Source organism: Athene noctua, chromosome 1, assembly GCF_965140245.1.
Source record: "Athene noctua chromosome 1, bAthNoc1.hap1.1, whole genome shotgun sequence".
NCBI classification, from domain to species: domain Eukaryota; kingdom Metazoa; phylum Chordata; class Aves; order Strigiformes; family Strigidae; genus Athene; species Athene noctua.
In genome coordinates, this window is record NC_134037.1 from 42,076,901 (window position 1) to 42,339,837 (window position 262,937).

The 262,937-nt window shown below is 38.6% G+C and overlaps 3 protein-coding genes across 4 annotated transcripts; 1 reads left to right on the forward strand and 2 right to left on the reverse strand.

Moving 5' to 3' along the window:
* Window positions 1–24,651: 24,651 nt before the first annotated feature.
* Window positions 24,652–218,443, reverse strand: RNGTT (RNA guanylyltransferase and 5'-phosphatase). Of its 2 annotated transcripts, XM_074896018.1 has the most exons (16): window positions 218,230–218,443; window positions 210,786–210,895; window positions 204,008–204,111; window positions 203,787–203,875; window positions 199,484–199,559; window positions 194,098–194,347; window positions 187,464–187,573; window positions 186,552–186,653; window positions 167,197–167,332; window positions 160,589–160,660; window positions 143,766–143,930; window positions 122,553–122,621; window positions 90,850–90,950; window positions 61,928–61,994; window positions 30,372–30,495; window positions 24,652–27,563 (listed from the first exon to the last, which is right to left on the reverse strand). In XM_074896018.1, exons 1-16 carry the CDS (start codon window positions 218,291–218,293, stop codon window positions 27,400–27,402), a joined length of 1,803 nt encoding a protein of 600 aa, XP_074752119.1. In that variant the 5' UTR covers window positions 218,294–218,443; the 3' UTR covers window positions 24,652–27,399. The 2 variants fall into 2 exon arrangements, with proteins under 2 accessions (XP_074752119.1, XP_074752120.1); XM_074896019.1 differs by lacking the exon at window positions 122,553–122,621.
* An 18,138-nt stretch (window positions 218,444–236,581) lies between these two features.
* Window positions 236,582–239,878, reverse strand: BORCS6 (BLOC-1 related complex subunit 6). The gene is given in 2 exon segments (XM_074896020.1): window positions 236,582–239,808; window positions 239,810–239,878. Coding segments are annotated over 2 exon segments (1,170 nt in total). The 3' UTR covers window positions 236,582–238,707.
* On the forward strand, window positions 239,853–242,187 carry PNRC1 (proline rich nuclear receptor coactivator 1). Its single transcript, XM_074896021.1, has 2 exons — window positions 239,853–240,414; window positions 241,065–242,187. The coding sequence occupies exons 1-2, from the start codon at window positions 239,986–239,988 to the stop codon at window positions 241,503–241,505; spliced, it is 870 nt and encodes a 289-aa protein (XP_074752122.1). The 5' UTR covers window positions 239,853–239,985; the 3' UTR covers window positions 241,506–242,187.
* The last annotated feature ends 20,750 nt before the right edge of the window (window positions 242,188–262,937 follow it).

The window sequence follows — 262,937 nt, forward strand, 5'->3', positions numbered from 1 at the left end:
TCTTTACACCTTCTTATTTCCAGTGTCTTGAAGTTGCAGGGGGAAAACAAAAGTGATTCAATATCATACAGCTCCAGATGAAACAGATGTGGCAATGCTGCTGCCCTGATATTTCAAGCCCAGTATGCTTAAGCCACAAAATCCCAGCATACAGCCTTCCAGGGTGCTGGAACAACTAATTCAAGGGGACAAAATGGTCCAAGCTAGTGGGATGAGGGTATATGCCTGCATCTCATTAACAACTTGTCTCATATTAACAACTATCTCTCAGAGAAAAATCTTCTGCTGAAAGTTTAACAGGTGATAGCATTCCCTCTGCTACTTCACCAGGTATTTCTTCCCCTGACGAGGGAGAATTCAACCCACCAGAAGAACTGTGCCAAGAGAAAGTAGCAGGGACACCCTGTGCCTGGGCTGCCTGTTGCAGTGCATTACTGTTTACCAAGAGCCTGTGGTCGTAGGATGGGATGTGGGTCCACGGTGGACCTGGCTCAGGGGGCCCATGGCCGGGCGGGGCAGGGCTGGCGGGAGCTGGAGACCAGCCTTGCTGTGGCATCGCTGGGGCAAGGGCTGATGGCCCGGGGGACTGACATGGGGTCTGAGGCTTAGGGCAGTGGGGGCAGCCCCAGGGGGTGGGCAGGGACAGCCAGTGCCCTTGGGGCCATGACAGAGTCTGGGGCAGTCTGGCAGCAGTACTTTTCTCAAAGGCTCTTTTCCCTTCAGGAGGAAAGGAACATTTTGGTGGTTTACCATGTGCACATAGAAATAGATATCTGCAGATATATAAAGCCTTCCCCCTGAGCAACTACAGATATCCCTGTGCAAAAGGTAAATTACTCCCTAAATAAACCCTGTATTTAAAGAGGGACCAGAGGCTTGTAACAAGTGCACCAAACCCCCACTGTTTGCTACAGGAAACTCACTCTATGATGTTTACTCACTCTTCTGGCCAAAATGTCACAATGAGAAATTGTAGTCCCATACTGTGAGTATTTTCCTCCATGGAAGAAGGGCTCTCTAAACCCTCATGAGCCTCTGGTTGAATCCACTTAATATCAAGCAGTAGCTTAGAAGTCAGGTCCTGAAAATTTATTTTTGACAGTCATGGACATGAGAACAGATTCTCCCTTTCCTCCCTGTTCATGCTCTTTGGAGGCCAGCATACCCCCCAAGATTAGGCATTCCCCCACTAACAGCAGCTGATCTGCACTGAGCATGGGTGAGGTGTCTACCTACCCACCCAGGACTTCCATATGACAAGTTCACAGTCAAGCACAGGCCCACTTATCAGCTCCTCTCCATCTGGTAGCTGGACACTGAATCCACACTGTTTCTCTCAAAGGCTCATTTTATTTGTGCAGCAGGACTCCAAAGGCTGACCACAGCATAGGTGTGAAGCCTTTCTAGTTCCTGTGATATGTTTATTCCCTGTAGGATCACTGCTTTCTAGTTTAATCTTCCAGGAAATACATATCAAAATAAACTAAGGAGCAAAGGCTTACTAAATAAAACTCTTACCCTTGTCATATTAATCTTCAGTAGAAGAAAGCATTATCAACCAGTGGTGGAAAAGAGCTGATCCAAACCCTTCCTCCTCTCCCTGCTTGGGCAGGGTCAGTCCAGGCAGTGCTCAAGCCTTCTCTTCTCTCCAGGCCACTTCATAAACACTTCTCTGTGATTTACTAAAGACAGTTTTAAAACAAACTGGTTCTATATCTTGTCTTGTCATCTGCCTTGCAAAGCAAGGAGCTCCAGTCTCTCTTAGCTTGGCATACTTGGATCTGCTCTCCTACAGTGTTGAAAAGGCACCTAGAGCACATTCAAAGGCAATGACCTGTGATAGCATGCTTACTCTGAGATCTCTTTGAGGCATCCTACACCTTAGTTTGAGTATACAATGGACAGAGTAAACTGACACCGTCTAGACCGTCTTAACACGTAGTCAAAGTCAGCCTTGAAAACTGGGCACTGCTATCAAAACGGCATTCACTGTCCAGCAGAGAAATATGTCACAAATGGACTGTTTTATTTATTTACCCTTCAGTGAGCTCCAAGCATTAGTAAAAAAAGGATGATCTCCACAGTTGACTGGATTTTGGGACTGATGGTGAGTATCTGGGTTAGAGATACACCTATGGGCTTCTGCACAGTTAACAGCTCTTCTAACAAAGAGCATGGGGCACCAAAATGCTGCAGTGCAAAAATGCCCTTTTCCCATACGTGTTTGGAATGAGAGGTCAGCATGACTGACAGCTTTCTGGATGCCATGGTGCATGGATGATTTCCCATGGCTGGGTAGCAATGAGGCAGACTCATGGCCTATGTGGTAGGAGAAGTGGTCCCTTTCTAAGTCATTCCTAAAAAAAGCGACACAGGTAAAATCTTAAGTACTAGGGCCATTCCTAGCCTCATTAGGCTTAAGATCATTGCCACTTTATGTATAATGCTAACTAGTCTAATAATTCTCATTATCAAGTGTAAAAATGCAGTATTCGAAACCACCTGCTTATTTAAGACTGACAGTTTGAAATGGGGAAAGTACTAAGGAAAACAAAACAAAAAAACCAGAAGCAAAATTAAAGCTCTGTACAGTTTTTTTGGTTTCAGTTGTTGAGGGGCTTTTAGACTCTCTTTCATCTTCTTTCCCTTTCAAAGACTAGTTATTTTTTGCTGCATTTTGAAGACATTTGTTCAATGTGAAGTAGTGGCATGGCTCCCTGAGCAGAGAGCTGTCAGTAAACCCAAAGAGCTGCCAGCAAACCCAAAGAGCTGCCACACAAATGAGGCCCCACATGAAAACTTGCCACATGTCTTGAGGACCTGTCTCAGGAAGCAGCCATTTTCTGAGAGGAATGTTTCCTCCTTTTCCCATTTCTTTCACCGTCCATATTTTTATGGGAGCCCTTTTAGCATAGTACTTATTTCTGACTCATACAAATCAGCTCCAAAGCTTGGGTAATGCCAAAAAAGGGCTATTCATATTCATTCACGCTCTTGTACACATCTCTGCTCTCATAAAATGGAACATGTGTCTGATGAGCTTATTTGCTTTCTAAATGTGTGGCTAGGAAGGATAGAGAGTGTGCAAGATATAATGGTAGTAGCACTGGAATAGCATCAATAAGGCATCTGCAAATAGAAACTTCCCAGTTTGCCTGACCTCTGCCAAGCTCTTTGCAGTCTGGTTATAATGGTGTGTAAGAAACTCTTTGGTGTAAATTTTATTGTTATGCCCTTTAATATACACAGACATGTGCTCCACTGGTTAATTCCCAAAATAAAGATGCTGTTTAGTACAGAGATGACTCATTCCTAAGATGCCACTTGACTGGTTGCTGTTCACTTCCACAGGGAAGAAAATGGTTAAGGTCATCACTTGTGCTGTCAGGTAGAGCCCCGTAGGGTCCAGGGCTGCTTGAGTATCCCCATCTGCAGCAGGCTGAGTCTGTTGTGACTCATCCTGCACAAAAAACTCACAGTCAGCTCCCATACCACAGCCCTGCTGGATAATGCAATACAGAAAATGCTTGGGGAGAAAAACTCTCCTCTCCCTGGTGTACACACAATGTACAACACCTCACAGCACTGACAGACTATCCCAGTGTACAGGGGGACTGCTCATCATGCTGGACTGCAGCCAGGAGACAGCCCCTCTAATAAGACCCCATACTCAATGGGAAGATGCTCCCCACTTAGCTGTCGTATTGTAGGGCCCCACGCTTCAGCAGTGGCCCCTCTCCTGTCTTCTGCCCTGCCTGCCCATGTGTCAGGGTACAGCCCTTTGAACTGCTACAGATGCCAAAAAAGTTGGCATCTGGGACGTGTGTCTCGCTACCTTGGACTGTCAGTGGGGCACGACTTCCTCCACAGGGCACTGAATAGCTGTGTGCATTAGATTGCACGACAAAATGGCAAACTGTCTTCCATGGGTTTTTTATCTCTTCATTTTTCTTTTTTTTCACTGAAGTGGTAGCGTTATATAAAATTCTGGTTGGTTTCTTATTGGGGGGGGGGAAAAAAGTCAAGCTAGACAAATTTTTCCTCTTCCTTCCTCCTTTCTTCCCTTCCCTTCCCTTCCCTTCCCTTCCCTTCCCTTCCCTTCCCTTCCCTTCCCTTCCCTTCCCTTCCCTTCCCTTCCCCATAAAAAAATTTTGCTCAATCCCAGCTGAAGATCAGGAGCATAGGGGAAACCTGAACAAGGAAGAGCCTGCCTTCTCTATTGCCATGGCCCAGCAGGAAGCCAATGCCCCAGCATGTCTCCCAGAGGGAAGAGCACAGCCTTGTGTAGGAAACCAGCCACGTGGCAGCCTTATCCTCACACTTTCAGAACACGAGGGCAGCCCAGCAGGCTGATTGTGTCACAGGGTCTGGGAAATGACACCAGAACCTGTCAACGTCTCTACTCTGATTTCTTTCATATCCTGCCATAAAAGGTCTAAAAGTCTCCAGCATCCTGCTAACACACTGCAACATGATTGTAAGAGTCAAGCACTATAAAATATGCAGCACTTTTTGCCAGGATGTTATGTGTTGTACCTTCTGTCTCTTTTATGTGTCATAAACCTCTTGGTATTAACAACATCTTTTTAAATGGCCTTCAAGTTTTTTTCTACATATGAGGAAAACCACTGGTATTTACCAAAGCTTTGATTTCTGATATTGTTTTTATATAAATCATTGTCTCCTTGTTTAAGCCAGCAATGATTCCAGAACTAAAACATCAGGTGACACCACAGACCTCTCTTTGCATGGTATAATATCAAAATGTGCACATGAGATAGTGGTTAACTGATCAGTCCTCAGACCTTTGTCTCAGATCTCTCTTCGGCAATAAGCAAGCATCCTAGATAAGCCAATGTCTACCAAGATATCATAGCAGAAAATGACATCCCTCTCCTTTTTCCAAAAATAAGGAACATGATTTTAGGTTATGCAAGTCTGTTCTTTCCCCACATTCCAGACATGGTGTCCCCTGTGTCACAGGGATACTTATATTTGTGCTAAAAGTATGATGCAATTGAAGAGCAGGATTCTGGAATATCCTTAGGGAATTATTTTGTAAATAAGTATTCAGTGCTATGAGTCTACTTCAAAGGTAGAAAAGAAAGGAAAAGAGAAAAAAACCACAGCTCTTCAGAAGTATTTTTATGAATCTCAGGGATGAGTCATCTCTGGCAGAGGAGATTTAACAGGATGCAAAGAGGGGTTGACTCCACACCGAAGCAGGGAAATCACCATTCCTTCAGTGTGATGGATGATTTGTTTAACTAGGGCTCCCCTTTACCATCACACCATCACAAGGCTCCCCCTCCCCCCCCCCCCCCCCCAACCTCGCCCCCGCCATGTGACTGACAGATACTCCTCTTTGGTTCCATGTGGTGCATGGCCAACATTGCTTGTAACATGGGCTGGAGGTGTGAAATAGCAGTGACAGGAATCCCCTGTTACTCTGAGAAGGATCCAGAAAGGCTGCTTCCTTTTTTTTTTTTCCCCCCAGAAAAATGCAGTTTCTCTGATAAACACCCTCACCTTGCTTCATCCGGCATAGGAATTCAGTATCAGACAGAGCCATCTCTAATCTCTCAAGTTCCTTTCAATCTATTTGCTACTAGGGCACTAAGATTCCCCTCTATCTCTGTGGCAGATGAAACGAGCTCAAAGTTACACTTTCAGGGGTGGAGGTCAGTTCCCTGATACATTTAGTCAGAAGCCTGTAATCACTTGAGTTTTTGTCCAAGTGAGAGCTGAGAACACGCTGCATTTCTTAAATCTACTTATTAACACGATAACTAATCTAATGGATGCGTTCAGATGCTTGAAAGCTGAAGGCAGGAGCAAGCATGCATACGCATCAGGACAGCTTCTACATTTTAAAGCCAATTTGCTACTTGCCTAGAATTAAAAAGAGGATGACAAGTCCAGATCTGCAAAGAGCTTAATGGGAGTTAGCAAACTCAAACTACGGCTGACAGGGCAGAGGAGGATGATGTCTTCCCTACCACACGTAGGATTTTCTGTCATGCTCTTAAATCTTTTGAGTCTAAATTTTAAATAATGTTTACTGTCTGCCATTTTAATGTTTGCATACATATTCCCGTGACAGGGTTGCAAGAAGCCACTCCAGTTCATTTCTTAATCAACAGGTAAAAGGAAAGACAAAGTGTTCCTAGCTACTCTTTCAATGCATCTAGCATTTATGACAGAAGAAAGTGTATCCTAGGAAAAGCCCCGGTTTTGATGTGGACTCAACAAAATCTTCCAACATCTCCCTCAAGACAAATTGGTAAGAGGAGATTGCTGAATGAAGAGCAGAACAGTCTCACCTCCCTTGGTGAAAGGACCCTTTCCAAGTGTGAGTCACAAACAGCTTTTCTGTTGTTCTCATCACTGAATGGCAGTTGTCCACTTGGCTTCCAAAAGTCCTGGCCCAGAGTTGACACTGGAATGTTACCTGCATGACACACTCAATTCAGCAGGGGGGGAAGGGCAAAGCTCCTTCCTAACACCAATACAACACACACTTTTAAAGAAACATGCAGGTTTAGTTGCTAACTCCACACTCGGAGTGTGAAGGAGGGTCCTCAGGGGCCCGTAAGCCTTCTCAGTTTTAGATCAAATTGCTGCTTCTGGGGGTAGGAGCAGTGTCTTTCCTGCCCTGGCACAGCTATATACTGCTGTATGAATAAATAATAAAGCAAGGCAAGAGATCAGAGAAGTTTGGATTACTTATAAACTGCATCAGTTCCTGGCAAGGCTGACCTAACTCATGATCCTGAGAGCTCGATAAATTGAGTTCCACAAAGTTCACCATGTATTGGTTTTCTGATTAAAACTTTAAAAACTAGGGGTCTTTTTGCTTTCCACAGCAGTATAGTTCTAATGGTGTTATATAAGCATCATGATTTCTCTTCCTACTTTGAGCCAAGTTTCTTTCCATGCCCCCACCATGTTATGCACTGTGCTTTCCTTGGTTTTGCTCTCCACCCCAGAGGAAGCTGTTTCCATGATGTATTATTAAAGTGCGTACGTTGCTTGTGAGCTTCTCTGGTACCCTTCAGTAGGGAGACACAATCTAAATGTAAAACAGCATTACTGTGATAAATAAAGAGAATTCAAAACTCTGGCACCCTTACTGTGTGTATGAGATGCGCTTGGATGCTAAAAGCTATCCTGTTTTGCATGTGAAGCACTAGTACGATGTAGTTTTTTCACCGAGATCTGGAAGTACGGAAACAAAGTCTGACTTCTAAATGACTAATGCATGCAACTGCACTGCAGGCCTGAGAAGTTCAGTCCGCACTCACCTAAAAATGACTGACTGGTTCATAGTAAACAGTATTTAATAACAAGAAAAACTGGAAAACAATCCTACCCTATCCGTTGACAAGAAGCTTATGAGGTGTTTTTTTGATTCATAGCACACAAAATGTGAGAACTGAGGGAGAAAGAGGCACAAAACCTAAAACGCTTCACTGGCATTAGCCAGGCATCTCACGGTGTGATTCCCTCCCCAGGAGAGCTCTTTGGGGACCATGTATGAGAGCCGTCAAAAGTGAGGCAGCAATGACCCCGCTCTGCAGTACTCTTTCGACTTAATAGGAACAGCTGGTCAGTGAAGTGTTTGCTAGAAATTTAACAAGGCTCAAACAGTGAGAAGCATCTGCCAATAAATCAAAAGGGAGCACCCAGCTAAATGAGGTTTAATTTAAATTCGTACCTAGGGCTGACAGATGAGAGCTTTATTGCTCTTCTGCATTGCATTAGAAGGCGCAGGTTTGTGACCACGTCAGCAGCAGCTCAGGGAAGATGTTTCTGAGCGGCAGCCCAGGGTCCTGGGCTGAGGGCACAGCGACCGTGCAAACTGTGCGTCAAATGCAAGGGGGGCTGGTGGGGAAAGGCAACCGGGAAGTCATTTCTCCCTAATGGCACATTTTCCAAGCCATTTGAACATGATGCAAGCCACCTTGGCCACAAATGTTTTCAGCTTCACTGTGCCCTGTTGCTGCTGCCAGCTTGGTTCCATTGCTCTCCGGCAGAGCAAGCCACCACGGCAGACAGTCCACGGCTGCAATGGAAGCTGGTGATAGCGAGAGGAGGGAAGTCATCTAACCTTTCTGTTTCCTTGTCTGAGGAAGTCCACACAACCTTCTGCAAAAGGCCAGCTTCCCTGGAGCCCCCAGAATATGGCAGGTGTGGGCAGAAGCCTCTGGAAGGCCCCCTCATGGCAGGCTGAAGGTGGCCACCACTAGCACCAGGGGGTCCCACTTTGCTGGGCAGTTTTCAGCCTGGCAGCAAGGGCTAGATTTCACCTTGAGACATTCTCAGGCAAACCGTGGCAGAACAGGAGAGTTTCTGCCTGCACACTGCTCTGCTCTGCCATGAGCAGTGCTGACTTACTTTCAGGGAAATGTTCAATCATGGCTATGCGGCTCTGGAGAAGAGCCTCATGGCTGCTCGTGGGCACCTCCAGCGTTTGGAATGGTGGTGATTTCGCCTCAGGCTTCATGCTGTAGGTGACCCCACGGTGCACCCATGCCTGGGGGCATGCCTGAAGGAGTCTGGCACTTGATTACCAGCCGTGCTGCATGGGCTTCCTCACATGGGCACTGGGGGGAACTGAATTTGCTGCATATGCAAGCAACAGCAGCATCCCCTTTGCCAGAAGGCCTGGGGTGCAATCAATGGAAACAATCACTTTTCAGGCTATTGGGGTAATTCAAGCAGCCAGTCAAAACTGGACAAACAAGAATAGTAAATGGTGTGTTGCCACAAAAGATTAACGGGGGTGGTAAGATATGAGAGTTACAGACGAATGCCAAGGTGGCTGCCTATGTGCCTCTATGATGCAGGGTCCTGGAGCCAGTGCAGGGCAAGGCAGCCCTAGGGTCCCCTCCTTACCCTCCTGTGCCTCTGCCCATGGCTGGGAAGCACCGCAGAGGTAGGGTGAAGGAGGGAATGGCTGAAGGATGAGCTGCAAGTTGAATTTCTTTGGGCTGGGCTGTCACTGAATTCTGCACAGCTGCTGTTTGCATGAGCTGGGGAATCAGTTTGGCTTTCTTTTTCACATTAAATTAGAGATATCCAAAGTGGGACACATACTACAAAGCATACCAGAGGGTATTTCTGGTATATGCACAAATCTGAATAAATGCATCTGTAAGAAAAGCTGCTCTGTAAAAATTGTGACCATTGCCTCACATACTCAGCGACCCACTGTTTGGAAGAAACCTCAATAAACTTATTCATAATGTTTTCCAGAAATTTCAAATAGAAGAGCCTGCAAATAGTGCACAAAATGCAAGTGGAAAGAGAAAATTGGGAATAACTGACTTATTACAGATATACTGGTATATTGACATTCCAGTTAGCTTTTGATATACGAATACGCACTTGGGTGCATGCGCGCACGCATATGCACACATAAAATGGATTAGATTCATTCTGAAGCTTTTGACAACAGCAGCTACACTTTTTACAAGTCAGAGGCAGCCATATTCACTTCAGAAATCATCTGGTAAGAAAATATCAAAAGCAGAATGTGCAGGCTTTTAAAGAAATGTGTAGGAGCAAAACAAGCTTATTTCTGCTTTAATCCAAACTGAATCATATGTCTTATGTCAAAGCTATAAAAACTAAGGAAGGTAAAAGAGGTAATTCTTGTACTCCAAACTTTTTTAAAAATCTTGTATTAAATTATTTCCTTCTCTTTACACAAAAGAAGTATCAATTCCTAGCAAGATAATTTCACCTCTTTCCTACCATTAAGAAGAAACTAAGGAGACACATCCTCTTCTGGTGTACTCTGTTACCGCTCCTCAGGATTCAAAGGAACTAGGACAGTTTCCAACCATGGAGGACATGATCCTCAGATCTTTAGTAAGTGAAAAAACATCCTGTCTGAAACTATTTGGTAGAGGAAGCTTCTCCGGAGACAGCTAATAAAATACTTTCAGTGTTCTGTAAAGGAGATCAGTTGATCCTGAGTGTAAGGCCGCTGCCACTTACTGCCCATCAGGAGAAGTGCAGTGGCCCCTGGCCCTTTTCCCAAACCCCAGTGGAGCAGAGTGCGGGTCAGATGAGTTGTTCAGCTGGCAGCAGCCGCCATCTGTCCCCTTGGCCACCTCTGCTCTTATGTAATGGCCCAGATCTGGTCAACGGACCGGGAGGCCCTGGAGAAGGAGGGCTCCCAGATGGCAGTCTGATGCCACCACCGATACTTATTATACTGTTCCTCAGGTCTGGGGAGCTTGGGGGAAGGACAGTGTCCAGAACCAGACTGCATGAAGTCCTTAGGTGCCAGAAACCTGCTTTGTCCCTCCATTTTTTCAGGGTCCTCAGGTACTGCCAGAACATGGGCTATACACCAGAATTTGCTCTGCAAAAGTAGAGCGAGCCAGGTGGTTTCAGAAAGCACAATACACTCTGCATTCACATACTATCTGCGTGGGCTCAACATGTATCACACAGTGGGGCAGGAGATGCTCCCTGATCTTCCCTGACACTGAAAAGATGCTTGGGGTCTGTCCAGCCAGGACAGTCAGACACCACACAATTGAGCGTGAGACTGGGCTAGGATACAAGGAGGATAACAGACCTAAAAATTTTTAAGCAAGCTGAAAAGCTTCCAGTAGCCTTGGAGCTATATTCAGATAAATGACCTTAGACACTGATCCACCAAAAGGATGATGTCTGGTCTAGAGAGGATTTAAAGTGTGTAAATTAGGATCCTGTAGGACACATACCTCCCACTGATATTAAGAGACAGCTTCAGATCACCCACAGTAAGCTGGAGACTCCAGCAGGGAGCCACATCCATCCAAACAATAGTAGACTCCTGGCACACCCTGCTGCCTGCTCGGTAGTGGCATTGGTACATGAGACAGGACCTGCAATCTCTCCCTCCATTGCTGCAAACCAGGGTGAATCCACTAATTTCTCTTGACACGGTGTGATGGAAGATGAGAACAACTGCCAAAGAGGCAGCTAATGCTATTTCAATGCACCAGTAGTTTTTACCTACCCCGCTTCCCTTCTCAGAGCAGACTGAGAGCTCTTTGCAGCATGGTTTCTGTCCATGGGTCCTGGGCCATGATGGGAGCTCCTAGATACAAGATCAGAAATGAATAAAATAAAAAAACAACAAGAGTTCTTGAAATTACCTCCTCCAGCTTCTCTTCTTGCTTTCTCATCCTCCTCACTCTTGGGTTCTGCAGCAATAACAACAGCAGTAGAATTGAAGAGTGAACAGAATAATACTGCAAAGTTGAGGTTATCTCTGGAAAATCTTCCCTGAACAGCCTGAAGTGGCCACATGATTTTAGAGAAAACGTTGAGGATGTCACCTTCACTCCAAGGCTAAGACCAAATGCTGGGCTGGGTCCATTAGCTCCATCTGACCTGCACAGGTCTTCAAATCTCTTCTGGGAACACTGAAATAATATCAAACTAATACAAAAACTACCATCGCCCTGAGTCACTGCTGGGAAACTATTCCGTGCCTTTGCAGTAACTATGCTGGCTTCTTACACTACCAAAATAGCCTTTATTAAAGAGATTTAACCAGGTTCAGAACAAATTAAAGATCATTTAGCATACCAGAAAACCATATAAGATCACTACTATAAGGAGGAAGACATTTCTGAGCTGCTGTCTATGTATTTATTTTCTGCATATGGAATCAGTCATTTTGTATGCTTGATAAAATCAAGGACAATTAAACTAAATTGAGCTTTAATTTCAGACTAAGGCATACATCTATGGATGAGCATTTCTTCCTGCAGTGTCTGGAATTACTAACCAGCAGCACAAGCTAAAGTCAAATATCAGACAAGGTGGGAACAAGTGCATTGCTCGTCAAAAACCAGACAATGATAAAGATGTTGGAATACTTTGCCTTCTCTCAGAAAAGAGGAGTTCAGACAAGGTCTATATTCCAGTCTGGAATATATTTAGAATGAGAAGTGGGACAATAAATGTTTCAGGAGTTGGGGAGGGATAGGACAAGGTCAAGCTGAAGTGACCCAGCTAGTGAGGAATCCCACCATTCTGTGCAAGAGGATAAATGAGTCCCACTGAGGGCTGAGTTTTCAGTATTCATGAACAGGAACACTAGCTGTGCTCTCAGCTTCCTGCACACTCAACATCACCTTTCTGAGCTGTACCACTGAAGACCTGTGGAGAAATGATCTTTTATTTGCAAACATACAACTGCAACAATTATTTTTAATCCCAGTCTCAAATCCGACTTCCATATCTTAAAAAGCTGGAAACGTTGTCCTCCGCTTCTTATAACATCTAATGTATCTGCCTGTTGCAGAGCCTGGCTCTTCTCCTGGCAGCTGGTGCTTCCCTGCGAACTGACTGGAAAATTGATCCTCCCCACAAAGTTTACATGTACAGCAGACATTATTTCTGCCCCACATCGGCTCTCAGTTTGACTCCAGTTCTGAAAGGTCCCTTTTCCGGCATCTTTGATGGCAGGTCCAGGCTGGTTGTTAGCCTTACACAAAGCGCTGTGCCTGGGTGATTTTGATCTTGTTCTTTCCTCCCAAATCCTCAGATGACCTATGAGAAGAACAGAGCTTTTCCAAGCTGAGCAGATGGCTTGCAAGGGGATACTTGTTCAGGAAGGGCAGGTTGTGCTAATGACTTTTCCGAAGTCCCACTGTCCCCTTGCCAACCATGTCATTTCCAGAAGGTGAATCCTGTAGCAAGGCAGCAGGGAAAGGTGGTTTTAACAATGCAGCACTATCTTTGGTCAATGTGGAAAAGTTGTAAAATCTTTAAGGCCATACAAACACTGATCAGTGGAGTTTTCTAGAGGTTCTGGACAGCTGAAGCCCTACAGAGGGGGGGCTGAAGGGAGATGACTTATGTTTTCTGGAAAAGCCAAGTCAGCTGAGGCCAAAGAGTCTAAATGAATCATTTAATTAGAGACCACGGAGAGTCAGAAAAGGATTTTGATTCCATCCAAGCTTCCTCTTATTACAGGAGTAATATTACACAGCTTAGGGGGAAAAAAATTAATATATCAAAGGCTTTGTTAAGTCCTTCTGTTCCTCATTTACGCAAAATCCATCCAGCTCACTCTCTAAGGCACAATGGCTGGCCTCTCAGCAAGTCACTATTCAAATCCTCCCTGTCCAGTGACAGTTGCATTACAGCAGAGGAGGTGATAGATGTCTTACTAGAGTTTTGCAGATCAGCTCACACAGGGAACTCTGGGTCCTACCATTTTCCCCTCATCTCTAATGAACATTCATGTCTAGAACAATAAAATCTCCTCTTGTTAGTGAACACTTTGAAAGAAAAGTCAGCTATTAAGATGATTAAGATACAGCTCAGGTACGGTAAAACCTTCTCATGTCTATTTCCATCTACCTTTGAAATGCAGACTGCTACACAGAGGCAACTAAATGTCCTAGTTTAACCTCTTACATGGTTATCAAATGAAAAGGAAGGACAGTGAGAAATTCAGCAAATCAAAGGCTTTGCAAGAGGGTTCAGGGACTTCAAAACAGCCTCTTCTCACATGCAATACTTGTGTGGGAGAACAGGAGGGAGGAAACAGTCCGTTCAGATCTTCAGTCAGTTTAGGACTTACTCCTATGATTCTGACAGCTTCTTCTGATATGACAAAATTTGATCCACTTCATAGGTGTGATTTATTACCTGTTCTGTTTAGAGCAGAGAGCGCCAATCAAAAAACTTCCTTACCCGAAGATCAGCTTCCTGTCTCAATCTGTGATAACCCAAATTACAACTCAAATTAAATCTCTTGACAGCTTGGAATCTTTTTTTCTATTATTAATTTTTTGAAGGAGATAGGAACGCTATTTGAATGATTAGCTGCCCAAGTACATCAGAGAACAGAATATAAATAGGATTCACTTGCAAAATGGAGGTAGAACCAGACACATGGAATATGTCGAAAGGGAGTTTAATTGTGCTCTGTTTTTAAAGAGTGACAAAACCATGCCAGTGAAATTTATTACCCAAGTATCATAGAAATTTGCAACTCAGTAAAGTTGTCAAAAATATTAAATTATGCAGTATGTGCAGATGTGGTTGAGAAATTACCCAAAGATTTGTTTAAGAAACATCAAAGAGGTTAACTTCAAACACATTTTCTGGGGCTGATATTCTCTTTCATTTTCAGCAAGTTTAGGGAATTAACAATGGTATTGGCAAACATTTATTCAGGTAAGTTAGTCTGCTCCTAGTTATAGCATGAAGACTTATTCCCTGGATCTCAATTTACACATCATTCTATCTACCCACCAGCACTTTGGAACAAAGCAAGATCTATATGCTGAGAAAGTTACAGCAATAGAAAACACTAGCCCTCATATCCAACCAAATGGATGTCATGAACCGAATTCCTGTTTATCCAAAGGAGTAGAGGAGGAACCAAGCAAAGCTGGACCAGCTCAGCTGGGTGTCTGTGAGGTCCCTCTAATCTTGTTTGGAATATATCACACCTAGAACTTATTTGAATGGTCTTCCTTTCAATAGGACCCTTCATGCCACCTTGTTTGTGACAGCCTTCCTTACTTCAAGTCATCAAAGCCCTAGTCCAAAACATGGCAATAGAAGGTCTCCACTGTGTTTTGATTTCAGATGGTTTGTTATACTTGGAGCAGCTGAATTTTCCCCAATACTGAGCAAACCAGAAACAGGCAGTCTTTGTGAGCCACCAGAAGCTTTGAGTTCCTATTTAGGGAAAGTCAGACATGGCAATAATCTAGGCATCACAAATATGAAGGAATGAGGCTGGGTTCCTATTTGGGAAATTACAGTGGTTTAGATGTAAGGCTGAGAAGCAAGATATTTTTAGAAAAATCATCTTCTAATTACTCCAGGCTCTATACACTTGTGTGTCCTTCAGTCCTTGTGTCCTTGAGAAAATGCAGGAGAAGAATTTGTGTTGTCACGGAGGGTAATCTTGTACTGTGTCACAGGAGCATGGTTCAGCAGAGAGGAGCTATAGGTTTTGCCATGGGAATGGCATTACATACAGTAACTCCTCCGGCCTTTTATCCCCATTTGCAAAACAGTACAAGAACCATCTCGTGGGAGCATAAGCCAATGCCAGTGGCTGTTACTATCTTTGTGACCCCAGGATGGCAGGTACTCCAGAAGCACAGAATTTTATTTTAGGTATTACTGCCAATGAGTGGATTTGTGACACCAATTAAAAATCTCTAAAAATCATTGGCTTGGACTACTTCGAGCTGTGACGGGCATTCACAATGAGCTTGTATAGATGTTATCTTTCAGATTTAATCTGCATGTGCTGTATGTGCACATGCAGCATGTGCTGCTGTCCCTGACACTGCACAATAGCCATTCATTTATGTTAGAAAGTAATTGTATTCTGGATGATGATTTGTTGACTGGTTAATGGCTGTCACTGAACATACTGTATATACATTAGCTGTCCAGTTTTAATGAGGAACAGGACTCTTTAACGTTCCTCTTCTGCCATTTTTTCATTTTAATATGCAATTAAAAAATGACAAATGCAACCCTCAAAAGACATCGGACTAGACAATCTCTAGAGGTCTTCCAACCTCAGCTATTCTGTGACTCTGTGAAAAGAGCCTGGAGTCTTCAAACAGTATTAGGGGAGATTATTATCACCTGTGCATGAACAGCTAGCTGAGTCACCAACACAGCCAGTAACACAAACAAGACTAGTGTGGTGTTTTTATCTCACACTGCAGCAGAAATGCCTTCACTTCATTACAAAATGTGAATGTCAGAGCTCACTGAGTGCTACTTCAGACAGATGTTTGTTTCATGTAACTTGTTAAAATTTCTCCTGAAAATCAGGTATCAAAAGCCATTTCAGCTGGTTCCCAGTCTTTCTGAGCCTTACTCAACACCAGCACATGGAATGTGCTTCTCTGTACAGGACTGAAAGAAAATTTCACGTTGCCATCAAAGAGTGCACAAGGCTAGGGCTTAGGTACGTGCATCTCTCTGCTGCCCCAGCAGTGCTGGGGAAGCGTATGTACCTGCTGCTGCCTGCCTTCTTGAGCCCTTGGACTAGCATTGCTTGACACCGCAGTGGTGGTGGTACAAGTTTTTCAGATGATATGGCTGATGCATGACATACTGCTCAAAAAAAAAGTATATCCCCCTCTTCCCTGCTTTTTCAGGAGGACCACTTCTATTAGGTAAGAGAAGACCAGTCTGTAACATGGACGCTTCAGTTCAGTGGAAGTTATCTTGACTGTTTCTAACTAAATTTTTGCTGTGCTGTAATTTTATGTCAACACGATCATCTGGGCTTCATGGAGTTCATCTTCTTCTGAATAACAAGTCTGAACAAAACCTTCCATTATATCTGTTAAACAAAATTGCTGGTGTCTGATTCAAAACGGCTTGACCAGCATCCCATAGTCTAATAGAACACATGCAATCTTGTGTTGTAAGCCACCTTTAACTGGGGTCGTAGCACTGATTGCTTGCCTGAATGTCAAAATGAATCCACTAAACTACTTGCAGCTGGGTAGCAGGGAGGTGATGTGACATGTCTGATACCATTTCTTTTAACGAACAACAGGCACTCTTTGGATGTGAATTGACTTCCATTGTCACTTAGAATCTCTCCTGGAACTTGAAAACGGAGTCTTAACACTTGTAGTGGCTGCACTGAAGTAATTTACACGGAATATTGCAAGACATTTTCAAGGAATATCTACCAAAGCTGAAAAAACACAACTTCTGAAAAGCTCAGGAAATGTTTTCTGGATTCTACCTGCTATGAGGCAGCTGATTGCCACTTAGTTGCCACTGAAGAGCAGATGGTGTTTGTGGACAATCTTGACATTGCATTGTCATTACCAACCAGCATTTACCCCACAGACTACCCGGGCAGCATTTAGTTAGCAAACAGTCCTCACATTCTTTTTGCAGCACAAAGGGCCTGGGTTTTGCAAGGAAAACCATTCCATGACCATGTTAGACAATTTTGAAAGTTGTTACTATTTCTTTTTGAATCAGGGAAGCTGGAAAGAGTTGTTTAGATGCATGGCTCTACCTACCCATTGCCATGGCACTCACTTCACTGTGAGCTTTGCCCCGTGCCATAGCATGTCCCCGGAAGGAGGTCTATAGGACATACCAGCCATATTTCCCTTTCAGTGTCCTCCTGCAACCAGATAGCGGACATGATAAACATCCTGCATTTGAACTTGACTCGTGCACTTTCAGATTTGATAGACTGGCCATGAACATGTCAATTGTTATAAATGAGCTGAAAAAAATTCACCTTCTTGGGGTTATGGAATGACTTGTAACCAGTTATTTTCTGTAAAGGCAGGCAAAGCCCATGTGACTTGTAACCTCTCCAGAAAGCAGCTATGTTCAAAACGATTGTGAGAATCTAAGCTTAGCAAAAGGCAGGCAAGCCTTTTTCTATGATGGTCCATTATGCTGAATCTGCCCACTTCTATTGTGAAGACTGGGAAATGCACAACCAAGGCATCAGAAACAGTGTGGTTAGCAAGACTAGGGATGTGATTGTCCCCCTGTACTCAGCACTGGTGAGGCCACACCTCTATTACTGTGTTCAGTTTTGGGCCCCTCACTCCAAAAAGGACATTGAATTACTCAAGTGTGTCCAGAGAAGGGCAACGAAGCTGGTGAAGATCTAGATCACATGCTGTACGAGGAACGGCTGAGGGAACTGGGGTTGTTTAGCCTGCAGAAAACGAGGCTCAGGGGAGACCCTACTGCTCTCCACAACTACCTGAAAAGAGGTTACAGAGAGGTCAGTGTTAGTCTCTTTTCACAAGTAATAAGTGATAGAAAAAGAGGAAACAGCTTCAAGTTGCAGCAGGGGAAGTTTAGACTGCGTATTAGGAAAAAATTATTGACTGAAAGGATTGTGAAGCATTGGAAGAGGCTGCCCAGGGAAGTATTACCTGGGGGTATTTAAAAGACGTGTAGATGTGTTGCTTAGGGACACTGTTTAGTTGTGGACTTGGTGTTAGGTTAATGGTTGGACTTGATGATCTTAAAGGTCCTTGCCAATCTAAATGATTCTGATTCCATGATTCTAAGGCACATTGAAAGAGGTGACAGTCTCTTGAGCTGTTAGTCCATCAACTTTAGCAAGAGTTAAGTGCACTGAAGACAGGGTAAAGGACTAACACCAGTTCACTCAGGGAATGAAGCCCTGCTGCTTTGAGGGGGAGGAATCCATAGTAAGAAATGACTTTTCAAGAAATAAGCATAATTGTGAGACATTTTGTAGTTGTAATGCCTTACGGATAGATTTGCATTTGCATATTATACGCTAACCAGTCCCTCAGGCATCATTTAAACTCTCTCCACACAGGCAATGCTCTGTCAGTTTTCATAACCCAGCTGCCTGTACAGGAATTGTTCTGTTTTCCCTCCTGAAACTGTGTGTGAAAGCAGAATGTTCTGCACTCACAACTGGCTTTAGGGAATGGGTATTTTTGGCAAATCTCCACAAACTCAGGAAATATTTCCCCTACCGATTTAACAGGAGCTGCTACATAACACAGTAAAGGTTACATTTTATACTTAGAGAGAGCTGTTAGTTTCTCCTCTTTGAAGCTACCATTAGCAAATGATCCAGGCTTTTGATATCTGCCACACAGTCCTCAGCAGAGACACAGGCACACAGGCTAAACCCTTTGTCAGTACGATGAGGAGTCAGTGTTGGAGGCTGCTGTTCTCATTCCATTTCTGCAAGCATCATCACCCCCTGTTCCTCTGCAGTTCTGGGCCAGCATGGCCAGGTCTTAATGTGTCTGTCTGTAATTTTCTGTGAAGCATCAGGAAGCCTCAGTGGTGCAGCCAGACTCCAAAAGGAGAACAGTTATTATACACAAATACACAAGGCTTTAGTATTTGTGCATCTACTCTGCGTCCAGGGTTTTGTGGCTCCTGTAAATTGGAGAGATACAAGAGTTACAGTAGTTAATAACTACAAAGTTATAGTTAATAGTGACCTGCTTTTGCTTAAGACTTGTGTGCCTCCACATTTGTTACTGATGGACTGTTGGCCCATTTCCACTGGTCAGGATGGCTCAGTCATGCACATTGCCTCTCTACTGGAGCTAAACAGCCTCCCTTACTGCCCTGGGATCAACCTGCCTTCCCTGCTAATAAAGTCATGCCTTGGGGGGAAAGAAAAAGGGGTGTTTTACCACCCCATCAGACCAGAGCATCCCTTTTAGACACCTATGTCTTTCTCCAGCAAACCTTGATCCCGGGTCTGGGGGAGCGAAGAGCATTACCAAGCTGTGTGGTCAAAAGTTGTCCAGTGGGGAAACACAGATAAGTCTGTCAGTATCCAAATATCTCAGCTCACTTCCATGAGCAACTCTCTTGCAAGGCCATGCTGGAAACGGCCAAGCTTTGGGAGGGGGCAATGCTTGCGGGGAAAGGTTGGATCCAGGCTTTACAGCCCTTGCACCACCCCAAGTTCATTGTCATCCCCAGCATAATTACATGATTAAACTGGAAGCCTCTTGGGAAAAGGGAGGCAGTGAGCCTGCCCACATTCAGACATAGTGCTGGAGGAGTAGCAGTGCGTGCCTTCTCCATCCTCCCCACTGGTGCCAGGGATTTAGGGAACACAGAGCAAGACCTGTCCTGCAGAGCCAGTAGTACAAGAGAAACCATTAGAAGGGAGGGTCGATAACAGTTTCAAGCTATTTTTCACTTTTTCTCCTACAAATGCTGGCAATAATTGGGCTGGATAAAGATGTCAAAATGCTCGTTTCAGATATCTGAGGAAAGGAAGGTGCAAAATCAGCCTCTTGCCTAACAGCCACACTACTCTTGCTGTGCTTGGGAGGCTGCACCCGGCATCTTACCCCATGCAGAAGCAGAGTCCAGCGCCACTTTTTATGGGTGCACCAACTGGAGATCACCATCCTCATTTTGAAAAAATGATTTAGCTGTGATACCAGAACCAAAGGAGATTGTGTTTTTCTGCTTGACATTTCTAAGAGAAAGTGAATGGCCAGCCACTAGTCAAACTGGCTGGCACAGGCTCCTCTTAGTTTCAGGGATAAAACACGCTGTTTGCATCAAATCTGTACCTGGTGAAAAGCGCAAAGCCAAACATGACCACTTAAAACTTCAGCATTTGCCTACCACAGATTATTTTTGTGGAATACCAGCAGGTCACTGACTCACATGGTAAATATTACCTGGCAGCAGAATTATCACTGATTTCATACGATTGATTTCTCAGCCCAACGGTAGCATACTATAACTTTTCCTTTAAAAGAATAAACTGTCATGGCAGGAGAAAGTAAATTATTCCAGGAGCCCACTGCTTTAAAGACCAGAAAATCTTTCAGAGATGCAAGTTTTTCAGTGCCTGATGGAAAAAAAGAGACATTTTTCCTCCATAGTGCTTTCTGAGCAGTTATTTTATGGATCTCAAACCACCATATTGTCCTACTAGAATTCTTCATTAAAAAGGTCTTGCATAAGATAAACTGAAACCAAAGAAGTTTGTAAGTACTAAAATACTTAGTGAAATAGCACTGACAGCCAAGAAAACTGACAGGGGGAATTCAAACCAAGATTGTTTTTCTGTTTTTTATCTTACCTCATTACAGAATCAGAGAACTGTCTAGGTTGGAAAAGACTGTGAAGATCATCCAGTCCAACCATTAACCTCACACTGACTGTTCCCAACTACACCATATCCCTCAGCACTATCTCAACCCTACTCTTACACCTCCAGGGATGGGGACTCCACCACCTCCCTGGGCAGCCCATTCCAACGCCTAACAACCCCTTCTGGAAAGAAATGCTTCCTAATATCCAGTCTAAACCTTCCCTGGCACAACTTGAGGCCATTCCCTCTTGTCCTATCCCTTGTTACTTGGTTAAAGAGACTCATCCCCAGCTCTCTGCAACCTCCTTTCAGGGAGCTGTAGAGGGTGATGAGGTCTCCCCTCAGCCTCCTCTTCTCCAGACTGAACAACCCCAGTTCCCTCAGCCCTGGAGAAAGAAGTGTTTCTGGTTTTGCACACCTGCTGTGCCACTCCAAATCTGTTCCCTTATCCCTGTACTGCTCGGTTTTCAGCAGACTTGCTTCTGTCATGGTCCACTTGAATAGAAATATTGCATAGCCATGTCTGTGGCTTGTTCCTGGGGCTTCTTACTCTGGAGAGTTCATCATAACAGTGTCTGACAGAGGTAGCTGTCTGGAATTCATCCTTTTACCTCTCCAGTCCTGGAGTCTGCTCCATCTTTCAGCTTAAATTAACACGTACACTGATAACGTGTATATTTCTACTGGCAGGATTAGAGGCAAGAGGAAGGTGGAGCATGTAATGCCCTGATGCCACATGGTGCCCTGTTTGGAGCCCAATGTGCCCTACCCATGCAGCTTGCTGACAGGGTAGGTGGCAGGAAGGCCGAGGGCATAGCTGGCTGCTGCAATAGTAAAATCTGCATCTGGGAGCTCTCTTGGCACTCCTGCACTGCTCTTGGGTTTATACAGCACTGATTTACCTAAAAAGGGCTAAAAAGTGACCCCATGCTCCTGTGCTGTGATGCAGGGATGTGTCTCACATAGCTGCTACTCCCAGTGATCCAGGAACACACACTGCTGAGTGTGTAATCATACCCCAGAGCTTTCAGAGCTCAGGAATAGTCTAACAACTAGACAAAGAGTAATGGCTTACCCGTTACTCTGCTCTTCTAGGATCTCATCCCATACACTTTGGCTCTTGGTCCTACCTCATTGCTGCTGGCCCTCTTGAGAGGCAGCCTGAGTCTTCTGGCTGAAGGGTAGGTCCTTGCACCCCATGCCAGTCTTCACTTGTCCTGCCTCCTCCAGTCACCATCCTCCTACGTAAAAAGCCATCTCTTTTCTTGGTGCCACTGACATAATTTTACCTCTTCCCTTCCTCTTTGGCACACAAGATGATACCAGTTCTGGCTGCCTTTTGTGTCCTTTCTTCCACAAGACCAAAATGTAGAAACTGAAGGGCATCATCTGTACTCACGCCTGGTCTCCAGCTGCTCTCACTGTAACACGTGGCTGATTTGCAGGCCACTGCAACACTCCCCTCCTACACCCACGGCACGGTCTGCCTATGGAAATCTGTACTCCTCAAGTTTTTTCTCTTGAACCATCCTACCTTTTTCAATTGAATTTTTTACCCTTTGGATTAAAGTTTCCCATCCCTTGATGATCAAATTAGCTCAGAAACTCTTTGAAGTATGTTTTGATAATAAAATACTGTTCCTCCAATCTTACATACTTGGCATTTATAGAGATCTATTTAATATGATAACCTTATCACCTCCGCACATTAGAGTAAGTTCTGAGTAGAAGAGTTAATCAAAATTTAATTTTCTCATAGACGAATGCTCCTGAACCCAATTTGTGTGCTTTCTGCTAGTCAAATAGACACAAAGATACTGCGAGAGGAGGAGAGAAAGTGAACATGAACAGTATTTCTGATTAAATAAATTCCTATCATGGGAGTCTATTTGGCTATAATTTGGTTTTATTAAAAAATGTTTATTATTTTTACATCCAGTGTTTTCCAAGAGAAGTAGAAATAGGTTGTACTTACATTTTATTTTGTTTTTTTTTTTTTTGTGACACTGGATTATTTTTTTCTCATCAAGTTCATTGAGAGTCTTCCACATTTTCACACTTCCGTATGCACCAACATCACCAGAAAGTTCTCATACTAGTGCTGGTTACAACGTGCTCATGTACCCCCCTACTGCTGACTATGGATTGAAATAAACCAGATGAAAACGAGACCCAACTGATGGAAAACTCTTTCATAAATGTCTCAACCTCTAGCCTCAGCTCTACAGATCTCTGCAGCTGAATAGAGACTTCAGCTTGTTGGGAAGCTCAGCGGACCCTCACCCGGAAAGCAGGAGTGCTAACCTACATTCCCACTGCAAACATTATCTAATTGATCCAGATGCCAGTGCAAAGAGTATGACTTACCTTTGTCAGTACACAAAACAGGGAGACGGGGTCTTGAGGGAGGGAAGACAAAAAGACTGTTTGCCCATATGATGAATACTGTCACAGCTGGTAGATGCTGCTTTGATTTCCCTGTGCAAGCATAGCTGACAGGGGCAGTACTGCCCTATCCATCAATTGTCAAGGCTGGTATCTACAGGTTTGGAGTGCAGCACTGCCCTCGAGAAACATGAGCAGAGGGCCAGCTGCAGGGCACAGGCTCTCAGTCTGACATCTGATGGCAGGACAACTTGCAAAGCAGGTAGGCAGGTCTAACAGAGGAATGCAAGCTTGAGGAGCTATGTCATAAACACAGGTTGTAGAAATCTGACACAGAAACAAAGGGTTACAGGTGAACTCTAAACCCTGTAGGGTTTGTAAACCTTGGAACATGCAGAGGTCCAACCTTGTGTCATTGTGTAGGAGAACGGAAGTGATCTGGCCACTTAAGGCTTGTCAGCCAAATGTTACTCTCATGCAAGTTAACAGAACTGCTTGGATTTAGGATTTGATTAGAAGTCCAAATGAATGCAATGTAATCTATGGAAAATAAACAGCTCTTTACCAACTAACTGGATACTTTTAATAGTATTATAAATTTAATTGACCACTGCAAGAATTCTGATGCTATGAAATTTACCCTCAATAAAAATATTTAGCACTGTGCTTACAAAAGCCTAATAACACATGGGAGTAACATAAAATGATACACATCTTATTGATTGAAAAAGAATTGGGAGGAAACACTGAAGAGACAGACACCTGCAGGAGATATACAGGAGCAACAAACTGGACTTCTGCTCTCACTCTCTCTCAGTTGACTACAGATGAATTCTAGGAAATTAGCTTGCTGTGCCAATGCCTTTGTAAATATTCTAAGGTAATTAAGATACAGTTATGCATTATACATTATGCAAATATAAAGTCACACCTCTTACAACACAAAACCGAGGAGCTGCTATGCCAGGAAGCGGAGATCCTGAAGGACTGCTCCAGTGAGCAAGCAAGCCACCATGAACTACACAGTGCCATGTGCTGGCCGGGCGCATCAGCCTGCTTCCTTAATGCATACAGAGGGGAGTACTGAGCAGGGGTTAGAGAAGTTAGCATACCCCCCCAGGGTGTGCTCAAATGACAGATCTGGTTTGGCATTCACACTCAAAACACTAGAAAATCAGAAATGATTGAGAAAAGCACCACAAGAATTGCACACGTAACAAGAACATACCAGCAGCGGAGGCATGATCTTAATTAGAAGGAAATTTCAAAAGTCAAGATGGGCTTTTTAGTTCCTGAAGATACACTCTAGGCAGCTGCATCTGAAAAAGGAAACTGCCCTATTACAAGTCCAGGAGTTGGTTCAAGTAGGTGGGCTACCAGTTTAGAGTCATGCTGGAGGATAAACCAGCAGGGAAGATCCATGCAGACCTTCTGCAACTTTTAATGCAATTGCACTTAACCCTGAATGGATAAGCTCCATAACATTAGCCTGTCATAAAATATGTACCTGAGGCACCATTTGGTTTCTTTCTGGTTGTAGTTGCAGGAAGAGCAAATTGTACTTAAAAATGGCATAATGGATTATGGCCACCACTGGGCTGGGGAGCTCCTACCTGGAGAAAAGCCACTGACCTCTGATGGTGTGGATAATTTTCCTGGAGGACTGAGCAGCAGTAACATCACAGTATCCTTGTGCTTGCATCGGTACCAGGAAAACACAGGCATCAAAAGTAAACACAACCTTTGGAAAAGTATTTTAAACCACTGACTTTATTAAAATACTTAATACACAGTTTGCAGAGGAATGTACTTATATTTTCCGGAAACTCCACTGAAAACAAATTTTAATTATGTATTTAACAAATGACAAAACAGTGGATGAATTCATGCTGTACACCAAAGAATAGACAAGTTAGGGTTTTTTTATCATCATTATTTTCCTGGCACAGACTCTTCTTTGCTTCTTAGCTTCAATCTCTTCAATGTCTAGTAGCAGATAAAGGAGGTCTGCATTTCTCACAGCATTAAACCCATCTGGTCCAAGTGAAATTCCATTTGTTTTCATCATGTTCTTCATTCAACCCTTCACCAGTAGCTTCCTTTTTCAGAAAAGCAAAGGCGACTGACCTCTAAAAAGCTACAGGTCATAGTGCAAAGAAGAGTTCAACAATCAAACGTGAAAGTGGAGCTCTAAACCTTCACAGAGTCATTACTCTTTCAAAATACCCATTTCAAACTGAGAGTGGGAAAAAAGACAGTGTCAAAATACAAGGGCCACAACACATTCACGGACTTGGTGGAATGCACGTGGAAGACAGCCTGAGGTGCTACAGCTCTAAAGCAAAAGGTAAACCAGAAGCTAGGTCTTGTTCAAGTACAAGATGCAATGGCTGGGAAGGAGAAAGACGGAAATAATCCAGACACATCCTTACAAGTATGAAATGTCCTAACCTCATGGAGAAGGCTGTAATCATCACACACACTGCAACTGCCACAGAACCATGAAGATCAGTGACAAAGCGTATGTTATGGCAATCTCAGTGACAAGTATAATCTGGGGGATATTATTTATACTGAGTGAAGCAATAATTAACTGTGTGTTTCAATGCAAGATGCACAGAGGCTGCATAGGTTTTCACATCAAATTGGTAAGGCTCTTTTTAGGAGATAATGTTGCAACCTTGCATAGGTGAGCTTGTATCTTTTGTATAGATAATATGCAGAAACTATGTACAGTTGAAAAAAAACAACTTTGATGAACGCATTTTTTTCCCCTCAAGTTTTACCATAGTATAAAAAGTAACTTATATAACTCCTTCAGTTCTCTAAAACACTTACAGAATATCCCAGAAAGAGATGCTAGGAACACCATCTAAACAATGCCATGTGCATTTATACAACAGGTTGAAACAACTAGAGAAGCCATCACAAAGCATAGTCCTAAAGTTTCAATACAGAAAAAAAAAAAAGCAGGAGTTAATTTTCCTTACAAACATTACGTCATTTAAACAGAAATGCATTTTAGTTAGAACAAATCAATGAACTTTACTAATCAGATTGCCGAGTGAATAGATGACTCACACACTAAGTAAACTATAAAAGAGCCAATTCGATCCCTGCTTGATAAATGTACAGTAAACTTTAAAATCTGCATTTGGTTTCAAATTAATCCCATCTCAGAACAACTACTCCCTTAGACAACCAGAATGCAGCTTCTCAAAACCAGCATTATGAACATCTGTCAATGCGCTGCAACAAGAGCCATCAGGGCATTCATGTGCTTCTTCATTTGGTAAGAAAGTCAGTCAGCCAGTGGATAACCATGGTGCCGCAGGACAGTCAACCTTTGAAAATTAATGTCCTGTTCCCTGGGACACTCATCCACCCCCCTAAATGGCTTAATTTTGCCCTGCAGTTACCTAAACCAGGAGACTTTCTGTCTGATGGAGCTCTCTTCCACTGAACTACTTTCTCCTTTACACAGGAGTTGTCTGGCATTTCTTTTGCCATTTTGTGCCTGGATCTAAGACAACACAATTAGCGCCTGATTATTACCCTTGCATATCACAGTGACATGTAGGTTTTTGTCATATTTACAATGGTATCACTGTGGAGAACTAAGCCCTGTACTAGAAACAGTCTCTTAAACAAGAGACCTTAATACTAACGATTTGGTGTATTCCTTATCTACAAATAAACTTAAAAAGGCAAAGCTAAAATCAGCCCACTATACATTTGGTGTGTTAGGTTCAAACAGGGGAAAAAAACAAACACCCAGCATATTTCTTTTCAAAGGGATGCTATTTACAAGAAGGATTTGCCTTTTTAATATTTCAACAACAAAAAAAGCTATTTTTGAAATTAGTGAAATCTAAGGCGACTTAGTTTTTAACCAACACGGAGCACAAAAAACATGGCTGTTTGCTGATAAACACAAGTCTCAGAAATACAGGGAAACTATGATCAATTATACTATGGGCAACAAATTGCAACCAGTCCAATAACAATAATAAAAAACCACTTCTGCTTTTTTTAAATACAGCCTCTAAAAAGTACAGCATCCCAATGTCTTCTCACTTCCAGATTGCTGACATTATAAATTAAAAGTGAAAAGAGATCTGTATATAAACAAGTCAGCTTTCCATTGACTTCATTGTACTGTTCTTGCCTAAACCTTTAGAAATTTCATCTTCTAATACCATAAGGTAAGGTTGAATTTATCAGTTATAAAATAATGTCCATTCATATGCAGAATTTAAAAAAAAAAAAGAAATCAAACTCAAAAAAACACACCCCAGTATTTACAGCGATTCAGATTTCTTTCTTTCCAGCCTTCACACTTGCGTTTCACTTTCTGCAGAACTGTAAACACACTATCTGCTGAGACCAAGGCCTTATGTTATGGTACGTGGCCTTTTGGGCGGTGGGGGCGGCATGAGTTCAGTGTCAGGATCGAGGTGGTGTTTCCGCGTCTGTCCTTGAGAAGCTGCTGTACATCTGTCAATGAACTCAAACAGCATCTCCTTCGTAACTGGATTCTGGATGCTGTTGCATACAGCTGGGAACAAAGAATATATTCTCAAGTTACTAAACCAATTTGTTGTAGTAAACAATCCAATAATTTTATCCCCTCTTTGCAAAATAACATAATTTGGCTGAAGTATTGAGCCTTAAATGCAGATTTTTCACAAGATGGTTGTGTCAGGAGTCAAGTATCTGCTTTCTCCCCAGAGAACAAAGCCATGTAGTGGGCCCCCACCTCACGGGAATCTCTCTTAAAGACAAACAAAAGGCATGTGTGTGTAGGCTTCAAGAGGCAACTATAAAAACACTAAGAACTGACATCCTATGCAACAACAACGAAGGCCTTGTGAGACATGGCTTGAAAACATTCATCAAATCCAAATAGCTAGAAACAAGACTGGCCTAATATTCAAAGTCTCTGAATTTAACTTTTTTTTTCACCACTAAGTACTATAAACACCATAAACTCACAATGCACTAGACTTTTTTTAACCCATATACCTTCACGTGGCAGCAAAACTTGACACCAAGCAAGCTACATGTTTAGCACACCAGAGCATACGACGGATGAAAGGCCATAGTGCTGCATGGTGGCCAAGGCATGCATGTACAAGCACACCTCGATTACTGAACGTGACTCTCCAGGTCATTGTTTGTAAGTAATGCACAGGACTTTATGGACCAAATAAGAACACTTACTTCCCTTGAAACAAATGAAGTATTTTTAATACTTTCCCTATGTAACTTTAATACTATTCCTATGTAAATAATCCTCCCCAGAGAATAAGGAAGGATGGAAAAAATAAAAGGCAAGAAATTAAGTAGGAATCCTATGACTGTCTTGGAAGAAAGTACAGAATGATTAGAGGATTATTTATAGCATGTAAGGATTGGCAATAGTATGTATGCAATTTCCAGGCAAAACAATCTACTGAACCTCTGGAGTACTAAAAAACATTAAGACTCCTTAAAATGTAATTGCAATATAGCACTGTTGCAAATAACAATGACTCTTAAACACTTTCTTTCCTGTAAAATTTCAGAACACTTCAAAGCATTACTTTACAATTGATAAAACATCTTCCTAGCATTATTTTTTAATTATCTTACTTACTTTTGGTGAAAAGGTACTTTAAAAGTTGTACTGTATGTGACTTCAGTGGTGGGAAAGCATGATTATCAGTAGTTTAGGAACAGAATTTGGGCCACAAGGCAGCTGGTATAATTCTGTATCAACTTTTAAGGGCTGTCCTAGCTTAATCACTAAAAAAGCCCTTATCTTTTCAATATGAAAGGTAACGAAGTTCAAAAGCAAGATGGAGACAGGTACTTATTTTGTTGCTATTTCAACCACAGGGAAAAATAAATAGTATTTTTCATCAAGAGAAAGCAAATAGAGCAGAAAGGATCTAGAGAAGGGGACAATGGAAGTCTCAAATGAAAATATACAACTTTTGGAGATTTTGAAAAAAGGCCAAAAATGAAAATTTAAAGCCAAAAGAAAACATTCTGTTCTGAAAATTCCCATAGAAAACTTGAGATATTTCTTACAAAACAGTTTTTCCTGTAGCATTTAATTTTCTTTTAATTTTTCTTTTTAGGAAGTTCATTGTATTTTGGCAGGAAAAAAAATTAGGAATAACATAACCACTCTATGAATGGAGAAAATGAGAAGAGAAAAAGGGCAGTTACGTATGCTCTTAAGAACAAAGGAAAGAATACACTACTCCTTAATAAAGGGGAAACACCAAGAAATACTAACTATTGAAACAATAAAGGGAAACAGAGAAAATAAATTTAGGTCATAGTGACAAAGAGACGTCGTCGTACTTGTACGACTTCTGTGGCCCATTCCTCTTTCCTGACAAGACTGCTCAGGCAAGTATTTCAGCTACGTTCTCTGCTGGTTCCCTAAGGTGCCAACAGATTTATTATCTACTGGCAAAATGACCATGGTTTTTTCTTTATTCAAGAAAATCTACTCACTGCTTAGGCAGGAATAAAAGTAGACCGGTTCAGAGAAGATCCTACATCATATATGTATGCCCTAGTAAATAGCATGGGCTTAAATATAATTAAACTTGATTCTGGCACTTAACAAAAGTCAGTATCAACACGACTATTATTATTCAGCCTTGCACACTTCTATTCAAACTCTTATACTTCACCCGAAAGTAAACAACATCACTTAATTTACAATACTTGGCAAAATGTTTTTTGGTAGAAGAACATAAAAGTCTCACAGTTCTGCAGGGATATCCCCCCACCCTTCATTTGTTTCCCTATTTATTGTTTGTACGACTATTGTAGAAACTTAAGACGACCTTTTCTCTGATTAATTTTCTAGCCCATCTGCCAATAATGGTTTTGGTGTTTTGAATAGAGATGAAATTATAATGGATTTTTTGTACAGCATAGTGTGCCAGTTTACATTACAACCCAACAAGCCAACATAACGCTAGGAACTGATGTTTAGTTAATTAACTGCTGTTGCAATGTTACCATAAATAAAAACTTTCTTGGTCTCATTTAAAAGACATACCCTGCCATTTAAAATCTCTTTGAGCAAGTGTTTGCCGTTCTACAAAGACCTAGGCACTTGCTTCCGCATTATCTGTTAAATACTACATCAGAATATTTGTGTAACTGATTTAATCAAATAACCCTAAAAGGCAAAGGATTTGTGCTATATAGAAGCTAACCGTGAAATAAGCATTTGCAAGATGAGGTATTACTATAATAAGAAATGAGAACACAAAGTGCTTTTCTTCCTTAAACTAGAACAGAGTTAAAAAATTAAAATTTCACCCTGAAAAACTTTTAAAGCAATTATTCTACTCACCCATGGCAGTGCTGTAGGCATTTGGAAAGCTTTTGTCTACTCTCTGTCTCATGAAGACCCAGCTGTTGTTCTCAAACTTGCACTCTATGATTTTATTGTCGTACTGTTTCAGTTCTTTTGTCACCTGTTTAAAAAAAAAATTGTTTGGGATAAACGTATTTTAGTTTTTTCTTTTAGGGATAAATAATAGAAGATCAAAAGCTGCTCTGCATTTTTCAGCAACATGTCTCCATCCTACAGAGAAAAACTGCATAGACTACATCTCTATTATACATATGCTCAGCTACTCAACATTTTAAAAATACTTTTCAAATCTGCTGTCAATATACAGCAATTATATTATGCTAAAACATCAGCAGCAATAACAGAGGGGGGAAAAAAGTCACTTCTGGCCCAAATGCAAATAGGTTTCCATGGGAATAAACTGCTTCCAGTGTAAGTGCTACTGCCAGTCTAAGTGCACGAAATGTATTATCCGTGTTTCATCAACCCGCTTTGTTGAAGGTTTCCAAGCCAAATGTCAGATTTCAATACCAGAAAGAGCTTATGGAAGATCACTCCACTTTTTACATTACTATTTTCCTTTTTCTTTTTTTTTTTCTTCATTTGTCTTAAAAAATTTAGATTGCAACTCCAAAATCATGCAGGATTTCAAATCACATACGTTGTAAATCTCCTTCAGGCCTCTCTCTATTGATTCATAGATTTGTCAGCAGCCAATATTCTGAGCTATTTGTCTTTCTATCTGGCAATGATGTGTGGTTTGGAAATGTAGTTTATATGCATTGGACTTCTAGTTGTTTTGGCTACTTCATCCTATGCATCCTGATCTATGATACAATGCAAAATTTTCAAGTAACCATGGTAACCTGAGAACCTTATCTAACGCTTTAACAATTTTACCCATATACTTCACTTTGTTCCAAAGGACCTCTTTAGAAGTATAAAGCTGTATTTAACTGCTCACTGTGTTTAGTTTGCTATAGTTCACCAATGAAAAGCTGTACAAGGTAATGTAATGCTTTGGATTCAGCATCTGATGCGTAAGTGCTCTCATAAAAAGGGACTGGTTATTGCAATTCATTAGCATAATTTTTCACCTCTGTTGTCTACTTGCTCCTGAGCGGTGACACGGGAATTTACTACTGTCAGAGGGATGCAGATTTGAAAAAGGCCATAACTGTCTCCAGACAGCTTAATAACACATACAGTGGAAAAGCCCCTGAACTTCTTTTCCATTAATTCCCAGATAAAGGCAATTAATTCAAGAAAATGTCCTGAGCATGGACTGAGTCCTCCTGTACTGCATGGTACAGGATTTATCTTTAATTTCATAAGCAGAATCATAACATTCTTCTTGGTATTTATCCTGGATACTTGTGTTCATTCCTGGATAGGGAGCCCTGGGATTCTACTTGCCAAGTGAACACAGCACTGTAAGACAGCTTTGTTAGACTCGCTTGCAACCGAGGCCTGTCCTGCTACAGGACTGACAGAGTCAGAGTCAGGTTTCCATGTCACATATTATTCCTTCAACCATTTCATCACCTGCAATGAGTTTTTTTTCCTAAAATCATTTAATCCTTAAGTGATGGTCTGCTGATGATCACTTAGATGAAATCAATCGATTGCCCAGATCAGCTATCTTTTCCTTTGCAGCATGCTCTGCACAGCACGTCACTTCTTTCCATCCACGTTGAAAAGCTATATACAGTCCAGATGTTTGATTGACACACATTTGTGGACATATTTATGCTCCACCGGGTGTCATGCAGGAAAGCATAACATCCTTTTCCAGCGCACCTATGGATGCATAAATCCAGGAAGGAACTCTTGGCTGTGCAGTGCCTTGGGAAAGTATATTACTTTGAAAACAGCTGCCTAGTGGAAGCGGGGGCAGCAGGGGGTATGACCGCGTGTCTGATTTTCTGCCAAAGCAGGGAAATGTTAGAAGGATCACCTGCTAGACAGAGAAATGTATAAAACTGCAGGCAATGGCTTCAACTAACTAATCATCTCATAAGGCTTTTTCAAGGTTTATCATTCTTCTACTGTTCAGATGCTCAGAATAGCAATAAACTAGAAGGCAGTTTTATCTGACTGTGGCAGTTAAATAGCATTAACTATCTAGATACTTGTTTGGCCATTCATTAGCAAGCTGGAAAATAGATCTTTCCACAAAATATGAACACCTGCCAAAGCACTGACTTAAAACGAATCTTCCCATTACAAAACTGGTGATCACAGTCTTTAACAATTGTAAGCTGTAGTCATTATTTTACAAAGGAAGAAATACAGCACTTACTCTTCCCTATACTTTAACTGACCTCAGCCCTGTAAATGTACTTACTGTAATATTAATGAACATTTTAGAAACTGCTGGTCATTTGATCAAGGCCACAAGTACCATGAGAAAAACACACTTTTCAGCATCAAAAATACTCTTCTACTATTGCATCTTAGTAGACTTCTAAATTAGTACTGTTTATGCACAGGAATAAACAAACCCATAGCGAGCCTTGTATCCATAATTCACACTTTACATCTACCCATCACTTGCATGCTACTTTCTGGTATTTCAGTTCTAAAGCAGGACACGGAAACAGTCACATTTAACCGCCTCAAATTTCCTTCCCTTTGGGAATTCATTCTCAGGTGCTCAGAGCTGTGTCTTCTCAATTCTCCCTTTGGAGTATGGGGTTCGTCCCTCCTTTTCCCCCTTAAGCATTACAGTCCGTAGGAGTATCTGAATAATGCACCATCATTTCTTTTCCTGAGAGATACTTCTTTTAGCTAGTGCTTCACAGAAACAGAAGTATCTTAGGAATGATGCCAGTTCTCAGCCAAAACGCTTATCCTCATCAGCAGCAAAGCTTCTGGTACAGTGCCAATGCTTCTGCCATACTGTTGATAAAACGTCTTGAACGAGCTTTCAGCAATTTCAGGACGGAAACTCCCACCACACAACGGACTCCATGGAGCCTCCCTTAATTAAGTATTAATTTCCTAGCATATTTTTGGACAGCCAGTCAGAATTAGAAGCCCAGAGGATCACGTCTCAGACACAGGGCTGTCAGAGGTGGCGTGTGCATCGGAACAGCATCTCGGCTCTGGGCTGCAACAGTGTCCTGGGCAAGGACAAACACCAACCTGTACATTACTTTCCTTTCAGGAGGAAGGAAATTGTTCCTCAGCAAGAACACTTGCTGTTCCTAACTGTATTCAATCTAGTTATAAGGAACCAGCCTGCTTGCCCAAGAGTAATCACTTCCCAAAAATATAGATGAGCTTCCCCTTGGAAGCTGATTCACTACAGTACTGCTAGATTGCAAGATGTGATTGGAAAAAAGTGGGCAAGAACTGCATCCCCATTTCAGCAACAGCTCATTCAGTCAATTAGACTGTATGTAATACAACACCATTTCCTAAGAATGTCAGATTACATGAAGATGACAGCTATCTTCCTCTCCCTGCTGAGAAAGATTTCACACTGCCATCATCATCTGGGTTATTTATTCACTAGGAAAAACTTTGGTAGGGTAAGATTATTCCTTTTTTTCTAAGAATGATGACAGTTAAGATTTAGGAAACCTCTCATTTTCCAGTCTCCTTCCATCTCCTATGTTCTGAAAGAAATTAAAAATATATTTAAATATATATATTTAAATACATTCGAATTATCTCACCTGGCAGAATAATAGAGCCTTTTGAGATGAATCACAACAATGTGTTTATATGAAGCCACATTTTATGATAACTTAGAGCAAAATGTGAAAAAACAATATATCCAGCTGAAAAAAAGGAGGAACCATTTACATTGAATGTAGTTAGCTCTAGTACCATGAACATGCCTGCGTTATTTCTGCTGACTACTAGTGGTCAAGGCTTTCGTGTCTATCTCCACAGTGCTCTTGGATCATCATACTGGTCCATCATGCCACCTGTTGAGTTTTTCTTTAATTTATTTGAAGCATACACATTTTCTGTGAAGACTTCTCTCAAACATTAGTCTCATCACCCTTAATCCTGAAGGAGAAAGAAATTCCTGGGCAAGCCACTACTTTACGTAAGAGGTATTAACAATGAAAATTTAGATTTTAAGGAAATTATGTTAGAATTTCAGAAAGCAGGTCTACAGTGGACAGGCTTAAACTTTAAAAACCTATCTACCTTCCCCATATTCAAGTTCTTTAGAAAGAAAAAAGGAGGTAAGGTTTTAGATAAATGGAGACTTGACTGAAAGAAGCTGTTATGATTCTGTATGTGTATTTTTTCAAAGCAACTGAAATTATAATTCCCTTTAAAAAAAGTTATATTTGTAAGCAAAATCTTAACACACTCTTCTAAACCTTTTCTCTCTTTATATGTCTTTTTGTTGCACTTCCCCCATTACATTTATAGAAAGAAAATCATTCTTCAGTTCACCTATTTCTATTGTTTATTCCACATCCCTAGTCATCAGCCTATTTCTAAGATCCCAGAAGAAACGATCGTAATAGTAGATGCAGAAAACGTTAACTTCCATGAGAGAACAAATGAGCAAAAGCAGCAGCTGAGATCTCATGAAATTAAAAAAGACCTTTATTTCTAAATACAGAATTAGAAAAAGGAACAATAACACACAGGCAAGATAGAGTCTAAATGTAATAAGCCTTCTATTTTCTAAGAAGAATCTGCCTTTACTTTTTTAACTGGCATGTGCAATGAAGGCGTTCCTTTTTGATATGCTCAAGTATCAAAAGCCCGTTATCAAAATCACCTCATGAAGTTCAACAAGGCAAGGTCTTGCACATGGGTTGAGGCAATCCCAAGCACAAATACAGGCTGAGCGATGACTGGATTGAGAGCAGCCCTGCAGAGGATGACTTTGGGGTACTAGTGGATAGAAAACTGACTACGAGCCAGCAATGCACTCGCAGCCCAGAAATCCAACCATATCCTGGGCTGCATCAAGAGAAGTGTGGCCAGCAGGTCAAGGGAGGTGATTCTCCCCCTCTACTCCGCTCTCATGAGATACTACCTGCAGTACTGTGTCCAGCTCTGGGGTCCCCAACATAAGAAGGACACGGACCTGCTCGAGTGAGTCCAGAGGAAGGCCTCTGGAAAGAGTTGGGCTTGTTCAGCCTGTAGAAGAGAAGGCTCTGAGGAGAACTTATAGCAGCCTTCCAGTACTTAAAGGTGTCTACAAGAAAGCTGCAGAGGGACTTTTTACAAGGGCATATAGTTATAAAACAAGGGGTAGTGGCTTTAAAGTGAAAGAGCCTAAATTCAGATTAGATAGAAGGAAAAAGTTCTTTACTGTGAGGGTAGTGAGACACTCCACAGGTTGCCCAGAGAAGCTGTGGCTGCCCCCTCCCTGAAGTGTTCAAGGCCAGGCTGGACGGGGCTTTGAGCAACCTGGTCTAGTGGAAGGTGTCCCTGCCCATGGCAGGGGGGTTGGAACTAGGTGGTCTTTAAGGTTCCTCCCAACCCAAACCATTCTATGATTGCTAGTATACAAACTGTTTGTATTAGTTTTTTTACACACAAATTCCACTGCCTGGAGTGGAGAAAAGTTTAGAGCTGCCACATCAGGCCTGGAAAGTAATTCTTTCTCCCCTAGTATCATAACTAACTGTTCTTCATTAGGATCCATTCTCAAAGCCTAAGCAAACAAACAAGTAAAAGCCCAAATTAAGTGATCAGCGGTGTGTTCATGAAGGAGAAACCTTTAGGTTGCTTCCCAGTCTCAGACTAAAGGAGAACTGGAGCTGACACCTTCTCTAGCCAACCATCCTGCAAAAATTAAACCACATTTTTCTAAGAACTGTCCAAAAAATACGATATTTGTGATCTCCTTGTCCTGAGGGTCTTGGGATACATTCAGCCACAAATGACAATTCAGGAAAAAAAACCTCTCCAGCAAAACAGCACATCATAAATCACAATTTCTTCATTACTCTCAAATGCTGTGACTGTCCAGAACTGCAAAGTACTATAGACTTTATTTCTAAACTTAAGCAATGTGAAATGTCCTAGATGACGGAGAGAATTAACTGGTATTATGACTGTATAGCAATAAGGGCATCATCTGAAGACCAGGGAAAAGCAATGACAACAGTTGGGGAACAAGAAGAACAATTACACAGGATTTGAGGGAACAAAGAGGGGTCAAGACTTCCTGAAGAAATAGGATGCAGACAAAACAAAGCAGAAGCAGTAACAAAATAAACAGCTTCTAAAGGCATAAAGATAAGCCAAACTAGAGATCTTTTCAAAGACTGAAGACTTAATGGCAACAAGCAGACTCCAAGGACCTTCATGTCAAACCAAGGCAACTGAGAAGAAATTAGGTATGAGAGACAGGGCTCCCATTTATTTTGAGAATACACCTAAACAAAGCTTCGAAGTGCATGATTTTAGTGCATGCCCAGCCTTCAAGAGGAATGTGTGTATGGGCAAGGACTATCCTGGGGAAGGACTCTTATGTGTGATTACAGATGAGGACATGACTATAAGAAATTCTAATGATTTGAATAAGAACACCACAGTCAGTAGCCATGTAGTTATTAGAGCTCTCAACATTTATAGGGCACAGTGCAGCCCCTAACACAAGTTCTTCCTTCAGTGTCTTTTTCCTACTTCTCAGACAGCTTGTTCAGATGCTTTTAAAGAGCTTTTTTCCCCCCATATCTCATGTTTTCCATAGTAAAACTTCTCAAAGGACTATAAACAATTAAGAGATTGTTATTAAATGCCTGTTCATACCACTAGTGTACACAGAACAACAAATACTAATACTGTTAACTGGCAAAAGTTAGTCAGTTAAATAATCTACTTCATATTTTTGTTCAAGCCAAAACAGATTTTGTAATGTAGCTTAATTGCCATTTCTTAATATGATCCAAGAGATTATTTTATCAAAAATGTAGATTTGTCAAAAGTAAAATAAGAGCACTGATAATCAATTCTGTTGCTAAATTAAACATACTGATTGTATTTTCTTTTAAGTAATATATTACCCAACAAATGGCTATCAGCTTGGGTAAGCACAATGCAGTTGATATGTTTATTTAAAGAAGCTCTCTAAGTGTAACTACGTACTTCTTGTGTACATAGGAAATGGAAATGCTCCAATTTTGAGATCTCATTCCTGGAAAGGAACATTAAGAAATATAAAAATTTTAACATTTTTGTTCACACCAAATTAAACCACAGTGCTAACACCAAGCACTGAAAAAGTACAGAGAAAGTAAAAAAAAAAACAAACCACATTTCAAAATCACAAGAGTGAAGGTTTTTTAAATTGTGAATTAATTTTTTGTTTTTGACTTCTAGTGTATAGCACTCACAGTTCATGATTTATTCTATCTTATTAATATATAGTATTTTCTTGAAGAATTTCTCATTCTTCCATGTAGTAATTTCAAATATGGATACTGTATTCTGATATATAGAATGGGTTGGAGTCCTGGGGTTTTCCTGATAACTGATGAAAACATCAGAAGTTAAAAAGCCTTCCTCTTATCAGTGATATTACAAGTTTAATGACTTCCAGTGCCAGCTGGGGATAGATTTCTTAATGTATCCTGAAAGATCTCCTGTCCACCTGATCTTGCAGCACCACCTGAACTATCTGTAAAAAACAAATGTTTTTCTGAGCTTTGTTTGGGACTCTCAGAGGAACACTGGTATCTACAACAAATCAGTTAACTGGTAACTCCTAAGACCATGATGTGGAAATGTATCTGTTCGCACAAATGCTTTGCTCAATAATGCACACTCTTCAAGATATTCTTTTACTATACTTCCCATTTCACTCAATGGGAAAACCTGGACAGACACAGCAAACAAACAAACTCTTTGAACACTTTTGGGTATTACAATTCAGCCACCTACAGCACTCAAAGAGCAGCTGACTTTCCTGCTAGACTTTGTCATCTCCACCTAACTCCCAAGGGAACTTTAAAGCTTTTCAAAATCCTGTTCTCTTTTAACCACCATCAGGAATGGGAAGCAGAGATCCAAGGGTCCATATGCATCTTGGAACAGGTAAATGAAGCAAAGTAATAAATGATTGTTCTCCTAGATTGATATGCCTTGCTCAGGCACTCTAATCATTACAGGTTGATGGATTCAAGTAAAAAGTTCTCTCCGTACATCTGTAAAAACTGAGAAATGGAAGAATTTTGTGCTGAGGACTCATGAACCTGGCATATCATCACTGCAATGAGTTCTTAATTATATAAAGCCATATTAAAAAAGCAACACATATAATCAGCCTCATGTTCACAAGCCCAAAGTCCCCCATGACGACCAGACCAACCCAGTATCTGTTGGCAGGACATCACAGCAGGGCATAAGCAGGAGGCTGCTGGAATGTGTTGATGGTTAACTTCCTTCTCCAAGTGATAGAGGAGCCAACAAGGAGAGGTGTTATGCTGGACCTTGTTCTCATCAACAAGGAGGGGCTGGCGGGGAGTGTGAAGCTCAAGGGCAGCCTGGGCTGCACTGACTATGAAATGGTGGAGTTCAAGATCCTTAGGGCAGCGAGAAGGGCACACAGCAACCTTGCTACTCTGAACTTCAGGAAAGCAGATTTTGGCCTCTTCAAAGATCTGCTTGGTAGAGTACCATAGGATAAAGCCCTAGAGACAAGAAGGGTCCAAGAAAGCTGGTTGAAGGATCACCTTCTCCAAGTTCAGGAGCGATGCATCTCAACAAAAAGGAAGTCAAGCAAAAACACCAAGAGACTTGCATGGATGAACAAGGAGCTCCTGTACAAACTTAAACACAGAAAGGAAGTCTACAGAGGGTAGAAGCAAGGACAGATACATGGAGAGGAGGAATTCTGGGAGGAATACAGAGAAACTGTCTGAGCAGCCAGGGATTAGGTTAGGAAGGCCAAAGTCCAGACAGAATTAAAATCTGAAAGCTTCTATAGGTGCATCAGTGAAAAGAGGAAGACTAGGGAAAATATGGGCCCTCTCTGGAAGCAAGCAGGAGACCTGGTTACCTGGAACATGAAGAAGGCTGAAGTAGTCAATTACTTTTTTGCCTCAGTCTTCACTAGAAGGTGCTCCAGCCACACTGCTCAGGATGCAGAAGACAAAGGCAGGGACTGGGAGAATGAAGAACCATCCACTGTAGGAGAAGATCAGGTTTGAGACTGTCTAAGGAACCTGAAGGTGCACAAGTCCATGGGACCTGATGAGATGCATCTGCAGGTCCTGAGGGAACTGGTGGATAAAGCGGCTCAGCCACTATCCGTCATATTTGAGAAGTCGTAGCAGTCCAGTGAAGTTTCCACTAACTGAAAAAGGGAAAACATAGCCCTCATTTTTAAAAAGGGACAAAAAGAAGACCTGGGGAATTACAAGCCAAGCAGTCTCACTTCTGTGCCTGGTAAGATCATGGTGCAGATCCTCCCAGAAACTATGTTAAGGCACATGGAAAATAAGAAGGTGACTGGTGACAGCCAGCATGGCTTTTCTAAGGGCAAATTGTGCCTGACAAATGTAGTGCCCTTCTACGACAAGGTTACAGTGTTGGTAGACAAGGGAAGAGCAAACTGAGATCATCTACCTGGACTTGTGCAAAGCATTTAACACTGTCCCGCACAACATTCATGTCTCTAAATTGGAGAGACATTGATCTGACAGATGGACCAACTCAGAGGATAAGGAATTGGCTGGATGGTCACACTCAAAGAGTTGCAGTCAATGCCTTGATGTCCAAGTGGACAGTTCAAGACATTTGGACCACTTAGCAGCTGAAGAAGATGATTCTCTTCCTCTACTCTGATCTCATGAGACCCTGCTTGGAGTACTGCATCCAGATCTGAGGTCCCCTGCATAAGACAGACATGTACCTGCTTGAGTGGGTCCAGAGGAGGCCATAAAGATGATCAGGGGGCTGGAGCACCTCCCCTATGAGGACAGGCTGAGAGAGTTGGGGTTTTTCAGCCTGGAGAAGAGAAGGTTCTAGGGAGACCTTAGAGTGGCTTTCCAGTATCTAAAGGGGCCTACAGAAAAGGTGGGGAGGGACTCTTCACTGGGGAGTGTAGTGATAGGACAAGGGCTAATGGTTTAAACTGAAAGACAGTAGATTTTGATTAGATAGAAGGAAGAAATTCTTTGCTGGGAGGGTGGTGAGATAGTGGAAGAGGTTGCCCAGAGAAGCTGTGGCTGCCCCCTCCCTGGAAGTGTTCAAGGCCAGGCTGGACGGGGCTTTGAGCAACCTGGTCTAGTGGAAGGTGTCCCTGCCCATGGCAGGGGGTTGGAACTAGATGGTCTTAAAGGTCCATTCCAATCTAAACCATTTTGTGGTTCTGTGATTCTTCTATGATAATTCTAACCCTCAGGATGTGCTGATGAAAGAGAAGGAAACTCTAGGGGATGGGGGAACTGCAGTAAACACCCAAGCAGTAAGAGAGCAGTAACAGAGCTCTCAAAGCAAGTGTTAGTTTGAACTTACTGTAGGGAGGATGTGTATTTGGTGCAAACTGACCTTCTTCACCTGCTCTATAGTGCATGGATTTGTAGAAAGAGGTAATAACTGTGCTTCACGGCAAGCATCTGGGGTAACTTTGCAAAGGCTAGGGACAGCCACCTTGGATTTGGCACACCAAGACCAACTGTGCCACTAATAATCCTTGGGGTCAGTACTGAAACTTGAGGTTGTTTGTCGAAGTACCCAAGAAAAACAGGCAGATGCAAACAAAGCAATAAAATGCCACAGAAAACAACAGAACCATTCAGTGGGTTATGCAAAAACAAATAAGCAAAAAAATTATTTCAGTGAAGGACAAGAAATCCACTGGAGTTTTTTGACAAAAGCTATCCCCCCACCGGAGAGGTAAGAAACTGTACAGGAGGGGAAGACAGAGCACAGATGTATGGTGCAAGTTGATAGAAGAAGCTGAAATTGTAATATAGAAATTTTTCTGGGAGTAAACATTTCACCCACAGCCTGATATATTTTGAGGATTGTATTTCTAGCTGACATGAGCTAGCTTGCGAAAGACAGTCTTAACCCTCATTTGTGTTTTATTCACTCAGACTACTTTTGCATGAGGAAGCCAGCCTCAAACTTGAGAGCACTGAATGCTAAGACACAAAGGTCCAGGAGACAAGAGTTATGCACCAACAGTAAGGAACATTGAAAACACCACTTAGCTTATTAATAAATTATGAATTTCATAAGGCTTATTATTCTCCGTTTGCAAATGGGGAAACAGAGAGAGATGGTTTGTGGTCACACAACAGGGGAAGCATTTACCCCCCATTAGGTTCTCTAAACCCAATCTTAATTACTCCTCGGGTAATTACACTCATGCTATCAAGAAAACTTCTGACACAGGGCAGCTGCGATCTCTTTAAAAATTTATCAGTAGCAACCCAAAGAAATATTCTGGAGCCAAAAGCAATGCTATCACGATTTTACAACCTTTGGCAATGCTATTTCTATACCTCAAAATAAATGAAACATGATCTAGATGACTGTCAGAACAGGATGAAGAGTTTTTGACATTTTCTGTCTTTCGCATTTTGGACTTCACCTCTATAATGATGGCTCTTTTGAAAAATGTTTGTGTTTATCATACATATATTTTACTATGTACTTTCTCATGTGACTGTTTTTCATCTTTTCTATGCAACCAATCTATTGCTACTGTAGGAGTTCAATTTAATCTCATTTTATCCATACTTCTTACACCATAGAAGGGGCTCTGTCACTTGTCACACTGCCAGGGATGGGTTACAGGGAGACTCCCTGGGGCTAGACTATCACGAGCTTCCCAGCAGCCTTTCTCTGTCATGAGGAAAAAGTGCTTTTATGAGTCAGATAGTATCTGATTGCTATTCATGTGGGCCCCAGCTCTACAAACTCTTATCCTTGTAAGTTATATACCTCTGAGCAGATTCACAAAATCAATTAGCCCACACTAGTGTTATCAGGATCGGCCCCTAAACCTAATTCTAATCATTGCTCATCTGACTTCTGAAATGTTCTTAGAAACCATGGTTTTATATTCTTTCAGAAGAATGACAAATGATACCAGAATAAACCAAAAGAAATTTAAACTAGAATCCGAAGTAGCAAGTAATTGCAAGTGAATCTTTTAAACCCACTTTTACTTGTAACAACACGCAGCTTTCAAATTACAGCCATTATGAATCATACTATTTTCTTCCATTTAGATCCCTAACAGCCAGTTTTATATGCTTAAAATTTTTTTCCCCATAAATCAAAATTCACCACTGACAACTGTGTTAACACTACAAGAAATTTACTTTGTTAAATTGAGCTTCAAAAGCATGAATTGAATGTACATTTGTGATCTCCAGCAATGCCTCTTCTTATATCCATTCAAAATGTTTACTTTATTACAGCTTATTATAAATGTACTGTCTAAAATGCAGCAGCATGACTGTTCAATTTCCAAGCCATAATTTTATGATAATCATATGTAATATATTCCTATGTCTACTCTACTGCCTAACAAAGCCCAAACTGGTTTGTTAACGGCTCGGCTTTCCCCATGATTCAAATTTCTTTGCCTCAGAACATTACTGAATAACAACATTAAGAAAGATATAATCAAAATTTTACTTTGTATTCTTCACTATAGTAGTCAAACAAAGAAACATATAACATTGGAAGCTGAATTTGGCATAGTGACTTTATCAAATACTGCTATCTAAGTGATATGTAAATTATTAAACATGCTATGCAAGCATTATTAGAAAGGTGTGGGGTAGGGAACAACATTATAAATTTATAAATGTTTTCAACATCTAGAAATCCTATTAATATACTTGAAAACGCTGAGATTGTACAGACAGAATGCATGCATAAACTAAGACCAGAACTAAGCAAACTTGCATTTAATCGTCTATATTTAACACGTGTTTCAGTTTTTTGCCTAGGACATACTTACAAAAAGTAGTAATTTTTTTTTCTTCATATATTTCAGAGGCAATTCCAAGTTACTCATAAATCCAATAATAGAAAATACAAATGCTTACAGGACTTGTATGAAATAAAAATTCAGACAATCCCCACCCACTTCACTAGACTGAATGGTATGTCATCAACCAAGTCCCTATGAACCAAAAGGTCAACCCAGAGAGGAGAGTTCAGTCTTGCTCACTGCAGCTTGTATGTCTGTGTAACAGCATTTTAAAAAGAATGCCAGATCTTGAAATCACACAAGTCTCTTACAGCAGAATAACATTTTTTCAAGAAAATTTTAAGGTTTTGTATTTGTATTATATAAGAAAGCAAGAACTTTGAATTTTCAAATATAGGATGACCAAAAAAAGTCAAACCACAATGATTTTTAAAACCTCACCATTTTGAGGGCGGCATTCTTACACCTGACTGCTGAGATTGGAGTTCCCAACCCTGCTGCCTCAACTTTCATTTTTGTAAGCAAATGACATAGGATGAGTTCCAAGTGACTGCCAAAAGCACTTGAGAAAGCTGATGAAAACTCTGCCATAATATAAAACACAAAGCCAAGAAGAGCCAAACAACAACCACCAAAAAAAAAAAAAAATCTACTCAGCAGTGCTATAAAACCCAAATAATAAAGCAAAGATGCGTTGGGAAAAAAAAGCTGCGGAAGTCATGTTAGGGATTTTTCTTTGTATTTTCCATCCTTCTAAGATTTCAATTAGAAGGATTTTTTTTTTCCCCCCCATTACTGATAATACACCACAACAAAAAGATTAATGGCTGTTGACTTAATGCACTTTCAAACATTAGCTTTGATCAAAACAACTGATGTAGTGAAAGTTAACTGCCCCAACTCACTTCTCAGCTGCATTTAGAGCATTGAGCTGGCTTGAACTCCCTTCCCTTTCTTGACGTTTGCCTTAAACTTCAAAGCCTAACTGGCTTTGAGGCTTAAATCAGAGAAAGCTTTTTTCCCTCCTTCTTCAAAAGCAATTAAAGATGTTCAGTATAATCTGACCTATAATCTAAAATCTAAGCATGCAGGTCTTCTTGATTATTGTAGGGTTACAGAACAGAAGGGGCTAAACAGGGAAGTTAATTGTAGCTCAGACACTACAAATGGTTTTATGGTGTCTGCCAGCAGATGAGGTCAGTTTCCTGAAAGAAAGGTAACCAAGGCCTAATCTTCAATGGCACAAATTTGTTGGTAAATGAGGCTATAAAGGGGTTCTTACTGCTTCAACTTTCATTGCAAACCCCTCCTTTCTTTCCATTCCTTGTTATTAATGAATCTGCAGAGTTAGGAAGCCAGATTTCCCAGGACACTATGGTAATGGATGTGGTGTTGGGCGACAGACTGCAGTAATCATGAGGCAGAGGAATGAACAATATTCATGCACTTGGAAGAGTCACACTGGCTTCAGAGGATTTTATGGATTCTGTGAGATGTGGTCTGAGAAACCTATGAACTTCTTGTTCTGTTTCAGCAGCAGTATTTCTAGAGAAATCAATAAGGATTTTATCTGAGCTTCTGTTTTACTATCAACTAAACAGGATTACAACTTTGAATGGTGAGTGCTGATGAGAGGAGGTAATTAATGGTTTGATAGTTGGTCCTGCCAAAGCCCTGAAAGACAGTCAATCTGGGCAAGTCTGCTGTATAGGAGCACATTTTTCATGGCTTTGCTCATACACTTTGCTATTGCATGGTTGATCAATAACAAAATTTAGTTTATTTAGTCTTCATTCTTATTTCACAGAATGACTTCACCTAGCTAGCTTGCAAGAGCTAAGGCAAGCAAAGCCAAGAGAAAAGTCTCTTGAGTTTTCTAATCAAATGACCTCTCTAAAAAACCCTCACCATAAAGCTGTGGCCTGCAAAGACCTCTACATGAGCCGATTATTAAATTCTCCAGAATTCAGAGCCTAATTTGAGCGCTCTGCTCAAGTGCTACAGTTGTGTTTGAGCCAATCTCTCCCACCTGAGGCCTAGGACTGAAACAGCATTAGTTCTCTAACAAATACAGCTGAAAACATTTGTTTCACTTTTCACATGATGTAACAGCATTACAAGTAACATCATAAACCCACTCTAGCACCAGCCAATGTCACTAAGAATTCCAGACAGAAAAATTAAATTATTAAAAGGCTTTTTAGAAGAATATGCAGTGCTGGAAAGAGATAAGAAAAGAAAAAGAAAAACTAGGTGACAGCAATGGCAATTCTGTAACCTCTTGCCCAATAATCTCAAAGTGTATTTTTATATGTTAAAATAACTTCATTAGTTTCCTTTAGATAAAAGTTTTATATACATAATTCTACAGCTGAAAAGCCAAAGGTAAAAGGGAGTTGACTTGTCAGACAAAGAGTGCACACAGTGGGGAAATCCATGAATTGAAATGGAAAGCCTTGGTTTATAGTTTCCTGCCATAACTACTAGCACTAATTACTAATTACAGATTTTTTCCTTAAAGTTCTGAATTAAATATTAACAAGCTAGTAATTAAGTAATCCAGGGTCTGTTTGCTTTAGTGTTAGCTTCAGTATTGTAAGTCCAAACCCTCTGATTCACTGATCTATAAACATCCTTCTGAATTATTCAGAGATAACTTTTTTTTTCCTCCTTCTATTGAAGTTAAGTTACTCTGAAACCTTTCTATACAGTAATGTCCTCCAAAGCATTAACACATGGAAAGAGAATGTAATGATGTAGGAAAACACAGTAATTGTATCTTGCACTACTGTGTAAAAGAACAAAAACGTTCTTGTCTCTAATTCTGCTTTTGCATATTCCTTTACATTGCTTCCACTATAGACCAGCCTCTTCCCTACATTCCACACAGGTTTCTTCAGAGTTTGTGTTTGTATAAAAGAAATGCTGCTTACTTAATGTGGTCCTGCAACGGTCAGCAATCAAGCGTGGATAACCATGACCCACTAATGAAATGAAGCAGAAGCTGGGTTGCACTTGTCTGTGTTAGTAATTACAACTGGGTAGGTTAACACATGACACTAATCAGGCATTTTCTTGAGTAGTGCAGCATTAATACATAGGTAATGGGCAGCTCCCCAAGGTAGTGAGGACCATGGTTGATGTTAACCACCTCTGGAAGACTGCCTGAGTCCTAGCAGATTGAGCAGCTGGATCAAGGGGCTTTACAGCACTCTTGATCCAGCCTCATACCCTCCTACTGTCAGGGTCTTGGCTGAGACAGTGAAATAAAGTCTGTGGATGACTTCTGCAGAGCTTAGGTGAAAGAACTGTCGTCCAGCAGAACCCAGGTCTTTACTTCCCTTCTGTACCAATGCTGAATCCTTTGCTTCATGCATGAAAAATAGATAAAAATCTCACATCAATGCCTGTACAGAATCCAGCATGGCATCTCATGAATCTACCAACTGAGAATATACTCGAGTATTTTTTATTACAACACATTAAGCTAAAATCAATAGATTCATTTACCGAAACATATTTACTACTTCAGCTAATCAAGGGAAAGTAACATTATTCTGAGAAGAAGTGACATTGCATTATAGTGTTTGGTTGTGAAGTCACTGCAGAAATTTTTCTGTATACCAATTAAACAGTAACTTATTAAAGTAAGTAACATAAAAAACAATATTGCATATTTACAGTTTTCTCCCCAGTAAATGAAAACATCTACAGTTCTCAGCAATACAAATAAAATGTCTGCACAATGGCCCTAACAATGCTGTCGCATCTCTGATCTTTCCTTTTCAAATATTTCTACACTATTTTTCCCAAAGATATAACACTCTATTTTCTCTACAATCAACCTTTTTTAACTTTGGACAGAAGCAGCAGAAGTGGCATTTTAAAAACTTCAATTTGCTGAACTATAACAGCACCACTGAGCTCTGCTGTTCTTCACTTTTATTCTCACTTTATGGTAGGAAGATAAAACTTCAGTGGTTTTACTATCATCAAACAAGAAGTGAATAAACAATAGTTGGGTTGACTATTACGTAACAAGATACCGAATCACTATTATCCAAGTGTGTTTTAGTATCTATTTCTCTCTCAAATGTGAAACTATATAAATACTATAATAATTCTGGAATACTGTCAAGCAGAGGTATATGTGACCCTTGCAATGAAAATTCTGAAAGCCAATTAAATGAAAAAATAATTTAATGAAGTACTTCACTGTAAATCATACAAATAGAGGAACAAATTAAGAATGCAAGAAGAAACAATCTTACCTGATTTACTGTCTATGTACAGCTTCATTACCCCTAGGATTACAGCCTTCTAGGTATCAAAGTCATTCTTCAAATTGTACAGCTGCTATTTATAATTTCTTGTGTAGGAGATAAGCATCCTTCTACATTTATTAGTATGAAATTTCATCTTTTCGCTGACAGGTCAGCCTTTCACAGGCACAATTTAGTTTAATTTCACCTTCCTCCTTATTTGCTAACCTTCTGTAAGAGCAACCAACTTTCTCATCAGAGGTCTAACACAGCCTAAATTGCAGGATTTATGTGGTTTTACAGATTATATTTGAGGATAGGAATGGAAAAAATGAATCTCTGAAAATCCATTAGCAGTAGCTGGTGACATTTAAGCCACAACACTTGACTTGGGGGAATACTATACTTGCAGTTAAAACTGCTGTACAGTAAGAAGTTGGTTTTACTCCAACCTTAATCTCATAATTAGGAAAGTCCAGAGAGACAGCAAGACAAGTATTTGCACCATTACTTCAGGTACTTAAAATTTAGGAGCCAGTTTCATTATGTAATCCACTGAGAGAGCCTTGCACCTCCAGAAAGCAATTTAAAAGACTCAGTGAGGCAACTGTTAGGTGCTTTTCTTAGAGGTTCCCAGATTCACCCTTGGATTCAACTGTTTTCCAGTGTCTATACAGGGAGCCTGTGGGGCACAGAGTGGCTGAAATTAGTTTGTGTGACTGTCGTCCTTTATAGGTATTATAATTAGACAGGATATTATCCACAACCCCTTTTCCTTTGTAAGCTGATATCGTGCATAATTATCTCATTTGATATTTCTACCACCTTCTGGGTTATTGTTTGCAGGCTTATTCTTTTTCATTTATCTAAATTTAATCTGCATTTGCCTTTTACTAGCCCTAAACCAGCACAGTACCTCTCAATACGACTATTTTTGCTGTCAACTGTTTTTCTTCAATCTTATCAGTATCTGACATTTAAAATATTTCTCATTCATGATGTTCACTATGCATTTTATATATACTATAAAGAAAGGTCTCAGAAACAATTTCCTAGTCAAAGAATTTCCCCGTTACACCATCTCTCACCCTTTCCAACTTCAACATCTTGATTTATTCATAAGTAATTTATTTTAAAGACATTATCATCTGCATTTTGCAAAGGTACTATCAGTTCAACCTCATTTATCACGTTCAACCTAATTTGTTCGGTTTAGACTCAAAATAACTCACCTCTAAAAAGCCTGACAAATTTAGACATACTCTGCCTATAAACTGGTTACAACAGTTTGCTTTCTCTCCCCCTCTCAAGCCTATTTTGGCTGATGTTCTCGTGATACTTTAAAACAACAAGCAATTAAGAAATGGTTAAAAAAAGACCTAAAATACTTTGCCTAAATACTTTTTATTGTTTCATTTGATTAGAATAAATTTCTAATAGGGTCCAACTTTTATAATTTTATTTAGAAACTTTTCTGTGTATGTAATCTTTCTCTTTGATTATCAGCCATCCTATTGCCTTTATTTCAATTGCCTACAGTAGCAACAAAAGCCTTTATTGCAGGAAGAAAAGTCAAAGCACTGATTTAAAAAAACAGAACAGATTAATAAAGAACAATTATGATAGCAAATATGACATGAAAATAATAATTTCTGAAGGAAACAATAAAGACACACAAATTTAAGATACTAAACTGTCTGAAAACACAATTATCTATGAGTTTCCTAAATTACCTAGAACTTTGAGAAGCTTGAACACACTGCTATGCTGTTTGATTACTGTATTCTAGTCAAAAGAAAATGCAAATGCAAATACATTTATGGAAACTAAGTGTGGAGATGTCTGCATCAAAGGAAAAAACAGTCCTTGCTGCAACTCAGTCAAGCACAGGAGCTGGCCCCATAAACAGCTGTTGTTATCAAGGTATCTTCAATTACTCAGACAAATTGCACTATGTGCAGAGGCACACCCAAACCAGGTTTGACAACGCAGGATAACACAGGAACAGCTTTATAACACAGGAACAGCTGCAGCAACAAATTACCATGTTCAAGAGCTTAAAATCATCATGGACAAATCATCTTCTGCAAGATAATTTTTGTAAAATGTAAGTAAGCAAAACAAAAGATGGTGCCAGCCCCAAACCACCCACATACAGGAGCCAGAACACTCTCAAACACTGAAGCCTGGGAAAGAACAATGTGAGAAAGAGGATGAGGACAATAGCAAAACACAACTTGTACTACAGCACAAGAAATCTGGCAGTTCTACAATGACCTGATCAGTTATTCCACTGTGGCAAGTATGAGGGCTCAATGCAATGTAGATGAGAAATATCTGCAATATCTATGCTCATTTATTGCTAAAACAAATCTCTCATTCCCACTATCCTTCTCAGCAATTTTTAGTTGGTAGTGAGCAATAACTTTACGGTTCAGAGACACAGCTTAACCCTTTTGTTTTGCTGTCTCTTCAATATGGAATATAAACAGTCTATTAATGTGTTATTTTAATGAGACATAATCTACATGTCCTAATGCTCACATTTATCACAGTATCTTTTCATACCACTGGGTATAGGAAAGCTACTGTAAGCACAATCTGCTCATCACTTTGAAAATCCAGTTTCCTGTATGACTAAACTTCTCAAAATCATGTATGTATAGGGTCAATAGTACATACTTGAAAACTACCAGGAAGGTAAGAAAGCAAATGAATTCAAGAAGAAGAAATGCTGAGAGAAAATAATAAAATAATGAGAACTAAAGTCTGATGGCACATATATTAGCTACTGCTGGTTTCAAATCTCACCATTTATCACCATTATCAAATGAAACGGAACGGGAAACTCCAAATCAACCATCCCTAACGCAATAAAAAAAACGCTGGTTGGCTTAATCTCATAGGTATTATGACAAAAGTACTCCAACCAAAAGAACTGAAGAAGAAAATATGAATGGTCGTAGGGATTCATTTTGGAGGCTTTTCCTAAGAGTCACTTTAGGTCAGTGTCACTGCTGGAACAGGGGCCTCAGACAAGACTGGAGGAGAAGGGAATGTATGAATGTTAGATAACACGACTGTGTTTTCCCAGCATATATACATGTTTTGTTTCTCAGTACTCAGGTGTTCCCTGTTGTACACTGTTACTCACTCATCTTCCCTTACTAATATTCATTATGCACAACACTTACACCCCATTCCATGATCTTACAAAGTCTCCTTGGCATGTTTACATCCAACAACTACCCACTGGCTGCTCTTCTTCCAGCCTGTTACTCTTGAGCTTTGCTACTCATCTAGCCAGTGCCGCCACTTTGAATTTTATTCTTTGCTATCATTCTTTTTAAATTAGTTATATGGCTCTAAATAACCTATAAACCTCTTAAGCTTTAGAGATACTCTTGAGAAGACCAGCTTCTCTCACTTCCAGTTACGCTCACAGATTTTTAGTTTAAGTCAAAGACACTTTATTCTCAACATAACCACACACTCCATTAAAATATCCATACCATCTCATTACATGAAAATAGCTGCAGAATTACTTCAAAGGAAAAAAAAAAACCAACACCTTTCTTCTTCTGAATAAACATGTTAGGGACAAAAACACAGCACGTTCTTTGCAAGAGGACCACAGAATCTCTGGAAGATAATGCAATTCTACCTCTTAATGGAAAAAAAGATGCATCTTTTCACATTTTTTATATGAGAAAACCAGCCACTTACCAAGGTAAACATTTAACAAGAAAAGAATGAGGTACTAAGAATGGAAGTACTGAATACCTTGCATAATGCAACTTATGGTTGCAGCCATAGGAAAAGATAAGGAGGAAGAACTGACTGGTATACTCAGTGTTAGTACTGCAGACTGAAATTAAGCTCTATTCAATCAGTAATAGAAGAGGCTCAGAAGCATCCAGTTCTGCAATTTCTTAATAAACATAATAAATTATGCCGGTTTATAAAACCTTAAGAACTAGTTATATTTCACAGTGGTGACTGCTTATATTCTAGAAAGTCACAGAATCTGGTAAGTTTATGTTAGAAGGGACATCCAGCCATCACCCAGTCTAACCTCCTGGTTCTAGGCTGGGTTAACTTCAAGGATGAATCAGGTTGCTCAGGGCCTTTTCCAGCTAAACTTTGAAAATCCCCAGAGACAGAGATTTTACAGCCTCTCCAGGCAACCTGCTGCTGTGCCAATCTCACCATGAAAATTTTTTCCTTACATCCAACTGGAATTTTCCTCCTTCTTCCCCAAGCATCTCTGAGAAGTGTCTGGCTCTTTTTTATACAATCTCATTTTAGGTGATGGAAGGCTGCAATTACTTCCCCCTCTTCCCTCCTCTTCTAAACAAATGCAATTTCTTTAACCTCTCCTCACAGGCCACATGCTCTATCCTTTTTCATGACCTCTGCAGGAACTGCTCCAGTGGGGGTGACTTCTTTTGCATCGGGGAGTCCAGAACAGTGCATGGTTACTCCAGATGTGTCTCAAATGCTTGAGCAGAGAACAGTGACTTTCCTTGACCTGTTGGCTATGCTCTAGCTAACACAACTCTGGGTATGGTTGACATTTATCATGCCAGGGCACTTGGCTGACTTGTATTGAACTTGTTGCCACTGGGATCCTCAGGCACTCTTCTGCAGGGCTGCTGTGCAGCCAGTTAAGGCTCCTGCTTGCTCTGTCCCTGACGCACAACCCTGCATTTCCTTCTCTTGGACTTCACAAAGTTCCTTTGACAGAATTTGTTTTTCTAAGCTTTTTGAGAAATAAGGTATTATCATACTGGTTTTCTATTGCTAGGATGTATTTGTATTCCAAAACCCAAGAAATGGAAAGTTTAAAAAACTACAATCTGTTCAATTTTACAATACTCATTAAAAGCATTTTAAGATTTTTTTTTCTTAGACAGTCAATACAGAAGTAAATAGAAAACTAAAAAAAACCCCCATCCCAATAAATTAAAATCTACAATTAGGTATTATTTTAACCTTTTCAGAAGGCTTAATTTACCCTGTTCTTAGCAAGAACAAACTTGGATTGATTTTCAAAAAAAAATTACTAGGAGCTGAAATAACAAAAGTCATGTGTGTCCCATGTCCCGCCTCCCCCCCCCCCCCCCCCCAAAAAAAAAACAAGCACCAATTATTCCATCTTATTGGCAGCAACAAGAGAAAACTGCAGAGGTAATATTCCTAATTCTGTGGACTTCTATGGAACACCACATGCTTTACAAAGGACAAATTTTTAAACTGAATTCACAGGCATAATCATGACAAAAAGCAAAATAGGGACTATCTGATCCATCAGAACAGAGTGAATTTATAAATTATAGCTCATTAACATTTTGTTCTTAGGGGCAGCAACTGTGACAGCATACAAAATCACTGCTTCAGTTTCTGCAGTGCTCATGCAGATCTTCTGGTTGTTATTCTTTTTCTGTTTACATCACCAGCTCCAAAGCTAGATTTTTTTTTTTTGGTATTTTTTCCCCCTCACTGTGTCTATAGAGAGTAAATATGCCCACTGTATGCTGGCATTCACTATAATATAAATGCACACATAAAATATATTACTATTCATTTATACTATTGGTGTCTAACCTTCCCACGCAGGACTGAGAACTCTTAATATTTCAGGAGCTATACAAACACACAGGTGGCTGGGACCCCTTGCCCTTAAGAGTTAGCCATTGTTACCGAGAAAAGCTGCAACAAAGAAAGAGTGTCAACATGTAGAGAAACGAAAGGAAGTCAAGGGATAAAGAATTACGCACATATTTTTTTCTTTCCCAATTAATTCTCAAAGTAATGGTTCAAATGCATCCTATTTTGCAAAATGAGCAAAATTTGCTACCTTTTAACAAACATGCAACTCAGAAATGAGCAGTGGGTAATTTCTTGCTAGCACATTACAATGTTTTTTACTTGCAGTTTGTTCCGTAAGTTATCTCTAGCACCTCCCTCATCTTCTTTACAAGACATAAACTGTGTGGGTTGGGCAGTTTTTTATCTCTCAGAGTTTCTGTTGCTGCTGTCACAAATTCAGAATTTTGTTTTTGACTATGTTCAGATTATTGTTTAGGACACAAAGTCAAAGAAAGGCACCTTGAACATGGGACAGAAGACTGAAAGATGTTCAATCACTCCAGGTTCCATCAGGTTCACTTAAAGTCCTAGGCTGCCCTCCTGAAAACGCCCTCACTGCTGAGAATTAACTTCATTTTTCATGTAAAACCTTCCCGCATTCCTGGGGAAGGCAAACACAGCCCATACCCCTATGCGGGGCAACTTTTCATATATCCCAGACCATGCAAGCACCTTGAAGATAAAAACCAAGATGCTGAATTTGACTCAGTCCTTTATGTGCAGAAGAAAGGAGTGAGTATAAAAGTAGGACAGGTTCAGGCATCAGAAGACATTATCTTAGCACTGTGTGACTTCCCATGAGAAGACTACATTGTCACCTTGTAACAATAAACATTAGGAACAAAGCTTAAATTTCCACTCCATTGAGAAATTGATTTTGGAAGATTACTTGGAAATCAGCCCCACTTTTTAAGTGTTGGTGCTGAAACTGTTGCAATGTGTTGACTACTACATGACACATAAATACAGGTGGTTTCCACAAAAGGCAAACAGAGTAAGAAAAAAAGAAGAGAAGGATTTCCTTATGCAGCCTCACAACAGCCCAATACTATCAATTCCCACGATGCTCAGTGCAGCTTCCACATCTAGCAAGACGGTATGAAAATCCTGCTGTAATATCCCACAAAACTCTACAAAACATTAGAGCCACCCACACTTCTGATTGGAGACTGTTAACAAGAATAAACATGTACTACTAATGCTGATTACTTTATCCTATAGTTTGAACTTCAGAAGAGGCATATTATTATACAGCTTTATTCTTACACCCCATTTGTGTGTTTTAATTTAGAGTGACTGTGTTTAATGAAACATAGGGACTCAGATTATCTGAGTTTATCTTCTTCTTTCACAGTCATCAAATCATATAATTATCACATTTCTTCTCAACACTGTAAAGGTGTTTATTCCTAGTGTAAGTTGGATCCAGATCTGTAGCTATAAAAGCATATTAACTTCCAGAATAAAATTATTTCTGTTCAGCATAACCCATTTGTTATGTCAATGACACCAAGCTGTGTGGTGCAGTCAACATGCTGGAGGGAAGGGATGTCACCCAGAGGGACCTTGACAGGCTGGAGAGGTGGGCCCATGCAAACCTCATGAAGTTCAACAAGGCCAAGTGCAAGGTACTGCACATGGTCAGGGCAATCCCAAGCACAAATACAGGCTGGGGGATGAGTGCATTGAGAGCAGCTCTGCAGAGGATGACTCTGGGGTACTAGCAGATTGAAAACTGAGTATGAGCCAGCAATGTGTGCTCACCGCCCAGAAAACCGACCGCATATTGGTCTACATCAAGAGAAGTGTGGACAGAAGGTCAAGGGAGGTGATCCTCCCTCTCTACTCCACCCCTCTACTCATAAGACCCCACCTGGAGTACTTTGTCCAGCTCTGGGGCCACCAGCATAAGAAGGACATGGACCTGCTTGAGTGGGTCCAGAGGAGGCCATTAAGATGATCTGGGGGCTGGAGCACCTCCCCTATGAAGACAGGCTCTGGAAAGAGTTGGGGTGGTTCAGCCTGGAGAAGAGAAGGATCCAGGGAGACCTTATAGCAACCTTCCCCTTCCAGTACTTAAAGGGGGCTACAGGAAAGATGAGGAGGAACTCGTTGTCAGGGAGGGTAGTAACAAGACAATGGGTAACAGGTTTGAACTGAAAGAGGGTAGATTTAGATTAGATAGGAGAAAGAAATTCTTTGCTGTGAAGGTGGTGAGACACTGGCACAGGTTGCCCAGAGAAGCTGTGGCTGCCCCCTCCCTGGCAGTGTTCAAGGCCAGGTTGGACGGGGCTTTGAGCAACCTGGGCTAGTGGAAAGTGTCCCTGCCCATGGCAGGGGGTTGGAACTAGGTGATCCTTAAGGTCCCTTTCAACCAAAACCATTCTATGATTCTGTGATTCTCCTATCATTACTTTCCCAGTTTAAAATAATCTCCCCTTCTTCCCCTCATTGCCTGTGTTAACTCTGCTAACATGAAGACGAAATCCTTCTCTGTCACTTTTTACCAAAATGACCAAGAGAGTTACCACTATATTTCTTGAATTTGACAGGCCTCTGTTCAACTCAGTGGTGTCTCTTTCTATCTGAAATAATTTGTCTCCAATGTGAACAATCAGAATCAAACACCTACATATAAATCTGTATTTCCTTTTTCTCGGGAATGTCTCACTCCAGGGACTCTAGGGCTATATTTGCCATCTTTAAGCTGAAGGCATGGTATCTTTATGTTTTATTCTATGGCATTTCACATCAAATACACTAATAGCACAAAATAATAAGTAGGGGAAATAAGAGAGTAAGAGAAGGCAACATCAACAAAACTCAGGTTATGACTTCACCATGATAAATGAGAAATCCTTTCCTGTTGTGGTAATAAACAGTATGTATGAAAGTCCAGTAAGCAAAGTATCAAATAATTAGGGCACCAACATACTCTTATTGGCTGTCAACAGGCACAGAGGGAAAACTTTTACATGTATTTTGCTAAAAGACTGTACAGACTATGTTGCTGTGGAGCTCTGTCAGGACAGCAAATGACTATAGGGGAAATATGGACCAACGCCCTTCCTAAAATTGGAGCAGTTTTAAGAGCTGTACCTTAACAAGGTGCTCCGTATCTGTCCTCTGTGATTAGACAGTGACAGTCTATCCAGCTGTGGGATCACTAATTGGTAGCAGAAGTCATTGTCACTCAGAGAAGAAAAATATGCCAGCTTCAGTAAAGAAGTCACCAGCTCACCCTTGCTTAAAAAACAAACTCTTGAAAGCAGCAAATTCACCAGTTCATGCCTTTACCCTCTTCTTTCAGGAAACAATTGTGGCAAATCATTTCAGTAATCATCTAGAGATGTTTGATATTGCTGAAGAAGTCATGAATGAGGTCTAACCTGGTTCTCAGACATCAGTTCAGGTTTCTCTATGTCTAGGCAAGGCTCTTGGGAACGTTGTAGTGAATTCTCTGAAGTGCTGACAAGTTGCCGTCAGATCTTAAAGTAAAGGTGGAGGGATTTGTATCTGGAGGGTCTGCTGGTTTTGATGTGATATGATCAGAGCAATTACTCTGGGGTGATTACCTGTTGCAATCCCTCTCTGGCAGAACTCCACTATACTTCATCATGTTTCAAGTTAAAAATGTTATTTGTTGAGGGAAAATGAGGCAGCTGGGCAAGTAATAACTCAGAACCAAACTGCAGTCCTGGAGTGTAGGTGGCAGGTTTAGGTGTCTCAGCAATCACCAAAACTGTTCTCAAGTTTAGTAAAATCACAGATAATGGCTACTGAGCTGCAGGTCAGAGCAGAGCTAGATTCCTAGCTAGTCCTTGACAGCAAGACTGCTGTAACCACAGCAGCAATTCTCCAGAAGCAGACTTAAAACTTTCAGAATCTTTCCAGTTTCTACCATAGAAACAAACCACTAAGAACGTATCACTATTTCCAAAATACTCTTTTCACCATAACTCTCCTCATATTCTATTAAATCAAACAATTCTATTTTGAACAAAGTAGTATATTATGGAACTTCTTAATAACTACTCTTAAAATACTAAAAATAAAATAGCAGTAATTAATCTTTATTTAAATGGTAATTTAATGTGTTAGGAGCCCAAAATGAAACTAGTCATTAGCTCAACAGTAAAGACTGCCAGAAGCTTCATACTGATTAATAATGGAGAACACAGTGTACTGCACAGTTTCCCCTAATCCCAGAAGAATCTAGGAACTGAAGTGCAAAAACTTTCAATCCTAATAAATTGATTAAGCAATATAATTTTCTTTATAGCTATTATTACTGGATACAGTGTAGCTAAGTTTTCATTCTGATCTATGTTGATCAGGTATCTATTTTAAAAACAATGGGTCATATATGTTATGAAGACTTGTTCTGTAAACAAGTTAAAAACCCCATAACATACTCTTCCATCAGGTGACTATTATATGTATGCTAGGACAATTAAATTAGCTACTTCTAATAAATACAAAATTTCTATGACAAAATTTTTGCTTTAATAGCTTCAATGTTAGTAAAAAAATACAAACAATATTTAAGGTAAATAGGTTTAAGAACCTGCCAGTTAATTCCAGCTGATGTCAATGCTTTATGTTGCAAATCAAGATTGTCACTTAAGAGAAAGCTTCTACCTTTCATCTAGTTTCCAAGAGATATTTAATAAATACAACCACTTGAGATCCAAAGAAAGCTGCAAATCACATTGCTCTGAAGTTCCTGAATGAATGCAGAAGTATACGACAGTAATTACTACTACAACATAGCTATTAAATGGGAAAAGATACAAAAAGTGAATATGTATCATGAAACTGTTTTACACCACCTCTGAACAGATGCTAGAATTAATAAATCAGAATAATTTCATTTTAAAATAAAACTGTAAGAGAAACTACCTTATATTAAACAGATTCCTTGAATATAACCTTAGAACAGTCCCCTGAAAATAAAAACTTCATTGCCACAGCAAATTTGACTTTCAAATCATTAATTTATTTAATACTCTAACCAGCTAACCAAAATAACCACCATTTTTATGAGCCATTGAATTTACTGAAACTCACAGATTATTACTCTTGGACAAGAGCAATCCCAAGCATTATGCAGTAAGTTAAAAGTTCCATAGCATGAACTCTGCTCAAAGTAGCAACATAGAAAATGTTGCAGTATCTACGAACTGGCGCATTACTGGAAAAGTTCCAGGCAGATCCCTCTAGCCACTAAAACACACTCTTCCATTCCTTTTAATATACCTGCTACTAGATACAGGATTCAAAAGCTCCAGGAGTGAATGTTTCACATTCCTTTTGCATATTGAAGTACAGAGATCAAACATCTATTAAGCACTACCACTGATACCACTGAAAGCAAGTCAGGAGGAAGAAGATCAGGCAATTTCTGTTAATCTTACCAGCTCATCTATGTCTCAGAAACATTATAAATATTAATATATAAAAATATGAATGAATTATTGCATGTAAGACAGACATAGAAAAGTCATCCTAGAAGAGATGTCAGTATTTCAAAATTTCTTCCCAGACTTGTCATCTACAGTCTTCTTCATCAAAGACACTGGTGCAATTATCTTCCTGCACAGTTCTAGAAAATCAAACTTGTTTGCTTTTGGGAAGTGATACTTTGATAAGGAGTTCCTCTCTTTGCAGTTTTGTAAATGTACATAAATTGAAACATGAATTTATAAGTACTAGCATGGCAGTTTATATGCTTAGTATAAATATTTCAAAGGCCTGGTAAAATTCCTATTTGTCCAACTGAAAGTGCACTAAAATGCATTGGAAGTACTGCTGTATAATAAAGGTTCACTTTGAGTAATATATCTACACCGACAGAGGAGTGTAGTGGTTTGGGGCATTCCTTAATGCACATGTTTTGCAAGCATTGCCCGATCTTAATAGATTACATAGTACTTGGGTTGTTTGCAGATGAGCATGAGCGGGTAATTTATATAACAAGAGACCAATCCATCACACAGTGAGCAAAAGCACATCTGAACTAAAAGGTTACACAGACTCTGCCTTATTTCAAGACTAAATGCAGTTCACAGGTCTTTTAACTGGTGGAATCATTAACCTGCATTTGAAAGGCCTGAAGAACTGCTGGGGGAAGAATGAAAGAAACTCGTATCAGCAGTTACAAGAGATCACTGCACATCTCCAGAATACATACATTTCTTTTCACATCACTAACTCTTAATGTGAATTATTACTCCCCATTTTTGGTGCTGAAGACCTCCAAGAGGATGCAACCACCCCATCTATCTATACACATTCCTCCTGTTGTCATGTTGCCAACTTCCTTCTAGAATCTCCAAGCAATCAATCAGATAGGAGCCTCAATTAAAAAAAGCTCACCGTTTTTGTGAACTGCACACCCTTCCCCAGTTGCAGCTAATAATATAAGCCATAGAAGAGATGATCCTGAGACAAATTAGCTTACCATTTCAGGATTACCTTTAGCATCAGAAACAAAGCAAAGAAGCAGTATGCAAATAATATGCTCATATACATGCCTATAGCTCCAGAAGTAAAAGTTATGTTTAAGAGAACACAGCTTGTGGAATTACCTTATTCAAACGTGACTATGTAATCAACAGTAATTTAGTCGATAATAAGCTCTGTTTTTCCTAAGTAGTAACTTGAAGTTAAATATCCACGTTATCTACTCTGTGGCAAACACATTTAGGATGAGACTACACGAGCAATACATTACCAGAAAGTCTAACAGTAACCTACTCAAATGTATGTCACATTTATCAAGCAAGAACAAAAAAACCGGTATTGTGCCCCATATCTTGAATACTGTGACATTCTCTACCTTAAAAAAGGCAACAGTAGAAACACAGAAGAGTACAAAGAACAAAAACGGTGCTGATTGGAAATACTGAATGGTTGGATATAGGTAACAACTAAATAGATTTTTTTGCAGCTTGGAAATGCAAGATTATGTGGAAGAGAAGATAAAGTCAGGAATAGAGCATGACAGCTCACCACTTCTCCTGACATAAGGCCTAGGTTGAACCAAAATTAATTATTTGGCAACAGGTTTAAAAAATAATACTTTAACTCACAGTGATAGTACGGCTTTGTATGTTGAAAATTTTTTGGAAAATCCCTTAGGCACATTCGGGGAGGAAGGTCCAACTGAGTCTATTAAGCATTAGGATGCAGCTACAACTTCCAGCAGAGAAGGCCCTGCATGTAAATTGCAAGAAACTGGCTGCATACTTTGTATTTATCCTGGTTTTGCACTCTCTTCCTCTGTATTTGCTAGTGAGGATACTCAGTCCTGCAGTTTGATCCTGCACAGCATCTGCTTTGCAGCTGTCCTGGGAGCCGAAGGGCCTCTCTGAGTGATGGGAAGCATACTGCTGCTGGCTGTAAGTGGCTGAAAATGAGTGCAGTATATGCCTCTTTTCTCTCTAACCCACCCAGTGAACTTACAAACTTCCCAGCCATGGGGAAAACCTCCCCATTTTGATGCTTTTTATTATAAGTAAATGGGGCTGTCAAGGGCTGGAATGGGGTCTCATTTGGAAGGGTAGAACAGTGTGAGAGAACATTTACAGAGCATTTAAACAAGCAGTATTCTGAAGAGTTATCACCAAAAATAATACAAGCTTATTTGGGATGAAAAAACTTCTGGCAAGATGTTTCATGTAAGAAACATTTAAATTATTTGATTACTAGCCAAACTGAATAACATACATGTAAAAACTGGGGAGATGAGAGAAAAGGAAGAGGGAAGATGAAAAGCATGCACCTGTTATTTTAAAGTAATTTTAAAACAGTATTAAGGTATAAGCTATAAAAAGCAAGTATTTGCTAGACACCATCAGGAATACTATTCTTTAGTAATGTAATTAGAGATGGCAAAGGAACGCATCTGAGTATTAGAAATTACGTTTCATTTTCCTGTAGAACAAAACCAAGGCTTTTAACATTCTGAGAGGCACAAGCGTGTGCACACGATGGTGCCAAGAGTGCAGAATATTAGTAATTACAGGTATCATCTGGGACATGGAAACATTTCATCATTCTAAAACAGATACCACATTTCCACATTCCAGTGTAATGATTGACATGCTAATGCCTCCCCTTGTCCTAAGAAAAGTCCCAATGAAACTCATCAGAATCAGTCCATCTATTCTTGTAAAATGTTTTTGTTTGCAAGTGACATGATAATAACTAATTAGCAACTGGCAATTGGAAACATGAAACTACCATAGTTTGACTGAAGGAAAAGAAAAAATAAGTCATAAAGGACATAAATGACATAATAGAAAGAAAATAATAATAGAAATAGAGGCAGTCATAAAAGATATGCAAGACATAATGAGTCTTTCATTATAAATCTAATAATACTGGGAAAGTAATCTGTGCATTTTACTGCAGTGTCTTCCCTGTCAAAGATCCCTTAAAAGAATTACAGAGTTCCAAAACTGGCTTTGTTTTAAAATGTCACTGACAAAGGTAACCTTAAAAAAACCCCAAACAAACCCCAAACCAAAAAAAACATAGGAAAAACTAAACCTCTTTGACAAGTACACAGATGTAACTAGAAGCAAACCAAGAGTATGGTAAAGATTACCAAAGTAGCATTATTTCCCATTATTTTTCCTGAAGCTGTATTGATAACTTGAGGTTCTCTAAATCAAGATTTAAATCATACAGAAGTGAAATAATTTAAATAGCCACCTCCCCCCCCAGCTTATTAATCATACCTTAATTTGTGCAAAAGGTCTGTCAAAGTTTCCAACATAAAGAAGACCAACATTCTGGGTGAGTAGCCTAAAAAAATGAAAAAAATCTTTTAAGAGATCACTTTACATCCATAAGTTTTTCTGCATCTCCAGTAGTTGTTACTGAACCCTAGCAGGGTAACAAGCTTCATTATGACAGCAAGAGCTACCTTTGCAAATCTGATTACACAATTCTATTTGAACTACTACAAAAAAAGGCAAGACGTTCATTAAAGATGGATGCACACTGGTAATTTGTGTTTATGGTGCAACCAGCTCTTCAACAACATAATTTTACAGGCTGCTTTGTGATGGATGTTGCTCAGTGACACAGAAGAACAGCAGGTATGTGTCTCTGCTATTTATTAGAGACCATTAGATACAAAGGGATAGCAAGACTAGTAAACACCCATTCAGAACAGCGGGCATAAGAGTTAAAACAGATTAGGGGAAATTAAAAGTATGCATGGTAATACAAAAATGACATTACTACAAGTAGAGAAGTAACAGAAAATCTCTGCAATATCGTCTAATGGCTTCCTAAATAAAAAGAACCCCAGATGCAGTTTGTGCCTGCTGTTCTCTCCAACTCTTTATTATGAAGTCGTTGCATACACCACCAAGATCCAGAGGGACAGTGGGATAAGTTGACTCAAATTACTGTTGGTACCTCTGGAAAAGAGTTTCATTTCTGCAGATACTATGCAAGTCAGTGTTATTACTACATAAACTCTAAATCCCAGAGGAACATCAGGGTGCTGCTGCTATGAACAAGCAGACATGAGTATCACTGGTGAGCAAAACCAGTAGCAGAGCACTGTGCTGTTCAAATTGGACAATCATTATGTTCCTCTTCCTAAGCAAAGGCACAGTGGGCATTCCAGTTTAGAGGGTCCAAAAGCTGAAGTACAGGTACCCCATAATAAGGAGAATTTTTTAATTACAAACCCTTGAAAGAGTTTCTGTTTTGTTTAAAAAGGACATTCAAAACCCATCATACTCTCTTCAGTAGCTCCAAGTTTTCATTAAGTGTTTGCTATTTTCTATTTTCCTTCAATTTTGCATGCCATTCCCTTTAGCAATATGGCCTCACATAAGAATTAAATAAATAACCAGAAATAAGTACGAATGTAGGTGTCATTCTGCTTGTCTGACACTGAGGTGTCTCTTATGTTTCTAGGCGTATATACACAGTTTTAATTCATACTGAGTTACATTTTTTTCTCTATATAAACCAGCTCTAATTTCCAACTACTCACCATCACCAGGCCTGTTTTTATAAACAAAAAAGAGAAACTTAGGTGGCAGTAAATTGTTTTGACTTCACAGAATGTACATATCTTAGCATGATTTTGATTCTTCCCAGTTCTTCCCAGATAACAGTATGATATATATGACCTTAAACTGGTTCACCAACAGCAAGAATTGGTGCAACTCAGCAAAATGACAAAGTCAAACCATTCACATACGTAAAACAGTTAAGTAAGAAGTGGTGTTAAACTGCCTATCATTTGCAAAAAATGCTTCTGTAATTAGATATGGTATATAAAAATTTCCTGGGCTCTGACAGAAATACCCAAAAGAAGGAAAGACAGCAAGGATCAGAACAGATCAGTCACCACAGACAGGTAAGTGGCTTCCTCCCTCTGCCCTTCAGTGTGCTGGACTCCGTCAGGAAGACCTGTACCATTTTGCAATGGTTCTGTAGTACATGGAAGTCATGATAAGCATATCAAACTCATTTTCAGTCACAGTAAGTAAAATTTATTCAGAACTCTGATATCTGGAGCTGAAAAAGCCAGCATATTGATCAAAACTTCTCCTAAGACTATAAAGCAAGCTCACAAAATATTTAAGGGTTTTCTGAATGAAAAGAAACATATAGGAAGTAATTAGCGAAAAAGGTTAAAAGAGAATTTGTAAAAAGGATTCAGGGTATGTCACCATATTTGAGAGAGGGGCACCTTAAAGCAAATAAAGTACTCTTAAAAAGACATACAGGGTGATTATTCCCACATGGTTAATTTTCACATTGTTTTCTTTACTGGATAAAAAGGTTAGGATCGTTAAAAATTTGAGTCTTTAGGATGGCTTTACTTAGAAGTAATTAACATCTAGGGAAAATTAAGACTGGTCTTTCCAGAAGACCACAGAGAAGTTAAAACTCTCTACACTGTTTAACTTGCTATCACTGATATACACCCAGAACCTGCAAATTAACTGCACAAATTGGCTTCCTTAACAAGACTGATATCAACACAGCACAAGCTTATTTACTATTTATTCACTTTTCACTGTCTCAGCTGAGAAGTATTTGACATTATTATTTGCATTCACATGACACTTCAAAACAGGCAGTGTTAACTCAGTGCAATGTTAGCAAAATTTTTAGGGAATAGGAAGTTATTTGTAACTCTCTCTTGTTTAAATAGAAGGTTGCATTCTCAATTTCTCTAGTTTTCATATTCCTCTTAGAGTCCTGAAGTTCAAAATTACATCACCAAGATGCAAAATCAGTCAGTTTTCCATACAAGCACTTGATGAGGTTGAAATGAGCAAACCAATATAATAATAATTTAATGTCCTGAAAGACTCTGGTTTTCCATCCCAAAATGGTCTGAGCAATTAAAAAATTCTGAATCTCATGACTAGTATAGACTCTTTTACTTCAGGGTCTCTCATCAGCATCCTCTCCATATTTCAGAGACTGAGCTCACAGAGAAGAGTCTGGAGAGGTAAGCAGACTGTGGCAAGAGTCACAGCTGAGGCTCTGGATAGCCCACACTGCTACAAGAGTGTTACCACCCCCACAGCAGCCACCAGCAGATGGATCAAAAAACAATGGCCACCGATGAGAGGGGTAGATCGATAGAGGATCATGTGCAAATCTCAGCCACAGGAACACAGCACGACCGATCTCTAAATTTCCATTAAGATGTACTCTTCACCAATCACAGAGTTCAAATTACACATAGCCTTTCTTGTAGTTCTTCTTTATCATACTAAAATTAATTTTATACCATAAACTTCAACATGTCTAAATTGACCCAGATATTGTCTTCTAATGTTCTCAACTAATTACCCTTTGCCTTTGAAGACTTCCCAATGGTAGGCAGGTTTGGCTATAAGCACTTCCATGTTTCCTTATGCCAGTGCTCTCTTTTAAGATGTCAGTCTTCTATTTCTCACCTAATTTCACATTTACACAGTTCTATTCTCAAAATGCCAAGAGCGGTACTCAACACCTAACCCTGCTAAGAGCTGGGCATCACCTGTATTTGGCCAAAATCAATACCTATCTATGCAACAGTGGTGACCATTTCACAATGCAAATATCATAGTTGAATTTCACATTAAAATAATTAACTTAACATTATGAGAAACAATCATCAAAAATGCAAACGCCTACTGGCACTTCAAAACATGTATTTACTTTTACTTGAAAATATGTAGCGATATACAAAGTTGCCTCAACTAATCATATTAGCTTATAGATTTCTGTGTATTTTATTGTAGTCTCTTCTACTCAATACATTATCGACACAATTCCCCCCCTCTTTTTTTTTTTCCTATAAGTAGAAGGAAAGAAACATCACTCCAAGGAGCAGTGGTTATTTAAGATGTGCTATCCATACGTAACATTACTCTCCCTGCACTCCTGTCCTATACATCCAAATGAGTACACTTCTAGCCTGGAGTGCCTACTAGGGCTGTATATGTTTCATGCAAACAGCATAAAAAACCTGAAAGTGTCATGACAAACCATTTCTGACTTTTGCCAGTATAATGTCAAGGTCTTAAAGGCCTTTCCAGTACCAAGTAAATGTTGCCATATACTTACTTACCACCTAATTCCCTATCATCTTCCTTCAGAGAGGCTTGGCCTTTTCTGGGATGTAAAACATACCCAATGCTTTCAAGATCTGAGCTGCACGAGCCAGACACCGCTGCTTGTGGGGGAAGCTGACTGTAGTGGGCAGCTGTAGGGGGTATGGCCAGGCACAGTGATCCAAAAAATGTGGTTGTACAGTGATGTAAAGGGGGCAGGACAGGATTAAGGGTCTGGGTGAAAGGAAACTTGGAATAAGACAGCATGAGATGACAGGGAATGTGAAACACAAGAGGGATGAGAGAGGTATAAAGGAGTGATAAAGCAGCCCTCTGGTTGGAAAGAATCAGGGCAGAGCTCTGGGCTGGAGAAGATGGGTAGATTAGGGTTACAGGAGCAGCAGAGACTGATTTACCTGAGCTCACCCTCCCCAAGCACAACTGACCTTTGCTTTGGGGACTGTGACAGTCCCAGTACCATTGCTCCCTCCCTACCACCTTTGGCCATGGGAAGTAGAGCAACCCTTGGCTATGGACTTCATGAGAGCAGACCATTTCAAGGAAGCCTGATCATTTCCTCTTCTCCACACACAGTCTGTTCCTGGTAACTCATTAAGAGCTGTCTGTTAAGATGAAGATGAGTATTTCAAGATATTCTCAACAGATTCAGGCACAGCTGACCAACACACCAATGCTCCAGCTGTTAAGTAGTACTTTGTGAAGGCAGAAAGCAGGCATCAAATAGTTCCTCTGTGACTTGTATACCATGAGAACACAACTTCAGCTTGATTTGAACCCCAAACGCTGACCTCTGCCGACTCCAAGGGCTGCCTTGCAAATCCGCTTGGGCTATCAAAGAGGGCCATGCAAACTGTGGAGCTGAAAACATAACTTCTGACCAGTTCATACACAAACTAGTTGGGCATTTCCCTCCAGGCTATCTAGTTTCCAGTGCTGATGTGCAGACTATGGAAGGAGGTTTCCAGAAAGGAGCATGCAGAGAAAGAAAGGAGCAGGGTGGAGCCAGGAGCCGCTACCTCTCACAGGAGCAAGTTACTGCAGATTAGTTGAACGCGGTAACTTGCTCCTGTGCGAGGCAGCAGCTCTGTTGCAAGACCGGTGGCGTATCGTGCAGGAACACAGACTGAGACTTGCAGCTCTAGGCAACAGCGGAGAGGTCAGACAGACTTGGAAAGCAGGGAGTATGGAGTGACAAATACAATGTGTGCAGTAGAAAGGCTGAAAACGAGTCAGGAAAATGGCATTGGAAAGGTGGAATGTGTCAAAGGAATATAACCAACAAACATGGTCTTGAGACGTCTGGTTTTTTACAGGCAGTGGGAGGCATGCAGAGCTGCTTACAGTAATGCTTCAGTTATTCACTACCTCTCTGAAACAGAACATGTAGCTTTTTCCTTAAATTTCTATGAGAACACTCACCAAAATCCCAGAACTGATGACAATTTATCAAATAGGATCTTGCAGTAATATTAGGCAATCCTAAAATTTAACTTGACATACATAGTTGCTGAAGAATAGTTTGTCATTCCACATAAATCACTAGATTCTTCTGTATTTCTGGATTGATTCTTGACTTGCCTGACTCTTTTTCACTAGCTCTTGCAACCACCAAAAAGACCAACTCTAGATGAGTGAGTTTGTTTTTAAAAGCTTGGTAAGTGCTATAGCCTGCCACCAAAGCTCTGTTAGATGTAACAAGATGATGTTGTTATATTGCATAACCAGAGAAGTATTTGAGTGCATGCACGCAAGACTGCAGAAACTGTCAAAACTCAGCTTGGCAGCTGTGTGTATCTGTCTGTACTTCTAAGGATGGTGTAGATGGAATTGACTGCTTTCAGCAAGTGACAAGGAGCAGTTCCTGCTGTGGTCTGTTCTCCAACCTGAAAGAATTCTCTCCAGATCAGACAGGGTTTTTTCTAGTTGATCTGAACAGTGAACTAATACCTGAAACACCCTTGGTGTCTGCATGGAAGGGATTTCACCCTAGCAGGTAAGATTACACAGGAATACCAATTTCACTGATGAGACAATGGAATTAAGATGTATGGACTACTTCCATTTTACAGTCAGAAGCAGCAACAAGTAGCTACAACGGGGCTGGGATCTGACCTAACAACTTCATCCTTCATATGCTGCGGAAAGGTATTTGCAGTCTTCACAGAGGTTGCTGGTGAAAAGATTCCAATCCTGAGAAGACGTGTATCAAGACTGGAATAGATATGAAGCAAAACTGAAAGAACAATCTTGACACTCTGACCCTTCTGCACATCTGTATCTCTATTGCTAAGAACATCTTAGCATATGCATTAGTGGACAAATAAGGCCACAACCTGCTTAAAATATAAATTGGACAGTCAGATAAAATCTTCAGGAAATCAATGTGACCACACTCACATTCTTAACTCCCATATTAAAAATAACTATATAACAGGGTTTAGTATTAGTTATGGTCTGAATGTTCTTACATTTCTTTTTAAAATATACCTTTTGTGTGATAAGCATGTACAAAGGATTCCACTGTTATGTTCTGTATATGCTTTTTATTGTCTCTAAAAATTGCTCTGAATGCATTTGTGCATTATAGGCAGAAATGACTTATAAGTTACAAACATGCACAAACAACAGCCCCAAGAACAGAAGCAACACCTCTGTAAGTTCAATAGCTGTATTTTCAGACATCATTTGAACAGCTTTCCCATATGCCTTTGAAGATAAAAGTAACTGTTATGCACAAATTTTTTTTAATTACATTATGTAAAGAAATTATCCCAGTATGTCATTATTGCACAAGATGACTTGAGCACAAACAAAGCATCACAGCACAACAGAAAGGACACCATACACACACGATGGTGCTGATGTCATCTGAAGAATATAATATTCCGTATTTACCCTGTGTTCACTTACACTGTGAGGGAAAACTGTGCACTGTGCTGCAATAGCTTAACCAAGGAAAAAGAAGCAGTTTTTTAAGTAGTCTCTTGAACCGTAACTTGAATTCCGAATTCTCCTACAGTGACATTACATTTTGCTTCTTGCTTATGATAATCATTCCCCAATGCTTTTCAACTCTAATTACACATTCTCTACCAATATGGAATCGAAAGAAAAAGCAACAAGAAAATCAGAAAAGCATAAATAGAGAATTATGAAAATTGATGTTAGGGTCAAAAGAATTAACTTCCTACATTCAATTTTTATCAATATAATTAATTATTCATTGATTTATTTCACTGACTAATACAAGAGTAACATGGCGAAAATATTACATTACATGTTATAAAATATAAAAGTATATAAAAGGATTCTATACAAATTCTGGAAAAGACTAACACCAGTGCACAGACAATCTTGTGAATTTAAACTGACATGCATATATGGAATGCAAACAACATGCATTTTGTTTTGTTCTAAAAGAGCCAAAGAACTTGAGAATTCATAGAAGCAGTAGTGAACCTTGCACACAGAATACTGACAATGGTAAAGCAGGGGCTTCACAGGCAAGACAGAAGAGTGCTCTCCTGCTTTCTACACTGCATTTATCAAACCACTTTTCCAGGTTATGAAAATATTCTAACAAAATTTTTTACTCATCAGTCATGCAAGAAAACTTTTTCATGGACATATATAAGCTATTCTAGTATAATCATCATGGTAAAGAGTAGGCAAAAAGACTGTATATCTGATTTAGGACATTATTCCTCAAATTAGAGCACAAACTGAAAAATGCTGAGGGAACTGGAAGAGATACTATGCACAGCACATAGTAAAGATGCAAAAAACTCTGGATTTGAACTCAAGAGGGGAAAGAGGTTGAGAAGGGGTACAATTCAGTGTTAAAAAAGACTGTAAACAATTTTACAATGCCAAATTCCTCTCTGCAATAAAAAGCACCACAAAAACGTGAGCAAAACCTTTTCATTCAGTGAATTCTGAATTTGCTGAGGAGCTCAAGCCAAGTTAATGGTGACAGCAATTAACATAAAACTGTATTCTAAGTAATATTCATGGAGAAAAACGCAGTGGATAGTACAAACTACAGACTTCAACACCCTCAGACCTCCCACAATAGTACTCCAACTGTGTGTTATTAGTCATATTAATAAGCATGCTGCTTTCTAAAACACATGCAACTCAGGCAAAAATATCAATGTTATGTGCTAATTACCGTTCGTAAGAAAAGCTCCTATGCGTAATACTTGAAAAGCTTCACTGAATTACGTCACTCCCTACAGTAAATCACTGCCTGTCATCAGCTACTGATAATAGGAATCTAGGAAGTAACTGAACCCTGAAATAACATTATGACTGTTATATACCAACCCAATAAAAATTACATTCAGAGAGCTCAAAACTTCAAAACAAATGGACCTCAAATTTAAGGTAATGGTCTGCAAGTGTTCCTAGATTATGGTCAAAAACTGACCAATATAAAGGTTTACCTTGAGTTAGGAGGGTTTAATATGCATTATTTTTGAATAAGTGTTTGACTGCTGGGGTTGGGGGGGGGGGGGGGGGGTGAGCATGAATGCTTTCCTAGAGACAGGGAGATTTTTAAAGAAACATTCTTGCACTTCATAAATAAAACTACAACATCAGATGTTTCCAAAAGTACTTCCTTTTGTTTGCTGTGTTTATGTTAGTGCTGATAATATTTTAATGTTTGTCCAGGCATTGGCTCGCAGGGAAATCACATAAAGAAGCATTTTGACTATATTTACAAATAACTTACCCATAAAAAGTAAAAAGTAAAAGTAAGTAGAAACAAAAAGTACCCATTAAATAATCATGCCAATTCCTCCACCAATGGAGTATTATTCCCTGTAGTATAATGAGCAATTTGGACAGGCTGGCCCATAAATTATCTGAAAAATGAGGCTGCTTGCCTTTTCCTTTGGGACATTATTACGTAGTCTGAGAGATTTCACTATTAGAATCTATTTCTGACAGTAAACGTCAATTTTTCTTTCTGAATATCATCCCTTTCATCTCACTGAAATATAGGACAGGAGTTAGAAATTATTCCCAATTTGCTGAAGGTCCTGCCTGACACAGGCTGTGCTGCAATTCTGCCCAGGTTTATCCACATATCACATAGCAAGAGCACTCACACAGCCCTGCAGCAGACTCACTGTAAATCCACGTTCTAGCCTAGGGCCCCATAGGGTCCTTTCACCTTGGCCATGTTTTAGAATATAGCAAAGACCACAATACCAGGCAAATTCAACACCCAGAATTAACAGAAGAATTGACACTACAATGTGAAGCTTTATACCAGGAGACTTCAATAAAATAAGTCTAATTACAGATGTTTTAAAGGCAAAGACATGTTAAGGGAGCTACTTCAGAAAAACAGATTTCTAACAGCAAATAAGATACAAAAGAAATAAATTAAATAATGGCAAAAAAATCTCAAGTATATCCATAAAACAAAACTGGTAAAAAAAAAAAAAATCAGTAGATTCACTCAATCATGTGTAAATACAAGGAGAAACTAAGGAAGGCAGGAAGACTGCTGACAAGCTAGTGGATTTGTTTGTACCCACTGAAAAAATAAAGGCACCTAGTCAGGAACACTCTTTTTGTAGTTACCAAGATGAAATGCCTGCAGAAATATAGGTACTAATAAAGCTCTGGGGATACATCGATAATTAAAAGTGAAATAAATCACCAAACCCTGATGCAACATAATCAAGATTTCTGACATTTCTTAATATGGAGGGTCTGAATTGCTATTAAAAAACACCTCATGTCAATCTTTAACACCTAAATAGAGTAATTTCTGCAGACTTCTTGGAGTCCTACCCTTTACCACAGCACTGTTGAGCGTGCCCACCTTGGCCACGCATGGCAGTGCTACTTAGGAGGTTGCACATCCCCTGCATTCACACTGTGGCTGCATCTGCCTCTCTTTTGATCATTTTAATGAAAGAGTGCTTAAAAAGGAATGGGGGACAGGAGAGGCACCACACTGACATAATCGATTCAGACTGCCAGAAGGCTTCTGTTACAGTCTTCCACAGTAATTTATTTTTAAAATACAAAACTAGGCAGTAAGTACTGTTATATGGAAGAGGCTACTTACTACCCTGATTAAGAGACTGAACAGGCAGAATAAATGGTCAGTTTTCATCTTGACAAAGGCCAAGTGACCATTCAATTTATGTTACAGACTGTTTAATATATTTATTAGTAACCTGAAAAAGTCATGAACAGAGAAAGTCTGCTGATGAAGCAGAGGCTGGCAACTTTAGCTTTAGCTAGATTACAAAGCTCATCACTTTGAAAGGAAGCTGATGCCATATTTATAAACACCCTTACAACCTTAGCATTACTCTCCTCTGCAGTGAAAGTTATGTACTCCTCTGTGTATGAATTAGGGAAAGGCAGTTACCCATTTAATTAAGGAATGTATCATAATGTGTATGAATCGGGCAACTACAACCCTGATCTTTTCTAAATATTCAAAGGCTTTGCCTTTGAAGCTCACTGAACTTTCTTTCCATATGGGGTTCTGCCATTCCTTCATCCTCAGTCTTTCAATTTTTAAAATAAAAAAACTGAACCCAAACTTCTGTCCAGCACAACTGTTCTATATCATCAGAACAGAGCTGGAAGTTGAAATAGCGATTTTAACACAGGTTGTTACTGCTGAAAAACCATGACAAAGAATTGGCAGGAAAGGTGGGATGGGGTGGTCTCATCTGGCTATAATCTCCACCATTCTGCCCTTCATTTGTCAGCACAGCTGCTCCAACAGTTTTCTGGTTTTCCCAGTGCCCTGCATGCCGCACCACTGGTGGCAGACTTTGGCAGCTAGCACTTCCAAGTAAAAGAAAACAGGCCACTCTTGCAGGTTGGCCAAATTTAGAGAGAATTCCTCTGCAAAACAGAAAAGGCACTTCTAGATCCCATAGAGGTGACTCTAGCATATATTCAAAAATTGTATTATGCATGCCAAAGCTTTTCAGAGAAAATATTGTGAACTGTTCTGAAGCACAGCATAAGGTATCCTGAGCAAATCAGTTGGTACCAGTATCCTTTTTATAATGCAGGGCAAACGAGAGACTGATCAGGTGATCCATATTTCATTTCTCATAACAAAAGAATAAAGGATGATTGAATTATGCCAACTGAGGGTGAATTCAGATCCGATAAATACTTCATCACAAAACACGTAATTAGACTGGAGCTCACTGACACTGCCCTGGTGTGCAAAAGAAACGTGGACTGAACACACAGGAGCATAATAAAAATATCTAGAAGACTAACATCTAACAATTTGCCTTTAAAATAAAATACTAAAGAATATAAAATATACTTGTCTACATGGATGAGAGAGATAATCAATATGGAAATTCCCACCTTATTAAAGACCCTCCATGGGAAGGCATCATGAAAGAGCACTCTCAGCCATATGTGCACTGCCAGGCCACTCCAACTGATTTTTCTTCCTGTTTCCCACCCCACTTTAATGATTTATTCAAAACAAATACTTTATTAATTAATCACGTAGAACCAAAGAAATGATTGAATTACAGTCTACAAACCATTTAGGAAGGGTTCATGGGTGACTATACAGATTGCAATCCCAAAGTGAAGCCCGTAACAAACCACCAATTGTTTGTCTGGAATTGTATGTGATACAGCCCCACCTGCCATCTACCCAGACACAAGTGCCATCAGCAGAATACATGAACACCCAACTGCTACAAACACCCAAAATAAGGTAGGAAGGCTGTCAAAGACTTCATGAACTCTATTGAATGCTTCATTCTTCTTTCTGAAACCTGCACAGATGGTGCAAGATTTAGCTCTCTGTCCGTTATAAAATTATGGCCCTCAACATATTCATGATAGGAACTTTAAAATAAAATTTCTTTTACAGAAATTCTTCAGGTAGTAATGAACACAGAATTAAGTATTCTGCATTCTGAAGTATTAAGAAATGCAGCTGAAATACTTCCGTGTATGGCAAAAGAAAGGACTGGTACCTTGTAATACCAGCTCCCAACACAGTAATACTGATTACTGCATTTGTAATCTAGAAGGCATTTGCAGCAAAGCTGCCCTGTCTTTCTGGTGTATTGCTCTGCTCGAACAATCAGCATCCTTACCCAGACTCCTTTCTCTATAAGGAAAATCACTGCTTTGCTGTCAAGATACTCTGTCTTGCTTCAAAACTGTCACACCTCCAGTAACTCCTTTCTCTCCTTTACTTCTGACTTTAACACTCAGCTGCCCCTTGATTTTCTTTTGGTTTTGTTCAGGCTTTTTAAGATTACTATCTCCGTCCAATATATTTCTTCCCTTCACCCTTTTTCTTTCTCCAAACTTTAGCACCATTTATGCTGATTCCCAAATCAAGAGAGGTGAACCTTGAGCCACCAAGAGAGGAATGGGAATGTGCTGGGATGATGGCAGCCTGGATGATGCTAAGAAACAGAGGGACCAAGCAAACAAATTAGGAACAAAAAAATTCTGAGATGCCTCTGCTCTACATGCAGTATTTGCAACACAGCAACAGCTCTCAGGTTGAGAATGACTGTTCCAGTTCCAGTTTCTCCTGAGCTGCCATGATCTCCACAGCAACATAAACCTGAGGCAGGTACTGAAAGCACACAGGGAACTAGCTAGGGTCCCTTCTTCCCAGGCACTTGGGGTACTGTCACATTTGAGTTCACAAACACCCCAAGAAGACCCACTTGCCTGCACAAGGGCTGAGGAAGAGGACCAGGAAGCATCATTATCTTAGGGAGCTGCTTCTACAGAATTTTTGGTGCAATATAAACATTGTGCAAGCTCTTCATATGCTATCAGTATTCCTAGCCTCTTCTTTTCCAATGTCAGCTTTTTAGACTCAACTTGAAATTATTAACCTATTTTGTGACACACTCCTTAAGAAGTCAAAGAAGCCGAGGCCTGGGTGATGAGCAAATTGTTAAAATATATCTTTTCTATAAACTGTGGGGGAAAAAAATTGAATTCTTCATAAAAACTGCCGTAGTGTTATTACAGAAAGAGAGCACCTTTTCATTTACTGTCCTGAATAAGGAATTTTTATTACACAGGGCACAAGTGAAAAAGCAATTATGATTAAATGCTAACTGTATAGGACAAAAAAATTACTTATTTCCAGTGCCTGGCTGATAACTACTGATTTAACTAGTATCAGGATGACCTGCTCTGTCTCTTCTTTCATCTATTTCTGAGAAGATTGATGTAACGTAAATTATTAAGTGATTAATTAACAAATGTACAGTAAAGCAGGCATTTTTTTCCTTTTTTTCAATATGCCTCCAAGACATCATTTTTTACTTCAAGCAATTTTGCATGTCCTTTTGGACTATAATTTACCCTTGCCAAAATAAGCCTGTTAAAAGAATTAGTGCACCATGGTTCAGTATATTTTGATTTTCCCTGTGAACTTAGTTCAGGTCTGATTTAAGGTAAGACAAAGTCTCTAGGAAAAAGTAGTTTTTCTTAGACCAAGTGATATACCTGGGAAAAACCAGGACTGGAGCATGCAAGTTCATCTCAAGGATGAGGAAAGACTTTGATGTCTCAAACTTTGGCTATTTTTTAAATACATATGATAAGTATAACAAAATAACACAAGTTATTACCTTTTCCTATATATGCAGTCACACCTACATCTTTGGATCATCAGAGAGAGAAAGTTATCAATAAGCATACCAGCATGCAGTTCAGCTATTTCATGGAAACCCTATCCATTTTAACCAGGACTTTAATCATTCTGGAGAAGCAACTGACAGCAAATAAAAAATAATCACCTTTACTGGGAAACCAAGCCCTGAAGACTCACATGGAAACATATGTGAGAGAAGGAAAGGAGAATGAATAAAACTTTAGCAGAACACAAATTTGAATCTATCTGGGAGCAGTTATCACAGAAGACAAGAAGACACATAAGAGAAAATAACAAAGTAGTAGAGCACATAATAGATGACTAGAAACCCACATCTTAACACATCCCTGCTGTCAGGTTTTACACCAGCTAGGAAACCCAACAACGAACTGTCTCATATCTTTTTTTACCACCTGGTTTCTTAAAAAGAAATGCAATTTATGAGTGGTCAAAGTTTACTGAACTACTACAGATCTGTGCTCCAGATCTACCTGTTCCAGCACAAGTAATGCACAGCCCCTGGGGTCGACTCTTTTTGGAGGAATTGTATTTCTTTGGGATGCTAAGCTGTAACCTTAACGTTTCTCTGATACATTTTACATGCACAGACTAGTGTCAACAGGATTACTCTGACAGTTTCTACAATTCCACATTTCTTGTCTAATGCATTTAGTTTCAAATTCAGATTATTGTTTTAATTCTTCATATCTGCACTTACACTGAAAGACTTATCCATGATTGATTTAAAATGCACAGAAAGAGAGTTAACTCTAGGTTTATTTTATATGCACACACTTACTTTCCTGAACCAGTAAAATAACATCAGACAACAATTAATATAAATGCTACAAAATCAAGTTTTAGTTGTTCTTTCAGAGAAATCCTTTACCTGTTTAAAAATTAAATAGGCCATTCCTTTTTTTGAAAGCTACTTTCAACACCACCTTGTTATTTATGGCAAAGAAAATTTATTATCAGTCAGCAAACAGGCACTTCATTCATGTTTAAATCACTCAAAGATAAGATAGAATGTAATTACTGTATTTGACATTTGAAAACTAAAAGAAAGGAAAAGACAATTGTTCTCCTTAGGACCAGAATGCAGGAAGAAGGGTTTTCAGACAAGCTAGAGAATTTTTGTTCATTTAGTTTTTATGAGGATACCCAGGCTAAAGAAGTCTGAGTGAGGAAAGAGGGTGCAAACTCATAGAACTGAGAGTTTGTGTGAATTGCAAAACTACTTCTTACCCAACATTCGCAAGCTTGCAGACATGGCACAAACAGACTTTCTGCAATTGTCTCAATATCCCAGCCAGTTCTGTAGATTCAACCTAGTATTTTTTTTCTCTGCAGTTGAAACGATGGTTATTCTCCTCACTATAAATTATCCTTTTTCCATTAATCAGTTTTTAGTAAAACCCACCATCATCTAAGCTTATCAGTAGTTCTTCCTTATACAGAAGACCGGTTGGTATCTACAGAACCACAGAATTTGGGGGTGGAGGGTGGTTTTGTTGTTCGTTTTGTTTAAGTATAGCAAACCTGAGCAGAAAGCTGCCCTAGTTACCAGTAAATAAATAACAGATTATCTAAAATTAGGGTAGAGAAAGAAGCTCTCTAGAATTAAGGTTTCCTCCACCCAACTTTTTCCACCAATTCATCCTTTTTCACTGCTAATATAATTCCACAACTTCTGTATTTCTGTCTTTGCAGGCCCCCTCAGGGTGAGTTTTAGAGCTTCAGAAACCTATTCGTTTTTTTTTTAAAAGTTAATTTTAAGTTTAAAAAAAATATTTGTGATCCTGAAGCTATTACATGAGAAGAATTGACTTTAAATTATCACTACATTTTTGCCCTCTTGTCATATCCATGTCTGTTTTTCTGTCAGAAAAATATATGCACTTTGTCTTGAAATAAATTCATTTGAATTCAAATTTAGTGAATCAAAGGAATAATTTAGGTTGAGCAATAACAGATACATCTTCTGCATTAAACAAGAGCACATAACTAGACTGCACTGCTTAAAAAACAGTGGTAAACAGAGAAGTAACTCTGCGATGTCTATAGGATCTTTATGTTCTGAATTAACAATCTTTCTGTATGCAACTTTCATTTAAAAAGAATCACCAGTTTCATAACACAACTTGCAGCGACAAACACAAACATTTGGACCAAACACTATACAAAATCCTTCGGGAAATTAATGACCCTCACCCTATCCAACAGAAAAGCTGTATCATTTCAGTATTAGTTCTTTTCTGCACTAGTTAGGGTTCATTTCTCTTCCTCAGGCTTGTCTAGTAAACCTGTCAACAATGTAAGTTTTTAAAGTAATTGATATAGGCTATGCCATGGTTTAAATGTGTGGGACCAATTTATTTTTACTCAAACAAAAGTGTTTTACAAGTGTAAAACGTTGGACACTCCTCTTGCCACAGACTGGCTATAGGTGTGCCTTTTGCTGATATAAGCTCTAACAAACCACAAAAACTTGCCAGCCAAATAACATCAAACAATCTTAATTTTATCTCCAAAAAAGGTAGAGCATCATCTTCAGAAGGCACTTGGAAAATTCCTCTATAGTGCATGTCTCTGAATATTACAAAGAAACAATTGGTATACAATACATATAAAAAAATTTAAGATGTATAATAGCTTTCTCTTATTTTTAATGTAACAGAAAAACTAAGTAAACAACAGAGAAATTACCACTGTTTTATTATATGATTAACAGAGGAAAATTACCAGTTTTGAGTATCTAGTTTTAGTGACATAATTCAAATAACTGAACTTTAATACTTCTACTGTTAAAACAAGCTGTATTTATGACCCATCTCACCTGGAAGAAAGCATTTGCATGCCATACCATTCTCTGTTCTATAAACCAAAACATTAGTTTATCATAATATGAAATTCATCTTTTAAAACACAATTTTCTTAATACCTAAATGATGTATGAAGGTTTTTACAAGTAAGTATTGTGCAGAAACTAAGCACAAACATCTTGCTCAATGAGACCTGAGAGTCATTTCTGCTTCTCTTCTTGAATTAGAGCAGAACGAAAAACAGCGAGTCCTGAATCAGAACTGTGTACAGATCATTATCATAACAAATTAATAAGTTAAAAATGTTACTAATACAGTAGCTGGGAAGGGTTAACCATGTCCATAGCAAATTTTCCCTTCTGGAGGAGAGAGAATAGTGCAGAGCCTTCATCAGGAGATATCCAATCACTTTTGAGTCCATTTATCCCTGCCCTACTCCCCAAATTCAGTGATCTCCTACCACAAGAATATTTACTTTCAAGCAGAATTTTTCACTCCTGCATAAAAAGATTAAAAAAATGAGCATTTGAGATTTGATGCTTTAACATTCACCAAAAGAATGAAGTGCTTTTGTAAACATCTGTGAAAGACGATGGGTTTGACTTGCAGACTTGAAGTGGAAAAAAATAAAATGAAATCAACTTCACTACCCTGCTTCACTCTCTTCATTCCGATCTTCTCTATCCTGTCATTAGTGATATACACATTATATTTCCTTTATAATCCCCTGATAAATATTTGCTCACAGCACAATCTTTTAATACTTTCTGAAAAAAAAAAAAAAAAAAAAGCTTTAAACATGAAAATAGCCAAAGATTATAGTTTTGAAAATATTTAGTTTTTATAAGGGGGAAAAATGCCATCTGCTGGGTACAGCTGAGGACTGTCCTTTTCTTACTAACACACCATGCTGCCCTAAGCAAGTTTTCTCTTCATTTCAGATTTCATTTTTGCCATCTTGAAAACTGATACACATATATGCATTGGCTTTGGTGAGTATGCAATAGCAGCCTCATTAAAACTGTGCAACATAAAACTTCTTATTTGTCGTATCTCTCAGAGATTGAGAGGTCTGACAATAGATAGGATGACCAGCATTAGAATAAGGATGCTTTTAAACTTTCAAGAACATTAGAATTGTCTCTAAACCCCTCAATTTTTCACACACTTTTGTATCTCCACGTATATAAATTTTGCAGTTAGGTAATTAAAAAATTATTCTACTTATAAAGCAGACCAACACGCTGGCATTTGTTTCTCCATTAGCCATACACAACTTTTGCTGGCTGGTAGAGTACAGATGCAGAACCAGTCCATAATCTAGCTTGAAACAATGAAACCAAGGCATTGAAAATCATGTTGCTTAAGCAGGAAAAAAAAAAAAAAAAAAAAGAACAAAAAGGAGAAGTTAAGAATGTTCCATTAAGAAATATATATGAAAAGAGCTGAGAATTGGAAACAGTCAAGTCAGATCTAACAAAATGCACCATCTTTAAAATTAAGAAGTATGACAAAAGGAGGATAGGGTTCCCATATGTAAGCATGAGGAGGAAAAGAGGAGAGTTTTGGTATGATTCTTAACAGCCAAAGGAATTCTTTTACATTTTTGTGGTTTTAGTTTTACAACATAAGGCAGCAGCTGTCACCTGTAAGTGTGTATATACACACAGGTGTGTATATATATGTATTAATAAATTAAAAATAAGTGATTCATTTCATATTCCAAGCTTACAACCTTGGAAATCTGGGTTTTAAAGTTAAAATAAAGGCTTATTTCTCAGTTATACAATGATGCTAAAAACGAATCAGATCCTGTGAATGAACGTATCTTCCATGTGTTTAAGATAAAAACCTTGAAGTCAAATTCAGAATAGAATTCAGTAAAAAGTCTGTTTGTACTTCACACTGTCATAAGACTGCTTTGTAAAAAGCAAGAAAGCATAAAAAATGTATGAAAATAAGGAATTTTCACCATTTTAAGATCCTCTAGTAGGATGACATGCTTACATCTGTTGTCAGATAGAACCAAATCTCTACTGAAAACTATTAAAGGCTTTTTACAAAGCACTAGATATTCCCTGTCAAAGTGCAGTATGAACACAAGCTCCATTCCCTATTGCTTAGGTAAGTGAACAACACAGATTTGTTATTACCATTGACTCATCAGGCCTTGATTATGCAAACTGGTCTCTCAGATACATGCACCTATAGCCTCACTCATTTTAATGTCTTTCTACAATAGGATAAGCATCTTTTCCCAGAAAAAAACTGCAAGCTGGGTGGTAGCCAAAAAGATGGCAAGTGTGAATTACCAAGCCTGTGGCAGATCCTAAATCATTATAAGTAACTGATACTAAAAATCCAATTTCCTCAGAATGCCAATGTCCCTTAAAATGGTAACTGTAAGAAAACTTGTAATTATTATTTTTTTAAAATCAATCGTCACAACTTGAATCCCTACAAAACCAGAGACACTGGATAATTATTCTAAAAAAATAATTATGTAGGTTTCTTTTCTAATGTCTCTGAGGTTGTAAGATAAGCCCATGTACCAAGAGTTTCTCTTGACTATCAAACAGGGAAGGTGAAACTGCTGATAATCTCCCAGTGTTTCAGAAGCCCACAGCTGTATGCATACCATATTGATAACACTGTCATGGCAGAAATGCAAACAACCTGCATCAGGGTCATTTGTTTTGTTGACATGTTTTGCTGATTCCAAAGTACTTGTGAATTCAGGAAGACACAACAAGCTGAGTTTCTAATTCCTAAATCAATTTCAAAACATTCTGATGGTATCACAACAAACTGAACAGTACTCTTGGGACTTTCAACTGTCATGAATTATTTTTATCTTTAATATATTCATTATTTAGTACTTATACCTGTTCTTTTATGATTTGTGAGTTTGGTACTATCAGAAAATTAAATAATAAAATGTTCAGAGTAAGACCGATGAAGAGTACAAAATACATACAATATCTTTGGCTGTTTGGTCTGTTTGTTCCACTCTGCCATGGCGATAATTTTTTCCGCTCTTAGTTCTCATTGTTCTTCTTTGAAATATACCACAGTATGCAAGGAAGTCATCATCTGAGCTGAGTTTTTTTTCCCCTTAAATACATGTTTCTTTAACTTCAAACACAATGAAAAACCACTTAGTATTGAGATCCCTAATAATTTTATACTAATGCTCTTTTCCCAACAGTTTTAAACACACCAATCTGTAAACTCAAGAAAAGAGACAATAAAAATCTCATTAAGAAACAAACTAAAAAAAACCCCAAAGAACTGAATGTTAATTCATACTGTAGGCAATTAATGCAGGAAAAACTGTTCTGAATTAAGGTATCATTTATGGCATACTCACAAATTCTAACAAATACTCCCTGTCTGAAGGAGACCAAATAGTTACTACATGCAAAAATGCATTTCAAAGAAGCTCATATCAATTTATAAAATCCATTAAAATCACTCTGAACAGGATGTTAAAGAACAATAATAATTCCTATTATTAAAAAAGTTAATTTATACTGGTGCAAAAGAAAAGGAGGTTCACAGCTGAATTTCAGTCAGTCTGAGAGCAGTCTATTTATTGTTCAAGCTATAGCAAAAAGATGAACACTTGCCCTATTTAGACAGTTTTAAAATTATTCATCTGACAAACCTGTACAGCATATAACAAAGAACCATGTCAAATTCCTCTTTATAAAAAATACGTTATTTTATTTTGCAACTCAAAATCTTCTCTAAAAGGACAATCCCACAATTTGTAAATTGAACAGGTACAGTAAGTATTCTAAAAAATCTTTATATACACTAAAGGCATGAAGAAAGGAAAACAGAAATGTTGTAAAATATTTAGTAATGAAATGTCTAACAGTTCCATATTATTTGCAAAATACTTAACATCTGATTTACAGGCAATCATAGAGTAACTCTGATTGGAAAGGACCTTTAGTCTTTAGTTGAGTCATCTGCCTCATGCTCAAGACAGGGTCAGCTTCCAAGTTTTATAAGGTTGCTCACAGCCATATCCAGTCAACTTCTGAATATCTCCCAAGATGGAGACTCTACAACTTGGCAGCCTACTACAGTGTTGGACTTTTCTCACACAGTTTCTCCTCCTGTCCTTCTACAGTTTGTGTCCTTTGCTTTTCATTTTTTCAAGACACATCCCTGAGTGGCCTGGCTCCATCTTCTCTATAACCTGCCATTAGGAAGCAGTGAACAGCTATAAAATATTACGTAGCCTTCTCTTCCTCAGCCTGAACAAACCCAGTTCTCTCAGCCTCTCTTTTCACACCATGTTCTTCAATCTCCTCGCTGTCTTGGTTACCCTCCACTGGACTTGCTCCAGTGCATCAATAGTCTTTTCATATTAGGGAGCCCAAACCTAGACAGAGCACTCCAGATGCAGTCTTGCAAATGCTGAACAGAGCAGAAGAATCACTTGCTCCACTCACAGCTCAGATATCAGTTGGTCATCTTTGGCACAAGGGCTAACTGTTGCCCCCATTTCAAAACTTTGTCCCCCAGTACCCTAAGGTCCAATTTGCTTAAGTAGTCACTAACTTGAACTTCCTCACCTGTTGGGAGCAATTAATTTCCTGATGCTCCACCATGAGGTTCAGGGACCTCAGAGGCCTGAGAGTAGACCTTGCCAGTCAAGACCAAAGCAAAGGTAGCACTGCATACCTCAGCCCTCCTTTTGTATCTTTTTTCACTACATCTCCTGCTGCACCAGCAGCATGTAATTTTCCTTAGTCTTCCTTTTGTTACAAAGGTACCTATAGAAGCCCTTCACTATCTTCAACTCCAGCTGAGTTTTGGCCTTCCTAATTTCTTCCCTCTTCATCCAAACACTGTTTTTATGTTCTCCACAGAGGTCTGTCCCTGTTTACACCTTCCATACACTTCAATGCTTGTGTGAGCAGATTCAGGAATTTCTCATTCAAGAAAGCCAGCTGTCTGCCATACCTGCTTGTCTTCCAGCACTCTGGAAAAGTGTATGTCCTTGTGCACTTTGAGAAGGCTGTCCCTCATGATCAACTAGCTCTCATGGGCCTCTCTGTGCTTTTCAAGACCTGCCATGGGATACTACCTATCTGTTCCCTGGAAGAGCCAAAGCCAGCTTTCTGACACCCAAGAATTCTTTTGCACTGCCTGCTTCTCTCACCCCTCTCTTGGATTCTAACACCTCACAGTTGTTTATCTGGGGATGGCATCAGTCTTCAGTTTCAATATTCACAAGTAGTAAGACATCTAAGCTACATGGCCAAATAGGAATATCTACCCAAATGTAAAACAGGGCAGAGAAGCGCATGGGAGATAAGAAAATTTGAGAGGTGTATGCTCTTTAGGAGATTTTCTTGATCTCCCTTATAGATAGAAATGGATCTTTAACAGAGTGGATAATCATTACAATAGCTGACATAAGCAACTGGAAAGACTGCTGTAAGGTGGCAGCTAGTTCAAGAAAAAGGAACAAGGTCTATAAAACATACAAGGCTACATTTACATTCTGTTTTGCAAGCATATAGATAATTTTAGGATATGAGGCAAAGCTTTTAAAATCTGGAGAAATGAGTAGCTAAAGTGGAATCATTATCTGACAGATGGAGATTGCCCAAGGCTGCCACTTGAACTTATAAAAAGATGAGGCTGAGTTCATTTTTGAAATCCAACATTAGAAATTCCAAGTGCATCCTTAGTATTAATTGTGGAAGGTACAACATTATGTTCAGTGTACCAGAGTATAAATAGAGAAGAGATTCAAAGCCTTACTTTGAAAACAGTTTTTAAAAACTGAAGTGTTACAAAAAGATTTTAAATATCCTCACATAAGCAAAATTGCATAAATACTTACGGATTAGTACCTAATGCCTATCTACCCATTTCCATTGCAGTGCCAATGGTGGCAGTTGTGCATGCGTATTTCTACCAGGGTAATATTTGTGCTTCCCCTTCCCATGCCACCACGCTGTTCTTTCTACACATAACATCCTCTCTTGATCAGTCTGCACAACCCTGCCCCTACATTTCTTCAGAACTAGCAAGACCTACTGTGGTAACACCTGAATGCCTGAAGGTAAGAGCTAAACAAATTACTCCTTTACTTTCATTTGCAACTCTTACATTCCATAAAATACAAGCAACTTCAAAGCACACGCTTCCTTTAACAACAGTACAGCCATAAATGCAGTTAATATATTCAAACCTGCACTCCTCCTGCTGTCATCCCAACACTGTGCATCTTTGCATCTATTTGCAACATCTTGTCCTTATTTGTTCTGTAATTGCTGTGCGACATCATCTGCATTCTGCCTCATAACTCCACTGTGCTCAACTGTGCTCACTGTGCAACAATGCAGCCTCTATCTTGACTGTGATCTTTTGAGGCTAGAGGAAATTGGGACTTATTTTTATGGCCAGGATACTATTTGTAAAGCTCCCTTTCTGTGACAAATGGCACATGTAAGAACAAGCTTGTGCTCTTTGATAACGGGCATTCTGCAGACAGGTGAGAAGGCATAGAGCTCACAGCCCAAGCCATCAATTTATGAATCACATAAACAGGGGAATGGAAAGAGAGGAGGTAGCAACAAAACATGGGCCAAACAAACTATTACATCAGTTCTATAGATCTCAGCAGATCCAATCTTAACAGATTCAATTAACTTTCGTGATTTTTCAGTCACCATTTTTTTTTTTCAAAGCAAAAGAGTGAGGAAGACTGTCTTATAAAAAGGGTAAGATATTCTGACAGGCAACACAGCTACAGGAGAACAAATCAAGAACATCACATTATTTTGAACCAGTTGCAGCACCCCCTGATCTGCCCCGGCCCCTGCCCCCACAGCTCTTTAATTTACAAACGAAAAGGCCAACATCACATCTAACAAAAGGAAAACATTCACTTGCCTGTAGTCATGGTATCTATATCTAGATGTTGATGTGCAATTACCAATGTATCCAAGATTCGAAGCCCCTGCTGTCAAGATTTGAAGCCCCTGCTGTCCTTGAATGTATTGTACTTTATCTCCCATTTTTTATTACTTGACAATGCCCAAGCTAAACAGAACTTTGCCTAAACACTGTTTGCTTGGTTCGCCCCCGCCCCCCCATGTGGTCTACTTAATCATGGATATAATAAAAAACAAATATAGACTTGCTACTAATGAAGAGTTCATGTTTACTTCGCACTACTTTTTTTTAAGAACCAAGCCTTTATTACTATTCCTCTCTTAGAAGATGAGTAAAATTCTTGATTCTTTCCAATACTTAAAGGTTCTATATAAAATTTATACTATTCTGTGCTTTGAAATGGTATCGAATTGACCCATTAAGATATTCATTCAAAGCCAATAAAACCAAAGCCTTGCTTATAGTTTGGTTTTAGCATGTCTGATTCAGATAAAATTAAGGGAATTGCACTGGCTAATTAAAAAACTAATAGGAAGCATGGACATGTTAGAAATTCTGGGTTTGGAAGCTACCACAAATCTGGCATTGTGTAGACATTTTCAGTTAGTATTTGTGACATTTAAATAAGGCTCAGAGTTGGTTTGAGGGCTTTTATTTTTTAAGAAATATTCTTAAAGTCAGGCATTTTGGGAAAAAGCATCTCTACTGTTTGAAAACAGTGTTCTCTGTAATATAACTGAGATACTGCACACAGCAATTAAATATCCTCCACATTCTCTTCTGATAAGGCCATTTGACTTGTAGGTCATTTGGAAATGCAGTTGATGTGCTTAAGCCCCTGTTGTTTTATTTTCTATGAGTATCATCACAGTTTAGGAAAAATACAAGGTAGTGTTACATGATCAAAGGACTCCACTTTGCACTGCTGATATGAGACCATTATCTTAGTAAACCTGAAACTATACAGAAGTGCTAGGAAGTGGGTCTACCTTTTTAAAGCACACATAATGTGAGGGCTTTTCAGTTCAACTGCTGTGTTTCAGCAGAGATAAACAATAAAGTACTCTCTAGTTTAGCTGATTTAATAAGTTGTTGGTTATGGTTATTGTTTTGGGTTTTGTGGAATTTTGTGTGGGTTTTTTTTATAGAAAGTAACTACTGATGTGATGAGAAGAGATTGAGAGAGAGTATAAACAGGAATTCTTGCAAACACAATAGAAAAAGAGTTAATCTAACCATCATCCTGATGCTTGGACAGGCTGGACTATGACAATACACAGGGGACAATTACCATGGCTCAGCTGATACGCTGCAATTCACTAAGGTGCAATAATGCAATTTCTTTCAAATATGGGCACTGAACAGGAGTGTCAGGATTAGGTCACTGAGGTTACAGGAACCCTGCCTTTCTGTAGGATGCAGTAGTATCTTTTTTCTCTATGTCTATTCTTTGTTACACTATCTTCATCTTTACTGGAAAGTTTATTCTAGAAGTACTTCATAGATCATAAACTCAATCCTTCTTTTTAATTCAGTGGAAAAACTCCCTCCAATATCAATAGTGAAATAACTGAACCCTAGATAAAAACAGTTGGTCGTTCATCCGTAACTGGATTACATCTGGGGTGAAACACAGCAGCTATTCTGCAGTTAACATTACTATTGCAGACTGATCTATGGATGGAAATGCACAACTGAAAGCACAGGGGAATTTTAGGTAGATGGAAAATAATCATACTGACTAAAATCTGTCAAAGTCCCTAGAGGTAACTCCTTTATTCATATGAAAAATGCACCCGATTGTTTACAATTGTTCAGGATCTCAATTACATATGCCATCCAAAATACATGTCCAACAGCTGACAGTGCTCTTAACTCATACTACTGAATAAATAATGCTCCTATATGCTTTTTTCACTATTTAAGTGAACACAGAACTATAAATATGAAGGCAGCATGGCTGGAGTTTTGTGATACAGGTTCAGCCTGTATCACTATTGGCTATGCTGTGAACTGTGGTAAGATCACACACACTTGTAACAGAGTTTTAGATATGTCTGCATTTCAAAATTTAAAGATGAGCCTGTAAACCGGAACAAAGGATTGAAAATTACAGACAATCCTCATTCTCCTTGTTTCAAGGTGTCAAGTATTTGACATGGATTCTTAGATTTTGGCTCCTCATTTGTCAGTAAGAGATCAATACAAAGGCGTATCTTCTGTTTCCGTAAATATTACTGCTTAACTGCACCAAAATAACACACAAATTCTGTAACAGTAACCGCATCTGTATTACTCTGTTGTCAAATGCATGCCAGATTTCTTTTTGAATTACTGAGGAAAACTTTTTACCTAAAAGGCTGAAACCACTATCAATGCTTGGTTTTAATCTCAGTGGGATGGGGGGAGGCAGGAAGCCTAATGCTGTTGTGTTACAATTGCTGTTAGTAAGACATTCAGTTCATAAACGCAGAATTTTTAGTTGTATCAGAAATCAACTATTTTATTACGGTAGATCTCAGAGCTCAGGAACTGCCTTTTTACAGTCTAGAACAAAATATTCTTTTTTTAAAACTCTAGTCAGTAACTTCAAAATCAGTATAATACTGATGTCTCCTCAAATGAGTTCAGATTCTACCAAGCGATAAATTGGATACTCCAATTAACAACTGAAGCAGTTAAACCCGGAGTATTTCATTCATTGTTTGTGTTTAACTGGGCAGAAGGTACTGTTTCATAGGTCATTACTTAACATACATACTTCTCTCCCAACAATGGCAAATTATTATTTTCCACCCAGTACTTCATTAACTTTTCTTTTTGTTGGATGAACGCACTCAGCTGTCATGTGAGATCCAGTAAACATATCTGGAAGAACTGTACTTATCAAATGTCAGATTTCTAGGTTTATTTTTCTTCTTATTTTCTTATGCATGTGAGAGGAACATAAAAACATATTTAAGTATTACAGTATTTAGAGACTAATCCAGATCATTATTTCCATAATATGAGCAATGCACTTATTTTCACATAGCTAAAATATCGTAGAACTTTTTTTAAATGCTAGAAAGTGTTTCCAATTCCACAATGGAACAGCCATTCCACAGTAACTTGCTACCAGCTGCCCAACTTCTTAGGAATAGTTTTTGCTGGCTAGTATTTTATAGTATTTTCATGTTCCAATCAAATAATCTATGATGCAATACACACAGACACACACAGAATCATTCAGGTTGGAAAAGACCCTTGGGATCATTGAGTCCAACCATCAGCCCTACTCTACAAAGTTCTCCCCTACACCATATCCCCCAACATCTCATCTAAACAACCCTTAAACACATCCAGGGATGGTGACTCCACCACCTCCCTGGGCAGCCTATTCCACTGTCTGACCACTCTTTCTGAGAAAAATTTTTTCCTAATGTCCAGTCTAAACCTCTCCTGCCTGAATTTAAAGCCATTCCCTCTTGTTCTGTCACTAATCACCTGTGAGAAGAGACCAGCACCAACCTCTCTACAATGTCCTTTCAGGTAGCTGCAGAGAGCAATGAGGTCTCCCCTCAGCCTTCTCATCCTCAAACTAAACAGTCCCAGCTCTTTCAATCTCTCCTCATAGGATCTGTTCTCCAGGCCCTTCACCAGCTTCGTTGCCCTCCTCTGCACTCGCTCCAGCACCTCGGTATCTCTCTCGTATTGAGGTGACCAAAACTGGACACAATACTCCAGGTGTGGCCTCACCAGTGCAGAGTGCAGGGGGACTATCACCTCCCTACTTCTGCTGGTCACACGATTTCTAATACAAACCAGGATGCCACTGGCTTTCTTGGCCACCCGGGCACACTGCTGGCTCATGTTCAGCTGCTTGTCAATTAGAACCCCCAGATCCTTCTCTCCCAGACAGCTCTCCAGCCACACCTCCCCAAGCCTGTAGCCATGCAGGGGGTCGTTGTGGCCCAAGTGCAGGACCTGGCACTTGGCCCTGTTGAAGCTCATCCCGTTAGCGTTGGCCCACTGATCCAATCTATCCAAGTCTCTCTGTAGAGACTCCCTATCTTCATGCAGATCGACTCCTGCTTAACTTGGTGTCATCTGCAAACTTACTGATGATACGCCCTATGTCCTTATCAAGATCATCAATAAAGATGTTAAACAGAAATGGTCCCAACACCAATCCCTGAGGAACACCACTTGTGACCAGCTGCCAGCTGGATTTAGCTCCACTGACCACCACTCTCTGGGACCATCCATCTAGCCAGTGCTTGATCCAGCAGACTAAACATAACACAACAGCACTGACAGTTTTGTGTTTGAAATCAGTTTTAACTGTCAAGCAAATACTCCTTTTTTAATGTGAAATGAAAAATCTGTTGTGTTTTGCTTCTGAATCACAGGCTACTGCTGTATATTTATAAGATCCAGCAGAAGTCATAAGAATACCATAATAAAAATAACCTTTCTGTCAAATAATGTGTAATTTTTATTTTTTTTACAGAAATCTTTCCTATTACACTGTTCTGTGACTTAAATAAAAGCCAAACAAGCATGAAATGTTTGCAATGAGCTGAGTCTCCAAAGTCAAATTTAAAATATTCCTGTATGTTCTCTAAAATAGCTATAATGTGACTGAGGACTTCATATGGCATTTTCAAACACAAAAAGCTGAATAGATACTTCTGACCTCATCAAATGCTCAGCTGAGTACATTTTGCACAATAAACGTCATCTCCTTAAGATACTCTCTATTCATCTAATATATATTCATTAACTTGACTTGTAAATGTCTAAAAGTTAGATGAGCCATTATTAGCACTCTGGAATACATAAGCAATGTATGAATTAATTGTTTAATGGTATTCAGTTGCCTGTGGTACCAAGAAAAGCTAAATGTCAGTACTTCAAACTATCAGTTGAAAGAAGTCCCAGATATTAAAATATTAAGCAACTTAAAAATCAATTAACTTAATTTTAAATAAATTTTTTTCCAAGGCAAGCTTTAATCTAGTGATTCAATCTTCTCCTTCCCCTCTCTGGCACAAATGAACATGGAAATTGCCCCTATTAAATATGTGCAGTGATTGAACTAGGCAAATAGTATGAAGAACTGATGTAAAGATGTAAATATCTTCTGTAAAGATTTACATGTCTTCTGCCATTAGAAATCACTGTTATTAAGACTTTAATGTTTTAAAGAAAATACTAAAGAATACCTATCAAATAAAAATGTCAAGTTTTGTTTTTCTCTAAGAGAACAAGTGCCTGTTTGCCACTGTGTAGAATTCTAAAATGGAAGAATGCTTGGGTTGTGAGTATTTTGCATAAAAACAATTGAAAATAATTATTTTATGTAAGAACTGAAGCTAATATAGCCTTCCTACTTTCTAAAAACATAATGGGTAGTGCCAAATCCAAACAGGACTTTTTTTAGAAATTTTATGAAACTTTAAGAATGAGTAAATTTACATTATAAACATCTGTCATTGTTTTCAATACAGCACTGATCACAACCGTTGTCTATATTCTCAGTGAACAAATTCTACAGAATATAGAAATGCTTAGCCTCAGGAAACGTCAAGCAATACCAGAGGAGAAATAAACTGTTAAGGGACATTCACATGAGCGTTATACATTTAAAAAGGGAAGAGATTACATACCCCTCTCCACCAATTCTTGTTATCTTTAGACGAAAATCAACAGAGTTCAGGCTGGGTGGCTTCCATTTCAAAATATCGTCGCACCGACCAGGTTTGTATTTCTGAAGAAAATTAAAAAGCAGTTTAATTATGCTTATTGGTTTTCACTGGTTTTAAAACTAACAATTCAGCATTTCAGACTACATTATGTGTCTCTAATGAATTACAATACTTAGTGACTAAAACAATGAATTCCATTACCACAGAGGTAGTTGTGCTTCACTTCTTTATTTGCTGCTCCCTTTTAAAACTGCTTAGCACTGTAGCCAAGCCATTGCATATAATAAAAAACTGAGAATGGAAATAAAAATTAGCATACTTCATTATCTCTCTATGGCTAATGGAAAATTTCAAGAAAAAAAAAAAAAGACAGCACAGTAACAAATGAAAACACTGATAGGACATACATAAAAGATACCCTAAGATAATCTCAACATTTTGGAACAATTTTATGAACGATATTTTTGTTATCCATGCTGTTGACTGACACAACATGAAGAAGCCAGCAGTCGCCATACTGCCAACTATCGGAAGGGCCCATCAAAAACATATTCTTTCATACCAAAGGAATTTAAATTATGTAAAGATTAAAGAACATAACATACAGGAACATAAATAAGTAAACATCTGTTGCTTAAGAGAAAGGATACACACTTGAACCAGAAGTTGCAAGGAGCAATTTTCTCTTAAATCAGAGCTCTGGTTTCTCATGGTCATTTCTACCGTCTGCTTCAGTTTACTAAGCTGCCATTTTGATCAACCTCAGCTAATAGTGAGCCAACCTGCTAACCCTTTCCTTACTAGAATATCTTTCATGGCAATGGAGAAAATAAGAATTAGCATGAATAGAGGAAAAGTGAAAGAATAATTTGGAGATGCCCAGAATGAGAATTTTTAGTTGTTAGATCCATTTTAATCCGCAATGAGAAAATTTATGCCATTTTATCTAAAAACCACACCAAGAATGTCCAGTGTCTTTTGGTAATACAGTAATCAGTAGCATCATATTGCACCCATGCTGTGTTATATTATTTGCAAAATGCAAAATTTACTAATGATAAACGTAACAGATCTAGATTTAAACTGACAAAAGCAAATGAAGAATTTTCTGTTTTCTGATGTAAGAATGGAAAGTTATTCTTTCCAAAATAAATGCAGCACATCTTGCTTTGATGAAAAGATGCTGTGTGGCTTTTGATAAATGGTAAATAAAGGCAAGCTTCAGATGACTGAAACCCAAATTAGCTCCAAATATTTTTAGCCATAGTTCTGATACACATGACAAAAATAACTTACTAAAAGCCGCTTCTGGAATTTGAAAGCCACTGGCTAGAGTGCCTCTTTTCTTATTTGTTGATCATGGCCCTTAGATCATTTGAGAGGGATGGCTCGAGGCATTCTGTTCTGGTTCCCATTCTGGATATCATAAACCCATTCCAAATATCAGCATTAAGAGTCACACGCCCAACTTACTATTCTAATCATGCACAGTTTTGCACTGAATTTCTCCACAATCTTCCCCTCAACATCTGAATAAAATGTACATGATTTATCATTGTCCTTAGGACAACATACAGGAGCTGCTTCTCACACCTCTGATCTATGCTGGCTCCCCTTCCACATCTTTTATTTTGTTCCTTCCCGCCTATCTTCTAGTTGAAAATGGTCCCTTGGAAAGCAACTTTCTTCAATGGTCCCTGATATCTGCAACCCCTGCCAAATCAAATATCCTAGTGTCACTCAATCAAAGACTAGTAAGATAGAGTATGATAGTAAAGTTATTGAAGTATTTTTCTTTCTTCTCTTCCCCCCCTATTTCCCCTTCATATGATTTCTTGCTGTTAACATCAGCAGATATATGAAGGAAGTTGGTTGCCTGTACACCTTTCCAAAATCGGATTTAGAAAGGTATTGTTTAAGCAATTTACAAAAACTAGAAAGTCTTTCAGCAGTAAAGAAATATTCCTTTAGTTGCCACCATCCTTCTATTCCCTTCCCTCACTTCTCTGGCTCTTTTCCATTCACCAGAAATATCTTAAAATTCCCATGTTCTCATCTTTAAATTCTTATAGTAATTAAATTTATCTTGCTCCTTATTCTTTCCTCTACTTTCCCAAACTAAATAACTGCTATTATGCAATATGGTGTTAAAAACATTTAAGGACTCATGCCATACATAACAACTGATATTAAACAGATAGAATATACAAAATATGATGCTCAATAAAGCATTTAAGGTCTTCAGATCATATTTTTAAATATAATGTATTTAAATATATTTTCAAGTATTTACATTCAATTTTACTGAATCTATTTTTTCTTTTAGTATATATTAAATTGGTTGTGTGCACTGAGTGTGAGAATTATGATAAAGGTAGATGACACTGAAATTTCTTTTTCAGTTAACTTTTCCTGCTGTTTTCTTGTACTTATACCTAATATAGAGACACTATGGAATTAAATTTGATTTATTAATATGACCCAGGAATAATAGGTCAAAATCCAGTGTTTGCTAAGACATTATTTGTTGCTCCCTCTCATCCGCAGTTTCCAATTTGGCCAGAGACAATCACTACTACTATATATTTACTACCTAGTCCAAAGAAGCCCTATGGGGAACAATTTTGTTTGTGACAAATTTCTTTAAAGTGAAAATTTCATTTAGGAAACAACTGCTACAGCATGTATGAAGAAACATGAGGTAGAGCTGAGTAGCTGAAGTTGCTGGAACAGGTGTAGATTTTGCTGTACAGAACAGAAGATTTACATTAATAGTTGCTCTTTGGTCTTTTAGCATGACAGAGGTCTTCAGCCATTCCATAAAACTGACATTTATCAATCACACATAAACCCTAATATCTCGTATTAAGCCTGTGTGTGACACAGCTTCTAATTTACTGACTTGCAATAATCTTCTGAGCAAAATTATTGGAGTGTTTACAATTATGGATTTATTAATATATACTCAAGTAATTGATTTCTTTTTAAGCAGTTGTTCTTATTTTCGAGACCTTAGGAATTACTAAGACCAGACCCAGTCTAATTGACTTTAGAAAACAACCTCAGCTGGTTTAATACATGGCTCCAAACTATTCTTTTACATACCATTCCTTTAAAGAGAAGATAAAGAGAGGTTAATAGTCTTCAAGACAGAGGAGATTTTACCTTTTGCACAGAAACACCAGTCTCAATCAAAAAACACCCCATATTTTGTGTCCAAAAGGTAAACTTGGACTGATTCTGCATTCATGAGCAGTAATTATTTCCTCCCACCCATAAACAGAAGCTTTACTTCCTGATAGAACAGGTAACAGGATTGAAATATACCCAATCTTGAAAACTGAAGACACAAGATTTCTTCTCATCAATGTGAGAAAATTTGAAGGCCTTTAAGGGAGGCCCAAAGGGTTCTTTCAAAATTGCAGACTCTGATCTATTTCTATTTACTTCTGCCTGAAACATAAACCCAGAAAACACTTGACACTCCTTTAGGAAATTAATTCTTATTGACACGGAAAGAATGAATGAACCTCTCAGTCACAGCACTGAAATCCTGAGGAAAAGCTGCATCCTATCCATATAACAACCTAAAAATGGCCTCACTAGAGTTCTGGCATCTTAACTCTGACAGCAGCCAACAGCATGTGCTCAGGGAAGGTGAAAAACAATCATATATTGTATTTTCTACTACAACTCTCTGAGAGACTATACATTTTCAAGCTCAGAGACTTCCCGACATGGATGTGATTCAAATGTGATTCCTACTTAGCGATTTTCAGTTACTCCTGCATGACCTCATCTAGTCCCCCAGTAAACAACGTAAACCTCTAACAGCCATAAAAACCCTCAGCACAATGTTTCACACACAGCCCAACATGGCAAGGAAATGTACCACCTCTTATTTTGAACCACCTTTTGTTGGTTTCAAAGACTTGTATGCCCTAGAGCTCATATTAAGAAAGATGCTGAACAATCAAACTCCACTGCTTCTATGCTACTCATATGCTTCTACACACATGGAAATACACACAACTCAGAGGCTACCATTTTACATGTGCAGTTATAAATTTTTTCTCCATGTACATTACTCTGTATTTATCTAGATAGAAGTTTATATGTTGTTTTATCGCTCAGCCACCCTATCTTGTAAGGACTTACTATAATTCTGCACATTTAGCACAAGTCCTTACTGATCCATCAAGAAAACATCTCTTCACCGTTCATCCTGTTTTCCAACTTGCTTACATGCAGTATACATGACTACTCATACTTTTTAACCAATTACTTATCTGTGCAATAACTTTTAAGTTTCACATCTGCTTTAGTTTCTTCAAGACTTTTTTATTATAAACTTTGACAGAGGCCTTCTGGAAGTCTTAGCAGGGACCACCATATGCTCCTACTCAAAAGATTTTTGATCTCTTGCCAGAGAGGCATAACCTTCCTTTCAAGAAGGCATGTAAGTTTCCCCAACTATATTACGTTTACAGGTATGAACTACTATATTCCTTATTATAGTTTCTACTCCTTCATCCAGTACAGACACCAAGCTTACAGGCCTTACTTCTTCCCTGACCTTCCATGACACCTGCCCCCATGCTCTATGTTTTTAATTAGTATTTTATTTTCTACCCTCACAGCCTTAGGCACCAATGTATATATTTCACATAGGATCTACTATAGGATTTTTTCAAATTATTTTTTAAGACTGACAAGTTATACCCTCCTAAAAGTCAGTAAGAAACCAACTTCACAACAGAGAGCAGTAACTATTACAAGATCAGTAATGAAAAGCAACATTTTGACAGGATATATCTGCATACCTGTAATTGCACTGCTGAATCCAGAGTTTTGACTCAAATTGATTACCAAATTAACTGACAGACTTGCTTGAAGGGGAGTGGGGGAAGATTTGTTCTTTAAGATGGAATTATCTTTCTTGCCTTTACCTCTAGAACCAGCACAGTGTGAAACAAGCATCAGCTAAACTTTTTATCCTATTAATAAAAGAATTGAGGAAAAATCATCTCTACCACACTTCAAGTTAGCCAAAGAGATCTTGCCTAGAAAGCAATAAAAATACACTTTTGACTATTACACAAATTAACACCATTCTCACAGCAGATTTGTTAACACTAAGCACCTGGTAAAGGTAACAGATAATTTATCCATATCTTTCTGAAACAGTTAGAAGATCTTAGATAAGCAATCAGACTTCAAAGCTCATCTCAAGAACAAGTTACACAGCCCCCAGACTACTTTGGTTACCATGAAAGATAGAAATTCACAGAAATTTAGTTTAAAAATTCAGTCAAAGGCCACATTAATAATCCCTGAAGAGATTCATTTTTATAATGGGTGAGTCCATACACACAATTCAGCAGTAGTAAATTCTTGAGTTTAAATGCCAAGTGCTAGATCAATTTCTTTAAACATGAGCTGGAGTCAAACAAGAATTCTGCTTGTTAAGTATGTGAAAACTTCACCTTAAATGAATCATTGCATACTGCAGACCTGTTCTGCCTGAAGTTATTCTATATTCTAATTCCAAAACAAAATGTGAAGCAATCTGTCTGAGATCAAACTACTCCCTAGCATTTTAAATATAGCATTCATAGCAATGATATCCTCACCACCACCACCCCTGACAAATATGCATGTACACGACTACTTCTAAAACATATCAGGTCCCGTATCACCTGAAATCCAAAGTTCATGCTTCAGTCTGAAACTTTTCAACCTTGTCCAACCACAGAAATTAGAAATCCACACCAAAAATGTACATTGACAAATCAGAAACAGTGTCAAATAGCTGTAAAGGATTGGACTTGATGACCTTCCGAAGTCCCTTCCAACCTAAATTATTCCACAAGGCTGTAATCTCTCTTTGGATGCTTATTCTTTTAACAGCCATATTGGGTGCACTTACACTAGCATTTTAGTTTGCAAAAGTAATGTACTTTCAAAGCAAATTCCCCCATTGTTCCTACTTAGAATACGTCAGTTGAGATAGCTGGGCAGCTCTGGTGCATGCAAACTGGATTCCATTTACACAAAACCAAACCTGAATTTTCACTTCAGGCGCACACCTAATGCACTTCACCCCACAGTGCAGACACTGGAGTCCAAGGCAAAGGTGTACCACTGCAATTGCTACCCTAGCACCTACGTAGCACAGATGAACCCGAGCTGTGAAGATATTCCGCAACATCCTGAAATATTACTTTAAAGAAATAATGGTGTCAGCACCTTCAGGTTGTCTATGAATCCCTAGCCCTCAAGTTTTTACAACTCTGCTACTCATTCAGCATCTACACAACTTTTCTGCTATCTTTTTATCATTATTAAAATAGTTGCCCTACCTTCTGTGGCCATTCTCTCCTGGCAGAACCCCAGCCCCTTTCTTTTCACCATTCCTTTCTTTTTCACAATTTTCTATTCCAGTCAGCGCTTCTCCCCAATAGCAGTGTCAACCACCCCAGACTCCTAGAAGATTGAGCTTCGCCAGTTAGTACTTGTCAGTCTGTACTAGTAGACCAAGATCTTCTCCAGCAGCAGAGTAACTGGCAGAATCAAGAGGTTACTAACCTCAAGAATACTACAGTGTACAAGAGCACTGTCTATCAGTATCACCTTAGCTCAAGAGGATGAAGGTCAAGGATAACATGTGTCAGGAGTAGCATGGCAAATGTACCCCTATTATGGAGATTCTGAACTTCAAGCAAGAGCATAATAATGAACCTAAAACTCAGGTGCACACCCAACACCCTGGGATGCAGAATCATCACTGAAGACAGCCCAATGGAAAGCAGATCCTCTGGCATCCCTCTTAGGCTACTGAATCTCATTAATTCCTAACCTCATAGTGACCTCCATATGCCCAAGTGGGTCCACTCAAGCCACAGGTAGGGTTTTTTTGTCAGATCCTAATAGGCCATTTTAGCAGTGCAGGGAAAATTGATGGGTTGCTGGTCGTGTTGAACCCCAATCTCCTACCCTGTCCTGAAAGTATTAAGTCTAGTTGCCCCCTCCCTCCGTAGTTGCCCATAGAGGGGGCAACTCTTTTTTTGCTTTCCCTACAGGTCAAGAGAAAGGCTAGCCCTCAGAAAACAAAGTTCTGTTATCTAAACTTTTGCTGACACATTTCTTCTTAGTTGCAGATATTCCTCCCACACAGGTTTTGGTTTTGCCTAAAGCCATGTCTTCTCAGCATTTGAATTTAATGGGTGGTTCAGCAGAAAGCTGAAAGCCTGGGCAATGGGGATATTAAGCAGCCCATAATGAGGATGAAGTTTCACTCCAAACAGCTGCTTTCACATGGGATAGACTTTGCTGCTTAGTATTTTGTAGGAGGAAGAGTGGGGTTAGTATCTGGGACTGCATTCTGGGCAGGCAGTCTGCACTGTGGGGTGGTGTTGACTCACCATGAAGACACCCACCTGGAAGACTGAGTAACTTCAGCTCAAAGTCTAGACAAAACAAATGGTTCGTTTCTCCTAGCGACTAAAAAGGAAGAGGTGGTGGGATGACCAAGAGAGAAGTTCGTGCCTCATCTAGAGGAGGAACAGAAGATTTCTTTCACAAGAGTGCCTTACTATCTTACAAAGCCTGATCAGCCATCTCTACCTAACCCTTATTAAATACCATCCTCCTGAAGTGCAGCAGCACCTAACACAGCCCACCTTACATTTCCCTTTCTCCACATCTTCCTTCACTCCTTCCAGCTCCAAATGACAGGAAACCAGTAAATTATCCAGCTCTTTCCTTTCTCCTAAACAGCAAAGTGCTGCTACTTGTCAGCTATAATTTCCCCTCAGTAAACTGATCAAACCTAGCCCTGTAAGGTATCCAGCGGGCTGCTAAACTGGCAACCCCAGGCACACACCAATTCAGAAAGGAGGTTGAAGAAAGGGCACAGAAGGCTCAGAGAAGATTTGTCTGAGTAACCATGCTTGCCCAAGAGGTAGGGCAGGTTGAGTACCATTGGGGAGTGAGGGCAGATGGGGTAGGAGGCAATGGGATTAACCAAGACAGCTACTGGTAATCTACTGGAGTTCTTTTAAATCAAATGTAACTTGCCACATTGCAAATGACATTAGCATTTAAGCACACTGAAAATGGAATAAATTGCAATTAAGTACCCTTGAACGTGAAATATAAATAATAAAATTATTAGAGATGTAAAGATTTGTAAGTTTCAAAGAGGTTACCTTGTTATTTCATATTTTAACAACAAGAAACTTGTCATTACATAAACGATATTCTGATATTTTAAAGTTAGACACCTACTAGGATGACGACACTAAAAGGATTTAAAAAACATTCTAATATGCTTCAGGTGCACAAACAGTAAGAAATATTTGTTCTGTTGTAAAATCCACGCATTTCACTACCAATACTCTTCTGTGTTTTAATTCAATTGTTTGCAAACAAATTCGTATTGAACATGATGCTGAAGCTTTCACTTGAAAGGAAAAAGTTAACTAATGCAAACCTGTAACAACAAATCTGCTCCTCTTTACTACTCAAAACAATGGTTAAATGTTTTCTCTAAAAGCTCTATTTAATTCAGAGGCCTCTTAATATCCATAGGGCAGCTGCTGTCCTACCCAATCTAACAGTTGGCATTCAGCTGTGTAAATATAAAGACAGAATGATTATCCAAAATATGGTTTTATTTTCTTGCATTACAGACCATGGATCATTTTAAGGAACCAAAAGGATCAATTATAATCAATCATTTCAGGCTAGACCTTATAGAGAAATGAGCTGAAAAAACAGAAGTTGCTAACATTGTTGACAGATTATGTAAGTCACATCAGTGGACCAAGAAACCACAAGATGAAAGGCAACCATTGACTTAACTGTATATTCATAGATTTTTAAGACTGGAAACCATTACTGGGCTCACTGAATCAGCTCTATTGAATATAGGACAGAGAAACTCAAACAATGTTTGTATCAAGCTTATAATTCCTATCCAAACTACAGTAATGTTTGTATCAATCTTATAATTCCTATTCAAATTACAGCATACCTTTATGAAAGATGCCAAGTGATGAAGAAATCACAACATATATCTAGGGAGGTTACCATGGCCATTTATTACACTTGTGCTTAAAAATGTATGCTTATTTCAACACTGAATCTTGTTAATGCCTTAGTTTATTAGACTGAATCCCAGCTCTCCGTGTAATTACTTCCCTTTTTGAAGATAAAATGACTAAGTCTGAGTGTCACTGCATGGGTAATTTTCCAGTTGGCTAATGTACACATCTTCACAGTGTGCTTTCACAAAAGCCTTTAGAAGAGTAGGAAACAGAACTGAACCTACTATTCCAATATTCTTTTCACTGCTTATGTATACAGTGGTATACAAAAGAAAGTGTGTATGTACTTTCCATTCTTTCGCGTTGAATTGAAAGATGTTGAGAACTAGCTGAAATAACTCTTTTCAGATTCACACCTTCAGCCGGGACTTAATACACTTGCTTCTACATATACAGCCCACATCTGCCTGCATTCAAGCACCATCAAAAGACCAAATGATCCAGGTTAGCCTACATGACTGATCTTTTGGGAAAACAGGTTAGTACACTGAAAAAGTTAGGAACTGACATGACCATAAAAACATACACACACACAAAAAATCCAAACTGTATCATTAAAAACTGCCATTGTAACATACTACTTCATCTGTCACAAAAAGAAGGAAAAAACCCCAAACACAACACACTATAATCTACTTGAGGAAATACGTTACCCCACCAGCAATTAATCTGTGACTCAGCTTCTCAAAGCTTAGCCTTCTGTTCTTTTCAGCTTCCCTTCTCAGGTTCCAACTCCTTCTGTTCCTCAAAGGGCCCATACAAACAATTTATATCTTCCCCATGTTCCCCACAGACCATCACTGCAATACCCTCTGTTCTTCCCCATGTGTTCTCTTTGCCTTATAAAAAGCTAAGCAAAATGGAAGCGTCTTGGTCACTGATGGGTAAATGTGATTAATGCTTGTTCTTGCTGCATATTGAGCAGGACACTGAGAACTGGAAGAAAGAGATATACTAGTCTGATTCCAGGCCATCAACACTCCCTGGTTAAGGAGCAGGAAGTCCAGGCTTTCTTACTGAAGTCAGCGGCAAACGGGTTGAGAAGACTGCCTTGAGAGTAGTGGACTCATCTCTAACTCATATCCTTGGATAGGAAGGCAAACTATGTTGTACACTATGGCATTTATAATATTTGATGGTGATCACTGGTGATCAGTCAAACACCTTAAGAGATCACAGAATCATTCAGGTTGGAAAAGACCCTTGGGATCATTGAGTCCAACCATCAGCCCTACTCTACAAAGTTCTCCCCTACACCATATCCCCCAACATCTCATCTAAACAACCCTTAAACACATCCAGGGATGGTGACTCCACCACCTCCCTGGGCAGCCTATTCCACTGTCTGACCACTCTTTCTGAGAAAAATTTTTTCCTAATGTCCAGTCTAAACCTCTCCTGCCTGAATTTAAAGCCATTCCCCCTTGTTCTGTCACTAATCGCCTGTGAGAAGAGACCAGCACCAATGGTCACCAACTATCTCTACAATGTCCTTTCAGGTAGCTGCAGAAAGTGATGAGGTCTCCCCTCAGCCTTCTCCTCCTCAAACTAAACAGTCCCAGCTCCTTCAATTGCTCCTCATTGGATTTGTTCTCCAGGGCCTTCACCAGCCTCATTGCCCTCCTCTGCACTCGCTCCAGCACCTCGGTATCTCTCTCGTATTGCGGTGCCCAAAACTGGACACAATACTCCAGGTGTGGCCTCACCAGTGCAGCATACAGGGGGACTATTACCTCCCTACTTCTGCTGGTCACAGTTTCTAATACAATCATTAGATTATCCATCATACACACAGGGAAAGTTACTTTGCATGTTGATGATCTAGGAGACAAAGGAGAGTAAGATCCAAAAGTAAAAGCCTCCAGGTTCAAACAACAGGGTGCGTGATCACAAAGACAGATGTACAGAAGAAGTGACTGAATTAATCCATTGATCTGTATTGGACAATGGAAAAAAACACCAGGACAATACTATCTACTAAGACCAAGTATTACCAGACAGTAAGAGAAAAATATTATTTACTTTTGCATTAAATTATCACATTTATTATTTAAAATACATCAGAGCTGGCCAAACTGATTATCTATCACACACCAAAATCTTTGTAGAGATCGAGATTTGCCAAATACCTTGCACATACCTCAAGAGTCAGAAAGTGAACTCTTAGAAAGTCTCTCACTGGGGTCTGAGCATGTGAAGGGTCCCTGGGCATCCCACAGACACTGGCCACACTAGTTTTCACCTGACTCCACTCTAAGTTGCTAGAAATAATCATGACTGTCCCTATCATCACTTGTCCTTGCTAGGACAACCATTGTACTACTCACAAGGTATCGCATGGACATCCATTGTGTATACCCAAAGACTCTGAATCAGGATCACAACGGAACAGCTGGATCACAGGAAAAAAGCACCCTCATTAAAATCAAGTTCTACACCATAATTCTACATCTTAGAAAATATTATTAAGACTTCTAAGAGCTAACAGGACTAATGTGAGCTAACCATGATTGTTAAGGATGAGAATTTCTCAAATTGTTTCTGATTAGAAATGTAACTGTGACTGCTCCCAAGAGAAAGCATTTTTCCTACAAATAGTTTGGAGAAATTCAGTCATATTAACAAAATGTTCAATACCTGTGAACCCAGCTGAGACAACTTATTTAGATTTCTAGAATGTCTTTTATAAAAAAACCTCATGTTTTTGACAGCATAGGAAACATTATTTATATGCAAGGCTTTCAAGCATAGTTGCCATTGAACTGAATGTTTAAGTGCTCATTATTTCTGAAGTTTGAGAAACATACTTGGTGCTTAAAATATGCACTTAGAAGCAGCACGGAATGATTATAAGAAGACAGTAAGACAATGAAATGCTAAAGCTGACGTATAAACAATATTGGTTGATCAAGTTTAGAGAGTCTGAAGAATTCAGAGGCACTAAGAAATTTCTATGAATGAATGCAGAAGATAAAAGTTTGACAAATACAGGTCAGAAAGGGGAAGATGTGTTGCATTCAACTGAACTGTCTAGATTCCACTAAGAAAAGAGGCTTTAATGAAAACTCTTCAGTGGCACTCATTGTCTCAGAGATGATTAGGGTTCCTTCATTCTTTAGAAAAACAAAACAAATGTACCCAGTACCGATTCCTTTCCTGTAGATGTCTGACCTACTTTCTGTATAAACTCTTGAAATTTTAAAGCAGACAGTTTTTTATAAGTGAGTCAGTTGTCCCTATATTTATAAAGGGAAGACAAGGAGATGTAATTTTTAAGTACCCCTAAGACTGATCAGGCTGAAGAGAAACTCCTGGGTAAACACCAGCACTTTTCAAAGACCTGTCATATGTGAAAGGCATTTTCATAGCTGAAAGAAAACAGAAGAATCTAACCACTAAAATACATAAGAACACACAATGGCTACAATGTTTGTACACCTCCAAAACATGATCCAAATGCTTTCTAACTGCATGCAGTTGACATATCTTTTATCAAGTCCTTCACCCAGCCAAACCTGTGTCTAATTATGGACAGATGGCCTTCACACCCTAACTAAACAATGACAACAAACAAAAAGCAAATTTCTTCCTTTCAAAAAACTAAACTAATAAATGCTGCTTTTCATGCTTAGTGTTCTAAATTACTGATTCAACCCACTTGAACAACCGAAGAGCTGCAGTCCTCCCTTTCTGCCTGGTTCAGTAATTTGATCATAATACAGAGACAACTGATGTTCAATAAATATTTGATCAGCTTGAAAATAAGGTCGTTAGTGAATTCCTAACATTATGCAATGTCATGTTGTCACATCATAGAAAACAAATTTGTAGACAATAACTTCCCCATCAAAAAGATTGGAAAGACAGGTTCCTTGGCTAAGCTCAAACCATTTAGCGTCCACAATTAAGCCAAAAGGATGCTAGAGGCAACTCCTAAAAGCAGAGTTTTAAGTAACTCATGACTTGACAGTGAAGTCACCATGCTTCTTTAACTCCATGTAGTCAAGCAAATTTGTGTCAATTGTTCCATTCCTCCACTTTAAAAATCAAAATACGGAAAAATTAAAATTAACATGTTCTAAGACACAATAACTTCAGTGTATTCTGGAAATCTTTCCTTTGGAGAGTTAAAGGTCTAAGTAGGAATGATACTTTAAAATATATTAGTACTAGTTAGCCAGAAGTAGCAGTTTTTATTGTGAAAATGTTACTGTACCACAATTTGTCTCTTATGAAAACATGATGTGAAGCTGTAAGAAGGAGAAAAAAAATGGTTCTAATCAAAATTACTTCTGAAATATTAAGCTTAACTTCCACAGCAGACTGAAAAGCAAAATATGCTACTGATATGCACTCATTTAAACGGTGTTAGATTGTTTTATACTAAGGATCTTAACAACTGAATGCAAATCAGGTTTAGAAGGTTAACCTGTAAGCAAAAAATAATCTGTTAATATTTTAATAGTATTTTTCAATTGCTTTTTCCAAAAATGCCTCTGAACTTTAAGTTAATGCAATATTTATATTGGACTTCTTTAGTAATTATCGCGCTAAATGTCTTCTACTCTTGCACTTCAATTTAGCTTTATACCTCCAGCTTCATTAAACATCTTGTTTCATAACTATACTAATAGCTTTTCTCAATATTCCATTAAGCAAGGAGAAAAATGAGAGGAGATTTTCTTCATAACTAATGTCATTTACATATTAATCCTATTAATATTTGATAAATGAAGTTCAGTTCACAGCCAAAAATCCATGTTTAGGCAATCAGAATGTAGCAGTCACAAAATTACTCATTGATCTTTCCTGCCCCTTCCCCCACCCCAGCACATTACTGTAAGCAGCAGAAACCTATTCTCGGTCACTTCTGCTTGCCCTTTCACTTAATATTATCATCTCAAACTAGAAACTCCAACACCCGGTCTGAAGCAAAACCAAAAAGTAAACGGCTTCAAATTGTTGGCTAATGTATATATGATTCACATGGACTAACTGGTGTATGCCTTCCATTATAAATTCTACTTTTGGCAAATTAAGGTAGCTGTTGAAAAGCAACATACTCCTACCTTTGTGACCAAAGAAATGTCCTGACAACAGAACTATAGTCCCTGTGGTCAAAGGAACTGGTGATGGTCCACTGTTGCTACTTAAGATATTAGATTTTTACTGGTATTGATTATTTTAAAATTTTCTTACTTTTCACCATCTAGTATTTACAACCTCATTAAATATGTGCTGTGTGAGTCTTCAGGATAAATTAATACAATAATAAAAACAATCAAGATACTTCAATTTGCCTTCTGTTGTTTTATTTCATTCCCTTTATTTCACTTTGTATCGTTAAATTGAAATGAGATGGCCACAGCATGTATCCTCCTGTCACTTGCTCTTCCTCACCGAATATATGTAGTACTTAGACACTTCCTTTACAAGTATTAGATCATACCCTTCTCTTTAGTTTCAGATATTCTCCAAGTCATTACATTACTACATATCTGAAGGGTTCAAACTTTTCTTCACTAAGAATGTTTGAGACCACTAATGCTGCTTTTTTCTGCTATTCTTTCAGACATAATTAGGTATTACTATACCTAATGGAAATGCAGTGTGTGCAACAACAAGACACATCATGCACTGTGAAAGGCAGGAACAGTTTTAATTCCAATTTATTTATTAGCTGATTTGTATTATTTTCAGTCAGCACTACTTGAAATTTAGAAAGCAAAATAGAAGACCCTTTGGACAGCTGGATTGCTAGATACCATGACAATACTCAGCTTTCTGTGTGTACAAACGATAACCTTTTTAAAAACGATTTTACAGTTGATAACACTTCAAATTTTAAATGTTAATGTTCTCTTTCCACTGTATGTTTAACATGACTATCCAAATTCATCTCTGGAGGGCTGTTTAAGACCCTACCTCTTAATTCACAGCTACAGAAGTTGCTGACAAAGGATGAAGGGATGAGTCTGAAGCAATCTATGAAGACAACCAAAATAATACAGAAGCACTCCTGGCCCCACTCCTTTAGTTTATTTTATCTTTCAGTCTCCTAAAGCAATGCTTATTATTCGTCTCCTCTCTCCCAGTGACACAACCAATCTTTGAAAGAGTCTTATGGAGATCATTTTCCTTTCACACTTTTACTGTGAAAAAAACCCTTAGTTGCATGAAGCCAGTGATGTTGAAGAAAACATTAATTTTCACTGCATAAAGTTCTAAGTGCAATTGCTTCATTGCATCACTTGTTTTATGAACCATGCTGTTTATGTCTCTTTACAATGTTTAAAGTTTCATATATATCAGATTAAACCTCTTCTCATTTCTCAAAGCCTGACAGCCTCAATCTCTCTTTGCCTTCTGTCCTTTCATTTTTACTACCTCTGTCCCAGCTCAAGCTTAAGCGTAGTCACTTGAATTTACACCAGAGAGGGAAGTCAGTCTCTCAGAGCACTTATTTCTTTGTGGATGGTTAGTTTGTGATCAAAGGCTCCTAGAAATCTCACAAAAGTTGGGTTGGATCAGCAGGAAGTATTCAGTGCTTGAAGTCTGACAGCAGAAGCATCCCCAGTGTAACAAAAGAACCTCCATGAACTGAGCAGCAGTGCTCTTGGCTGATTCACTACGGTAACATGACTTGGAAGTTGGCTAGTTTATCAGTATTTGCAGGAGCTACAGCTAGTAAATTTTCATCATAACACTGGTTTTGTTGACATTTTTCTTAAGCTATGATGATAATCAGTATACCAGGAATAATATTTCAGCAAATCACCTTAGAACTCAGGAAGATTAATGAAAACTACCAAGCCTAAACAGAAAGATGCAAAAATATATTCCAAAATACTTCTTGAGGAATTCCAATCTTGAAAAAAAAAAAATGAAGCCTTACGCCAGGAGGCAAACAGTGGGCTAGAGCTTTAAGATAATCTGAACATAAGGAGAATCTTTAGTACAAAGTAAGAAATTGCAGCATGCTGGTCTCAGACACAGTCTAGTTTCTCTTTTTAATTCCAGAACTAAAAAGTCCCTAGAGCTGAACAGATATGCATGAAAGATGATGCACAGAATTGCCAGCAGGACTTTTTCCACATGTTGCCAAATGTATGTTACACAAAATTGTCATTAAGGGATAGCTTATTCCATTTTACAGGACTACAAATCTCCTTGAATCAAATATTCATGAGTCTTTCTTGGAATACTGCATCCTGCGGTATTTTATAAGAAACAACAGAAACTAGCCTTTTCAACTACATGCTCTGATACATAAAATTATAAATTGCTGGGGTTTAATCATATTAGATTCATCATTATTTGTGTAATTAAAACAGAAATCTCCATATTTTACATCCTTATTTTCACAACAAGACATTTCATACAACATGAGAGTAAATCCAACCAATAGAACTAGGCATGTGCTTCGGAGCACTTTTACTTTGCAAGTAGCAAGCTGATGTGCTTGGGGATGGAAAGCAAAATGGAAAAAAATGTACATAGAAAAAATCAGTATGTATTTTCTCTTTGAAGCCTGCTACAAGACTAACACAACTTAAAACTGCACTTTTGGGAAAGTGATTTGCATAATAGGAAGGAAAAACTCCTCCTCTAAGGAGAAAAAACATAGCATGCCAAAGGGGAAAAATGAAAGGGCCACTCTTTAGGAGAAATTAATCCTTGTAGTTCTGATTAAGGAACAAGCAAGTCAGTGGCTCTGGATAAGAACAGGTTAAGCTGAATAGGGTAACTATTTCCTGAGAACTGCAAGTAAAGGGAAAAGAAGAGTAGGTTCTATTTTTTAAAAGTCACTCAAAGAACTCAAGTTACTGTGAAGATTACTTGCTGTCCTTCTTAGGAAGCAACGTTCTCTCATTAAAAGCAGTGGTTCTGATACTGGTTGCTAATCTTGCCTTGTAACCAGTTTGAAAACACAACAGAATAGTTTTGGCCACATCATATTTTTTTACCCCTTCTACAGGGTATGACCTCACAAATTTTGATTCGACACAAAACACGAGATCTCTGGTTTGAATACTGGGATTGAGCAACTGCCGTGAAGAACCTCTTCCAACTTCTCTGCTGCTGACAGGGAACTTTCATTCTTTTACTGGCAGAAGGGTTTCAGACAGTTCCAGACTCTGTCACTTTTTCTCCTTTCCCTTCTCTTAAATCTTTCCTCTCCTTTAATTATACCAAAGGTTAAGGTAACTGTTTATGTAGATATGCTTTGAGCAGCTGAAGGTGCAGAGAATTAAGGTGGGGGTAAGTGACAATTATCATCTGCAAAAAGAAATGTCAACAGGTTTAGCAGCTTTTAACATTGCTACAAGCAATGATGGGGGAACAGAAAGTGGTTAAGCACAGCTTTTTCACAAACAAATGTAGAATGTCTGTGTATCAAGAAAGAGAACTGCTCCTCAGGGGTCCAATTCACCAGCAACAATCAAGTGAACATTGAAATGTTTGATGTGCAGTCACTGGACAATTCTGGGACAAGCAATCAGACAAACGTGAGCCAATTCACAAGCAGCTTTTTTTCATATGGGATATCCCTCTAAAAGGTTTTTCAACTAACTTAGTTTCCCATAATCCTTTTTGCTAATACCATAAAAAGACAATAGTCCTTTCTTTAACCTCTAGAACATAAAGCTTAGTATCTCCATCACAACTGAGAATGACTAGGGGAAAAATGTCATCATTGGTTCAAGCAAGAATCTATGACAATGTCTGGAAGATATTTTACAAATCTCCTCCCACCTCCAAGATAAAATGAGTTTATCATGCCAATGAAAAAGTTACTAAATGAAGAGAGATAATAATGAGCATGCCAGTATGAACTCTGAGCCAATAAACTACATTTCTGTGAATCGCCATCCTATTTGTGTAACAACTTTAAGAGAATCCTTCCAAAATTTTCTTACAGCATAGTGAGAGAGGAGACAGAGAGAGATGGCAGCAAAAGCGAACAAGTCCACCTGTCGTTGATCCAGCAGGTACTCCAAAAAGGATTAGAGACTCACATTGAGGTACACCTCTCGACACCAAGAACATTTTATGAGCTGTCTTATAAAAACCTTTTCTGCTGTATCCTACATTCTCAACAGGAGAACATGACTTATATAAACCAAAGGCATTTAATAAGCTATTTATTGAAATGAAATTAGTCTGAAGCCTGGACAAAGAATATGAACCTTACAGTTAGCAGATGGGGAGTCACTGGTACTGGTTTTGGCAGATAGATCTAGAAATTCAAGTGCAAACCAAAGACAGCTTGGATAAAATGAAGTTATTAAGAATGACTGTGACAGAAGTTGAGGGAGGATATTAGGTGAAGTACCATTCCTCATTTACCAAAATACTAAAATAGGTGGACCAAAATTTAGTTGCATTAAATGGACAATTCTTCGGTTTTTAGGCTTTTGGGAATATTTCTCCCTCAGCTGCGTATGTGTATTTGCACTTTCAAAATGTGAAATTGGGAAAACCTCTGAAAAAAAAAAAGTTTCAAAAAATGGTATCAGTTCAAGTTTATAACTGACAATTGTTTGTAACTGTTGCAAACAGACATATTACAGACCAAAGGATCAAAAGTTTTAGATTCCCACTTGTAACTGGGGGAGGGGCAGGGGGTGAGAGGCAGGGAAGAAAGACCATTTAAAAAAAACCCCAAACAACACTCTAAGACACTAAAAACTAATTAGAACAGGAGTGGTATACAAAGAGAACAACAGTCAGCTGTTCATAGGAACAAAAAGGCAAGCAATTTTGTTTTAGGGTGGCATCAGAATTCTGAATGGTGTTTAACTCACTGCATCCCTCGTCCCCAGCACTCTGTACAGGAGAGAACAGGACACCCGGCTATGGTCAACAGTGAGTGTTGTTCCCTACCTCCTTCTATTCAAGCACCTAGGGATCATACCCGCCTGTATTTAAGAATGTACAATCTTGCAGAAGAGAACTGTGACTACACATGACCACAGTCAGAAATTTTCAATGCATGAAAAATGAAAAAGCTGCTTGCAGATTACCATGATATTGCCATAACAGTTACTAAAGAAACTCCCCTTTATGGATAGCTACCAAGATTTTCCCATCTTAAAAGCATTTCTTCAGCCTAAGAAAAAATGGCTTTTGTAATTCACCCCTATGCTAATAGATGATTCTACAGCTGTAGCTGAACTACATCATGACTTGATTCCAATTTTTACTGCTATCCAAAATCGCACTCCAGTACAAGGCAGATCTCACAGTATAAAGCCATTAGCTATACAGCTAAACACAGGGTTTTTTTCTAAAACCATTAAAACTCTACTTACTTCTTTACTAGCTGTAGTTTTTTAATTAACCGAAATGTATACAAGCAGAGCTGTATATATCCAGTTAAAACCAAGCTGAAATATCTAATCTAGTCAAAAATATTACAAAAAACCCCTTGCCTTCTGGATGCTAAAAGTTTTAATAACTTTTTTCCTTCATTTTTTTCCCTGGCCAGTTCAGTCGCCATTAATATTCCTAAGAAATTAATTCATATGTGTTTGCAGTGAGACACTGCAGAGTTTTAGAAGTAATGGAATAACACCCACCAAATTTGATAGAGGACAAAACCCTACTTCTTTCGAAGGCCTAGCAAAATATGCAAGCAAATGTCATGGAAACAGAAGCTCTCTCCATGGTAACAGCATCCCCAGTATGGTAGCTAACCACTCTAATTTCTAACATGCTCCAAGACAAGGTATTAGCTTAATTCCAGTTTTCATTTGATATTTGTTTCGTAACAATCCATATATCTAGCAGCTGTAAAGATTTATTAAAAGCATTAATAGTTCACAAGCACGCAGTATCAAAGCCAAAACTGAACATAAGGGCAAACTGATTAACTGTGATAAAGCAGCTCTGAGTAACGCTGTCTTTCAGAAAAAACAAACCAACAAAACACACCAAAAAAAACCCAAGAGACTGATGGCACCATAAAGAATAATTATATTACAGCTGGGTCCCATTACTCTGACTCCATGCAACAACTGTCAGATGTGTGATAGCATCTCGCATGAAATACACAGAAGGAAAAAAAAAAAAGGCACAATTCATAATTGCAGCTAAGCAATCTTTGTTACCTGCCTTTATATAGAATTTTAAGTTTTTTATCAACCAACCCAGGAACCAAAATTCTCAAAACCAGCTGAAGACTCTTAATAGCATTGTAGCTGCTCTCCACAAAGACAAACCAGCTTAGTGTGTAGCAATCACATCCATGGGAATGATTTTCAATGAATAATTTAACTGACAAATTAGGTCCTGTTTGTGAATTATATCTATCTATGTAACTCCTGACAAAAACTACTATCCCAGTTCATTCTATGACAATGCTTGCTAGTCTATATTCTCACTTAAACACCAATGCTAAGTTTAACTTATCTCACTGTTACTAGATACAAAGCACGTGATGCTATGTGCCCCTTCAACCCAGAAACTGAAAAAGGTCAGCAGTGCAAACATGTAAAAGAACAAATTTCCCATAATATTTCTGGAAATAAAATACCAGGTCTTGCATAAACACGTACAGCAAGTACAGAAAATACAGCTTGTCCTGCAGAAGTCTTAAAATATGAACAAATATTCACAAAAATATTCCACCTGGTTGTTCTGGTTCATATGCACATTATGAAAACTACACTCATGATCTTCATTGGTTCAAATATTTAAATTAAATTTCAAGTTTGAACCAAATCCTCTAACAATGAAAGCATTATGACTGCATTACTTAAGCTGTCTTAAAATGAAAAAAACCCTTTACCAATATCTCTAATCTGAAAAATTACACAGAAGATCTTCAGTTTTGTTTGTAAACCTTATCAGTAGAAGTGAGAGGTATACTTTCTACAGTCTTAGTACATGGAAACAGTACCGTGTTCTATATTTTAGAGAGCGTTGTTCACTCTTCTCAAAAAGTCAAGCATATTCTCCCAAAAGCATGCAAGTGCTTTGAAAAAGTCTTGAAGATTTCAAAAATGCAACATACCTGATATAGCCCACTACATACACAAAAAACTAACAGAAAAATCTGTATTACCTAAAACTGATACTTTTTTTTTTAATATTCTGTAAATAAAACACACAGCAATTAACACTTGTGTCTCCAGTTCTTTCGTATTTGGCCTCTGAGACAGCTGTGTATGGGAAAAAAAACCCAAAGCAGTAACCAAATCTGACTTTGCTTTGCTTGACCTGAGCTGATGCTAAGAGTGTTGCAAAAGGAATATGCTGCCTAAAAACTAGCAAAACTTGACTCTGCCTTTTTTTTCTCTAACTAACTGAACTTTCATTCTTTTCCTCACCTTTGCTCACCACAGCACTGGATCCTGTGACCAACTTACATTTGCTAAACAGTTGAGTGTTTCTAAAACTACTTAGAATTATCTCTTATTATTCTATTGTTCTGTTTCCTCATTACTAGCAGAACAAGACATATTTTCTCTTAACAACGGCAACATCAATTCACAATCTGACAAGTTCATGAGAGCAATTAAAACGTGTGTCTCAGAAGTTAAAAGTTCTCTCTAGAGAATCCTGTGTTCCATAAAACACAAGTTTTGTTTCAGTGGTTGGATGAATATACAGATACCAGATCTTGGGATTTCCAGTGATCACCGTTTGGAAACAAGCAACCTATCGTTTAAACTTGTCAAAACTTTCAGATAGGATTCAACAAGTATACTAACTGTTTCTTTAATGAACAGTTGGAAGTGCACAGAGCATCTGCATTTTGAAAATCTGGGATATTTCCAGCTAAAACTTCTACTCATTTTCCCCTTCTGGAACAAACCACTGGTTATGTCACAGTTGTTCATTCCTCTATTTCAGTGGAAAGCTTATAGAGTAACATGAAGAAGAGAATTTCATTTCAGAAACACAACTAGCGGCATTATAAGAAAATAAGCTTTTGCTTTAGGAGTATCCACACTAATTATGTAAGTAATTTTCACTGGGTTTCTCATCTCTGACTTCTACAGTTATGGCATGAAGTCCAGCACTGCTCTTCTAACTCTGTACTTAGAAGAGTATACCTGTATGATACAATCACATCTAAATTATTCAGCATGCATGTCAGTAGAAGACAATGGAATTTTCTTACAATTTATAGCTTTCACATCAAGCTCAAGACTTCCACAGTTAATCGTATGTTAATGGACTTGGTTCAACCATTTTGGGAATGTCAGGGACTAGGAGAGCTGATGAATGGAACACAGAGCACAATTACAACTGAAACTAAAGTTACTGGCAGCCAAAATGAGATCAAATTATCACAGCTGTGTTCTGTTGTACTTCCTCCATACAGAATACTATTCCACAGGCATCTCTGAGCCTCACAGAGCATACTGTTCTGCACAGCATGATTATTTTAAATGTTTTGTCACCAAATATACACAGCTGCCTTCAAAGATTTATCTGAGAATACATGCTAGCACCTAACAGACATATTTTTATAATTACAAAAATTCAGTTACCCTTTCACAATACTGACAGTCCATTTTCAAATGTGCTATTTCTAAAAACAGTGACCCAGTAAATACTTCAAACTATGAGTAACAAATTTATGTAGAATAAACCATTCTGCTTTTTAAAGAGTCTTTAAGTGTTTTGACCATCCAGATACCACAACGCAAGTGTCAACACTCCTCAAAAGCAACCCTGCTTTCACAAATCTTAGGCACATATGTAATTTTCCTGAAATGCTGGGCTACTGCTTACACTTAAACATCAGGATGAAGATCTAGCTAAATATTCTGCCTTATGCTGATATAAACCGCTATTTTTGCTTTACCGCTATGCTCCCGACTAATAAGAAATACAAACATTTTATGAAGGATCTTCATGGGAAGTTAAGAGGTCTGTTGGCTGCCTTGTTCTGGCATGCAGAGCAAACAGTACTTGGAGAAAACAATCTCAACAAGGTAGTTCTTCTAGATATTTTCCTAAATCTTTTCAGTTTGATAGAAAGAGTATAGATGAATCATATATGAGGCATTCTGTTTATTTGATAGCTATTCTGGGATCAGAAGAAAAGAGACTCTTGACAAAATACTTTCCATTATATCTTTGTGTTTCCAAGTCATTCCTGATCTACCACTTGTCAATCCTGGACAGACAGTTGTAAAATTCAGGATGAGTAGGAACATTGCTATAGAGACAAGTGACCACTTCATTAGCCTATGTTAAGCATGAAGAGCTGAATCAACTACTGGGATGATTCAGTAAAAAGTTCTCATTGATTCAAAGCAGAACCTCTCCTAGACGTCCCTATCCAGTCATAAAAAAGTTTTTCAAAGGTGATCCACCACACATAAATTAACATAATTTGTGGAATACAGGCTTACTTACTCTCTAAGAAGCAGGTATGTTTTGCAGAAGCTGAACAACTGCGTTGGTATTCTCACCTGAATATCACATTTACAGTATATATTCCTAACAGTTATTAATTTTAGTTAGAAAGTACATGCAATCTGACATAGCTGGAAGCATGACAGCAACTGCATTCAACAAGCTCCTTGGCATCAAGCTTTGAGACAAAGAAGCTATGCAAAAATCACAGTTGAAAGATTTCATGAATGATGATTCTGCCTATCCTAGTACAAAATACATCTTTATTTTCCCAACGTTTACAACAGTAGCATCCAGAAAAAGCACTTTTTTCTTCTCTTACACCACATGCACAGACACCATCATATTAATGTCAACTGACAATCCTGTAGATGACTAGTACACATAATGTAAAGTGTAAGAAAGATCATTACTGCCTAATGCCATGGGCAGGCAGGGTTATTAAACTGCAGAACAGAAGCTCAAGAACCCATTTAGATAGCTCCCATAAATGCAATTCATTACCTGAGAAATAAGAGAATGGCAGATGGTGTAGGTCATAAGCAAACAAATGAGATAGCATACCTATTAGAATTAACACTTTCCTTAGGTAATCAGACTCAAAGCACTGACATCCATTCAGATAGACATAAAAAGGAAGTCAGGTTAATCAGTTTTGGCAAATAGCATATACCTTTGCATCTGTAAATGTACTACAGGACCAACAGCAGAAAGTTAACAAGAAAAACTTTTGCTATACCATTACTTACAGTCAGAGCTAAAAATTACTCCCCTTTTTAGCCAATTTTGTCAAGTAGGGATGCTAGGAGTTTGCATCTGTAAATAATGTTCAAATTTCCTGAGGTTTTTGAAAAGTAAGTGGAAATCATAAAAACCTTCTATGTTCAAAAATCATGGAACTTTTAACAAGGAGTCTAACAATTTAATTAGATGAGCTCTAATTAATTGACCTTACTTATAATGTTTAAGGTAGCATTTGTTGTTACTTTTTCTTAATTTTCTCATTTTCTGGTTTTCCAAAAAAAGTAGAAAACAAAGCACCTCAAGATCACAAAGACAGGCTTGAACTGGTGTAAGAATTTTACTTGCATAGTTGCAGAAAAACTCTCAAAGAAATACTGTGCATTACTAATAAATTTGAGTATATTCCTAAAGCATATGATAGAATGGTATATTTGAGATACGACTAGCTATTTAAGAAAGACTAATTGTGAGGAACATTGCCATGGAAATTGAATATAACAACTATTCATAGGCAGAAATGAGTTGTAAAGCTCAGTGACATTTCAGGAGATTGACAGCAAGTTCTCTGTTAAAGGAAAACCTACAACAGCAGAAAAAGCGCACACTGACATGACAACAGCATCCCCTGACTAGTAACAAATTCAGTCATGAACATTCCTCTTACAGAAGAAATCATATTCAGCAAAGAGATATTCTAAAGATACGTGAAAGATTTTAGTAGCGTGGGCCAACACAAAGACTGATGAAAATTATTCTCTCTAAACTCCCTTCCCTTCTGCTGCAAACTCTACAGAAAAAAAACAAACAACCAAACAACAAAACAAAACAAAAAAACAGCCAGCCTTAGAATCTGCATTAAGTAACTGAAGTACTGATCTCTTCACCCTGGTATCCAGTGACAGGACGCATGGGAATGATTCAAAACTGCTCCAGGGGAAGTTTAGACTGGACACTAGGAAGCATTTCTTTATCAAGAAGATGGTCAAACACCAGAACAGGCTTCTTAGAGAGCTGGTTGATGGCCCAAGCCTGTCAATGTTTAAGATAAATTTAGACAATGCCCTTAATCATTTATTTTAAGTTTTGGTCAGCCCTGAATTGGTCAGACAGTTGGACTAGATATCACTGTAGGTCCCTTCCAACTGCAATAGTCTGTTCTATTCCATCGCCTCTGAATCTTGTATGAATCACTACAAAATTAGAAAGCGAAATCCAGAATCTTGTATATTTGTTAGAAACAAAAATTTATGGTATCATATGATTCTTCCCAAGCCTTTATATACCAGTTCTGATATTGAGACTGTATCTGAGCCCATCTGAAGCCATTATTTAATACTGCAATAGAAATATTTAACAATATTGATGTCCGATCACTAGTAAACCTAAAGTCTGAGTTTCAGAAACATTCCAGCAACTTGGCCTCTGTTTAAAAATTCACAGACTATTCAATAGAATGTATACTGTGGAAGGCTTACCAATTATACAGGACTGTTTAGGAGAAACTGGCACTGCTTAATGAAATGTTAAAGTTCCCACTGTCTGGAAAAGGGGAAACATAGCCCCCATTTTAAAACAGGGTAATAAAGACGACCTGGGGAACTGCAGGCCAGGCAGTCTTAACTCTATGCTGGGCAAGATCATGAAGTAGATTCTCCTCGAAACTATGCGAGGACACATGGAAAATAAGGTGATTGGTGACAGTGAACATGGCTTCACTATATGGTCAAATCATGCCCAACAAATCTGGTGACCTTCTACAACGGGGTTACAGCACTGGTGGATAAGGGAATAGCTACTGACATCATCTACCTGGACTTGTGCAAAGCATTTGACACTGTCCCACACCACATCTTTGTCTCTAAATTGGAGAGACACTGATCTGATGGATGGACCACTCAGTGGGTAAGGAATTGGTTGGATGATCACAGTCAAAGAGTTGTGGTCAATGGCTTGATGTCTAAGTGGAGAGCAGTGACAAGTGTTGTTCCTCAGGGGTCGGTACTGGGACTGGTGCTGTTTAACATCTTTGTTGGTGACATGGACAGTGGGATTGAGTGCACCCTCAGCAAGTTTGCTGACAACACCAAGCTCCGAGGTGCGGTCGACACACTGGAGGTATGTCATCCAGAGGGACCTTGACAGGCTGGAGAGGTGGGCCTGTGCAAACCTCATGAAGTTCAACAAGGCCAAGTGCAAGGTACTACACAGGGGTCGGGGCAATCCCAAACACAAACACAGGCTGGGGGATGAGTGGATTGAGAGCAGCCCTGAGAAGAAGGACCTGGGGGTATTAGTGGATGGAAAACTGACTGTGAGCCAGCAATGTGTGCTGACAGCCCCAAAAGCCAACCATATCCTGGGCTGCATCAAGAGAAGTGTGGCCAGAAGGTCAAGGAAGATGATTCTCCCCCTCTACTCTACTCTCATGAGACCCCACCTCCAGTACTGTGTCCAGCGCTGGGGCCACCAATGTAAAAGTGGGTCCAGAGGAGGCCATGAAGATGATCAGGGGGCTGGAGCACCTCCCTTATGAGGACAGGCAGAGAGAATTGGAGTTGTTCAGCCTGGAGAAGGATCCAGGGAAACCTTATAGCAGCCTTCCAGTACTTAAAGGGGGCTACAGGAAAAATGGGGAGGGACTCTATCAAAGAGAGTAGTGACAAGACAAGGGGCAATGGTTTTAAACTGAAAGAAAGTAGATTTATATAAGATATAAGGAAGAAATTCTTCACTGGGGACAACATTCCAGGGACACTGGCACAGGTTGCCCAGAGAAGCTGTGGATGCCCCCTCCCTGAAAGTGTTCAAGGCCATATTGGACGGGGCTTTGAGCAACCTGGTCTAGAGGAAGGTGTCCCTGCCCATGCCAGGGGGTTGGAACTAGATAACCTTCAAGGTCCCTTCCAACCCAAACCATTCTGTGACTCTGATTCATTCTATGACACAAAGCATGGCCTCCTGGAGATATTTTATGTGGTGTATCTTTCAGAAATATTTCATTCAAAGTTAACTTCAGTGATTTTGGGGGAACTTTTACAACAACAGAAAATAACATAGCCTATTATACAATGGGAATAGCACAAATAATTAACAGGCAACCAACTATTTCAGATCACCACTAAGTCTGCCAACGGAAGGGAAGGAAAATATATTAAAAACTCATTCGCTATTAGAAATAAAACCATTTGCATTATTCTCCTTCCATCTTAAAGGCTAAAATTCTGTTAGTATTCAGTATGGAGAGTTATGTGTTAAATAATTCAGCCATTCTTCAAAATAACATTTATCTTAGAAGAACGGAGCTCAGCAGCTGCCCTTCTTCCTTCCCCAGAAAAATCGCAGAGCCACACGGCTGGACTTTATTCCTCATCCAAAATAAGAGCATAGAGAAGCACCAAACGTAAGTCAGCCTGAGCCAATGCAAAAACATCACAGAGTTCAGGAGGAAAAAAGATGGAACAGGAGATAATAAATTCTGAAACAAGCTTTCCACAGATGCTCAAAAACTATCCTTAGGCCTTCCTAAGCTTTCTTTCGGGTGGCTAAAGTAAGTAAATAATTCCTATGTCCTTTTCCCAAGCAAGTGAAAGTAATAGTTCTAGCCAGCAAGAAAGTCAGTTATTAAGAGATTGGTAGCATAAAAATTACAGCCTAAGATATCTAGCAAAGGTATGATTTACAAGGTAGATAACAAAAGTAATTTCATTGATGAGTGGGCATAGGTCAGAAAGCCGATTCTGCCTTCTGATGAAGCCGATTCTTCTGATGAGATAAGAGACAATTTTTGAGAGTTCCATTAAAAACACAAGGCTGGCAATCTGCATGTGTTCTAAAACAAATGTAAGTTTGCTGTTTTGAAGTAACCTTTTAGAAAAAATGATTGAATGCTTCCAATCTTCACGTAAGCATTCAGAATCTGTGTGTAAGTTGTTTGGCTTTTACCTGCAAACTAATTCACTCATTGTCTAGGGTATGATCCCAGGGCGACATACCTGTCCATGAAGCTTCCTGCTGGCCTGTTTCACTCCTCCTAATTAGCACTTAGCTTCGGTCCCTGCTCTGCCAACCTGTTACATGTAGAGGGATCAGAAAGCTGATCAGATGAAATGGAGCTGACTTAGCCATATGGGAGTTGTATTGGTAGCATCTTAAATGGATAGAAAATGATGCAGGGAAAAGAAGCATTAGAGAGAAGCGACATAAAAAGGAAATCAAAAGGTGTGTGGGAAACAGACTACTGGATAGAGAGGATGCATGAAAAGAAAAAGAGGAAAGGAGAAGAGTACAAAGGGAAGAAGAGAAACAATAGTAAGAAAACATTGTCTTATATTTGTCTCTCACCATGGAGTTGTTATAGAGAATGGTACATTAATGCAGGGGATGCATGGGGGGCACTATGAAGCACACACCACATCAAATCACCTCAAAGCATTCTTAAATCATAAATGGGGCAAAAACCTCCATCGCTTCCACTAAACATGCTCTTATGATCTGTGAAAGCTTCCAGTCTCAAAGGAAAGGGAAGAAGGGGGAAGAAGGGAGGCATCCATCATTGCCTTCCAGTTGTCACTGTGAAATTAAAACACTTATATTGGTTATTGCCCAGGGTATACAAGTAACTCAAGTAATTGATGAATTAGTTAGGAATAATGCTGCTCAGTTAGCATGACCTTGCAAAATAAACTAACCTGCACATGCAGAAAACAGTCTCCTTAATCCTGAACGTCGTTTCTACCATCACCAGTCACAGTGCAAAATAATTTCTGCTTCAGTTCAAGAACCTTGCTATTCATGAGTTTAGACAGGAAGACTAACAGAAGAAAATAAACCCTATCATATCTAACTGAAACCCTAAATTTGGTAGTAAAAGAGTTTTTCACAAGTCGCTTTTCATTAAAGCATGCTGATTTTTCAAAACTCAAGTAATTCACAGGCACTTAATGCCAAATCTCTTCAAATCCAAGAGAAAAGTGAGAAAACCCAGAGCTCTTAGAAGCGAAAAGCATAATTCCTATTCAGAAATCATCTGGGGTATTTTTATTTTTATAGTAAGTCAGAATTAAACCAAATTTGAAAACAACAAAATGTTCTTTCTCTGTCCATGCTGACTCCCAGTAACAGTGTTGCCTATAGCTACTGGAGAATATATCCATACACTCAGGTCTAGATGCCTGTATCTAAGACCAGAGATGAAGAAAAGCATCTCTGAGTAAATAAAAAAAAAAAGGAACAAAAAACCCACAGAAAAGACTTTCAAACAGACTGACCCAGTAAGCTCAACATTCTTTAAATAATTAACTTCTGCATTCTGTTTTAACTATTATAAGTATGTAAAGTGTGGTTATTTTTCCCAAAATATTTTCCTGTCTATAAACGGTCACATTCTATTCATCCTCCTCTGCTGCCACTTCATCCTTCTTCATAATTTTGCTCTGATTCTTGTCCACTTTTCTTCTCAAAACTCACATGAGACTTCACGAGCTCCCAAAAGATGTTCTTACATTTCCCTGATATGCTGAACTCAGCATCATTTCTGTCCGTCTCTTTTTCTACAAGATCAAACTGGTCAGTAAAAATGGTTGTTAAGAATCGTTTTCTTCTGGATATGCCATAGTCTCTTCACTTGAGACAAACTGGTTCTATAAAGGTCTTTCAGTCTCATGATGACGAAAATTCAGGCCTCTACCCCAATCAACAACAGGTATCTTTCTCTGTGAAAATATCTAATACATCACACATATAACAGCAACTGTAATACCAAACCAAAATTATTTCAGTTAGAATTCTCAAGGGATCATTTATGTTTTGTCATACTGTTGCCCTTGTATTGCTATTAATTTCTGCTCTCTGTACCACATAAAAAAGCAGCATCAGCTATCTATACCAGCTTCACCCTTTTCAGATAATCAGCTTTAATACTTATTTCTCAATTAATAGGGCAACAATAATTTATTTTGCTCTAAATATATTATTTATATTTTCTGAACTACAAAAGCCATTGAGAAAACTGCACTTTGCTTAATCCAGGAAAAGCAGTTTAATAACAGATGCAACAAACCTGCATTCCAAAAATCCTGCAATAATACTGAAATTTGAACATTAAATCAAAATAAACAAATGCATCCCATATTTTAAAGATTTAAAACCTTTATAAGCATTTATGCAAGAAAATGAGCTTTTTGTTGGGCTATAAATTTTGCAGTATGCTAAACCAGAAAACATAAGTTCCAGGAGCACAAAAAAAAGATCAGGTATTAATTCCCTGTAACAACAAAGAGACACATTCTGCAGTAATTTCATTTCAACTAAAAAAGGTAATTTCAAATTTAGCTGTAGTAACTCTGTATAGCTTAGCCTCTAATGGCCAGGAAAGTAGGTCTGAGAAGCCTTTACAATTGCTTTTATTTCAACAATATTCTAAGACATCATCAGGACTTATGAAACTATGAATTTTCTTTAGTAGTTTTGTTTTGAATTGGAAATAGCTATCTATTTTAAAAAAAGAAAAGCTACATGGTCTAATTACTCATTTAATTTATGGTTAGCTGATGTAGAACTTGGAATCTTACTTCAAGATGGAAGTGTCATCACCCTTGCTAACAGGATCTACAATATAGGAAGTAGACCACAAAAAACTTGTTTTATCTGGAAAACTGAATACGTATGTTTCCTGTGAGTAACTGTAAGGGTAAAAATATTTGTCAAATTTGAAAAATCAAAAACAATTCCTTGTTTTACAAGGTAAGAAATAAGTCAACATGAATGATGTTACAGTCACTACCTATGCCAATATACAACACACACTGCAGTATATCTACTGTATCAGAGTCAACAGAATCAGTAGTAGGATGGATGAGGCCATGCTACTCATTTTCTTTAAAGCCATCCTTTCTGCTAAAGAACCATTTACATTAGTTTTTCTGGTTGTCTGCAGTTCTTTTGATGACTTCTCCCCAGCACAGTCATATGCCTTCATACTGGTGAACATGGCTCAAGAATAGATCATGCTTTAATTGCACTAAAACAACACGACTCACAAATTTCACCAAAAATTTTAATGTGTGAATATCCTTGAAGAAAAAAAATAATCTGAGATCTGAAATCAATGGTTGAAAGATTCACAGAACTCGTGCAGTCAGAAAAAATCCTTATTTAGTAGCACATTATAGTACACATGTAAAAAACCCATGAGCTGATTCCTGAAAACTACCACCATGATTGATTAATCACACATAGTCACATATTCTATAAATTAGATTGCAATCAGTTGAATTTAATTAGTCTGAGGAACTGGAAAAATAAGAACCAATACTGCAAAGTAATCTTGACCAAAACAAAGATTAGGAAATAGATGTGAGGATGAGTGGGGAGGGAGGGTGAGAATTTCATTTGAGAGTGAAGTGAGAAAATATCCATTTTTACACTACTTACTCCTGTAGGCTGAAATATCAGTCCATCTACTTCATGGCTAACTTCTCTGGCAAAACTTCCTTCCAGGAGCTGTAGAACAAAAGGAAAAGACATCTTTTTTTCCACAGATAAATATTTCACTTAGAAGAGTGCACATCAAAGCAGATTATACTCTACTATTTTAACCATCTGCTAGTTAACTGTTTATTTATGGTTTAACATTAGAGCTTGGGAAATGTCAACATAGAAAACTTCAACAAATTAGCAGTTTTTACCAAGAACACTCAAGGCTGAAACAAGTTTCAGGAAGGCAAATCCTTACATTCTACTCCAGGAAAATGCCTTTGTCCAAAAAGAAATATTGAGAAACCAAGACGATTCTGTACACCAAAAGCTGTAAAATCAGTTCTGATACAGGACACCACAGTCATCTGTGGCCAAATTAAAAAATACATTTGCCACTTTAACATGCAAGTAGCGCTCATTTTAGATTGAAACTACGCACTGAAAAATATTTCAGGATATCATTCAAAATTCACATTTGACAGACTCCCTAACTAGGGCATAACCCAGTAACACAGCTACACTACTGTAGAACTGTCCAAATTAATTTGGTTTACATTTTCAAGGATTGTGAATTCCACACGGAGGTGAATACATCTATCAAGATGCATTTACCAGAGAAAAACCATCCAACTAAACAAACTACTGAAACCAGCTAATCGACAGTTACAAGAATTGATGATACACTTCCATGTTAAATTATGACTTGCCTAAGGTGATATATGAAATGTTAAGAAATTTGGTACATTACTAGTAAGATGGTTGTAGTAGGCCTAAGAGTTGTCTTTTTAAGCTAAGGAGTTTGTGAGCTGTAGGAACGAAGAAAGAAACTCGCATAAACATAGATAAAGGTCTCAAGGACAGAGGATGTGGAACCATGGCGACAGAAGATAATGGGCATTGTATGACCCAAAGGATTAGGCCCAGGCCCTGGCAACAGAAGATAACGGACATCACACTTGAGATAAGGTGGGCAACGAAGGATTTAGTCAGAGGAGTCTGGCTTTTAGGGGCTGGCTATTTCAAAATTGGGGAAAAGGTGATGAGGAAGCCTACTGGCCTTCCTCCTGAAGACCCCTGAAGACCCCCACCTGGAGGCGATACACAGGCGCAAGAGTGACATGATTGTTTTAAAACTGCTGATAAAGTTTTTGGACTAACCACGCCTTAATAGTAAATATGTATGGTTGTGTTGTGCAATCCTATGAATACGTATAAGGTACCTGCGTTTAAGTGGTAAATCTAAGGGTGCCTGGTGTGCACGCTTGTGGAGGAGCGATCCCCCGTGCACCCAGCACTGCAATAAAGAATGCCTGCTTTCTAAAGCTCTGATTCTGAGTCTTAAGAGAGTTTTTCTTCAACCAGCTTTTCAGTATCAAAGGAAAACCAAATAACCAGTGAGAACTACAACTGACAAATAATAGCAAAGATCAGGAGAATTACCAAAATTACTAATTTTTATTTGTTTTACTGTAGAGATGAAGAATCTGTCCTGAAGTTGTAGGTGCTTTTAGTAACATTTGAAAAAAACCTTTGACGTATATATAACCACATGGTCATAAAACATCGCAAATACAGAACTTGGTAAATCAGTCAGTTTTAAAAGCAACATGTTGGCCTAGACTGTTGATTTTGTACTATCTCCTTTCTATAGTTCAACTTAACTCAATGACGCACTGACTAAATTATTGAAATGAAGTCAGTAAAGGGCGAAAGTATGAAAGGAGTTGAGAATTAAATTTGTATCTTAATATGGGCTGTACAACACAAAGTAATGCACTTACATGTTTCATGGCCAGCTATTTAAAATAATAATTATGTAACAACGGTATTTCACTTAAACCTGTAATTGTTTGCATAGAATAACTGCCATTTTGCTGTAAAAAAAACCTAGCTTTTTTCCTTATCCACAGTCACGATCATATCTGCACTTACAGATGCATCAACAAATACAGCTTTCACTATTCAACTTCTAGATACAATTTAATTGAAGAAACACACTCTATGAAAGTACTCTTAGGTGTTAAAATATTTTAAGAATATTTGATTTTGAGTAAGACATCATCCAGGCAAACACCATTTTTCAGTAGAGAAAGCCCATACTTGGAAGCTAAAGCTGTAGCTTGCATTTCCCTGTTATTTTGAAATTTACAGCTGAGGTTCACAGTATGATGCATCCTCTAGCAGATGTCTACACAAAACAACAACAACAAAAAAATCCCAAATTCTTTCATAAAGTCATTATTAGTCTGTGCTTCATTGGAGCAATGAGTATATCGGAAAAACATTGAAACAAATGCCAAGAAGTTTACAAAATTTTTTTTAAAAAATTTCTACACAGTCTTCTGTGGATCACTTGAAAGGTTACTATCTGGTTCCAAAACTGACTGGACAGTGAGAAATCTGTCATAAGAATGTGTTTCATACTTACAAAAACACATGAGAAAGATTTCATTAAATTCAAGTATAAAAAAATAGCTCTCAGAATAATAATAATAAAACTTTAAAAATAAAATACAAACTTCAAATTAGCTGAGACTACTTTTTATGTATTTCTAGTTAGCTTATTAAAAGGCACTAACCAAAGTGGCAAAATGAAACCAACCATTTCTGTTTCTGCTTATTTGATGTTCTTAAAGGAACTAGAACTTGAGGACATGGTGACTTTGGTGTTGGATCTTACATAAACTGGATCACTTACTCTTTCCCAAAATACAATTTAAGAATATAGAAACAATCTTTTAATTTGGAGTGTGAGACTCACCTGGGTAAAGCATAAAATTGTTATCATGTACTATTTTAGCAGTAGCTGTCTCCACTCTGGTCTACGTATAGTTTTAGAAAACTACATTAAAGCACGGCTACAACTTCATAAATGGGAGGAAAATGTAAATTCAAAATTTACCATTTCAAAAATACATTCCGGCATTCCTTTTCATTCCCTACTGCACCAAAATTATAAAATGCAAACGAATGTCTCTTATCAGCCTGACACCTGTTTCACAAGACTTGAACTTGTTCTCATTTTGGAGGTCCAGAGTGTTCTAAGACATCTCCTCCCAAGTGGCAATTAGGTTGCAAACAGATTTTACAACCAGAGCAATCCTCAACAGGTAACTAAACCTCTTTGAACTCCCAGTCATTCTGCTTTCATTCCCATTAGGTCAATTACAAGTATTTGAATAACACACCAGAAGGGAATTTTAACTAGAAAGAATTAGCAATTGGGGTGAGGGGGAGAGGGAAGTGGGAAGGAGGGAACTGAAATTTTCTCTGAGCTTCTTCCCATACACATGTTCTTGAGAATTAAACTATTTAGAGGTTGTCTGAACAGCAGACTATATATACCCATTGAATACTGCAGAAATTTTTGAATGACAGGAGAATGAACAGAAAAGGAATGTTTGCCATATAAGCAAGTATTTTTAAGACTAAAAAAAATAGTCGATATAGGGTTTTTAGGTTTATGAACTTAAAATGCAGATACCACGGTTCACCTTTTAAAAAAATTATAGTCAACTTTCCACACATCTTAAAATTTCTAATTAACTTGAACAGTACCGTCTTTTTTAATCGTTACCATGATAAATGGCACACCTGCTTGACTGGGATGACTGCCAGGGATCAAATAAAATGTAATGCATCTCAATGACATTTTATAAAAGAGGGGTAAATGATGCATGCAAGCTAGTTCTTCTGGCATGCTGTTCCCTGTAGCCTCGTGGCATCTATTTCCACCTGTGAACCCCTTTGCTCACTTCTTGCAGCTTCCTGCTTCCCTGTGAACACTGCAGTAAACCCTATACTCATACTACAGTTTATTATTTAAAACTTTTCTCTTCTTAATTTATAACTAAATCAAATTTCAAATTATTGCTGCACCAATAATATTCCTCTAATGAAAAGAATCGCATGGAATGAGTGGAGTTGTGTATGACAAGTAACAGGATGTCTCCTTGCTCTTTAACCACTGAAAAGAGCAGCACCGGTACATCACCAAAGCAGAACTAACACCCTGATGAAGCTGATTTAGCTCAAACATAGAACTAGTCGTCAGTTCTTGAGTGGATAATTGAAAAATCATGCTTTGGACAGATCTCTATACTTATCAATACAGAAATCACTTGGCTCCTCCAGCAGGAAGAAGAGGAAGTTTTGGTGCAAATTCTGTGTAACACTAGTAGGTTTTTATTAATGTTTCTGTAATTCTGAGGCAAGCCACATGATTCTGGCAAGTTTTCATGTTACTTCATTCATAAAATAAATCCAGTAGGTACTACTGTGCCTTTTCCTTCACCTCACAAAAAAAAAAAAAAAAAATCTAACGGAAACACAACATGCTGTGAGAGTTACGTAGATTCCAAAACATAATGACAACTCTGAAAAGTCATATTGATTTTCTGCAGAACAGTTTGCTAGAGTCCTTGCACACAACTATTATCTATCTGCTATGTCACAATATGAAAATACTCCCAACCATTTTGTTTGTATTTCTGATTCAAAACTGATACCGCTTGTTAGCCTACTGAAAAACTTGGAGATACAGAGAAAAAAATCTTCCAATTTTATAATACAAGACAAACATATGTCCATTTTCCTTGCTTTTTCAGTTTCAGAATGCTATACGCTTCATTCTGTTTCAAGTCAAACTAGAGCAACTGCCTGCACCAGTCCCTATAGGCAGATTTCCAGAGCCACCTTCAAATTACTGATCACCTCTACCTGTTCACTTCACAGCAAAAGCTGCTAAAGGGAACATACTTTATTCAAAACTATTCGCTACAAATAAACGACTAATTGAACTGTCAGTTAATTAGAATGTAAATTACCTTCAGACGTGAGCATAGTGTCATTCCTAACTTCAGAGTGTCAGCACCTTCACTGGCTTCGGTTTCAGCCCAATTTACAAGACAATCCCTTCTTCTAACGACAGCCCTCACCATCAGACTACAAAGTAATTCTCACACGCTGGCAACTGTCAAGTTTTACTGACATGAGCTCATAAATCTCTGAATATATATTACAGATTCTTTAAACTTATACAGTCTTTGGAAAAAGATTCGTAAGATGCCAGCACCAATAACAACCTTTTTAAAGAGAAAACAATTATTCTGGCTCTTTCCTTGCACTTCTCTAAAAGAGATGGACTATTCTGCTTTTAAAATATGAAATCACTCCTGTTTTATTTTCACGTGACTTTGTTTCATCTTGCTTGCCAGTTTCTGTATTTTTCTGTTTTCATACAACAACCTCCTCAAGAGCCCTGTCTTATCTCAGTATGCACTCTTTCATGAGATCTTAATTATCCTAGTTCAACATAAGAATTATTTACTTTAACAGTGGTTGCTGATATACTGAAGACATCCCAGAGAAAGTTTTACATCCAAAGTGGGAGGTACAAATGCTTTCCAATGTACAGTGGTTTAACATTCAATAAAATGTAGCTGAATTTAATGTATCTGCTACTAAGAGAAGTATTTTCATCATATTTTTGCTAATTCACAAGCTTAAAAAAAATTCACTTCTATTATTACATACAAGAAGTCTCTGAAGAAAGGATCTATGAATCTCAAATCTAGCTGAAGATCTCTGTAACAAAACCAGTATTTCTACTGGTACCCTCCCTGGATTTAAGCTTAAAAAACCCAAACCAAATAAAAAAAAAAATATAAACCCCTGCTTAATAGAACTATTTCGCTTAAATAAAAATCAGAATAGAAAACTCGATCTCCCTTGTTATGGGTAGAAGAAACCTACATTGAGAATAATCTACTATATAATATCTTCAGAAATTCTGGTTTTGAATTACATCAGAAATCCTGATGTATGACAGAATGACGTGTGTTAAAATAATGCAAAAATAGTCTGTCTCAGATTCATCCCAATTATCACACTTAACAAAATAAATCAATCGGTAACAGGCAATGATGGACCCATCACCCAACTATTAATATTCTGAACTGCAGCTTTCAAACATAAAATTTTGAAAAGGAGGCCTCCTAGAAAAAAAAATTAAACATGCTGTTGGTGCCGTATAAGCTTCCCTTCAGATGATACACAGGCTACTGTGCAATGCTTGAAAATATTATCAAATGCAGCTTAATGTCAGGTGAGGGAACCTGGTCCCTCTAAGATACGGTTGTAGTCTCTCTCTTTCCTTCTCCCCTAAATCTTTCTATTTTCCCCTGTCCTGCAGCATTTCTTTTTTTGGTTTGTTTTGCTTCTAAAAGCAGAGAAGGTATCAAGAATTAAACAGCTGCTTTCAGTCTTAAAGCAAAAAACGATCAAATAGCATTTGAGTAACTATACACTGGGGCGGGGGGCGAGGGGGAAGGTTTCATATATTATTTTAAAATAAAACTCAAAATCTCAAAGTTGGCTACTACTTCACATTTCAAGAGAAACAGAGCCCAAAATACAGTGTTAAGTTTTTGGTTAATTGACTGAAATTACCACAAATATATGGCAAAACTTTCAAAACAGTCTTTAGTGACTCTGGGGAATACATGGTTTTGGGAATTAAAGGGAGCATACACATTCTGAAAAAAATAAAAAAAGGGGAAAAAGGACAAACCCTCAAACTGAATCCACTTACACTTTTATCTTTTTCATGTTTGGGATATCGTTCACCTCACCTAGTGTTAGCATTTGAAGTAAATTAGCAGACCTAAACAAATCTACTTTAAAAGCTTGAGGGGAGATGGGAGAGGATCAAAGACATAATTCTGGCCGTTCAACTGCTTCCCTCCCTTCCTGCTCAAAACCAGACGTAGTGTGGATCATCACTTCAGATGAACTTTCAGACAGCTATGAGGATGAAACCCTCTCGTCTCATGCATGTTTAATTTCCTCTTCAAGCGATATGCTCAAGAACCAAATAGCTTTTTTGAGAACTGTGCAGTCTCAAGCTACAGCATACTGTGATGGAGCGCCACAATCTTCATTAAGTTGGTCCAATGAAGTATCGCATGCACAATTAAAAAATTAATGTCTACTTCTTGACACATTATTTCTTCCATCAACTTTTCTTATTTATTCCTGTATTTAAGACACTGACCAAGACATCTCTGAAGAGGTTTTTGGGGCAAAGAAACAAGCTTCACATTTCAAACATTTCACAAGGAAACCAATGTAACCATGTATTTCAGTAATGTCTCTTCTAAACTCGCAGTTATAATTTTTTTTCATCAACTGAAACCATCCCATCTAGACTAGACATAATATTCCAGAAGAACCATAGCAGCAAGAAAAACATGCACTCCCTGTTCTCCTCCACAGGAGTCTCCATTCAGGGAGATCTCTCGATACATGAGTACTTGCCAAAGTATTCACCAGCCAATGGCTCATTACAACTGGCTGCTTGACTCAAAATAGCTCCTTCCAAGTAACTGCGAAGGTCCTGAAATCAAGGCCCTTGGCTTCAGGAGTGTGACTAATACATGGCCATACAAGTAAATATTTCTGCTTGTGCCCTGTGATGGATGCCAAAAACTGTAACTAGCATCTCAACATTAACATTTACTTCCCTCCAAAACAAGAAGTAGCCCATCTCTCATTTATATGATTTCATGTTTTCCTCCAATCACCTATAAAAATGTTGAAGAGTAGATTTTTAGTAATTTAACATGACCTGGTTTCCTTTGTGTTATTCTCACTTATAAATGAGGTAAAAACGGTATCAGTTGAAGTGTGTCTTTACAGCAAAGTCCAATTCTGTATTGCATCCTCGATTATTCGTTGTACTTCACTGTTTAAAGATTACTAATTTTTGTTTGCTGGAAAACTGCTGGAAATGCACCATGACTGAGAGCACAGTCAGAAAACCACACCTTATATTAAATATTCTTAAACTAATATACAAAAAAAATCATGAAGATAAAAAATATTTTGTGTCCCATACTAATGGTCTAAAGATGCATAAAGGAAAAGTAAGATTAAAAAAACCCTGTAGAAAATAAATTAAAAAATGAACTCTCTAAGAACTAATTATTTGAAGAAATTTTATATGTTAATTAAGACCCAACACATATTGAAGAATAACTGCTACATCTTCAGTAAACCAGTGAATGATCTATTTTGCCCTGACTACATAAGGAACATAAACTTCTCACATGCTCATTACTTAAAAAGAAATTTTATGCTCTTGGGCTGCAAAATCAGTGTGAAACTGGGTGAAAAACCTTCCAAAAAAATTTATGCTTAAAGCTCAAATCCTAGCGTTCACACAGCCATCCACTCAAGACACTAATTCAAGACATAAACAGAGAAAAGCTGAAAACGTTTGTCTGTATGAATACATACATCTTGGTAGCACTTGATGTTAAACAATAACTCAGTACTGAACAAGAACAGTACAACTAAACTCCAAAGGTTCATCTGTTTAACAACACTGCTATTCTGAACTATGGCAACAGCTGAATCATACAGTGACGAAAATTATACCGAGTGCCTGAGTAGACACATGAGAATTTTCTCAGTTGATAAAATTTAAAAATACATACTTTTTATAAAATACTATTTTATGGAAAGCCTTTCAGTTTGTGAATTTACTAGAAGCTCTGAAAACAATCTCACTGAAAGACTAAACCTCTTTGCCAAGTTAATCATACTGAACATTTAGGCTCAAAAGACATGAAAAACACCTAATTACTGCAATGGATTTGTTTCCTATAAGAATAAAAGCAGATAATGGCAGCAATGTGAGACTGATGTTCACTAATATGATCAAGAGACTAATTATTATCCGTGAATCATTTGTAGCATTCAAAACTTGATTAATGTCAGGTCAAGTTTAACATGTGATAGGTTTTATTAGTAATGCTCGGCTATCCCACAGCTTGTCAGTTTAAGCAAGTGCCATCTGTTAGGTATAGGAATAGCCAACAGCCACAACAAAAGCACAGTGGATACAACTGGTCACTGAAGTACGTTTTAAGAATTCCATAAGGGAGCTACCCTAATAGTTTTAAACATACTAGACTAGAATCCAGCACAAAAAGACCTACTAAAGATAGGAAATTTGTAGCCCCAAAAAATGCAAGCATGCAAGGCAGGCTTTTCTCACTTTAAAGCTTGACCAAAGACGTACTTAGTAATACTGAATTTAGCTTCACAGATTGATCAGTCTCTAAGAAAAATTCTTTTGCAAGAGGAATATGTGCATTTTTCTTTCTACACTTCTTTATCATCTTTAGCAAGCATTCCTGCACAGAATACACCGCTTTACCCTTTAAAGCATCACTCATGGTATTGAAGTACATATGATGCAAACTACTGGCTCATGTAGCAAAACGCTGTTAGAAGACAATGAACCTAAAATTCATAATCCACAAAAAAATTTTTACTGACAGTCTCCCAGTTATTACAATTAACAGATAATGGCAAGAAGAAATCTTTTTGCAACAGGCTCACTTTTCTAGTAATTTCACAGCACTTTGCAAGGGGCCAGCTTTACCAGGGGTCACCTCTCCCATGTACAGCCCATTCACAGCTCTTGCAGCAGGACGGGAACTCACCTGCTATTGTAAGAGCTCACCTGGCCACCTCCACTGAACCTCCACAAGCTCTGCACTAAGAAGACCGGGAGCAGCAAGGCTGAAATAACATGAAGTGGCAACAGACAGGTGCATGCACAGAGAGGAAGGAAGGTGACCTAATTCTACCTGGGTTTGCTCTGGCACCTACACACTTGTGGTTTGAGCCCAGAGAGCAACCGAGCACCATGCAGCAGCCCTTCACCCACTCCTTCCACCTAGTGCTGGGAAGGAGTAAAATTAAACAAAAGGCTCGAGAATCAAGGTAAGGACAGGGAGGATTTAGCTCACCAGTTTAAACGGTCACAAGCAAAAGACAGGCTCGTTAGGAGAAGAAAACAAGAACATCACTTTAATTCAAGCACTAACAAAACCAACACTTAACGGACAGAACGGGACAGTAAGAAGTGTCACCATATCTCTTAAAACACCTCCCCCCCATCTCCCTTCTTCCCGGGCCCAGCTTTTGTTCCCGATATTTCTACCTCCTCCCCCAGCGGCACAGGGGCAGGGGATGGGGGCGCAGTCGGTTCCCCGCACCTTCCTCCAAGGAGGGGGGAAGCACTCCTCTGCATTCTTCTCCTGCTCCACGTGTTCCCCTCTGACTGGCGACTGTCCTCCACAAACTCTCTCTGCCCTGAGTCCTCCCCACGGGATGCATTCGTCTCCAGATGCTCCGGCGTGGGTCACCCCACGTGTTGCAGTCCTTCCGGCGCTGAACTACAACAGCGAGCTGCTTCTCCCCTCAGAGTCCCGGGATCCTCCACTGGCGGATCTCTGTTCCTCCAGTGACCCCCATGAGTGTAGGGGGGTCAGCCCTGCCATCTCACCACGGGATACAGGGGGGGCTCTCGGCTCTGCCCTTCCTTCCACTGACCAAGGTGTTTGCATGCGTGTCCTCCTTGTAACTCCTCCTCAACGTCCCAACCCTCTGCAAGGTTCTCCCTCTTAAATATGTTACTGCAGAGGCACAGCCAGTGTCGCTAATTGGCCTGGCCTTGGTGCAAAGGCGGGTCCAACTTGGAGCCAAGGGAACTTCGAGAAACTTCTCACAGGGGCCACACTAGAGCCCCCTCCTACACTACCAAAAACCACACCCCACAAACACAGCATAGTGCTCTCCTCTGGTCTAAAACCAGTTAGAAACTCAGCAGGAGCACTGATATTTCAGTGCATTTATTTACCTCACAGCTACAACAGCCCTCTCAGATGTATTATAAATGTTCTCATTTAATGGCTTTCTTGCATTCTAAGTGGATGAAGCTGAAAGGCTGCAGATTCAGGCTGCCACTAGCATAACTTGCAGTCTGTACTTCAGCTCCAAGTGTTCTGCTTTCTGTCTAAGAGCATGATGTGCAGGGCTCCCTGACTCCTTGATGTCTTGTTGCAAAAGCCAAGTATTCTAAAGACTTGATGATAGTAGGCCAGACACCACGAATAACAATTAAAAGAACCATAATTCCCATAGAGCTTCATCCTCAACCATTTGCCCATGCAATGTCTGACCAGGACCCCAAACTACTCGTGCTTAGGCACTGGCATTCTATCTAATGACACCACTCTTCACCAATTGTCTTTTAGAAGAGCAATTCTGCAAAAAAGTCTTTACCAGAGTCTATGTATTCTTTCTAGAACTGGAAAGCAATAGAAATTCCTGTTTATACTCATGTGATGGGGAAAGAGCAACATCTCCACGCAAGAAAGCCAGAGAGACTCAACCCTTCTATCCACAACCTGCTTCATGTCATGATTGAGGCACCTCTGAAAAAACCAAGTTATTCCACACACCGGATCCTCAGAGCTTTCCCAGCTTCTACTAGAACAGCTGCTAGTTTCACAAGGGAGTGTCATAGACTGCTTTTTTCATAGAGAACTTAAAGCACAAGAAATCACATATATCATGATCTGAAACCTGCTTCTTAAATCTTTTCTAGTACCTCTCTGAAAGTTTTAAAGAAAAGCCATTTCTAGATATATGATTAACTGGAAGTTACTGTAGTCTGTGATGGGATGCAACCTCACCTCTGAGACAGTAGAGGAACTGCACTAGCTTGATTTCATTACCCAGCCACAAGCGCAAAATTGCTACAGTGAACAATAAAATACATTGCGAAGGTGGCAGGGAATAAAGTTTGATGGTTCTATTTTGGTTTTGAATCTCTTTACGGTTTTGCAGCTAATTCATTAACTGCACTCTTTAAAGATGCTACTAACACTAGCTCTATGCAATGTTCCTTAATTATTTGGATAGAGACATTTTAGAAAAATGTAGAGCACGCTGCAATAAGAGTCCCACTGAGCTATCACCAGCTTGCTGGTTCTGAGTGAACAACTCCAAAGGTCATGTACCTAATATATTCAAAACAATACCCAAGAATAACATGAGCACTATGTGTGTTAATGCTTAATTTGACAGCACATCTGCATTCCTGAATTCAAAATAAGCATTAGGCATTTCTCACTGTCAATCTCTTCTCAAAAACACAACTAAAAAATTGACATCAATTAACTATGATGTTTTCAAATGCTTCTTTCAAATAAGAGAAATAGGCTGCTTCAAGAAACTCTAATTGACTCCTGTGATAGCTTCAAAATGGGAGAAACATGGATTCCTCAAGACTTTGAGAGAATGCCACTGCCAAACGGCAGTAAAATTTCACATTTATTTTACCTGATGAAGAAACAAAGTAATATATTTCACAGCTTGGCTGTTTAATTTACTGTGCTCTTGCTAGTTCTCTATGTCAACTTCCAAGGTACCATCATTTTTTTCTTTCTGGGATTGGGATGTTGTCCACATCACGTTCCCCATGCTCTCCTACCTGGCAGAGCACACCTGCCTGAGACTAGAGTCCTGCTGAACCTGAAGGAGGTTTAATAGGTGCCACTATCTAATTCTTTGACCTATTTACAAATGATCTACAATCTGTGACACTCCTGAATGGATGGCAGATATTCAGTAAAGTCTGTTACCCCATGTCCTCAACTGAGCAAGGTTCTTCCACTGATGTTTAGAAGCTTCCTAATACTCTGGTTTTGATCAAAAACAACATTCAAAAGTTCTTCTGATGCCGAAGGAAAAAATTACATTGGACTGAGTGCAAGAGGACCAGGTATATTGTAATTTGTTCTCTAAATGATCATCCACAACGCTACAAGCTTGGTAGGATTTATCTGTTATGCAGCCCCTGTGTAAACTGCTACAACATAATCTAGTCTCTGGTTGTCAAGAACATGGACAGGCCTGTTTTAATTAAATCAGATAATTAAGGATCATGTTTTATTAAGCATTTCCATTAAGACTCATCAACAAAGACAAATTTGTATATACAGTAATTCAATTAGACAATAAAGTCTTCATACATTTACTATTACAATGTCCAATTCAAACTGGGTTAATGTATTCCACTGGGCACTGATAGAGTGATTTTAACACAAAAATTAAGATTTAACATTCTATTTCTGATGTTTGAAAACATCTGGTTCTTCTGCTATACAACAGCACTTGAGGGCTTTATTTGCTACAAACTTAAAACTAAAACTTGCCACTGTAAGGCCATAACAGTAAAACACTGAGGTTTTATTGTTTCTTGGTTTTAAACAAAAAGATTAATTTTTCACAGTATTTTTTTGCAAATTAGGCATATCACAAGAAAAGAAAGAGCTAGCAAGAATGTCCTATAACTTGTATCATAATAAACTGCTCTAAATTTCACCCCCATCTTTACAATTTTCTTTGTGCTTTTATTCATTTTACCCAAATTAAGCGCATGTCTCTCGAATATCGTTCCAACACTAGAAGGCTGATGGCTTCCCTGTGGAGCTGTATTGCCAGGAGGCAGTTTGGAAAGTGACAGGCTGTGAAGTGGCACAACAGACAATATTAAACAGTTGCCCCTCAATTAATGAGTGGAGTGACCCACTTAGTCACCACAGCTGAGTCCTCTAACTAATTCAGAAGATATCAAATATACCAATTCAATTGCCCATACTGGGATACCAACTGGTAATTAGGTCCAAAAAGATTTGCATTTTCTATGTTTTGGTAATACACCACCAAAACTGAAAGTAGAATCACTGTTAAAGACATTTTTCTTAGTTAGAAAGGTATATTATTTCCAATGCACAAAATACAGAATAGTTACAAAGATGTTAGAATTTTCAAAGCTAATGTTAAAGTGTTAGAAGCCAAAGTGAATATGTACTGTTCTGATGTCTAAACTTACAGTGTGCACCAAGTATAATGCTTCATCCATATGCCTTTATTTTTCTGCTATTTTCATTGTTTTCTTTCCCACACTATAGCTTGGCTAGTCAGAATTTAATTATATATTCCACATCTGAATTATTCTACATTAATTTAATTTGTACCACTAGTAATATCTAACATGGGCCACTAGTTATGAAAATAATCCTTCATGGAAATATTTGAGACTGTTTGTTTTAACTTCAGTAGATCATTTTCCCAAAAAATGTGAAATGTATCTAATGTGTGAATAATTTCTTAAACCAAAAGCAAAAAAACATTTCCCCTTTTTCCTAATCAAAATCATACCATACTGAAATATTATACTTGACCTCCAACATCACAAATAATAACAATCAAAAGCAAGTAGCCTAATCCTTTTTTGTTAACTCTAGGAAATGAACACAGATTCCTGTCCATGAACAGGTCTCCTTAAGTGACACAATCAGATCACAGAGGCTGGAAAGTTAACCGTAGCCAAGTCTTTTTTTTTCCCTAGCATGAGGGAAAATCTTTTGGTGTAAACCAAATCAAATCAAGTAACTGCAGCCCCTCTGCCCCACAGAAAGCAAAGGAACATCTAGAGGCAGCTGGATACCCCACCAAGCCTGGCCTACAAAGTCCCTGCTATCCTCATCCTCCCGCTGCCAGAAATCATGTTTACTGAACAGTATCCATGTCATTTCAGTGCTGCAGCTAGTTGCAAGAAAAAGCTCCAGTTCAAGCACTGAATTTTAAGTGGTAGTAACCTACATTCAGCTCAAGAGCCACAGTTTGGTCATCTATTTCATATTACAATTTACAAAGCTTCCACTTGGTCTGATTGGCTGCCTTTACCTTTAAAATTCACACAGTAAAATAATTTTGAAAAATCAGGCTGAAGTACTACATGCAGGGATTCAGGACAGCTGCCAAGTGAAGATTTCAAATTCTAAGATAAGCATAATGCAACATCTTTCCAGCTTCTTATTCACTACTTATTTACTAGGTTACTCAGGTCAACCATTATCTGCATTTACAGGAGGAAAAGAACTCCGAGAAAATTTGAGTGATTTTGCACCAGCACAAAAGCATCTAGGGCTGGAATAAGGCAATACTGCTTTTACAACATTTGACTTCCCCTTTTTGGGGAGATGAAATAGGACAAAGTGAGGACAAAACATATGAAGTAAAGAAATAAAAGCAAAACAGAAACAAAATGGTAGAGGGGAGATGGGTTAGAAGATAATTAAAAGGAGATGAGATGATAAACAGGCCAAAAACCTGGAACAGAACAGATGGAGCGAGGACTATGGTGTAGGCCAGACACCAAAGAGTGACTGCCAACTCTGGGTCAGGAAATACAGGACTGAAAGGTGAGCTGATTAAGCTACTCCTTAAGGCATAGAAAATAAAAACAAAAATAAAAACAGAGGAAACAAGTCTTTTTGGCATTAAAAATCCTCCAGATGGTAACGTTCCCCCTCCACTGAGATGCGGAATTCAAAGTCTCCAATAAATACACAGAGATTATTTAACACTTTTGCTCTGCCACTGAATTCTTTCGTCTTCTGTCCCATGACTGCAAACCTTTGTCTGTAGGCTATCTGGTGACATAAAATTGGGCTTTGTGGTCATTTACAGTCAGTTTTAGGTTACCAGCTCTCTCAACAGACACGGATGAGCTACATCCACATATTCTACCTTTTATCAGAGTTTATTTTTACAGGCCGCACAAATATTAGCTTACAGCTGCCTGCAAATACTTCACACCAACATCAGCAAATCATGCGTTTACACAATCTCATTCACCCTCAAAGGTCCACATCCACTTAATTTTCCAAAGCAGATCACCTCAACAATAGCCACACATTTACTGGTACAAACTTTTAAACATTCTACCCTTCCTAACTACAACTAAAGCAGTTTCAGAAAAAAATTTAAAAATTTAAAAATCCAAATGTCAAATGAACCAGGAGAACAAAATAAGTCATCTGTCAGTACACAGATTTGACTGAAAACTTTCAGGAAGATTCTAGACCATTTAATCTTTTAACAGAGATTACTCACCTTCATTCTAATTCCTTTAGGACAAGCTGTCATTTAAAAACCAGATAATAGTCTAAGAACTGACAAGTCATTGACATACAGCGTGCTAACATTTGAAAAAGGTTGTTCATTTGACCTGTATCATTGTTTAACCTTTAGCCCTATTGTTCCATTGAGAGTGATGGGCACAATTCTCCATGGGACCACTGACTGCACAGAAGGGAACTTTTTTCCTACTCCTGCTAGACAGCATTTTCACCAGACAGTAGGCTTTAATGATGACATTCAGGCTGGAACTGTCCACAAAAAAAGCCTTGCAAAAGGACTGTGAGTTGGTTTAGGCAGTTAAAGCCAAGGCCTGCATCATCTTCGAAAGTTTAATTACTTCTGTGTACCTGTACTTCCTGTTTAATATAACAAAGATAACATACTTGTTGAAAATCCCAAAGTATTTGTATAAATGAAAGCCTAAGGCTCTAAAGCTAAGAATATGCAGCATATAAAGCATTAACCTCACTAGTCTTTAATATTTCAGCATGAGGGAAGCCTAAAACTCAGCTTTTGCCATGGACTCCTGCTATCCTTACATGATGGGCAGGAGCTTGCAGATCTGACAATTTCATCTCCTTGAATTCTGATGCACACTAATAAATGAAAAGCAAGCAAGCTATGCAACAGAAGCGATCAATCATGCGACTGTAATGACAAACAGCAAAGATTCAACGTTGCTCAAAAATATATTTCTAAAGAATTTGGAAGTTACATTAAGAGGCAAAATCTCTTACAGAGTACATTGTTCCCAGCTAACACAAAGTGTAAACTGTGTTTAATGATTCTTTGATTACAGAGGCAGGCAAATTTAGTGATACTACTCTCTCCAAAGTTCAACAGGGTAACATTGTTAAGGATTCCAAGAATATACAACCTTTCCCACGTGACTGTCCCTTTCTTTTCCTCCTCTCACCACCAAAACTCAGTCTTACAAAAAACAAAAGTCCATCAAAACATCTTAAAATAATGTTCAGCACAACATTATAAAGATATAACATTGCAAAGATATGGACCTTATTTCCAAAATCTAGTACGAAAAACAAATGTTAAGGCACAACTATAAATGCTGCCATACTTTATAATTGCAATCCACTTCAAAAGTGGATTTTCATTTCACAATAAATTCATTTTCAGATTAGAGAAAAACCAATCAGTACACTTTAACTCCGGTATTAAAGTCCCAAATCCATAACTCTAAGAACAACATTATTGGACATATTATATAACACAGTACAAGGTTTACTGCTGTTTCAAGTTACTACTACATTTTCACTGAAAATAACTAAACCTATGTAGAGAACATGCATTTTTCCTAGTATAATTAAAAGTTTTAGCCACTTATTCTGCTGTTTAATATAGTGCTGAGACTCCTGGCCTTTTTTCGTAATCTTCCTACAATCCACCCAAAGTAACATATTTACTAATACGTGCTATTGTTAGTAAGAAGAATGGTCAACAATGGCTTTCAATTTGGAATACTATGTCTTAACTTAGGTCATAGAAAAAAGAAAGATGGAAGGAGGCTGTGAAGGGAGAAGTCTACAGTATTTACTTTTGTGAGGTTCAAACTGCATTCTGGGGACGTATTTCAAAAACTGAAGTTTCTCAAAACAAAAATAAGATGTGATGTGTGGTTCCAGCTGCAGTAATTCAGAAGTACACTTAATTCTTTTCTTGACCCTAAGCAAAACCCAGCTACACTTCAAAAAAACCCAAAAGTCCATGACATACTCCAAGAATTTTAATGAAACACATTCTGACCAGCGGTATGGTGTTTCTACTTTTTCAGTCTTGAATATGGTGGTACAACCAGAGATCTACCTTATCTGTGGCCAAGGACTGCTACATCCATTGATCTTTTTTTGAAAATAACAAGCCTTGGAGGTGACCTGAGGGTGACCTACATCTTCTGTCAGTGAAATACAAGAATTGGAGGTAGGGAAAAAAACCCAGTCTTTAAGAAAATGCACAGCTTTTCTGAGACTAAGTGTAAATCTTTAAGGACCTCTAGTCAAGAAAGGAAGGATCCTGTTAGGTTCTTTCTAAAGATGAATGTGGAAGACATTGGCCTGTCAGCCTTACACAGCCTCTGAGAAACAGCTAGGCTTTGATGAAAAACAGGCCTTAGAAGACAGATGAGAAACTGCTGAGTTGTGCCAAGGTGGCAGGGAAAAACAACGGACAGCTGCAACACTGAAGTGTGGAAAAGTACTGAACTGTGAGAAGTTACCGCTGCGTGAACAGTGCATGAACAAGAAGGTGATTGGTCTGCACAGCGCGTGTTAGAGTGATCCTATGCTGACAGGAGAAAAGGTTGAGAGCTGTCTAATTGCTGATTTGCTAATTATGAAGTAAGAGCTTTGGCAAGAGCATAAGTACATATTGTTACTGTTGTAATAATAAAGGGTCTTTCCTTCTGCACTTCAATGGAGAGTTTGTACCTCAGTTGCCACAGATGAAAGGATCCCACTGTTCTTGGAGAAGAACAAGAAAAATGTCTAATTAAACATAAGGAAAAGATCTACCTAAGCAGGTCCCATTTGTCAGGCCTTTAGCACCCATTCAGCTGCCAAATCTCTGGAGATGGACTGATGGATATGCTGACTCAATCTGCGTATGAGCAGATTTAGAAGCTAGAAGGAATTGCTTATCTTCCTGCAGACCTTGCTATACTGCACACAGAGTTGGTAAATCCTGTCACAATGTTTGTCATTGATGCAAAACAAACCCAGCTTACTCTTTCAGCTATACTAATGACGTATTCATCACTGTAAGTACATTTGTTACTGTAGTTGCAGAAATGACTGAATAAACAGAAGAAGATCTCTGGGGCAAAACAATACCATTTTTAAATAGTCCTCTTTCAGAACAGGGCGACACTTCAAAAGAATCATCTGTTCTGACCACATATAATAAAAAATTCTGTTCACAAAGTTGTCATGAATATGAAGATGTAATCCCTGCATCATTATCCTAAGGAAGTGTTACAGGAAACACACTCATCAAATTCACAGAAGTAATGAAAAAAAAAATATATTTTTGAGGTAAAGAAGAGTAAGAGTAATTCTCAGTATGAATATTATTCTTTTGAGAATATATTTTTATGAATACTATTCTTGTGAGCAGATAAAGATTTGAAATATATTTTGAATCTATAATAGAATCTATAATAGAAGGGTCCTTGAAAAATGACCTAGTTCCAACACCCCTGCCATGTGCAGGGACACCTTCCACTAGAACAGGTTGCTGAGGAACCCCTCAGAGAAGGAAAATGTGCTATACAACTGTAGTGCAAACCAACCATTGACTTTTACTCACTCTAACCAGGGGGCAAGTTAACTGGCAAAAGAGGCCTAGTTAAAAAAAAAAACAACTTTCAAAACATATAAGTTTGATAAAACCCAGGCTATTACTCTTACTTTATTTTCCTACTGATTTGATCTAATACATGCACAGAGTAGATAAATTATAAATGTTTGAAATTATTAAAATAAAAGTAACACTGGCTATTTACTCAGCACTGCCAGTAACTCTACCCCTCTTGCTCTTTGTGCGTATCTCCAACTGCTGCACACATGAACATTCTTCACAAAAATGAAGAAAATTGGCAAGATAACGGCTTCAATCCATAATTCGCAAGTGATTCAAAGCCCGTGGCAAAGACAATGACAAATTAAAGAAATATTGTCCAAGCATTAATGTCAAAAGCAATTAAAAGTCTGTTGTGAAACAAATTCTAGCCGTGTGCAATTTTTTTCCCTCACCAACATATTTCTTTACGGCTGGGTAATAAGACAGTCACTGTCTTAAAGGGTTTATGCTCAGAGCTTTAAGAAAGGCAGAGAAAGACCAGTAAATAGCATAATTTCATTGCTGATTTTAAAAAGTGCCACAGTTAAGCTGTTAAAATCCAATACACTGGAAGACCTGTGGACAATTCAGAAATCTCCTTTAGACAGGAAAAAGAAAGCCATTCAGCATAATTTTAATCTCCTAGGTTTTGGGAAGGAGAGAATCATTTCAGTAGTCATGTGCTGGCAATTAGATTCAACTAGCATGAGACACTACAGATGTGTTTTACCTAGAAAATTTTCTAGTAATGCTTCCAACCATGTTGTTCTGTGATTTTTGATCGAGGTTAAATAACCTGCAACTCCAGAACACTTTAAGAAACTACAAATTTATGTAAGAAATAATTTTTAAGATGTGTTCCTTTTGTTCCAGTTTCTTTTAATTCCAAGCTCAAAATGTTGTGTTCTAGACAAACAGCCTTTTTCCCCCTTGTAAAATTTTACAGTGCTGATCTTAAATAGATAAACCAAAAAGGCAACACCACAAATACAAAAAAGCAATCAAAACATTTATAGTGCTTTATCCACACAAACTTCTCATATAATTGTTTGGGACTTAAACTTTCCAAAGGCTCTTTGCCAGGATTTTTGAAAGTCCAACTTTTGCCTTATCTCTTTATTTCTTTTTCAGCAACTCTGGGTTAGTCAAAATACCATTACTACTCCTCTTGGGGTGAAATTCATTACTTGCTACAGGATCAGGGAAATGACAAAAGCAAATGGAAGCTGACAATTTGATGTTCACTGCTCTGCGTTGATGAGACACGGGACTACTAACAGCAGTGCTGAGAAAAACAGGTTCCTCTTGAAGAAAATATTATCCAGGAGTCATTTAATTCACAGAAGAGAATAAAAGTATTTTACAGAACATTAGGATATGTCTGTACTGAAAGACAAGAACTCATACATATATTTGCAAGTCATATGCATTACTTCAGAAGACCTAGGGTGGCATTTTAATAAATAAAACGTGGAGACATTAACTAGAATGGGCTCTTAGCAATCACTGCTAAACATGAAGTGGGAGTTCAAGCACAACTCATGATTCTTAAGACTATGGCTGAATGGGGACTGGAAGTAAAGAGAACATTATATTCTTACCTACGAAGGAGGATAGTGTAAACAACATAGTGCTCAGACAGTCCCTTGAGCTCAGAGACATTTTAGACCTAAAGCTATTAACTTCTACATGATCATTCAACATTACAAAACTAAAGAATTAGGTTTTGCCAGTGTAAAGGGAAAACAAATATGGGAAAATAGTAATTCACAAGGAATAGGTAGCCTAAACCCATTTTTCACAGTATACCAAACTGTCCATCTGCCCCCAAGCACCGCTGAACATATGGTTAGCAAAGGAACTTGCTGGAAGTTCTGTTAAAAAAGCTGAGGGGAAAACCTACACCCAACACTGCTTTGCTGCGTTCAGTGCCACAACATAAACAACTGAAATCAAGTTTACCTTTCTTGAAGTGTAGATGTCAAAAAATGGTTTGTTTCGAACACTGAATGGTTCCTGTGCTTTGTCAATAAGACCATTTTTCATCTTTTCATGTCGTGGAAATATAATCTCTTTCTCTATACATGCAAGTCGAACATTGAAATCACAGTCTCCAACAGGCTGTCCCTGCCAAGTTACAAATATCAGTATTAAAACAAACATTTACCGACTCTAAGTTTTTCTTACACATTATCTAGAATCATAAAGACACAGTAAAATATTATCAAATCACTACATGTTTTTGCTAAATACTTGGTTTTCAAGTATTCATCTCATGCTGTAAGAGGTTTAATCAAATCAAAGTTCATCAAAAGATAAAAACCTTTAATCTGTATTCAAACATACATGAGTTCAATACCTAAATATCTTTAAAGTTAAGTAAAATAATTCAAATATTCCCTAATGATACTTTTGGATATAGCAGTTACATACATTTCCACAGAATTTTCCTCTGAAATCATTTAGCTCATTTTGTTCATAGTACTTTTAACGACAATGCAACAATGTAATTTACAGTTAAGCAACCTCATTGCTTTAAAGGTATTATATTGATGCCTTGAAAGAAGCATTAATTATGTAAATGTTCACTTTTCTGTCACAGAAAAAAGAAAAATATAAATGCAGTTGGAAAAATGTGCCAATAAACAGTGGCTGCAAAAACCTGCAAGTTATGTGATGGCTCAGTCACGAAAAGGTAGTAAAAGTCCTTCTTTAAGTTTCAGTAGCATACTCTGCTCTTTCAAGTTCTGAAATAAAACAGCAGCTTTACATTGCTCTTAATACATTTGGTGCATTGCACCAGATCAGTATGATCATTCAAAATGCGCATCTGTCAGATTAATAATTGCTCGGAATGGAGTTTATTATATTTTGAGCATTAGATAGTGAGGAGAACACACTGTGGATATTACTAAGAGAAAATAAGCAACTGGCAACTTAAGAATTCTAAAGTTAGTTTCAAACAGATGTGCCACTTTCATAGCAATAAGGCACAAAACGCATAGATTTGCATTGTTACAAGCATGATACAGCATTGGAAGTTATTTACATGAGATCATCCCTCATTTTGTCACCCCATTCACACAAAAAATAATTTTCAAAAATTATCCCTTTCGTGGTCCAGAAAGAATAAGCTCAGAGAGCTCTGGCTTCAAAACCAGAATTTTTCAAAAGTTGAAAGCAATGAGCACAGGAAACTGGGACTCAAATGATCAATGGCCATAGTACAGATGAGCAGGAGAACCAGCAACCAGATATTTCCTGTACTAAACACGGCCAGAAGACAAATGGAAAGAGAACCTAAGAGGAAAAAAGCCCCCCTCTAATGCACAAATAGAACAAGAACTGGTCAATCTGAATGAATGCAAAGGAAATAAATGGCAAAAAGACCTTCTGATGAGGCATACAAAGGTAAGAGATAGAATGAATAGTATCTGAAGAGATATCTGAATTAGTCCAAAAACAGAATGCCAGTTTTAGACCCACAAAAGCCGTAAGTTTAATCAAGTTCTCTCCAAACCCATTCTGGCTTCCACCAGAATCCTCTGTATTTCATGCTCCCAGAGGGGCATTAAGTTTCTCTTACATTTCTTTCCTAGATCCCTACTAGACCTCTATCAGAAGTGCTCAATTGTTCATTGCAACAGCTTTAAGAACTGTGCACTGCTCCCATACAACATGTAATTCACAACCACTTTCTTTCAGGACTCAGTTTCAATCTATGTGAGGAGAGGCAGCACAGCCAACATCACTTGGAGGGGAACGCACTCCCGCACAAAGCCAGTGGTAACATGGGTGAAATGTCTCCTAATCTCTGGTCATTGATCCATATTTGTGAAGAAGAAAGCCTATCTGGCTGTTAACTTTGCCTTCAGCATTGCCTTCCTTTCATACATGAAGATGTTATTAGTAAAGAGCCATTCCAATGAATGGAAAATTAGAGTACAGAAAAATCCAAGGAGCAGGAGTGTGGCTCACTCTTTACTCATTTGTCGCAGAACACAGCTGTGTGATCTACAGATTTTTAAGTGCCACAGACAAAATTCTGGAGAATCTTTCTTTCTCTCTTTCTTTCCCCATGCACAACATACTTAAGAACTCATCTATTCAGTGATTGAGCTTGTCCTGGTTTGTATTATCTACTTGAAACACAGAAAACACATCTTGACATCTGTAACAACCAACTGAAGAATTCTCTCCTGGGAAATGTGTATACATATTTTTATTTCAAAGAACACCATAAACTGTTCACTAGGTACATTTCAGCAAAATCTAGTGCACATGTTATCTTCCTTACAGCAGCTTTTCCACTCAGCCACATATTACGAGTAGGTCTGAAAGAGCAAATGAACTAATTAATGTCTCAAATATTTGAGCCTCCAATAAGCAGTAGAATTATTTAGATAGCTTCTTTACAATGATTAGTTGAAAAATGCTTTTGCATGGTGACTTAAATTTATTTCAATCCCTTAATAGTTAAATTAAAAGCTGAGACAACTTCATACGCACCATAAACCAGCTGAATCACTTTCTTTTCCTTTAAATAATCCTTTCACTTCTCCCATCTACTTGGAACTAATTATTTCCTGCACCTCTGCCAATCACATATTTTTATTTCAAAGCTTGTTAAGCAGAAGGGTATATTACCACAGGTTCCATCATATAAAGGTCAGAGCTAGGTTGACATAAGATTATATGAGATGGGAAAATACAGATAATGCTGCAGAGCAACTTCTTCCTCAGCCAAGTAAACTAAGAAGTTAAGGAGTATTTCATTCTCACAAAAGCACAGGACATTAGCAATAAGAAAATTAACATAGCATTGAATTTAAATCAAGGACATACTGAATAAAAGCGGTATTTGAGGAGGAGGGCTTTTTCTTTGTTATTAGACACTTGCCGTAATTACAAAAAATGTTGCTAATATACAATGTATTTATCCCAGACAGATACAAAACCTTTATGTGGTAAAATCCTAGCTTTTAGCAAATAAGTAGGAGGGTAATGTAGGCTGCAATAACTAACTCACAGACCTTGACAAAAACAGGAAGAGATTATTTAGTGTATAAAGCACACATTTAAAAGTTGTCCAAAACCAAGACACTGATGCGTGTATAACCTAAACCCAGGCTTCAAATACTAGCGTGTTTTTAGGCCATATAGATCTTTTATTAATTTAATCATTCAGATGTTTGAGATGTTTTTTCAATATGTAAATTTTTACTTGTCTAAGAAGGATGTGGGTGACCACTGCCTAACAGCATAGTTACTGGAGAGCATTACATGGTAATTCGTTTTCTAGTCATTTTTAACCTGAAATAAGTTTGTTAGCAAAGGGTAAAACAAAATTTTAAAGTAGCATGTGTTTTCTATCTATGCTAGAAAGTTACAGTTCCCCCTCACTGTAATTAACATGTATCCTAAAGCACAACACCCTTTAGACAAGACTCAAGAGAGGAGTCATCTCTTGAATCAACACCTCTTCCTGGAACAGCTGAATTCTCTTTATTGAAACTTCATGTATTTCACCATAAGGTCACAGTATTAAGTTTGCAATAGATGTGGCACTTCAAAATATAGTTTTGATTTTAAACACAATCCTCCACACATCCTCAAAACATAAGATGAGATTTCTACTGAACTCTGAAATCTACCCAGGATTGAACATTTCTGAATTTAAACTTACATTATTTCAAATTAACTTCTCAACAGAACCCATACGCAGTTAAATCACGTAAAAATACTAAAAAACAGGGTCTGCAGCTCAATTAATATCCATTGGCTTGAGGGGGTGGGGTAAGGCAGTGTGTTTGGTGAAAGAAGCTAAAAATCACAACAAAAAAACACCAAAAAATAACAGTCCCAATAACATTCCTCCAGATGGGTGATGAGAGACTGAATTTGGTCAAATGTCAGGCTGTTCTCCTGCTGTAGCTCCTGCCCTCCACCAGGTTCACCAGGTTGAAATCACAACCCCATGCTGATATGGCTACAAGGGCTAGTGAGTAACTCAAATCCCAGGTCATTCGATACAGGAAGATGGCAGGAATCGCTGAGACAGGTGTGTGAGGATAACAGGATTTCTGCTGCACACCCTGTCTTAATTTCCTCTCTCTCCCTGCAAGGAGAAAGGTACTGCTAAGGAACTACCATCACACTCCAGGTTTAAGTCTCCCTTCCCCTGCCTCTGAGGTGGATCTTGTGGATACAGCTCAGTAAATTCAGTGAGCCTTACATGAAAAGTCCTTTATCTAGATGGATGCAGTACAGATAACAAAATGCAGTATGTAGGTGCTAAATCCCATAAAAGTACTTATCTTACAATTTGATATTTATCTAGCCTTTTCCCAATGCAGCTATAGTAAAGAGAAAAGTAATGCCTGGTCCTGTGTATGCAGCTGATAACTAGCTTGGTCCATTTATTCTCTTCCTCCATGAGATATGGTTGAAAGCCTACCTGCCAGCAAAGGACACTCCATTTGCTTCCCCAGAGCAGTGCCTTAGACATGAATAATTCAGCACATACATGCATATACGTTCCACGCACGTCTTCACTTATTGAGCCATAGCAGAACACATGTCACAACTGTCTTAGCTTTAATGATTTTGAGAGAAGAATAAAGAATAAGCTTAGGCTGATATTCTACCCTGTGTTTAACATTATTATTGACAATTCAAGGCATCCACAGCTGACATCTGCATTTCCAACGAAAGCCCATTATTAGTTCTCCCATCTTCTGAAGACCATGCAGCCTAATACTTTGCATTTTATATTAATGGTCTGGCACATATTTCTTCTGACTGTGGTTTTATAAATGCTGTGCTTTTTTTGATACACATAGCTTTATGTAAAAACAATCTAAGGTGCCCTTTCATTCTCTAAATAAGATTATTAATAAATTCAATCACCTAAACAAATTTTATTTCCGAAGAAGTTTCCTTTTTAAAATAGGATCAAAAGTATTAGAGAAATGAAAATTTCTGTAGAATTATGACTCCCAAATTTTTCATTTTTAAAAGGCAAAAGGCAAGACAACCATTATAATCTGAAAATACATTTTAAAATTTGTTTTTTCCAACTCTTATTACTCAAATATTCCAAACAGATATGGTAATGGCAAGGAATTTAGCAGTCTCGGGATGGTTTCTAAAATTTATCTTGGCATCAATAAGGTACAGCGTGTGAAATAATGTTTCAGTTGTAACAATTCAACCAACGTGATGCGAGAATATAATTACTATTTATATATTGTCATCTTATGCAATGGAATATCACTTTGATTTACCACAGAACAAAAACAGTTTGGGGAATCAGACCCATTAAAAAGGTTGCTTAAGACAGTTATTAAATTATTTATATTTCCTTAAAAATAAAAAAATCACTGAAAATAAATTCACGTATGTATGAATCAACAAAGGAAAGAAGTTTGTAGTCCATGCATAAACATCAAGGCCTAACAGAACATACAAATATAGCTCCACACTTTTTTTTTTTATTAGCAAACATAACTTGAATGAAACAGCAGGGCTGTCAAAACTGTGACTAAACAAATAAGATCAAAACAGAAGAAGTAGATTATACTACAAATATTGCTCCCTTCCTCACTCTTTTCCTTCTTGTGTTGCTCAAAACAGAATACAAATTCAATATAAAAACCATAAAACCTTATAACTACAAGTGGATGATGGGTCTTCTTCACCAATATAAAGGTAACGCACATAAGGCAGAATGTTTACAATCAAAGTGACTGAATTATGATTCTCACCATTAATGCTGTGCAATAAAGAGGCCAACCTACAGAAACAGGCATCCACCATGAATGAACACCTAAGCCTTCTCTTTTGAAAACAAAACTCCAGTTAGGTGCCAGAAGCTTAGTAGCTGCTATTTTGGGAGCACAGACAACTCAGTCCAATTCATTGTTTGATTGCAAGTACAGTGGCTTCATTTAGGATCTTTATGATCCTTATAAATCCTTCTGAGCCTTCAAAAACATAACTCAATAAGGGGATTTTACTGCAATGTAAATGATTAATACCAAAAGGAATTATGTTCTGTCTAGACTGCCTACCTCCCCTCAAGTAATCTGAGGAGTATATGAAGTTGCCATTTTAATTACAGAAGTAAAAGTCATCATTCTAATAATACATAACTTTAAAACAGATTCACCATCATCATCAGATATTTACACACAAAAGATTGCATGTGGCTCTCCCAGGGGAATATAAGTCTAAATAATTCATTTTGCACTGAATTTAGGCTATCTGCAAAATCAAATATCGAACACACGGCTTTACCGCTTTTGTTTTTTCCAATTATTTTTCCTACTGCTGTTGTTGCACATAGTATCAAGGTATCCTTACCTTAATTGCAAGATACTAGATGGTCCAGTCAATATTTTCTCTTTGTTTCTACTCTTCTCATTCTCTTCCTTTCTACCAGATATTCACACTGACTCTTCATAAAAATAACTATTGTTGGGTTTTTCAAGGGCTGTCTTTATGATGAAGTGCGTAATTCACTCCAGTGAATTAAAGAATCGTGGGAAAATTCCTACATCTTAAAGACATTATTCAGGGCATTTCATACTTGAAAAGATTGTGGCACTGATTTTTCTAGAATATAAATCACTTCATACCATTTAAAATAAGCCTGCCTAGTACAGCAAGTATAAAGTCTCCTAAAAACTAGGAAAGAGGAAAAGAAATGTAGTAACAATCAGCACTGATGCACAAATACTATCTTAGAAAAGGAACCACCTACTTTTTCTGAACCATGACAGAACTAAAAATTAAGCATCTGCTTGTAATAGATGTTATACTCCTGAAGACTTGTAGAAGATCTATAACTTCAAGTACACAATCTGTCTTAAATATATCTAGTTCATTGTGTGCATAGTTAGCTTATGAGTAAGAAGTACTGGTTCATTACTATTACAGTAATTTCAAAAGAAAAGTGGCATTTTTCTTCATTTTTGTTTTACATAAGAGAAACATTCTAAAAAGTATGAAAATATGGCCTTCACACTCCCTCCTAGACCATAACAGTCATTCAGGTTATTCAAACATATTAGTCATGGAAAGAAATCAGAGAGGTCCTGCTTTCATCTTCATAAAACCTATACTGAATACCAGGTATTTTAGATTTGGTACATCCTTCTGATGAACTCAGAATATTTTTTTTCTTTAGTTCTTCTCTCCTAGGAACAGGAAAAAGATGGGTACGCAAAAGACTGGGCAAAAGCTAAAAATATGAAATGTTATGGCTAATCGTAGAAAAGGAGGAATTAAAACCAAGTTAGGGAAATAAGACATGACAACATTTGAACACACTCCCACCACTTCCATATGATATCCCCAACCAATACTCTCTTTTGCCTACAGTTTTTCCCATTTTGAAAAATACTGGACAGAAGAATCCCTGTGTTAGACTTCATTCCCAGTACTTAAGAAACTGGACATGATAATGCAACTGGAAAACCTGCCCCACTGTAAAGTTTTTCATACTTTCCACTTCAGTTGTGATCACTGCCAGATTCTTGAGAAACCTGAATATTTGCCTGAGACAGAAGTTGGGTTTACGTTCACTTGGCAGTTCCTATGGGAATGACTGTTATAAACTGCAAGATGAGGGAGACAGTTTTCCTGTTTGATCATACAGTTTCTAGCACAACAAGATAAAAAAATATAGCAAATAAAAGGTGAGGGGTTTTAATGCTAAAAATATGAGAGGCAGGAAACTGTGCAGTAAAAACACTGAGAAAAACTCTTTAAAGAGACCTTCTACAAACAAAAAAATTGTGGACTTTATTCCCTAAATCATGTAAGGTTTGAAATATTTCAGAGTTATTTTCATTTACAATGCAACTTAAAACTTTCAGGTCTTGCTTTGTAATTTTTGTAGCAAGTTTCATGGTTTGCTGAAATAGCGTTACATGGAGTAAGCAAGTAAAACCTACAGAACCTGAACACCTGAAGAATATAAAGGATTTAATACCATGGTAACTTCTAAAGCTGCTCTTGAAGAACTACTCTGCTGGGTTTGTGTGTGGCTGGGCTTTTAGTAGCAGTGGAGAGGGCTACAGCAGTGGCCCCTGTGAGAAGCTTCTCAAAGCTCCCCCAGCTCCAAGTCAGACCCACCTCTGGCCAAGGCTGAGTCAGTTAGCAATGGTGGCTGGGCCTCTGCAATAACATATTTAAAAAGGGGAACCTGGGAGGAGGAGTTGTGAGGGAAACACCTCCGCAAACACCAAGATCAGTGGAAGAAAGGAGGAGAACTGGGGCAGGTGCACTGGAGCAGTTTCCACTGCAGCCCGTGGTGAAGGGGCAGGCTGTCCCCTGGAAGTCCATGGCGGGGTAGATTCCCACCTGCAGCCCATGGAGAACCCCATGCCAGAGCATGTAGCTGCACCCAAAGAAGGCTGGGATTCAAAGGAGCCCACACTGTCGTAGTTTGGCAGTGGAAGGATTGCAACATGCAGGAGGGACCCACGCCAGAGCAGATCGGGAAGCACTGCAGCTCATCGGAAGGACTCATGACAGAGGAGACAGCTTGTGGAGAACAGTCTCCCGTGAGAGGCACTCCACACGGGAGCAGGGGAAGAATGCAAGGAGTCCTCCCCCTGAGGAGGAAGGAGTGGCAAAACTGACCATAATCCTCCAATTCCCTGCCCCCTGCACTGCTGTGGGAAGAAAACAGAGAAATCGGGAGCAAAGATGAGCCAGGGAAGAAGGGAGGGGTGGAGGAAAGGTGTTTTTAAGATGTGGTAATGCTTCTCACTGTGCTACTCTGTTAAGTAGTGTTGTTGTTAGTGTTTGAATTAAAGTGATGTTCCTTTTCTTCCCCTAATGAGTCTGTCTTTTGCCTGTGACCATAACGGTTGAGTTATCCATCCTCCTATCCTTATCTCGATTCCTGAGCGCTTTGCTTTATTTTCTCATTCCTATTCCTGAGGGGGAAGGGGGGGTGGGGGGGCGGTGGTGAGTGGATGCCTGGTGCTCAGTTGCCCTCTGGGCTCAAACCATGAAAACTACTTGTCCCCGTATCTCTCTCCCAGGAGCAATGCTTTGTGCCTCTTGCCCTGACAATTATACTAGCAATAATCTGCCATTCAAAAACGTTCTCGTGAGACATGCTTCATGTTAAGGTATGGAAACATTTACCTTGGGGAAATAAAACATGACATGACAAACCAAACCACCTTCACTGCTATCAAGAGTGCCCCCTGGATTGGGAAAAGGAGGATCTAATTCACGAGATGCAAGGGAAAGGAAGAAATCAATCAAATGTATTTTTCATACAATCTAACCAGCAAGTAACAGTCAACCTTCAAACTAATTGCAATGCTAAAGAATGTTCCCCAACAACAAGCAACTTATTAGACAAAAAACATAAAATGAAGGATACAATAATACCAAAAGTATCCTGGTCAACACGTACTAATTATCAGTCTTCAGCAATAACCTACTTTTTGTAGGCATCACAGCAAAAGAGAGTTCTAAAAAGAGGGATGTAAAAATGCCATTTTTCAGTTGCATGTGCACTTTACTGAAGCACAAGGAAAAACACAAATTATCTGTTTGGAAGTTTACAGAATAGATAAGGAGATTTGCAAATTTTGCTGCTCAGACACACAAGTCAGGTTTTCAATGATGAATAAAAGATAATCAAAAGGGAAGGGGCGTAGGGCAAGAAAGACTTTGAAAAAGACAACTAGCTAAGATGCATTTCTGTCCATCCATCTTCATAGGCCCAAAAGCAGCACCACTCCCTTAATGTTAAGATTCTCCATTCTCCTAGCCCACCACCCTTTGTTGCCCTCTCTATTCTGTAATGCTAACCTATTCATATAGCCTAAAGAACACCAAAACACATTACCTGGCCAGACTGCCCCTGCTATCAATCAACTGAATTATAAAAATAGAGTGAGGAAGAGAAAGTGATCTTAATACACCTCTCCTGGTGTGACATCAGAAAGCAAAGCAAGACACAATTCAGTAGATGCTCTGTATTTCATTTACCTGACACCTCTGAGCCATGATAGAATGAAGTGATATATACAGATTTTGAGAACATAACGCATAGTAAGAGCACTGTTACAAACATATGGGCATTTGTTAGATACGTCTCCATAAGAAATAATAGAAAGGATGCAAGAGTAAACACGTGCAGGGCATCCTCATTTTCCACAGTACTATTAGTAATGAAAAACATTTTAAATCTGGACTTTGAGGTGGTACCAGTTGAGAAATAACCTCAGAATTAAAAGTAATAGCAGAAGGGTGACTGGCAGCCAGGTGCATTTGTAAACAGAAAAGATCCAATTAAAGACTTGCTCTCTGAATTGTGCCCTCAAAATTTTCACACAACATTTTTAAGATAAGGTTAATAGGCTAATAAATGAGACACAGCATGTACTGTGAGTTTTACATCACTTTAAAATGAGGCTTGTAATAGAAAAGTCAGACACGGTAATATTTTACAGGGATTTAAAACAAAAATTTTTCATGCATGAATTCAATGAGCACATTGGCTGTGGGCAGGATTTATGACCAGCTTATCTGTTTACCATGACAAGTTTTACCTAACAGCTACAGCATTGTTATGCATAATGACAACCAAAGAAATCTGGATCTTAACTTAATTTAATACACAGAGAATTAGGAAATTTAATCAAAAATTTATCTCCTTTCTAAACATTAAAATAATTATTCTTTTATAAGCATTCAGTCTATTCTTACCATTGCAATCTGCTCTTATGAAAACTTGGCTAGAGTTTAAAAATTTAAAGGCCAGGGTTAGAAAGGAAAAGGAAAGTACTATTCATTTTCAGCATCTTTGCTAAGAATGCATTAATTAGATCCTACGTTATGCCAGTGTTACTTTTTATTACTTAACTGAGGAAAAAAAATAGTTGCTTAACTTTAGCATCTATACATCTACATGTAGCTATTGAATATGATCTAAGAAAAAGCCTCTCAAAACAAGGTTTCTCGGCAAAAGCTGTCACAAAGATGACTGGAGAATCTAGACATGTTCTTCTGTGGACTGTTTCTGGTGAATAGGGATTTGGATTCACCTGTATTTGCTTCTGGGACTGTTAATTAGTCTATTGTCAGCTTCCTCCATTACACTAGAAACACCCAGCAAATCTGAACTTTTTATTCACTATTCAAGTGAAAGAAGTAGTGCTATACAGCTACAGTTACTATAATAATGAGTTTAACTACATGAAGACACAAATCAGGAAGCTGAAAAGTAACAGGCATTGCAGGGGTTTAGCTCTGTACTCATTAAGACTAAACGCCATAAGGAATGTTGGGTGCCATCAGCTTTTTATGTTCAGAGGAGTATGAAAAAAACAGTTTTCATGTGTGTGGAGCACGCACATAACCAGTGACATAATGAGGACAAAAAAACTCAATTAGCATATTAGAAGCTAAATAAATACATGCAATTTTAAGAAATACTTTGTCATTTTTCAAAGAGAAAAAATATTCGTCTTGGGGAAAAAAAATCCATTTAGGTTGTAAGAAAAGATAAACTGTGTTACAATTGATTTCTATTTCTAGAAACATTTTACATGCCAAATGTGACTTGACACAATAACAACATCTTTCCCATACTGATACCATCTTCTCCATAGATAAGCAGAAGTGGCATACTAGTTTTCATGCTTCTTGGATCTTCTTTTACCCTCCATAACAAAATCCTACTGTATGTTGTGATATACTACTATTTTTTATTCCACCTTAATCTCTCTCTTTTCAATGTAATGAGCTTTCATGTCCTCTGCCCTAAGTCCCTAAAGGTACATCAACAGCAGAATATCTGACATTTCACAAAACAGCACTTTCTGAACTTCAGAGGTGAGACCCAAGTCTGTGAACTAGAAGACACCCTGGATATATCTACACAGGCCTCATCCATGCCCCTCAAGCCACCAGCTCTCTGACTATGTTCGTACTCTCGCTCTCCAGAAGAGGATGACAACATCTCAGAACACCTGGTAAGAATGGTCCCTAAGCAATGTTAAACTTTCAACTATTCTTGAGAACTGCTCAAGAGCACTGTAGCCAGCCAATACCAAAAGTGTGCCAGGGACCATTTTAACTATTTAAAAAGAGGGTAAACTTTCAGTAGCAGGATTCTGCCCTTCGCAGAGTTTTATTTATTAGTATAAATGTATGCAGATTTTATATACTTTGACTTTCTCTTTCTATAAAGAACCAAGTGAAACAGTAAAGAAAATGCAGAGATTGCTCTGGGTTGCCTCAAAGAGTTGAGGTTGAAAGGCAGACTTAATTCACTAGCGTATAGCTTCCTTTCTATGAATTTGATTTTAGCATGTGAGATGAAAGCAATGAGATGGCTGTCATATTTTGAGTTGCTATTAATAATAATCAACGCCATGATTCAGACTGAAGAAAATTACAAGAAAACCTTTTTTTAATATCCTGAAGAATCACTTGTTTTTCCTGACATAGTCATCTCTTGTAAAATGATGGGATGCATTACCACAAGCTTTTAGAAACTAGATGTTACAGAAACGGTTTTTAAAAGAAATTAAGTCACAGGGTTCCATCAGCATCACTAAAGACTGATTTTGCAGCAGCTACAGGTGATAAGCATCAGAATTCAATACAAAATTTATCATGGAAAGAGACAGGCAAGATAAATAGTTTCCATGTTTTCCTTAAGAACTCCAGTAGAGGTCTCTCAATACTGAAACTCTATATTTTACCGCCTTCTTTCCAGTTTTGGATCTTTGTTTTTTAGGCTGAAGCTTTAAGTACACAGCTTTAAGAACAAACATACCCTCTCATAATTTCTCCTCATAAAAGGCAACAGCACTTATGGTATTTAGTTAACTTAGACACAGAGAAGCCAGTCTAAGCATTCGGGGTTTCATTTAGGTATCAGGCTTCAGTCCTACATGTCCCCTTGTTTAAAGCCAGAGAAATATGGCATAGAACAGAGTTAAGGTTGCCCTGTCTCAGCTGCTACACTTCCAAACATGCATTTTAATACTGATCTAAAAGCAAGATACTGAAGAACTAAAATAAATACAAGAATGGAGTACACGGCAATTTTGAAACATAACAATAATGGCCAAATACACTGAGAATAGTTCAAAGTGATATTACAAGTAAATGCTATTTGGAAATTTTTAGTTATATAACATTATTTTGCTGTGATCTAAAATTTAATACCATTATTTTTCTGTATACATGTTAACAGTTTTCAGTGACTGTTTACAGTCATCCTGAAGGGCACAAGTTGACATATATCTTACTATAAATACATGGTGCATTCTGACAAACTATATATTACCTGATTTTAGTACTAACTTCTGTATTTTTTTGTTAGTGCTAGTCATCCTAACACACAAATTCTCACCAGTATTGACAGCGCACATAAGTCTTTGGGACTTAATACATAATCTGTCAATGCAGTATTTCAGAAGAAATATTCTGACCAAAACCAGAAAACTTTCTAACATTTAGCTAGCAAAATAGATTGAGTACCTGAGAGTGTCAGCTGAAAATATCTCTAGTTCACTAGACCTGACTAAAACATAAGGTTTGCCTGAACAAAAGTGTTCACCGACAGGGTTTGTATTCACATTTCCCCAGCTGCAGTGTCACGTCTCTAACAGCAGAGTATGCCGAGTCACTGTGGAGGATGAGATGGGGGACATGTTTGAAATCTTGCAACTCCCATGATGGACTGTGAGTACAGTAAACTCCACTGTTCACCTTCAGAAGACACAACTACTTTCAAGATCAAAAGAAGCAACGTCGAATTCCAGAGCACCTCATATAGCTTGTCTGTCAGGCTGGTTTGTTTTGTTTTTGGGGGGTTTTGAGTCAGGGGTTGTTTCTTTACGAAGGAGGGGGGGCAGTATGTTTTGTTTTTAAATAGGACTGATGCTTCGTGTAATTATTTGATTTGAAGCTCTGCTAGGGAAATTTACACAAATCTAACTCACACAACTTTAAAGGAACTTATCCTTTCTTGACAATTACAAGTTTTTAATACATTTACCTCTCAGTGATAAAATTCTGTTGATCATTTCTTGCCAAGCCAAACATCCTTGGGTGCCCATTTTTGTACTTAAGCTTCTAAAATTAACCTAAAATCACTGTGCTTTTTTATCTTTGTAGTAGGACCATTGCTAATGACTTCTTGCAGCTAAAGCCCTGCTTGTACTCATACTGATAACATTATCTTAAATTGTCCTTGACATTAACATAGTATTACTTCGTAACTAACTCCTGTCTCATTCCCAGTTCATTTAAAAAACAAACAAAAAACCCGAAACAATCTTTAAAGCTTTTACAGCCTTGTTCAAAAGCAGATTGTTCCTAAACCTTAAAAATCCTCTGGAAACCCTCTGATTATTTTTCCTGTTTGCCAAGTGGTACTCTTCATGGTAAGTCTGGACCCTTCGCTACAGATGAGGGTTTCCTACACTTTCACCCAAAAAATGTTTCATCAAAATAATTATGACTTTCAAAAAGTGTTATTTTGCTTGGACCAGTATATGCATATTTCAAAACTGAGGAAAAGAGACTGTACACTTCTTAAATTTTTCAAAGGGAGAGTAACAGCAGCAAATGGCACTTTAGACACAAAGAGAGAACAGAGACGAGGAAAGACATGAAGGTAAATAAACACAGAGTCACAGATGGAGGAACAGGTAAGAAAATGTAAAGGAAAAATGAAAAACCAGGAGTGGTTACAGAAGATGGTATTTTTCAGGAGTCTACAAGGAATTTTTGCTTACTGAAAAGTCCTAATCATAGGAAGGATCCAAGAAACTAACACTTACTTTTCAGAAAAGGTTAAAGAAAAGATCATCAAGATCCAGAATTAAAGTGAGTTAACAAAAAGCTTCTATTCCTAACCTAACAAGTATTCTGCACAAACTATTACTTTTAAAAGCAGCTGTCCCAAGTCACACTATGACTACGCTTGTAAGAATACCAAAGTAATTTTTCATGACTAGTCCCATGTCTACATTTGCAATTTCCACTTACGCTGAGTGGCCTACTCGAGCTGAGTAGCACCTTAATCAAGTCTAGAAGAGTCAACCATAATTTATGAAGTATGACATGCACTATGGTTTACTGCTTGTCCTGTTAGGAGCACTGAAACACTAAATTTGTTTTTCCAGAAGCATTAACAGATACTAGAGTGTTTTTCCATGTGCTGTTCAGTCACATGTCTAGTGATTAAATCTGACACACTGTTGTGGTTTAACTACAACAGGTAGCTAAGCCTCACACAGACACTCACTCACTCCCCCTAGAGTGGGATGGGGGAGAGAATGGGGAAAGGGTAAAAGTAAGAAAATTCATGGGTTGAGATAAAGACAGTTTCATAGGTAAAGCAAAAGATGTCCACACAAGCAAAGCAAAGTAAGGACTTTATTCACTGCTTCCCATCAGCAGGCAGGTGTCCAGCCATCTCCAGGAAAGCAGGGCTCCATCACTCACAATGGTTACTTGGGAAGAAATGTGCCATAACTCCAAATGTCTCCCCTTCCTCCTCCTTCCCCCAGCTTTCTATGCTGAGCATGATGCCATGTGGTCTGGGATATCCCTTGGGTCAGTTGGGGTCAGCTGTCCCAGCTGTGTCCCCTCCCAACTTCTTGTGCACCCCCAACCCACTCGCTGGTGGGGTGGAGTGAGAAGCAGAAAAGGCCTTGACTCTGTGTAAGCGCTGCTCAGCATAACGAAAATATCTCTGTATCATCAACACCCTCCTGGTCACAAATCCAAAACACAGCACCTATGAGTTACTATGAAGAAAAGGAATTCTATGCCAACCAAAATCAGTACACACTTTCTGTTCTCACAAAATTTTTTAAAATATTGTTTTAAAAAGACATATATGGTTAAATTGATCCTTTTTGGAAAACATTTTCTCTTCCTTAGACGTAACACAAATCACTAGAAGATTTCTTTCATAATAAGGGCTAACAAGTGGAACATGTTGTCAAGGTTAGTTCTTCAAATAAGCTTCAGCAGGCAACTCTGCCATAAGACCCCTGACTAACTTCAAAAATCATAATATACATGTAATTTGGGACAAAAAAATTAAAAAAAAAAAATCTATAAAAGATAACATACAGGAGCCCTTTGGTGACATTCAAACCTTTACCATATTTGAAAGCTGCTTTAAACAAAAGAAGTTTCTCCTTTTATGTACTGTTTAACAGCTCTTTCTTGTGACCAGAAAGACTATACTCCTAGCTGTCAACAAAGCCTTCTCCTTTTCCACAACTTTCACAACGTATTTCTTTATTACGTATTTGGCCTACAACCAGTGTCAACAGGAGAGCCTGCTGTTGAGGGCTTAACTGAGGACCAGTTGCCTGGTTTCAAAGAGAATTTTGAGTAAGAGGTGATGAAGCAGCCTAACACGGAACACTGTAATGCTCTGGTAACAAATATACCACTTAAAGGTGAACTTCTCCATCCCCTCTCAATTTCACTGCCTAAATAGTTCAAACAGGCTCTAGAAATCAGAAACTTTCCAACAGTGTTTAGCAAACTGTTTCAAACCACCATCTTTTATTGTGCAGATGGAAATAAACCAACGTCTATTGTAAGACTGGTTTCAATCTTAATTCTGATGCATTGCTTGTTATTGAGTTACAAAATACCCAAATGCTTCTGGTGTTTAAATTTACTCTGAAGGTCTTATACAAATAAGATTAAAATAGAAATGAGAATCAATAACTAATGACAAAAGCAATAAAACTGAAAGTACTTACATTAAACTTAATAATGTCATATATCAAGTACCGCGGGACAACCTGTCCATTAACCTTGTCGATGATCATTTCCTTAAAAGAAAAGAGATGACATTTACATTTATTTCATTAATATAGAAGAATTTCTACATATTTGTACTTAGTGCACATACCTGTAAGCATGATCCAATCAAACAGTGGCCACATCTTTATTATAAAAAAGTTTTTACAATAGGTCAAGATCATAAAAATATTATGTCTCAAATGTCTCTCATGAAGCATTCAGTAAGAAGCCAGGAAACTGTGCTAAGGCTCCACATTCTGATCTGCAATATTTATACATTAGTTTCCCCACAGCTTTAGAAATCACTACCTTTCTTGAGTGAACAATGAGTTTTTAGAAACCTCCGTAAGAACTGCAAGCCTAAGTAAACCAAGCACTTTTGGAAATCTCATCTACAATAAGAATTACAACAGCAAGGAAGTAAAGAACAATCATTAACATCCATTTTCTATGATCATGTTGGATCTTTTCACATTAACAGCATCCTAGGCAGCAGTGACAACTGCAATTTGCTTGAATGTTGCATTGTGACTGAACAGTAGGGTTCCTTCAATTGGAAATATCACAGATACTCCCTGTATGACATGAAATTAGTTAACATTCAATATATACTGGTAAACCATATTGAATGGTATGTCAGCTTGAAGAAAGACTATTAACAATCAACATCCAAACACAAAAGCGTTTCCTGAACTTAATGCTACATATAAAAATATATACATTTTACATGCTGGTCCTGTGATGTGAATTAGATATAGTTTATTAGTTCAATAAACTAATAAATAATATTTCGTTTCATATAAATTAGTCATGATTGAAAATGGTAACAATTAACCAATTGGTAGATCTTTTTCAGAGCAAACTTTGAAACACTCACTTCTCTAAATGCAATCTTCTCCCTCCCACTCAGTTCTTGGCTAGTAAGTTAGTTGTATCAGCTAAGGATTTTTTGCTGCCAATATCAAGTTAAAATTCCAAATTCACGCATATGAGATAAAACACTTGGAAAAGGTGAGAATATTTCACTGTTAACATGATGAAAACAAAGCTATGAGCTCAAAAGTTACTCAAAAAGAGAACTTTACATCAAGTTAATTTTGTTAAGTTTGTTTCTTGCTAGGTCAGTAGCATTTTTATGTTTTACAACCATTTAACTTCTCTTAGAATCCATAACTTCTTCAGAGTACCAAACAAGAGTCTCAATGTAAGATTGACTTTCAGTCTGTGCACATACCAAGCTTCTTGAATTGCACCTAGTATTTAATTGCATTTGGCTTTGAAAAATAATCAAGCAGTTATAAAAACATAGGTTTGTTTTAAAGCAAACACAAAGCTCGAAGCACTGAAAACTAAACTACAAGAAATGAACCTGTTCTCAAAAAACACTGGGAATTTTAAGTTGCCTACTTAATATTTTGGAATCTCATCTTCTGTGAACCCAATACTGAGAAGGAGATTGGGCTTTCACAACCAAATGCAGCATCCACAGATGTTGGGAATGACTACCTGAAGCGACCATACACATCTTTACACATCATTTAAAAAAAAAAAAAAAAAAAATTAATTCAATGAGTGAAAAAACACTCCTTTGTAACATTACAATATCTTATTCTTAAGTCTAAAATTATCGAGTCACAGGTACTATCAAATAACATTTGCAAAATGTCTACATAGAAGTGATGTAATAAAATGCTGTTCTGTTGCTTTCCAGTATTTAGCTAGGGTACAGGTAAGCTATCAAAGGAACAGCAGATGCAACACTGCAGTGCCTTCTTTGACAATAAATTTTATAACTAACTGCAAGAACAGATGGAGTAGGTATACCCTAAGAGAGAAAGAAGGCATGATGTTCAGAAATGGGAGATTGTGTACAGATATAAGGGGGGGGGGGGGAGACAAGAACCTCCCCAATCCAGATTTCCTGATAGTAATCAGGTGAAATGAATAACAAAGTAAAACTGAAACAAAAAAATAGTACAATATTTCTTTAAAGTTTCAATAGTGTTAACAGGTGAAGCACTTTTAAAAAACATTTAACTGAACATGTATTTAAGGTTTAATGACTCATTTCCTCAGCATGCATATTCAGAGCCTCAGCTTTGATGCAAAGCTAGCATTTGTATGCAAAACCCTGAAAACATTTCAGTGACTGGTATTACAACATTTTATGCCTAATTTTCAAAATCTGAATCTCTGAATATTCAGTTTAAGAAGAATTATGAAATACACCCAAGAATGATTTTTAAACCTTCACTGGAATGTTCAGTTTTAACATAGAATTAATTTTATAAAGAAACATTTTCTCTACTTCAGATATATATAAGCCTTATTGACTATTATTGGTCAAAATAGCCTCTTTCCTCACATCCTCACTTCTTCCTCCCCTGTCTCTTGTTCTGTCTTCACATTCAGACTGAAATCCCAGCTACCAGAACAAATAAATAATAGCACATTATGCCTAGAAGAGATGACAAATTTCTGCGCTGCTCATCTCCATCATGTCAATAACATTCACTGCTCCATTAGTTACACCAATACAACTGTCATAAGGCAGAAGCTGTAAAGTAATCATAAGAGCCATTCAGATTAGAAATACTCAACACATCACTTTTTAACAGTCTGATTTCAGAATCTTCCTTGAAACTATGAGAATCGAAAAATACTTAAGGGACCAGACCTCAAAGGCAAGTTCAGAGACTATTGGGAAAATGTAGTATTTGAGAACTGATCACATTCAAACTCACTCATTCTGCTCTGAGTAATAACCTGATACTCTAAGTCTATATTTAGGCCAATTTTTAGGTAACTAAAGGCCAATTTTTAGGTAACTAAAAACTTAAACCCAAAAAATCACTCACATGACATGATAATAGAATACTAAAGTATCCATAAGATGCACCTGCATCCAGGCATTTCCTTTTATAGACCCCATGTAGAAAACACAGCCACTATTGTGTATTTTAAAATTACCACTGCTAATAAATACAATCTTTACCACTTGTCCATCAGCTGCTAGTTTAGGTATTAGCCTAATCTACAGGTTTGCATAACAATACCCAATGGCCAGTTTTGTCCATGTAATCTGGTGAAACTGTAATGGTTTCATCTCCTGTGCTGGTGTTCATCTCCTTTTCTTAATCTCCTGGTGCTACAGAGCATAGACTTACAACATATTAAAAACAGCAAATGCACTAAGAGCTTCTAGCTGGACAAGTACCAAAAGAACAAAGCTGGACTGACAGCTCACAGACATTTCCCCCCCCCCCCCCTTGAATCACACATATCTCAGAAGCAATTTAAGATTTAAAATAATCCCAAATTTAAACAGAAAGAAAAGGATCTCATTTTACCAGCCACTTGCAGAATGCATTTTTTGTTGACACAGATTATGGAATCAGATCTAATGACACACCTGTTTATTGTTCCTTTTTCTCCTGTACCTTGGCTTTCCTTTGTCCATTTACCTTTAAGACAGTTCTAGTCACTGCAGTATTTCAGGAATGAAAAGAGCTTTTTTTTAAAAAAAAAAAAAAGTATTTTGCACAAAGTATCAGCCTTTGTAAACTCAAAAAGTTTTAAGTTATGCCATTTCTGAGAGAGCTTACAAACAAGTGAGATCTGTACTGATACAAAAACATAAATCAATCTCAATCTCGCTTTCCACTTTTGGAGTCCTTGGTTCTCCTAAGCCTTCCAAGTCAGAACCATATTTTATATATAAATAAAATATATACAAAATTGTAAAAAGTATTTCAACCCTAAGAATGCATTTTCTACTCAACTCTTCCAATCCTAAACAGAATGTCAAGAAAATTCCTGAAAATAACTAATTAGTTTTCTTCCAAGACAGCCAAATATACTTGAACAAAAATCCATACATCCTCTCAGGCAGCAGTATGGATGCAAACTACATGGCTTCTAAAGGAATACTTCATATTATACTAGTCACCTGTAGGTAATATTCAAATTCGCTTTAATGAGCTTTGCAGAAAACTTTCTTCCACACCATGAAACCAATCACAACTGAAGAGCTGGAGATGAGCACGCAGTATTGCAGGAGATCTCTCATCACCCAAGACCTAACTCGTTATAGTAAGAACTGCTTGCAAGTAATTTCAGCCCGAAGTGAACTGCAAATGCATTTGAAATTCTCAAAGACAACCACATGAAAGTCTTATACCAGAAGCCTTAAAGCAAGTTAACAGATCACTGAATTAATGGAAATTGCCTTTATGAAAGTTTTATATACACTGTCATCTAAATAAAGTTAGGGAAAATTATCTTTTGTATTCTTAACATCAGTAGTTGTTTAGCTGAACGGCACTGATATCTCTGTTCTGACTTTCCTTCTTTCTAATAATTTTCAGGATTACTGTAAAGCAATGCCAGTCAGGCTACCTCATTCTATATTTTCATTCTCTGAAAGAGAAAGCTACTTCGAGGGCAGTAGATATGAACTACTTCAACAGTACTTCAACACTGATCAGTAAAATACGTTAACACAAAAAAGCCAAATTTTTCTTTCCATGGATTAAAAAAAACATTACACATATATCCACAATAAAGGAACAGTCATGAAAATTATCATCTGGCACTAACATTAAACAAATACTCACAAAATTAAGCTGTTCTGATGCTTCAGATAATAGGCAAAATTTATATTCAAAGCTGCAGAAAGAAATTTCAATTGAAAAGAAAAATTTTCCATCCATAAGGTTTTTTTTAACTGACCATACTCAAATAAATTTAAATTTTAAAATCTGTACTATGAGAAGTATTTATCCATTGAAAGGTTTTAGTTCTATCTCAGGTACTTTATTCAACCAAAACTTGTTCATTTAATGTCATTTTGCCTTCCATTTCATGAAGAAACCAGGAGGGGGAAAAAAAAAATAATCATAGTAAGACCAGTTTGATGACAATAAAGTGAAATACTGACATGCCCTATTACAGTCAAATTTTGACAGAACAACAAATTAAGTGAAGTTGTAGTTCATGTCCTGGGTAACTGAGAGAACTTCATTTATTCTTAAGAGACTTAAACTATAGATCTGGGAAAACACAACACACCAGATCAGAGCCCCTCTCCCATGCCCCACAGCCACTTCTATGCACATATCTAAATATATATGCATCCCTGTCTTCCACCACGTTCATATTAGCCACCCTTATTAAATTATCTCTTTAGAAATGTGAAAAAAAACAAAGAGTAGTAGTTTCCCTGAAGAACACCTAGGACTGCACCATATGGACACTGGCAAGCCATTACTTTCTCAAGAGCCTTAGAAAGAGCAGGGCAGGAAAAATAGTACCAGGCTTTTTATCTCAACAGTATGGAAACTAATGTATGTCATTAAGAACATTATGTACATCATTAGAATGCTGCCTGGCTGAAGAGGCTCCTACCAGACATGACAGCTTGTGCAAGCACTTTTGAGCTGACGGCATGGCATTTCTTGCATTATGCTCTCAATTTTTCAGTGAAGCAGAGGTGGTGGAAAATATTCCATTATCTGCTTCTCTGTCCCTGAGATAGTACATTGTTCCTTGTAATAATCATCCTCACAGATTCAATTTATACATGCTTCTCATGTAAATGTGTGCTCAGTAAGACAGATCAGTCACAGAAGTGACATTTCAAGAAGGATACTAACAACAAAGGCCTGAGAAAGGAAAGAAAGTAACAATGACAGTATGGTCTCCTCTATAAGAAAGGTGCATTAGGCTTCAGGACACCAGTATAGAAGATCATCCCAGATATTCAGTACTTCAGCAAACAAGAGCTACAGCAATGTAGAGACTCCAATGTTACTGAAACACGATAGGAAACTGCATTCATCTACACTGACGGATATTTAGTGTAAGAGCTAACAAAATTCTTTTGCTCATGTAAAATAGGAAGGTCAAGAAAGGAATAAACTCTTCTTGTGGTTACTCTTCTGAAAAGTTTACCAAGAATACTCCACGCCAGCCTTCAAACAGATGTTTTACAGTTTGTTTTACAACTAGCTAAGAAAGTTCATTGGCAAGTTTATATAATTTAAATTTAAACTTAGAAATGTTTTAGTCTTAAACAAATAACTAAGCCATTTCTAAATCAGTCAGTAATTTAGATCAGCTGAAAATAAAAGTGACAAAAACAAAGACATCACTTCACAAGTCTGTCAAAAGTTGATGAAAATTTTACCAAATTTTAGAAATATTGACATTAACTGGATCAAACTGACCACGTTTACTGTATCAAAATATAAAGCTATAAGAAGAGATGAGGTTCGGCAATCATTTCTTTAGATTCTCTTCAAGCTTTTTCTCATACTCAGAGAATGTCATCTCAATACCTTCATTTATTTCAAAGACAAACAGCTCCCCCCCAGAGCAGTCATTACTGCTACTCTGTAGATAAGAAATGACTTATGAAGTGTGATTCCCACATTCAGCCAGTGACTGAATCTATTACTCCTGAAATCCTATGAATCACTGATCCAGGCCTAAAAATTTGGCCCTGTTTCTGAATGGTAGCAAATTGCACTGAATTGTTACAGTAATTATACAGTATGCTTCTTACCCCATCCAGAAGAGTGTTTGTTAGATGCATGCGAAGATCTTTGCGAAACGGAAATTCCAGATTAGATACATGAAAAATCGAATTGTCTCTATCAATCATAAAAACTTCATTCTTCCCATCAATCAGCATCATGTACCTGCAAAGGCAATGTTAAGATATACTTAAAGGTATATCCTCTAGATCACTACTATTTTAATTTATATTGTGCTAAAAAAAACCAATCATGACAGACATCATAAAAAATGCATTTCAGAAATAATTTTTTCCACTTAAAAGTTTAAACCTATTGCTTCAGGAAAGCAGATAATTTAGTTCAATGCACTTATCACAAAGAGAAAAGTTCAAAAAATATATATTTATATTTTTTTAAATGTTGCTGTGTCCAGATAAAACAATGACTGAAAATCTATTAAAAATAACAGAGGTTTTAGTGCTGTAAGAAATACATGTGGCTAATTCAGTTAGATTCAGCTAAAAGATCTTTTATTCCCATTTTTCCTTTATTAAGTGGACCAGAACTTTGCCTGGTATAAATCTTCAGAGTTTCATTCAAAGGAAACACCCTTCTTGCCTATCATCTGTTATCTAACACTGCAGTACTGCAAAGTCCCAGCCAACTATTAAGCCACTTTTCGTTAAAACACTGACAAATTTAGCCAAGGTACAATCCTCTTAAAGAAAAACCCAAAGCTTGCTACACTATCACCAGCAATTTGTGAGCTTGGTTCAGTTGCAGGCAACCAAACTTTCTAAAAATTTCTTTATATTACGACAGTATTTGGGAGACCAAGTCATTAAATTAGACCTCTCTGTGCTAATCCCACAGAAGACTGCTCTCCAGAGGTAACACTCTGGATACAAGAAAAAAGAGTGAACAAGCAGAAAAAAAAAGTAGTGAAAAAGACAAAAAAACACAAGAGACGCTGAACAACGCAACAGGTGTAACACACCTGAGTTACCTTTGTAAAGTTTTCTTTGATCTTTGCAACAAGAATACTAAAGCAACTGGAAGTGAAGACTGGCAGCTTGATTTTGATATGGTAAAGGAAGACAGAAACTGTTGTGGGGCTCAGAAGGTTGGCAGAGCAAAAAAAGAACAGAAAAGTGCTTTTTTGGAACCAACAAGATGTGATTGCACTTAGTAAGACCAGTGAAACGAACAATATAATTATCAAGATGTGAGCGAATGATCAGACAGGAAACACCACAGTTTAACAGCAGTGGAAAAAATAAGCATATAAGAGACAAAGCTGACAAGAAAATTCAAAAGTAAGTCCAAGTTCAGTGTCACAGTCAAACCTCAGTTATGTCAGTTTTACTAATTACCACTTGAGCTGCTGTAATTGAACTTATGCCTGATCATGCCATAACTGTATTGGTGGTCCACACCAAAACTGAGAGCATGACCCTAAGCTGAGCTTTCTTTCACTAATCCTTTCATTTCACCTTGCACCCAGACATACTAAAAACACAAGTGTTATTACAGAAGTTCTACTGAGAAAAGTCAAAAATCACAGAAATTCAGAAAGAGAAAACAGGAGCACTACCAGTTGTCAAGACAGTTAATTGTTCTAAAACTACACAACATTTAATGTTCTTGAATAGCCTCCGATATAAATAGGAAACAGACACAAATCTTCGCAGAGCAATTAACCAATTTGGATTGCAGTACAGTGTCTTTGATAGCACAGAATAGGGAAACACTTGATTAAAAGCAAAAGATTATAGAAGTTTCACCATGCACACCAGAATATTTTGAAAGAAAGCAAGCATATTTTGAAGGCTCATTTGGTAAAGAACCTTTCATACTTGTAAGTCTTTGGACATATTCTGGGGAAAATAAAAAAACCTGTACTTTTTGTAATTCATCTATTTCTCCTTCGTAAGTCCTGGTCATGAAGAAATAACAAGTATCAGTAGCCTTTTCTAAAATTCACCATTGCTCTTAAAAGTAATGCCCACAGAATCTCTGCTGTCAAAGCAAAGCAGTGAGCATCCCCCAGAAACCCTGCAAGCAGCTGCCCTGTTGTCTGCACAGATCTGGCCTTTAGAAATCAGTAGATCTGACTACAGAAGCACAGTACCACCCGTCCAGCTTAAACACTGTCTTTCAGTATTATGACTATAATCATAATTCACTATAGATCAGCTCAACTGATGTTTCTCCATACACAAGATGAGTACTTCAAGTAGTTATGTATCAGTTGCAAAAAAAAAAATACATATATGAACAAAAAACCTCAAGGGGGGAGAGGGAGAGGAGTAGATTAAATCAATGCAACATTAGGAGAGTTGAAAGCTGCACATGAGATGCTTTTATGAAAAAAATAATTCAGTATACATTCAACTAGATAACTTGGAGCCAGTACCTCAGAAGCAGTAATAATCTACAGGCAACATTAATTTTTCAAGCCATGTAAATTAATTCAAAACTAAAACTAATTAGAAAGAGCATGTTGTGTTTTTCTCAAAAATTAAAGAAAGTATGGGAAGGGAAGAAGAGGTGTGTAAGTAATAGGAAAAAAAAAACCAACTTATGCATGCTACTTATAAGTAAGCTTAATTGGCCATCCCTGCACTCCCATATTCACTGCTGTTTTAAGTACATGCTTTCATTTGTAACTTGCTTCAATGACAAAACAGTATCTAATGCCTCAAGAGATTTAGCACTTAAGAACACCATACTTGAATCATCGGTACAAATGTGGTGCAATAATATATCTTCCAACTGCTTTGGAAAAAACACCCAGAATAACGCAAATGGGTTGGGTTGGGTTTTTTTCAGCTACAGGTTCAAACACACAAGATTTCACCAAAATCTGTTACCTGAAATCAAAACTAAGCCTAACACACCACCACTTTCTCTAGATTTTTCACTCAAAACAAAATCTAGGGAAATTGATTTAAGAGTTGGTAGCTGAATAACCCACCAACCACTAGCAGTAGGATACTTTCTTTTGCAACCCACAGCACTAACTCTTCTTCCATGATTTCTGTCTTCCTCTCTTTAGTATTTGTCACTGTTAGATGTTTATACCATAAATTCTAACAGGTACAATAGTAAGTCTTAGAACTGCATGCAAAAGATTTCCAGATAAAGATCACTAGGAATCACAATTATATTTTACTTCAAAGAGCTACTGAGAAACAGTATGTGCTTACTTTGAAGACAAAAAAAAAAAAAAAAAAAAAAAAAAATGCAGACCCATTTGTCATGGGTTTCATGTTAATGTATTTGCCTAACTTAGAAGCTGAACCAGTTCTCTCGCATGAGACATTAGATTGACCCAAATATGTATGTTTTGAAAGGGTTTTGCTTGTTCAGTTTTTTTAAGCTGAAAGTCTGAAAACTTCTCCATCTCCCAATTCATTAAATTATTGAAAAAAAAACACAAAACCCCTGAATGTGGTCCAAAAAACAGAATTTTTGTCGTCAAAATTCTAATTATTATCATTGTAAGACAGAAGAAATTTGGTCAAGGATGGATTGACAACCAAAAGCATTCTATGAGCAGATGATAAATGAAAATGTGCAAGAAGCAAAAGAGATACACAACCATGCCAAGGTTTTGATGAAACTGAATTTATTAATTAATGAGGGGATTGGGCTGGTTGGTTGGGGTTTTTTGTTTGTTTGCTTGTTTAACTCAAAAAGTTTAAGTTCATGTGCTTAACATCTGGCTTTATGTTTTCTCCAGATGACACTTCAAGCTTTCCTGGAGAAATCTTGTAGAGTGCTGACCAGTACATTTCTGAATATTATTTGGATGTGCCCTGACCAGTTATATTTTAAGAAGTTAATTAAGGTATTAGCAGCATAAGCACTTAAACCAGAATAGAGAGCGTGCCTCTGAGAAACACCACACCAGCAAAGAAGAAAGAATGATGATTTCTCAAATACATTCAGCTGGAACTAAAACAGCACATAAGAGCTTAACGTCATGGATTGTATTGCATACTTGAACACTACTTGCTATTACAGCTGTACATTTATCACTAATTATCTCTATAGTGTGAGCACCCAAAAGCTCTAATTAGTAACCAGAGCCCATTGCCATTGTATTAGATTCATTGCAAGTACACAAGATAACAAGGCCCTGTATCAGATGGCTCAATCTGAATTTAAAACTAGACGAGTGAATAAAAGAGCAAGAGTGGTGCAGCAACAAGAGCAGTAACAGAACTGCTCGTTCACCTTTGATAATTGTACACGAAAGCTGAGAATTTTGTTTGAATGACAAATCATCTCTTCAAACTGCCAATCCAACCACTACAAAACAGCCAGTTTCCATTGCAACAGAAGTTCTGATGGGCGAGTGAAAGAAAAAAGGGTCATGGTGTCCACACAGATTAATCTCACAAGCAGATAAAATATCTAGGGATAGAAATGTTAAAATCTGAAGTTTCATTAGAAGGTACTTTTCATCCACTTCTGGTCCCGAGGCAAGGTCTGTTATTAATGCTAATTGGACATCAGTATTAACACGATAATTCAGGAAACAGGATGAAAATTTCATTAGCAAAGAGTTACAGCTCTTGGCATCAGACAAGCAGATCTTCAAATCACCTACCAGAGTATTAATAACTTTAATCTTTAAACTTTAAAAAATGTCAACCCCCAAATATCATCTTGAAAAGTTTTCTCTTTGGAAATCAATTATTTTTAGCATATCCAAATACAGACAACTGATTCAAAGGCTCATTTGCCTCCACATACATCCTGTTCATGCAGTCCACATCAGCTGGACCCAAAAGATATGCTAGAAGAATTATTTTATTAAACTTCCATTTTTAGTTTAGCTTGCTTGTGGTTGGTGGTAGGTTTTTGTCGGAGTTTGGGGGTTTTATTTGTTTGGTTTGTTTGGGTTTGTTTTTTTTGGTTTGGGGTTTTTTTTTGTTTTGGTTTGTTTTTGGTTTGTTTTGTTTTTTTTTTTTTTACACAGTTCTGAAGCTGACTTGAGCTACATTGAAAATGCTAAGTTAAAAACCAAAGTATTTCCTCTATGTAGATGTTCAGTGGTTTTCACCATTAAATTTGAAAGTACAATTCAGGAAAATATTATTTAAGGCAAAATAAGGCAAATTACTTGGTCTCCCTCAACCTACAGTCATTCACAGCCACAAAGAACAGAACTGTGTCTCCCAAGCTCCAAATCCAATACTGCACCACCAGAGCATGCAGCCTCTACTCTCTTTCCCAGCTTATTAGGATTCACAAAATTGGCTTTGAAAACACCCCCAAACACAGCACCTCACATTCAGCATAGTGCTTGCCAAAACACATTTATGGTGAAATTGATCTAGAAGTTCACAGAAGCTTTGCCACTGACTTCAATTCTATGATGCATGCGCCTTACCTATGTTTAACTTACTTCCCTCAACCAAAATCCCAGCAACTATCCCAGTAATGTTACATATGTTGATTTTGTACTTTATAGGGCTTTTAAAATCTTAAGTATAAAAAAAAATATAGCACAGCTTCCTCAAACTTTGAGACTTCATCTTCCAAGTTCAAGGTCAACACAAAAGCAATTTTCTAAAAAAAAAATCTACAAGTAGCAAATGGGTTAGAAATACTTTTTTAAAGAAAGCTTAAAAATTCAGCTCCTGTAGGAGACTTCTTTGCCCCACAGTATTTCTTTAAATGGGTTATATCAAAGATGATTATTTATTTTGACACGGTATTGTCATCCTTGCTTTTTTTTTTCTCTTTTAAAATACGCTTGTGTCTGTATTATCATATTAAAGAATGCAAAATGTAAGAAATTCCATCATCAACTCTAAGTGCAAAATACACAGCAGCTCTCCATTCCCAGGGGAGTTCATTACACAGCCTAGAATTCAGTCTTGTGAAAGCGCTGCCCTCCCACACAAATAAGCATTACCCAACTCAGAATAGCAATTAGCATCACTAATATGTTCGCTGACGCAGAAGCAACAACGAAGTCCTGTTGCAGATATCATTTTCAATTTCTTAATTTCCTTTTACGATTGGCAACACTTGAAGATCATGAGCATGTCACCACTCCATAGATCGATCACCCAAGACGAGGCCAAGCCACTTGAGCACTTTACTTTGGGCCCTGCCATTCTCTCCTGGCAAGACAGCATCAACTTCTGGCCAGATGCATCAAACACTGTAGAAAAGGCCAGGAGGATGAATATTAATGACTGCCCTCTATCCACTGACAGCAGGAGATCATCTATCTGTGTCACTAAGCCACTGCAGTTTCATGTTCTGGCCTGAATCCAGACTGTGTTGGAACTAGAGTAACAGTTTAAATTAGACAAGTTTGAAGTTGGCCTGTGGCAGATGGAGCAATACACCCAAAAGTCCCAATAAATGGGGAAGGCTCAGCTTGCATTCTTCTCTTATATTAATTGCTGCTGGCAATGGTTGCTGTTTCAAACTACGTCTCCTGAAGGATGATAAAGCCTGGATACAGGGACACTAACACAGGAAGCTGTATAAAGACTCATTATTATCAGTGTATAAACAAAAGGAAAACATTGTCTTTTCAATCAGCACAGTGACAGCTCTGTCACAAATACCATTTTCAAACTTGTACATGCGTTTTCATTTGCATATGAGCCAGCAAGAAACACTGCTACACATAAGATGCTGTAAAATTATGTAAGTTGGAAGTTAGTCTGCTCTGAATATACTAACACTTATATTTGTCTTGCATACCTCTAGGTTAAATTCTGCCATCAACAGTCTCCCCAGTATTTTAAACCAAAAAAACCCCCCTTTAGATTCTGACTGACAGTAATTTCCAATTAACAGCATCCAGCTCCAATATTTCTCATGCATGACCTTGCATTTTCTAAACTAAATATCCTTCTAGTTTTATTATTCTGCTCCTCAGTGAATTCGGTGGCTTGTCTCCCTCATTTGTTTGTCAGAACATACTTGCTTTCTGTTTCAAAATTCTTAATGACAATATAAAATTAATATTCAGATCTCCACCTGTGGCTTTCTATATATTTGCTTCCTAAACAATCCACTGCCCTTTTCTTTCAATCCATTCCTTACCTATCTTGTAGTTTTAGCAGTCTTGATTAGCCTCAGTCAAAGATCAGAACTGTGAGATCTACCACTACTCTGTGTCAAAGACAACTGTATTCCCTTTACATACAAACTCCTGCCAAAAAGGTTGAACTCTGAGGAAATGCCATTCCTCATCTATACTGCTGACTGTGTTCCTCAGTCCTTCTGATTCCATTAGCAGTTCCCCTTAATTGATCCAAATCTATCATTTTAGAAAGAGAATCTGCATTGTTGATCTATTTTTACATCTCCTCATTACAATCATAATGTTCTAAGTTTAAAGCAAAGCCTTTTCATCAATGACCTAAACTTATCTTCTGCAATCAAGACTTTTTTTCCTCAATATTGAAATACTGTGTTACTAGGCTGCTGTTTAGTAACTAAATGTTTCTCATGTATCTCTTACTATGTTCAGAAGCACCTGGATTTGTCACTGGTCAAAATCCTCCACCAACTTTCCACCCTTGAAAGAGGGTAGAACTCAGATTCCGATTAAGTTTCGTAATTGTAAGGTGTCTACTTTAGGGTGAAATTAATAGTTCCCTCAGCTTTAATAACTGTGTTGGCTAAACTCTTTTTATATCAATGGAGATCTAGACACTCAACTTGCATTAGTATGTTCATAGTAACAACTCTGATCAGATTGAGTATCTGCAGCAGATTCAGCAGTAACCCAGAAGTTTACCTTAATAATCCTGTCGTGATTTTTTAAAAACCTGAACTCCGTAACATTTTTTTATCCTTCAGCTATTATGAATATCAAATGTTATCCCTTTATTTTGCATCTTCCTAAACAAGGAATGCTTTCCAATACTCATGCTACAGTCAAGAAAGTTATCCTAGCATATCTGCTACACCAATGTCTAATTTCATGAGAAATTAGAAGGTTACCAATATCCAGCTTCATGTTCTGAATTACTTGTTCAAGCTACTGCTACCCTGACTTAATATTAGCATGGAAAAAAAATAAGCTATTTTCTTGTCTTATTGATCACCTCGTATCACAATGAAAGGGCTATACTTAATTTTGATATTCAAAGAATCACAGAATCATTTACATTTATGATTGAGTCCAACTATTAACCTAACACTGTCAAGTCCACCAATAAACCATGTGCCTAAGTGCCACATTTACACATCTAGTCTTTTAAATAGCTCCAGGTATCTATGAACTGATATTCATTAATTTTTCCTGCTTATTTGAGACCACAGAACTTAATTTCCACAAAATTCATTAAGGTGGTATTCCCTGCATTTGCACAAGTTACCACTGCAGGATAACAGATACCCAATAGCTTATACAGGTCTCCCTAATCTTTACTACTCGTCAGTCTCCTCCACTGTTCTCTCACTCAATGCCATATTCTTTTTCTTTGTTTCTGCTTGCCACCACTCTCCTTTAAACTCATTGCAAGTTTCCCTTTTCATTTGCTCCCCTTGACAACACAAGGTCCAGAGAAGAATTTTTTTGTAACTGTTATGACCCTGAAAATCATCAAAATCGAAGCAGTGAATAAGCAGACGACATTTACTACAGATATCTTCAGAATGTCCCAAACTGCAGTAACAAACAATGCAAGTTTTGATATCCAAAAGGTACCAAGACACAAGCAGGAAATGAGATACAACCAGACTTCCCACCATACAATTTCTAAATTAATTCAGCTGAGAAAGCTAATATAGCAGCTACTTTTTAGAGGTCGATGAGAGGACAGAAATGCATCTGCAGTCAAAAAAACCCAGCAAACAAATCATTAGGTCACATAACTAATAGGATGGTGCATAATACAGAAATAGTATTGTATCACTATAGAATTTATTGGTATTCCCTTGCCTAGGATACTATGTGCACAAGCATTAACTGGGAAGTCAGTTTCTGTATAAAGGAGATAACAGTAATACCATGGAGCATGAAAAAATGCTTAAGTGTGGAAACTGGTATCATTTCTCCTAATAAAGTATCAGAGTTTAGAGTGAGTTCAAACTTCATTTTTTCTTGTTTCATAAATCAAGGATAAAGATGCTTTTAATTAATTTAACAGATGGCAAATTCAAAACCAATGTTCAAAACCTAAACACACTTTCTATCTAAATATTATCAGACTGTGAAACTCTGCAACAGAGCTGGTAAAACCAAGAATTTAGCAAGGTTAAAAAACACTATGCAGTTACAGTGTTTTTCTTGACTGCCTTCCAGGGTTTTAATTAAATTATAGCGCTGTGGGGATTTTGTTTCTTTATTTCTAAAAGGATATTAAAACTTATGGGTTAAATTTGAAGTCGTCTTGTTATCATTACTTGACCTCCAACAAAGGGTAAATTAATCTACAACTACTATGTACTGAAGAGTTCTTAGAGTGCATTATGACATATCTGGTGTAAAATAAAGGAAGAATTAACTAGCTAGAAAACATATGAACCAGTAACTGAATCTGGATACTAATAGATTTATTTTAAATATGAGATTCTCTTTGTTTCACCCAAATGTTAATGATGCTAAGTGGTTGAAGTATATTCCTACATCAGATGGAGAAACACTACTGGAAAACAACTCTACGGTATAGTGTTCTGATTTAAAAGCTGTAAGATTAATGGAACAAATTATATCTCAAGCTTGACTGAACTACTGAATTCTCTTATAATTCATTATTATTATTATTTATTGCAGATACTGAGCTTCAAGCTTGCTGGAACTTGCTTGACTCCATCCCTCATCCACAAATTTTAGTCTCAAAGTATCTTAGAGATTTAGAAGGGAATTCATGACTGAAGCAATGGGCTGAGGGAAAAAAAAAAAAAAAAAAAAAAAAAAAAAGGCAAAGCAACAATTACACAATGGTATAAGAAAGAAAAAACAAATTAATTTAGCATGAGATGAGTAGTAGTTACATTCCTTCTTTCCCCAAGCAAGAGAACTGTAACATCTCTCATGGAGGCTCATAACATAGCAGTCAAGAAAAGAATATCACAGCTTTGAAAAAAAGGAAGTTCCCTTAACTTTGGACTGATTTATGCCAGAACGTATGCTAGGTCAATTCTGTCTACAGCACAGGCACAAGCCACAGAAGAGAACAACTACCATTTGTGCTCACAGATCAGCTCCAAGGAAAAGGGTTGCCCTAGATATTTGTGTAGTTAAACTTCACAAATCGGATGTTGTTGTTCCCTGAATAAGCTTAGATCATTACACTTCATAGATGCGCCTTGTAATCCCCCCAAGAGAACCAGCAGCACAGGACACGCTGTTCCACTATTAAAAGTGGTCTGGGAGAAAGGAAAATAAATAAACCAGTAATCACTGATACTTGTCGCTTGAACATCAGGTACACACGCAGGCACACCATTTATCTTCATCTAATTAGAACATTTTAGGACTACAGTTGAATAACTCTCAGATTAGTATTCACAGCACGTTACATAATAAGCATTTTAATGCATTAACTATTTATAAATAAACAAAAGATCTTGCTTAGAAGACAATCTGTCCAAATATTAAAATAGTTATATATGAATAATCACTTAAGTGGTACTTTTCAAAGAGCTCAGAACTGCGACAATAAAACTTAGTGAGCTGTCAAAAGGCTGCAAAATTGTGAAGCATCAAGTCTGCTACTTCACAAAATATACCTTCTGTATGGTACCATATCAGCAGTGCTCCTTAACAAGTTAAGAAAGAGACACAAAAACAACAGCTTCCTTCTACCACTTCTTTTCAGTCTTGACAATGTTGCAGGTACGTATAAATGAGAAACCACACCCTTCAGTAACAATGCCTTCCTTGGCCATTGGAGTCAACCTGAATCCAGACTGAAGATGACATGTTGTGTCACACCTATTTATTCATTCATTCTTCCACACTGAGTCAATTTAAAAACACACTTCAGGAGAAGGGAGAAGCAGCAAAAATATATGGATGTGCCTTTGTAATAAATAAATACATAAATACACCATCACCACCACCACCCACCCTCCAAAAAAACAAAAACACCCCAAACCACCCACTCCAAATGCAGCATTAAGATTAAAAACAACTTCAACCTAGCCCAATAGACCTGGTCTATAATATACATCCCTACTTTAAATAATACTGCCTTCTGGAAACTTCTTAGGAATAACAGTATTTATAACTGATAGTTCCAGATATTAGTCTAACACCTTAATGATACTCTGTGCTGCCTCGTCTGACCTACAGTCTCTAAAGAGAGACCACTCCCGGTTCATAATTGATATAGTTAAACAGAACCAATGAGTTAGCCAGGGACACCTATCAGGCTGGCTACCAAAATCTGACAGCTCCTTTTCTGCTGTCAGTCTGCAAACCAAAGTCTAGGCATGCTCCCATTCATTGTACAATAGGTAAAAAAGGAGAAAAAGACAGCATGTCAACAGGTGGAGATCACGGGGCCACCTTGTGCTAGACCTTCTTCACCCTGAGCTAGAGTGTCTTTACTTTGAGATAGAGGATACACTAAATATGCAGAAAGTGCCCTTCATCTTACCTCAGCTTAAATTACTTTTGCACCCTCAAATAAAAACTCAAGTAAGTATGCAATATTCATGGGTTCTAATGCTGTGGGAAACTGGCTGGTATCAATCTTGTAATCCTAAATTTATTGCCCAACACAACTAGAAGGGATAATTATTAAGATATAGAGTGAATGAAGACTTACATCTGAGCTACTAAAAACCTCAACCTTCCAGTCTCAAAACACATCATTCCTGCCTCCCCATCCCATCCTCTCTTCCCCTCCTAAACACATGAAATAAAACCATGAATTGAGCATCTGCTTTTTCAGAAAATTAAGAGAAATGCTGTTTAGAGTGCTTAACATCTATGAATTACTCTTCTCAGCAATTATTAGAAAGGTAGTTTATACATTATAATCCAGAATCATATGTGACCTTTACATACTTTTGCAGAAGCTTGACATTATGTTATCATTACACACTTAAAAGCTAAACTTCAGGTTCCTAACAACTGATCACTACTGTAGTTTATAAAAGCTATTTATAGCTTTTAATCCTGACTGGAAGGGGGGGAAAAATGTATTGCTACCATTTCAATAACTTTCACAACCTCAATTTCCAGCCCAAAATGTATGCCATCTCCAATTATTATTCAAAATAAAGCCCACATGAAAATAAATCCTATGTGGATTTCAGGCTGAACCTAAATCAAGGTTCTTCCAGTTGTAGAACTATAGAACTAGCTTAAAAATGGATGAGCTTGTTTTCTCTTAAAGAGCTAGATAATTATAAAGTAGGATCACGAAGGACTACGTCATGTAAACAAAAAATGCATTTCCCTCCCAAAGACCTTAAAAATGTAACATGCAACAAAACAGTGCAGAGTTAGGAATAGGGGAATAACAGTCACATTACCCTTTTAGGTTTTTGTTCCAAGTCTTCTCTTTAAACACCATCCCATTTTGTCAGTTTCATGGGAATAATAGGAAAACGCTTACAACTACTACTTTGAGATATTCAATGACAATAATAACAAGAGTAGCTGTCCTACACACACAAACAATGTATAATTACCACTCAACAGTTGAGGTTTTGCCCATTCCTGATAGTTACATAAGCACATGATTTTAATAAAGTTTATTTGACTTGGAATCAAAACACTTGAATTAAGCCCACTTGTTCGTAAAACCTGTCACTCCTATAAAAAAATTAATTTGGTCCTGAGAAGTCCATTTAGTATCTGTTCAAACCCTGAATATTTCAGTCCTTTAAAATTTCAGACCACAGAAACGTGCCCCAATCACAGAGGAAGGGATACACAGCATTACCAACCAACAGTGCAAAACATAAATATTTGTCTATTTCTTAAGATAAGTGGGGAAAAGTGGAAGGGAAATGAAGGTGTCATTTAAAAGCACTTAGATGATTCTCGTGCAGGTTCTTCAAGCCATCCTATCATTAGGAGGCAAATGCTCCTTCCTGACCCCAAGACCATAATCCTGTATAACTCTAAACATGACTAAATGACAGGACACTCAAAACACAATATATAATCATTCACTTATTCACTAGACACCTAGGGTCATAAAGTAGGGTGTCCAGAAAGGGGTTATTCATACCTTGAAAAAGGTCTTTACTCACAAATGCTTTCTAGCAATTAACAGCCCTAAACTTCCCTGTTAGCACCATTTCTCAAGGAATCTGTCAAATCTCACCATCCTACATTTTTGTCCCCTTCCTCTAAATTAGGAAAGAATCCACTAACAATTGTGTAAACCTCCACTTCAGGCATTTTCCACTACTGGGCATAAAATTCCACATCCATGTAAATATGGACATGTCATTTGTACCAATCTGAAAATTAATCTATGGCTTCTTTTTCATTCCCAACAGAGTCTCCTTCAGGTTCAACTCCACATTAATATCTTTGCTCCCAGGAGACAATCTTTCCATTCTTTAGATCTGCTTTAATGACAAGCCAGTCTCTTGTTCTTAATAATGAGTTCTCAAGTGCATAGATGTGTTTTAATTGGTTTAGTCCTACTCTCCAATCTTCTCTGTCCTTTGTTCTCATTATTATCCCAACTTTCTCTCTAACCTCCTCCTGTCTCTCAGGGATAATAGTTTTTTCATGAACCTATTCAACTATCTCTTTAATCCTTCACAGACAGGCTACCATTTGTCTTCCTTGCCACCTAATTTTGGGCTTCTTAATTTCTGAAACAAAAAATCTGTTTCTCAGTTTTCTCCATTTCTTTAGAGCTGTTCTTTAGCAATCATCACCTTTTCACAAGTTACTATTGTCACAAATGACTTTTGGATAACTTTTTCATATTATGAATCTGCAATTTCTCGATTATGCATGTAAGCTTCATCATGTAAAGGATCAAACAACAGGGAAAGAAAAAAGTATTTAGCCATGCAAATTCAGGGGAAAACTTTTACCTTGTCTTCATCACATTTTAACAACATGCAGAAAAGTTACCTTAAAACATACCCAGTAGACTTTTTTCAAGTAATGGTCACAAATACATTTCTGAAGAAGCTGCAACTATTGTTAATTTTAAAGTTCTTAGCAAAAAATAGATATTTTATTCAATTTGTACAAAAAGCTAAACTAAAGAAACCTTGGAAGCTATCACAAGTTTGATAATACAGTAACTTACACGCATCGGATAAATCAAAATTATTAGATTAATAAACATAATCCAAAAATTTGGCCACCAGTTTTATCATATAGTTGTGTAGCTTTACTATTTTTATTTTGTATTATGATACCAACAAAATGAGAAGTATTTAGGCAACAGGCCTTTTTTCTAAAATGTTATTTTCTTCATGATTAGCAAATTACAAATTTCAGGGATGTTCCTAACTATTTTGTTACAAACACCTTTTAGACAATTAGCAACAATTCTCAAAGAGCTGCTTTACATTCTGTATCCACTGGTTCACATTTAGATATCTGCAAGCCATCAAATTCACATGAATATTTTTCAAACATAATAGCCTTCGGCAAGAACTACCTGTTCTGCATTTTTTTAAATAGCTGCCTTACCATAATTGAACAGCCATATTATTATGATCATATTTCTTGTTTTTTTCTAAAACTGCATGTGTACAGATGTGAAAAATAAAAAGGTACTCATATAAATGTAGGAAAATAACTTACACCCCTTAATAGCTTGCATTTAGTTCAGGTCACATTTTACCATTATAAAACCTAGTCTTGTTTGATTATATTAATTTGAATTATTCCACAGACATTTTAAAGCTTTTTATTATTCTTAGTGGTAACAGTCTTTTTTTCAAAACTGGTGTCTCATTACTTTATCAACCCTACTCCTGTCTGAACATTCAGCTCCACTCATTAGAACAAACATCTGCTACAAACAGTACTAATGAGATACATACCAAGGGATACAGCAAGCCGCTAACCACCTGGGTTAATCACTTTACAGTACAAAGTTGATAACACAGAGTCATACAGTATGCCTTGAACATACTCTTACAATTATCTTATTCAGATAGCAACTATTATTTTGGAAACACTGAACTACAAAATTGGAGGTATTTGTAGAGCCGTACATACCTTATAGCTACTCTTAACATACAACATACATTCCACCTCAACAAACCAAAAGGCATGATTTTAGTAGGGAAATTTGCCCTTTGGATTTCTGCGCTTTATGAATACATTAGTATTAGAGTTCTTTTTAAGACACCAGAGGTTTGACAACTGTTCCAATAAATACACAGGAAAAAATTCACACCAAACCGTTCAGAATAGCTGCAGGTTTAAGTGATTTTTTTTTAAATTATAATAATAATTTAAATCAATACGACTTTAGAGGTGTTATTCCCCAAAATGGATTTATATATATTATTTGCACACACACAAATAGCTGGCACAAAGAAATTATTTTTCCGAAGAGAGCCAATGTTAAGTGAGTTTCAAAGCTCTTTTAATTTAAAGTTTGTCTGTCTAAACCTGAGATGCAAGCATACACATCTTTACACATAGACATTTATGAACAGGAGAGAAGTATTTGTTCATAGTGCACTTTCCTCTGGAGCGAACATGCTGCAGAAGGAAAGCTGGAGCAAGCACAAGGAGGTGTGCATTCCCAATGCTCACGGAACAAGGGCTCTAGAAACCAGGCACAGAACAACCAAGACCACGGTGTAGGCACAAATGCTGCAAATCAGGACAGACAAAGCAAGAGTAAGCCAAAAGATTTTGAATGTGGGGCTCCAAGAGAATGGAAAAGGATGAGTTTTGACCCAAACCAGACTCAGAACCCACATATTTACAAAAGTGTATAAGATACTACTCCAGTAAATTTAAAAAAAAAATAAAATTATAGAATCACTGTGAAATAACATCAATTTCACATTATTTAATGTAAGATGATAAGTAATGCTCTTTCATTCAGATTTTTTTTTTTTTTAAAGTTATGGGTAGAAAAATATAATACTAAAAAAGCAAGAAAACATACACTGTTCTACCACTAAAAAACAAACAAACGAACTAAAAACCCACCAACACCAGAGCTCTTAAACCAGAAGGGTGAAAGTTCAGCTGCTATTGAAATCTAGGAATAGCAAATGCCTTTGGAGAAAAGTAAAAGCCCTCAGTGAAATTACTGACAGTACATGTCAGTTAAGACAATCTACAAACAAAGGCTTCAACCATGAAACCTCTAGTGAAAACTAATACTGCAGGAATAAAATGCAGGTATTTAACAATGGTGAAATTTAAGAGATTTGTCTAAGTTGAGCAAATATTGCTATTAACTGATATGAGAGCATTTTAATGATGTGAGAAGGTATAATATAAAGTTATTAGTTAAGCACCTGCTTTTCTCTAAATCCAATCACATTGATGAAATGGCAGTACTTTTTAAAGCAAAAAGACAGAATTAAAGAAAAAAAATATGCAAGCCAAATAATATTGTAATACGCAAAAGACTAGACTGCTGCATCTAAAGAACACTTTAACAAAATAGCTTTGGAGATGTTTGATGATGGGGGTTTTGTCTCCAGATTAAGTAAGCAGGGGATCCATAAATGAATCTCCACTAACTGATGTCTTAATATTAAATTCAGGAAGGTCACGCCTGTCAACACAAGCATTCAGAATAATTAATGAAATCTATTTAATTGCATATGGAGTCTGGATCGTCGGAGAACAATAAAATAATTAGAATCATGTCCAATGTAAAAACTGCCATAGTCATTTTTCATTGTTGATTAGGGTAACCATCATGCACAGTGTCTAAATGTCCAAATAATAGCTCAAGGTTTCATCTTTTATCTCTCTTTCACAACATTCCTTCAGCTGAATTTCATTAACAGTGGATCTTTGTAGCACCATATTCTTCTCTGAATACGCCTATCAGTCTGTGTATCTCCATAATCAACTACAAGTCATTATGTTTTGAGAAAATTTAGAATAACTATTTAGTTCCCTCAGTTTTATTCTTCATCTATTTTGTCACCATTCTGGAACTCTAAAAACACAGGATAGAATGTCCAAAATACTGAAACATCCTACAAGAAATTACATGTGCACTACTTTCTTTCACAAAAGACAGTCTTCCAGACACAATACTTTTTTTCTATATAGTTATTCTAGTATTCAGATTGTATGCATCCTGTACATTTTAGTAAGAAAATAAGAATATTCCATAAGACTTCAATTTCCCAAATGAATAATGTAAGGTATCACAAAGAAAGACTCTCCATATTGAAAATACAAACAAAAAAAAAGAAATGTGGAAGAATAGCTTACAACCCTACAGAATAGCACTAATTGTAATTTTACAGCATCTTAGTATTTGTTCTAAGAGACACCAATCTGTATTAGCTAACGACCCATGGTTTTAAACACATTCTTCAGTGGCAATGCATACTACAGACACTGCAGATCAAGCAATTTTTTCACTTAATATCAGCCTTCTGTAAAGAAATTATTTTAAAAACAGAATTATATTCTGCTATTGCTACTTCATGAAGAAATAGGTTTAAGTTATAGAAAAACACTTCCACAAACTGTCTTTAATACATACTAAAACTTATTTAGCATCAAAACTTTACTTTGTTGTCTCAGCATGCGAAGGGAGAATGCTTTCCATTGCACAGCTAAAATAAAATTTCTTTTCCTTATATCTGTACACAAACCCGGTATTTTAACTTTACCAGTCTGAAAACAGAAATTCTTACCTCCTGCTTTTGAAAGCATCCATTTCACCCACACAATTGATGTTTTCTAACTTGTACATATGTGAACATTGAATTCTTTTGCTAGTCTAAAGCACCATGCACAAATGAGCGCAACAGGTCTCCTCTTACCCTGCATACGTTCATTGTATTTGCACTTTTTCTGATCAAGTCAAAGCAGGTTAAATATCTATTAATTTGCTCTAAGTGAATAAGTGAAATTTGCGCTAAGTAAAAACTGAAATCACTCCACTTAGAAAGGATTAGAATTGCTTAAATACTACTGTATATAAAGAATATATTAGAAACAAAAATCAAGTTACTGAAATGAATGTGTCACACAAATTCTCCCTAAGACACTACTGACTATGGTGTAAGAAATCACAGTAACAGCTACCTTAAGATAGTGCCCACAACAAAAAGGAAGATTGTGATCTGAATGCTCTGGGTAGCATAGGTTAAAACCACTTCCACTAGTATGTGGGATTCTTGGTTTTAGTTTTGAAACCAGAAATACTGAAGAAAAACAGAAGGTTAGAGTACCAGTCCCCATTGACGATGATTTCAAAACCTCAAGAAAAAGGTTGTAATTTCAGAAGTGTTCCAACGTATTAAAAATAACCAGTCCTATGAAAGTACGATTTTTGAGATTTGGAATTCTACTCAAGAAAGGTTTGTTTGTATGAAAAGCCACAGTCCTATTTCCTTGTACTTAGCAAGAGTACAAGGAAACAGGGCATCTAACATTTGGGGGTTTATTTCAACATGAATAGTGCATACTTTCTATACCTCATCCCAGCTGCTGGGTGTAGAGGCAAGACGCCCTGTGTGACGTGACTTTTTCACACGAGACAAAGCAATGACAGGATACCCAGCGATACCAGATGCACATATTTAGACAACTGTGTTTCATGCAGTCAAGACCAATCTATAACCACTTACAATCAGAGAAAAAAGTGGTTTGCCATACCACATTTGATGATGTATGGCATTTCTCCTACATTAAAATGCTAACATGAGAATAACGGAGAAATTAAATACAAGGATGCATTTCAAACCAAAAATAACACCACTGAAGAGTTTCAACACATCAATCTAATCAGGTCATAGTCTGTTATAAAAGAAGTCACCCCTACAATGAATGTAAGAAAACTGGTATGGGAAGATGAAACTATTAACTCTTTAGCTGACCAGAACTACAAGTTTGAACACAGGATCACAGTATGAATGGAAAAACCCTGTGAAATTTCTAATACTACCCAGCTTCTGAAGGATCAACTAGAAGTTTTAATTTAGCTTTTATAAACTAATTCTTTAGATCTAAGATTAACTAAGACCTTGGTGGCAAGTCTTGGCTGACAGACAGGCAAGGGTTATTGAAAGAATAAAAGTACACGCATTTAACAGACCATCTGCAGAACAACTGCTAAAAAGAAACTTGGCTACACATTTCAGCAAATTTTGGGTACCAAGACAGCAAAAAAAAATAAATCTCTGGAGTGAGTTTTGTTGTTAGAATATGCTTTGACCTTTGTACAAGAGAATTCACTTTCCTCAGAAAACAAAAACCATCTACTCAATTTACCGGGTCTTTCTTTTTCATTTAAAATGAACGTACCGAGTGCCGTCTGCTTTCCAGCTAACTTTGTATGGCTTCTGCTCCAAAAATTTAATATTTTGCTTGTCCATGGAAACAGGCTGTGCTCCAGGGAATCCAGATCTAAAAAAAAAAAAAAAAGAACCACGTTTATTAATATTCTTCAATAAACAGTCACACAAGGCAATGCATTTTCTACATTAGACTGAAGTCACCCTGTACCAGACTTGCTGCAAGGTTAACTCTGAGTTACAACATCCTCTCAATAAGGTATTTTGCAAGAGGAATCAAATGCCTACCTGATAAGAACAAAGGTATTTATGACAAAACACTAAATTACGTGGAACTTCAAAGTTTTAACTTTGGAGGAAGAGATATTTGAATTCAAAACTACAAACACTAGAACTATAAGCATCAGCAAGTTAGGAAGCACTGTGAGCAGCTCCCCAGACCATCAGCTTTGGAAAGGAGTTCAGAAACTGGTGCATTAAAATCAACATTCTCATTAATATTGGACACAAATCCAAGCTGGCTATAAAAACGAGTATAATACCTCAATATTGGAATGTAATAGCAGTTGTATAAATAAGTCTACTGCTTGAGCAAGCGCTAAATATTACACAAATACCTGGACTAGCCTACATCTGGAATTTGCTCAGCAACAAGTAATCTGAAAACATTTTGTTATCTCAATGGAAAAGCAGTTCTAGTATCTTGTTTCTCAGTATCAACAGTTGATTATTCCATTTCATAATACAACACAAGATCCTCATCTGCTTCACTGTTGAGTGTTTTGGGGGCTTTTTTTAAACAATCCATCCAAAAATAGTCACTTTTTTCATTTTTACAATGAGCTGTTTCCTTCTGCAAAACTAGAAACATAACAATTATTTCTAGACAGTATAAATAAACAAGTTCTAAATGTTTTCATACCCTTCCCATCCACAGAACTGCTGACATTTTTGCTGTATTCCTCCTAACTTTGGTTGTGTTGTCACCTGGGTCACACATTTAACTGTTATTCCTTCCAAGAAAATTGCACCCTAAATAAAAGATTTTAAAAAATTAGTATTTAAGCCTTCATAAAAGCAGATCAGAACATGTCAATACAAGTCTGTTTTTACAACTTGACCCTCACAAGCAATACTAGGTTAAATATTCCTCCTTAAAGATTTACTCCCAAATACCAAGATACATCAGCTGAGCTTTGCCAATAAACTCACTAGTGAGTCATATTATGAACCCAGGAACTGACTTATTAATGATGGGTGGAAATAAACTAATAATTAAAAAAAAAAGAAAGTAGGTAAATGGTAAGGGATTGGCACTGTTTAGTTAGTACTCTCAAGTTCCCACGTCAAGCTACAGCATCAGTCTGACTCACTATTTTTCATTTGTAAAAAGAAAGTACACTAGTATCAAGCATTTAATAGTAAATTGGTCACATGGAATTTGCAGGGATCAAATTAATCATCTTTAGTATACAAAACTTGTGGATGAGAATCTGAACCTAAACGGTATTGTAAGCCTGGAGCAAATCACTGTACATTAAAGGTCACAAAACTCTTTCTGGCAGACGCCTTTGTGACACCACTTTTAAGTGTATCAAAAAGTATGGCCTCAAAATAAGTGAACTTGAAACTAAGAACAAAATTGACCTATCATGTGTTAAATTAAAAATTTTTTAACACACAAATAGCATATCTAGACCAACAATTCCACGGTTTCCTTGATTCATGGAAAATAAGAGCTGCTCACTAACAGTAGAGATTTAATGTGAGATAAACATAAGTAGCTTGCTAATTAGCAAACTAAAGTCATTGGAAAACATCTTTAGACACAGCATTTTTGGTGGGTTTTTTTAAACAAAATTCTCAGGAGATAAAGATATTAATTCCTACTTTTCTCCCTCTAAATCTCTAAGATGCATGTTTTCAATTAAATATGTTCATTTCATCAGACCTAGCTGGTAATTCCAGTACAAGTTCAATTACATGGATTTCACCTCCACCTGGGTGATCTACGATGTTATATGTCTCAAAACTGAAAACTTACACTATAGGGAAAACAGCTGAAAGAATGAATGTACTTATGCAGCAGCAAACTTAGAGGGTTCTCAGTTGATGTAAAACAAACTTCTTAATAAAAGAGAATACAAACAGCTGACTTGTAACAAAATATCTGTGTAAAAATATACTTGCATAAATTTTATTCTCAATCAAAACCAGGTTACTAAGGTGGAGGTGCCACCCTGAATGCCACAGAATCTTTAAGTAGAGATCAATAAAAGAATATTGAAAATAAAACTCTAAAATAACTTGTGTATTCCGGAGGTTTGATGATGAGTGGAATAGAAACAAATTCTGCACAACAGAACACATTAAAGCCATCAGGTATACAAAGCTACATAACTAAAGATTTCTAAAGAGATTGCAAATCAACCAGATTTATGTCAACAGCATCTCAAATAATTCTCAGTGCAGACTAAGAAGATCAAGGCATGAAGTTTCACCTGTTGAGCTATGAATCCTGCAAATGAAGATACAAGTATTTAATGTCTGTTCTCCAAAATGTTTTACACTTGCCTTAAAAACAAATCTAGCTGCATACTACTGACGAAAGGAGCCTTTTTGCTCCCTTCCCTTTCCACACACTGTGGCACTGACCTGTACTGTTATTGAGCAAGTCTAGGAACTGAGTTGGCAAAAATAACACCATCAGTAATTAATTTTCTGCCAAACTAGTATCCTAAACTAGATCACAGGATGAGTCAGCACTAGTGCCAGCACAAGGGAAGCAGAAGGAACACAAGGAGTGCCAGGAAAGCAGGGCCACAGTTTTGAGTACAGCCTGCATATAGTTAAGATTAGCTCAGCTGCATCAGCAAATCATGTTCTGAGAACAGTACCTCCTGAAGAAATATGCTAGTTCACAACCTTAGTTACCTTAAACTCCACAGATTTTCAGCACATCACTTATCCCATATTACTTATGTGGGCACCTGCAGGTGCAACAGCACACAGGTGACAAGGTGAGGGGAGCAGACAGCTACACATGCCTGACCAGCATACTGTCTGAAGCATAAGTGCTTAAGAGCACCACGAAATAAAGGAAGATGGTTGTGCCTTGCTTCCCAGAATAATGGCAGTATGACTTCTACGATTAAAGCAAAAAGTAGGCAACAGGAAAGATCTTCCAGAAAAGAAAAAGTCATAAACGTGAAATTGGTGCCTGCATTTGAAAGTGTCTCTTGCAGATTATCTGCAATGAGTATATTCATTGGCTAAAGCACAGAACTACAAGACCAAGGTGAGTCACTTGGGCTTAGCTAAGTCAGTGTTCCAGGTTTCATGAGGACATTTCCTTGGATAAGGTGCCAAAACTGAGCCAGATCCACACACTTTCTGCCCCACTGCTGAACTAACAAACCCCCCATGGAAAAAGGACACTGGAGAACATGGTGCAGAGATGACAGAGCACTCGGCTCAGCAGAAGCACCTCAGCTCCTCAGCACTGCTACTAAGTCAAGAGCTGTAAGCCCTAATGGATCCAAGGTAACTACATGCACTGAGTATCTATACTCTGCACAACCTGCCCAACCTTCACACCATCTGTACTAATGATGCTCATCCCACTTGCCACTGTCTCCCTCCACCCATCAATTCAGCTGAAGAAGTGGCAATGTGTATCACCTTGTGTTGGTTCAGATCCTAAACACCATCTGGAGGAGTGGGTGAGTGGGAAAGGCCCAAACACACAACCTCCCTGGCCCTAGTGGCTATCACCAAGCCTGGGTGATAGCCATCCTCAGCTACTTAGACCTGATCAAGTGCCAGTATGCTCATAGACTGCCTTCCAGAGGACAATAAACATTCCATAACATATCAGGAAGAGAGTCCCCATCTACAAGGGAGGAAGGGAGAGCCAGGGAGTTACAATGACCAGCTTACATTTAATACCTAGAAATACAGGACCAAATTACAAGAACTGCCTCTAAGCATGTACAAGCAAAATAGATAACAAAATTATACTGACTGGCACTCAGTAACAACTGTGTTCAACTAATCATTTGGTTTTGTTGTTCTGGCTTCACAGAATTGGAGAAGCAAGAAATATAACATCATTTGATGCTGGCTTTTGCCTTGGCTTGTCTTTTGTTTGCTTGTCTTTTTCTCAGAGGAACTCAGAAAACATGGGGTAAATGCAACTTCTATAAAACAGAAGACAAACTTGTTTCAAAACCAGGTTCAGAGGAGTTAAGTGTTTCACTTAAAAAATGGAAGAATATATTGATATATTGATAAAAAAATGGAAGAATATATTGAGGAAGATCTGTGGGGTCTGCTTTAGGTATAAAAGAATTAATTTATTTCCCCTAAATTTCCTATTAGCATATTCTTATTATTGTGACATCTGTGAATTTAGTAACAGAGATACAGACTGTGATAGCAGCTTAAGAATTCAGTGTTAACCTTAATTTTAAAAATGGGCTGAAAAAAAACACTGTGCAATTCAGTATAAACAAATTTCTACACTTAATAAGGAATAAGCAATTATACAAACACACACTGGTAGGTAATTAGAGAAAAAGACACAGAGGCAGCAAAAGTCCAAAAGCTGAATTAGTAGTATTCTGTCTTGTAAAAGGCAGCTCTATTGAGATGTATAAACAGAAGCATTAAGACACGTCAAATTAATTCCTCCCTATTAAGCACTAGGATGGTCCCAACTAGAGGCTTGTGTTCAATTATAGGAACCACTATCTCAGAAAAATGTGAGTCATCATGACAGAATACAAAGAATGACAAGAATGGTCAGAAGTATAAAAAAAATACAGGCTATAGAGAAAAAGTGAACAAATTGGCATTTAATGTGGATAAAGAGAAGGCTAAAAGGAAATTATACCTATATTCAGGTACATAAAATGCTGTTGCAAATCCAGAAAAAAAATATCTTTTTCCCATATCCATCAATAACACTAAGTACACGGGTTAAACTTTGGCAAAAAGAAGTAGGTTAGGCAGTAAAAAAAATAAAGTCACTAATACTTGGAATCAATGTACTTTGATAGTTAGGCAATGAATATTATCCTTGCTATGTCAGCCATTAGGTTTAAACATTTCCCTGTCTCACAAATGTCAAGATACCTGCACTCAAAATCATGAAGAAAATCATTAACAGCTACCACCTCTTCCAGACTGTTTGAGATGTAACCACCCATTTTACAAGCACTATGTATTATACCCTGTAATGCAGCTTACATGGGACTGTAACAGGTAGCATTCCTTAATAAACAGTAAAAGATCCCATTGACCCGTGAAAAGTTTGAAGATTCTGGCCCAAAATTATAACGTTTTGTCCTATTTGCAAAATCAAGTATTTTTTTCCTGAAGTGAGATTCTAAGAATCAGTTAATAATGTTGCTTCAATGCTACAATCATCACAGCACGCAATGACAAAATCAAAACATGTTTAGATTTCCTGGGTAGCATCTGAGACTACAGCAAACAGATTTGCTGTTACCCATCAACTACATTTGGGTGATGACAAAGGAAACAGTAATGGCATTATGTTCTAACAGTTCCCACAGTTCCTGTAGTGTACAAAAAAAGGCTGTCTAAGACTTTTTGACACCCAAATATGGAAGTTTTTGTGAAAGGTGTGCAGTAAAGTTTGACACATCCAAGATGGAATTTCTGAAACGGACAGCACACTTCACAGGTTAGCTGGGCAGTTGCTTCCGACTATTCACTATCCTAGGGAGATGCCTGGGAGTTGTCTCCTCCTCTACCCCTAAAATTTGCTTCTGTTCCCACACAGATTTGGGTCAAAATGAAAACATTTCACACCACCACCACAGCCATCTCTAGTTTGACACCGGCTACCCCTAGGTGTTTAGAGAAAAAGTCGAAGTAGAAGGCTGAAAACATCTGCTGCAAGAAATCAATGTAATGCTGAAAACTTAGCCCTTTAGACAGTAAAATAAGATAATCTGAGCGAGAGGTATTTACCTGATAATCATTCCCCCTGTAGATCGCATATTTACAAGGAATCACAAATAGACTGTATCCATCTCTACTGAGTTAAGAAGCAGTCCAGTCTGCCAGCCAAGAACCATGGTAAAGCATTCTCCCCGTTCCTCCTCTTCATGTCAAAGAATGTTCCTCCAGAGCTGCAAAACTGAATTATACGAATATGCATATTAACTAGATGATTCTTTCATAAATTCTCTAACTCATAATTAACTTTTAGTTATTAATATGCTTATTCGTATAATTTAGCTTCCAGATCTCAAAAAAACTATGGTGGCAGGTAAGAAAAAGCCTGGGAAGCCAGTATCATGATTCCTGCTAAACAGACCAGTTTAGTTTTATACTTGCTGAAAAGAGGCTGTCATTGGACCTCACCAGCACACCTCATTTGCTAATACATCAAAAAAAATAGTTTCGAGATTCCACCCCAAATAAATTTTTTTAGGTATCAATGTTCTACTGCAAGGCTAATGAAGGTAATGGCTGTATCTCTGAATATATTTTTATTATGAATTTTTACTGTGTGGGCAATTTTTTACTCCATCTGATGGATTATTTTAAAGTTTTCAAAGTTCACTGTGCTTCTTTGGACTAGATTTTCTATTCCTTTCAGACTAATTTCTTCCACACTCCATCTGTAAACCACGTTGAGCAGCTGCAGTAACAACAAAATGCATTTGTGAAGCATATTTCATATGAGGATTTCCAAGTGTTTGCAAACAAACACACCTCAGCACACAAGTAAAATAATTCAGTATTATGCAAAAAGAACTGAATCTATTTTTGCACTCAGCAACATTCTCCCCTACTTTATCTGCAGATAAAATTAGAATCAAGAACTTGGAAAGAACTGAGCCATTAGTCTTCAGATGATACAAGTATATTCTTTGTATTTGAATATTAGTTCTGTACTATGGCAACTACAGTAACTTACTTCGTCAGAATTATGCAGATGTATGTCAAAACAATCACAGTAAATGATAAGTCATATTTCTTATCATTATATAGTTACAGCAGCTTTGAACAAAATACAATTTCAAAGCTGCCTTAGGGTTTTTAAGCTCTTATTGCTTTTTGCTAATCCAATTCTCAATCCTCCAGAATTTCCAAAAGTAAGAATATTTACCAAAATGAGCACCGAATTAAAAAAATTTCTGAATTTCATCCACATAGCTATAAAGTAAAAACTGTTTACAAACACTCCCCCATAACATCTCACCTCTAAAGATAAGAGTGAGTAATTAAAAAGCGTTTTACTATCTCAACTCAAAAAAATAATAGTTATATTAGAAAAATTTTAAGTCATTTTACAACTGAAATAGCTGAAGTGTTGAACGTTAAAGTTCAACGTTCATGTAGGAAACATAAGAAAGCCTACAATGAATGTAAGTTTTTCTTGGTTAGAGACAATACTACTAGTCCTCATTTGCAAGAGCACTGACACTTGTGTAGCATATATCATGTAGTAACTGTTGGCAATGAGTTTATGAAATTAAGTTTAGCAATCAGAATATTAAGGTCTTAATCAAAAATACCAGTTTTAGGCGTTCTTTTCTCCTCTTGCCAAAGGAAGAGCTTGACGATCCAGGTTCTGATTCTTGGCCTCCCGTTTTACCATTATCATCCTCCTCCTCTTCATCTTCTTCAAAGCACCATTCTGGTAGCTCAGGTGGTGGCGGTGCATCATCTTCATCTCCATAACGACGAAATAATTCCTTCAAATAGTCACCTTTATAAATACCTGGTGGTCTAGCCTGAGCAAAAGTAGCCACAGCAGCCTCAATACTGTCAAATAAAAATTGAAAATTACTCTAGAGGCTTAATTTACATGTTTTAGTCATGTTACGGCTTATCAAACATAAGACTTATTGGGACTGAGAATTAAAACAAATTCCAAACTAGTAATTGCAAAAACGTTTTATTTTATTTGTAAAATCATACTTAGATCATCCTGGCAACAATTGCTCTTGCACAAGATTCTGCATAATTATGTAGGCACTGCATATATTCTCCAAAGTAACTGCAGCTTGCATTGCTTCATCTCCTTATTGCAGCTAACAGTGGTCTGCTGGTCACCTAAATAAACTTTTATTATTGCTACAGAAAAGGAATGGGTAACAGATAGATAAGTACTTAAGGACTGAATGAAGACAAAAAAGACCAAAGAAAAGGATGAACAAAGTTAATGAAGAAAAATACAAGTGTTGAAATTCAAATATGGCTACATTTTTTCCCCCGAAGAATTAGCTTTCCTTTCATTAGACATTTTGCCATCACACTGGGAAAAAGCACCCTAATCTTTAGAAATTACTTCTCTTTCCAGAAGTTTCTCATTAAAAACTGTAATTCATAAGCCTTTTAGTATGCAGCTAACACTTAAGTGCTCTAATAAACTAGAGACTGGATCAAAAAAAAAAAAAAGCCAAAACTAACAACCATGTACTTTTACCAGCCAGCTGTAAAGCACTTCAAAATATACTACAGAGAAGCACTGCAAAAGGATTTTATTTTTGCTATTTTCATAGATTCTATCAAAATGCTTAACAGGAAAAACTGGACATAATTCTCTCTTCGAATTATCATGGCTGTGTGAAGCAGTAACGCTCCACAGATCAACATTTAGAAATCTTGCTAAATAAAACAGAGGAGAAATCCCAAAAGGTACATGCCCCTGTTAGGCTTCTTGACAAGCACACATTCTAAAGGTTGGAACAAAAGCACATATTACATGCCGTGGAAAGATTTTTTGTCAGATAATATAGCCTGACAATGGAACAAGGAAAAGGTATGGCTAAAATGGAAAAAAGAATTTAAATAGAAAAAGGTTTTTTTGTCTTGATCTATACAGTATGGGAAAGAGTGAGAACTTTGAGGCAAATTTTCCATAATAGACAGAAACACTGAGTCTTGTTCTCTCTTCTGATCTTCGGTAAGAGGAGAAAAACAATACATTTTCCAGAGTGAGACTATCAGATGGTCAGTCATCAGATCTCAGAAATGACAGTTTATGAATGAGTTATTTAGAAGGAGCTTTCTTCCCTGTTCTGTTTTCTAAGACTCCTAATTTCTTCCTCACAACAAATTTTTGCATTGTGGTATCTTTCTAAAACTGTTTCACATCTTCTGTAAAAAATGCCACCGAAAGGACAAAACAAACCAAAAGACTTGGGGCCTGTGTCGTGGTTTAGGCCCAGAGGGAAGCCCTTCACTCACTCCTACACCACCACCACCACCCCCAGCACTGGGAAGGAGAAAAATAAACAAAAAGGCTCAGGAATCAAGGTAAAGACAGGGAGGAGTAGCTCACCAGTTTAAACGGTCACAAGCACTAACAAAACCAACACTTGACAGAACGGGACAGTAAGAAGTGTCACCATATCTCTTAAAACACCTCCCCCCCATCTCCCTTCTTCCCGGGCCCAGCTTTTGTTCCCGATATTTCTACCTCCTCCCCCAGCGGCACAGGGGCAGGGGATGGGGGCGCAGTCGGTTCCCCGCACCTTCCTCCAAGGAGGGGGGAAGCACTCCTCTGCATTCTTCTCCTGCTCCACGTGTTCCCCTCTGACGGGAGACAGTCCTCCTCAAACTCTCTCTGCCCTGAGTCCTCCCCACGGGATGCATTCGTCTCCAGATGCTCCGGCGTGGGTCACCCCCACGTGTTGCAGTCACAGAATCACAGAATCATTCAGGTTGGAAAAGACCCTTGGGATCATTGTGTCCAACCATCAGCCCTACTCTACAAAGTTCTCCCCTACACCATATCCCCCAACATCTCATCTAAATGACCCTTAAACACATCCAGGGATGGTGACTCCACCACCTCCCTGGGCAGCCAATTCCACTGCCTGATCACTCTTCCTGTGAATTTTTTTTTTCCTCGTGTCCAGTCTAAACCTCTCCTGTTGCAGTTTAAAGCCATTCCCTCTTGTTCTATCGCTAATTACCTGTGAGAAGAGACCAGCACCAACCTCTCTACCTCTCTCTGAGGTCTCCCCTCAGCCTTATACTCCTCAAACTAAACAGTCCCAGCTCCTTCAATCTCTCCTCCTAAGATTGATTCTCCAGGCCCTTCACCAGCTTCATTGAAGTCCTCCCAGCGCCGAAATACAACAGCGGGGGCTGCTTCTCCCCTCAGAGTCCCGGGGGTCCTCACAGGCCACAGAACGATCTCTGTTCCTCCAGTGACCCCATGGGTGGCCGTGGGGCGGTCCTGCTATCTCATCACGGGATACAGGGGGATTCTCTGCTTCAGCGGACCGCTCCCTCTTCCTCCTCCTCCTTCCACTGACCTCAGTGTTTGCTTGGGTGTCCTTCTCATAACTCCTCCTCAAAATCCCAACCCCTCCCAGGTTCCTCTTCTTAAATACGTTATCCCAGAGCTGCAGCCACTGCTGCTAATTGGCCCGGCCTTGGTGCAAAGGTGGGTCCAACTTAGAGCCAGAGAAGCTTCAAGAAGCTTCTCACAGGGGGCCACCACCATAACCCCCTCTCCCACTACCAAAAACCCCTACACACAAACCCAACACAGCCTGAAAGATGCTGAAATTTGTTTCTGATGATATTAGAAAAACTCTATACTATTCTAGAATAGATGGCAATGAAAGCCAAAAGAGGTAGCACACAGGTTTCACACACAGAAACCTAACTGAAAGAAAACATATATTTTTCAAGTTCTAGAAACATAGCAGTCTTTGGAAAAAAATGAGTTGTGAAAAAGATAATCAAGTAAGGTTTCTGATCACTAGCTGGAGAGCTTTCAGTCTGGATGACCTTTCTTTAACTATAAAATACATCTCAGTATTCACAATATATCAGCAGCACTCCTATATCATATGCTTAAGGAGTGAATATGGATGGATTTTTCCATCAGAAAAATCTTCTTTCCTCATCAGCAAATAACATTACCTTAAAGAATAATAGAGAAAAGTGATTTCATCTTGATACAATGATTAGCATTAATTACCACCTTGCCAAAATTCATTCTTTTGCTGTGGACATTTTTCCCTACCAGGTGGTACCTGGATGTCCTGTTAAAAAAAATCTGACAAGAGATGAACAAACCTGATACAATTAACTACCTGAATGAAGGAAAAAAAGTAAGATATGGCCATAATGTGTCACAGTGTCTCTCAAAATAGACAAGGCACGTACTTGAAATGAGATTTATTGTAATAAAAATTGTTTAGCACTCTACAAACATTAATAAACTACAAGTTCAGATGTCTGTCAAATGGAACTAATACTACACAGCCAACTTAAGAACTCCTAAGCTATAGAATGATGACCCAAAATGTGCATATAACTCACCTATAAAATGAGGGCTCTCAACTCGAGGAATTACCTTGGGCAGTGTCCCAACCAAAGGGAAGAGTCCCCAACTGCAGGCCTGCTGCTTGGAGGAGGAGGACTGGCTCCATTTGCCCTCCAGTGGGGCTCCATTCATAGCCTAGTTGAGTCTGATCTGTAGTCATATATTATGGTCAGCAGCCAAGAAATTTCTCTTGATTGAGACATTTCATTGGCTGAGGGCCCTGTCTGCCAACTGAAGAGCCTTGCCTTTCCTATCCCTCAACCAAGGGGGGGGGTGTGTGTGGCAACAGTCACCACAGGGCTGGGCTCAGTCCCAAAACTGCAGCTTCTAGTTTTCTCTCTTTCCTTTCCTTTCAGCTATCAAGAAGTTTTGGTCTTTATTGGGACCTGCCACATTAAGTTTTAAGGCTTTTCCCACTGAGGTTTGAAAATAAAGAGAGACTGCATAAAGGCATGAGATCCAAGTAGATAAAAGTGCCATTTCCTCTTCAGAACAAAGGACCAATTCTGAGTCTAATTACTGCATGCTGCTTTTAAATTGTTAAATTGAAAGCATACAAATTTGCTAGTTCATAGGAACAACTGGAATCATACTATGATGATATTTGAATCTGTATCTGCTTCCTATAATCAGCTAAGATTCTGCCAAGATTCAGCCACCCACTACTAATGGTGTTGTCTCCATTACTCCAATGTCTTTATTCCAAGTTTACTTACTGACAACAATGACCTAGTTCTTTGCAAACAGCTTGCACATACATGCTAAGCACCAAATAACTGTATGTCCAGTCATTAAAAAATGCTGCAACAGGAATAGAATTTTCTTCCCTTCAAGGACCATACAAGAAGTATCATCAGAATGCTTAAAGGGCTTGTTAAGAGACATGCCTTGCATGGGACCCTGTCAGCAAGGAAACAGTGTTTTGTGACTACTACCAAACATGCAAAAGTCATGCCCACCAGCATGGTACAGGCAATTTTTATTTTATACGCTAATGTTATATGAAAACAATCACTACTCTTTATGAAGGCACCAACATTTTCAAATCACAAAATAAACCAAGTGAATTTGTATAGAAGCATGCTGTAGACTTTAGTCAAACAACAAGATGGAAACACATCTGTCTCCTCCCATCCCTTCAGAAGCAATTGCGTCACTCTACTGTTGTTCTAGCTAATCTCTTCTCATGGGAACTCAAACCCACCCCCCACCCCCCCCAAAAAAAACCCTCCATGTTAACCTACATAAAAAAGATAAAGTAGTAAAAGAAATAACCCTTCAGGCATCTCTGAACTCCACATTCTTACTCAAAATGTAGGACATGTCACAGGGAAGAGACACAATACAATATATACACTCCTAAAAACCTACACACAGCAGGTACAGCTGACTTTTGACCTGCTGGAGCTGGGAAGCTTGACTGAAACAGGTTAATCTACCAAAGGATGATATGAATAATGTTAGTATGGGTGTTTGCTCAAGATTAGTAGGCAGTTTTAAAATAACAAACAGTGAATACATTAGGATAGCGTCAGGGTAATGAGTGAAACATATTAAATATGTCTTTGGTCACTCCCAACAAATTCCTAAGAATTAACATTCAAAGTTACCTCCAGTCCAACTTCTCGACCAAAAAGGCACAGATCAGAAATCCAGTTCTATTGAAACCATGTGTGCAATGGACACCTAGACGAAACAACAAAAGGGTATAATAATTTGCAAGTAGTTTTAACAAACATGCTTTAGTTTCACAAGTGTGTTTTTGAATCCTCCCACCCTCATCAGTAACATTAAAGAGTTATCTCCCTTCCTAACAAGACAGCCAAGATCACATAACGCCTAAAAAGCAATTTATTACATTCCTTCTGCAAAGTATTAGCAACAAGAATATGGGACACTTCAGTTTATCCCATCTCAAGCACTTACTTAATGCAACTGAAATATGGCTGATACAGATAAGATTCAAAGTATTTTTTTGTGACTGCTCAAATGCTTATCAAAAGACAATACAATCAAATATTGTACTTTTAGTGGATTCAACAAGCCTTACATTTATTTCACACCATCAGGCATAAAAATCCTATGCAGATTACCCTACCTCAAACTTCAAAGTGGTGTCAATAGACCATAAGTCTATTTCAAATTTGCTATTACCATGCTAAGACCAGACATTAATTTTGAAAAAAAAAAAAAACCTACAAAAAGGAAACTATACAGCAGTATAATCATCTTGAATTACTTATCTTTTCAATGTAAGAAAAAAAGAATCAAGTCTTCAGCCTCTATTTTACTGAATTCTTTCCCCAGCGAAAGGAGGGGAAGAGTCAAATGCATTGGAACTTTTTATCCTCTCAAGGCAACAGCACCATCTAGTGATAACAAACCAGTCTGAAAACTTGTGCCATTAAAAATGTCATGAAGGATTCAGGCAAGATGCTGCCACTTCCTCATACTACATTTTAAAATATAAATATCCGAGTATTAAAGTTTCCACTACAAAACGCAATTATTCTTAATATTAACATATTTTTCAGTTGTGACCATAGAACCATGGAATCGTTTAGGCTAGAAAAGACCTTTAAGATCCTTGAGTCCAACCATAAACCTAACACCGCCAAGTCCACCACCCTGTTCCTAAGCACCATATCTACATGTCTTCTAAATACCTCCAGGGATGGTGACTCCACCACTTCCCTGGGAAGCCTCTTCCAATGCTTGACAACCCTTCTGGTGAAGAAATTTTTGCTAATATCCAGTCTATATCTCCCCTGGCACAACTTGAGGCCCTTTCCTCTCATTCTATCACTTGTTACTTGCGAGAAGATATGGACACCCAACTTGCTCCAACCTCCTTTCATGTAGTTATAGAGAGCAATAGCATCTCCCCTGAGCCTTCTTTCTCCAGGCTAAACAACTCCAGTTCCTTCAGCCACTCCTTGTAAGATTTATGCTCTAGACCCTTCACCAGCTTCATTGCCCTTCTCTGCACATGCTCCAGCACCTCAGTGTCTTTCTTGTACTGAGAGGCCCAAAACTGAACACAGTATTTGAGGTGTGGCCTCACCAGTGCCGAGTACAGGGGGACAATGCCTTCCATAGTCCTGCTGACCACACTATTTCTGACACAGTCAGGATGCTATTGGCCGCCTTGGCCACCTGGGCACACTGCTGGCTCATGTTCAGGTGGGTGTCAACCAAAGGACCCAGGTCCTTTTCTGCCAGGTGGCTTCCCAGCCACTCCTCCCCCGAGCCTGTAGTGTTGCATGGTGTTGTTGTGACCCAAGTGCAGGACCCGACACCATGAAGCAAGTCACTTAAGCTTTTACTGATTTAACTCTATTTCTCTACCATAGTTAGTAAAGTACGTTTAGCAAGAATTCACTTGATGCTTATTCAGATACAATGTGAATATCTATCTTTTTTTCTATATGCTCCCCTACACTGCACGTATTTAATTTTTTACTGGAGATCCAAAAAATGCCTGCAAAGAGTAGACTGATAAAACCCAGAAACTTTATATGGGTAAACAGAAATATGTATCGACTGTATCAGGGTCATGCTCTGTGCCTACCCCACCCAGCTTCCCTTAATAAAGCAAGGCAAAAACTACTATGAAGTTCTTGGATTCATCCATTCTAACCCTCTAATAATATTAAAAGCTGCATAACTTTCATCAAATGAAGTTAATTTTAGCTTCCTTGTAGAATTTGTTCTCGGCAATCATTTCTTCTTTGTTTTCTGCTTAAGCAAAACTTTTGCATTTTGTTTCCTTAAGGTTGGCAGGCATACCCCAGTCCTTCAAGTTGCAAAAATAAAGTTTCCACTCTATATTGTTCTAGCTGAACAGAAAATTTTGTTCACTTATCATTCACATTTCAGTCTCTTTTCATATCTAATCTTGACACTGGAAATGAAATTGCACACAATTGCTATCAATAAATCCTGCAGCTGTTACTGCTACCAAAAAGGGTAAGTCAATAATTTTATACACACAACAAAGATAAGAAGCATCTCAGCAATGAGACCAACAGCTTGGAAGGGAAAGATCACACAGGGTGCAGTACTATCACTGCTGCAAACTGCTTTTCCTTTTGATAAAAGCATCCCTCACACCAGTCCCTCTGATGCTATGTCTGAGGAAACAAGTGTCCAGCACCAGAAACAACTTATCAGTAATTCATGGAAGTGAAATGGAAAATCCCAACACTTCTCTTTTACTATGAAAGCCTAAACCACTGGTTATTTAAAAGCTTAGTCAACACATTATTTTTTTCTTGACTCTTTCTAATTGACTTTTCTTCCACAGAGGTGAAAATCTAAATAATGGAAGAACATGCCAAAATTCACAGAAGTCAAAAAGTGACTCAACACTAAAAATGGCATTTAAAAAAAGTTGAAATAACAGTTAAATGGATCTGCTGTTTATAGAATATCACCATGCTATCCATGCTCCATATAAATTGCTGACCATAACAACATTTCAAGTTCTGAAATATTGTTGGAAGACCAAGTGAAAGGGGAGTGAAAAATGAGGAACTGCTAAATGAGAGTGAGTGGGATCAGTCATAAGCAGTGTTTCAGAATTTGCACCAGAGCTTGAAATATTGTGGATGACTAATCCCACTCACTCATTTAGCAGTCCCTCATTTTTCATATCACATATTTGCATTACAATTTAGAGAAGAAAACAGATCTCGAATTAAAATTACATTCCATGTGAAATAAAGAAATAACTAAGTATCTAAAAGAAAATTATGTGGGAAAGTGTGCGCCCAAATTAAATCTCTCAAGCACTGAAAAAAAAAAAAATTCTCATTGGTATCCTGTGACAGGACAAGCAGCAATGGGTACAAACTGAAATAAAATATTTTCTGTTTAATCGTAAGGAAAAACACTCTGTATACTGTAAGGGTGAGCAAACACTAGAAGAGGTTGCCAGAAGATGTTGTATAGAGTCTCCAAGCTTGGACATGGTCAAAACTCAAACGGGCACAGTCCCGAGCAAGCTGCTTTAGTTGGCCCTGCGCTAAGGAAGGACAACTGACTAGCTGATTTCCACAGGTCCCTTCCAACAACCTCAACTATTGTACAATTCTGTGATTCTGCACGAATCCTAAACTGTATGAACATACCAGCTCAGTTTACCCAGCTCTTACCAATGACACCTACACAAATAACCGTTCCATGCACTCCTAAATCAGATTCAGGAAGGCTGCAGAATTATCATCGAAGAGGCTTGAGGATTACACGCATACTGACTCTGGTAACTCAGCTGCAAAGTAATTTCTTGTCTCTGAGTTTGCAGATACAGCTGAACATCAATATGCTTAGCAGAAATCAGAATAAAATGGTTTTAACTAAAACTAGAAATCACCCAAATTAAACTAAGAACTTCCTGTGCTCTGGGTAAAAAAAAAAAATTACCCTTAAGAACATTCAAATATTCACTGTGAGACAGTACACCACAGAGGAAAAAAATTAGCCTAATGTCTGCTACCAGCTACCAGCAATTAACCAGGTGCTTTGTGAGATTTGCTAAAGAATCTCTGATCATTCAGTTATCAAATATGACTTCAAGTAATCCTGACCATCAAATATCAAAACAATACTTAGGCAATACATAACTTGCCTAAGTAACTTCACCAGAAGTTACAAAAACACAATGCAAGTATCATGTATTTGTAGACAGTTCTTAAGCTTGTATATTTTTCCACATTAAGTTGATAGCTATCATCAAACTGATGGATGCAGAAACACACTAGTTTCTGGAGTAAAAGCAATTAAGTCTATATATGCATAAACACTGTACTGAGGAAATTCCTTTGCTTAGACTTTTAAGAATGAGACACCACAGTTATGAGTAAATAAGAAAAAAATTAACAGTAAAAACTAATGATGATATATAAGACAGACCTATAAGCTCTGAGGGATTTTTATCACTGAAGTGTTCACATACACGGATAAATGTTTCTGTATTCTCAGGTGTAGGGCACTCACCATGCCTGAAAAACACAGGATACACACAGATTAGGAGGCAGCTGGGGCAAAGGGAAGAGGAAAAAAACCCCAAACCACTACTTCAATGTGATCTTTCAAATTAAAAGCTAAATATTTAAAAAGTGCAGTCAACTTACCCTTTACACTGGAGCTTTATATATTTAATACCCTCTTTCTCTATATCATTCCTATCATAGAATCTAGTGGTGTTGGTCAGGTCTACCAGTAAACCCATTTTAACCTAAAAAAACAAAAAAATAAAAAATAAACTTATATATGTGGTTCAAGTATCAGTGCATAAATATTAAATGGCCAATAACATCCAAATTAAAAGCAATAGCAGGCTACAGTTGAAAGTTTAAAAATTCTCAAATATTGTATTTGTTCACAAAATCTGTATTTTACCACAACCACAGTCATCTGAGTTTCTTTGTGAAAGCTGGTGTCTGAATTAGCACTAGCCATCAATTCAAAAACTTCAGTTTGTCCCCATCAAACTTTCTAAATAAGAAGGATCTGCTAACAGCAGGAAAGTATCTGGTAAAGAATTATTTTAACATGTTAAAAGACAAATAAGGTGGAATCACATGTTCTTGAAGTAGAATAATATTAAACACTGGCACAGTAGAAGTACCATAAGAAACAACTGAGACAAGTACACTCTTAGAAAAAATAACTCATCTTAATTTACCCATCCATCACAGTACAAAACAAATGAACACATTTTCAATTAAAAAAAAAAAATTCCTTACATTCTCAGAAACATTTTATTCAAAGCTAAAATATGAAACAACTTGAAATCCTCAAAGATGCTGTCAGTAATTAAGGTGGCAGTATCAACCATTCAGATGTTAGGATGTACCCGAATTCAAGCTGCCTTGCCCCCTCTACCCTAATGTGTCCCCTTGTGCATGAGCTTATTTTTTTAGTGTTTGCTTTTTATATCTGTAAAATAGGTCTTTTAAAGCATCCTTGTGGGAAGTACTGTTTTCAAAAATCAAGATGGAAAGCAAAAATTCCACTGGGTGGCATCCAACACACAGAGAACATCAGCAAAGTGCATCCTATTGATCCTTGGTCCAAACAAAATTTCCATCAACCATAAACCCCCCAGTATTATTGTGCAAAAACAGCTCACTAACACACCTGTATACTGAAAGTATTCCTGGTTTCCTGCCTTGTAAGTGCAAGTAATCACTTTTGGTCAAAATGCTCAATGTCATGCTTTCAAGTAGGATCCTAACCATGAAACCAGGTGTCTTTTTCAAAGGCATTTCATGAGTGGCAGTTTAGCAAAATCCTTGTTCTATAGCTTTGTCTCTTTTACAGTTACTTCAATAGTACACTTAAAATACATTAACACTGAAGCATGCAAAAAAAATATAAGAACGCTGCTTCTTCGGTATATTTAAAACTCTGGCACATACTCATAAACAGGATTTTGATCAGCTTTTATTTACCTTAAGGTCAACAGACTGGCAATAATTCAGCAGTACAGCTGGGAGAATTACAAATTAAAACACTGCTTCCAGACAATTCAGAAAAGATACATTCCAATTATAACTGGAACACAGTTCAGAAACAACTGCGTCACATGGATATGTTGTTCAGTCAACCTCAAAGACAAATTTCCAGTTATCTACAGAGATAGTTATCCATAGTATTCAAAGTTCTGATAATATACTTTCATACTTTTATTTATCAGGTATTAAAAAGTATGATAATGTTATGTCAGCAGCATTAAGCATTCATACTGTAATACCCAAATCAGTTCTGAATTTCTCCTCATTTACTTCAACTTCGTATATTGTATTCAGAATGCTTTATTTACTTTTATTACTGTGTTTTGCAGAAATACAAGCTACTTTGGTAGAGGTCCACCTGAAAACAATGTTACCTCACCTGAAGCTTCAAATATCAAACTAGCTGCTAAACATACAGCATACTATCCAGTGATTTATTTTGTAGGAAGTATATAAAAGGCTATTAATTCAATTATTATTTTCCTCCCCCTCCATTCTAAATAGCATTGAGCAGATATCTCAGAGACTACTTAATTCACAAGACCACACAAAATTTCCAGGTCCGTAACACTACAACACTGACATAAACCAGTTTAAAATAAGTGTCCCAAGGAGAATGGCATATTCTCACATCAGTACTTCTAGGTGATCGTACGGGACAACGTGCTAGGATAGAAAAGTACATATAAAATGAGCTAGTTCTATGAAAACTAGATATTTTTCTACCATTCAAGCAATGGCTCCATGGAGGGAATCCACAAGAGTATCTTCCAGTAATGTGCGATAACCCAAAAAAAGCATAAGAATCTCCCTTTGTGTTCAGCATCCTATCAATAGCATGGTTAGAGTTGGCAGGAGACTGATACAAGAATAGGATGTGTTTTCACCAGCAAGCTCTAGACTATGAAGCCACATAAATGGCCCTCTAATTACCCTCCTCCCCAACTAGTATATAGCTCAACTTCACAACCTTATGTACCATATGGGATTAGGTGTAACGCTTTCAAGATGTGCTCAGCTAAGGGGCAAAAAATTATTTTCAAAGATTAAGATTTAATGAAAGCATAATTTTAAAGCAAAGGTTTTCACATTCAGTTCCAGCCTAGTAATAAAGAAGACATTCCAAAAACGTGGATTACTTTTGGGAAAAATGTTATATCATCTGACAGCCCGGAGAAGGGGAAAAAGAATCATGAGGAAAAAAAAAACTTTAATAAAAGCATGAAGACAGATTAAAAGGTAACACTGTTTAACATATCACATGGTTAAAGGAGAGGTACAAGAAGAAATGCAACTCCCATCCAAAAGTAGTTGATATACAATTCCATCTTAGTGTTGAAAACTCAAAGCCAATTCCCAATCCCACTGTTCTCAAATACCAGCAGCTTCAAACCTCCCCAACAGAAGCCTCCAAACTCCTCCTACAATGAGGAATTATCACTGAGATATGTGAAAGCACAAAAATTCATTTTATATCAAAGCTTTTAAACTCAAACAATACCTGCGTGCTTTTCCCTCAACTTTTAGAAATTACTCCTTTGAATATACTTACCAGATTTCAGTTTCCTGACTGACATGTAGAAGCCAGGAGAACACTACAACGTACTTCAGACCCAAAGTGCCACACCAAGCATTTGGGAAGTTATATTTAATTTGAAAAGGAGAATGAAATACAGCAAAATGTCTGCTAGACGGGAAATTCCGAACTACAGGAATCTAGGACTTCTAGCCTGCTATTCCTTTGTAATTACTACGAATCATTTCAATCATATACAAATGAAGACCTTGTGAAGTGACACATTTCATGGAGCAGTAAATCAAAGAGGCATCTAATACAATTTAGCCTAAGCTATAAAAGCATTTATGACACAAGTATATTAGGCCTGAAAGCAATTTCCTTGCTTTACATAAAGGATGAACATTTGCTCTCTCAGTTCCTGGGATTAGCTGCACATAACACACTACAGTTTAGAGAGTGCCAGGTAAAAGAAAAGGTTAAAGCAGTTTCAGTTTGAAAAAAGCAGGGGGATTATGTAACATATCAAAGTATACAATTATGATGTTCCATAAATCCATGCAAAAAACACTGGTACCACAAGAATCGAAATATTTCTGTCACCGAATTGGAGTTATACTATGCTTGTCCTGACCAACCACAATTTTCACTTATAGAATAGATTCTAGTACACGTACGTTCACCACACAGGTGCTTTGCTCCGCTCTGAAACCCTGACATCACACCAATCATCACAGTCATCTTCTCAGTCATGCTCTCATAACTTTGATCCTAGAAAGTTCTTAATATGAACTGATCTTTAAAGACTATCTAAGCTAAAATAGAGAGTCACCCATGGAAAATGCTGTTTTTCTAGCCAATGTTTTGCATAAATCACATCTTTCAGTCCACCACACCCATTAAATGACACAGCTTTGGAGGAAAGAATAATTTTAAATTGTTGAGCAACTTCTCACTAAAACATAAATTTATTTCTTAAAAGGACTGTTAAAACACTACAGTCTTAGACACTTAGACTGTGCATTGAAGCGTAATTGAAAGTAGTTATTTTTCTTTCTTCTAATTGTAAAAGATGACTGGATAGAAGGAAAAAAAAGCTCACTGATAGCTTGAAATTCTCATCTTCTGCATACAATAATACCAAGATCTTCATACCACCTTCATTCTGCTCATACTTATTTTATCCAGGCTGCCCATGTCCTCCTACAGTTACAAAAACCTTCCTCCTCACTTTCTCACATTCCAGTTATCTCCAGCTATTAATGCCTTATGCATGCACTCTGCTGCTGCTGTGCAATTAAATGAGCTTAGCTAGTTTCCCCTTGTATGACTCCAGAAGTTTGTCATTAGACACTGGAACTTGAAAACATCCTCACCAGGAGGGAGAGAGCATACTATAATACACTGAATTCTCTTCAGTCTCAAGATTGTTTTCTTGCATTTCTTATTTGAGGAAATAATTAAAATCAGTGATTGAATTTATCTGTGGAAACAGTAACATGGCTGAAAACTGATAGTTTTCCTAACAGGAATACTGTAACTTGAGCATACTAATTGCCCAAACATTCTTTTGAGTTAACTAATGTTCTAGCCCTTCATAACAGAAATAGAGCTACCTTTTGTAAAGCATAAACAGTACTAACCTACCTAATCAAGAAAGAATTTTTTTTTTAAATATTCACATTGTCACCAACTGCTCCTGCAAATTTTTTTTACGAGACCATTAAGATACTGTGTCAGTACTGGCAATCAGAAGAAAAACAGGTTTGCCATCTGTTATCAAATCAGTTTCTAACACACAGATTTTCAGCAACCAGCTTCATAAGAAAAAGGAATTGCACAGGAAGCTTGTTAGAGAAAGCTCCTCACAGACAGATGTTGTCTTAAATACTGAACCGGTACCTTGAAAAATCTGTGGTAGCAGCAATATCTCACTGTTACCAAAATACAGATGTGAAAGTTTCAGATGAAGTCTCTTATTTGGGAGATAAATTATCTGGACTTAAGTAATAACCAGGTTTCAGAAGTGATTCAGTCTGAAAAGTATTAGCAGTAAAACACACCGCAGTAAAATGATGAGAATCATGCACAGTGAGCTACTTTCGCCTTGGGAAAATCCACTTTTCAAGGTCTCCACAATTGCACATTCATCTCATTGCCAGACTGCTGGTAAACTGCTGTTGTACAAATATAGCACTCCACTAACCCACTGCATATCTCAGCAAATACAAAAATCGTATGTTTTCAAATAGCAAACATTTAGCAACAATAACAGGGTTCAAGGCAATATAACAGATTTGATGAGAACAGGGAGTTTGAGAGTAATTGTATGTTCTACATGTTAACCAAAATTACCAAAATATAAGCGGGGATTCTCACGCTAGTAATTGTACTATCAGATTCTAATCATCTGATGTCACTCAAAATATTACAAATTTGTAGTATTGCAATAGAACTGATTGATGTGCCTGGTGGAAAAGCTATGAAGGCTCACCATGATTTCTTTTTGGTGACAAATCACAAACAAACAAATAGTCTGAAAATCTGAGTAAATCTCTAAAGTCCTCTATAACTTCAAAATGTGCAGAATTTTATATTACTTCAAACCATGAATATGATTAGTTTGGGAAAATTTCTAGGTATGTCCATTAAAGCTGGTCAGAGTCAAAAACAACATAATGCATAAAATTCAAGTAGAATTTAGATGCACAGATCCAAGAATTCCAACAAGAAAAAAATCCTACCAGTTCAAACACCTAAGAACAGGCACATGTGCTTCACTGATATAGTATCTTATTACAATAGCCCACAGGTACCTCTGTAACTGCTACACTGAACAGGTCACCATCTACTTCATATCTAAGCCCAAGTAAGATTCATAAAATGAAGATTCCCATATTTTAGTCAGCTGATTCTTCGATGTTTGAGCTCTGATATTGTTAAACAAGTTCAGAATTAATTTAACTAAGATCAACAGAAAAAAAACACAAAAAAAGTCACTAGCATGACTTTATAAAACACACAATCAAAAAAAATGGTGCTAACCTTCTACATAACAGTTTAACAGATTAAAAGAATCAGGTTGTGGGCCTTTCTTTGCCTGGGAGGTTCCAAATCCCATTTCCCGTATCTCCAGATGCACTGGACTAGGCACAACACTTGTCATGTTCCCCACCTTTATTGTCAAAGTTGTGCTATGATGCAGAAAAACATGCAACTTGAAGCAGACAGGCAGAAACGGGCAAAACAGAGAATGAAGAAATAAGCAAGAAATACAACACTGTAACCCAATGATAAAAGCATCCATCCACCTTCCTGGGTCCCAGTCCATGCTCCTAATTTTTTTTTTCTATTTATGCATTTTTCACTGAGAAGTTACTGGATAAAATCCATAGTTTTCTTCCGTACTTGGGTATGACAGGTTAGATACCATAAAACATTCTATGCATCAAAAGAAGAAAATTATGTCTTGAAACTAAAGAAGCTTTTAAATGCTTTCACTCTTATAAGCAAAATTGCAACTTAACATATCCATACGCAAGAGTCCTTTCTAAAACTACAAACTGAGACTATCTGAATTTTGAGAATGACATCTCTCCAAGATGCAACAGTAATAACAGAAAAGAGTGAGATTCTTGCTGTTAATACAATAAATCAGCTGGAGGATTTTGCACAATTCCTGTCTATAAGAAAGTATATTTGGAAATCTAGGAGTTGCAGAGAAAACCTGAAAATGTAAACAAACAAAAAAAAAATTTCTGTACAGATGTCCCAAAGGCAGCCATCAGCCACTTTTTTCTTAAAGCTTAAAAGCAACATTTGAATAAACGTTAATAATGAAAGTAATGTTTCAATTACTAGAAAATTTAACTTTACCTTCAGACTCTTTAAGTAGTTGGATAACATACTCGGGTGAAAACGATTTTCTTCAGCAACTTGTTCATCATATCTTGGTCCTAACATTGTCTTCAAAGGTAAAAACTTCCCTATGAAAGATAATCAAATTTTGCAGTACTTCAAGTATACTCATGTATATGTACACTTACAACTTAGCAATTTCAAAGTAACAGGCTTAGCAGACTTAGAGATTCACCTTCAATGAAAAATAATCACAGGAAATGTATCAATAACAACTGAATTGGAATATTTTTTAGTTATGAGTGCTCAGAATTCACAAGTACGTTTAGAATTTTAAAGGAAATACAAGTCAGCTCATCTAAAACAAAATAATTCAACGTTTTTAGCTAGCTTTTAGTGTGATTTAAGGTGTGGAGCTACAGCACAGGTACAGCCACAAAACAGAATAGGGAAAATCTAAACTTGCTACAGTTAAAAACATGAAAATAGCATCTTAAATTACAATTTGTTACCCAACCATGTAAACATCAGCTTTGATTAACTGCAAATGTAAACACGGTAATGATCACTAAGAATACATTTGGTCCACAACATCTATGCACTACAGATCTTTCTAACATGCTCCTTAAGGCTGTTGGAAGAGTTCTGCGGTCGCGTTCAACACTTCCCACCCAAACACAACACCTACATGTGGTTCAGACATCAGGGAAGTTACAAAACTGCAACAAAAACTTGACCGGAATTAGTGCTTAGTGGACTACATCCCTCACTCCCTAGAAACCAATTTTTTATATATTTATTTTATTTTTCATTCACCACAAAATATCTGAAATAATCTCAGTAGAGATCTCTAGCTTTTTCTTTCTGAGCTCCAGCAAGCTACATGCATGCCCTTCCCTCCAAGCGCAGCAGGAACAGGTATTTGAGCAGCAGGAACTGATCCAACAGCTCTTCCTGTGGTTCCAAAGAGACAAGAACATACAAGCCCAGGTCACTGCCTCCATGTCTGCCTGGGAAGCAGCACACCTCCTCCCGCACACACCTGGGACCCTGCATTGCAGTTAGTTGTGGAAAATGAATGCAAACTGATAGAAAGACCCGGCATGTTTGCTCAGGCACACCGAGGTTAATGATACAGGCAGGGAGTAAAACTGGGAGAATTTCAACATTTCTAAATAGCTATGAAAATATTTAAATCAATTTAATCCCAAGACTGATCAAATAAACCCTTCCCCAAGAAAACACAAATTGCCCCAGAACTGTCCTCTTTTTTTTTTTTTTTAATAAAAATGTTTCCATACTGTTAAAAAAAAGACAGCCCTTCTAAAACCAAAGGAAATGCAACCATGTAATTGTATAGCACAGAAGACCAGCAGAAATGTTTTTTTAATGCAGGAAGAACTCCAAATTGGAGCACCAGACATAAATCTTCTAGGAGAATTAAAAGTGCTACTAGATCCTGACGTCATCAAATTATGTTTCTAAAATGCTTCTTATAGCAGTTAACCTACCTATTTCCTGGAGGGGGGGAAAAAAGGATAGTTCATGCTGCATATGATTGCTTGGGGTTTTTTTTTAACTTCAGTAACTTTTAAAGAACTTTTCCTATTTAGAAACAAATACCCACATGATATTTTGAACGAAGGAAAAATATTACTTTCTATACTATTCCTTAAACTATCTGATGCCTCTGTTCAGCTGTGTAATGTAGAGTAACAGTCACCATCCACTAGCCTGTATTTAATGTTCAGATTCAGATCCTCAAATGAATCAGCATACCCAGCACTAATCCTGCAAAATTCTTTTAAATTAATTATGGAAATACTGCTTTCGCATCAAGACAGAACATTTTCTCATAATAAGAAAAAAAAATACTCTTGCTTTCAGCAAAACAAAACCACATGGAAAAGACAATAAAACACCCATTGTATTCAGTTAGAAATGAAGTTTTGAGAAAAAAAGATCACTAATAGAAAAATGCGTATCATTTTTACTAAATGAGTGATGCTTAGAGGTTTCTCTATAAAATAAATTGAAGTTCATGGAGTTTTTTTGTAGCCTTAAATTCTATCAAAACACCTTATGTAGTCTCAAAGAAGCATTTAACTTATAGGAAAGAGACATTATAAACCACAGAAGACAGTTATGGAAACTGAGAAGCTTTACACAACGCCTTAGCTCAGGTTTGATGTTTATCAGCAACGTGAGAAACACCCTTAACTGTTACACTCTTCTGAGACCATTCCGAACTTCACAGCTAAAAGGAAAGTTATTCAGTCATATAGTCAATATACATATTAAACAGTAATAAAGTTATAGTCACTTCAACTTATTTGACTGTTACAAAAACTCCTAACTTCACTTTACTTCCCTTTGCCTTTTCATTCCACCAGTTCTACACCCTCCTCCCTGGTCGGTTGGCTACCTCCCATTTCCTCACTTCTTGATCTATCGACTTTAATTTTCTTGCTTCTTTGTGCTCCTTGTCACCTTCAACACTATTATTCAGCCTGTCTCACTCACTATTAACCCTTCCACATTAACTTGTAATCTTCCTCTGTACAGACTGATTATGCAAATCCTAATTTTGGATGACCTTAATGCAAAAATCTATCATCACCATAGGTTTTGCAAAGCACCAACATGCTTCAAGGTTTTTATCTTTGCCGCTTGACAATGCCATCCTAATACATCCACTCACCCATTACAGAACATGAAGAACATAACTAAACTTTTTTTAGCCAAGGAATTAAATTAAGAAAAGAAGCTGCACTAACAAAATAGCCAATGGATCCATAAGAAAACTACCATCCTTTACCCTTTACGAGATGCTGGGGAAAGAGGATAGAGTTGGAAAACAGTGCCTGGAGGTTAAGACAGTTTCCTGTAGCAACTGATCAAGAGACTGTGCAATCGCACTGAAGACTCTCCTGTTCTCCATCTTCTAGAACAGAGAATGAACATTTTCATTCTCTTATCAGTAGCGGACCTTGATCTGGTGTCTGATTTTCACTCTTGTTTTCCTTCTGAGCAACTATAATACATTCCTATTAATCATCAGGAAAAGACAGACAAAACAGACAAGTCAGCATTTCCTGCAGCATTTGATGCCTTTACACAGGTGTGGAAGAGATGAGTTTAATAGAGGACATTTACTATCACTTCCAAAGATCAAACCCAGATCTTTGGAAGTATTTAAGTGCCCAACTTCTACAAATTCCAGTTTGGCAGTGTCATCAAGAAAGAATTTATATGGCACCAAACAAGCTGCCTGCCAAGGCTAGAAGAGAGCAGTAATTTGGTTCCAATTTAGGGAAATTCTGTAATCAGATAATGAAAACAATGGCTCTGATTTTTTTTTTGTGGTTTTTTCTTTGTCTTTCTGGTTTCCTTTTTTTTTTTTTTTAAATAAAATACATTTCTCTGCAGTGTAATTTCATGTTATTCCTATAGAGTAAGCACTATCCTCCCAGTTTACATTCTTGTTTTTTTCTGAATTGTGACTACTACACATGTATTCAAGATCTGGAATACAATCTCATATTGTGTTCCTCTTATAACAGAAAACCAAATTCCCCTACCTGACAAATTTTTTATTTGATCTCTGTACAGAAGCTTCCTGTGTGCATATAAGCCCCTCTCAGGCAAATGTCATCAAGCTACAGAAAATCTAAGCTTTAATTCTAAGAAAGACTTCTAACATGAGTAATATGGATGAGTATAAATGAGGCAGTATCTACAGTCTCTGCTACAGTTCTGTTCTACATCTTATGCTAAAGAAATGATGGGGTAAAAACTGATTACAACTCATCTTAAGCCTCCATGCATATGCCTTTGAAGATAAATAATCAATTCTTTATGTTGAATTAGGTGACCTAACAGTAACAAGGTGATATTTTGCATGGATATCAAAGCGTCCCAAGTCATTAGTGTATCTAAACCAATTTACGATAATAATGGTTAACCTCTCAATGAAATTTTCCAATTAACTTCAGAATGTTGCTGGAACCTTGACACTTGATGATTACTTACTCCCATAATTAAGTTCAAATTTGTCAAATAGTCTTGGAAAGTTGGATATTAAAAACCTTTCTCCAAACTAGTTACCTGTATAACAGATGGTATTTCTTTAGGTTGAAAAATAGGTAAAAATTCTAAAACTAAGAGCCCAGTATGTCAGAGCATAGACATCAAGTGGATAAATCTGAGAGACAACAAAGTGAAAAATGTAAGACATAACATTTCCCATATATACATGTTCTAATTTTGGCACATTTTTAATCTTAAAATCTGAATTCTAGAGCACGTCAGTGAAAAAGCTACCCTTAATTTAGTCTAATTTTCTGTGACATGAAGCTATCAACTCAATATGTGACAGTAGCCACTAATTATGTACCACCATGGTATGTTTAGATTGAGCATTGATTAGGAAGGCTAGACTGTGTAAAGTGACCAAGGACAAGAAAGAGAAATCTGAATAAAATGTAATAGTAAAATCTGCAATTTAAGAAAACAACAAACAAACAACAATATCATCCTAAAAAGTAAGAGTCTTCTGTTTCAAGCACAACTATGCTGGGTCAAAAGCATTTATTTCACCTAGGACCTTACTACCAAAATGGGTCAATAACAGATGCCTAGGAAAGAATGTAAAATGACAACAATCCATCATCAGATTATTCTCACCAACTACAACAAGCTACAGCTCAGCAACTTCCTGAACTAGAGGCATTACTCTTCTATCTAAGGTGCTATCTCTATAACCATATGCAATATGGATGTTTTAATATCTCACTGTTCAACACGCTGCATGTATATCTAGAACAGATTAACCAACATGAATCAATAGAAGGAAACTGAAAGACACTGCTGAGACACTTCTCATGTCTTTTCTTCAGTATCTTGCTAGCACTTTCCATGGCAAAACAGACTGAGTTTTTGGTGGTTTTAAAAAGTAGGTACACACAGAGATGGCAATGCCAAGGCAGTAAGGCTGAAGCAACCTGAGAAACCAGAGAAAGCTCTTTTCGTCATGTACGTGACTGAGGGGCTACCATAATGCAGAAAGCATGAAAATATGCCATTCTGAAGAACTGCTGTACCATAAAGCCATCAAGTGGCAGAAAAACATCAATATTTAAAGAACTGGAAAAAAAATGTGAGATGTTGATCAATTCACCTTGCTCAGAATGAAGGCTCTTGTTAACCTGAATGAACCCAATCTCACCAACAGAAGAGCTCCGGGCCTCATTAGTACTTGTTTTTAAGGTCAGTTAGAAATTCTAGACGCCACAACCATAAAATGAGAGGGTCATGACCAAACACTTGATGAATATTAGTCGACTGAAGCTAGACAAGCCTTACTCAGCCACGTTATGGCTATCACACTATCAGATGTGAATAACATAAGGTACAGATGCTTAGAAATATGATAGAAATGCTAATTAAAACTGGAATAGAACACGTCTGGTAGACAGTACCAACATCAATAAACTCTAAAAATTAGCTCTCAGTAAAATTCTTACATGTCTTTGAATGTAAAATAGCAAAAAAAAAAAAAGAGAGACAACTGACGGTGTACTGTGACTTTTGTTAAGTTGTACACACTAAAAAACTGAAAGTCGGGTGAACTAATATAAGAATACATTAAGATAAAGCAGCCAAAGAAATGAACCAAGCCCGCTTTTTTTTAATGCAGTAACTTCTTGTCCATGATCACACTGAATGGAAAAGAACTACCTTGCAGTTACTGAATAAACAAACACACAAGCAATGATGGCACAGCAGATGACATGCTGATGACCTGCATTCTTGCTTACTCTATGTTGGTATTTTTGAGAAAGCCATGGCTTAAAAGACAGACAAACAAACAAAAGCAACAACTTCTAGAGATCAAGAACTTGCTGAGAAGAAAAACAATGAATAAAGAGTCATTAGTCTATTTTTGTTGTGGTCAAAGGCTAACAAGTTAGGTTATCAAATCTCTTATTAGATACAAAGTATTTGCCAGCAATCAGGAAAAAGAGGTGATGGAGATAAGCAGTACAACAATGCTGTTATTGAGTCAAGTTCAGAGAAATATAAGGAAGCTGAGAGAAACCAGTAATCCACAAAATGAACTGAAATTAAAATACTGATAAATGCCAAATAATGGATGTTGATGGAATGATTAAGTCTACTGAGATATTTCACTAGGTTCTAAATAAAACCCTAAAACAGTCATCAGTGTCTTCAATTCCACAACCAACTGCCATCAAGAAAATATATGATGTGGAAACATGGGATAAAAAATGCAGGAGTTGTAACTATAAAGCAAACCCTGGCACAGTGCCATCTAGAATAGCACACTGAGTAGTAAGTGCTGTTTTGAAAAAACACCTTTAAATTACCACAGATAGGAAGATGAAAGGAGTGAAAACTAGAAAATATTGTGGAAAAAACCCTGGGGGTTGGAATTGCTTACCTTACAAAGGAAAGAAGAACTTGAGAAAACTGGAAAGAGCAAAGATTGTTTACTCTATCTCATACCAGGCAGCATGGGAAACGTTCATCTGAAGTCAGTATGGTAGTTAACTCACCATCAAAAAATGTGTGTTTACATGATACCTAATTCACTGCCACTAGATGCCAGCAAGACTAGATACCTAGCAACAATCGAGACAGCATGTTATGGGTAAGAACATCCAAGATGACGGCAATCACTGACAAAACCTGAAATACACATGGAAGTTCGGAGTACAACATTTAAACTCATCCTTCAGATGAAGAGCTTAGGAACACACCAGTGACTGACAGGTCACTGTCAGTCGGCGCAGAAACAGAACAACGCTGATAAGCAACAGAGCCTTCAGGGGGGAAAAAAAAAAAAAAAAAAAAAAAAAAAAAGACAAGTCAGAGGCTGCACAGGGGAATTGTCAGGGCTGAGGTAAGCTCCAGTACGGCAGCTTCTGCACGTCCAGTTGCCTTCGCCCTCATCAGACGTGACGGACGGGAAAAGTTTTAGTCCTAAACTTAACCAGTGCGAAGCAAAAACTCAGCATGAAGGCTCCCATGGACCCTCGCCTGTACCTCTGCAAGGGAGCCGGGTCGAGCAGGTTTCAGGGGCTGCACTAGCGGAAGGGAGGGCGAGCCTCCACAGTAAAGGCAAAGCCCTGCTGCGGGCTGGACTTTGGGAAAACAACCGTCCTACGGGATATCAGCTCCGGGGCAAACACCAGCCGAGGGAGCTGGGGGAGAACGGCCGCCCGGCGCCCCCGCACCAGCCCAGCCGCGGCCCCGGGACAAAGAGCCCCCACCGGGCCGGAGGCCGAGGCGGCCCCACGGAGGCGCCCGCCCGCCCCACTGCGCTGAGAAGGCGCGGGGGGTGAGGGGCCGGCACCGGCGGGCAGGGGAGCGCTGCAGAGGGGACCGTCCCCGTTGCCGCCACACAGCCGCCCCGGGGCGGGCCGGGCCGGGCGCTCACCTGCCACGGGCTGCCCCCTCCTGGGGCAGTGGAGCCAGCGCGGCGGGATCTTGTTGTAGGACATGGCGGGGCCCAGGCGGCCGCCGCCGCTGCCCGCCCGCGGGGGAGAGGGGAGGAGGGAGGGGGTGCGGGGCGGGCGCAGCCCCGGGGCGCTCAGCGGCGCCGGCGGCCCCTGGCCCTCGGCGCCTTCATTCAGACCCAGCTCCGCCTCAGCCGCCGCTGGCCCACAGTGCACCGCGGCGCCGCTTCCGCTTCCGGGTCGGGGCCCGGGGCTCGCAGCGCCGGGGGCGGGGGGCTCGGTCGGGGCTGCCCGGCCCTGCGGCCCCCGGCGGGGGCGAGGAAAGGGCCTCGCGGCAAGTCTCGGGCCCCGGGCCCCGTCACTCGTTGAGGTGTAGCGGGAAAGTCACGGAGAGCAAAACGGTGCGGTGCGCCCTGACGGCGCCGGGCTGTACAGCTGCACAAGCCCCAGGTGTCGGCTGAGCTTTGTTCCCCCCGTCGCTGCAAAAGGCCCTTTGCGGCGGGAAAATCTTCCCAGTGGAAAGCGAGGAAAGTTTTTCACTCGAAGAGGGCAGGTTAAAGTGGGGCGTCTCAGTCTGGAAAGGAGGTAGCCAGGGAAGAGAGGTAGTCACAAGCTGCCAGGGGCTCCCCCGAGGGCGGGCTGTGGGGCCTGTGATAATAAACTCGCAGGAGCTCGGTTAGAAGTAACTGGAGGGATCGTTTGTGTGATAGGAACCAGAGCTGCGGGACTCGCTGGCAAAGGGTGGCGCACATGAAGAGTTTACATGGGCTTTAGGGAAGTCTGGGCAGGTACTTGAAAGAGAAAGTAATTGTAGACTACTAAAGTAGCAAACTACATCAGGCTCGGGAAACATCCCAAGCTGAAAATAGCTGGAGGCTTGGATAGACGTGCTTGCCCTGCTTTTAGTTTTTCCTGGATGTTCCCTTATACCTGGGACTGGAGATGGAGGGATCCCCGCTCCAGCTAATAGGGCAACTATCCTAGTCTGCATGTAGTAAGTTTGCTAATGTAGCAGAGATACCTTTGTACTGGGCCTTCTCTTTTGTAAAAAGGCATGGCCAGAAAGATTAGGCTTGCATATAGCTTCACATAACAAAAACTGAGTTTCTATTCAGAATCCCAGTGAAAATTCTCCATGGGCTCAAAGCAGTCTACTTATGTGGATTCAGTTGAAGAATTGTAGCGTAGCAGTGTTTGCCTAGGCAGCTAAGCCCCACACAGCCACTTGCTTGCTCCCCCCTGCAGCAGGAGAGTGGAGAAACTCAGAAGAGTAAAAGTGAGAAAACACATGGGTTGAGATAAAGATAAGGAAAAATAAGGAACTCATTCAATACTTCCCCTTGGCAGGCAGGTGTTCAACCATCTCCAGCAAAGCAGGGCTCCATCACTCACAATGGTTACTTGGGAAGAGCCATAACTCCAAAATGTCCCCCCCTTCTTTCTTCTCCCAGCTTTATATGCTGCACATGATGCCATGTGGTCTGGGATATCCCTTGGGTCAGTTGGGGTCAGCTGTCCCAGCTGTGTCCCCTCCCAGCTTCTTGTCCACACCCAGCTCACTCACTAGTGGGTCAGTATGAGAAGCAGAAAAGGCCTTAACTGTTTAAGCACTGCTTGGCAATAACGAAAACATCCCTGAATTATCAATACTCCAGCACAAATCCAAATCATAACCCATACTAGATACTATGAAGAAAATTAACTCCATCCCAGCCAAAACCAGCACATTCCCCACCCTGTATTCCCTACCATTTACTTCATGCTCAGGTCCCACTATCCAGTAGAACCTCATTAACCACCATCCCCATTCCCATCCTTTGATATAATACATAGATATCATTCCCTTAGTCTATGGACCACCCCAGTAAAACGTCCATAAAATGTCCACATATGTCCACTGAGTTCGTTTAGTCCATGACTTGGCACTCCATCTGTTATGGTGGACACTCAGGACAGGAGATGTGGTGTGTTGGCGTGGAGTTACCAAAGGACACCAAAGCCAGTTCAGGTCGGGTTACTGCTGCACCTGCACTGCTTCCTGTAAGACTTGTCCTCCACCGTTTTGGGTAGTTCCTGATACCGTAATTCCTATAACATGCAACTCAAATCCTGGGTTACAATGATTTAAAGGTATTTCCTTTACAGTCTCCACCCCTGGTCCCTTTTCATCAGGGTACAGGGTTTAACATTGCAATGAACTCCTCCCCTTGTCCCTGCTCCGGCTTGGAATTATCCACAGACCGCAGTCCCTTAGGGTTGTACCTGTTCTGAGTGGAGCCTTATCTACGATCTGCAGTCTCTCCAGGGGTGTACCTGCTCTGTCGTGGACTTATCTGTGGCCACACGCTTTGAGGTGCTCCAGCGTGACCTCCTGCACAGCCACAGATGCTTGGAGGTTGCCTTCTCCAGCATGGACTTGTCCTTGGGCTACAGCCCCTTCAGAGGTCTGCTGCGGCACAGACATAACCACGGCCACAGACACTTTGAGATGTACCTGCTCTAGTGTGAATTTACCCTTGGTCACTGACGCTTCAGGGTGTCTTGCTCCCACGTGGACTCATCCACAGTCCCTTTGACTCGAGTTCACACTGGAGTTCCAGCCTGCCCAGTGCAGCAGCACACAAACAGCAGTGATGCCCCAGCCATCTGCCAGCCCAGGCACATCGCTCTTTCTGTTATCAAAATGATCCCAGGGCACAGCAGAGTGAGATGATCAGCAGCGCAGCACTACAGCAAGAGTGAAAGCAAAAGGCAGCCGCAGACAAGCACTGGACTCTAATATACACTAAGGAGCCTGCCAATTAATAGCTACACAGCAATAATGGCTGCAAATTCAATTCATCACATTCCAGTCAAACCTGTCGTTATCTCGACCCCTTTGAGTCCGGCATTGAGCACCAAGAAGGACTGTTGTGCTGTAACCCCAGACAGCAATTAAGCCCCTCATAGCTGCTCGCTCACTCCTCCCTGGTGGAATGGGGAAGAGAATTGGAAAAGTGAGAAAACTTGTGGGTTGAGGTAACAGCAGTTTAATAGGTAAAACAAAAGCTGCACACACAAAGCAAAACAAGGAATTCATTCACCACTTCCCATTGGCAAGCAGGTGTTCAGCCACTTCCAGGAAAGCAGGGCTCCATCACATGTAACGGTTACTTGGGAAGACAAACGCCATCACTCCAAATATCGCCCCTATTCCCTCTTCTTCCCCCAGCTGTCTATGCTGAGCATGATGCCATGTGGTCTGGGATATCCCTTGGGTCAGTTGGGGTCAGCTGTCCCAGCTGTGTCCCCTCCCAACTTCTTGTGCACCCCCAACCCACTCACTGGTGGGGTGGGGTGAGAGGCAGAGGCAGCCTTGACTCTGTGTAAGCGCTGCTCAGCAATGAGGAAAACATCCCTGTGTTATCAACACCGGTTCCAGCTCAAATCAAATACCTACACCTAGCCCCATACTAGCTACTACAAAGAAAAGTAGCTCTATTCCAGCCAAAACCAGCACACTTTCTACAGCGAAAGACTATTTATATTATTTTCTGTAACTATTAAATGTAATTCCATTAAAACACTATGATATTTGAAATAAGGTGCTGATTTTCCCTTTACAGAACAAACAAGCAACAGTCAGACACTGGGTGGTGCCGAAGACCATCCAGAAAAGAAAGTGAAACGAGTGCGAGGCATGTTCAGAAAGAGCAAGAAGCAAAGAATAACTGCAAAATGCTCAGTTTCGGATTTCAGTAAATGAGGAGCAATGTACATTAACGTCAGCAGTATGGCAAAATTAGGAACGAAAACATTTGAAGATGTGAAGAATAGTACAAAAATATATCATGAATGAGCAATAATGCCTGTTCTTGTCATCTGGCTTTAAGATTCTGATATGCTTTTAAAACAAAGTTAGGTACAGAGCAAAAATACCATGTAGAGCTGTATAGTTAAACTGGGAGGATATGTACATCTGTTTTTATTTAGCAACGCACAAGGCAAATAAAATATTTGAAATTTTAAATATAAGGTAGGGAGTTGAAGCATACAGCCAAAATGAGCTTAGCCAGGCATATCCATACTTTAGCCTTTTGGTGGTTCTGGGCTTAGCTGAGCAGAGTTGAGGGAGTCCTGTGAGTAGCCATTTGGCACAGCACCTTCACCACATTGGAGGGCTTTTCCTGAGTTGTGACACTTCGCTCTGTTTGCCACATACCATCTTGCTCCACATCAGGTACCAAAAATGATGACAGTTTGAAGCCAGCTGTTGAATGAGAAAGGAGGAAGCTGGTTGTTCCTTTTTTTTTTTTTTTTTTTTTTTCCCAACAAAACACTGTCACAGCTACTATTGAGCAAAATGAGTGGTGTTCTGTTGATCAGATCATAGTGACATGGGAATGGTGGTTTTCATCTAGATTTTAAGAGTGAATATGTTAGAAATATGACATTAGGAGGTGGAATATAGGACAGGGAATATAGAAGCAGGGAATAGTCCCTGTTGCTGTCATCACTGTTTAGTGTATTCCTTAGGGAATTTTACATGGTGGGAAAATCCAATCACCCAAAAGACCAGTATTCTCCAGCAGAGTAGTAGAGTATTGCCATGTTTGAGAACATGTTGCTGCATTGACTCCCACAGATACAAAACAGATTTCAAGTGACTCTGTTTACTCTTAACTTGCTCTGGTGAGGTGTCCTTCTGGTCTGGAGAACTCGGTTATTTACAGCTTCTAACAGTTTTAACAACAACATGTTCTGCATGGATAGTTTATGCTGGGCTTTGCCATGTTAGATACTCTGAAAAAAATTATGCAGGTATAGGATGATGTTTGCATGTGACATCAAACAGCCTTAGTGAACGGACATAAGTTTCCTTGTTGACTTTGTGACCTTAACAGTTAAATTATCTTTTTCCTGATATACCAGCAGAGGGCACCAAGTTCCTCGAGTAACTCGCAAAGGCCGATATAGCTGTGCACGTAGTGTCCGTAGTGGTTGTTTCAAGGATTGCTTTGAGAATGCAACTGCAAGTGTTTTAATAGTCTATGATATAACATTCCCTCTATTCTGTATGTCGATTCACTTTCACATAGAGGCATTTAGGTGCCTGTATCCTTACTCAAGTTTCTGCTCACCAATTTAAATCCTTTTCCTGTCAGAGCAGACACTACAATCAAGAAGTCATTTTCCCAGGATGTGGTTCATCCTCAGTGCCATGGGTATGTTGACTTCTTTGGTTTCAGTTCAGCCACACTGTTTCCAGGTAGTGGCAAGTTGCATTTGTGTTCTTCCTTGACTTAAAACCATAAAAAACCCCAACACACCAAACCCATCATGCACACTTTAGCTCTTTTTCCTAATTACAAACTGAACATTTACCCAAATTGTTGCTGATGAATAATCTTACACTTTTAATGTCATATATTAATATTGTAAGTAGCTAGAGAATTTAAGTTACTTGTTCTACACAAAGAGGATAAATTAGGTATGTTGCCTGAAGGAAGAACACATGGTGTTGCCCTCTTCCGCATTGATGGAGGTCAACAACCCTATTACTGTTCTGCTTCAGTATAGCACTATTTTCCATGTGTTCATAAAGTAATAATGACTGTAATAGGAAAATAAAAACATCCTTCGGGATGTTCTATGAAACTTTATCTAGTAAATACATTTTCTTAAAAAAAAAAAAAAAAGGAAACAAAACCAAACGCCAAAGATCAAACAGATTATTTGCTAAACTGAGACTGCAGCAGGATTTATTTAAGTGAAAGTAATTGTGAAAGAAGCTAACTGTATGTAAACATGATTCATACAGTATTATTTTTCCACTTCATGGTATAGGTGTTCACCTGGAAAGAAACCTGATGCCATAAACTTGTAAGTTATCATATATGGAACATAGCAGAACATGTCTTTATTTTTTATTTACTGATTCAATTAATACATTCCTTGCTTATTGGTTTTAATGTTCACGGCAAACTGACTTATGACAAAATGGATGACTAGTACAATGTTCCTTTATGACTGATTTTCAGCATGCTTGAAGCTTTTGTGAGGAGGGGTGAATCCTGTCTAAATCTGAATAAATATTTTAACTTCTTTGTTACTGAGTTGTATTTTGTGCCGATAGTACTTAGATTCTAATAGTATCAGAACAACAACAACAAAAACAAACAAGCAAACTAAAAAACAGTACAATGAAAACCGTTTTAAATTTAAGTGAAAGTTAAAATTATGGTTGCTTATGGTTAAGTTCTATAATACTGTGGTGATGCAATGCCCTCTTTATTAGGCCACTTGGTGCTTAGTGCAATTTTCCCTATCTTGGGTCACATACCAACTCAAGATGAATAGGGAAAGTTAGGGAACCAGAGCATAAAGGCACTCCCTTAATGCTCCTGATTGCTACCTCCCCTGTTGCTTGGGAACAGACCACATGTCAACTGCAGTGGCTTGGGAAACACAGTCGACCAGAGCCTTAAGGAGCCCCCTCAGCCCACCTGGTTCCTGCCCCCCTCCTCTCCTGCCATTTGAGAACAATGACAAAGGCAGGGAACCAGAGCATTAAGGCACTCCCTTAGCCCACCGGGTCTCTGCCCCCCTCTCCTACCATTTAATAAGAACCATCAGTTCTTCCTGACAGCCTAGTACCTCTGTACTTGGTCTTGGACCAAAGGAGGTGATACCAGAACTCCAAGTTCTAACAAGTTCTGGGCCTGCACAACTGGTAGAAAGTACCAGAATATTCTGTCATCCAAGTTGGGCTGAAATGGAAAAGTACCTGGAAAAAATCAATTATCTCAGACCCTATAAATCACGACCCTAAGTGAGACCCTTTGAGCTCTCCTGGGCTGTAGTGGGCTATGACCAGCATCTTCCCTGAGCCGGGATGCCTCTCAGGCTCAGACTTCATGAAGTTTGAAGATTGTTTGCCCACAAAGCCAATGGAAGGCCAGGGTGAAGTCAGACTTCTTCTCGACTCTCAATTATCGCCCATTGAGAAACACCGATGAATTGTGAGTATTTGCTCCAAAGTCAAGAAGAGGGAAATTTTAACTATAGACTAGCATCTTCCATCCATCTCTTTACTTGTCTATGTGCTTAAATATGCACAATTGCCTTTATGAGTGTGGATGTCTATACATTTCACTGGATATCCAAATATTCCTCCTCTGTGTGTGTGTGTATGTTTTGAGTATTTAGATATATACATATATATACAATGATTTAGAATACTCTGTAGTTAGTGTGAATCTTGCCATTCTTTAATCTCATCACTATTTTAACCAACTATATTTTACTGAATCACTTTGTTAATCTTCAAATCAATGAACCACTAAGTGCTGCTAAAATTTAACCTTTGATCTACCTCACAGCACAAATAAATCTTAAATTGTTATTAAATCATAACTTTGTGAGATACTTTCTGCAACAAATATATACGTAGGCTTCTACATTTAAAAATGCTGCATGTGCACTGACTTTTAAGATCAAAAGATAATTCTAGGACCTCAACATTTTTTAGTTCATGCCTATTTGTTTGGTGTCAACAAATAATTAAGCACCTAACTTCTGAGAAAAAATATTTTTCCAGGTTTGAAAAATTAAAATATTTTAAAAGAGAATGATTTTATTCCTTATATGTGTTGAAACAAAGTTTTGAGTGCTGCAAGATATTTGAGAAAATAAAATGTCATTTACAGTGTTCTTCCTATAGAGAACTTTGAGAGGAAGTCAGCAACAAAATTACCAGTCTTTAGTCTTCAAGACATTAGGGGGCACCACCACCACAGAGACTTAAAATTATATAAACTAAAGTACAGATACTTTTCCTGTCCAAAGTAAAAAGGAAACAGCGTAAAATAGCTAAATCAACTCCTGGAGTCATACCCTACTGCAAGATTATGATACAGTTCTTAATAAAATTTCCAACAGAAGACAACCCAGACATTTAGTAGAATATAGGCTACACCCTACTTTCTGTAAGAGTAATAAAACTAACAAACTAATGGATGTGATATAAGCAGCTTGCTTTCAAGTATTTATTTAAATCTTAAATTTTCCTTCAGGGTTTCATTCTGGGAATACAACATTTTCAACTCAAGCCTCTAAGGTATTACAGTGTTGTTCAACCTGTAGAGTAAATCTCTGTATAGGCATGGAGCACACAGTGAGCTTAGGATGGAGCTGCTTTAAATCCAGGTTCCTGAATTGGGTATCACGCTTGCAGGAGTCACTGTAAGCTATCAAACTACACCATCAAGCATGTGTGTGCTGTAACGATGACGTGTAAATCTCTAAATCTCACACCACTATCGTGGATGTTAATAGTCTTAGCTTTGACGTGCAGACATGGCAGATTATTTACTTAGCAGGTGAATTACTTAGCAGACCTATCTGGGAAGGAATTGGAAAGAAGTGTGTCTGCACAGCAGGAAGAAGGTGTCTGTCTGTCCAGATGACTGCTTTCTTGAAGAGGGACAACAGCTGTGACTTCAAGCACTGACTTGCAGGCCTGAAAAACAAGATGCCTTGCTATTGTTCCTCTGCAGCTAAAATGATAGTGTGCTTGATGTAACAGAGATAAGCATCTGGACAACAAGCTTATAAGCGAGATGCCTGTCATTCCTGGAAGACTAACACAGTTTGACCTAGATGATTCTTTACTCGCATCAGCTGTGAAGCAAGGTCTTCAGTGGAAATGTATACTGTAGAAAATACCCAGATGTAACATTTAAGAATATATGGTCTGCTGCGTAAAATGAAATCATATGGTAGAGGTGTGCTTTGAGTATGGATAAAGTAATCAACCAGCTAAAATGTCATGATGGAAGAAGACTAGCAGTAGGGAAAAGTATGACATAATATATGAGAAACTCATTTAATTTATGTAAGTGGAAAGCATGACTCATAGTCTTTGGAGCAGGGCTGGGGAGCGACTGGATTCCACCAAGTAAAACAGCGTTCTGTTGCTACACTTTCTAGTTTCTCTACTGCCTGAATATGGACACCTTTGTAAAAATCTTGCCCTGAATTGAGGCTGCAGTTAAAATGTTAACGGAGTTACTGAGGTCCTGGTTAGTGCAAGAGGCAGGCTAGGCCAGCCAGTAGCTGCTAGAGGGTTATCTCTCCTCTACAGCCTGAAATAGCTCAGAGAGAAGGTCAGTGTTTCAGCCTACAAACCTGCATACATGATGATCAACTTCTGGGTTGCTATACTGCCAGAAATCTTTTTCTCATGTGATCAGTTACACAAAGAAAAGATTACCCATAGGCACTCTCTCAGACCTTCTGCTTTGTAAGCTGTGCCTATAGATATGTATACTATGGGTATATGTGGATATAAAGTCTGTGAAGAGGAATACATGTATAAGCTAAAATATAGTACCTGAAAAAAAACATACAGACCTGGTTTTATTTGTACGGCTTTATAATAATAAATATGTGTAACATACCATACAATTGTAAATGAAGTCCACAGTCTCTGTTGAGGTGTTTGCAGTCCTGAAAATAGCCTAAGAAGCTGGCCAAGGCAAAGGAAAGGAATGTGGAGTAAAGCAAAGAGATCAGCCTGGCAGCCACACAAACTTTTTAAAAATAGAATCTGAATATATATTTATATTGTATACTAATTACATTATGGTAAAATATATGCATGCACATATAAATATATATATAAAAAAGATCAGATGCTCAAAAATTGCCCTTGAGAGGGTAGGTTTGCTTTCTGTCAGCATGCATTGTGGAATAAGCTTTACAAGAATACATGCTACTCTTTCCTGAAAAAGCCTCACGCAAGAGGAAGTAGAGAGCAAGAGCAATATCCTAGCATATACATCTGATCTAGGGAACCTTAAGAGTAAGTTGGCAAATGTCATTTTAGACAATGATGTTGTATAGGTTGTAAATTCATGTCTTCCAAGCATTCCTTGGAGAAAGGAAAATATTTTTTTTTCTCACTTGAAATGTGTTTGTTGTTCCCTAGAAACACTCTTTTTCACATTCTCACCACTTTAGGCTTCATAGCACAGAGACAGGTTACCATAGACATTATGGAATGGACCTTGCCTCAGAGAACACAGTGCCTGTGGTCCATTGCTGTTCAAACAGCTACAGCTAAGTCCATGCCACTTCCTTCCACTGCTGGTTTTACCTGTTGTCACTAGTTAAGATTAACACAAAAAAACCCTTGTATTCAAACCTTCGCTCAGTATAGGTATAAAACTCTTCTTGTTCAGATGGACTTTTAGGGAGTTACTCAGAAAGATTAAGATCCTTGAGAAAGGGAAGGAGGTACAAAGATGACTCTCTACTTGCCTGAAATGAATTTCCTAGATCTCTGAGTAGTTTGAAGTTTTGGGGTTTGGCTAACAATCTTTATGCACTGAAACAGTGCAGGCTGTTACTGGAAAATGTTAACACTTCTTCAGAAAAGTCACTTCATGAATTCCCGTATCTACCTCTGCTCTACAGAAACTGCTTTTCAAAAATCCCTCTGGGGAGAAAAATCTCCACATATCCCTCCATGTATTGGGAGTTAGATCTGCTAAAATGAGCTTACTATTGTATTTTTTACTATAACTGATGCTTTTTCAGAGACCCACTACATGACACATCCTAAGCTTTCTAAATGTCAGTGACAGGCTTTTATCAGTCTCAGTGGACTGTGACTCAGGCCCTACCTATACATGTTCTCTAATACGGAGAATTATAAAAACATGCCAGCAAACGTTGGGTACACAACAGCAGAGAGTCATGAATAGAACTAACATGATTTATTAAATGTAAATTTTTGAACGATGACACAGAGATAAGAGAATCTCTGATGAGTATAAACAGTGTGGACACAGTGCTGGTTATACACAAGGATATGCTTGTTTAAAATAGGAAGCCTGTTTTGATTGTTTGCATATTAGATACAAAATTTGATTACCACAGAGGGAATAGGTAGCATGAAAAGACAAGGCATTTTGTCCTGAAATACAATGCACATCATTATTTTCTATTCTTCTCTACACTGCAGTTTGTACCAGCTTTGAAACGGGTAGAGCTGTTGCTAGGTAATCTTTACCCACTTGGTAGCTGAAGTTTCAGCCATGCAGAAGAAGATTTTTTATATATCTAACAGCATAAAATTAAAATCTAAGGCATTGTTTTAATGATAGCTTCCAGTGCAACCCTGCTTCTAGCTATGGGCCTCTTTCCTGGGAGCAACCCAGCTACAAGCACAAGCAACAAACTTTTGTAAGCTGTGGGTCAACAAGATCTGAGTGGTAGCAGCTTCAAGCCCTCCCTGAGCACTTTCCTTACCTCATCTGTGAGCATCAGGCTCACGCACCCTTTATTCTCCATGTTTAACCCACCCTTGTGCTAAGCAACTGTCTTGCAGTGAAACAAGGCAAGGAATCGATGCAGTTGAAAAGCAAATAAGCCTCCCCTCCTTCTTTGCTAGGCTCCACTGGGTCGAGTTTCTTGCTCTGGTTCATTTTGTGACTGCATAAGCAGTATGGACAAACTCACGGGGCAATGTAGTGGATGGTCAGGAACAAGTGGGCAGGGCTGGGGTAGGAAAGGGGCTGCTCAGGCTGCCTTAACATGTGCCTGGCATTGCTGCCAAATATCCAAACATGGCCTCAGTTTCTCTTAGATTTGTGATCTAACATGGATCTGAAGGAAATTTGGGTCAGCTTAATGTGTGAAGCTGAACTAATAGAAGTCCACAACTGACATTATTAATCCATATCTCGAAACAAACATTTCACTCATACTTTAACCGAAAAATCATGTGGGAATTTTACTGCTGTTATCTTTCCAATGTGGAAAGACCAAGACAAAGTTAAACTCAGGACAGCTCTTGGATAACCACAGGCAGCAAACTATGGTTACATCCACTGTTGTTCCTGATCTAGCTATGTTCTTTTCCATCTGCTACTGACACCCACTGTCACCATAAAGAAGCTTTTTTATCTTTGGGCGGCAAAACCACATGAACAAAAATTGGCAGTTGCTTTCTTTTTTATGGGGTGTGGGCTACAAAAGGATGGTTCAATTACATTCATCATCTGTTTAATGTTAAATAGCATTTTCTTCTAGATTAACAATAGCATCCAAAAGCATGATAAGTAAATGTGTACCCAGTTTCAACAGTATGAGTTACCTCAGAGATAACATAATTTCTGTCACTGAAGGAGACAGTGGCTGCAGTGAGTACTTGCCAGCCCTGCAGATCCACTCTGGGAGATCTATGGCGATACAGGCAACTTACCACCTGACCTATTTATTGTTCCTTCTCACAGCAACCTGGAGCCAGGCTTGAAGATCTCCCTGTGGGATCTCTGACCCTTTTCTGCCATAGGGGCATGCCACTTCTGCAGTGACTCACAGAAACACTCCTCAGCAGTGAGAGTTCACCTTCAACCATGCCTGCTATTGAAGAGGTTTCCAAAATACAAGTATTTTACCAGCACACTGACTGTGCCAACACAATGTATGCACAAAGTGTTATTTGTTGATTTACTTTCCTAGAGGTAGTTTAAAACAGCAGTGCAACCTAGAAAAAAGATCCACTAACCAGAAGGAAAGTTGGGAAGGGAAGAAAAGGCCTCAGTTGTGGCATTCCCAAAAGAACTAATAAGAACTTAAAAGGGATCAGAAGAAAAAAAAACCTAATAAATCAAACAGTGTAACAGAGAAACCTTTTGATATGACACCCCTGTGTTTGCACCATCCAGCTGCCTTTCTACAGACGTAATACATAATGTTGAAGATATGCTATCTAGCAGTCAGCAGTGACAAGTCATGCTGCTGGAAGTACATTGTGTAAAGAGAAGCTGATTGCCTATGTTCAACCAGGAAACTTGTTTTCCAAGTATTATGGAAATAGCTATCAGCAAGATATTTAAAAGTCTCATTTAGAGGTTTGTACAAAAACAAATATAGTTTTGTCCCTGTCTCTGTTTTGTCTGTTAGAGAAACTGAACTATTTCTGGGACAAAGTTTTCATCCCTATCTCGAAGCACAGCCCATCAAGGACAAAGACTATGTGATTTCACAACCATAAATGCTGATGCATGAATGCTGCAACCCAAAATTTCTACAGTGCTACATAAATTCCAGTAGTCATCAACAAATTACACAATTCTTCCGGTTTATATTAACATAGAGGAGAAACACGTTCCATGACTTCTACTTTACTGAATGTCCAAATCAGTTACCTCACTTACAGTTCAGTTACAGTATAAGAAACAGACCCTGGCATTTGGTTCACCTGAAGTCTTTGCAATCACTGCTGACAGGTATCTTAGTTAAAATACTGTACATACTTATTAAGAACTGTCTAGCTGACTATTATTAAAGCTTGAATTTTAACAACTTTTAAGTTTGACTTTTTACAGCTATTCAACTCAGTACAGCCCAACGTTATTTTTTGTTTCAAAACAGACATTCTAACACTTACATAGAATTAGTCCTTTGGTTATGACTTGCATTTGTCCATTGACTGTGCATCACTGACAGTAAGGGAAGAATAATCTTGTTTAAAATAAATTTATTTGCCATACTAAAGTATGTATATGTGAATGTTATTGAACAAATACGAGGAACTGGTTCAGCGTATCCTGTACTCCTAATATTCAAGCCCATCCTTGGTAAAGATTACCACTGTTCCTTTCCAAGGTTTGTTGCAAGTAATAAATATAACACATCCTACTAAAGTTTCGTAACTTCCACATGAATATATACAGTTCTTCGTAAAGTCAGTGAGAGCTCCGAGTGTGTATGTGCCAGAAGGAAGGCAGAGAGACCAGAATTCCATTTAGCAGTAGCCTTACTCCAGTATTTACTTAATCTTTCTGTGATTAAAAGGAAAACCAACATAGTTTTCTTTGGGGACTTGCACATATTTTACAAATATATGAGGCATCACCTCACCATGTTACATAGTATTTGATATGCTATAACCCCATCAAGAGCAGATCACTCAGCAGCTGACTGATTTTCCCATCTCTTACCAGATACATCACAGCACACAATTATACTAGTATTATTTTGCAAGTAGTTTATTTGCATTTGTTGTCATACTATTAAAATAGATCAGAACCAAATAATAAGACCTAGATCTCTTCTGCTACAGATGTTTAGTTTTTCTGTAATGCTTTCTGTGTAGTATAACAAGTAGAACTCCACAATCTATGTAGTTTCTGACTTGCCTACTCCTGAGGGTTGATTTAAATACGAGACAATTGGTGGAGGGTATTCTGGATACAAGGAGCATTGCAGAAGACAGCAGCGAGGAAGTCATAGCAAAAGAAAGCATAAGGTAGTTTACTGAGACATTTTAAAGGATAAAGGAATGGAAGACATCAAAAGACAATAGGTCAGGTAAGCAGCAGAAAGTAGCCTCAGCCAAGACTTGCAGATGACCATCTTGAATTTGAGGCAGAATAGGAAAGAAAAACAAGGGCAACTGAAAGAGCACATAACTGAGCTAAATAAGAAGGTTGGTGCCTTGGTAGTATGGTAACAACACTGATATACTAAGTCATGCAACTGAAGACGGATGGTAAGTGGGATCAAATAATAACACTGACCACTGAGGAGGTCCAGAACAAGGTTTTGCCAGGGGAAGTGCAGTACAGCTGGTGGCTCTGGAAAATGGTGGATGAGGGGGGACACTGCCGTAACTTTCCAGATGCTCTCAGCAGACAAAAGCAAGCTGATGACATTGGAGCACAAGAGATGAAAGGCTTGTAGTTGCACATCTCTTTAAAGAGGGAAACAAAACCAAACTAGATCTGTATCATCAACTATAAATGGCACGCAGGAAGAGTTTTGGAAAATGGAAAATCCCAATGTTGCTCAGCAGTGAGAAACTCCCCTCTCCTTCCAGCTGAGAAAACGTCACTGGAAAGTCCCAGACTTGGAAAAAAAAAAAATCCACTGAGTAAACAAACTGCGTAGGCAGTGAAAACAGAAAGAGGAACAAAGTCAAATGATACTTTGACTTTAAAGGAGTTTATTTTCAGGTTATCATTTCCTTGTATGGCAACGGTTCAAGTTCAGACAAGAAAAATCTCACTAGAGTGAAAATGGCTAGTAAATGTCACTGCTGATACTAGGCCATGGAAAGAAAGCTCATTTATTAAAAAGCTTTCAACTTGGGATTTTTTGGATTTTTCTGCTACTGAGTGTAGTCAAATGATTGCAGTGACAAAAGATACTCAGGATTACTACAATGGTGTAAAATTAGAAATGATTGTCTGGCAAGCTTGCGGCATTTTCTTCCTTTTCCTTTACATGTACTTCTAGACAAGGAAACTGTCCTTAACACAGCACTTCCTAACAACTCACTGAGCATGGCTCTTTTTCTTACAAGTAAGTTCAACACTGGGAATTTTTCCAGTACTATCCATAAAGAAAACAAGGGAAAACCACGGTTGGTCACACTGAGACAAAAAATAATAGTGTTGGACAAAATTCCAGGATTCTTCCCTCTCTAACTAGAATACATGAAAATAAAAATATTGACATAAATTACTACCCTTCTCTGAAATAAATCAACTTTCAACAAAGGTACTTCACAGTAATTAATCACAGCAACATTAACTCAATTCTGGAACCAATTACAGTGACAGCGCTTTCTAGCTGTCATCTAGGAAAATAATCAAGATAGTTTTAACCCTGCTTTTCTGCCCTCCCAGTTAATAAATGTTGCTGCATCCTGATTGATGTACACGGTAGTCCAGCCCTGCTAGCAAATAACAGATGCCAGTTTTGCAAGTGTTGTGTAGCCTGCCCCATCCCCAACCCTATCAGTATTATAATTAAAATGCAGTATTTTCTTTAAACTCAGGTTCTTTTAAGTCTCATCAGGATTCAACACTACTGCAACTCAACACTACTGCAAGAGCCATCTCAAGCACATTATGCTTGACAGCCAATAACTATTATTATTTATGAAATGGCCAATTAACAGTCTGGGAGCGGGGAGGGCTATGTTTTTTTTTAATTTTGGTTTCTTTTTTTCATTGCTTCTAACATGTCTAAATAGTAGGAGGGAACCAGAACTGCCGGAAGGTTTGAAATGTTGATTATCATTTTTCATGTTACAAGAAAAGGGCATAATGCTACTATTGTCATAACAGGAGGCAAGAGGACCTTCACTTCTAAGGTGGAAGCTCAGGGTCCAAGTCCACTGATCACATCTCTACTTCTGGAGCTTTGAACAGCAGAGAATAATGATGATGAAAGCTTTCCCCAGGCACCAAGCTGGAGCAGCAAATGTGACATCCAGCTGAGTTTCAGTTCCTGCATCTGATGCAGTAACTGCGTTAAGCTTTGTAAAGGAGAAGTGTGATGAACCCCTCTCTCTTCCATGTGTGCTCTTATATGCATGGCAGGAGATCCAGAACATGTTTCCTGAATGGGGCCAGGGTAGGGTGAGAAGTGGAGAAAACATTCACAAAAATGGACTAACTGGACCCTTCATGATTTTTGTGAGAGTGTCCTTTTCTCAAAGCAATTTCCTAGCAATAAAAGCGGGTTGTGACGGAAATATAAAAGCGATCTGCTGATCTTTTAAAGTTTTTTCAGGTGTACACACCAGTGTTGATCAGGATGAGGTAGTGTGGCATCTGACAGCAAGAACCTGTCTTACGTTGGATGACACCTACTGCAATAAGCCTCGATCTTAAAGACAGTTTCAGCTAACAGAATTTGCTACAAGAGCTGATCTACTAACTCCTCTGGAAGGCTTCTAATAATGTGAAGCTTTAAAATTAAGGTTTTTATCTTATGGTAGTACAGACATGCTATCTGAAACCATTTATAGTTGCATCCTTAATGCTAAGAAGTATGCGCTTGGATTCAAGTCACATGCTGTTCCTCATGCCCATAACTCAATCAAGACCTTACTCAAAGGAGTAAGTACCCCCATAAATCTGGACATTCCAGCCAAAAGACTCATGTATTTTAGTGTCTGGCTAGAAGCAAGACACACAAAAAGTTGGTATATTTACTTACTGAATATCTGATGTAATTAAATAGTACTGAAAAAAGGCCTTAAAGGTGAAATGTCAGTAATGTTCATTCCTGCTTTGGGTGACAAGTTGTTTTTTTCACCTGTAGTAAGGTTTTATCTGGTAAAGCTCCTTTAAATAGCATGGATATGGAATCATTGTCAGAGAATAAAAACCTCACAAAGGAGGGAAGGTAGATAAAGCCCTGAACAAAGCATAACCAACCACACCCTCATCAGAAGGATTTTCATACTCAGATCTGACACTTGTCCTGAAGAAAAAAAATTATCAGACTTAGTTCCTAACAGAGTAACCTAATTCTTAATATATTCACTAGTGGTTATCAGAGCAGGGAGGTGAAGTAATTCCTGGCACACAGCTAATTCTGTATCTGGCTTTGCTTAGTGCTCTGCACGTCATTACATTTTGCTAGTTTTCTTCTTTGACCTTGCCTGTCTTGCTACAATGGAAGTTCACTTGGCAGCTGATGAGGAAAGGAAAACGAGACCAACTGTAAAGCTGAGTGACTAAGCAAGAAAATATATGCAAACCCATTTGAAAGTCCTGGGAAGTCCAAACATGGTTTTACTTCGCTCACTGACAGGTTAAGCAAAAAAGGCTAAAAAATGCTTTCATGCTCAACATCCAAAAGCTGGGAAGTGCCAGAATTAACACAGAATATGCACAAGAAAGCCTGGACTAGGCTCTAAAAGACAGTACAAAAGTCTCTGGCTGCAGAAAGGCCAGGTTCACTGAAAGCTACTGAGCTGCACATAGCTCACCAGCGGTTCACATGGGACTGCAAGGGCAGGGCTGGCATCAGAGCTGCGCTGACAGACACTGGCAAGTGTCACCATTCCTGCAGCAATGGAGGCCGGTATGGACAGGGGGGCTGGAAACCACAGCAACTATGCGATAACATGTTGGTATCGACCGTGGTGGCACAGAACATGCTCACATCATTTCGGTCACACCTGCCCCAGGGACGGCAAACGTACAAGGCAGATGTCTGAGAACAGGAGCCACTTCATCAAGCTCAGTGAAGTCTGCCCTTCAAACAAGCTGAAGCTTTCAGACAGATATTAAAAACCAAACCCAAACAGTGTAATTACCATTTCCTTCATGTTTGTAATTCACTAGTCATCCCTCTTCCATCACATGAATGACATCACTGTCAGAAATTACTGCCTGAGGACCTAGACTGAAACCAGCTCTGCGATCACATTAATGGGTCTCTGTGCAGATGCAGGAGCAGTTTAAATTAGCTTTCAAGTTATTTTACCAAATAAGAAAAGCAATAATTAAGAAGCGAAACACTTCAACAACTAATCACTAACAATTAAAAACATAAAAGTAATAATTTTATTCTACAGACTTGACAATTTTAGCAGAGAATTAGCATTGAACGTAGGTGACTGCAAAGGAAATGCTATCAAAAACCAATAGCGAGCCTTAAAGCTTCACCTTAGCCCATATGAATAAAGTATAGCTGTACATATGTGGCTATACAAATAAGCTTGCAGGTCTTTCCTGTACATTTCAACAATACACACAGGTTAAGCAATATCAAACTTTGGTTTTCACTCTTGACATATACAAAAGATACTTAGCAAAACTGCATCTCCATGATAGACAAGTTCAAACGTTCCCAAGAATAACACCCCAAAACTATTAAGCGTACATCTGTTGCTGTGGTGTTAAGAAATCTTTAGTGTCTTCTAGGCCCATAGGCAGGGGCAGTGCAATTCTCCTTTTCCTCTCTGCTCATCTCCGTTAGACCCCCGGTCCCTTTCTGGAGCCACGGCTATTCCCCAGAAGACAGTACCATGGGAGCTGTGACCACAAAGACCGTGACCTTGGCATAGCCCATTTCCAGCCTTCTCCCATTGCTAGGGCTGAAAGGCCACAAGTGAAATACACCCGTGCTGAGGGAAAAACAGGGCCATGTTGAGAAGCCCAAAACAGGCCAGAGACTGGCATTATGCAAACCAAGGGTGGCATAAAACCAAATTATTTTGTTACAATTCCGTATCATCTACAAGCAGAAGTATATCGCAGCTTCTGCCCCTCATTCGGTGTTTTTAGTATATCGCAGCTTCTGCCCCTCATTCAGTGTTTTTAACGTGATTATGGTGGGGTAGCAGCTGCACCCATCATAAACCTATCTGCTCTTCAAATGAAAGCTACAGGACTTGGGTAGTATTTCTCTACCTTTGCTCCAAGTTTTTTTAGGAGCCACTGGTCACCAAAAGCACCATTACACATACATAAGATCACAGTGATCACTTCTCTGCTGAAATCTTGTTACGAGGACATTTGTGACCTAAATGGATTGCTAAGAGCATCATTTAAGAGGCTAGTTGCATAGCGAGCAGAGAATTTGGCTACTCTCAGGCCTCAAAGGAAACACTTACTGATACAGCAAAATCACTTCTGCATACAACGATGCATATCAAAAGCTTCAAGTTAAACAAATAAATTCTCCCAAAGTACCCATTTTATGTCAGTCATACACCCATGTAATGTCATCACATATTCACGTTCTTCATCTCATTAAATAGGTATTTTCCCAATTGAAAAAATTAAAAAAATTGAAGGACCATTTCACAGTGATGCCATTTAAACTTCTACACTGTGAAAACTGTAGACACCAATAGAGGCAAAGCACATTTTATCTGACGGCTTTTATTTAGAACTTTGGGTATAGATTTTTCTAAACCAAATCTCAATTATATTCCACGTATTTTATATTCTTCTCAGAAAGTGTCTTTGCTATATGTATTAAATCTCCTCTTATCTTACAGGACACAGTTGTAAGAAAAGAGACAGCAGTGTTCTGCGTATTTATTTGCTGTAACGGCAGAAGTGAGAATTACTCGTCAGGCACTAAGTTAACAACAAATAAGCATGTATGCCTGCAAGCATCGAACAAGTATTCACGACAATTTCAAATTTGGTTACAAAAAAAAAAATTAACAGCTGCTTTTAACTGAGATTGGTTAGTTTTTCCTAGCCCTCAATAAATAGAAAGCATAAGGCATGTGGAATCCAAATTCTTTAATGGAGCTGAAGCTAAAAAGCACCGTCTGCCATTTACCCCGCGAATTCAACCTTAATCGGTTGCAAAAATCTCACTTCCTCCAGACGAATACCAGCGAACCGGCCACAGGTGCGGCTGGTCACGCAGAGGGGCACGGAGAAAGGGCGCAGAGAGGCGCCGTGTTCGGGCCCGGCGGCGGTGCTACCGGAGAGGGAGAGCAGCAGCCCGCGGCGGGGCGGGCACCCGCCGGGCCGGGGCTCGTCGGAGCGGCCGAGCTCCCCCCGCCTTCAGCGCCCGGCCAAGGCCCACCGGGCGCGCTGCTGGCGCGGCAAAGGGCGGCGGCGGGGCCGCGGCTCCCATCCGCGGCGGCTCCTCGCTCGGCATCCCGGCGGCGACCCCCCCCCGCCCTCCGGGCGGCGCTACTTGCAGAGCCCCTCCAGCCGCTCCAGGGTGCCCTTCATGTCGCGGATGCGCTTGGCCAGGGCGGGCACGGGCTGCATGGCGCGGTCCAGCTCCTCGCAGCGCGCCACCAGCGCGTACATGGCGCGGATGCTGAGGTCGGCCGCCTCGCCCAGGCTCTCCACCCCGTCGCGGTAGGTCTGGATGCAGCCGACGCTGAGCGCCGTCAGGGCCTGCAGGCCGCAGTGCACGTTGCGCAGCAGCTCGTCCACCTGCGCCGCCACCTGCCCGGCCAGGGCCACCACGTCCTGCAGCGCCCCGGGGTCAATGGCGGGGATAGAACCGCCGCCCCCCGCCGCCGCCGCCGGCGGCTCGCCCCGCGGGGCGCCGCTCAGCCGGATCCGCCGCTCCAGGTTGTTGGCTACGAACTGGGTGAGGCGCCCCTCGCGCAGCACCGTCCCCTCCAGCTCCAGGGCGCTCGCCAGCGTCGCCCGCCGCCCCTCCGGCAGTTGCCGCCCCGCCGCCGCCGCCGCCCCGCCGCTGGCAGCCAGGCTCAGGGCCTCTAAGCTCCGCTCGTCCCGCCTCCGCCCCGCTGCCTCACGGACGGCTCCCTCCTCTTCCTCCTCCTCCGCCGCCGCCGCGGCCGGGAGCCCGGCAGCCGCCGCGGGCCGCAGCGCCGGCACCTCCATGGCGGGCGACGCGTGCCTGCCCGCCGGCGCGCCGCCGCCCAGCAGGGGGCGCACCACGGCCTGTTTACGTCCGCCTCGATTGGCTGTGGGGAGCGCGGGGGCGTGGCCGCGGCTGTTTGTGTGCCGCCCGATTGGCCGGCGGCTCTCGCAGGGAGGACCGCCCACCCCGCCCGTTCGCCTCTCACTGCGGGCTGAGGACTCGGAGACTGGGGCGTGCCCGCTGTTTGTGTCTGCCCGGATTGGACGACCTGCGGAAGCGGGCGTGGCCCCAAGTGTTTGTGTCGCTTCCGATTGGCCGAGGCGGGGCCAGCGAGGCCACAGTTTCGCCGAGATTGGCTGCGCCCGGTGGAGAGGCGTGGCGCTGACGCCATCCGCGCGCGGCGATTGGCGGCGGGCCGGAAGGGGGCGTGCCCCGCTCGGGTAACAACACCGGGGCGCTGCTGGCTGCTCCTTTCACTCCCCCGCCATGTTCTCCTAGCAGCGGATCCGATTGCGCCACCATCTCAGTCTACAAAGCTCGGGCAGGCGCTTCCCAGCGACCCGACCAGCTCGTCCCCGCCTGGGCTCGACCCCTCTTCCCGGTACAGCTCTGGGTACCCACGTCCCACCATGGTCACCACCACGGTGCCGCCGCCCTTCCTGTCTCGGATCTCGGCGGGCTCCGAAGACCCCAGGCGGCTGCCCTCCGCTCTCCTCCAGCGCCTCAGGCGAGGGGACAGCAACTGTGAAAACCAGCCCAGCTGCTGCCTGGCAGGCCCGGGGGGCAGCGCACGGCCCGCGCTGAAGAGAGTCCGGCGGAAGAAAGGAAAGATCCGGCCCAGCCCCGCGGGGCTCCTACCCAGCCGCTACCAGCAGTACCAACAGCATCGCGCCGGCCTGGGGAGAAGGGCCCCGCTGGGGACGCAGGGCGCGGGCGAACTAAGAGCTCACCCTGCGCCAACGGTCTCAGCCGCCGCTGGCCTGGTCACGGCGCCCCCGGAGGAGCCCCCCGCGCCCGCCCCCTCAAGACCCGCTCCCAGCAAACCCCTCAGGAAGGAGGTAAAGACGGGGCTCCGCTACTTCTCATCACTTCTTCCCCTCCCCGGCACTCTCCCGCTCGCTGGCAGCCGGGCGAGCCCTTTGCCTCCCCGCCGGAGGGGGGCGGCGAGCGGCTCGCCCCCTCCCGTCGCCCCCACGGCGGCGCGGGGAAGGGGGGCGGCGGGGGGCTGAGTTTCCGTTACGCCCGCTCGGACGGGGCGGAGGGGGGAGGGCGGACGAGCGAGCAGCGGCGATTGGCTGCTCGCGCCGCCAATGGGCGCCCGCCGCTGCGCCCAGCAACAGCCGGATTTAGCCTGCTGGCCGCGCGCCAGCCGCCCCTGCGCGCGCAGGCGGGACGTGCGCGGGGCGCAGCGCCCCATGGCGGCGGCGGCGGCGGAGGAGAGGCCCCGCCGCCAGCCCGGCGGCTGCTGGGCGCTGCCGGCCAGCCCCTGCGTGCCTGCAGGGGCGGTTGGGGAAGACGTGGGGTAGCTGCGGGGGGCGGCTCGCTCCGCCTCTCCGGTGCGGTGCAGTGCTTGGGGAGCCCGGCGCGGGGACGCGGCTCCGCGCCCGGGTAGCAGCTGCCCCGCGAGCGGCTCCGTGCCTGCGGGCTGCCCGAGGCACCTCCTGAGGGAGAGGGGTCGTGTGTTGACCTGAATTCATTGTCTCTGCAGTTCTTAAAGAACAAGATGGGAAAGACCGAGAAGGCTGCCATCCCTTTCAGCCAGCCCGTTCACGGTTTACATCTGTGTGAACAACCAAAGATTAACAGACAGAAGAATAAATGTAACGTGCCACTGACAAAGATCACGTCAGCAAAAAAGATAGAGAACTTCTGGCAGGATTCCGTGTCGCCAGAAATAATTCAGAAGCAGGAGAAAAAGCCACTTAAAAACGCAGAGAACTTCAGAAATGCCAAGTCCAAGAAACCTATCACCCTAACTGAAGCGAGCCAAAAAGAAAATTACGCTGGGGCAAAATTTAGTGACCCACCATCTCCTAGTGTCCTTCCAAAGCCTCCCAGCCACTGGGTGGGGGGCACAGCTGAACCGTCTGACCAAAACAGGGAGTTGATGGCAGTCCATTTGAAAACTCTCCTAAAAGTTCAAGCGTAGTTTCCAAGATCTGTTGAGTAATTGGCAAAGAAAACTCCATCCAGGAAACATAAACATGCCTTGTTGCAACAAAATTGCAAAGGACTGTCAAGTCTTATAATCACATTAAAAATATCCTTGTATTATATTTTTTATGGTTGTGTAAATAGTGTATATCATGTATTATGTGTATATTCTTGTTCATACTTTGAGAGGTACATTTTAGTTTTGTTATGAAAGGATGTATTTTGCACTGCCTGAATGGTAGATGTCTTGTATATAAAATATGGACAATTTTAAGTGTGTGCTTGACACATGAAGACTTGACTTGATTTGCACAAGGTTATGAAAATTTCGGAAGGAGAGTACAGCTTTCTGCTTTTAAGGTTCCAGATCAAATGTGAATGTTTTATTCATGCACTACTGACAATAGTTTTACATTGTGTCCCAATCAAGTATAAACATGGAATTTTCTTACAAATGTGAAGTTTTGCTCTCTGCTCTGGAAACAGTATCTGGAATTCCTCTTCATCTGTTTGTTTTTAAAATTACTGGAGTTTGAGTAAAATTCCAACCCATCAATTTGAGCACTGCTGATTTCTATAAAGACAAAAAAGAAAGAAAAAATTAAGAGCAGAGCTTTCTGCCAAAAATCCAATTGGTCGCTAAAAAATTAAATAAAACAATTTGGCCTCCCCTTAAACATGTCTCTGTTTTTCTTTTGTGTGAATGTGTGTGTCTCTTAGTTCAAGAATGTGAATTTATATTACTTGATTGCCATCTAGTGCATCAGTAGGAATATTTTGTCCTTCTCAGCCTTTAACTATCCAAAGAAGAGATTTGGTAGGTCATTAAGAGTTCCTAGTGTTTTTTAAAAATGTTTCATTTGTGATATGTCATTTTTACGTTCCTTATCCTTCTGTTTATTCAAAACTCGGATTTCAAAAAAGTTGGGCAATTATCCGTTCAAATCCATGCTGCAAAGCTCACTAACTATTTTTATAGTAAGTTGTTACTAAACTAGTTGATACTGGAAAGAATCAGTTACAGAAAAGTATGGATGTGGCATGTTAAATTTCATATTTTTCACCAGATTTGTCTCCTGCTTATAGCTGTGCTGGAGATTACGTTCGTCCGATGTAAAATTCTTAAAGAATGGGATTGTAGAATAGTCTGACAAGCCTGTTGAGGAGATAACAGATTTTCTGTTACTTTACTAATCTAGTATTTAAGATTAACAAAGCAGGAAATAAGATAGAAAGGTGTTTTTAAGTTTTCAGATCCACTGAAATTATTCTCTGGGCACTAGTGTACTGGGAAGGAGATGTAGAAAGATGTGAGCAGCAGGGTCCTAGCTTGAGGTGGTTCCTTAGCATGAATGGCTCAGGGTGAGCAGTGTTAGCTGTGTCCGTGCCATGTGCACTACTGCTTCCGCTGTATAGCGTCGCTTTGTGTGTGGGTGTGATCTGGCAGTATTGGTTCACATAGCCCTGAAATGAGATTGGTCAAAAACGAAGGAAGAATTTGCTTTGTTTATAGATACTAATTACACAGTTACATTTTTTTATTATAATGCTATTAGAGACTCTTTAACTATATATGTTCTAAACTAAGAGTTCATACAAAATTTTTCATCTGCCCCAAAGACTTCCAGTGTCTTGCAAAATAGACCTGTATTACCTGATAAATGATGGTACATGCTTGAGGTGGATGTATAGCTTCGACAGCCCAGTTTGCTGCCTAATCTAAATACTCCTTAATTTAGCGTGTCCTAGCTTGTCTTATAAAAATGAACAAAAGTCTTCCTTTTTTAATTTTCTAATAAACAGTGTTAGGGCAAGAAAAATCCTAGTAGAATCTCACTAAGGATGACTCAAGTAGACCGTAAGTCCCTATTTACTATGTTTGGTATATGCTGTATTGATCTGCTGTTGTGCTTTTATTTTTTTACCTTTTTTTCTTTTGTCTGAATGTCATCAAGCACAAAGGAAAATGCCTTTAGCCATTCCCCATAGCTTTAGGCAGTGGTAAATATTGCCAGCTGACTTTGTGATCGTCTTGAGTCTTCGTAACTAGCTTGACAAGCTAGTTTCCATCTGCCATGTAGGTTGGCATTGTTTAAAAAGAGGTGTCCTTTTTTTCCCTATTATCTCTCTTACCATCAGCTTTTTTTCTTCCGTGCCCCTTGGACCTTACACAAGTTACAGTTTGAATGCTAACTCTGATCCTACAGAATTTACCAACATAACATACCTCTTTGTTTCCACCCTGATTTGTTGACAGATCCCAGGGGATTACAAAATTCAATAATTGTAAATGACGATAGTTCTCGGTTCCTCAGCCCATTCTTTTAAAGCTGTTGGATGAGACTTCCCAGGTTTTGCAGATTTAAGACTTTCCATACCTTCTTGGACCATGAAGGTTTTCAGGGTAGGGTAACAGTGTTTCATCTGTTTTTTCCAAACAGTGCAAAACAAAAAAAAGCTTATTTAGATTACTTCTGCTGGTCATGTAGTGATCTGGTAGAAGTGTTGGGGTACTTGAGGTTTCTATCTTAGGATCTTTCGGTTGAGTCCCTTCCTGAGCAATGCACTGGATAATAAAACTAGGTCTACATGCAGCACTACACTTCAACAAGCTCACCTGAAATATCAGGACACTGTTGTCCCTTAGAACCATATTCCGCACTTAATTTGTCACTTTCCCATGTTTTTTCCTTTATCGTTCTACAATATTTTCTTACAGGGTTTTTATCTTTCAAGGTTTCCTTCACTTTGACAGATTTCTTACCCCGGTTCCCTGAAGGTGAGGCATTGTATTACATGAAAATACTATTTGCATTTAGAGCCAGTAAACGAAAGAAAAACATTAGTGTCATGTTTGGAGGACTTCTTTGCAATATTGTATGAAGTCTTTTGAAGTGAACAGCCTTTAAGGAAGAAAATGAACCAACAATGGATGTGTTGTCAGCTGGCCGTGTGTCTGCTGTACAAGAGTTAAATTGCTTATTAAATCTTCTGAGTTCAGTCACAGGAAGCTGAATGTACTCCATTTTGGCTAGATAATGAAAAGCTTTTCAAAATCTAGTGCGGTGCTGTGCAGAACTGCAGGCGAATCAACTGTGCGGGTTAACTACCAGCCTACTTTTAAACAGTTAAGTGTCATGTGGTGATGGTCCTGAAAAATTAGCTTTCATGGAGCACAGAAGTATGTGTTGCTGGGTTTTCATGCATGGCAAAGTTTCAGCCCGTTAGACAGCTTCATTAGTAATGGCTGGCTTGGTCCTCTACTAAAGCTAAAATGATTCTGCCTCCTAATGCAAAAGGAGCTAGAAATCCCATGGGCATTTGAACTCTGTTACACTACTATCTCTTCAGAGATGTCGCTGAATTCTTAAGTAGACTGTATGTGAGGCTGTAACTTTTTCCACAAAATTAATTTTATTTCAGCTGATTAATATTTTATCCAAGTAGTGTCATTTTAAGCAGTCCTTGTAATTATTTTCAAAGGGTACTTTTTAAGCTTTGACAGCATTTGATACCTGCCACACTTGAGGATTTTTTTCTGCTTTACTCAGTTTTGAGATTGAATATGAAGCCTATAGATTATATGAAACCTGAAGACTATAGATTGGTTTTCACTGTAATTTTGGAGATAAGTTTACCTTTATTTCTGCATATTTCTTTCTTGACATTTAATTCAGTTAAACGCATTCCTTACTTTCTTCTACAAACCCCTTGTAGTCTGAATTTTGATTTCAGTGTGTTCTTTAATTTTTTTTTTCTTAATATATGCCTGACTGACTGTACTATTTAAGAGAAATTTTTTTCTGTTGTAATTTCTAAGAAGGTTCTATGTTACGAATAGGCTGGTACTTACTCCAAAGAGGCTAGGAGGTAACCAAGTAAGAGATAAAGGTTGTAAAATGTTAATATTTACTGTGAAAAATTGATGCTACATTGAGAACAGGAACCACATTGTTAAATACTTTTGATAGCAGGAAATGTTTAGTTGTTGATTCAATAGAAAAGATTAATGAAGGGATCATCCATCAATTAAGGAGAAACACATTATACAATAAAAGGACCTAACTGCTGAAGTTGAGCAACATAATGTTATCAGCAATACAGAGGATGTGAACTTTTTTTTTTTTTTGCATTGAGAGTGTAGAAGAATGCTATTAGAGCTAAGACAGGAAGGTCAAGAATTCAGCTGAATTTGAAAAAAAAATCCTCAGGAATTAATTTGCACAGCAAACATGTCCTAGCAGAGGTACTTTTCCCCCCTGTGTTGAAGTCAGCATTTCTCTCTAACTTTTTTTCCCATGAGGTGATAAAATCTCATTTATTCAGCTCCCATAAAATAGGCCTTTAGATTTTACAAAGCCCTGACTGTTGAAAGCGCTGCCTTCGTACTTTTGGTTAATGTTAGTCTAGTGACATTACTAAAAGTTACACATATTCAGGCTTGTCCGTGGCAGATGCGGTCATTTAGTCTGAGTGGTTCATAAACCCTTGTCTTCAGTTTGACAATGACACTGGTTATGTGCACTTAGCTGTAGGTTGCCACTGGTGAGTGAACTGGTGTGATTTCTATAATTTATACCTGAAAGAGAAAGTATTTGGGGATCAAGGACTTTTCCTGTATTTATAGGGCTTTGCTAAGTCTTTAGTTGTAGTTCAGTATATGGCTGTCTGTATTTCAGGAAGTGGTGCAATCATCATTGCCATTTTGCCATTCTAAAGGTCACAAAGCATAGTTTTGAGGAGACGCTATTTCTATGAAGTCATTTTCTTCTTTAACAAAGCAGTATGCTTTCATCAGGTAAGTCTATGAACTTTAATTTGCAAATGTCCTTGTAAGTGGTGATAACAATGGCCATCAAAGCACAATTTCCTTTGGTTTTTGTTCCCTGAAACAAGACCTAGACCTACATTCAATAAAGGGCTTACTATATAGAGTGCGGCCTTTCTCTTGCTTTCTCTGATCACCTGAATCTTGTGTTCTTTACTGCCTGGTGACACAGCTGCACGAGAGAGAGTAAGATGTGCCCTTACTTTAATAATACATAGCTTGAGATCTGTAATGTTCTTATATATATATTTATATATATATATATATAAAATGAAGCTTTTAGATGTTGCATTCCTAGCAACAGAATATTCAGAAATTGCATGTTGTCATATTTAGAATATTGATAGGTCATTGTATCTGGTATTACTGCAAGTATCTGGTGTTACTGCAAATTTAGGGAATTTTAATGACTGGATGAAATGTAATTTCTACCAATTCCTGACTGGGACTGTCGGGAAAACCAGTATGAACTGTCAAGTCTTGTAACTGACTGTGTCTGACTAGTATCTATTATTCATTACTAGAAATCGCACCTTGGCACAGCATTCTTAATGACTAGCACTGCTTTAGGTACCACAAAATGCTGTACAAGTGCTTACTGCTCTCCAGTTTCCACAGGTTTTTGGCAATGGCCAGATGAAGTATGTACGTGCATGATAGCAGCCTTCACGTTTTACAGCTGGAAAAAACAGGCATACAGAAGTGAACTGGCTTGATTAAGATCACTCACCAAGCTGTTCACTAACCCAGAAAGAGAACCACAGTTTCTGGAGTTCCAGCCAGGTTTTTCCTTTGCTTGTACATGCGGTTGCTGTGTGATCTGCAAGTCTGCCTCATGCCACTGTGTAGTATGTAAAATGCAATTAATATACTGTTCTGATTTGAAATGATTGGCATCTGTAGTCATTGACAGGGCTGGTGAGATATATGAGGCTATGTTTAGGGTTTGTGTTGTGTACAGTTTTATTACACAATAGCTTTAGTAGTTTGCACATGAAAGGTGACTATTTTCTCTACCCCTGCTTTTGACTGTTTGATACAATATATAATCTATACACACCACTGTCATTTTCAGCTCATCCTCTCTGTCCTTTCCCCACAGTCAGCAGTGGAAAGGCTGATGATGTCAAACATTTCTGTTTGTTGGCTGCTGCTTTCCACTGCTGTGCAAACATGCTGCAGCCAGCAGCTGGCTAAGAGCCACGGGTGTGCACAGTATCCTCATAGTTTCTTGAGTTTAAATTTGCTTTATCTTTAGGCTCTAATTAGATCCTGGAAGACAGATAGAGGCCCAGTCTTTCCCAAGAGAGGGGATCTTCCTACAGGAGGATAGAAGGGGAAGTTTATGAGTGACTCAGTCTCTCTCCACCACCAGTCAGTCCTTCTGAAGATCTCGAGCCTTCCCATCACCTTCCCCGATTATCTGTTTTCTTTACTCTTCAGCTTCACTGCAGTTTCTGTTTCTTTTTTCATGTATTTCCCCCTAAACGCATTTCATCATTCTCAGTTTCCCTCACTTCCCCACAAATGTTCACACATGTAATTTTTTTCACCTGAAAAATCAACTTGAGTATGCCACATTTATCTGCTGTGTTAGGGTACATTTCCTCCAAGAGAGAATGTATTTTTTTTCTAAAGGACAGCTAGATTTTTATAAGATGCAATAATTATCTTGATATTTCTCCTGTCAACGTGGTATGAATTGACTTGGAAAGCATGTAGCACAGCTTTAGTAACCATAACACACCCCACTTGATATCCCAGAGGACAAGAAACTCTTCTGATGAGCTGATCCACAGAGATACCATAGAATTCATCTGCCAAACACAACTTAAAAACCCCAAACAATTAGAGTTCAAGGATTGTTTCCTCAGAGCTCAGAAAGTCTGAGAGGTCTGACGTGGGCTGATTGCTGGCTAGAGGATGTGCCAGGAAGATAAAAATACATTCTTCAGCTCTAAGACTCATGAAGCTAGGCTTTTTCTCTAATTTGCCAGGCCAGGTCTACTGTTTGAGAGCCTGTCACAAATACAGTGCGCTTGCTGTATGCATCCAGACTTCCTCAGCCTCTCACTTGTAGGACCGTGCCTTTCTGTGTGCTCAGTGATAGTTCAGTGGTTAGCTCTGTGTTTCTGACCTGGTTGCGTCCTAGGCAATTTAAGGTAGGAGTTTACTGCTCCTTTGAGAGGGTCTTATGATTTATATTTCTTTTTTAATTCATTACCAGGTACTAGATTGGTTCAGTGTCCTGCAAGGCCTGCTTTCCCTCAGGTACCATGGCAGAGTTAGTAAGTGCCTTCCCCAAAGCACTGAGTCATATATTTTAGGACAAAAAGAAGAAAGTATTATGCAGCCCACATAAGCACCAAACATTTTGTTTATGCTCTTTAGCATCTACAGATCCCAAAGCCTGCGAGGTCTGTTCACATCTGCAGGTGATGCTCTGTAGCATTTGTATAATTTTCCTTTCTTCATTTCTCAGTCTCTTTCACCAACGTAGTGATAAGAGACTTTCCTTTCCAGGGAAAGGTTCCCTAAATTTACTTACCCATATGTTAGTTTAGTTAATTACCTATCCACCTTCCCACAAAGTTGATCACAGATAAGATTCTGTTTGCCTTAATATGTATCTGTATCTTCTGTCATATGTTGGTAAAATAATCTTTTAGTCCCTAAGACAGCTATCATAACTGACTTCCAAAGGGAAAGGTTCAGACCCTTTCAAGACACACCCCAATATATATGCAGAGCAGGGGAGATGGCTGCATCTAAGACAGACACAGGTGAGAGAAAAGTGTCAGCCCATTTACTCTCCATATCTCAGGCCCTAGAATTGCTGCTTCCAGTGCCCCAACCCTTTGTTCCTGACCTGTGCCACCTATTTCTTTGGCTTTCCTCCCTCCACAGTCCTCATTTATGCCAAATTATAGTCCTTCTTCCCTCACTGAAATAAATTGTTCCCTCATAGTGCCTTATTATTCTGCTACTCTTCTACCACACTTTTATCTACATGCATTTGATTAATTTCAAAATTATTTCCAATGTCCTTTGAATTCTTGTGCTGTAACTACATTTTCTCTGTATAAATGAAAAAAAAATATCCCAAAGACTTTAACATGGAACCTGTAGAGTTTTCTCCCATTTCGGCCAAGGGTAGAATTTCAAATTTATAATAATAGAGATCAAAATCAACAGCAGCCATATGACTTCTTGCTGAGTGTAACTTAACTTCCATAAAGAGAAAATGGCAACACATTACTTTGTCCACTCAGGTAACTGTGATCAACTAACTATGCCTGTGCAGAATTAAACTCCTGTTTTCAAGACTTTCTGTTTTCACTCTTTATTTTTCAATAATCAATATTTTTTTCTTTTATCTTCCTGCTGTTTGTGTTGTTGAAGCTCTGGAGAGCCATAGCTGAGTACACAAGAATGAACAAGTAACATATTCATTGAAATTTCTGCCTTTAGGAAGTATTGCGGTGAAGGGAGGGGTAAGGCGAGAACCCCCAGTTCTTGTGACCCCCATATGGATCACGTAGTCACCATCCTATGTAATCTTGTGAAATGTGCCAGATCTGATGGCAATGTCAGTGTATTTCAGAGTGTTCAGAGAAGGCAGCCTTCCAACACTGCTCCAGAAGTAGCACCCAAGTGAGAGGGCAACCTCCACACATAAATATCCATGAAATGAAACTTCTGTACAGGCAAGACGTCCTGGTTTTATTCCTCCCCCCTGTGGCAACACTGAAGACTTAATCTGCGTTGCTATTACTGCACTCTTCCAAACTTGCATTTTTACATAATTTTTAACACAAACATGTCCTGATTTTCAAATACTGTGGGGACATAAAGTGAAGATGTGGGGGGAAGGGTAAAAGTAATCTTGATCCAGTCTTGCAGTCTTGATCCAAATGCCAGCTAAGTCACAATTTTCTTAGGAAGGGCTTTGCTTACTTTTAATATTACTGAGATGGCTATGTAGGCTGAGTCCTAAGAACAGTGAAGGACAGTGCTTTCCCTCTGAGCAGACGTAAGATACTGAAGAAGGTGAAGGAGCAGAAAGCTGATACGAGATGACCAAAGGAAGGAGCTCTTTGCTCACTTAGAAGAAACCTTTCTCCATATTGTATTCCTCAGTTTCAGACAGCCCCCCTGACCACCACTTTTAATAGCCTCTAGCAAGTCTCCACCCTTCCTTAATTTCCTACTCCCATTTCTTGCCAGAAATGCAAGGAACGTGTTTTACACACCCACTAGTAACCAGGAGCACATTCAGTAAATTTTCGGTTCACTTCCAGATAGCATTAACACCATGTAGACAAAGAGATTTTGAGGAAAGAAAAGAATTAAGGAAGAAAATTTGAAAAGCTACACTGCTACTAATATAAAAGATGAAACGCGGTGTGTGCGATGCAGAACACTGGTATACTGGTTTTAACAGACGGAGTTACTGTGGCAGGTGTCTTCAAAGCACATGCATATAGCTTTAAGTACGTATATGCATATAGCTGAAAGTGAAAGTCCAAGTAAGTGAGTAGTAAGTCGAGTACCGTGCCAAGGCCCCCTAGGGAATAGGCCGGGTTCCCTCTAGTGGCTTCTGTTGGCATTTCGCAGGAGTGGCCCCGAAAAGGGCCCGTTTGGGGGGCAGCAGCCCATCACCCCTCATTACAGCCTGGGCCAGAAGCCATCCTCGAGTTAGGTAGCTGGTGGGTATAATCACAGAGTAATTCCTGGTGAGAGCCTAACTGCAAGTTAATTTTAAGTGAGTTATGTAATCAGATTAAATCAATCCTTCTCTGTATTTATTTTTCATTAGTTCACATGCAGATGCAACCACCCTTAAAAATTCCCTATCTGCTTTACTCTGCTGCTTCATTGAGTTGATGTCCACTGCTAATACCTGCTGTTGCTAATACCTGCGTTAGGCAGAGGCTTTGTGAGATCTTAGTGAGTCAGAATAATCTATGGGATGTCATCAGGCAGTTTTGGGGAAAGGCTCTGCAGATGGAAAACACAGCCAGCAGCACCTCAATCTGTATTTGTGGCTCAGTGTAATACAGTCATTATAAGTGAACATCAGGCAGTAATTTATTAGGTCAAAATATTTTTGAGTTATTGTTGTACTGTTGCATTAGAACACTGAAAAGATAGCAAACAAGAAAGAATAGAAGAAAACAAACAAAAAAAAATTAATGTTTTGGGTTTTTTTCAGCTCGTGTCTTACCAAAAAGGCAGCTGGAATATTAAGACAAAATGGATTAGGCAGGAAACCTTCATTTCTAAAAGAAAACATCCGGTGCGCTTTTGGCAGACAGTGTATTTTGTAAAGCCACAAACTTATGACATATTCATTACTGTGTCCCTGGGGTTTTAAAAATACAGAAGACCATATTTCCTACTGTGAACTTACAAACTTTGGAGGAAATTGCAATAACTAGGAATAAAACTGTATGTTGTTGCTCTTTATCCTGTGTTTTTATCATAGGATACACAGTGTAGAATATGCCATAAATTGAGGGCCTGAAAGTCAGACACCTATGTCTAACCTCAGCCTCAACAGTCAGCAAACAGAAAATGGGACATTAATTTCTGGCAACTATTTTTACAGGTTTGGAGGAGATTATAAATCCTTCTGCTTCTCAGAATTTCACCTGTTTATCTAGGCTGGTCCCTGTCATTGTCAGTACTAACCTAGTCACAGCATAGAGGAGATAGGTATCAGGTCATTTACCTCCAGAGAAATCTCCACTAAGCTCTTAGGGAGCGGTATAAAATCTGATGTTTTTTCATCTCTCCTTCAAACTCTTCAAAATATTTGTAATAAATTTGGTTAATTATGGTATTCATAAATGTAAATATATTGCACTACTTGTCAGGCCTGCTGGATTTTAGCTTCCATGATATTTAGCAGCAGTATTTTCCATAGACTAGATACCCGTTAAGTGGCAAATTCATTTTTAAAAATATTAACTGCTGCAGGAATATACAGGTAACCTATATAGCATGAAGAAAGCCATGACTTGACTGGCAAAAATACTTAGGAAAAGAACGACCCCTTTCAAAGTCCCTTTTTTATTAAAAGCATCCTAATTATTGAAATTATTTTTAACATACCATCTCACTCTATATGAAGTTAGAATTAATCAAATTGTAATCTTGGACTGTGCCCATACTGTATAACCAGCACCATCCTGATTAACACGTTTGATTTACATTATCACACCTGAAAATCCTTCTTTACATAGAATAAACCAAAAAATATTACTGCTTATGAAAATGTCCTTAATACTTTTAACTGAAGAAGATTCCAATACTCCTTATTTTCCCCAAAAATAATTATCCATTTGGTCAAAACCAAGGTGAGGTTAAGTATAAAATCTGCTACTGGGACAAATTCTTTTCCATAGAAAAACATATTTCAAAGTACAGTTAGAATATAATGAAAACATCATCAGCAATAGGTAAAAATGATGCGTTCAGACACATGGAAGGTTTAATTACAGCAAATTATGACATTATATGCATAAATACACTTTTTAGTTAATTTGTACTTTTAAAATAGAGTGTCTATATGAGAAACCAGATGGATACTGTGTCTGGTTTACCCGTGTGTCACCTTTCACCATACTTAACACAAGCTTTTTAACAATACCCTGTGAAACTAGCCTGACCGTTCATGTAACCTGAATGAGCTAATTGAAGTTCTGAGCATGGATCACATTTCAGACTTACTTAGCTTGACCTTTTGCTGAGTTAGCTATTTTTTGGAATTGGCAAAGCTTTTGACAGGTTTTGCAAGATGTGGCAGTTGAGCCTCAGCTCTGTTCTGGGGGTACTTGTGGCGTCACTTCAATACCATAGGCAATAAACATCACCTAGATACAGGACATCAAAACCTAAAGTCCTCCTTGTACTCTGCTTCCTCACATGAACAGTTGTTTTGATTTAATGGAGTTCTTGTAGCATCACTGTGTCAGGTCAAATTTTCTCTTGCCAGTGGAAAGACTTAAGTGTAAGCCTAAATTTAGAGTTCTGAGAAGAGGACACCCCCTTCAAATGAAATAACAAATATCAGTGAGATTCTTCATTGTATTCATGTCAAGACAGCAAATGGGTTATCATAAGGTTACTACATCTCAAACTACTTTATAATCTATTGTGTTCTATACTCCCAAGAAATTTAACCATTTGAAACAGGTGTCAATCATCTTCAAATGCCAGTCAATAACCAGTTTCCTGACAGAAACTCTGAGAGCTGGAGCATGAGAGAATTTGGACGTTGTAATGCTTTCTTACACTGTGCTTTAGTTTGAATGTCAGTGTGTTTCTCTGGGGAGACTGAGACGGAGGGTTCGGCATTGAAGAAGAAAAACTTAATTTTGCTCCTGAACTGGAGGACCTTTGTTGACCCTGATTTTTCCACATACTTTGACCTTTTCCTTAATGACTCAAACTGTGACTTTGTCCTTGATCACCCTGTTTAAGTGCAGCGTCTTGGAAGTGACCTGGAGTGGCAATGAGACTGGCTATGAGAGTGTCATCTATACTCTGGCAGGCAAAACAGACACACTATGATTACAGCACTTCTTCAGTAAACTACAGTATTTTTTATTACAGAAAGTACGTTTTAAGCATACATCCTTGAGCTATCCTGTCAATTCTATGACAGTGTTCATATTTATTGCTTTCCATTTTGAAATGTATTGATGTTTTTTAAAAAGCTTGGTCTCATATCTATGTACCACACAACACCATTTTTCATATTTAACAATAGTTTATTTGCATTCAAGTTTCTGCAGTCTGACAACTCTGGATCTGTGCTACAAAATTAGGCTCAGGAAGAATAAAAAATATTGCTGTGAGTTGAGTGGTATCATCAGCAGAATAAATATAAGAAAACATTTAAGAGACTGTATTACTCCTGCCATCTCCTCAGAATAAATTAGGTACTGACATATTTTTGTGAATCTAAGCCTTTGTTCAAAGTAATTTCATAAGACCTTTTTTACATCCTGCATGGACTGAATATTCCTGTACGAGCACAGAATCCGCAGGAGGCAGAAGCAAAGGAGGTATGTAGCAAATGAAAATTTAGGGCCATCTTAGCCATGAAGCCAAATATAGCTTCATAATGAAGCTAAATAAAGCTTCATTAATGATTTAATCCTTTACAACACTAAGTGCCCCTCACCCTGGGACATCTACCAGATGTTCAGATGGGTCTTCTGCCCTGGCCACTTAGCTGAGTGTGGGTCACCTGCACAGAGAGCAGGGCCTCTGCAGTACCCAGGAGAGGTCATTCAAAGTGCTCAAGAGGCATTTCTGAGAGAAAGCAAGTGCAAAAAATGCACACCGTATGCAATCTCAGAAAACATCACCATAAGGTCTAAGGCCTGAATCTATGAACAGTTTCACACGTGCTTATTTTTTCTGTTAATGAGTGGATTTACAGATGTGACAATTCTTAACAAAATTAAGCACATACTGAACCTGTCTTCATGCTCAGAGCCTTACCAAAGATCCATGTTTGCAAGTTAACCATGACGTTGCTAATAGAGTTTATTCTCCATAAACTCTATATACACCTTCATCATTTTCATTCCCCCCCTCTATAGTTTGCATCCCACAAAGGGCACTAAGGAGACAAATGTGACAGATGGTGGTCACCCGTGGACTGGAGCAAGACCTGCCCTGTGAGAAGGGCGTGTTGTTCCTGCACCATCACCTCAGCGTAGTACACACTCACGTAAAGGACTGTTCATGCAGTCTTTCAAGGCAAGAAGAAACATGTTGTGTCTTGCAGGCCTCTTTGTAAACTCTTCACGGTCTCTAGCCCTCCCCAGCCAAGTGGGTGATGTCAGTGCTGCTACCATGGGTGGGCAGCGAGGATTTGTGCCTGCTTGATGGGAAAGTCTGTGCATAGCATGACAAGGCTACAGAGCCAGCATGGCTCCCTGGGGACTCCGGTGGCCAGCTGAATGGTCTGTAGTAAGTGAAGGAGAAGAAAGAGATGTTGAGGCTGTTGTAGGAAATGAGACATATATTCTGAAGATATCTGTGAGTTACTCAAAGAAATAATTTCTTCTTCTATTTTGAAGTAAGTGTGTGGTTCCAAGGTGGAATATCTGAGGTGTTTCTCATGTAAGCTGAATACCAACACCATGGGGAGAGCTGCAGGTCTATCCGCTGATCTCCACCTGCACTGTTTATACAACATTTGGAGGGTTGGAAACTCACTTTGCTAAGGCTCACCATATTAAAGTCTAATGCAAACAGTAGACTGTTTGCAATACCTGACCATAAGGTAATTGAGGACCTCAGGAGTCCTCCGGTCCATCTTCCTGCTCACAGCAGGGTCTGCTACAGGGTCAGACCAGGTTACTTAGGACCAATTTTGAGAATCTGAAATGAAGCCTGACAAAGGGTTGGATGACTGAGTGCCTTCAACCTCTTCCTGTCATACAGGATTCTCCCTGTTAGGGAGTTTAAATATAGCTCCACAATGCTAATGCTTGGGAAAGCTTTGACAACAATCTGTCCCTGTTTTCTGCATGTTGAGTTAAAAGGTCTGAAGGGTATAAAATGTTTAAGAATAAGCAGGAGGGATTAAAAAATCACAACGGATCTTGCGTAAAGTGTTTTAATTCTGCAACTGTCATCTAAAAACAAATGGATACTTAGCCTAGTGTCCCTTGAGAGGGTTTGCCCCAGATTGGTGGGTAAGCATATCCTTATGTTACACACAGGCAGTCAAGCACATACATATGTACTCATAACTAAACTGAATGTTTATACAGATCTAAATCATAAAAATATGAACAGATGAGAAAAAACTAAATGATTCACACTAGATAATTAATTTGTTATAATGTTCTACAAATGGGATGTTCATCAGGCTTAAGATAACTCATTCTGCTCACCAGGTGGCAAATAGTAGTTTTGCATTAGCTGTTCATAAAATGAAGTGAATATGTGCTGATACCATGAGTTTCGCAACCATGGTCAGTAAAGTGTCTGACCTGTCTGTATATTGTCTCTCACAGTATAAAATTTGATCCAAGTTAATTTTCCTCTATACTTTTGGAAGGATATTTGTGCTCTTTGTTTAAGGAAAGTTCCGGAAAAGGCCAGATACAATAGTGAAAATAGGTAGAATTTACAAAATAACAGGAGAGTGAGGACACTTGGTGTTACAGGAATAACACAAAGATTTTCCCATTTAAATTAGCAGTAACACTAATAGATGGTGTATACCTTAAAGCAACTGTAAGAGAAGAGTACAAAAATCTGACAACTGCTTTTATGTCTGTGGTGCTGATTGACAGTACTGGACTATATTTTTTTCTTTGGAGAATGAAGTGATTTTTTCTTAAGTATCTGTTAAAAGTAAAAAGTGATACTGTAGAATCAATACCCATCCTGACTCCAGAAAAGACATTACTAGGGTTGGAAATTTAATTTTGCTCTTTTGAGTCTCTCAAACCTTGGACTTTCTGCCAATCTGCAAAGTAATCATGCTAGAGAGTCTCATGATAGAGGCACCTGCTGCTAGGGAACCCAGATTAGTATTACTGGCACATATTGAGTAGGCTACAGAACAGCCAACACATACTAATGATGCCTGGGCTGCAAAGTCAGCTGGCAGCCTCAAGACACCCCATTGTCAGTTCCTGAACTCTGCAGTCGCCGCAGCTTCCCAGTACCAGCACAGGCACTCCTTGCCAGAGCAACTTTAGCCCCTCTTTTTTTATTTATTTATTCCAAAGTAGGTCACCCTGTGCCATCTGTTGACACTTAAAAGCCACAGAAGTTTCCAGATTCCCTCTGGCATCCTGCAGTTCAGCATATATTTTTAATACCCTTTTGCTCTACCTAACTGTTGCATGTAGTGAGACTCAATCACAAAAGCTCCTTCAGTCAGGTATACTGTTTTTAGCAACTGAGTGCAGATCTTGGAGTAATATACTAGAGGTGAGTATAACTGTGTGAGTATTGCTGATGGTGAATCCTGGGAAACACTGCTTTCAGCAAAGAGTGTTCATGGCCATCTGCTTTCTGCTTCTCCAGCAGCCTTGTTGAAAGCTTAGGGAAGCAATCAGTCCCAGATAGGTCTGTAGTGTGTCTTGTCAGGCTCCAGTTAAATTCGCTTCTTTTGTTCTCTGATGGTGAGCATGTGAAATAAAGAACATTTCATGTCCATAGTTGTCTCTCTAAGTTCCTTGCAGAGCACCCTCATCTCTCTCCCATATGCCTGTTCAATACAGATTACCCATACACTGTAAGGAGGGGTTTTTTTAAATAGTGTTCTTGATTTAAAGTGATGACATTCAAGTTATCTACAGGAAGATTTCTGGAAAGGCACATCTCTTCATGCATGAACAGGGGATGCATCACTGGCATCGAACACAAGTCCTAACAAGTGCCTTTGGTATGTGATAAGAGTAAGCAGTATTGATAAGGAGGGGGGAGGTCAGATGCATGTGATACAAAACATACATAAAACTACAGAGCACACAAATATCTGTTGGTGCATAAACATTGTGTATGAGAATGTAGGAGATAAATGTTTTAATTATAGGAACTGGCCCTAGCCACCTTGCTATTAACTGGATGGTGCTTGAGGTATACCTGTCTTCCACCTGCTAACGTTGAGCCACCTCTGTCTCCTGTTTCATTAAAAGATTTGGGACAGTAGAAGGAGAGGCAGATCTCTGTAAAATATAAATGCACAGACCAGATCTGAGATTTATAATAAGCTATGAAAAGGTAATATGTTATGAAGTACCTGAACAAACTGCAACTCAGGGTCTCTATGATGTGCTTTAAAACCAAAATAGCTTAGCTCCAGGCAATGACAAACAGGCTGGGGTAACTAAAGATCAAGCTGTCTTGGACTAGAAACAACAAGAACACATTACCTAAGTTTGCCAGATGTCATTGGGCAATGCATGACTTCACCACAAAATCATTTTAACCATTAGCTGAAACCAAAGTGGATTACACTAGCATGTTCAGTAATACAGTTTGACCACAAGTGTTTGCAGTTTTCAGTACTTGTTCACAGGTCTCTGGATATACTGGATGTCTTAGTTTCCTTAGATTTTAGAAATATAAAATCATACTTGTTTCACTTCACAGTGATGACTGCACAAGTTCAAACAACCCTCACACTCTGGCAAAATTCTGCATGTGTGTTACATTGACCTGAAAAAATCCAAATGCACTATCATGAGTTATTCATACATAGAAGGTCAGCAAAGTTCATAGTAAAGTAATTTAGAAATATGATTCATTTTAATAGACATGCAAATATATTTATTTTTTCACGTATCTGCTTATTTTTTTCCAGAAAACTCATATAAACTCAAACAAATCTGCAAGTTCGCTATACCCATAAGCCTCTTCTTGTCACCAGTAAACCTATATGTGGTGAGTGCAAACATACTCTGTGTTTATTTAATAGTTTGTGATATCACATAAATCAAGACTAAAAAAAATCATTGTGTGTTATAATGGCTACTGCCAACATGTTTTTCTGTGTATATTCCCACTGTGAATAGATGAAGTATTTTGCAAGTATTTATTTTGAAATTAATAACTTAAGCAATTAATAATAGTTATTACTGAATGCCCATAAGGCTTGTTGTGTTTGTATTTGCATGATTGGTACAAATCTGTTCAGTAATAGAGGCAAAAATAATTACTCTTTTTAATGTAAATTCCCAAGGTATTATGGAAAATGTCAACACTTAATACAAGCGTATTTTGATTATGCAATGTATCATACTTCAGATTTTAAAAAATAACAGAAAAGCTTTGGGAGTAAAGAGATCTGCAATTAGACACAGCAAGCTGCTCGTTTGCTGTCTCAATAGCTCCTCAGTACCACTATACCCACAACAAAGTACTTAATAGTAATTTGTGATGCCTAACAGAAGTAATCCATTTAAGATTCCTGTGGATTTTAAATATAACATAATTTTGCTGTCTGTCTGCAAAATGGTATATGAAACAAACTAGATGCTTTCACATATTTATTATGATATAAAAATCTCCATCTATATCTAAACTGAAATTTAAAAATATAAAATCGGATATTGAATTGTTTGAGTTGACGGGTCATCTTCTGTCTGTTTAATTCACAAATAGATACTGTGTATGAACAAAAAGCTTCCAAGACTTAATGGATTAAAGATCTGTAAGAGCTGCAAAATACTTTATTCCTCCAAGGGAATAAAAAAGCTGAGCCCTGACTGTGGTTCTGTTTGAATCAATAGCAGAATGAAACTATTTCTAACAGCATAGGTTGTCATTGTAAATAATTAGTGGCATACATAGGTTATTAAAGGGGCATTTCAACATCAGAAACGATCAGATTTTTTTTTTCATCACTTTGAAATGTTTAGCACAGTCTAGACTTCATTTTTCACTTACATTTGCATTGTGATAAGTATTAAAATATTATCAACCATTTTTATAATTGGCAGAGGAGAGAAGCAATTAAATGTGTGGAGAATTTGTGTAACAATTTTTTACTTTAGCTGTATAAAGATATAACATGGAAAACACTTGGTCTCGTGAATATAGAGGTGGATTAACTGTCGTTTATAAGTAGTGGAGGGGGAGTTAACAACGATGGGCAAAGTGCCTGCAGTTTTTGACCATTATACACCTCCCTCTTTTCTGTGCATGTTTACTGTGCTGTCCACAGCACAAGTAGCCTGGGAGTCAACCAGCAAGTGTACAGCAGGAACACCAGCAGTAAGCAGTAACTGTTGATGTGCATGCTCCTGTCCTTTCTGAATGTGAGGTACTTGCTCAGGCTGTAGAGAGGAGTTGGCAGCAATAGAGACTTCAGCCATTCACATGTTATGATAACTTTTTCCTTTCACCCTGGGCTGTTTGTGTTTATCCTCTAGTTAGTAAGTCATGGTATGAAATCAATCACTGAATTTATCTGACTTTCAATAAGCAAAATTCTCCTTTTAGAGGGAGAAAGGGACTAGACATCTAAGACACAATCATATATAAGAAATAACAAACAATATAATAATTAAACAAATGTAACAAATAAAGGCTTGTAGTGTCAGTAATGGAACTGTTGTAGCATCAAGTGTCTTGATGGGACATCTATGTAACCAGGCCATTTTCATCACAAATTTTTTCAAGCTGGTATAGCATTATGACTATAATGATGTTGCTACTACAGAAATGATACAAATCTAACAAGTGGCCTGTAGTGTACTGTGAATTACATATACTATAATGACCGCACTATGATTAACTCTTAAGTGGTGGAAATGATATGTCTGTACGGAAAAGGCTTTTCTCTTCTGAATCCACTTACCATGCATTTCTTTTCCCTTGACAAGAAATGTATAAGACATAGTGGCATCGTTGATCCATAGATTAGATTAGATTAGATAAAATAAATATTATGCTTCAGTGACTTAAACCATTTCTCTTCCTGAGATCTTTAAAATTCTTCTGCTTTATGGTGATATTGATATTGTGACCTGACCAAAGAAGACCTTATCATCCTTTCTTTTTAAACATACGATCCATTTTTGTAGCATTGTATGTCTTGATACATACTTCCTAATAAAAAGCTATTTGTAAACCAGACTGGAATGTTATTTTAGGCAAGTCAGTGTTATAGCTCCTACACACAGCAACAGCCTACATTTGTTTTTAGTACTCACTGTGCTATTGTTTTTAAAGCTTTAGATTTTGGCTTGAAATCCAGGCCATCCTGACTTTTAACAGCCGAACTTTCACTGAGTTCAGTCTGATCTGGATTTCAACCTAAATGCCTAATGTTGCTAATGTGGGATGTGGTAAACTTGATCATCGAGTTTTTTATGGCCACAACAGATGTTCCTTCTTTTAGACCAATAGAAAGCTACCGAACCTCATCCACCCTCTAGAACAAAAATACAAGCATTTGTTTACAGCTTGATTCCAGGAATATGAATTGAATTAGCAGCTGTGAAGTTTGTTCTTGTTTACTTACAAATATATGCACAATTCCTGCTTTTCCCAAAGAACCATGATGTTGTCTGGATTATATTTCCTCTATATAGTAACATTTTTAACAGTCTAATACTGCATTATAATTTGTTTATCACAATCAAAATATCAGCACAGTATTTTTGACCTTGTTTTTTAAAAATGCATTATTTTTTTTTCTTTCTTATGTCTAGGGGACCAGAACAACATGTTTTGGATATAAGTTTTGCATTTTGTAGACATGATTTAGACTGACTGTAATACAACATTCTCATAATCATAACGCAAGGCACAATGTATAGAAAATGTAAATACTGAACATAAATGTTTTCTTCCTATTGATGACATTCAAATGAGCATAAAATGCTGAAAGACTGATACTTTCTCCTAAAGTAGGAGAGAAAACATGAGAGTGTTGTGAAATGAAGCTTTCTAATATAAGGAGCAAGAAAATTATTGCATGATTTGATAGGTACCATCCCATCTCTGGGGTAAATATGCAATAACTCTTCCACACAAACAATAAACACATACTGAGGAGATAGAATAGAAACAAGACTAGGAAGGGAAGGGCTTTTTATAAAAGAAATAGAAGCCTCATTTAGGATATGTCCATTGCTTAGGAATAAAAATACACCTTTTTCTTTGTCTTTCCTAAACTGATCTGATTTCAGTCACAGCATTGTTTTTCCTGTGACAGAGAAAAAAATTCTTGGGGCCTTGCTTAGTCTTCAGCTTATGTGAAGTTGTTCCCTTGCTTTGCTTACAGCCAACACCTCTCTCTGCTTTGATAATATGCTGCAGCTGTAAATGATGTTTAATTTTTTTCTTCTGTGGAATGTCCTCAACAGTGATGCTCCCAGCAGCTCTGTCAGAATGGGATTTACCAGAGCAGTTGAGCTGACTGAGCAGCTCACTGCTTCCACACTGCTAGTCTCACTCCACCTTCCTTGCCCTGGCACTTTTTGGACCTTTGCCCAATTTAACAAACTAAAACAACAGGAAATTACTCCACTTTTTGCATATTTTTGTGCCATTTTAGTGAATTACATCAGCTCAGGTAAAGGTCCAGCAAATACCAAAGACAGCATAGCAAGGGGCAGGAGTTTTTAGCTGGGAGACGGAAAATCATGGTGGAACTGGGAACGACCCCTTCAGAAGCAGAGAGCTATTATGTGTCTTGTGAAACCATACCCAGATGAAAAATACCCGTTTTCTTTTTTGAGCTGATTTCTACTGACTGAGCTAGCTCATTGAAGACAACATGGTTGCCAGACCCACACAAGAGAAGCAGCAAGAGCACATACCAGGAGCTATGGAGGGAGGCTCTCCCTGTCAGCAAGTTCCTCTCAAGGAACTGCACTACCAGGTATGCTCTGCCTGGCCTCTTCATGTGCTGGGTGACAGAGCACTGGCACAGGTTGCCCAGAGAGGTTGTGGAGTGTCCATCCTTAGAGGTACTCAGAACCCAGCTGGGTAACCTGCTCCAGCTGACCCTGCAGGGAAGGTGCCTCCCAGTCTCAACCTTTTGTGACACTATGATTTTGTCATCTGTAAATCATCTGCAGATGTGATTTTTAGATCACC

Coding starts and splice junctions, on each gene's coding strand:
- PNRC1 (XM_074896021.1), top strand. CDS start 239,986: ATGGTCACCACCACGGTGCCGCCGCCCTTCCTGTCTCGGATCTCGGCG. Junction 240,415..241,064: donor GCAAACCCCTCAGGAAGGAG/GTAAAGACGGGG, acceptor TTGTCTCTGCAG/TTCTTAAAGAACAAGATGGG.
- RNGTT (XM_074896018.1), bottom strand. CDS start 218,293: ATGTCCTACAACAAGATCCCGCCGCGCTGGCTCCACTGCCCCAGGAGG. Junction 167,333..186,551: donor TGGAAAGCAGACGGCACTCG/GTACGTTCATTT, acceptor TTGCCTTTGCAG/GTACATGATGCTGATTGATG. Junction 27,564..30,371: donor TGCCTACAGCACTGCCATGG/GTGAGTAGAATA, acceptor CTTTGTTCCCAG/CTGTATGCAACAGCATCCAG.